This window comes from Nomascus leucogenys, chromosome 21 (genome assembly GCF_006542625.1).
Source record: "Nomascus leucogenys isolate Asia chromosome 21, Asia_NLE_v1, whole genome shotgun sequence".
Lineage (NCBI taxonomy): Eukaryota > Metazoa > Chordata > Mammalia > Primates > Hylobatidae > Nomascus > Nomascus leucogenys.
Genome location: NC_044401.1, coordinates 42,627,231 through 42,853,876, shown reverse-complemented (window position 1 = coordinate 42,853,876; position 226,646 = coordinate 42,627,231). Strand labels below are relative to the sequence as shown.

General features: G+C 40.2%; 2 protein-coding genes across 5 annotated transcripts; one reads left to right on the top strand and one right to left on the bottom strand.

The window, feature by feature from the left end:
* Positions 1-76,247: 76,247 nt before the first annotated feature.
* Positions 76,248-207,842, bottom strand: CD86 (CD86 molecule). 2 transcript variants are annotated; one of them, XM_012502118.2, is made up of 7 exons: positions 207,804-207,842; positions 105,952-106,001; positions 93,843-94,178; positions 90,861-91,163; positions 87,936-88,079; positions 79,270-79,315; positions 76,248-77,944 (listed from the first exon to the last, which is right to left on the bottom strand). In XM_012502118.2, the coding sequence occupies exons 1-7, from the start codon at positions 207,836-207,838 to the stop codon at positions 77,848-77,850; spliced, it is 1,011 nt and encodes a 336-aa protein (XP_012357572.2). In that variant the 5' UTR covers positions 207,839-207,842; the 3' UTR covers positions 76,248-77,847. The 2 variants fall into 2 exon arrangements, with proteins under 2 accessions (XP_012357572.2, XP_003275564.2); XM_003275516.3 differs by lacking the exon at positions 207,804-207,842 and adding an exon at positions 139,911-140,081.
* Positions 168,228-203,791, top strand: ILDR1 (immunoglobulin like domain containing receptor 1). Of its 3 annotated transcripts, XM_030801892.1 has the most exons (8): positions 168,228-168,455; positions 184,007-184,177; positions 185,774-185,923; positions 189,275-189,394; positions 189,681-189,827; positions 196,816-196,947; positions 197,161-197,981; positions 202,706-203,791. In XM_030801892.1, the coding sequence occupies exons 1-8, from the start codon at positions 168,398-168,400 to the stop codon at positions 202,745-202,747; spliced, it is 1,641 nt and encodes a 546-aa protein (XP_030657752.1). In that variant the 5' UTR covers positions 168,228-168,397; the 3' UTR covers positions 202,748-203,791. The 3 variants fall into 3 exon arrangements, with proteins under 3 accessions (XP_030657752.1, XP_030657753.1, XP_030657754.1); XM_030801893.1 differs by lacking the exon at positions 196,816-196,947; XM_030801894.1 differs by lacking the exons at positions 189,275-189,394; positions 189,681-189,827.
* Positions 207,843-226,646: the final 18,804 nt, after the last annotated feature.

Here is a 226,646-nt window from a genome sequence, read left to right as displayed (position 1 = left end):
AAGGGGGAAAATCTAGTTATTAGGAATAAATGTGAAGTCCTCCCTCAGGCCAAAACACCCAGCAATACAAGTAATGGAGGATGTGGCTCAGTAGTGGTGCATATCAAAATACCTTAGATTTTATTTTAGTTGGCTACAAGCACAGCCTTGTGAACACCCAAAGGCTGAATGAGTTCAGTTCAAAACCTGAATGAGGCTGCAATCTTAGGCTGAACTGATACTCTTCACTGGTCAGATTACACCTGGGCATAATGTCCAAATTTGGGCACTATCTTTAAGAAAGTATTACTCTGAAGATCTATTATTGCTTCCATTTTAAAGATGAAGAAACTGATGCATATAGTTTCAGGTATTTAGGGTTGTGCAGCTAGGAGTTGGCAGAGCCAAGAGCTGAACCTGATCAGCTTGACTTACAGTCCTGGTGCTTGATCACTTTACCAGTGTGTCCCAGTGTGTACATCTTCCAGTAGAGATTGGAAGCTTGGTATTGGGTGGTACACAGACAACAAAATTAGATAACAGTGGATCACAAGGTGAAAAAAGATATGCCCCTTTTACTTCTTTTGTTCCTATGGATTATGTCAAGGAAGGAGTATCATTTTTGTGGTATTTGTCTTTGCACCCCTCTGTAACACTTGCTAATCTCCTGTTTTAACAAAGAGAGAGCTTGCCTCTCGCTCAGAACCTTTGCTAGGCAACAGCTCCTAAGTAGAATTTAATATCATCGCTTTCTCTTCCATCTGTTATTATTCCTTATGCAATTAAGTTCCAATTGACATAGTTTTCCACTGACAAAGTGATGTGGTTTCCATTTAAGGTAAATTTTCTTATGTGGGAAAAATGAGCAACTTGAAAGAAAGATCTAAAAGAACTAATAGGACCAGTGATATTTAAATTTGGGAAATACAAGCCCATACTCTATTATGACCAGTGGATAGAAGGAATGACAGGCAGGTTTCAGTCCACAATGAATCAGAGCTGCCTGGGAAGATGCTGAAGGACAGCCTTGGAAGCTCAAATGCTATGGCTAGAAGCTTTAAAGTTCCTGCCAACCAGGAGAACCTGGGATTCCTGACAGCAGGGCTTCTCAGGAATCTAACCTCTAGAAACACAGATTTTGGAGCAAGTTACATTCACTTCTTTTGGACAGATCCCAAAGAAGAGTTCCAAGTAAGCTCAGAACAATAGCAGCACCTCTGTGATCATGGTATAATTAACAGAGCACTAGCAGATTCTCTCTAAGGTAACTTTTGAAAGAGACACATTTGGGAGGTTTACACTTCAATCATTTACTCCCTTACACCACACCTTCTTCTGGTGTACCCTTTATTCCTAACATCCCTGAGGGCCAAGATGATGGGGGCTGTTTCTCCTTCCTTTCATGTTCCAGCATTTCCCATCCCCAAATTCCATATCATGTGGCCTCTGTTTCCCCTAAGGCAGCTCCCCTTGCTATTTTTTGAACCCTTTGGACCAGTATTAAAATGGATGTGTGGGGAAAAAACGGTTTATAGGGTCCCCAGCAGTTAAAAAGTATCTTTGCTATAGGAAATTTATTTTGAAACCATAAAGTCTGAATATCCATAATGTACAAAACCATAATCTGATTGCCTTATTGTTCAAGAATATTTGGTGTGTAGACATCACCTGGGCCCCTGACTGCTAAGAACAGAAAGCCACTTGGGAACCTATTTGGCAGATAAGCTGGAGGGAAAAGACCATTCAGACAGTCCAGTGGAAGGACTAAATGCTTCCAATGGAGGAGCTACATCAGGGGAAGCTTGTTCAATTGGATTAGGAAATTCTTTCCTGAGATACCTCTGATGCCTCTCTTTTCTTCACTCACCATCTCCAACCCATCTACAAATCCTGATGGATTGACTTTCAAAATACATCCAGACTCAACCTCTTTTTCCTACCTCCACCACTACCAGACCTATCCAAGCTGGCATCATCTTTCTCTTAGAAGACCTCCTATCTGGTTTTCCTGCATCGACCTTGCCTTCCTACAGGCTGTTCTTCCCAAAGCAACTGCAATGACACATTTAAAAATAAAATTGGATTCGGTCATTTCCCTGCTCAAAACCATGTCTGTAATGGATTCCTGTCTCAGAGTGAAATTCAGTAAAATTCATGGCCCATTAAGGCCAGCATCATGTGGGTCCTGGCTATGTCTCTGATCTCTCTACCAGCTTCCTTGGCTTCACACACACTGGTTTCCTTGCTGGTCTTTGGATGTGCCCAGCATACCCTGTGTTGGACTTTACATTTCCTTCTCTCAGTCTGGAGCTCTCTTCTCCCTCCTTTTTTTTTTTTTTCTGGAGACTGAGTCTTGTTCTGTCACCCAGGCTGGAGTGCAGTGGCACAATCTCAGCTCACTGCAACCTCTGACTCCCGGGTTCAAGCGAGTCTCCTGCCTCAGCCTCCTGAGTAGCTGAGATTATAGGTGCGTGCCACCATGCCTGGCTAATTTTTGTATTTTTAGTAGAGATGGGGTTTCACCATGTAGGTCAGGCTGGTCTCGAACTCCTGACCTTGTGATCCCTCCCTTCTTTTGCTCTCTATTCAGAGAGGTATTCCTTTGGCTTTCCTATCTCATAAATGACATAGCCCCTCTTTCATCTTACTCCATCACTATTTCCTTACCCTGCTTTTTTGGGGTGTTGTAAACTTTACTGATGGCTTGAGAACAATAAAATTGGTGGTGGAGATGGAGTCTCAGAGTGGTTAGAGCAAATTGTAGCATCGAAAACAATTTTATTTAATTTTTAAATTTTGTTTTGTTATTTTTTTTAGACGGAGTCTCACTCTGTGGCCCAGGCTGGAGTGCAGTGGCACAATCTTGGCTCACTGCAACCTCCACCTCCTGGGTTCAAGCTATTATCCTGCCTCAGCCTCCTGAGTAACTGGAATTACAGGCTCGCACCACCATGCCCGGCTATTTTTTTTGTATTTTTTTTTTTTTTGAGATGGAGTCTTGCTCTGTTTTTTTTTTTTTTTTTTTTTTTTTTAATTATACTTTAGGGTTTTAGGGTACATGTGCACAATGTGCAGGTTTGTTACATATGTATCCATGTGCCGTGTTGGTTTGCTGCACCAATTAACTTGTCATTTAGCATTAGGTATATCTCCTAATGCTGTCCCTCCCCCCTCCCCCCACCCCACAACAGTCCCCGGAGTGTGATGTTCCCCTTCCTGTGTCCATGAGTTCTCATTGTTCAATTCCCACCTATGAGTGAGAACATGCGGTGTTTGGTTTTTTGTCCTTGCGATAGTTTACTGAGAATGATGTTTTCCAGTTTCATCCATGTCCCTACAAAGGACACAAACTCATCATTTTTTATGGCTGCATAGTATTCCATGGTGTATATGTGCCACATTTTCTTAATCCAGTCTATCGTTGTTGGACATTTGGGTTGGTTCCAACTCTTTGCTATTGTGAATAGTGCCGCAATAAACATACGTGTGCATGTGTCTTTATAGCAGCATGATTTATAGTCCTTTGGGTATATACCCAGTAATGGGATGGCTGGGTCAAATGGTATTTCTAGTTCGAGATCCCTGAGGAATCGCCACACTGACTTCCACAATGGTTGAACTAGTTTACAGTCCCACCAACAGTGTAAAAGTGTTCCTATTTCTCCACATCCTCTCCAGCACCTGTTGTTTCCTGATTTTTTAATGATGGCCATTCTAACTGGTGTGAGATGGTATCTCACTGTGGTTTTGATTTGCATTTCTCTGATGGCCAGTGATGATGAGCATTTCTTCATGTGTTTTCTGGCTGCATAAATGTCTTCTTTTGAGAAGTGTCTGTTCATGTCCTCTGCCCACTTTTTGATGGGGTTGTTTGTTTTTTTCTTGTAAATTTGTTTGAGTTCATTATAGATTCTGGATATTAGCCCTTTGTCAGATGAGTAGGTTGCAAAAATTTTCTCCCATTCTGTAGGTTGCCTGTTAATTCTGATGATAGTTTCTTTTGCTGTGCAGAAGCTCTTTAGTTTAATGAGATCCCATTTGTCGATTTTGGCTTTTGTTGCCATTGCTTTTGGTGTTTTAGACATGAAGTCCTTACCCATGCCTATGTCCTGAATGGTATTGCCTAGGTTTTCTTGTAGGATTTTAATGGTTTTAGGTCTAACATATAAGTCTTTAATCCATCTTGAATTAATTTTTGTATAAGGTGTAAGGAAGGGATCCAGTTGCAGCTTTCTACATATGGCTAGCCAGTTTTCCCAGCACCGTTTATTAAATAGGGAATCCTTTCCCCATTTCTTGTTTTTGTCAGGTTTGTCAAAGATCAGATAGTTGTAGATATGCGGCATCATTTCTGAGGGCTCTGTTCTGTTCCATTGATCTATGTCTCTGTTGTGGTACCAGTACCATGCTGTTTTGGTTACTGTAGCCTTGTAGTATAGTTTAAAGTCAGGTAGCGTGATGCCTCCAGCTTTGTTCTTTTGGCTTAGGATTGACTTGGCGATGCGGGCTCTTTTTTGGTTCCATATGAACTTTAAAGTAGTTTTTTCCAATTCTGTGAAGAAAGTCATTGGTAGCTTGATGGGGATGGCATTGAATCTATAAATTACCTTGGGCAGTATGGCCATTTTCACGATATTGATTCTTCCAACCCAAGAGCATGGAATGTTCTTCCATTTGTTTGTATCCTCTTTTATTTCATTGAGCAGTGGTTTGTAGTTCTCCTTGAAGAGGTCCTTCACATCCCTTGTAAGTTGGATTCCTAGGTATTTTATTCTCTTTGAAGCAATTGTGAATGGGAGTTCACTCATGATTTGGCTCTCTGTTTGTCTGTGATTGGTGTACAAGAATGCTTGTGATTTTTGTACATTAATTTTGTATCCTGAGACTTCGCTGAAGTTGCTAATCAGCTTAAGGAGATTTTGGGCTGAGACAGTGGGGTTTTCTAGATATACAATCATGTCATCTGCAAACAGGGACAATTTGACTTCCTCTTTTCCTAATTGAATACCTTTTATTTCCTTCTCCTGCCTGATTGCTCTGGCCAGAACTTCCAGCACTATGTTGAACAGGAGCGGTGAGAGAGGGCATCCCTGTCTTGTGCCAGTTTTCAGAGGGAATGCTTCCAGTTTTTGCCCATTCAGTATGATATTGGCTGTGGGTTTGTCGTAGATAGCTCTTATTATTTTGAGATACGTCCCATCAATACCTAATTTATTGAGAGTTTTTAGCATGAAGGGTTGTTGAATTTTGTCAAAGGCCTTTTCTGCATCTATTGAGATAATCATGTGGTTTTTGTCTTTGGTTCTGTTTATATGCTGGATTACATTTATTGATTTGCGTATGTTGAACCAGCCTTGCATCCCAGGGATGAAGCCCACTTGATCATGGTGGATAAGCTTTTTGATGTGCTGCTGGATTCGGTTTGCCAGTATTTTATTGAGGATTTTTGCATCAATGTTCATCAAGGATATTGGTCTGAAATTCTCTTTTTTGGTTATGTCTCTGCCAGGTTTTGGTATCAGGATGATGCTGGCTTCATAAAATGTGTTAGGGAGGATTCCCTCTTTTTCTATCGATTGGAATAGTTTCAGAAGGAATGGTACCAGTTCCTCCTTGTACCTCTGGTAGAATTCGGCTGTGAATCCATCAGGTCCTGGACTCTTTTTGGTTGGTAAGCTATTGATTATTGCCACAATTTCAGAACCTGTTATTGGTCTATTCAGAGATTCAATTTCTTCCTGGTTTAGTCTTGGGAGGGTGTATTTGTCGAGGAATTTATCCATTTCTTCTAGATTTTCTAGTTTATTTGCATAGAGGTGTTTGTAGTATTCTCTGATGGTAGATTGTATTTCTGTGGGATCGGTGGTGATATCCCCTTTTTCGTTTTTTATTGCATCTATTTGATTCTTCTCTCTTTTCTTCTTTATTAGTCTTGCTAGCGGTCCATCAATTTTGTTGATCTTTTCAAAAAACCAGCTCCTGGATTCATTAATTTTTTGAAGGGTTTTTTGTGTCTCTATTTCCTTCAGTTCTGCTCTGATTTTAGTTATTTCTAGCCTTCTGCTAGCTTTTGAATGTGTTTGCTCTTGCTTTTCTAGTTCTTTTAATTGTGATGTTAGGGAGTCAATTTTGGATCTTTCCTGCTTTCTCTTGTGGGCATTTAGTGCTATAAATTTCCCTCTACACACTGCTTTGAATGTGTCCCAGAGATTCTGGTATGTTGTGTCTTTGTTCTCGTTGGTTTCAAAGAACATCTTTATTTCTGCCTTCATTTCATTATGTACCCAATAGTCATTCAGGAGCAGGTTGTTCAGTTTCCATGTAGTAGAGCGGTTTTGAGTGAGTTTCTTAATCCTGAGTTCTAGTTTGATTGCACTGTGGTCTGAGAGACAGTTTGTTATAATTTCTGTTCTTTTACATTTGCTGAGGAGAGCTTTACTTCCAACTATGTGGTCAATTTTGGAATAGGTGTGGTGTGGTGCTGAAAAAAATGTATATTCTGTTGACTTGGGGTGGAGAGTTCTGTAGATGTCTATTAGGTCCACTTTATGTAGAGCTGAGTTCAATTCCTGGATATCCTTGTTGACTTTCTGTCTCGTTGATCTGTCTAATGCTGACAGTGGGGTGTTAAAATCTCCCATTATTATTGTGTGGGAGTTTAAGTCCCTTTGTAGGTCACTCAGGACTTGCTTTATGAATCTGGGTGCTCCTGTGTTGGGTGCATATATATTTAGGATAGTTAGCTCTTCTTGATGAATTGATCCCTTTACCATTATGTAATGGCCTTCTTTGTCTCTTTTGATCTTTGTTGGTTTAAAGTCTATTTTATCAGAGACTAGGATTGCAACCCCTGCCTTTTTTTGTTTTCCAGTTGCTTGATAGATCTTCCTCCATCCCTTTATTTTGAGTCTATGTGTGTCTCTGCATGTGAGATGGGTTTCCTGAATACAGCACACTGATGGGTCCTGACTCCTTATCCAGTTTGCCAGTCTGTGTCTTTTGAATGGAGCATTTAGCCCATTTACATTTAACGTTAATATTGTTATGTGTGAATCTGATCCTGTCATTATGATGTTAGTTGGTTATTTTGCTCGTTAGTTGCTATAGTTTCTTCCTAGTCTCGATGGTCTTTACAATTTGGCATGTTTTTGCAGTGGCTGGTACCGGTTGTTCCTTTCCATGTTTAGTGCTTCCTTCAGGAGCTCTTTTAGGGCAGGCCTGGTGGTGACAAAATCACTCAGCGTTTGCTTGTCTGTAAAGTGTTTTATTTCTCCTTCACTTATGAAGCTTAGTTTGGCGGGATAGGAGATTCTGGGTTGAAAATTCTTTTCTTTAAGAATGTTGAATATCGGCCCCCACTCTCTTCTGGCTTGTAGAGTTTCTGCTGAGAGATCAGCTGTTAGTCTGATGGGCTTCCCTTTGTGGGTAACCCGACCTTTCTCTCTGGCCGCCCTTAACATTTTTTCTTTCATTTCAACTTTGGTGAATCTGACAATAATGTGTCTTGGAGTTGCCCTTCTCGAGGAGTATCTTTGTGGCGTTCTTTGTATTTCCTGAATCTGAATGCTGGCCTGCCTTGCTAGATTGGGGAAGTTCTCCTGGATAATATCTTGCAGAGTGTTTTCCAACTTGGTTCCATTCTCCCCATCATTTTCAGGTACACCAATCAGACGTAGGTTTGGTCTTTTCACATAGTCCCAAATTTCTTGGAGGCTTTGTTCATTTCTTTTTATCCTTTTTTCTCTAAACTTCCCTTCTCTTTTCATTTCATTCATTTCATCTTCCATCAGCGATACCCTTTCTTCCAGTTAATCGCATCTGCTACTGAGGCTTCTGCAATCTTCGCGTAGTTCTCGAAACTTGGCTTTCAGCTCCATCGGCTCCTTGAAGCCCTTCTCTCCATTGGTTATTCTAGTTATCCATTCTTCTAATTTTTTTTCAAAGTTTTTAACTTCTTTGCTGTTGTTTTGAATTTCCTCTCGTAGCTCAGAGTAGTTTGATCGTCTGAAGCCTTCTTCTCTCAACTCATCAAAGTCATCCTCCATCCAGCTTTGTTCCGTTGCTGGTGAGGAACTGCGTTCCTTTGGAGGAGGAGAGGTGCTCTGTTTTTTAGAGTTTCCAGTTTTTTTGGTCTGTTTTTTCCCCATCTTTGTGGTTTTATCTACTTTTTGTCTTTGATGATGGTGATGTACAGATGGGTTTTTGGTGTGGATGTCCTTTCTGTTTGTTAGTTTTCCTTCTACCAGACAGGACCCTCAGCTGCAGGTCTGTTGGAGTTTACTAGAGGTCCACTCCAGACCCTGTTTGGCTGGGTGTCAGCAGCGGTGGCTGCAGAACAGCGGATTTTCGTGAGACCACAAATTCAGCTGTCTGATAGTTCCTCTGAAAGTTTTGTCTCAGAGAAGTACCGGGTTGAATGAGGTGTCAGTCTGTCCCTACTGGGGGGTGCCTCCCAGTTAGGCTGCTCAGGGGTGAGGGACCCACTTTAGGAGGCAGTCTGACTGTTCTCAGATCTCCAGCTGCGTGCTGGGAGAACCACTACTCTCTTCAAAGCTGTCAGTCAGACAGGGACATTTAAGTCTGTGGAAGTTCTTGCAGAGTTTTTGTTTGTCTGTGCCCTGCCCCCAGAGATGGAGCCTACAGAGGCAGGGAGGCCTCCTTGAGCTGTGGTGGGCTCCACCCAGTTCGAGCTTCCTGGCTGCTTTGTTTACCTAAGCAAGCCTGGGCAATGGCGGGCGCCCCTCCCCCAGCCTCGCTGCCACCTCGCAGCTTGATCTCAGACTGCTGTGCTAGCAATTAGCGAGACTCCGTGGGCATAGGACCCTCCGAGCCAGGTGCGGGACACAATCTCCTAGTGTGCCGTTTTCCAGGCCCGTTGGAAAAGCGCAGTTAGGGTGGGACTGACCCGATATTCCAGGTGCTGTCTGCTTCCCCTTTCTTTGACTAGGAAAGGGAACTCCCTGACCCCTTGCGCTTCCCGAGTGAGTCAATGCCTCGCCCTGCTTCGGCTCGCGCACAGTGCGCTTCACCGACTGTCCTGCACCCACTGTTAGGCACTCCCTAGTGAGATGAAACCAGTACCTCAGGCAGAAATGCAGAAATCACCCGTCTTCTGTGTCGCTGGGGCTGGGAGCTGGAGACCGGAGCTGTTCCTATTCGGCCATCTTGGCTCCACCCCCCGGAGTCTTGCTCTGTTGCCCAGGCTGGAGTGCAGTGGCGTAATCTTGGCTCACTGCAAGCTCTGCCTTCCAGGTTCACGCCATTCTCCTGCCTTAGCCTCCCGAGTAGCTGGGACTACAGGTGCCCGCCACCATGCCCAGCTAAAGTTTTGTATTTTTAATAGAGACAGGGTTTCACCGTGTCAGCCAGGATGGTCTCGATCTCCTGACCTAGTGATCCACCCGCCTCAGCCTCCCAAAGTGCTGGGATTACAGGCATAATAGAACACAATTTTAAAGTGAACATTAAATACTCTGTTCTTTAAAAACATTCAGGCAATCCAGCTGCTACGAATTTCTGCTTGACTGTCTTTCCTCCTGGATTCCCAGTCTCTTGTCTCATTAGTGTAGCGTTTTCTCAATCTTTCACCCACAGCCTTAACTCATCTTGGATTACTCTAAGAAACTCAGGTGCCAGCCTATTTTCTGTTTTGTTTTAATTTACTTATTTTATTGAAATATAGCACACATTTAGAAATCTGTACAACTTGAATAGCACTATAGAAACCCTCCATAGCCTTTTTCATTCTGTAAAACCCACAGAGTAACCACTAACCTGATTTATAACACTATATATCATTTATATTTGTATTAATAGAACTATTTATTAAATACTCATTTGGTCTGGCTTCTTTCAACAATGTTTGTGAGATTCAACCATATTTTGCAGTAGTTTTTTCCTTTTCATTGCTATATAATATTCTGTTGTATGACTATCACAATTTATTGAACCATTTTACTCTTGATGGACATTCAAGTTTGCTTCCAGTTTTAAGCTATTATGAACAATGCTGCTATCAACATTCTTGTAGCTACTTCTTGCTGTGCCTGTGCTTGCATTTCTGTTGAGCAATATATGGCAGTAGAATTACTGGGTCAAAAGGTATGTATGTTTAGCTTTAGAGGATATTACCAAAGAATTTTCCAAAGTGGTCATACTCATTTACATTTCCACCAGTGGCAAAGGAGAGTTCTTACGTATCCATTTCCTTACCAACACTTGGTATAATCTTTTAAAAAATGATTATTTATGGCCAGGTGCAGTGGCTCACGCCTGTAATCCCAGCACATTGGGAGGCCGAGGTGGATGGATCACCTGAGGTCAGGAGTTCGAGACTAGCCTGACCAACACGGAGAAACTCCGTCTCTACTAAAAATACAAAAAAATCAGCCAGGTGTGGTGGTGCATGCCTGTAATCATAGCTACTCAGGAGGCTGAGGCAGGAGAATTGCTTGAACTCAGGAGGCGGAGGTTGTGGTGAGCTGAGATCGTGCCATTGCTGCACTCCAGCCTGGGCGACAAGAGTGAAACTCCATCAAAAAACAAAAACAAACAAACAAAAAAACCAAAAAAACAAAAACAAAAAAGCAACAAAAAAAAGAGATTATTTATAACTCCGGCTGGTGTAAAGTGGTATCTCATTGCAGTTTTAATTTGTGTTTCCCTGATGATTAGTGAAGCTGAATACCTTTTTCAATGTTTATTGACTATTTGGATAGTCTCTTCAATGAAAAGCCTGTCTTTCCTTCTCTCCTTCCTTTAAAAAAATTAGGTTATTTCTCTTTTAAAAAACTAATATATAAGTGTTCCTTTTATATTTTAGGTATAGGTTATTTGTGAAGTATAGATTTTTTATTGTAAATTGCCAATTTATAATTATATAAATTTATGGGGTACAAAGTGATTTTATAATTTACTAATACAATGTGTATAATTAAGTCAGCTAGTTAACATATTCATCATCTCAGATAACTTAACATTTTTTGTGGTGAAAACATTTAAAATTTACCCTTTAATTACTAAGACTGTAGATATTGCAAACATCATTTCCATTTCTGTGATTTGCCCTTTTACTCTCTTAATAGTGCCTTTTCATGAATAGAAGTTCTTATTTTTAGTGTAGTCCAATTTATTCATCTTTTTCTTGATGGTTAGTGTGTTTTAGTCCTGCTTAAGAAAACTTTGCCTACATCAAGTCACGAATATATTCTCCAATGTTATCTTTTAAAAGCCTTATTATTTTGCCTTTTACATTAAGATCTAAAATCCACCTGGAATTGATTTTTGTATGGGTGAAGTTTCATTTTTTTCCAATGAATATCCAATTGACTCGGCACCATTTATTAAAAATATCCACCTTTCTCTACTGCTCTGTGTCACCCTTGTCATAAATAAAGTACCAGCATACGTGTGGGTCTGTTTCTTTACTCTTTATTGTATCCCATCAGCCTGTTTGTCTGTTCTTTTGCCAAAATATCACACTGTCTTATTTATTGTGGCTTTACGATGAGTCTTGAAATCTGGTACAATAAGTTCTCTAACTTTATTCTTCTTTAAGATCACCTTGCCTCTCCATGGCCATTTACTTTCATATACATTTTTAGAATCATCTGATCAACACACACACACACACACACACACACACACACACACACACACCCCTTAATTTTGGGGAATTACATTGAATCTATAGGTCGATTTTGGAGAAAATGGACATCCTGATAATATTTTGAGTTCCAATCTGCGAACACAGTATAACCTTCTATTTATTTAAGTATTCTTCAATTTCTCTCACTAATGCTTTATACAGTTTTCTGTGTAGAAGTCTTGCACATATTTTGCTGGATTTATTCTTATATATTTGATGCTTTTTGATGCAATTTTATTTGGCATCTTTAAAAAATTTTATTCTCAATTCACTGCTGCTGGTACTTTGCTGTATTTTTCTTCTTATGGTACATCAACACCTCAACACTTGACATACTATATATTTATGTATTATTGTTTATCTCTCTTACATTAATGTAAACTCGATGAGAGGAGAACTTTTGTCCATTTTGGTCACTGCTTTATCTCCAGTGCCGGAAAACATTTCTGGCAAATACTAAACATCATAAATACTTATTGAATTGAAATGACTTACCTTGGGTTGAAATCGGCTGCTTGCAACTCTCACTCTTTCTTTCTCTAGAAGAATAGGAGTAAGTCTTCTTTTTCTTCCTTCAACTTTTATTTTAAGTTCAAGGGTACATGTGCAGGATGTGCGGGTTTGTTACATAAGTAAACATGTAACATGGTGCTTTGCTGCACAGCTCATGCCATCACCAAGGTATTAAGCCTAGCATCCATTAGCTGTTCTTCTTGATGCTCCCCCTCCTCCCACCCAGCCCTGTTGTTCCTGCCACCCCATGTGTCCATGTGCTCTCATCATTCAGCTCCCACTTATAAGTGAGAACATGCAGTGTTTGGTTTTCTGTTCCTGCATCAGTTTGCTGAGGATACTGGCTTCCAACTCCATCCAGGTTACTGCAAAGGAGATGATCCTTTTCCTTTTTATGGCTGCATAATATTCCGTGGTGTATATCTACCACATTTTCTCTATCCAGTCTATCATTGATGGGCATTTAGGTTGATTCCATGTCTTTGCTATTGTAAATAGTGCTGCAATGAGCATATGCGTACATGTATCTTTATAACAGAATAATTTATATTTCTTTGGGTATATACCCAGTAATGGGATTGCTGGGTTAAATGATATTTTTGCCTCTCGATCTTTGAGGAATTGCCACACTGTCTTCCACAATGGTTGAACTAATTTACATCCCCACCAACAGTGTAAAAGCGTTCCTTTTTCTCCGCAACTTCTCCAGCATCTATTGTCTTTTGACTTTTAATAATCGCCTTTCTGACTGGTGTGAGATAGTATCTCATTGTGGTTTTGATTGGCATTTCTCTAATGATAGTGATGTTAAGCTTTTTTTCATGTTTGTTGGCCGCATGTATGTCTTCTTTTGAGAAGTGTCTGTTCACATCCTTTGCCCACTTTTTAATGTTTTTTTATTCTTGTAAATTTAAGTTCTTTGTAGATTCTGGATATCAGACCTTCGTCAGATGGATAGATTGCAAAAGTTTTCTCCTATTCTGTAGGTTGTCTGTTCACTCTGATGATAGTTTCTTTTGCTGTGCAGAAGCTCTTTAGTTTAATTAGATCCCATTTGTCAGTTTTTGCTTTTGTTGCAATTGCTTTTGACATTTTTGTCATGAAATCTTTGCCTGTGCCTATGTCCTGAATGTATTGCCTAGATTTTGTTCTAGGGTTTTGATACTTTGGGGTTTTACATTTGGGTATTTAATCCATCTTGAGTTAATTTTTGTATAAGGTGTAAGGAAGGGGTCCAGTTTCAATTTTCTGCATCTGTCTAGCCAGTTCTCTTGGCACCATTTATTAAATAGGGAATCCTTTCCTCATTGTTTTTGTCAGGTTTGTCAAAGATCAGATGGTTGTAGGTATGTGGTCTTATTTCTGCGTTCTCTATTCTGTTCCACTGGTCTATGTGTCTGTTTTGTACCAGTATCATACAGTGTGGTTACTGAAATCTTGTAGTATAGTTTGAAGTGGCACATGGCTGCTCATCAGCTCTCTCCCAGCAGCATTTACTTCCCAAAGCCAAACACTTCAGTTCTTTCAGTAGTCCTTTCCTCATATGGCAAGAATCTCTCTTGTCATATTATCTACTTCACTTAGTACGTGGCTCTGCTTTGCCGATGTTTCTTTTTCAATTTGAACTCCCAGAAGTGATTTGGCTAATGCATATGTTGAAGTTAGAATATCCCTTGCCTAAGCTGGCCCACTTTTATTTACTGTCATAATATTAATGTACAGGAAGATTGTGATTGAAGAAAACTCCCCTGATTTTTTTTTAACACAAGTGTCTCAAAGTCAGGCTCTCTTCATCCTCTATTTTAAAAATAAAATTTAATTACTTTAACATAAATGTAGAACTTTTGCCAGAGGTAGTTATACTCTGAAGCTAATAAAGCTTAAGCTTTGGGGTCTTTCATTCGTATGGCCTCTGTGAATGCTGAGAGATTCTGGGACTTGTAGAGTGTTTTAGGTGGGGAGTAAAAACTGGATTATAATCAAGAAATATTTTAAAGTAAGCTTTTCTGAATAAAGGGACATAACCCTAAGACTGTGGTGATTTCTTTCCCATGCTAATAAATATTTACTTTTGTACTTGATTTTTTTTGTTATTCATAATGTTATATTTTGTTGTTGTTGTTAAAGAGGGGATTTCAAAATCTATAGGCTTCAGGCCCTATAAAACTTGAATTGGTTCCTGCTAAATTTTGTGGGATTTTGGTTTGTTTGTTTTAGAGATAGGGTCTTGCTAAGTTGTCCTGGCTGGAGCGCAGTGGCTATTCATAGGTGCGATCATTGTGCAAACTCCTTGGCTCCAGCGATCATCCTGCCTCAACCTCCACAGTAGCTGCAACTACAGGTATGCATCACTGTACCCAGCTTGAACCTGCTGGTATCTTAGCTGGCTATCCTAGCACTCCAGTTCATTGAAATCACTTTGAGTCCTGACCACTGTGGTTCACTTTATTGAGCATGTGCCCGCTTCATGTTTTTATGTCACATTTTGGCAATTCACACAGTATTTCAAACTTTTTAATTATTATTATATCTGTTACGCTAATCTGTGATCAGTGGTCTTTGATGTTATGATTGTAAATTTTGGGGAGTGCCATAAATCTTGCCCATATAAGATGGCAAACTTAACTGATAAATGTTATGTGTGTTCTGACTGCTCCTCCAACTCATCCTTTCCCTGTCTCTCCATCTGCCCTTCTTATTCCCTGAGACACAAAAATATTGAAATTAAACCAAATAATAAACCTGCTATGGCCTCCAAGTGCTCAAGTGAAAGGAAAAGCCACACATCTCTCATTTGAAATCAAAAGCTAGAAATGATGAAGCTTAGTGAGGAAGCCATGTCAAAAGCCAAGACAGGCTGGAATTAGGGCTCTAGCACCCATTAGCTAAACTGGGAATGCAAAGGAAAAGTTCTTGAAGGAAATTAAAAGTGCTACTCTGGTAAACATATGAATGATAAGAAAGTGAAACAGCCTTATTGCTGATATGGAGAAAGTTTTAGTGGTTTGCATAAATCAAACCAACCACAACATTACCTTAAGCCTAAACCTAATCCAGAGCAAGGCCCTAACTCTCTTTAATTCTATGAAGGCTGAGAAAGGTAAGTAAGCTGCAGGAGAACATTTTGAAGCTAGGAGCTTGGTTCATGAGGTTTAAGTAAAGAAGCTGTCTTCATAATATATTAGTGCAACCAGAAAGTGGTAATAGAGAAGCTACAACAAATTATCCAGCTAAGATAATTGATAAAGTGGCCACACTAAATAGATTTTCAGTGTAGATGAAATAGTCATATGTTGGAAGAAGATTTCATCTGGGACTCTCATAACTAGAGAGAAGTCAGTGTCTAGCTTCAAAGCTGTGAAGGACAGACTGACTTTTGTTAGGGGCTAATGCAGCTGGTGACATTAAGTGGAAACCCATGCTCATTTACCATTCCAAAAATCCTAGGGATCTTAAGAATTATGTTATATCTATGCTACCTGTGCCCTATAAATTGAACAAGAAAGGCTGGATGACAGTACATTTGTTCACAGCATGGATTAACAAATATTTTAAGTCCACTGTTGAGACCTACTGCTCAGAAAAAAGGATTCCTTTCAAAACATTACTGCTCATTGACAATGCACCTAGTCACCCAAGAGCTCTGACGGAGATGTTTAAGGAGATGAATATTGTTTTCATGCCCACTAAACATCCATTCTGCAGTTCATAGATCAAGAGTAATTTTAAAGTCTTATTATTTAAAAAATACATTTTGTAAGGCTGTAGCTGCTGTTGATAGTGGTTTCTCTGATGGATGTGGGCAAAGTAAATTGAAAATTTTCTGGAAAAGATTCACCATTTTAGATGTCATGGGAGGAGGTCAAAATATCAACAATAATAGGAGTTTAGAAGAAGTTGATTCCAACCCTCATAGATGACTTTGAGGCCTTCAAGACTCCAGTAGAGGGAGTATCTGCAGATGTGGTAGATATAGCAAGAAAGCTAGAATTAGAAGTGAAGCCTGAACATGTGTTGAAATTGCTGAAATCTCATAATAAAACTTTAACAGATGAGGTGTTGCTTTTTATGGATGAGCAAAGAAAGTGGTTTCTTGAGATGAAATCTAATTCTGGCAAAGATGCTGTGAAGATTGTTCAAATGACAGCAAAGGATTTAGAATATTATATGAACTTAGTTGAAAAAGCAGTAGCTGGGTTTGAGAGTATTGATTCTAGTTCTGACATAAGTTCTACTGTGGGTAAAATGCTATCAAATAGCATCACATGTTACAGAGGAGCCTTTTGTGAAAGAGCCCATCTATATGATGAACTTCATTGCTGTCTTACTTTAAGAAATTGTCACAGCCACTTCAACCTTCAGCAACAACCTCATTGATCAGTCAGCAGCCATTAACAGCAGGCAAGACTCTCCACCAGCAAAAAGAAAACGACTCACTGAAGGCTCAGGTGATCATTAGAATTTTTTAGCAATAAAGTATTTTAAAATTAAGGTATGTATATGTTTTAGGCATAATATATTGCACACAAAATAGATTACTGTTTAATGTAAACATAACTTTTGTATGCGTTGGGAAACAAAAAAATTCATGTAACTCACTTTACTGAGATATTCACTTTATTGGGGTGGTCCGGAACTAAACCTGCAATATCTCCAAAGTATACCTGCATTTAGTCTGAGATAGTAAAAACTAGCTATTAAAACATCATAATTCTTGCAAATCTATTACATAGCTTAGGGACTGTAATACATCATAAGTTAGGTTTGTGAAATGTAGGCATGTACAACTCAAAAGCATTCAACTCTAATATTGAATTTTATTTTCTTCTGTTTTCTTTTCTGTAGCAGTTTTCCTCCCTTGAGGCATGAAAAATCTAAGGTCTGGTTTGAATGGAGGAAGAAAAACGGGGAAAGAAGACATTACCAAGAGCAAAAAGCACACAGATAATATAAGGAAAATTATCTTGAAACATAGAAAATTTATTGGAAGAGCAAAGATAATTATCAGATTAACATTCATAAAAGGGGAATTAAGACATCTTTTTAAAGAAATTCAAAGATTGGGTAGATAAAAAATGAATAAGAACATAGAATACACAAACAACACAATTAAGACTGATGAAACATTCACACATATGTACAACACTGTATTCAACATAGAATAGTTCTGTCAGCCTCTGAGCCCAAGCTAAGACATCATATCCCCTGTGACCTGCACGTATACATCCAGATGACCTGAAGCAACTGTAGAATCATAAAAGAAGTGAAAATGGCTGGTTCCTGCCTTAACTGATGACATCACCTTGTGAAATTCCTTCTCCTGGCTCAGAAGCTCTCCCACTGAACACCTTGTGACTCCTGCCCCTGCCCACCAGAGAACAACCCCTTTGACTGTAATTTTCCATTACCTAACCAAATCCTGTAAAACTGCCCCACCCCTATCTCCCTTTGCTGACTCTCTTTTCGGACTCAGCCCACCTGCACCCAGGAGATTAAAAAGCTTTATTGCTCACACAAGCCTGTTTGGTGATCTCTTCACACAGATGTGCACAAGTTCTTTTTTGATCACCTCTAGAATGTATTTTTTAAATTGTCCATGTATTACAAAAAAAACAAACACCGCATGTTCTCACTCATAGGTGGGAATTGAACAATGAGAACACATGGACACAGGAAGGGGAACATCACACACTGGGGCCTGTTGTGGGATGGGGGAAGGGGGAAGGGATAGCATTAGGAAATATACCTAATGTTAAATGACGAGTTAATGGGTGCAGCACACCAATATGGCACATGTATACATATGTAACAAACCTGCACATTGTGCACATGTACCCTAAAACTTAAGGTATAATAAAAATAAATAAATAAATAAATTGTCCATGTATTAGACTACATAGAAAACAACACATTCTCCAAAGTAGACCTCACCAAAGCCACATTTTAAAAATTATTTAATTATTCTAATTACAATAACTAATTATAAGTATGTGCACACCGCAATTTAAAATCTCTATACTTGAATGTTAACAAAAAGCATTCTAAATAATTCCTGTGTTAAAGAAGAAGAAATCAAATTGACATTATAGATGATCTAGCACTAAGCACATATAAAAACCTGTTGAATTTAGCCAAAGCATTATTCAAAGAAAAATTTGTAGTCTTAAATTTACTCTTTGGAAAAAAATAAGTACTACATAAAGTTAGTAAATATTTAAGTCAAAAAAAGAACAATACATAAGCCTAAAAACGTAGAAGACAGAAATCAACAGAAGTTAAAGACTGAAATTAATAAAATAAAAACATATAAAAAATCCAGTGCTTCAATAAACAGCTAGTATTCTTCCAAGAAAACAATAAAATGGAAAAATTTTGCCAAGTCAAAAAACAAAAAAAGAGATAAGTCACAAATGTCACTAGAAACAAAAAAGTACACATAATTATATTAATAGAAGAAATAAAATTCATTATGTTAATATATTTGGCAATGTAAAGTGGAAAAATCAATAGAAAAATATAAATAATCAAAATTTAATCACGAACTTGACTTCTGGGGAGGAGGAGCAAATGGCAAAATGGAAGCCTCCACTGATCATCCTCCTTGCAAGAACACTCAATTGAACTGTTGCAGGCTGAACGAGTGAGGATCTGATCAACTCAGTATACCACTGGAGGCTGTATGAATAAACAGCAAACTGTTCTCATGAAAGCAGGATGTTGGAAAACCGACACACTGCGTCTGCCACCCAGAAGGAATGCTGAGGGCAGTCACGACCCAGGCACAAGTGTTTCTTGTGATTAGGCACATCTGAAGCCAGTTAGCAATAATGTGAACCTGTGATCAATTAAGCAGCTGATCAATCATTATCTCCTCCTCCCTACTCTTTCTACCCAATAAATACGGAGGGCTGTAGAAGTTCAGGGCTGCTGCTGCTCTTGCTCACTAGAAGCAGGGAGCCCTCTTCTTCTTCCCCGGCTATGCTTCCTTTAAAATAGTTGCTTTTGTCTTAAGTTTTCATTTCTACATTTGTCCCCATCCTTCGTTCAGTCTCGTAATGATGGTCTCAAGTAGTAACCGTGGCAGTCAGACACAAGTGGTGCCCGAACAGGGACTATCAGGGACAAACAGAGACCTGAAGAGACCTGAAGGGACCTGAGGAGGCCTGAAGGGACAAATAGAGATAAGTAGGGATAAATAGAAATAAATAGAGATAAATAGAGACAAATAGAGATAGGTAGGGAAAGACAGGGATTTGCAGGAACTTACAGGAACTAACAGGAACTAACAGGGACCATAGGGACAGACAGAGATAGGGATAGATAAAGACCAGCAAAGACTAGCAGAGACTTGCAGGGACAGACAGGGACAGATAGGGACAGATAGGATCCTATAGGGACTTGAACAAGGAAGGTCTGCTGGAGCAGAAGAAACTAAAGCCCAGAAAAAACTAAAACCAACCAGATGAATGAGAAACCTGGTTAAAGTCTGCCGGCAACAACATAAGGTCAGTGCTCTAAAAAGGTACTGGTGAGTACCCTAAGGGTACAAAGAATGGGAAGTTTTTGAATCAGGGCAACATGGGGAGGATTTGGTTATTTCTTTTCTCATTTTTGTTTGGAGTGGGAGTTTGGTACGTACCATCTTTTTGTTATTATTTCAGGGTTTGAGAGAGGTTTTTTTGCCCCACCTACAGCACCTATCAAGGTGAACAGGAGAAGGAGGATGAAAATTGGCTTGTACCATCTTTTGTGGTTGCAGAAATGCTAAGTGTTATAAGTGTAGAAAAACAGGATACATGGAATTAGTTTTGGGTAAAAGTCATCTTAACTTACAGGGCATTACTCTAGTCCCAGGAGCTGTTGATTCAGATTATGAAGGAGAAATTTAAGTGGTGGTAATGTCACAAGATCTTTGGGTTTTTGAACCAGGGAGAATATATTGCTCAACTGTTGCTTATTCCCTGAAAATTGTACCCTTCTCCACCAAAGGAGAAACAAGGGAATCAGGGATTTGGAAGTGCAACTACATGGGAAATTTATCTTTCACAACCCATGGCATCTAATAGACCCACCTGTACAGTGCAAATTGAAGGCTAAAGGATTGCTTTTTTGGTACACTGTTGCACATTTTGCAATCCTTTCTCAATTAATTCAAAAACAAAAAGGGAGAGATGTTGCAGGCCAAAAGAGTGAGGGTTGTGATCAACTCAGTATACCACTGGAGGCTATATAAGTAAACAGCAAACTGTTCTCATGAAAGCAGGATGTTGGAAAACTGACAAACTGTGTCTGTCTCCCAGAAGGAATGCTGAGGGCAGTCATGCCCCAGGCACAAGTGTTTCTTGTGATTAGGCACATCTGAAGCCTGTTAGCAATAACGTGAATCTATGATCAATTAAGCAGCTGATCAATCATTATCTCCTCCTCCCTACTCTTTCTACCCAATAAATACGAAGGGCTATAGAGGTTCAGGTGGCTGCCTTTGCTCACCAGAAGCAGGGATCCCTCTTCTTCTCTTTTCTTCTTCCACATGTTACCTTTCCTTTAAAATAGTTACTTTTGTCTTAAGTTTTCCTTTCTGCATACATCCCCCTTCATTCAGTCTTGTAATGATGGTCTTAAGTAGTAACAGTGGTAACTGTCATAGTGATGGTCTCAAGTAGTAACTGTGGCAGTCAGCCACATTCAACAACTACCTACACTAAAAAAATCACCTTCATAAGAACTAAAAATCATGTGAACAATCACAGTACCTGGTTTTAACCTCATATCACTGAAAGAGGCACTGAGGAGGGTAGGATAGACAGTCTTTTTTTTTTTTTTATACTTTAGGGTTTTAGGGTACATGTGCACAATGTGCAGGTTTGTTACATATGTATCCATGTGCCATGTTGATTTCCTGCACCCATTAACTCATCATTTAGCATTAGGTGTATCTCCTAATGCTGTCCCTCCCCCTCCCCCACCCCACAACAGTCCCCGGAGTGTGATGTTCCCCTTCCTGTGTCCATGAGTTCTCATTGTTCAATTCCCACCTATGAGTGAGAACATGCGGTGTTTGGTTTTTTGTTCTTGCGATAGTTTACTGAGAATGATGTTTTCCAGTTTCATCCATGTCCCTACAAAGGACATGAACTCATCATTTTTTATGGCTGCATAGTATTCCATGGTGTATATGTGCCACATTTTCTTAATCCAGTCTATTGTTGTTGGACATTTGGGTTGGTTCCAACTCTTTGCTATTGTGAATAGTGCCGCAATAAACATACGTGTGCATGTGTCTTTATAGCAGCATGATTTATAGTCCTTTGGGTATATACCCAGTAATGGGATGGCTGGGTCAAATGGTATTTCTAGTTCTAGATCCCAGAGGAATCGCCACACTGACTTCCACAATGGTTGAACTAGTTTACAGTCCCACCAACAGTGTAAAAGTGTTCCTATTTCTCCACATCCTCTCCAGCACCTGTTGTTTCCTGATTTTTTAATGATGGCCATTCTAACTGGTGTGAGATGGTATCTCACTGTGGTTTTGATTTGCATTTCTCTGATGACCAGTGATGATGAGCATTTTTTCATGTGTTTTTTGGCTGCATAAATGTCTTCTTTTGAGAAGTGTCTGTTCATGTCCTTTGCCCACTTTTTGATGGGGTTGTTTGTTTTTTTCTTGTAAATTTGTTTGAGTTCATTGTAGATTCTGGATATTAGCCCTTTGTCAGATGAGTAGGTTGCAAAAATTTTCTCCCATTCTGTAGGTTGCCTGTTCACTCTGATGGTAGTTTCTTTTGCTGTGCAGAAGCTCTTTAGTTTAATGAGATCCCATTTGTCAATTTTGCCTTTTGTTGCCATTGCTTTTGGTGTTTTAGACATGAAATCCTTGCCCACGCCTATGTCCTGAATGGTATTGCCTAGGTTTTCTTGTAGGATTTTAATGGTTTTAGGTCTAACATATAAGTCTTTAATCCATCTTGAATTAATTTTTGTATAAGGTGTAAGGAAGGGATCCAGTTTCAGCTTTCTACATATGGCTAGCCAGTTTTCCCAGCACCATTTATTAAATAGGGAATCCTTTCCCCATTTCTTGTTTTTGTCAGGTTTGTCAAAGATCAGATAGTTGTAGATATGTGGCATCATTTCTGAGGGCTCTGTTCTGTTCCATTGATCTATGTCTCTGTTGTGGTACCAGTACCATGCTGTTTTGGTTACTGTAGCCTTGTAGTATAGTTTAAAGTCAGGTAGCGTGATGCCTCCAGCTTTGTTCTTTTGGCTTAGGATTGACTTGGCGATGCGGGCTCTTTTTTGGTTCCATATGAACTTTAAAGTAGTTTTTTCCAATTCTGTGAAGAAAGTCATTGGTAGCTTGATGGGGATGGCATTGAATCTATAAATTACCTTGGGCAGTATGGCCATTTTCACGATATTGATTCTTCCAACCCATGAGCATGGAATGTTCTTCCATTTGTTTGTATCCTCTTTTATTTCATTGAGCAGTGGTTTGTAGTTCTCCTTGAAGAGGTCCTTCACATCCCTTGTAAGTTGGATTCCTAGGTATTTTATTCTCTTTGAAGCAATTGTGAATGGGACTTCACTCATGATTTGGCTCTTTGTTTGTCTGTTATTGGTGTACAAGAATGCTTGTGATTTTTGTACATTGATTTTGTATCCTGAGACTTTGCTGAAGTTGCTAATCAGCTTAAGGAGGTTTTGGGCTGAGACAATGGGGTTTTCTAGATATACAATCATGTCATCTGCAAACAGGGACAATTTGACTTCCTCTTTTCCTAATTGAATACCCTTTATTTCCTTCTCCTGCCTGATTGCTCTGGCCAGAACTTCCAGCACTATGTTGAATAGGAGCGGTGAGAGAGGGCATCCCTGTCTTGTGCCAGTTTTCAGAGGGAATGCTTCCAGTTTTTGCCCATTCAGTATGATACTGGCTGTGGGTTTGTCGTAGATAGCTCTTATTATTTTGAGATACGTCCCATCAATACCTAATTTATTGAGAGTTTTTAGCATGAAGGGTTGTTGAATTTTGTCAAAGGCCTTTTCTGCATCTATTGAGATAATCATGTGGTTTTTGTCTTTGGTTCTGTTTATATGCTGGATTACATTTATTGATTTGCGTATGTTGAACCAGCCTTGCATCCCAGGGATGAAGCCCACTTGATTATGGTGGATAAGCTTTTTGATGTGCTGCTGGATTCGGTTTGCCAGTATTTTATTGAGGATTTTTGCATCAATGTTCATCAAGGATATTGGTCTGAAATTCTCTTTTTTGGTTATGTCTCTGCCAGGCTTTGGTATCAGGACGATGCTGGCTTCGTAAAATGTGTTAGGGAGGATTCCCTCTTTTTCTATCGATTGGAATAGTTTCAGAAGGAATGGTACCAGTTCCTCCTTGTACCTCTGGTAGAATTCAGCTGTGAATCCATCAGGTCCTGGACTCTTTTTGGTTGGTAAGCTATTGATTGTTGCCACAATTTCAGAACCTGTTATTGGTCTATTCAGAGATTCAACTTCTTCCTGGTTTAGTCTTGGGAGGGTGTATTTGTCGAGGAATTTATCCATTTCTTCTAGATTTTCTAGTTTATTTGCATAGAGGTGTTTGTAGTATTCTCTGATGGTAGATTGTATTTCTGTGGGATCGGTGGTGATATCCCCTTTTTCGTTTTTTATTGCATCTATTTGATTCTTCTCTCTTTTCTTCTTTATTAGTCTTGCTAGCGGTCCATCAATTTTGTTGATCTTTTCAAAAAACCAGCTCCTGGATTCATTAATTTTTTGAAGGGTTTTTTGTGTCTCTATTTCCTTCAGTTCTGCTCTGATTTTAGTTATTTCTAGCCTTCTGCTAGCTTTTGAATGTGTTTGCTCTTGCTTTTCTAGTTCTTTTAATTGTGATGTTAGGGTGTCAATTTTGGATCTTTCCTGCTTTCTCTTGTGGGCATTTAGTGCTATAAATTTCCCTCTACACACTGCTTTGAACGTGTCCCAGAGATTCTGGTATGTTGTGTCTTTGTTCTCGTTGGTTTCAAAGAACATCTTTATTTCTGCCTTCATTTCATTATGTACCCAATAGTCATTCAGGAGCAGGTTGTTCAGTTTCCATGTAGTTGAGCGGTTTTGAGTGAGTTTCTTAATCCTGAGTTCTAGTTTGATTGCACTGTGGTCTGAAAGACAGTTTGTTATAATTTCTGTTCTTTTACATTTGCTGAGGAGAGCTTTACTTCCAACTATGTGGTCAATTTTGGAGTAGGTGTGGTGTGGTGCTGAAAAAAATGTATATTCTGTTGACTTGGGGTGGAGAGTTCTGTAGATGTCTATTAGGTCCACTTTATGTAGAGCTGAGTTCAATTCCTGGGTATCCTTGTTAACTTTCTGTCTCGTTGATCTGTCTAATGTTGACGGTGGGGTGTTAAAATCTCCCATTATTATTGTGTGGGAGTTTAAGTCCCTTTGTAGGTCACTGAGGACTTGCTTTATGAATCTGGGTGCTCCTGTGTTGGGTGCATATATATTTAGGATAGTTAGCTATTCTTGTTGAATTGATCCCTTCACCATTATGTAATGGCCTTCTTTGTCTCTTTTGATCTTTGTTGGTTTAAAGTCTATTTTATCAGAGACTAGGATTGCAACCCCTGCCTTTTTTTGTTTTCCATTTGCTTGATAGATCGTCCTCCATCCCTTTATTTTGAGTCTATGTGTGTCTCTGCATGTGAGATGGGTTTCCTGAATACAGCACACTGATGGGTCCTGACTCCTTGTCCAGTTTGCCAGTCTGTGTCTTTTGATTGGAGCATTTAGCCCATTTACATTAAACGTTAATATTGTTATGTGTGAATCTGATCCTGTCATTATGATGTTAGTTGGTTATTTTGCTCGTTAGTTGCTATAGTTTCTTCCTAGCCTCGATGGTCTTTACAATTTGGCGTGTTTTTGCAGTGGCTGGTACCGGTTGTTCCTTTCCATGTTTAGTGCTTCCTTCAGGAGCTCTTTTAGGGCAGGCCTGGTGGTGACAAAATCACTCAGCATTTGCTTGTCTGTAAAGTATTTTATTTCTCCTTCACTTATGAAGCTTAGTTTGGCGGGATAGGAAATTCTGGGTTGAAAATTCTTTTCTTTAAGAATGTTGAATATCGGCCCCCACTCTCTTCTGGCTTGTAGAGTTTCTGCTGAGAGATCAGCTGTTAGTCTGATGGGCTTCCCTTTGTGGGTTACCCGACCTTTCTCTCTGGCTGCCCTTAACATTTTTTCCTTCATTTCAACTTTGGTGAATCTGACAATTATGTGTCTTGGAGTTGCTCTTCTCGAGGAGTATCTTTGTGGCGTTCTCTGTATTTCCTGAATCTGAATGCTGGCCTGCTTTGCTAGATTGGGGAAGTTCTCCTGGATAGTATCTTGCAGAGTGTTTTCCAACTTGGTTCCATTCTCCCCATCATTTTCAGGTACACTAATCAGACGTAGGTTTGGTCTTTTCACATAGTCCCAAATTTCTTGGAGGCTTTGTTCATTTCTTTTTATTCTTTTTTCTCTAAACTTCCCTTCTCTCTTCATTTCATTCATTTCATCTTCCATCAGCGATACCCTTTCTTCCAGTTGATCGCATCTGCTACTGAGGCTTCTGCAATCTTCACGTAGTTCTCGAAACTTGGCTTTCAGCTCCATCAGCTCCTTTAAGTCCTTCTCTCCATTGGTTATTCTAGTTATCCATTCTTCTAATTTTTTTTCAAAGTTTTTAACTTCTTTGCTATTGTTTTGAATTTCCTCCCATAGCTCAGAGTAGTTTGATCATCTGAAGCCTTCTTCTCTCAACTCGTCAAATTCATCCTCCATCCAGCTTTGTTCCGTTGCTGGTGAGGAACTGCGTTCCTTTGGAGGAGGAGAGATGCTCTGTTTTTTAGAGTTTCCAGTTTTTGTGTTCTGTTTTTTCCCCATCTTTGTGGTTTTATCTACTTTTTGTCTTTGATGATGGTGATGTACAGATGGGTTTTTGGTGTGGATGTCCTTTCTGTTTGTTAGTTTTCCTTCTACCAGACAGGACCCTCAGCTGCAGGTCTGTTGGAGTTTACTAGAGGTCCACTCCAGACCCTGTTTGGCTGGGTGTCAGCAGCGGTGGCTGCAGAACAGCGGATTTTCGTGAGACCACAAATTCAGCTGTCTGATAGTTCCTCTAGAAGTTTTGTCTCAGAGGAGTACCCGGCTGAGTGAGGTGTCAGTCTGTCCCTACTGGGGGGTGCCTCCCAGTTAGGCTGCTCAGGGGTGAGGGACCCACTTTAGGAGGCAGTCTGTCCGTTCTCAGATCTCCAGCTGCGTGCTGGGAGAACCACTACTCTCTTCAAAGCTGTCAGTCAGACAGGGACATTTAAGTCTGTGGAGTTTCTTGCTGAGTTTTTGTTTGTCTGTGCCCTGCCCCCAGAGGTGGAGCCTACAGAGGCAGGCAGGCCTCCTTGAGCTGTGGTGGGCTCCACCCAGTTCGAGCTTCCTGGCTGCTTTGTTTACCTAAGCAAGCCTGGGCAATGGCGGGCGCCCCTCCCCCAGCCTCGCTGCCGCCTTGCAGCTTGATCTCAGACTGCTGTGCTAGCAATCAGCAAGACTCCGTGGGCATAGGACCCTCCGAGCCAGGTGCGGGACACAATCTCCTAGTGTGCCGTTTTCCAGGCCCGTTGGAAAAGTGCAGTATTAGGATGGGACTGACCCGATATTCCAGGTGCCGTCTGTTTCCCCTTTCTTTGACTAGGAAAGGGAACTCCCTGACCCCTTGCGCTTCCCGAGTGAGGCAATGCCTCGCCCTGCTTCGGCTCGCGCACAGTGCGCTTCAGCGACTGTCCTGTACCCACTGTTAGGCACTCCCTAGTGAGATGAAACCGGTACCTCAAGCAGAAATGCAGAAATCATCCGTCTTCTGTGTCGCTGGGGCTGGGAGCTGGAGACCGGAGCTGTTCCTATTCGGCCATCTTGGCCTGCAATAAATCGGATAGACAGTCTTGAATTGCTGATGTCACCCTTCCCCCATCCTCACAGTGGCTGTGTACCATGAAGACTCTGTGCACTTGGAGGAGGGAGAGTGCAGCAATTATGGGACTTTGCATTGGAACTCAGTTCTACCCTGTCACAGTGGAAAGCAACACAGGGCAGAACTCAGCTGGTGCCCATGGAGGGAGCATTTAAACCAGTCCTAGCCAGATGGGAACCACTCATCTGAGTGGTTGGAACTTGAGTTCCAGCAAGCCTCACCACTCTGGGCTAAAGTGCTCTGGGGTTCTAAATAAACTTGAAAGGCAATCCACAAGGACTGCAACTCCTAGGCAAGTCTTAATGCTGTGTTAGGCTCAGAGCCAGTGGACTTCGGGGACAGAGGACCTAGTGAAACACCACTCAGGGTGGCTAAGGAAGTGCTTGTGCTACCCTTCACCGAACTCCAGGCAGTGCAGCTCACAGCACTGAAAGACTTCTTCCTTCCACATGAGGAGAGGGAAGAATAAATAAAACTTTGTCTTGTATCTTGGTTACCAGCTAAGCCACAGTAGGCTAGGGCACTGGGCAGAGTTGTAAGTTTCCTATTCTTGGCCCTAGCACCTGGACAGTGCTTCTGGACACACTCTGGGCCAAAGAAATCTTGCTGCCATGAAGAAAAGGACCCAGTCTTGCCAGGATTCATCACGTGCTGACTAAAGAGCCCTTGTGCCCTGAATAATCAGGGGCAGTAGCCAGGTAGCACATGCCATGGTCCTTGGGTGAGACGCTGAGATGTGCTGGCTTTAGGTATGACCTACTACATTCCAACATAGCTATGAGGAGAGACTCCTTCTGCTTGAGAAAAGCAGGGGTAAGAGTAAAGGGGACTTTGCCTGTAATCCCAGCACTTTGGGAGGCCGAGGTGAGTGGATCACCTGAGGTCAGAAGTTTGAGACCAGCCTGGCCAACATGGTGAAACCCCATCTCCACTAACAATATGAAAATTAGCCAGCCGTGGTGGTAGGTGCTTGTAGTCTCAGCTACTCAGCAGGCTGAGGCAGGAGAATTGCTGGAGCTTGGGAGGCGGAGGTTGCAGTGAGCCGAGATCACGCCATTGCACTCCAGCCCAGTGGACAAAAGCAAGACTCCTCAAAAAAAAAAAAAAAAAAAAGAAGAATAAAGGGGACTTTGTCTTGTGCTTCAGGTACCAGCTCAGCCACAGTGTGGTGGAGAACCAAGCAGGCTCTTGGGGGTCCCCAATTCCAGAACTTGCCTCTTGGATGCCATTTCTGAGCCTGCCCTGGGCAATCTACAAAAATAACACTTCACCTACATAGACACACATACACTGAAAGTGAATCTACCCCAGGGGAAGACCAGTGCCTTGAAGGGTGAGTCCCAGACCTGGCAGCATTCACCACAATCTGACTGAGGAGGCTTGGGCTTTAAGTGAACATTGGCAGTGGCCTGGCAGAACTCCTACTGGACCAGTGGTGGTGGTAGTCACTGGGAGAGTCTCCTCTGACTGTGGTAAGTTAAGGGTGCAAGCCGTCTTGTGGTTTGAGGGACAGCTTAGATGCAGTAGAATAGATTACCAGATAGATTTCTGAAGTTTTTGATTCAAATCCTGGGCTCCCAACTGCCTTTCTAGACCTGCCCAAGGCCTGGGGGAATTTGCTGTCCTTAAGGGAAGAACACAAGCCTGGCTGGCTTCTTCACCTGCTGATTGCAGAGCCCTAGGGCATTGAGGAAACATAGACAGTAGCCAGGCAGTGGTTACATCAGGCCTTGGACAAGACAAAGTGCTGTGCTGGCTTCAGGTCTGACCCAGCACAGTCTCAATGGTGGTGGCCACAAGGGTGCTTGTGTCATCCCTTCCTCAGCTCCAGGCAGCTCAGCCAAGAGAGAGACTGCATTTATTTGGGGGGAAGTAAGGGACAAGAACAGAGTCTCTGCCTGGTAATTCAGATAATTCTTCTGGATCTTAATCAAGACCATCAAGACTACCTCTACGAGTCTCCAAGAGCACTACTGAGTTCTGGGTGCTCCCTAATGCAGATACGGCTGTAGTGACACAAAAACATAGATCACAACACCCAGGTCCCTGCAAATACTTGGGAAACCTTCCCAAGAAGGATGGGTACAAACAAGCACAAACTACAGAGACTACAATAAATACCTAACTCTTCAATGCCTAGACACTGACAAACATCCACAAGTATTAAGACCATCCAGTAAAACATGACCTTACTAAATGAACTAAATAAGGTGCCAAGGACCAATCCTAGAGACACAGGAAAATGTGGCCTTTCAGACAGAGAATTTAAAATACTTGATTTGAGGAAACTCAATGAAATTTAAGACACACAGAGAAGGAAACTAGAATTTTATCAGATAAATTTAGCAAGGAGATTAAAATTAAAAAGAATCAGGCAGAAATTCTGCAGCTGAAAAATGCAACTGACATACTGAAGAATGCAACAGAGTCTCTTAACAGCAAAATTGATTGAGCAGAAGAAAGACTTAGTGAGCTTGAAGATAGACTATTTTAAAATACATGGTCAAAGGAGACACAAGAAAAAAGAATAAAAAGGAATGAAGTACATCTATAATATCTAGAAAATAGCCCCAAATGGGCAAATCTCAGAGTTATGGCCTTAAAGAAGAGATAGAGAGGGAGACAGGAGTAGAAAGTTTATTCAAAGGGACAATAAGAGAGAACATCCTAATCCTAGAGAAAGATATCAATATTAAAGTATAAGAATGTAATAGAACACCAAGCAGATTTAATCCAAAGAAGACTACCTCAAGGCATTTGATAATCAAACTCCCAAAAGTCAAGGATAAAGAAAGACTCCTAAAAGCACTGAGAGAAAAGAAACAAATAATGGCTTACTTTGGGAGGCTGAGGCACATGGATCACTTGAGGTCAGGAGTTTGAGACCAGCCTGGCCAACATGGTGAAACCCCACCTCTACCAAAAATACAAAAAATGACCAGGAGTGGTGGTGCACTCTTGTAGTCCCATTTACTCAGGAGTCTGAGACAGGGGAATTGCTTGAACCCGGGAGTTGGAGGTTGCAGTGATCCGAGATTGCACCACTGCACTCCAGCCTGGGTGACAAAGAAGACTCCATCTCAAACAAAACAAAATGAAAAAACACACACAAAACAATCATACAATGGAGCTTCAATATGTGTGGCGGCAGACTTACCAGTGGAAACCCTGTAAGCCAGGGGAGAGTGGGATGACATATTTAAAGTGCTAAAGGGGCCAGGTGCAGTGGCTCACGCCTGTAATACCAGCACTTTGGGGGCTGAGGCGGGTGGATCACTTGAAGCCAGGAATTCAAGACCAGACTGGGCAACATGGTGAAACCCCATCTCTACTAAAAATACAAAAATTAGCCAGGTGTGGTGGTGTGTGCCTGTGGTCCCACCTACTTGGGAGGCTGAGGCACAAGAATCACTGGAACCCAGGAGGTGGAGGTTGCAGTGAGCCAAGATCGTGCCACTTCACTCCAGCCTGGGCAATAGAGTGAGACTCTGTCTCAAAAATAAATAAATAAATAAATTAAACAAATAGTGCTAAAGGAAGATTTTTTTAAACCTAGAATAGAATACCTGATGAAAACATCCTTTAAGCACGAAGGATAAATAAAGACTTTCGAGACACACAAAAGCTATGGTATTTCATCAACACCAGAACAAGAAATGCTAAAGGGAGGTTTAAATCTGAAAGAAATTGATGTTAATGAGCAAAAAGAAATCATCTGAAGGTACAAAACTCACCAGTAATAGTAAGTACTCAGAGAAACACAGAATGTTATAACACCATAATTGTGCTGCATAACCTACTCATATCTTGTGTAGAAAGACTAAAAGATGAACTGATAGAAAATAATTACTACAACAACTTTTCAAGACATACAGAGTACAGCAAGATATAAATAGAAACAACAAAAATTTAAAATGCAGGGGGATAAAGTTAAAGTGTAGAGTTTTTTATGAGTTTTATCTTTGCTTGTTTGCTAGCTGCTGTGTTTGGTTATGCGATTAGTGTTAAGTTGTCATCAGTTTAAAATAATAGATTATAAGATATTATTTTAAGCCTCACAATAACCTCAAATCAAAAAGCATACAATGAATGCACAAAACATAAAAAGCAAGAAATTAAAGCATACCACCAGAGAAAATTGCCTTTGTTTAAAGGACGATAAGAACAAAAGGAAGAAGGAAGTGAAGACCACAACCAGAAAACAAATAAGAAAATGGCAGGAGTAAGTTTTTATTTTCAATAATAACATTGAATATAGTTGGACTAAACTCACCAATCAAAGACATAAAATGACTGAATGGATAAAAAATAAGACTGAGCAATCTACAAAAACAGCATGTTACATATATAGACACAAGTAGACTGAAAATAAAGCAATGGAAAAATATTTTATGCTAGTGGAAATCAAAAAAGAGTAGGAGTGGCTATGCTTATATAAGATAAAATAGATTTCAAGACAAAAACTATAAAAAGGGCAGAGGAAGTCATTATATAATGATAAATGGGTCAATTCAGAAAGAAGATATAACAATTTTAAATATCTATGCACTCAACTATGGAGCACCCAGATGTATAAAGCAAATATTGTTAGAGCTAGACAGAGAGATAGACCCCAATACAATAATAGCTGGAGACCACAATATTCCACTTTCAGCATTGGATAGATCTTCCAGACAGAAAATCAACAAAGAAAAATCAGACTTAATCTGCACTACTTACCAAATGAACCTGGTAGATATTTGTAGAATATTTCACCCAATGGTTGTAGAATACACATTCTTCTCTGCAGCACATGAATCATTCTCAAGGATAAACCATATATTAGGCCACAAAATAAGTCTTAAAACATTCAAAAAAATTGAAATAATATCAAGCGTCTTTTCTGACCACAATGGAATAAAACTAGAAATCAAAAACAAGAGGAATTTTGGAAACTATACTAACACATAAAAATTAACAATATGCTCCTGAATGACCAGTGGGTCAATAAAGAAATTAAAAAGGGAATTAAAAAATTTTGTAAAACAAATGATAGTGGAAACACAACATACCAAATCCTACAGGATACAGAGAAAACACTGCTGAGAGGGAAGTTTATAGCGATATGCACCTAGATCAAAAAAGTAGAACACTTCAAATAAACAACCTAACAATGCATCTTAAAGAACTAGGAGAGCAAGAGCTAACCAAACCCAAAATTAGTAGAAGAAAATGAATAATAAAGATTGAGCAGAAATAAAGGAAATTGAGATGCAGAAAACAATTTTAAAAATCAATGAAATGAAAAGTTGATTTTTTGAAAAGATAAACTGAATTGACAAAGCTTTAGCTAGACTAAGAAAAAAAGAGAAAAACCCAAATAAATAACATCAGAGATTAAAAAAGAGATATTACAACAACTATAACAGTAATACAAAGGATATTAATGGCTACTGTGAGCAACTATATGCCAATAAATTGGAAAACATAGAAGAAGCCAATAAATTCTGAGATACATAGATTGTACCAGGAAGAAATTCAAAATCTGAACAGGTCAATAACAAGTAATGAGGTCAAAGCCATAATAAAACATCTTCCAGCAAAGCCAAGCTCAGGACCTGATAGCTTTGCTACTGAATTTTACCAAACATTTAAAGAACTAATGCCATTTCTACTGTAACTATTCTAAAAAATAGAGGAGGAGGGAATACTTCTGAATTCATTCTACAAGGCCAGTGGTACCCTGATACCAAAACCAGACAAAGACACATCAAAAAAAGAAAACTACAGGCCAATATCCATGATAAATATTGATGCAAAAACCCTCAACAAACTACTAGCAATCTGAATTCAACAACACATTAAAAAGATCATTCATCATGACCAAGTGTGATTTATCCCAGGGATGCAAGGATGGTTCAACATATGCAAATCAATTGATATGATATATCATATCAACAAAATGAAGGAAAAAAACTATATGATCATTTCAACTGATGATGAAAAAGAATCTGATAAAATTCAACATCCCTTCATGATAAAAATCCCTCAAAAAACTGGATATGAAAGAACTATAACTCAACATAATAAAAGCCATATGTGACAGACCCACAGCTAGCATAATACTGAATGGGAAAAAACTGAAAGGTTTTCCTCTGAGTTATGGAACACAACACAGATGACCACTTTCACCGCCGTTATTCAACATAGTACTGGAAGTCCTAGCTAAAGCAATCAAATAAGAGAAAGAAATAATGGGCATCCAAATTGGAAAGGAAGAAGTTAAATTATCCTTGTTTGCAGATGATATGGTATTATATTTGGAAAAACCTAAAGAGTCTGCCAAAAAGTTATTATAACAGATAAGTTCAATAAAATTGCAGGATACAAAATCAACATACAAAAAGCAGTAGCATTTCTATATACCAACAGTAAATAATCTGAAAAGGAAACAACAAAGTAATCCTATTTACAATAGCTACAAATTAAATAAAATACCTTGGAATTAGCCAAAGAAATATAAGATCTGTACACTGAAAACTATAAAACACTGGTGAAAGAAATTGAAGAGGACACACAAAAAATAGAAAGATACTCTATGTTCATGGATTGGGAGAATCAATATTGTTGAAATGTTTATACTTCCCAAAGCAATCTACAGACTCAACGCAATCCCTATCAAAATTCCAATGACATTCTTCACAGAAATAGAAAAAAACCACTAAAATGTATATGGAACCACAAAAGACTCAGAATAGCCAAAGCTACCCTGAGCAAAAAGAACAAAACTGGAGGAATTACATTACCTGGCTTCAAATTATACTACAGAACTATAGTAACCAAAACAGCATGATATTGGAATAAAAAACAGACACATAGACCAACGGAATATAATAAGGAACCCAGAAACAAATCCATAAACCTATAGTGAATTCATTTTCCACAAAGGTGCTAAGAACATACTTTGGGGAAAGGGCAGTCTCTTCAGTAAGTGGTGCTGGGAAAACTGGATATCCATATGCAGAAGAATGAAACTAGATCTCACCATGTAAAAAATCAAATCAAAATGAATTAAAGACTTAAATCTAGGACCTCAAACTATGAAACTACTAAACAACAACATTGAGGAACCTCTCCAGGACATTGGACTGGAAAAAGATTTCTTGAGCATATGCCGCACAAGCATAGGCAACCAAAACAAAAATAGATAAATGGGATCACATCAAATTAAAAAGCTTCTGTACAGGAAAGGATGCATCAATAAAATGAGGAGACAACCCACTGAATGAGAGAAAATATCTGCAAACTACTCATCTGACTAGGGACTAATAAGCAGAACATATAAAGAACTCCACCAACCTTGGCCAGGCGCAGTGGCTCACACCTGTAATCCCAGCACTTTGGGAGGCCTAGGTGGTTGGATTACTTGAGGTAAGGAGTTTGAGACCTGCCTGGCCAACATGGTGAAACCCTGTCTCTACTAAAAATACAAAAATTAGCCAGGCATGGTGGTGTGCGCCTGTAATCCCAGCTACTAGGGAGGCTGAAGCATGAGAATTGCTTCAACCCAGGAGGCAGAGGTTGCAGTGAGCTGAGATCATGCCACTGCACTCCAGCCTGGGTGACAGAGTGAGACTCTGTCTCAAAAAAAAAAAAAAAAAAAAAAAAAAAAACTCCAATAACTCTATGGGCAAAAAAAATCTGAATAGACCTTTCTCAAAAGAAGTCGTGCAAATGGAAAACAGGCACATGAAAAGGTGCTCAACACCACTGATTATCAGAGAAATGCAATCAAAACTACAGTGACATATCATCTCACTCTCATTAAAATGACTTTTATCCAAAAGACAACCAATAACATATGCAGGTGAGAATGTGCAGAAAAAGTGATCCTTGTATAGTTTTGATGGGAATGTAAATTAGTACAACCACTATGAAGAACAGTTTGGAGGCTCATCAAAAAACTAAAATTAGAGCTACCATGTGATCCAGTAATCCTACTGCTAGGTATATACACCAAAGAAAGGAAATCAGTATATCAAATATCTGCACTCCCATGTTTATTTCAGCACTATTCACAATAGCCAAGATTTGGGAACAAACTAAGGGTCCATCAGCAAATGAATGGATAAAGAAAATGTGTACATATACACAACAGAGTATTGTTCAGTGATAAAAATGAATGAAAGTCTGTCATTTGCCACAACGTGGATGGAACTGGAGGTCATTATGTTATGTGAAATAAGCCAGGCACAGAAAGACACATTTCACATCTTTTGACAATTATGAAACTAAGAATTAAAACAACTGAAATCATGGAGATAGAGAGTAGAAGGATGGTTACCAGATACTAGGAAGGGTAGTGGGGGTGCATTGTGGGGAAGTGGGAATTGTTAATGGTGATTAAAAACAGTGAGAATGAACAAGATCTAGTATTTGACAGGAGAGCAGGGTGACAGGGTGACTACAGTCAATAATAATTTAATTGTACATTTCAAAATAGCTAAAAGTAAATAATTGGATTGTTTGTAACACAAAGAATAAATGTTGAGGTAATGGATACTCCATTTACCCTGATGTGATTGTTATGCATTGTATGCCTGTATCAAAGTATCTCATGTACCCCGTAAATACTGCACCTTCTATGTTCCTACAAAAAATAAAAATTTTAAAAAGTTCACAACTTAAAAGAAAAACTTGACTTCTAGAATGGCATGGTAAGGACTTCTGCAATAAAAGTAATTCTTCTCTTCTAAAAAAGCAATTTGAATGCTGGCAAAAAACTGTTGGGTGGGAGCAGTGGCTCATGCCTGTAATCCCAGCACTTTGGAAGGCTGAGGCAGGTGGATCACCTGAGGTCAGGAGCTCAAGACAAGCCTGGCCAACGTGGTGCAACCCCATCTCTTCTAAAAATACAAAAATTAGCTGGGCATGGTGGTGGGCGCCTGTAATCCCAGCTACTCGGGAGTCTGAGGCAGGCGAATCGCTTGAACCCGGGAGGCGGAGGTTGCTGTCAGCCGAAATCGTGCCATTGCACTCCAGCCTGAGAGACAAGAATGAAACTCCATCTCAAAAACAAACAAACAAACAAATAGTCAAAACCAAGTCTTTTAGAACTCTGGAAATTCGAGTTTTGTAACAATCAGAAAAGTATTTATTCAAGAAAACTGGCTGAACCTCAGTAGAAACTGCAGGCCTTGTGGCATTTCAACTTGCTTTAATTCTATTATAACTTCCTTTTCCCAGTTCTGTGTAAACCTTGAAAGCCAAGAGTCATACAATTATGGTCATTATGAAAACCAGCAGCCTTAGAAATCACTGGAGGAAACAGAAGGACTTTGGGGTTCCCCAAATTTTCATCTCTAGAGAATAATTACTGTTTTATTTCCCAAAACACATTAAAAAAACTCCATTCTCATGGTTTGTCTTATTCCACCTGACTCATAGCTCACCTTGAACAACTATACACTAACAAAGTGGATAAATTTGTGGAGGCATACAAGCTACCAAGATTGAATCAGGAAGGAATAGAAAACCTGAATAGACCAATGAGTAATGAAATTAAATCAGTAATAAAAAGCCTCCCAAAAAATAATGTCCAGAATCATATGGCTTCACTGCCAAATTTTACCAAACATTCAAAGAATTAACACCAATTCTAATCAAACTCTTCCAAAAAATTGAAGAAAAGAGAATTATTCCTAACTCATTCTTTGAAGCCAACATTACCCTGATACCAAAACAAGACAAGGATACAAGAAAGAAAGAAAATTACAGGCCAATATCCCTGATGAACATTATGCAAAAATTATCAGTAAAATACTAGCAACAGCTTATCAAAAATAATACACCGTGATCAAGTGGGCTTTATTCCAGCAATGTGAGGATCATTCAAGATATGCAAGTTGGTAAATGTGATACATCACAATAGAACGAAGGACAAAAATCATATGATCACCTCATAGACGCAGAAAAAAGCACTGGATAAAACTCAATATCTCTTCATGATAAAAACACTAGGCCAGGCGTGGTGGTTCACATCTATAATCCCAGCACTTTTGGAGGCTGAGTTGGGTGGATCACTTGAACTCAGGAGTTCAAGACCTGCCTGGGCAACATAGTGAAACCGTCTCTACAAAATAACACAAAAATTAGCCAGGTACAGTGGTGTGCATCTGTAGTTCCAGCTATTCAGGAGATTGAGGCAGGAGAATCACTTGAGCCCGGGAGGCAGAGGTTGCAAGATCATGCCACTGTACTCCAGCCTGGGCAATGGGAGTGATACCTTGTCTCAAAAACAAAAAAGGAAAACAAAAACAAAAAACTCTCAACAAACTAGGCATAGAAGAAGCACACCTCATGTGGTAGTCCATTTCCATTGCTATTAAAAAAGTACCTGAGCCTTGGTAACTTAAAAAGAAAAGAGGTTTATTTGGCTGATGTTCTGCAGATTATACATGAAGCATAATGAGGGCCTCAGGAAGCTTACAACCACGGCAGAAGGTGAAGAGGAGCCAGCATATCACATGGTGAGAGAGGGGGATTGTATGGTAGCTCTAATTTTAGTTTTTTGATGAGCCTCCAAACTGTTCTCCATAGTGGTTGTATTAATTTATATTCCAGTTTGTTAGTGTATAATTGTTCATAATATTCTCTAATGATCTATTATGTTATTGTATTAGAATATATTTCTCCCTTTGTAGCTAATAATATTTGCTTTATGTATCTAGGTGCTCTGGTATTGGGTACATATATGTTTAGAATAGTTATATCATCTTGCTGAATTGATCCCATTATTATATAATGACCTTATTTGTCTCTTTTCAAGGTCTTTGACTTAAAGTTTATTTTATCTGAGTATAGCTACTGATGCTTGCTTTGGTTTTTATTTGCTTGAAATGTCTTATTCAATACCTTTACTTTCAGTTGTCTGTGTCTTTATAGGTGAGATGAGTTTCTCATAGGCAGTATATAGTTGGGTCATAATTTTTTATCTATTTGGCCAGCCTCCATCTTTTATATTATATATGTGAGGGCTTATTCCCATAATTTTAGTAACTGATTTCTAATTGTTCTTTTCTCTTTTATTGTTTATCATTGTGGTTTGGCAATATTCTGTGGTGGTAACATTTGAGTCTTTCCTTGCTTATGTATTAGCTCTACCAGTGTTTTTTATATTTGTGTGTGTTTTTGTGATGGTAGATACCATTCTTTCACTTCTGGGTGTAGGTCTCACTTAAACATTTCTTGTAGGTCTGGTCTAGTAGTGATGAATTCCCTCAGCTTTTGCTTGCCTGGAAAAGACTTTATTTTTTCTTTATTCATGAAGGATAACTTTGGTGGGTATAATATTTGTGCCAGCAGTTTTTTTTTCTTTCTTTCAGTACTTTGGATATATTATTCCATTCTCTTCTGGACTGTAGGATTTCTGCTGAGAAATCTGCTGTTATTCTGATGAGGATTCCTTTATAAATGCCCAGATGCTTTTCTCTTGCTGTTTTTAGAATTCTCTTTTTGTCTTTGGCTTTTGACAGTTTGACTATAATGTGCTGTGGAGAAGACCTTCTTGAATTGTATCTATTTGAGGACTTCTGAGCCTCCTGTCTCTGAATGTCTAAATCTCTTGCAAGACTTGCAAAGTTTTCATCTATTATTTTATTAAATAGCTTTTCTAATTCTTTTTTTTTTTTTTGCTTTCTAGGACACAAAAAAATCCAAATATTTGGTCAGTTTATGGTGTCCCATATGTCACATAGGCTTTGCTCATTCTTTTTTATTCTTCTTCCTTTATTTTCATCTGACTGAGTTATTTCAAAAGACCTATGTTCAATTTCTAAGATTCTTTCTTCTGCTTGATCTAGTTGTTCTGCTTGATCTATTGTTGAAGCTTTCATATGTATTTTATATTTCATTCTATAAATTCTTCATTTCCAGAATTTCTATGTGGTTGTTTTTTATTATATCTCTCTCTTTGGTAGATTTTCCATTCATATCCTGAATTGTTTTTCTGATTCCATTGTATTTTTTTCTCTTGTCTGTCACTGAGTTTCTTTAAAATCAATATTTTGAATTTTGGGGGGGATTTCATAAATTCATAAATTTCTTTTTGATTGAGATCTGTTGCTGGAGAATTATGCTGTTCCTTTGGAGGTTTCATATTTCCTTGCTTTTTCATGTTTCTTATGTCCTTACATTGATATCTGCACATCTGGTAACAGTCTCCAGATAGCTTCCTGTGTAACAGTTGCTTCTTCCAGTTTTCTGAGTTTGCTTTCACCGGGAAGGACAGTTTTCTTTCTTTTTTGAGACGGAGTCTCACTCTATCACCCAGGCTGGAGTGCAGTGGCCTGATCTCGGCTCACTGCAAGCTCCGGGAAGGACATTTTTCTAAAGATATATCTATAGTGTTGGTTGGGTAGGGTGCTTTGGCTTTGATTGTGGGTACATGTGGTAGTGTAGCCTCTGTGTGATTTCTTCAGCTGTAAACAAGGTCAGTGGTATCTGCAATTTCCTCTTTGGCTTAGGGTGTGGTTCTTAGTGGAGGTTGTGATGAAGTTTTGCTGGGGACTGGAATGCCATGGCCAGTCCTTTGGCCCCATTGTTGGCAGCAGCAGTCTGAGCATGCCTGTCTTTGGGCCCCAGAGCAGCATGTACTCACACTAGTGTTGGTAAGTCCAGACGGGTTGATTCTTGGACCTCCAGGTGCCTTGCTTTGGTGCCAGGAGTGGCAGCAGTAGCCTGGGTGGTTAGGTAGGTTCTTAGGGCCCCTGGGCAGCAGGAAGTGTGGGTTATGGCAGCAGCAATGGTGGGACAACCCTCTGGGACCCAAGTGTTCTTGGTCCATGTTAAGGTGTGACTGGCTAAGTGGGCCAGTCCCCAGGCCTGCAGGTGGCACATGGGGGTGGGTGCCAGCTGTGGTTGTCATAGCAGTTTGGGTAGGCCCGACTTCAGACCCTGGGAGGAGTGCTCAAGTACCAATGGTAGTGGACTGGGCTGGGCAATTCCCAGGCACCTGAATGGCATGCTTGAGTATTTGGGGAATGGAGCTGGGCTGGGCAGACCTGTCCCGAGGCCTCCTACTGGTGCATGCAGGAGCTTGCTGTGCTATGCTGTGGCAGGGTGATCTCCTAGCCACCAGTGGAATGGTTAGGTGTGGCAGCAGTAGCTATACTGCAGCCCTGCTACTAGAGAGTACAGGATTGCTTTCAGTGAGAACAGCTGTAGGCAGACAGCTGAGGGGCACACACTTTACTTACACTTCAGCCCCACAGCAGCCCACAGCTGCAGAAATTGTGGATTGTGGAATTTGTCCTTGGTGCATGTGAAGATGCTTGGCCACTCCTTTCCTGGGGGTGTGGGGTTGCTGCCAATGGCTCCTGACTCAACCCCGGCAGTAGTGGTTACAGATAGAAAATGTCAACTTGGCTCCGAAGATGTGGAGATGCAAGTGCTGTTGGTCCCCAGGGCAGGAAGCATTCTAATAGATATTGGGCTCCAAAAATGATGCCATGCTGCAGCTGCTTAGTACTCAGGGGTTTGTAAGCCTCAGCATGAGCTCCCGCTCTGGAGCAATGCCATTGCACAGTCTACAGAGAGCTCCCTGTGTTAGTCTCAGGTCCTGTATGGGTTGAGGCGCTCTCTTGTGGTTAGACTTGTTGGAGTCCATGGTGGGAGTTTGGGCCACTAGGGATCTCTTACTGACCCTTCATCTGCATTAGGAAGCCTCTCTAGGCTTCCAGTTGATCCTGGCTGAGTAGGCCGCCGCACTTTCCTCTTCTTCTTTGCATTTGGTGCTTCCCATCAATTCTCTGTTGAATTACAGTGCTCTCTCCTAGACAAAGTATTCAAAGTGTGATTATCCATTCACCATTTTGGTTTTTCTCCATGGAAGAGGTAAGTAACAGATGCATCTAGTCAGCCATCTTGAAGCCCCTTCTTTCTGCACCAACCACTCCTATTCAACATTATTCTGGAGGTTCTAGCAAGGGCAGTTAGGCAAGAAAAACAAAACGAATTCCGATTGGAAAGAAAAAATAAAACAATCTCCATGGCATGATCTTATATATACAAAATCCTAATAAATACAAAAAAATTAGAACAAATAAATGAGTTTATTAAAGTTGCAGAATATACAATCAATATACAAAAACCAAGTGACTTATGTACACAAAAAACAATCTGAAAATGAAGTTAAGAAAAATTTTGATTTACGATAGTATCAAAAAGTGAATTACTTAGCAATAAATTGAACAAAACAAGTGCAAGACTTGTATTCTAAAAATGATAAAACATACATGAAAGAAATTAAAGAAACCCGAAATAAGTAAAAAGGCATTTCCTGCTCATGAATCAGAAGAGTTAATATTGTTAATATGGCGACACTTTCCAAATTGGTCTGCAGATTCAATTCAATCCCTATCAGAAACCCAGCTGAGTTCACTTAGAAATTGAAGAACTGATTCGAAAATTCTTTTGAAGGTGCAAGGCACTCAGAATAGCCAAAACAATATTGAAAAAAAAAGAATAAATTTGAGAACTCACACTTCTTGATTTCAAAACTTACGACAAAGATATAGTCATCAAGATTATGTAGTACTGGCATAAGGACAGATATGTAGATCAATGGAGTAGAATGGAGAGTTCATAAATAAACCTATGCATCTATGATCAACTGATTTTTGACATGGGTACCAAGACCACTCAAGGGGCAGGGGAAGAATCATCTTTTCAATGCATGATACTGGGAAAACAGGATGGCCACATACAAAAAAATAAAAAAAAAGACACCCCCCACCTCACTCCATATACAAAAATAAATAAATGTAGGTTATAGACATAAATATAATAGCTAGAACTACAAAGCTCTCAGAAGAAAACATAGAAGTAAATAGTCAACAGGCACCTGAACAGATGCTCAGCATCATTAGTCATTTGGGAAATAAAAATTAAAACCACAATGAGAAATAACTTTGTATTCACTGAGATGGCTGTAATTAAAACAAGAAGTCTTGGTGAAGGTGTGGAGAAATTGGGATCCTCATAAATTGCTGGCAGGAATATGAAATAGTATACCCATTTTGCAAGTTTGGAAAATTTAGCAGTTCCTCAAAATGTTATAGAGTTATCATATGACCCATTAATTCCTATATATAGGAATAGATTTAAGTATGTATATCTATGTCCTACATATATACCCAACAGAATTAAAAACATGGCTAAGAAAAAATTGTACACAAATATTCATAGCAGTATTATTCATAATGTCCATCAACTGAAGAATGGATAAACAAAATGTGACAGTCATAAAATGAAATATTATTTTGCCATAAAAATAAGTTAAGTTTTAGTAATATTCTACAGCATAGATGAACATTGAAATAATTATGTTAAGTGAAAGAACCCAGACATAAAGGGCCACATGTATGAATCATGCATGGCAGTATGATTTCTTTTATATGAAATCTCCAGGATAGGCAAATTCATAGAGACAGGAAATAGATTAGTAGTTGCCAGAGGCTAGGACAAGGAGGAAATGGGGAGTGACTGCTAATAGACATGTGGTTTCCCTTTGGAGTGATTAAAATCTTCTAGAATTAGATAGCAGTGATCAATGCACATCTCTGTGAATATACTAAATACCACTGAATTATACATTTTTTTAAAAGTGAACTTTATGGTATGTGAATTGTATCCTAATAAAGCTATTATTAAAAATTTAATCAAAATAAAAAATTTGAAGATATCAATAAAAATAGAAGAAACAGAAAAGTAGTCCAATAAATCAATAAATGGAGAATAATGTGATTTTCTTCATAGAAAGATTTAGTATTATAATGTTACAAAAGCATAATGTGTTCACAAATTAATGGGTAAATTCAGTGTAATCTCAATGAAAATTAATAACTTTGAAAAATAATCCCCTTCAAAATGATTCTAAAGTTCATCTGGAACAATAAATGCACAAGAATAACCAACAAAATTTTGAAACAAGAAAAATAAGAGTAGCTTGCTTCACCAGAACAAAACCTATTATGAAGTTAATGACTAGAGAGTAGAAACCTGGATCCAAGAAGACTATAATTATTTCATGATAAATGAATAATTGCTAAAGTTTTGGGACAAAATCATACCTCACAACATATGCAAAGCTAAATTCCATATAAATTAAATAAATACAAAAAACAAGACTATTAGAACAAAACATTGGAGAATATTTTTATAACGTTGGGATGGTTAAAACCCTCCTAAACTAGATTAAAAACAGGTGTAAAATGGGAAAAACAGATGGATCTAAATATATACAAATTAAAATTTTCTGTCCAATAAAAGGCACTAGAATAAACAAAGAAAATGCGGGAAATATTTGCAATGTACATAATAGGCAATGTATTTTGGTAAGAGACCACTTTTTTTTTTTTTTTGAGATGGAGTTTCGCTCTTGGCACCCAGGTTGGAGTGCAATGGTGTGATCTCGGCTCACCGCAACCTCTGCCTCCTGGGGTCAAGCGATTCTCCTGCCTCAGCCTACCAAGTAGCTGGGATTACAGGCGCCGGCCACCATGCCTGGCTACTGTTTTTTTGTATTTTTAGTAGAGACAGGGTTTCACCATGTTGGCCAGGCTGGTCTTGAACTCTTGACCTCAGGTGGTCCACCCATCTCAACCTCCCAAAGTGCTGGGATTACAGGCATGAGGCACCACGCCCGGCCGGTAATAGACCACTTCTACAAATCAGTAAGTAAAATAGGAACAAACTAAGAATAATGAGCAAGATATATGAACAAGCAATTCACAAATTAAAAAAAAAACACAGGTAGCTAATAATATGAAAAGACACTTAGCCTCTCTAGGCATTGTGGAAATGCATATTAAAATAATGAGATATTTTTGATATCAGATTGACTAAAAAATGTTATTTTAAGTTTGATACAACCCATGGTTGGAGATAGTATGGAGGAATGAGTATTTTCATACATGGTTGATAGAAGTTTAAATGATATAGCCTATTTAGATGGTAATTTGACATTATCTACCAAAAATTCAAATATGCATACTTTTTGACTTAGTAATTTTACCTTTAAGAATGTAGCCTCTAAAAATACATGTAAATCTTAAGAACATCTCCCTCCAGAGAATAAGTGGTATTTAATAGTTTCCCTTGTGCAGAGAAACTGAGATTCCCAGGTGCAGAGAAACTAGGATCCTCATCAGTATTGATGGAAATGAAAACCACTTTATCACTATTTATCAAAAGTTCAAAAATTTCATGCTGTCTAACCCAGTGAACTTCATTGCTGGAAATTCATCATGAGGAAGTTATCCTAACTGTGGTAAAAGCTTTCTGTCTAAAGATGTTCATAACATCATTATCCTTAATAGCTAAACATTTGAATTTATTTAAAAGTCCAAAATAGGGCAACATCAAATAAACCATGGCAAATCTGCTCAACAGACTATTATGACACCACTGAAAATGATATTTATGATATTATTCACACAGAAAGTGCTTCTGAGATTATATTTTACAAAATGTCAGCATATTAGATTATACATGAGTTATCATTGCAGATGTCTTAGGCAAATATTCATTGAATTCAAATGTCTACCACTTGGAAAGCCCTTTTCATATATCAGCACCAAGGCAGTCTACCCCTTTTTGGCTGTTTCCCCATTCCCTGTCCCTGTCAGCAAGCTTTCTCCTGTGTCTGCATTTCCGAGTTTGCCCACACTGCCACCTGCTTCTTTGCTGTTTCTTGGCTTCTACCATTTCTTCCAGAATCTGCAGCGGCTCTCCTCTCCTGCACAATCTTTGCCTTTATTCCCTAAGGCTTCAGGATACTAGGATACTAGACTTTTACTGAGCATTTAGGGATAATGGAGTGGAGGGTTGAAAAAAGCACTGAAAGGAGTATCAGAATGAATGTACATTACTGTTGCTAGAACTCACTGTTCTCTCCCCTCAGTGGGATTCTGGTGCCAACTGTCAAAATAGTAATGTGTTTTTTCTTCCCAGTGAAAAAAATATATGCATCTTTGAACTGAGGAAGTATATGATGGTTTCAATCAGTCATGCCTTCATGAGTGATTAAACAGCCAACAGCTCTGTTCTCCGAAGTTGGGCCCAGGTTCATCTAGATGGATTAGCACCGTCTGCTGCAGCCTGAGGAGCACCTCAAGTTGGCCATCTTAGTCAGATTAGTGTTAACATTCTGTGATTAAATAGGGCTATATGCTGAGCCCATTTCCACAGGCCAGAGAGGAAATCAAATTCTCCAGCCTTAGAATAGGGACAGCTTGTGTTATGCCAGACCATATTCGACAAAATAAAACAAAATTGTATTTGCTTTTCTGCGAAACGATGCTGCCCTCATATCCACGTGCTGGAAGAAAGATGAGTCATGTGGCTCTGTGCCCTGGTCAGCCATGTCCACAGGCTGCAGCCAGTAGTCAAGGACAGGACAGGAAATGACCTTAAGATGCCCACCACAGATTGCTGCTGGAGAGGAGAGCCGCCAGTGTCTTCAGGATATTTAAAGGGGCTGCAATCTTATTAAGCTCCTGTTAATAAGCACAACTTCCTTATTTATTAGGATAAAGTGGCCTGGGATTAGAGAGAGAACCTAGTCTTTGGCTCTCAGCAAATAGAAAAATAGAAAAAACATTTTTTTTTCTGAATTATCCCACAGCTGTGAACCCAGGATTAACTATTTTACTGTCACAGTATTGACTTCAACTGTGACGTACCAAGCTCATTTCTGAGTGTTTATTTCTGTCTCAATTCTTGATTTTTAAAATTGTTGCTAACTGATTATTGAGAAAACTGTAGTTTTAAATATCAAACTTCCTTTCCAAATAGTGGCTTAGGTACATTTGAGAAGAAAAATTCTACCCTCATTTTTCTTTGTGGTAGAAAGCAAATCTCTTTGGATTTTAGATGATCTATTGATTGAGTCCATCACATTTTCTAGCCTTTTCTAGGATGAAGCTTACCCTTTCAGGTAGAAAAGCCTGAAGAATGTCTCTTTTCTTCCCTGAGAATCCCTGTTTATTCCTTGTAACAGCCTGGTTTAGGACTGAGTGCAAGTCAGAGTGAGACCTCTTTCACCCCAGGGGCCAGGTCCCCGTGAACAGCGTTCCCCTGCAGAGCTTAAATGAGCAGTAAACACTCAGGGAGACAGCCAGAGGTAGTGGCCCTGCAGGCAGGCACCACCCCATCATTGGACAGTTCATGATTTGGCATATTGTGGCTGGGGAGGTGAAGCAGGTAACAGAATAGAAGAGAGAATTTCTGCAGCTCGATTGGGAGAGGCAAAACATATGAGCTGACTCAGATCATCAGAACGTGGGATAGAGCTCTGGTCAGGAAAGAGAGCTCCAGATTTTAGTGTGGGGACTGGTGCCAGGTTGGTGGCCTGCTAGGGAAAGCTAATGCCATGCAAACTTGTGTGCTGAGCAGTTGGTAGTGAAGCCTCTATGGCCAGCATGAGTTTTCCTTTTTGCTGAACATGTCTAAGAAAATGCTCATAAGTATTACTTAGTACTTATTTATTTATTTAAATAAAGAATATCCAAATTGCTCTCTACTTAGGAAGGTGGAAGGTCAATAGGTCCAAGAAGGAACTTGGGCCAGGTAAATTGAGGAACTTATTTCCTTTCCATGCCTGGAGGCCTTAGCTGGGCTTGGCTGTCTTGGAATGCCTCCAAGTCTGAGGTGGCAATTTGTGGAACATATTGACAGGCTCAGTGCTGAAAAGATTATACATTATAAAATTATAATGCCCATCATGTATTAAGCAGTCAAAAAGACTCTAGGAGGCCCATTATTATTTATTCACATTTTACACATGAGAATACTGAGGCAGAGACAATGAGGTAAACCACCTGCCTAACATTATACAGCTGGTGGAGCAGAGAGTTGGCTGTAGATGCCAGGCCTCAAGTGCAAGGAAGACAGTGGGAGGCCTGTTCCTGCCTTTTCAGGGTTTCTTCTAAGATCTTGAAACCCTGAGGGTATAATGGCTGATTTTCCAGATGACAGTGACAGGGCAAATGTGGATTCATTGGCTCCATGTTCTATCTTCTGTTTTTTTCGTAGTCCAAATATTATAGTTTGGTTCTGTGATAAGATCTCCATTGTTACTATGAGGGCCTTTCTCAAGGTATAGAAAGTTTTTACACATCACTGTTTCAAACAGTACTCAAAATGCACTTTTATTTAGTTTGCTATCTGATTGTTCATCCAAGCCCAGAGTATTTATCTGGATCAGGTTCATCTGACAACTCCAGAGTGATTTTTCCACCCCTACATGCTCCAAATCCCTTACGCTAGGAGTTTTATTTTTCTGTCACCTGTTTGTTGGCTCAGTTTTCTCAGAACTTTGTTTCTCAGAGCAAGAATGACTCATGCTATGCTAAGTCAGCAGAGCAGCAAGAGAGAGGCAGGCATAGTCAAACCTGGAGTCTGGCTCTGTCAGGGAAGATGGCTCTGGGGAAACTGGTGTCAGACCAACAATGTGTGGGGCCCATGGTATGAAAGCCACAGGGATCGGAAAATTAGAATACAGTATGATGAGAGCTGTCATGGAGGTCAGCTCAGCACAGTGGAAGTTCCAACACCCACTCTCTCTCATAGCACCTTACGCTTTTCTTTCTTCATACTTGACAGTATGTGATGAGTATACATGTTTAATGATTTGTTAAATGTATGTTGTTTTCATTAGACTATGAGCTCCATGAAGGCAAAAATCTTGTCTGCTTTATTCACAGCTGTATAACCAAGGCCTAGCACTGTGCCTGGCGTATGATAACTAATGAGTATTAATTGAATAAGTAAATGAATGAATGGCAACCATTCTACCCTGTGAAGGCCCAAGGACTGCCTCTCACAGAAGATGTGCTAAATGTTGCAGGGTGGATAGTAAATATCAGTTGGATCAGGTGGGAAGAGAGAATCCGCAGGGGATTTATAGGCAAAGGAAGTCACAAGTGGCTTCTGATTTCTGTGTAATAAATTTATATTTAGTAGAGAATCTTTTATTTTCAATATAAGATACTAAAATGAAGTAAAGGAAAAGATCAATGAATTTGACTATACCAAAATGAAAAATGTTGGTATTTTACATTGTGCCATAAACAAAAGACACAACATATTGGAAGTAAATGATTACAATGTGTATAATAGGCAAATGACTTGTATTATATATATACGTATAAAATAATTCTTAAAATAACAATTCTTACAAGTCAGTAAGTAAGAGACAAACAACTTACTAAAAAAATAGTTGAGAGGCCAGGCGTGTTGGCAGCACACCTGTAATTCCAGCATTTTGGGAGGCCAAGGCAGGAGGATCACTTGAGGCCAGGAGTTTGAGACTAGCCTGAGAAACATAGCAGGACCCCGTCTCTATAAAAAATTAAAAAATTAGCCAGTCATAATGAAATTAGCTATAAAGCAGGCTAAGGCAGGAAGATCCCTTGAGCTTAGGAATTCAAGGCTGCAGTGAGCTATGATTATGCCACTGTACTCCAGCCTGGATGACAGAGCATGACTTTGTCTCAAATTTAAAAATAAAATAATAAAATAAAAATAAATTTATTTGAAAACTGGGTGGGAGAGGTAACATTAGCAATCACTGAAAATGGAAAATAAAAGTGCCTCTTTAGTAATAATCAGGGAATTGCAAATTCAAACAACAAGATACCATTTTCATTTTTTTGGACAAAAAATTGTTAAAAGATTGATAATGTTCAGTGTTACTGAGGGCCTAAGGAGACAGGTACTGTCATACACTACTTGAAAAAGTGTAAATTGGTGCAATCACTTTAGAGAGTAATTTGGCAGTACCTATTAAAAAATCAAAAGTTCCATCTAACAATTCCACTTCTCAAAAGCTAGTAGTCAAGAAACACTCCTGTGCCAATGAGGCAGATGCAAAGATAGTCATTAACAATATTTGTATTAGTAAACAACCTACAGGTTCACCTGTGAAAGAAGGAAATAGAATGAAGTGGATTTATAGGTACTGACATGATTAGAAATCCAGTGTACACTGTTGAGTGGGGGAAAAGTGACTAATAGAAATACTGACATTTTTATATAAAGAGCAATTTGTACAAAATAATACTTTATACTAGATATTTTCTATACATACATATGCAAATGCAAAGAAGTAATGAAAGAATGTACCAAATTGCTAAATGTGATCACGTCTGGAGAGGGAAAGAGGACTAGGAATGAAGATGGTAGTCAAAGGGGACATTTCATTTCTCTATAATGTTTCAGCTTTAAAAAAAATTATATGCATTACTTATGGTATTAAATACTTAAAAATATACTTATCTGCCATAAGCATTTCATTGTCCTGTGTCCATTTGGAAGTGGGATATCCTTACATTAAAGCGGGGGTTTTCACTGCTCAATGAAATAAAAGAGGATACAAACAAATGGAAGAACATTCCATGCTCATGGGTTGGAAGAATCAATATTGTGAAAATGGCCATACTGCCCAAGGTAATTTATAGATTCAATGCCATCCCCATCAAGCTACCAATGACTTTCTTCACAGAATTGGAAAAAACTACTTTAAAGTTCATATGGAACCAAAAAAGAGGCCGCATCACCAAGTCAATCCTAAGCCAAAAGAACAAAGCTGGAGGCATCATGCTACCTGACTTCAAACTATACTACAAGGCTATAGTAACCAAAACAGCATGGTACTGGTACCAAAGCAGAGATATAGATCAATGGAACAGAACAGAGCCCTCAGAAATAACGCTGCATATCTACAACTATCTGATCTTTGACAAACCTGACAAAAACAAGAAATGGGGAAACAATTCCCTATTTAATAAATGGTGCTGGGAAAACTGGCTAGTCATGTGGAGAAAGCTCAAACTGGATCCCTTCCTTACACCTTATAAAAAAATTAATTCAAGATGGATTAAAGACTTAAATGTTAGACCTGAAACCATAAAAACCCTAGAAGAAAACCTAGGCAATACCATTCAGGACATAGGCGTGGGCAAGGACTTCATGTCTAAAACACCAAAAGCAATGGCAACAAAAGCCAAAATTGACAAATTGGATCTAATTAAACTAAAGAGCTTCTGCACAGCAAAATAAACTACCATCAGAGTGAACAGGCAACCTACAAAATGGGAGAAAATTTTTGCAACCTACTCATCTGACAAAGGGCTAATATCCAGAATCTACAGTGAACTCAAACAAATTTACAAGAAAAAAACCAAACAACCCCATCAAAAAGTGGACAAAGGACATGAACAGACACTTCTCAAAAGAAGTCATTTATGCAGCCAAAAAACACACGAAAAAATGCTCATCATCACTGGTCATCAGAGAAATGCAAATCAAAACCACAATGAGATACCATCTCACACCAGTTAGAATGACCATCATTAAAAAGTCAGGAAACAACAGGTGCTGGAGAGGATGTGGAGAAATAGGAACACTTTTACACTGTTGGTGGGACTGTAAACTAGTTCAACCATTGTGGAAGTCAGTGTGGCGATTCCTCAGGGATCTAGAACTAGAAATACCATTTGACCCAGCCATCCCATTACTGGGTATATACCCAAAGGATTATAAATCATGCTGCTATAAAGACACATGCACACGTATGTTTATTGTGGCACTATTCACAATAGCAAAGACTTGGAACTAACCCAAATGTCCAACAATGACAGACTGGATTAAGAAAATGTGGCACATATACACCATGGAATACTATGCAGCCATAAAAAATGATGAGTTCATGTCCTTTGTAGGGACATGGATGAAACTGGAAATCATCATTCTCAGTAAACGATCGCAAGGACAAAAAATCAAACACTGCATGTTCTCACTCATAGGTGGGAATTGAACAATGAGAACACATGGACACAGGAAGGGGAACATCACACTCCGGGGACTGTTGTGGGGTGGGGGGAGGGGGAGGGATAGCATTAGGAGATATACCTAATGTTAAATGACAAGTTAATGGGTACAGCACACCAACATGGCACATGGATACATATGTAACAAACCTGCACATTGTGCATGTACCCTAAAACCTAAAGTATAATAATAATAAAATAAAAATTAAAAAAAAAAGCGGGGGTTTTGATCAGAGTTCTCATCTTTTTAGGAAGATGGCAACGTTACCTCCTTTGTTTGGTTGAACATCAAAATACATTCCAGGTTCTTGTGAGAAAATAGAACTTTGAGTTCTTCATCAGCCAATTCTTACTGAAAGTTTAATTTTGAGAAATAACAGTCACAGAACATTGCATAGAAGACATACAAGCCATCTATTCTTCAGATGGTTTGTATTTTATTCTTAGCTCTAGTTTGATTATCAGAGCACTTATCTTGGATCACATTGTTTTTGCCTATGTAAAGTTGCTTCAGTTTTTGTCATTGTTCTCTAGTGAGGCCATGGAATTTATGATTGTATCTACTACTGGGTTGTTATTAAAGACACTATCTGATACACTTCATGATCATCCCCTTTTAAAACCTTCAGAAAAATTTTTTCATGTCTCAGTAACAAAACCAGAATTTGCTTCCCCAGAGCAGTTGGTTTATGAATATTTCCCTGATTGTGTTCTTTGCCTTACCAGCTATGAAGCACAGATTCAAATTGTAGCCTTCTTCTGGCACCCAAATTAATTCACATTTGCATGCATTTTGTGAATTATTTTTACTTTTTATTTAAAACTTATTTTGCCTGCCTTGATTTTCCTTTTATTCTAGTTTCATCACCTACAGTAAACTATTCTGTAGACTATTTTAAAAGTGCATTTTTAGAAACTGCTTTAACTGTTTTTGTGTTTTTAAAATTAAAGAGAAGGATAAAATGAATAAAATAAAACCTCTCTTTTATTGGAACCCTAAAAATAATCTAAAAAATTAGCACATTGCTGTTAGACAAAACAAACACACAACCACAAAAAACACCAATGTGAATAGGAACTGATTTGATAACTTTTCAAAGATCTCACAATTTTGTGTTCATCCACATACACTACATACACTAGTTATGGGTCTTGGTTTCTATTGGAAATAGCTCAAATTCGATAGATGGTCCTCTTCCTCAATACAAGTTTTTTTTTTTTTAAGGAGGCCAATCACTGGAGAAGAATGATAATAAGTGTAGTGGATTGAATGGCAGCCTCCAAAAAGATATGTCTAAGTCCTAACCCCTAGAACTTGTAAATATGACTTTATCTGGCAAAAGGGTCCTTATAGATATAATTAAACTGAGAGATGAGTGAGATAGTTAGGAAATAAGATCATTCTGAATTTTCTGGGTGGGCCTTAAATCTAATGATAAGTGTCCTTATAAGTGACAGAAGAGAAGAAGACACAGACACTGAGGAAAAGGCCATGTGAAGTTGGAAGGAGATCGCAGTGATGCAGCTACAAGCCAAGGAAAGTGTGGAGCCACCAGAAATGGAACAGGGCAAGGAAAGAGTCTCTCCTAGAGCCTTTGAGGGCAGTATAGCCCTAGTGACAACTTGTTTTCAGACTCTGGCGTCTAGAACTGTGAGAAATTAAATTTCTTTTGTTTTAAGCTGACAATTTAATGGAAATTTGCTATGGCAACCCTAGGAAACTAATATAGTCAGTGGTCTGGCAAGTGTAGCATTTCTATATACTGAAGAGATAAACTTACTTTTCAGTTTCAAATAAAGATACTACCCTAACATAGGCTTTTTTTCCCCCAGGAGTCCTGAAGATATTTCCTTGTATGTATGACAAGGTCTATTGAAACTTTTGGGGAGTTTTTCTGAAAGTCAAAGATAACATTGGGTTTTATGTCCTCAGATGATACATATACTATCAAAAATTGCTACAGAAACTTTGCCCTTTGAGATAAGTAGGCTAATGGATAAGAATACATGACTTGTTCAGGTTACTTAAATCCTAAGAGATATAAATAGATGGCCAACCAATAACTCCTTCAAAGTATATAGTTGAGGATTTTGAGGGAAAGGGAGAACCAGAAACAATCCATCTCAAGTGAATTTGCAGCTTGAGTTCAAGTCCCTTGGGTTATCCCAGTAACCTTTGGCTATGAACTTGATTAATGAGTATTCTCAGTAAAAATCCTCTCTAAAGGAAGGCATTTTTACTCTAGGTCATAAATATTTCTATAAATTCAAAGAAAATGAGTAGCACAAAGTCAAAAATAACCACGTACAAAAGGGAAACAAAGTATACAGAAATGAATACACAAAGATTTTGTATATTGTCATTATCTGACAGTCTATTAAAAAACTATGCTTAGTATGCATAGTTACAAAACAAAATACATGTTCAAAAACATCTTGCTACAGACTAAATGTTTGTACTTTCCTCTACCCCCAAATTCATATGTTGAAATGTAATCTCCAATGTATTGAGAGGTATTTAGAGTTGGCACCTTTGTGAGGTGATTGCATTGTGAAGGCAGAGCCCTTATGAATGGAGTTAGTGCCCTTATAAAAGGATCCCAAAGAGTCCCTTTGCCCTTTCTGCCATGTGAGGACACAGTAAGAAGATGGCTACGTATGACCAGGAAGCAGACCCTCACCAGATACTGAATCTGCTGGACCTTGATCTTGGATTGCCCAGGCTCCAGAACTGTGAAAAATAAATTTCTATTGTTTATGAGAAATACCTAATTTATGGTATTTTGTTATAGATTAAGTGAACTAAAACACATCTATAAGGACAGGAAACTAAAAATATTTGAAAAAGCTAGTAAGAGCTTATACAAATGAAAAATAAATAACTAAAATGGAAAACTCAATGGAAATATTTAACAGCAAATTAGACATGGGTAAAGATAGTGAATTATAAGATAGGACGGAAAAAATGTCCAGGGAAAGGAGCTTAGGAAGACAGATGAAAAGTTGAGACAAGGAAGCTAGCATGGGAAGGTATAAATCACTTAATTAGAGTTGCAGTAGGAAAGGAAAGAGAAACAATGGAGGAAGAGATAATGGCCGACATTAATGGAAATGAAGAAGAGACACTAAAACACTGACTCAAGAAGCTTAATAAAACCCAAATAACATAAATAAAAAGAAATCCATATCTACACACATTATCAAGAAACTTTAGAATTTCAAAGACAAAGAGAAGATTTTAAAAGAAGCCAGAGGCCAGGCATGGTGGCTCATGCCTGTAATCCCAACACATAGGGTGGCTGAGGCGGGCAGAACATGAAGTCAGGAGATCAAGATCATCCTGGCCAACATGGTGAAACCCTGTCTCTACTAAAAATACAAAAATTAGCTGGGTGTGGCAGCACATGCCTGTAGTCCCAGCTACTTGAGAGGCAAATTAGCTGGGTGTGGCAGCACATGCCTGTAGCCCCAGCTACTTGAGAGGCTGAGGCAGGAGAGTTGCTTGAAATGGGGAGACAGAGGCTGCAGTGAGCCGAGATTGCACCACTGCACTCCAGCCTGGGAGACAGAGCGAGACTCCATCTCAAAAAAAAAAAAAGGGAGGATGGAGCCAAGATGGCCGAATAGGAACAGCTCCAGTCTACAGCTCCCAGCGTGAGTGACGCAGAAGATGGGTGATTTCTGCATTTCCAACTGAGGTACCGGGTTCATCTCACTGGGGAGGGCCAGACAGTGGGTGCAGGATAGTGGGTGCAGCACACCGTGTGTGAGCTGAAGCAGAGCAAGGCATTGCCTCCCCCGGGAAGCAAAAGGGGTCAGGGAATTCCCTTTCCTAGTCAACGAAAGGGGTGACAGATGGCATCTAGAAAATTGGGTCACTCCCACCCTAATACTGCGCTTTTCCGATGGCACACCAGGAAATTATATCCCGCACCTGGCTCAGAGGGTCCTACACCCACAGAACCTTGCTCATTGCTAGCACAGCAGTCTGAGATCAAACTGCAAGGCGGCAGCGAGGCTGGGGGAGGGGTGCCTGCCATTGCTCAGGCTTGAGTAGGTAAACAAAGCGGCCAGGAAGCTCGAACTGGGTGGAGCCCACCACAGCTCAAGGAGGTCTGCCTGCCACTGTAGGCTCCACCTCTGGGGGCAGGGCACACACAAACAAAAGACAGCAATAACCTCTGCAGACTTAAATATCCCTGTCTGACAGCTTTGAAGAGAGTAGTGGTTCTCCCAGCACACAGCTTGAGATCTGAGAATGGGCAGACCACCTCCTCAAGTGGGTCCCTGACCCCCAAGTAGCCTAACTGGAAGGCACCCCCCATTAGGGGTGGACTGACACCTCACATGATCGGGTACTCCTCTGAGACAAAACTTCCAGAGGAACAATCAGGCAGCAGCATTTGTGGTTCACCAATATCTGCTGTTCTGCAGCCACCACTGCTGATACCCAGGCAAACAGGGTCTGGAGCAGACTCCAGTAAACTCCAACAGACCTGCAGTTGAGGGTCCTGACTCTTAGAAGGAAAACTAACAAACAGAAAGGACATCCACACCAAAAACCCATCTGTACGTCACCATCATCAAAGACCAAAGGTAGATAAAACCACAAAGATGGGGAAAAAACAGCAGAAAAACTGGAAACTAAAAATTGGAGCACCTCTCCTCCTCCAAAGGAACTCAGCTCCTCACCAGCAATGGAACAAAGCTGGACAGAGAATGACTTTGATGAGTTGAGAGAGGAAGGCTTCAGAAGATCAAACTACTCCGAGCTAAAGGAGGAAGTTCGAACCAATGTCAAAGAAGTTAAAAACTTTGAAAAAAACTAGAAGAATGGATAACTAGAATAACCAATGCAGAGAAGTCCTTAAAGGACCTGATGGAGCTGAAAACCACGGCACGAGAACTACGTGATGAATGCACAAGCCTCAGTAACCAATGCAATCAACTGGAAGAAGGGGTGTCAGCGATGGAAGACGAAATGAATGAAATGAAGCGTGAAGAGAAGTTTAGAGAAAAAAGAATAAAAAGAAACAAACAAAGCCTCCAAGAAACATGGGACTATGTGAAAAGACCAAATCTACGTCTAATTGGTGTACCTGAAAGTGACAGGGAGAATGGAACCAAGTTGGAAAACACTCTGCAGGCTATTATCCAGGAGAACTTCCCCAATCTAGAAAGGCAGGCCAACATTCACATTCAGGAAATACAGAGAATGCCACAAAGGTACTCCCCGAGATGAGCAACTCCAAGACACATAATTGTCAGATTCACCAAAGTTGAAATGAAGGAAAACATGTTAAGGGCAGCCAGAGAGAAAGGTCGGGTTACCCACAAAGGGAAGCCCATCAGACTAACAGCTGATCTCTCAGCAAAAGCTCTACAAGCCAGAAGAGAGTGGGGGCCAATATTCAACATTCATAAAGAAAAGAATTTTCAACCCAGAATTTCATATCCAGCCAAACTAAGCTTCATAAGTGAAGGAGAAATAAAATCCTTTACAGACAAGCAAATGCTGAGAGATTTTGTGACCACCAGGCCTGTCCTAAAAGAGCTCCTGAAGGAAGCACTAAACATGGAAAGGAACAACTGGTACCAGCCACTGCAAAAATATGCCAAATTGTAAAGACCATCAAGGCTAGGAAGAAACTGCATCAACTAATGAGCAAAATAACCAGCTAACATCATAATGACAGGATCAAATTCACACATAACAATACTAACCTTAAATGTAAATGGGATAAATGCTCCAATTAAAAGGCACAGACTGGCAAATTGGATAAAGAGTCAAGATCCATCAGTGTGCTGTATTCAGGAAACCCATCTCACGTGCAGAGACACATATAGGCTCAAAATCAAGGGATGGAGGAAGATCTACCAAGCAAATGGAAAACAAAAAAAGGCAAGGGTTGCAATCCTAGTCTCGGATAAACAGACTTTAAACCAACAAAGATCAAAAGAGACAAAGAAGGCCATTACATAATGGTAAAGGGATCAATTCAACAGGAAGATCGAACTATTCTAAATACATATGCCCCCAATACAGGAGCACCCAGATTCATAAAGCAAGTCCTTAGTGACCTACAAAGAGACTTAGACTCCCACACAATAATAATGGGAGATTTTAACACCCCACTGTCAACATTAGACACATCAATGAGACAGAAAATTAACAAGGATATACAGGAATTGAACTCCGCTCTGCACCAAGCGGACCTAATAGACATCTACAGAACTCCCCACCCCAAATCAACAGAATATACATTCTTTTCAACACCACACCACACCTATTCCAAAATTGACCACATAGTTGGAAGTAAAGCACTCCTCAGCAAATGTAAAAGAACAGAAATTATAACAAACTGTCTCTCAGAACACAGTGCAATCAAACTAGAACTCAGGATTAAGAAACTCACTCAAAACCGTTCAACTACATGGAAACTGAACAACCTGCTCCTGAATGACTACTGGGTACATAACAAAATGAAGGCAGAAATAAAGATGTTCTTTGAAACCAACAAGAACAAAGACACAACATACCAGAATCTCTGGGACACATTCAAAGCAGTGTGTAGAGGGAAATTTATAGCACTAAATGCCCACAAGAGAAAGCAGGAAAGATCTAAAATTGACACCCTAACATCACAATTAAAAGAACTAGAGAAGCAAGAGCAAACACATTGAAAAGCTAGCAGAAGGCAAGAAATAACTAAGATCGGAGCAGAATTGAAGGAAATAGAGACACAAAAAACCCTTCAAAAAATCAGTGAATCCAGGAGCTGGTATTTTTGAAAAGATCAACAAAATTGATAGACCACTAGCAAGACTAATAAAGAAGAAAAGACGGAAGAATCAAATAGACGCAATAAAAAATGACAAAGGGGATATCACTACCAATTGCACAGAAATGCAGACTACCATCAGAGAATACTGTAAACACCTCTACACAAATAAACTAGAAAATCTAGAAGAAATGGATAAATTCCTCAACACATACACTCTGCCAAGACTAAACCAGGAAGAAGTTGAATCTCTGAATAGACCAATAACAGGCTCCGAAATTGAGGCAAAAATTAATAGCTTACCAACCAAAAAAAGTCCAGGACCAGATGGATTCACAGCCAAATTCTACCAGAGGTACAAGGAGGAGTTGGTACCATTCCTTCTGAAACTATTCCAATCGATAGAAAAAGAGGGAATCCTCCCTAACTCATTTTATGAGGCCAGCATCATCCTGATACCAAAGCCTGGGAGAGACACAACAAAAAAAGAGAATTTTAGACCAATATCCTTGATGAACATTGATGCAAAAATCCTCAATAAAATACTGGCAAACCGAATCCAGCAACACATCAAAAAGCTTATCCACCATGATCAAGTGGGCTTCATCCCTGGCATGCAAGGCTGGTTCAAAATACAAAAATCAATAAACGTAATCCAGCATATAAACAGAACCAAGGACAAAAACCACATGATTATCTCAATAGATGTAGAAAAGGCCTTTGACAAAATTCAGCAACCCTTCATGCTAAAAACTTTCAATAAATTAGGTATTGATGGGACGTATCTCAAAATAATAAGAGCTATCTATGACAAACCCACAGCCTATATCATACTGAATGGACAAAAACTGGAAGCATTCCCTTTGAAAACTGGCAGAAGACAGGGATGCCTTCTCCCACCACTCCTATTCAACATAGTGTTGGAAGTTTTGGCCAGGGTAGTCACGCAGGAGAAGGAAATAAAGGGCATTCAATTAGGAAAAGAGGAAGTCAAATTGTCCCTGTTTGCAGATGACAAGATTGTATATCTAGAAAACCCCATCATCTCAGCCCAAAATCTCCTTAAGCTGATAAGCAACTTCAGCGAAGTCTCAGGATACAAAATCAATGTGCAAAAATCACAAGCATTCTTATACACAAATAACAGACAAACAGAGAGCCAAATCATGAGTGAACTCCATTCACAATTGCTTCAAAGAGAATAAAACACCTAGGAATCCAAGTTACAAGGGATGTGAAGGAGCTCTTCAAGGAGAACTACAAACCACTGCTCAGTGGAATAAAATAGGATACAAACAAATGGAAGAACATTCCATGCTCATGGGTAGGAAGAATCAATATTGTGAAAATGGCCATACTGCCCAAGGTAATTTATAGATTCAATGCCATCCCCATCAAGCTACCAATGCTTTCTTCACAGAATTGGAAAAAACAACTTTAAAGTTCATATGGAACCAAAAAAGAGCCCACATCACCAAGTCAATCCTAAGCCAAAAGAACAAAGCTGGAGGCATCACGCTACCTGACTTCAAACTATACTACAAGGCTACAGTAACCAAAACAGCATGGTACTGGTACCAAAACAGAAATATAGACCAATGGAACAGAACAGAGCCCTCAGAAATAACGCCGCATATCTACAACTATCTGATCTTTGACAAACCTGACAAAAACAAGAAATGGGGAAAGGATTCCCTGTTTAATAAATGGTGCTGGGAAAACTGGCTAGCCATATATAGAAAGCTGAAACTGGATCCCTTCCTTACACCTTATAGAAAAATTAATTCAAGATGGATTAAAGACTTACATGTTAGACCTAAAACCATAAAAATCTCAGAAGAAAACCTAGGCAATACCATTCAGGACATAGGCGTGGGCAAGGATTTCATGTCTAAAACACCAAAAGCAATGGCAACAAAAGCCAAAATTGACAAATGGGATCTAATTAAACTAAAGAGCTTCTGCACAGCAAAATAAACTACTGTCAGAGTGAACAGGCAACCTACAGAATGGGAGAAAATTTTTGCAACCTACTAATCTGACAAAGGGCTAATATCCAGAATCTACAATGAACTCCAACAAATTTACAAGAAAAAAACAACCCCATCAAAAAGTGAGCGAAGGATATGAAGAGACACTTCTCAAAAGAAGACATTTATGCAGCCAAAAAACACATGAAAAAACGCTCATCATCACTGGCCATCAAAGAAATGCAAATCAAACCCACAATGAGATACCATCTCACACCAGTTAGAATGACCATCATTAAAAAGTCAGGAAACAACAGGTGCTGGAGAGGATGTGGAGAAATAGGAACACTTTTACACTGTTGGTGGGGACTGTAAACTAGTTCAACCATTGTGGAAGTCAGTGTCGTGATTCCTCAGGGATCTAGAACTAGAAATACCATTTGACCCAGCCATCCCGTTACTGGGTATATACCCAAAGGATTATTAATCATGGTGCTATAAAGACACATGCACATGTATGTTTATTGCAGCACTATTCACAATAGCAAAGACTTGGAAGAAACCCAAATGTCCAACAATGATAGACTGGATTAAGAAAATGTGGCACATACACACCATGGAATACTATGCAGCCATAAAAAATGATGAGTTCATGTCCTTTGTAGGGACATGGATGAAGCTGGAAATCATCATTCTCAGCAAACTGTCGCAAGGACAAAAAACCAAACACTGCATGTTCTCACTCATAGGTGAGAATTGAACAGTGAGAACACTTGGACACAGGAAGGGGAACATCACACACCAGGGACAGTTGTGGGGTGGGGGTAGGGGGGAGGGATAGCATTAGGAGATATACCTAATGCTAAATGACAAGTTAATGGGTGCAGCACACCAACATGGCACATGTATACATATGTAACAAACCTGCACGTTGTGCACATGTACCCTAAATCTGAAAGTATAATAATAATAATAATAAAAAGAAAAAGAAGATTGCTTTCAAAGAAGTAACAACTTGTCAGTTGGCTTCTCAACATAATGAGGAGTGCTAAAAAACAGTGGACTAATACCTTCAATGCACTGAGAAAATAATTGCCAACATAAAATTTTCACCTGTCATGAATAGGGAAAATACAAACTAAGAGATTTTTCCAATAGCAGATCCTCACTAAAGAATTTCTAATGTGTATACTCCCTGTATAGGCAGAAAATAATCCTACAGAGAAAGGATGTAATGTAAAAAGAAATAAAGTGCAGTGAAGAGTAAATATGTGGGTAAATCCAAGGGAAATGAATCAAATCAAGGAATAATGATGTTACTGTTAGAAAAAGAAAAGATATTTAAATACATGAAAAAAATAATATGTAAGTTGGAAGGAGTTTAAAAGATATTAAAATGTTCTGTGGACCTTTTTCAATAAGAGATAGTGACTAATTGTAGACTTCCATAGGTTAAGCTTGTATGTGGTAATTGCTATAGAAGCCTTTCAAATAATGGAAAGAGAACATTTAATGTCATACCTAGTGGAGGAAAAAAACTAGTATGTTTTAAAACAATGTAAAAGAGGGCAAGAAAAAAAGAGAAAACACACATGGAACAGGTGAGACAAATAAAAAGCACAAAATAAAATGATAGATTTAAGCAGAAATGTATCTGCAATTATAATAAATATAATAATAACTAACAAGGGTATGGTTTGAATACGTCCTCCAAAGTTTATGTGTTAGAAACTTAATTATCAATGCAACAGTGTTGAGAGGTGGGACCTGAACTGTAAGAGGTGATTAAGTTATGAGGGTTCTGCCTTTGTAAATGGATTATGTCGTTATTGCAGGAGTGGGTTCATTATTGTGAGAGTGAGTTCGTCATAAAAGCAGATTTGCCCCCTTCTCTCTCTGTCTCATGCGTGTTTGTGCCTGTGTGCTTGTGTGCTCTCTTGCCCTTCCACCTTCCACCATGGGATGACACAGCAAGAAGGCCCTTGCCAGATAAGGGCCCCTCAGCCTGGGACTTCCTAGCCTCCAGAACTGGAAGAGATAAATCTCTAATTTTTATGAATTTCCCAGTTTCAGGTATTCTATCAGGTATTCAGTACAAAACAAACTAATACACTTATCCCATTGATACTCTAAAGCCCACTTCTGACATAGAATTTTATACTGTCATTCCTGCCTAGAGATAACAGGTATTACTGGATTTTCAACAACCCTTATTCCCCTCTTACCAGGTCCTACAGCTCCTTTGGCATATTTTCTCCCTCTTCCCTTAGCAAACCTCATACTTCCTCAATCAGGTTTTGCTGATTTTTTTTCCTTTCTAACTTTTATTTTAGGTTTAGGGGGTACATGTGCAGGTGTGTTATATGGGTAAATTGCATGTCTTGGGGATTTGGTGTACAGATTATTTCATCACTTAGGTAATATGCATAGAACCCGATAGATAGTTTTTTGATTCTCACCCTCTTCCCACCCTCCACCCTTAAAAATGTGTCTGGAGGCCAGATGAAAGGTTAGGGCAGATCCTGAGTAGGGTAAGTATTACCTTATAAATAGGGTTGCCAGATTTGGCAATAAAAATACAGCATGCAGGAGATTATGACACTGTAATAATTCATGAAAATTTAATAATTATTCATTGTTTATCTGAAATTAAAATTTAACTGTGCATCTTGCATTTTATCTGGCAACTTTATTTGCAAAGCATTGCCTCATTTGATACCTCTTACTAGCCTTCAAGAAATAGAAGGTCTCTATCTAACAAGGGAGAGTTGGTCACTTCTGCAGACCAAGGGGTTTAGGCAACTAAAAATTCTTATTAAAATCTTCAACCTGATCTTCAGTTGTGCAGCTCTCGTGCTGCAGGAAATGAGTGTCTTTAAATGCTTCCAAGGAGATACTTTGACTCTCACAGTTTGCTTAAACTTTTTTTTTTTTTTTGAGACGCACTCTGTCGCCCAGGCTAGAGTGCAGTGGCGCGATCTCAGCTCAATGCAACCTCCACCTCCCAGGTTCAAGCAATTCTCCTACCTCAGCCTCCTGAACAGCTGGGATTACAGGCACCTGCCACCATGCCTGGCTAATTTTTTGTATTTTTAGTAGAGATGGGGTCTGGTCTTGACCTCCTGACCTCAAATGATTCACCCCACCCCCTCGGCCTCCCAAAGTGCTGGAATTACAGGCGTGAGCCACTGCACCTGGGCTTAAAGTTGTTGATTAATAGATTTGAGCCTGAGATTTTTCTTTCTGCCATGAATCAATAATAATTAACAACAGCTATCCAATTCCACAATCCTTTCTTGCAGGTACTATAACCCTACAAGCCCCAACTGCCTGAGGCAGTAGTTTCTAAACTTGTCAGCACATAGGAATAACCTGGGAGTGTCTAAAAATACCGGTGCCAGTGTCCTAAACCCAGAGATTGTAATGTAATTAGTCTTAGGTGTGGTCTGGGCCTAGGAATTTTTAAGTTTCCCAGGTGACTTTAATGCGTAGATCACTGGAACCACTAGCCTAGGATATTGTACCAGTTAGCACATCCCCTTGCACCTGTATCCCATTACAGCTCGCTACAGGTAAAAGCCTTAAAAATCCACTTTCACAGTGTCTTAGTCCTTTTCTCTTGCCGCAAAAATACTTTTTGGTGTGTCGCACACAGTATCCAGGCAGTATCAGCACCTGGGCCTATTGTTATCCAGCTGGTGAGTAATCCAATGACAAAATCCTACACTTCTGTCTGCTTCCTAGGACCCTTCCTGGTATCAACTTTCTTAGGCAGGCTTCCCTAGAAGCAGAACCTAAGGCAGGTAATCTTATCCAAGTGATATGTATGGAACACTCTCAAGAAAAGAGAGTGAGGAAGGCAGGACAGGGTAAGGATAAAAGCAAGAATGTGGTCTTAGCTGGTGACTAGCTTTAGTGCCTGATCCTGGGGCAACTCTGGAACACAAATTCTACTGCAGAGTTATCCCTACCTTGAGGCAAGGGGGTGACCTTTTGTACCCCTACATCAGTTAATCATTGGCTGAGGTCTGTCCCTAGAGGGGTGATGGAGGGCTGGAGTATAGCTTCTTAGCCAGGGCCAGGACTAGGGTGAAGTGAGCGGGGTAAAATTTGAGAGAAAGTAAAAAACTCAACAATCAAGATTAATACAATTTTAATACAATATATTAAATAAATAAAAATGAATTTTAAAATTCATGATGAACACAATAAAGTTTTAAATAAAGATAGAATTAGGGGAAGGGGTTCTTACTTGGTCAAGTCTCACAAAGAGAGCAACTGTGGGTTGTTAAGAGTCAACACTCATAGCATCTGGGGGATGGATGCCTTGGCCAGGTAAGGGTGGGGAACCAACAATATCTATTATACCACCTTTCCCCCAATCCATTTATTTAATTTTGGGTTAACTCCATTCTCCTAGGATTTGGGGGAGGGAGCAGAAGAGAAAAATGCTTGGTCCTTTTAATAAAGTCAAAAATCTCTGGCCATGGTGATTGCTTTAGGGATGAACTGGTGACCCAAATGAGCCCAATCTTTATCCTCCTCAAGGATGTTTTTGCTGGAGGTAACAGAAAAGATGCTGTGGACAACATACACTGGAGCCATCTGTGGTCATTTTTCCCAGCTGCACAGAGGAATCTTCCTATAATAGGAGAGATGGAGATCAACACGAAAAGAAAATCTGAGCCATGAACAAAACATGAGAGAGAAAGAGGGTGGGCTGAAAATATTGATTGTGCCTTTGGGCTCAGCAAGGCCAACACTGTTCCATTCTATAATTTATCAATTAGGAATTATTTTTTGTATGGAATAGAAAGCTTGAATTAAGGAGCAAAACCAACTTGAGGAATAAAAAGAGGGTTGGAGGAGAGAAGGAGAGAGAGAGCAAGAAGAAAACAGTCTATTTGCTCACATAATGGAAAAGCCCAGGAGTAGATTTGTTTCAAGTGTGGCTGGAAAAAGGTTGTGCATGACATCACCATGATCCATGGATCTTCTTTTTTAGAACTGGCTCCATCTTCAGGTCAAACATGAATCAGACAATAAGCTGAGTGACAGATATTCTGGTTTCCTCAAAACTCTACTTATCCACTTTTGACAATGGTTCCATGATTCCTGAATCAAACATCCATGCCTGGATTCTGCTTTCTTCAGGATGGATTATTTCCTAGCATCCTCCTTTTCCCCACTAGTTTTCTCCTCATGATCACTTATACCTGAATCATAGTAGAGGACAATGTGGGCTCAAATCACACCTCTTCTTCCTGCCACAATACAACAAAACACTAGTTCACTGTTTTGCTGCTCTCATAAGTTTTTTCTTCTCTAAATTCTCAGAATATCTCGATTCACTCTTCTTTCCGTTTGATTCCCCCTTCTCTTCTTAAAACAACTTTTTAGACTTTTGCAAGATAGCCTTTTTTTTCTTCGCAAGATAATGTATGTAAACTATTTAACACAGTACCTGGCACATGGTATGCTCAATAAACAGCTCTGTGGAGGAGAAGGAGGAAGAAGAGGAGGAAGAGGCGAACGATAATGTACCTTACATAGGTTTAAGGAGATATAAAAATTTTTTTTGTCTTTGCAACTTTACTAGATTTTCTTTATTCAGTCCACCATTCATGGGCATCTGGGTTGATTCCATGTCTTGGGTAATTGTGAATAGTACTGTCATGAACATATGTGTGCATGTATCTTTATGGTAGAACAATTTGTATTCCTTTGTATTCCAATTTGTATTCCAATTTTATACCCAATAACAGGATTGCTGGGTCGAATGGTAGTTCTGTTTTAAGTTCTTTGAGAACTCTCCAGACTGCTTTACACAGCAGCTGAACTAATTTACACTCCTACCAGCAGTGTATAAGTGTTCTCTTTTCTCTGCAACCTTGCCAGCATCTGTTATTTTTTGGCTTTTTAATAGTAGCCATTATGACTGGTATGAGATGGTATCTCACTGTGGTTTTGATTTGCATTTCCTCCCTAATGATTAGTGATACTGAGCATTTTGTCATATGCTTGTTGGCTACATGTATATCTTCTTTTGAAAACTGTCTGTTCGTTAATGTCCTTTGCCCACTTTTAAATGGGGTTGTTTCGTTTTTGCCTGTTGATTTAAGTTCCTTTTATATTATGAATATTAGACCTTTGTCAGATGCATGGTTTGCAAATACTTTCTCCCATTCTGTAGGTTGTCTCTTTTCTGTATTGATAGTTTCTTTTGCTGTGCAGAAGCTTTTTAGTTTAATTAGGACTTAAGTTTAATTAAAACTTACTAGTTTTTGTTTTTGTCATAATTGCATTTGGAGTCTTCATCATGAAGTTTTTGCCAGGGCCAATGTCCAGAACAGTATTTTCTAGGTTTTCTTCTAGGGTTTTATAGTTTTAGGTTTTACATTTAAGTCTTTAATCCATCTTGGGTTGATTTTTGTATATGGTGAAATGTAGGAGTCCAGTTTCAATCTTCTGCATATGGCTAGCCAGCTATCCCAGCACCATTTATTGAATAGAGAATCCTTTCCCATTGTTTGTTAATGTTGATTTTGTCAAATATCAGATGCTTGTAGGTGTGTGGCTTTATTTCTGGGTTCTCTAACCTGTTCCATTGGTCTATGTATCTGTTTTTGTAACAGTACCATGCTGTTTGGGTTATGATAGTCTTGTAGTACAGTTTGAAGTCATGTAATGTGATGTCTCTGGCTTTGTTCTTTTTGCTTAGGATCACTTTGGCTATTTGGGCTCCTTTTTGATTCTGAAGTAGGAGGCAGGACTGGACTCTGGGCTCAGAAATCAGACCAAATTGAGGACTAGCTCAATTGAGACATGCCCTAGGGATGGGGCACAAGCAGCTTTCCATAAGACATACCCACCAGTGTGCTGTGTCAGCTTACAATTTCCATGGCAACACCTACAAGTTACTGCCCCTTTTCATGGCAGTGACCTGACAACCCAGAAGTTACCACTCTTTCTAGAAATTTCTGCATAACCCACCCCTTAATTTGCATGTAATTAAAAGTAGATATGACTGCAGAACTGCCTTTGAGCTGCTGCTCTCAGCACACTGCATATGTGGTGGCCTTGCTAGGAGCAGTCACAGAGCTGTAACACTGCCACGTCAATAAAGCTGTTTTCTTCCACCAACAACTCCCTTTTTTTTTTTTTTTTTTTCTTTTGAGACGGAGTCTAGCTCTGTCACCCAGGCTGGAATGCAGTGGCGTGATCTTGGCTCACTGCAAGCTCCGCCTTCCGGGTTCACGCCATTCTCCTGCCTCAGCCTCCCAAGTAGCTGGGACTACAGGTGCCAGCCACCACACCTGGTTAAGTTTTTGTATTTTTAGTAGAAACCGGGTTTCACCGTAGCCAGGATGGTTTCGATCTGCTGACCTTGTGATCTGCCTGCCTCGGCCTCCCAAAGTGCTGGGATTACAGGCGTAAGCCACCAACTCACTTTTGAGTGCTTTACTGAGCAAAGCCAAGGACTCTCCCAGGATAAGCCCCAATTTGAGGCTCGTCTGCCTTGCATGAATTCCATCTGAATTTTAGAATAGATGTTTCTAATTCTGTGAAAAATGTCATTGGTTGTTTGATAAGAATAGCATTGAATCTGTAAATTGCTTTGGGCAGCATGGCCATTTTAACGATATTGATTCTTCCTGTCTATGAGCGTGTGATATATTTCCATTTGTTTATGTCTTCTCTGATTACTTTCAGCAGTATTTTGTAATTCTCATTGTAGAGATTGTTCACTTGCCTAGTTTAGCTGTATTTTTTTTTTTTGTGGCAATTGTGAATGGGATTGCATTCTTTGGTTGGCTCTTATGTAGGATGTTACTGGTATATAAAAATGTTACTTTGTACCCTGGATACATTGATTCTGTATCCTGAAACTTTGCTGAAGTTGTTTATCAGATCGAGAGCCTTTCGGAACAGACTATGGGGTTTTCTAGATATAGGATCATAGCATCTGAGTGTTTCTAATGCCTAAGACCCTGATTATCAAGAGTTTTCTTATATCATAACTATATTTCCTGCTGCAAATAAACCACTCCTAATAAGTTCTCCATATAAGTAATTTCTCAGGGAGAATGAAAACTTTTAAAATTCTCATTGCTATGCCGTCTTGTTTCTTTAAGTCTTCTACAATATATTTTTTCCCAGCCAAAACACTTTAAACTCTGAGAACAGTCACACACGTTAATATGCATGGCTGGTTTGGACACAGGAACAAGAGTTATTGTTTTTTAAAAAAGCATTCCTTCCTTTTCTTTTCTTTTTAAATTGATAACAGGAGTCTCAAAAATACTCCAAGACTGTAACTCCAAGAGAGTTCAACAAACGCATTGAAAATTGGAGGAAAACTAGTAAGCGTGTTTTTTAAAAAAAGTGTAAATGAACTTATTTGATTGGATGGGTTGACTTTTTGAAACAAAAAGTGGAATAGACTTGTTTTTCCATCAAGTGGACACAGCTCAACTGTTCTTACAGAGGTTGAGACCTGAAACCTGGGGGGCAAATACTTGATGTGTGTAGTTAAAAAGTGGCAGATAGACTGGTGGAAACAGCATGTAACTAGTTTGTGTCACCAGTTAGCATTGTAACTATACCCTAACATGTTCTAATAATAAGCTTCAGGTATATGTTCTGGGTTGCAAAATATGAATTTAAGAAAATGTTTTTATTATTTGGCAGTTAGTGATCTGAAAGCAATCAGTTCCTGCTTCTTTCCTCTGGTCTCTCATGCCAGAAATTAGCCCCTACCTCACCCCTGTGCTGGGTCTATGCTAAAGAAAAGGATCTTTTCAACCTGGTGACTAAATCAAAAACTGTGATTTCTAATACTATTTCCAATATGCTAGCTGTGCCTGGGCTATCCAACTTTTCCAACATTATATTTTAGGATTTCTTTTTCTCCATATCATTTGAGTGCAGAAAGCTCCTGTGGTCCACCTCCAATAAAGCAGCTCCTGTTAGTTTCTATGTCCCTCTGATTTGAGTTTACTTTTGTTATGGAGTCTACCTTGCCCTGCTCATGGTCTGATAAACTTGGGCACCAGGATCTAATCTAGAAATTTCAGGAGGCTTCTGCTAGTTCAGCTCCTTAGAAATGCCAAACTTGTTGAGGCTAACTGTGCCTGTTTCCTAAATGGTTTACCTGCCTCCAGTTTGCCCAGCCCTCCCCGATACAAACCATCCTCTACACGGCTGCTCCTCAAGACAAGGGCTTTCAAATATCTAAACTGGGAGCCTTTGGTCCTTTTTATTCTCAGCTTAACTGCTTAGAATTTCATGTTATGTTTAGTAAGGAATGAGCTTCCTGTTATCTTCACAAAGAAGTAGATATTATTGATTGTCTGGAAATAATCTTGACAAAGGAAAGATAAAGGAGGTCCCAGGAACTTGGCTTTGGTCTCAGAAGGTAAAGATGGAAAAGTTCCACATGCATAAGGTGAGAGCATGAATCATCTCAGTCCCTAAGCTGAGATCCTGAGAGTGGGACTTCATGTGAGGCTGATGCAGGAGGAGTTGTAGGAGCATTTCTGGCTTTCAGCAGGGTGTTTGGAAGATTTCTGGGCTGAGTGTTATGTGAAAGAATCCAAGTCCACACCTGTTAATCCATGTACAGCCCAACCTACAACTCCTCTTACATCAGCCTCACATGAAGTTGCCATCCTCCCACTGCTAATGCTCACTCACCATCCTCAAGCCCACTCTGTTGAAACAAGCTACCTAATTGCTTGTTTGTTGTGGCTCTTTTATCTTTCTTTCCTTTCCTTTTTTAAACAGTATAATCCTCATCTTTTGGATAGCTCTTGATCCTGTAAGGTAGGTAGATATTATTAACCCTATTTTACAAATAAGAAAACTGAAAATCAGAGAGATTAAGTAATTAGCCCAAGGTCACACAGTCAAGTGTACTGGTGTCAGGTCTAGCTGACCTGAAGTCCATGATCTTCCTTCATTATGCTCTGTTGACACTTGTTTTCCAGCTCTTCCAGTTAACAGGAAGGTTAGAGGGGCACAGTGGGGTGGGAAGAACCCTGGACTGAAAAATCAGGAACCTGAGTTCTGGTCATGGCTCTCTTTGATATTGGGTGAATTACTCCTTTCTCTGCCCTCATCTGCCACATACAATGGGAAGGTTCTCCTCATTGCTTTCTGAATTTCTTCCATTTCTAATAGACTGTTAGGACAATTTAGTGACTTTTTACTCTGTACTTGGTATATTTAGGAAACTGAGTTCACAATGTTTAATCTAAGTCAATGTTATAATCAGATCATGGGAAGAGAAACCACTTTGCCACATGCTACAAGTAGTGTTGATCTGGCATTACTGCAAGTGAGGACCACTTTCTGAAATAAGTTCATGTATACTTTTGAAAGACTTCACAATAAAGTCATTTAAAAAGTTCTGAGTGCTCAAATCTTTATCAAATTACACTTGTTTATAAAAAAAAAGTACTTCATTGTGCTTGTGATATGTGGATAGGGAAAATATAAGTCGTGCCAGGAAGGAACTTAGTTTTCTCTGAAGGCATCATTAGTAGACACGGTGTCTATGGTTCCCCCAAACTTACGATTCTGATTTAGACCCTACATGTATAGGGTCTTACAAATACTGAGATATGTTCCCTTTTCCTCATCCACTAAAGATAATCTATTAATCATTGTAATTGAAAGTGTAGATTAACAGGAAGTGGTTTGAGAAGTGGAGAATCTTATGTGCCTCTTTATAGATATAAGAACTACTGATTCTGATCTCCTTTCTGTTTTCTTCATGATCCATACCTTTTATCCTTCGTGCTTGTTAATGCACTGTTTACAAGAAAATAATTTCTTAAGAAATGTATAAGGGACAGAGATAACTGTTTACATAATGAGAAGCATTTTTTGTACATGCTGTCAAACTTAAAACATAGCAAGATTCAGAAATTTTGACATAAACAGGCATTTCTCCTTTTTTATTCTACTTCACCTTTTCCAACACTCCACACATTCTTGTGCATGCCAGTCTTTGTTTTCTGTTTCCCATCTCTCCATACCCTGCTTCCCAACTCTTGTGATACCTGGCCCTTATCTTCCAGGAGAGTCAAGGACAGTTTGACTTCTTTTAAGCTCTAAAAGTATATGATTTCATGAAATGAGAGGTTTGCTAAAATAAAGGGGTAGATAGATGGAGCACCTTTACCTTCTGTGGCTTCCTATTGGTTGGAAAGAGCTGGTCTGGCATGAATGTTCTGAAATAATAAGTCCAGGAGGTAGAGATGGGTAGGGGGATGATTACCCTGGATGGTGAGAGGCAGCATTTTTAGGAACTAAACCAAATCACACTTAGAGTGAGAAACCAAAGTCCTTAACTGGGAGGAGCTAATTGACTTAGCAAGCCAGAACAGTGGGGAAACCTAAGAAACAACCCAATCTATGCCCCAGAATTCTCAAAAGCCTCTGGAACTGGCAGGACTGGTAATCCATTGAGGGCAAAGCTTGAGGGAATGATGAGGGCCAAAATGAGGGGGATTGTGAAAGTTCTTTGATCAGCAGTTGGAGTTGCACTCCCTTTTCCCACACAACACCACTGGGCAACTTCCCTCTTCCCACCCTGGCAGAAGTTTGGAAACTTGTTCTCTGGAGAGGATAAAGCAGAGAGCATGAACAGAGAGACATCTCACACATTTGAGGTAGGGCTATCGTACTAAAAACACATGGAGTAAGTAAATTTATGCATACTGAATAAGGAATGCAGAGGTTCCATCACTACTCACACCCACCCCTCTTCTTTCTCTTGGCTCCCAAAATACTAGCAGCTATATCTCCACCTTCCAAGCAAGATACTGAAAAATTACCAGCTCAAAAAAGAAGATCTAAAAATGATTTCCTAAAAATGTCTTACTCCAAATCCCTCTACCATGAAGCTAAAGTGGACAAACCCATCCATAAACTCAGATTCTCCAAATTTTTAGTTTTTCACTCTTAATTGTGAACAGACAATCAAGTGTCATCAGACAGCTGGGAATCCTTTAACATGGATGATATAGATCAAAGCAAACAAACAGGAAGAAATAACTTGGAATATAAAACTTTAAAAACAAACAACCTAATCATTAATATCCTAAGAGAGTTAAGAGATAATATTTCAACCATTAGGAACAGGCTCCTTGCAAAAAGAAACATTCAGAAAACAAAAAAGAGCTCTGAAAAGAAAACATGACAGCAGAAGTAAAAAATACAACAGAAAGGCTGGAAGATAAATTTGAGGAAATCTCTAGGAAATGGAACAAAAAACAAAATATGGACAACAGGAGAGAAAATAACAAAATTGGAGGATCAGTCTAGGAGATTCAACATTCAGGAATCTGCCATTCTAAAATAAGAGACTAGTGAAATAGAGGGGAAAAATAATCAATGAAATAATTCAGGAAAATTTCCTGGGAGAGAAGGACACCAGAAGAAAAGTCCATTTGAGTGTTAATCACAATGGACAAACAGGTATTTCATGACAGAATCTTAGAACATTGAGCAGATTCTAAAAGCTTTCATGTAAAAAGATAAGGAGTCAGAATATTTGTAGATTTCTCAAGAGCAACACTGGAAACTATGGACAATGAAAATAATTTCCAACCCAAATTTTTATACCAAGCAAAATTATTATTAATAGTTAAGCAGGAGAGTAAGATAAAGACATTTTCAGATACATAAAATTTCATTAAATATATTTCCCACAGATCCTTTCTCAGAAAGCTGCTGGAGCAAGCTACTGAAGGATATGCACCACCAAAGTGAGGGGGTAAATCAAGAAAGACAACTATATGGACATAGGAATCGGGAGATCCCTTCAGGTAACTGTTGCTCAGCAGACCTAGGGTGTAACTTGTTCAGATTGGAGCAGGTTTTAAACTTTGTGTCTAAGGACAGTGAAGGATTCTATATCTGTAAGTATCTTTTCTTCTGAAGTGAACAGGTAGACATAGTAAAATCCAATGGAATCTCACTTTTATTATAAGATCCACAATGATGCTAGAATATTGGTGAGAATGAAAACTTATACATACAGATGTATGTTTTTAATATGAAGGATTACACTGAAGACTGATGTCAATCATCCTAGCAAGAGTATTCTGATTTCTTTAGACTGTGGTGTAAAGTAAAACCAAATCTGCCTGAATAAGGGGAATATGTGTATGTATGTGTACACCCACTTATATATAGGCATAGTGTGACTATGAATGGATACCCAGGAAGCTGGAGTTCAGAGTTGTGTGGCTAGGGAAAGGGAATGTGTGGGAGACCTTTTCACTATTTACCTTCTTGTTTCTCTTGGTGTGTTGGACAGAATGCAGGGTAAGAGAGACAGGAGACTGGGATCAGTTGGGAGGTGACTGTCATGTTCTTGGTGTGAATAAAGAAGGTCCTGAATGAGAAAAGAAGAGGTGGGTGTGAAAGTGGGAGGAATGCCTTCCTGGCCTAGTGATGACTGACAACAGAATGAGGCAGGAAGGAAGGGGTGAGCAGTGGGTGCTGAGGGAAAGGTTGAATGCAGTCATCAGAGATGACTCTTTGCTTTCAAGCCTGGGTTAATGTATTAGTTCCTTCTCACACTGCTAATAAAGACACACCCAAGACTGGCTAATTTATAAAGGAAGGAGGTTTAATTGACTCACAGTTCAGCAGGGCTGATGAGGCCTCAGGAAACTTACAATCATGGTGGAAGGGGAAGCAAACATATCCTCTTTCACAGGATGATAGGAAGGAGAAGTGCCAAGCAAAAGGCAGAAAAGCCTCTTATAAAACCATCACATCTCATGAGAACTCACTCACTATAATGAGAACAGCAGCATGGGGGTAACTGCCCACATGATTCAATTACCTCCCACTGGGTCCCTCCCACAACATGTGGAGATTATGGGAACTACAATTCAAGATGAGATTTGGATGAGGACACAGCCAAACCATATAATTTCACTCCTGGCTCCTCCCAAATCTCATGTCTTTATATTTCAAAACACAATCATGCCTTTCCAACAGTCCCCCAAAGTCTTAACTCATTCCAGCATTAATCCAAAAGTCCAAGTCCAAAGTCTCATCTGAGACAAGGCACGTACCTTCTGCCTATGAGCCTGTAAAATCAAAAGAAAGTTAGTAACTTCCTAGATACAATGAGGGTACAGGCATTGGGTAAACATACCCCTTCCAAATGGGAGAAATTCGCCAAAACAAAGGGGCTACAGGCCCCATGCAAGTCCAAAATCCAGTGGGGCAGTGAAATCTTAAAACTCCAGAATGATCTCTTTTGACTCCATCTCTCACATCCAGGTCATGCTGATGCAAGAGGTGGGCTCCCATGGCCTTGGGCAGCTTGGCCCTTGTGGCTTGGCAGGGTACAGCCCCTTCCTGGCTTCCTTCATGGGTTGGCATTGAGTGTTGGTGACTTTTCCAGGTGCATGGTGCAAGCTGTTGGTGGACCTACAATTCTGGGGTCTGGATGATGATGGCCCTCTTCTCATAGCTCCACTAGGCAGTGCCCCAGTGGGGACTCTGTGTGGGGTCTCCAACCCCACATTTCCCTTCTGCACTGCCCTTGCAGAGGTTCTCCATGAGAGCTCTACCCCTGCAGCAAACTTCTGCCTGGACATCCAGGTGTTCCCAAACATCCTCTGAAATCTATGGGGAGGTTCCCAAACCTCAATTCTTGACTTGTGTGCACCTGCAGGCTCACTGTGCTGAAGCTGCCAAGACTTGGGCCTTGCACCCTCTGAAACCATGACCTGAACTATATCTTGGCCTCTTTTAGCCATGGCTGGGATGCAGGGCAACAAGTCCCGAAACTGCACAAAGCAGCAAGGCCTTGGGCCTGGCCCAGGAAACCATTTTTCCCTTCTAGGCCTCTTGGCCTGTGATGAGAAGGGCTGCTGTGAAGACTTCTGACATGCCCTGGAGACATTTTCCCATTGTCTTGGCAATTAACACTTGGCTCCTTTTTACTTATGCAAATTTCTGCAGCTGGCTTGAATTTCTCCTCAGAAAATGGGTTTTCTTTTCTATCACATCATCAGGCTGCAAATTTTCCAAACTTTTATTAAACATAAGTTCCAATTCCAAACCATATTTTTGGGAATACATAAAACTGAATGCTTTTAACAGCACAAAAGTTACATCTTGAATGCTTTGCTGCTTAGAAATTTCTTCTGCCAGATACCCTAAATCATCTCTCTCAAGTTCAAAGTTCCACAAATCTCTAGGGCAGGGGCAAAATGCCACCAGTGTCTTTGCCAAAACATAGCAAGAGTCACCTTTATTCCAGTTCCCAACAAGTTCCTCTTCTCTATCTGAGACCACCTCAGCCTGTATCTCATTGTCCATATTACTATCAGCATTTTGGTCAAAGCCATTCAACAAGTCTCTAGGAAGTTCCAAACTTTCCTACATCTTCCTGTCTTCTTCTGAGCCCTCCAAACTGTTCCAAACTCTGCCTGTTACCGAGCTCTGCCACTTACAAAGTTAACAATGTTGGGTAAATTACTCTGACTCATCTCTGTGTTTAGATTTTCTCATCAGCATTATGGGCATAATATTCCATTACCTACATCACAGGGTCATTGTGAGGATTAAATAGGATAATGAGTTTAAAGGTTTAGATGAGTGACTGGTATATGGTAAATGTGAAATAACGTTAGCTAGTACTATTCTGCCTAATGACCTCTTTCAATCTTCTTTTTCTTTCCCCTAGTCTTAGAATACAGCAGTTCAGAGAATTTAATATACAAAGGAGAGATGTTCTCACCAAAGGGCATGTTAATATTTCATTCAATCTTTAAACAGATATGTTTTGAGAGAACAAAAAAGAATTCTGAAAAGAATACATGATAGCAGAAATAAAAATACAACAGAAGTTAGAAGATAAAGTTGAGGAAATCTTCAAGAAATAGAACAAAAGACAAAAATATGGACAATAGGATAGACAACTATCTTAGTTACCTGGGATCCATTGGTGAGAAATTAAACACATTCCTGTCCTCACAGAGTCTAGGTCATTTTCTTTTGTCCAGAGTTTTCCTGGCTCCTCTCACACGCTGTATGTATATATGCATCTATTTTATAATCGTGGTGTTTTCAAGGAATATTTTTACATTAAGCTTTTGTTTAATGTACATATAAGCTCATAATTTTAAAATTACACACTACAGGTTACAAACTCAAAAGTAAGCTTCCATTCCTTATTCCAGATTTCTTAGTTGTCCTCAAAAACAACCGTTCTTACTTGATTTTTTATGACTCATTACTGAGATAAACATATAGAAGTATACAAGCCTCCTTTCTCAAATAATGGTAGGGGAAAGGGAGGAGAAGATATAGGATGCATCAGATGCTTCTAGCCATAGAGATGTAAAGAGAAAGGAAGTACATTCAGAGGACAGAGCAGGGAACATCAGACCACAAGGGTTGAGTAGTACTCTTGAAGCCAAAGCAGAAAATGTAGACTTTTAAATGAATGTAATAAGCATTTATTAAAAACTGTGCTGCACAAAACATGTTAGAAACTAGCCAGGTGCTAGGAGTCTAATCAAGGCAGGGGCAGGGTACACACATGGGAATATTACATGGACAAGCTTGTCTAGCATGGCAGTCTACAACCCTTGAGGGTTTACGTAAAATAAAGGAACATTTTTGTGGCCCAGGCCCCCCAGAGTTCTCTTTAGGTTTGGGCAGAGACTGCCCCATCCCTTACTGATCCCACCTTAGAGCCAGTTTTCCGAAGTCATTTCTCCCAGTATATCCGTCTCTGTACGCAATTTCCCTCTGGTTGCCTTGAGCAAAAACAATCATCCAACTCAAATTTGCTAGCCCTGTGCTGGGCCAGCCCATGTTCCCGTAGGACATCTGTAGGCTAAGTAAGCCTCTGGGTGATCTGCGTCTTGGTCTTCCTAATTCCATTGCAGCTCCTCCTCTCTCAGCCAGGAGTGGGAAGTCCTAAGCTCCTTCCATTCATCCCATTATCAAGATGATGGCTCTCCCTCCCCAGCTCTGCTTCCAGGAAGATGACATCCCAATAACTTGGGTATCACCAAAACCCCTCCCTGACCACCAGGGAAACTGCTGTCTGTCTTAAGTCCATTTGGACAGAGTGTCCATCTGTTGCTTGTTTCAAGACTTGTTGATGGGGCGGACAGACCAGACATTTCATGTATTTCTGTGGATCAAGATCTCTCTTTTTTTTTCTCTCTCTCTCTTTTGAGTATTGTGATCTCTTTTGGTTCTTTCACAGCTTCCCCAGGCCATCTCACTAGTCAGTTTTTCAAGAGAAACAGGGTTCACAAGCTCCAGCATTTTCCTGTTTATTCAGTTCTCTCCACTAGGGCTTGTTAGGCAGGGCAAGCCTCCTCAATATTAGCAACAGCCCAGACAGAAGTGGCTCCAGGTTCTATCTCCGCCTCTCCTAATTTCCCCAAATTTAAGTCGGTCTGCTCATTGTTGCCTGTGCCCTAGTACTTACTGACCCTGACAGGGAGCTGAGAACTCCTTAGCAGGGGTAGACTTTTCTCTAGAGTATAGTAATCACACTATTACAGTACACAGATCTCTGTGTTTCAAAATATTAACACTGAAAGGTCATAAATACATAACTCCCACCCAGACTGAGGAGGTAGTTGTTTAGTCACAGATACACAAGATTTAGTGGGGCACCAGCTTAGAATTCTGGGCAGATAAAAGGCAGTTTTCCAGAAATTGAGAGTTCTATTTAAAAAAAAAAACACAATCTATGAAATTAAGAGAAGAATCTGATCTGGAGGAGGTATTCGTCCTAAATTTTATTTCCAGGACATGAACCATTAAGCTGGACTTGGCCCATAAGTGTGCTCTGAAGTGGAAAGAAGCAATAAGAGAATTAAAGTCTGCTCTTGGCATACGGAGCAGAACTAGAGTTACAGGGAGGCTATTCCACTTAGAGGGAGTCCTGGAGCCCCCTTACTACTGATGGTGATGTCTTTTTGCCTTCTGGAAGAAATCAAAAAGGTTGCCCAGAAACTTACAAAGGAAAGGGTAGAAAAAAATCAATACTTGTATGGGCTTTACTCTTTAATTAAAAACATGTATCACTTTTGTCGCATGAAGGTGTCTTCGAACTTTTAAAAACATGCTGGGCTTCATCAGATCTTTCAGGTATATGGATTCTTTCTCTGGAAAAATAGAAGAAAAGATTAGGTGATATTTCACAGTTGAGCTACTTTCTTTTTCTAGATTTCAGTGATAGGGCAGAATAGAGGTTGCCATTGGAATAGCAATGAGGAGAAACAAACTATTGAAGAGAAAGGTGGAGAAGGCAAGAGAAAAGAACCACGGTCTACACTGTCATCTATGCTTCAACAGCTACCCTTTATTTCTGCCTAGCCCTTCCCATGGCCTCTGCTGATTCTCTGCTGCCTGCCCTCTGCAGGCTCTTCCAGACCATTTCTGAAACTGAGTCTGACAGGGTAGTCAGGATTACATCACCCTTTCTCATTGTCCAAGGGTGCCTGGAATTATTAGTCTTGTTGCTAGAATCACAGTGGCTGGTATATCTGGATTAGTGCTGGGCACTCTTGGTTGTCTCTCCACTCTGGGCGTTATGACCCTATCTCTGAAACCAGGCTTGTGACTGAGGGTTGCTTTGATCCTATGGGTATGCAGTCAGAGCCTGGATATTCCTGAGAGCTTAATTTCTCAGGAGGAATAGAGGTACAGACTATCTGATAGCTTCACGTTGTGAAAGGACTGATCACCACGAACTTTTATGTATTCATCATGCATCAATCATTCTTTCAACAAGCATTTATTGAGAACCTGCTATATGCCAGGCACCATGCTAAGTGCTAGCAGCGTAATGACGAGCTTAACTGGTATGGTCTCTGCTCTTCATAGAATTTAGTTTAGTCTAGTTTATAGCGTTTAATAAGATAATTACACAAATATGTAAGCATAATCTGGTGTTATTAAGAAAAAGCCAAGGGATCCACATGACACTGTAACAAGTGGACGTTTTCTAGTTTGGGAAAGGGTTTTTAAGAAAGTGCTGCTTGAGGCAAGATCTGAAGAATGAGGTAAAGAAGTGGCAGAAGAACATCTAAAAGGGCCATAACAAATACTAAGATGCTCAGGCTGAAGCCAACATGTTATCATTCCCCACTTCTTCATTTATTCATTCCACACATGTCACTGTGCTAGGTACTGGGGTTACTGTGGCAGACAAGATGCAGCCCATGTTCACCACCTCTGAAATCTTTGGTATTGACTTTTACTTGACCATGACAGAGCTTGTCATGCTTTCTGGGCATTGTGCATTGGGTACCCTGCCATCCATTAACAGGTTATTTTCTTCTAGATCTTAACTAGTCTTATTTTCCTCTCCCTCTCCATTAGTTCAGGTTTGCTGAGGTCTCAACACGCCTTAGGCATAAGCCTATTCAAGTAACAGGCACTCTGGGGATTATACCTCTCTCATCAATGTCTCAGGGTCAGGATTTACCTTTTCTTGGTCTGTCCCCTCTCTTCCCTCTCCATTGTGTTGGTTCCTGAAAGACACCAAGAACAATCTTCAAAAATGTATTCCTCATAGATACAAAAGAAGGAAAGGTTGAAAAGGCTTCAAAGTTCTGGGACTCAGAGAGAAATTGTTGTGACTTTATATATGGAAGAGATAGTTACTTAAATGATGCAATTTCAGAGGGATTGGGAAGAAGTTTCTTGCATTCAAAAAGTATATGCCTTCCCTTGCTCACTGTGCCTTAAATTCTAACACTGGAAATAGATTTTTCACTTATAGCTCTATCCTGGCTAACCAAAAAATACCATTGGGAGGGGTAATATATTTAGTTTTAGCAATCGTTTTGTGATTGGAAGAGTTTCTAATCCTTTTCTGAAAGCAAGGTTTAGAAGGAGGAGGAAAAGAAGTCTTAAAGATGTTGATGCCTAAATGGGCTAGCCAGATGGTGCTAAGAATATTACACGATGTTGCATGGACAAGTCCAAATGGGAAGTTTCTAGCCAGCTAGACCTCACAAAGCCTGAGTTGCTATTGATAGGGACTTGCTACTGACACAACTTGGGATGTAAATTTCTCTAGGCTGACTGTTGTGATGATGCTATTGTCCCACATAAAGCCCAACAGGTTGCTAACCTGGGTGTCCATGGAGGTATTTATAGACCACAAGAATCCACTCAACAATACCTCTGACGGTTTTGTGATTCTATCTTTACTAAATAGAGCATTCTTGAACACTTCCTGTCATTGGAAGTTCTCTTTTATGTGTGTATGTGTGTATTTAAAAACGATCAGCTTTTATGAGGCCACAAAGTCATAAGAATGATATAATGGACTTGGGTACTCGGGAGGGGGGAAGGGTGAGAGATGGATGAGGGATAAAAGACTACACATTGGGTACAGTGGACATTGCTCGGGTGACAGGTGCATCAAAATCTCGGAAATCACCACTGAAGAACTCATCCATGTAATCAAAAACCACCTGTTCCCCAAAAACTATTGAAATAAAATAAAAATAAAAGATAAAAACAATCAGCTTTATGGAGGTATAATTAATAAATAATAAAACCCAATCATTTTCAGTTTAGAGTTTGGTGATTTTAACGAATATACATAGTCACGTAACCACCAGCACAATCAAGATCGAGAACATTTTCATAAGCCAAAATATTTCGCTTTTCAGCTGATTCCTGTCCCCCATCCCATGCATAACCATGAATCTTCTTATGATAGTTTTGCTTTTTCTCAAATTTCATATACATGAAATTGTATAATGTGTATTCTTCTTGTGCCTGGATTGTTTCACTTAGCATAATGCTTTTGAAATTTATCTATGTTCTTGTGTATTATTAGTAGTCCATTCCTTTCTATAGCTTTGCAGTATTTCATTGTATAAATATACCACCACCAACTGATGAAAATTTAGGATGCCAGGTTTGGTATTATGAAACAAGCTGCTATGAACATTTGTGTATGAGTCTTTATATATTTTTAAAATTTTTGAAATTTCTGTTTGATAAATGTCTAGGATTTCTGGGTTGTATAGCAGTACATGAGAGTTTCAGTTGCTTCATATCCTCTCCAACACTTGATGTTTATCAGACCTTTTAATTTTAGACATTCTAGAGGGTGTGCAGTGGTATCTAATTATAGTTTTAATTAATCTGATGACTAATGATGTTGTGACTGTGCTCATCGGCCATTTGTATATCTTCTTCTGTTATGTATCTGTTCAAGTCTCTTGCTTCCTGTATTTTATTAAATGGATTGTCTTCTTACTAATGAGTAGCAATATGTAATTATATATTCTGGATACAAGTCCTTTATCAGATATATATTTTGCAAACATTTTCTCCCTGTCTGTGGTTTGACTTTTCCTTTTTTAAACAAAGTCAAGGAACAAAAGTTTTCCATATTGATGACATCCATTTTATCTTTTTATGATATGGTTTTTGCTTTCTGTGTCCTATCTAAGAAGACTTGCCTAACTTAAGGTTACAAAGATTTTCTCCTCTGTTTTCTTTCAGAAGTCTTTTCATTTTAATTCTTAATATATAAGTTACTTTGTGTGTGTCTAGGTTCATACTTTTTCCATGTGGATATCTAATTGTCCCAACACTATTTGTTGAAAAGACTATCCTTTCTGCATGGAATTACCTTGGTACCGTTGTCAACAGTGTGAATCTATTTTTGACTCTCTATTTTGTTCCATTGACTGATATGTCTGTCCTTTTACCGATGTCACACTATCTTAATTACTATAACTATATAGTAAATATTGAAATTAGGTAGGTAAAGTCTACCTTTGTTTTTTTTTTTTTGAGAGGGAGTTTCGCTCTTGTTGCCCAGGCCGGAGTGCAATGGCAAGATCTCAGCTCACAGCAACCTCTGCCTCCCGGGTTCAAGCCATTCTCCTGCCTCCGCCTCCGGAGTAGCTGAATTTACAGGCATGCACCACCATGCCTGGCTAATTTTGTATTATTTTTAACCTTTGTTCTTATTTTTCAGAATTGTTTTGGCAATTGTAGGTTCTTTGCATTTGCCTATAACTTTTAGAGTAAGATTTTTAGTATCTATTAAAGAGCTTACCAGGATTTTGATTGTGATTACATTTAATCCATAGATCAACTTGGAGAGAATGGATGTCTTAACAACATCTAGTCTTCTGATTCATAAACATGGCCTATGTCTCCATTTATTTTGGTTTACTTTAATTTCTCCAGTAGTAATATTGTATAGTTTTCAGTATATAGACCTTGTACTTGTTTTGTTAAATTTATTTCCAAGTTTTTAATATTATTTGATGCTATTGTAAATGCTATTAATTTTTTTCAATGTACAATTGCTTGTTGTTAGTATATAGAAATAATTGATTTTGTGTATTGACTTTGTATCCTGTGCCTTTGCTACACTCACTTATCAGTTTTAATAGGTTTTTGATAGATTCCTCAGGATTTTCTACAATCATGATCATTATTTGTAAAAAAAAAGACAGTTTTACTTCCTTTCCAATCTGTATGTCTTTTATTTCTTTTTCTAGTCTTGTTTCTCTGGCTACGACCTCCAGTACAATGGTGAACAAAAGTAGAGAGAGTGAACATCCTCCCCATATTCCCCATCTTAGGGTAAAAGCAATCAGTCTTTTATCATGACATATTATGCTAACAGAAGAATTTTTGGTAGATGTCCTTTGTCAGGTTGAGGAAGTCATCTTGTATTCCTATTTTTATGAGAGTTTTTCTTTCCATTTAAAACTATGAATGGGTATTAATTTTGTCGAAAGTTTTTCCTGTATCCATTGACATGATCGTATGTTTTTTTCTTTTTAGTTTATTTATGTAGTAAAGGTTATGGCCTGATTTTTGAATGTTGAGCTTACCTGTGTTTCTTGAATAAACCCCACTTGATCATGATGTATTATACTTTTAACATATTGCTAGATTTTAGTTGCTAATTTTGTTAAGCATTTCACGAGAGATGTTTGTAGTTTTCCTTTCTTGCAATGTCTTTTCCTAGTTCAGTATCAGGGCTCCCCTGCCTTCAGAGCAGCCTGGACTCCAGGCAGTAAACTAGAGCAATCATAGGGCTTATCTCATTTTTTCTTTCCTTCACTCAGGGACTACAATTTTCTGCTGTCTGTCATCTGATCTCTGAAAACAGTTGTTTCATATATTTTGTCTGCTTTCTAGTTGTTTATGAAAGAGGGCAATTCCTATAGCAGTTAATCCTTTGTTGGAGGAAGCAGAAGTCTATTTCTTCTGTACAATTTTAAAGACTATTTATTTATTTATTTTTTTATGTTTTTTAAGATGGAATCTTGATCTTCTGTCACCCAGACTGGAGTGCAGTGGTGTGATCTTGGCTCATTGTAACCTCTGCCTCCCAGGTTCAAGTGATTCTCCTGTCTCAGCCTCCCGAGTAGGTGGGATTACAGGTGCCCACCGCCACACCCAGCTAATTTTTGTATGTTTAGTAGAAATGGGGTTTCACCATGTTGGCCAGGCGGGTCTTGAACTCCTGATCTAAGGTGATCTGCCCACCTCAGCCTCCAAAAGTGCTGGGATTGTAGGCATGAGCCACCACTCCTGGCCTAAAAGACCTTCTAATTGTTAGAAAAGTCTCTCTTAATTCTTTATACCCTCTCATAACCTTCATTCATTGAGATGCTCTTCAGAGTCATACTATTAAGCTCAATCTTTGCATCCTATGGTAGCTCTTCAGATATTTGAAGACAGCATCTCTGTTCTCTCCAGGCCTTCTTTCAGGTGAAGCATCCTCAGTTACTTGAGCTATTTCTTAACTGACTGAGTTCCTAGATGCTTTATAAATCTGGTTATGTTCTATTTTTGTAAAGTTTCTTCTTAAAAATAATGGTGTTTTTAAGGACATGAATAGACAATTCTCAAAAGAAAATATACAAATGGCCAACAAACATGAAAAAAAGTTCAATATCACTATCAGGGAAATGAAAATTAAAACCACCATGAGATAGCACCTTACTCCTGCAAGAATGGCCATTATTAAAAAATCAAAAAATAATAGATGTTGGCATGGATGTGGTGAAAAGGGAACATGTTTACACTGCTGGTGGGAATGTAAACTAGTACAAACACTACAGAAAACAGTATGGAGATTCCTTAAAGAACTAAAAGTAGAACTCTACTATTTGATTCAGCAGTCCTACTACTGCATATCTACCCAAAGGAAAAGAATTCATTATATGAAAAAGACACATGCACATGCATGTTTATAGCAGCACAATTTGCAATTCCAAAAATAAGGAACCAACCTAAATGTCCATCAACCAATGAGTGGATAAAGAAAATGTGATAAATATACCTCATGGAATATTACTCAGCCATAAAAAGAAACAAAATAATGGCATTTGCAGCGACTTGGATGGAACCAGAGACCATTATTCTAAGTGAAGTAACTCAAGAATGGAAAAACAAATATTGTATGTTTTCACTGATAAGTGGGAGCTAAACTATGAGGATGCAAAGACATAAGAATAATATAATGGACTTTGGGGACTCAGAGGAAAGAGTGGGAGGGGTGAGGGATAAAAGACCACACTGGTGCAGTGTACACTGCTTGGGTGATGGGTGGCACCAAAGTCTCAGAAATCACAACTAAATAACTTATCCATGTAACCCAAAACCACCTAGTTTAGTTCAATAGTTCCCAAAAAACTACTGAAATAAAAATTTTGAAAAAGAATCTTATTATAAATGTAAAAAAAATGGTGCTTATAGTTGAATACAGTATTTTTGATGTCTTCAGACTAACACAAAATAAATTATCCTTTTATACCCATGACAAAACAGTCACCATTTCAAAAAAAGCCACTATCAAAAAAATGAAAGCAGACAATTAAAAGGTAGATTCTAAACTTTTAAATTTGATTACAAATTTAGCATTTTGAAGGGGAAATGTGATGATATCACTAACTTTCCATTTTTCCATTCACAGAAAAACTGTGAATATTTCTGTTTAAATGTTGGTTAAAAACAGATCATGAGGTCAAGAGATCAAGACCATCCTGGCCAACATGGTGAAACCCCGTCTCTACTAAAAATACAAAAATTAGCTGGGCGTGGTGGTGTGCACTTGTAGTCCCAGCTACTTGGGAGGCTGAGGCAGGAGAATCGCTTGAACCTGGGAGGCAGAGGTTGCAGTGAGCTGAGATCGTGCTGCTGCACTCCAGCCTGGTGAAAGAGTGAGGCTCTGTCTCACATACAAAAATAATAATAATAATAATAATAATAATAATTTGTTTTGAAAAAGACACTTTACCTTTAAGAAATCATTCCTGAAAGAGCTGAGACTCCTAGGTTTGTTCTAGGGAGGCAAGTTGTAAAAACCGTTGTTGCTAGGGCATTATATACAGATTTCAGTCACACAAGACCCAAATGAGGAAGTAAAATTTCAGGGGGAGATATTTTAGTCTTTCTCCCAATGGGTAAGCTGATAGGGTGATTTCTGTTTGGGAAAAGACAGTAATTCATAGTTATAAATTCTCATGCCTTATCTGCCTTATTTGACGAAACAAAAAAAGAGAAGAGAGATTGGAAACTGGCTAGAATAACTATGGCATTTCCCTTTTATTCATTTAAACAGCCTAAACTGGATAAATATATACAGTTGAGGCATAGAAAAACTATAATGAGAAAACATTGGACAGGACTTTTGGTGCCAAGTTAGTTAGTTTGAGGACTGTCTCCTTTGAGAAAAGGATTAACACTGGAGTAGGAGGAAGCTCCACTTTTGGAGAAATTCCTACCAGTTATCAGTAAGCTTGTGTCTCTGTGGAGGGATCTGCTGTTTCCACATTGGTCTCTTGGCAGAATTTAGCTCCTTATAGTTGCAGAACTGAGATTCTAATTTCCTTAATGGCTGTCAACTGAGAGCCACTTGAGCTTCTAGAAGCTACCTACATTCCTTGGCTCATGGCTTCCTCCTTCCATCTTCAAAGCTAGAAATGCTGGGTTGAGCTTCTCAAGCTTCAGATCTCTCCTCCTACTTCCAGTTCATTTCTCTATTCCAGCTAGGAAAGATTCTCTGACTCATGTGATTACATTGGGCCCACCTGGATAATCCAGGCTAATCTCGCCATCTCAAGCTTGGTGCCTTAATCACCTATGTGAAGTTCCTTTTGCCATGTAAGATAACATATTACAGGTTCTGGAGTATAGGAGGTGGACACCTTGTGGGGGGCATTATTTTGCCTATGACATAGCCAATGCCAGGAGTACCCACAAAGCAAGGGTAGATATTGCTGAAGTTACAGAATCCAAATTTACAAATATATCATATCTATAATGGCATAGTTATACCTGTTGCACCTCCTTCCCTACAGTGATAGCAAGGCTTCTCTCTTTGATCGAACTCATTGGCTTGGATGACTGTCTGAATAAATAACTTTTTCTTACCAATATTCTTCGTTACATTCTTAGGGGTCATATATGTGCCACTCAGCCCAATCTGACCATCTTATCTGTACCTACATAGCTTATTTAACCACCTTCTAACTTCTCACGTGTGAACACACATATCCTCTTTATCTCCCATATCTAGTCTCCTGATATTTTTCTGATTGCCTCATGGGGGAAGAAACATCCTTAATCTTTTTCTCTATCCTTTCTTTGTTTCATTTGTAAGATGATCATTCTAATGTGAAGAAAAATTTAGGAAACAGCTTATTCCCAAGATGTAAGTCGCTTCTTCATATTTGATTAATTTTAAACGGCAATGAGGTTGAAAGAAAGGGAAGCTCAAAACTCTCACATTGAAAAGTGAAAGCCTGGACAAGCATGATCTGTCTTTACATCTGTGCTATGAATTTTATACTTTTATATCATAGAAATCTCTCAGCACACTCCATACCTTGGCAGTTTGAATGGCTCTGCCACTGCTTTGTATTAATTTATTTAAATTTGATCACTGCTCCCCAATTTCTTATTTTTAAAGTACAGCAGGATGCAATGAATGACTGCTAATGTCATCCATCTATTTTCTAGATAGATTTTAAAATCAGTGTACTGAAAAACAAGATGCTGGCCAGAGGCAATACTCACCTTGTGCTTTCTACCATAAGTGAGTAAGAAGGTTACCTTAATTATTAGTACCAATCAAACTAATTACTACTGGAGGCAATTACTGAGATAAAGTCCAATCTTAGAACCAGCCCAAACTAAAAAAAGGCATGGCATTATTATAAAGTTAGGGACCACTTTGTCCCCATTAAACATTTTTATAACTGAAGTCAGTGGGGAGGGTGTTTATAATAACAAAACTACTGGACTAACTCAAGTGTCCAAAAAATGAGGTTGGTTAAATAAATAAATTAAGGTGTATCCACATAAGGGAATATCTTGCAGCCGTTTAAAATGATGCTGTAGAATGATATTTATGACACTGAAAATTGTCTTGCTACATTTAGTATAACAAAGTTAGAACACAGTACATATATTATCCAAACTGTGAAAAATAGCCCTTATGATAATCCTAATTATGGAAAACAACATAGATAGATACATAGAAAAATCTTAAAGATAGGCACCAAAAATATTTGTGTAATCATTTTTTCTCATTAGTGGAATTATAGATGATTTTATTTTTGTTATATATGATAATGGATATGTATTACTTAGAAATTAGTAAAAGTTAATATTGTTTGTTATAAGTCAATGGGCAATAATTCGTCTAACTTATTTCATAAGAAACCTAGATTTTTTAGAGACGGGAAGCTGATTCTTGTGGTCATTTAGCAAATATCCCTGCTTAAACACCACCAGGTCCACAATCTTTAACATTTAGGAGTGGTTTCACCATTTTACTTTATGTATATGTCACAGTAACCTCATGAAGTGAGGTAGATAAAGCAAGTAATAATCAGTTTTCCCTGGAAACCACAAGTACATTTGTAAACCTGAGGTTAGAAGTGTTGCCTTTCTTTGAAGTCCAATAACAACATTATCAGCTGCTGCCAGTCTGTATAGGCTCAAAACTCCAAGGGAAAACGTTTTTTTCCCAACAACTTCCTGACTTTTTGCCAGTCTAGGCTCAGTCAACAAACTCCAGAAGGCAGCCAGCTGATTGGAAAGTAGGTGCAAAGTGGCAGTCTGTGGGGAGGACAAGGACTGACTCACCACATTTATAAGAGTTGCGAGGCTGCTTCTTCTTCTTCCATTTCCATAGAATTAGACAGAAAACCATCACACATATAATAACTGTTGGAAATACAGCTGTAATCCAAGGGATGTGGTCTGGGGGAGGCTGACGGTCCTCAAGCTCTACAAATGACCACAAATTTTCAATCAGCCAGGAGAGTCATTTACAAAAGGTTTCTTCTCTTTATTTACCTGCCAGCCTCTCCCCAGGGCTCTAAGGCCAGAGAAGCCTGAAATCCACAATATGAGGCCATAGAAAGTCCCAGTCTCAGGGCCTCAGCAGTGACCTAAGAATCAAGCCCATGCCTCTGGCCAAATGCCTGGACTGAGCTGCCATGCCTTCCTGGAGGTGGGGAGAACACCAACCATGATCAGGAAGAAGAGGGTCAGCCTGGCCCGTGATTCTGGAATCTGGGTGAGGTGTCTGCGCTGAGGCTCTCTGCATGTGCAGTCATTTGTGCTGTGCCTGCTATCCTGCCCCCCTCTGCAGTCAGTTCCCAAGCCCTGAAGTTCCTCTCGTGATGATTCTTCTGTCCACTATCATCTCCAGACACCTCTCATTTGGACAAATGGAACAGCTTCCACAGGCCCTTACCTCTAGTTCTCATTTGCTTGTTTGTTTAGTTTTTTCCTACTGAGGTCACAGTAGGTTTCCTCTTCATGGCTTTCAGCATATCTCATCTACTAAAAAACCTTTGATGTTTCTTCATGCCTTGAAGAAACTTCACGCCTTCAGGACCTACTTCCTTACGTGAGAACTCCTAAATTTCTGGGGAGTTGGGAAACAGGCTTTGTGGGGGAAAACTTAGAACTGAGTTGCCCACTTTAAAGACATTTTTGGGAACAGTTCTGGTAGCTAATCCCAAATTTCAGGAAAACTAGGACCAGCTAATCTATTAGCTTAGCTATAATTTGTAGACACATGCCCTGTTTCTGGGATGTTAAGAAGTTGTTGGCATTGCAGGCCATATTTAATCCCTTTTGAGTCTGTCCCCATCTATCCCACTTGAGCCAGTTTGGCACTTCCAATAAAGGGGGTTAGGGGTTATACTTACTAACATGGAGGCTGCTACCTTTTAACATGCAAAAAAGGTCCCTTGACTCAGGGTCTAACCTATCTCTGATCAAGCGATAGAATGGGAAACCCAGAGAGGCAAGCCCCATCTTCCTGAGGCAGCTAGAGCTGAAACATTTCTGAAGATGGGGGTACCTGTAGAAGTTTGGCAGAACAGTAGGTGAGAAGCAGCAGGAAGGTGAGCCATGATGAGGTTATAGTGGTGGCAAGCCCCTGTTAATTTGTAGACTATGGGAGCTGTAACAGAGGGCCCTGGGGCATGTCATATATGGTGATGTTGGTGGCCACAAGATGGCCACCAATCAAACTAATTACACATTGAAGGAGGTACTGAACTTCAGGCATAGCTTGGAGAGGCTTCTATCTAGCCAACAGAGGATACAGGAGAAGCAACTGGGACAGGACAAGGGGCTCCACCATTTACTGGACTCTCAGAAGCTGAAGTGTCTGACTAGGGAGAAGTCAGTAGCAGGAGATGAGATAGGCCCAGTTGTAAAGTTGGTTCATGGGGATTGGCCCCAGGGGCTGTTCACAGACCAAGTTATATCTGAACAACAAGACACTGGGAGAAAGGAGGCAACAAAGCCAGGGTATGGAGCAAGGAGTTGGATGGATGTCACTGGAGGGGGCAAGCCAAGAAGTCATCGCTGGAGAAGGGGTCAAGGTAAGAAGAAGGCAGATGTGGGGGTCAAGGTCAGCACAAGCAGTGATGGGACAGGGTAGATGCAGACCACCTTTATTCCAGGAGGGAATCTTGCAGTTACAGCTTCTTAAAAGAGGAGTCAAATATAGACACATGCCCTCCTGGGTAAAGCCAGGACTTTAAAATGTCAGGCTCCTATTAGTGGCTACTGCTTAGTTTCAATCCTTTCCTCCACTGAAGTGGTCCCTGAAGAATACTTGTGAACACACAAGCACTTCTGCCTCCAAGGCTTTCTTTGACATACCTCCTGCACTTATGTCAGATACAGCTGATCCACTGTGGTCCTCTCACCTGCTGAGCCCAGATACTGTCTCAAATTTTTTCTGCTAAGGAAGTCACCACAGTTTTGGGAACCTGTCATCCAGAATGCCCTCCCCTCCTCACCACATTTATTAACCCCAATAATTTATTTTACATGTGACAAGGTACCCCTTCCTTTAGGAACCATTCCCTGACCCTCAGGGATCTTGCCTACCTCTGAATGCCCATAAAACTCCTCATTACCAGTCACTTTTGTTTTAAATTTAGTCAGATATTTCCATGGAATAAAATTTAGATTCCAATTCAACCTTTTAAAAATCAAGTTTTTCATGTGTGCACATTATAGGGTTCTGATTCTACTGGAAGGTCCTCAAGGGCAGAGGGGGTGTCATATCTTTTTGTTTTCACTCCTGCAACCAATAATGTCCCAAATGGTTCTATACTCACAATAAGTACCATTTCTATGTCTGCATGTATGCATGGTGTGTGTGCATGTGTGTGCGTGTGTGTGTGTGTGTGTGTGTGCAAGTGCATGTATGTGTTGTAATCAAAGAAAGAATTCTAGCCTGGAGGAATCCTGCGTTTTTTAATCAAAACTTCAGAATCCTCCATCCAAAGGTAAACCAAGAGACTAAGTCCGTTTCAGGGCTAAAAGCATATTTCTTCAAGTGCAACATAGGCTCGTAGCCTCCTGGACCCTGCATCACTTAGGAGAAGCAGGAGCCCTCCATCTGGGTCCTTCCTAACAGCATCAGAAAATGGCCCAGTTGGAGGTTTCCTAGCAAGTCGGGGACATTGGGTGATCTGCCTTAAGCATTTGTGTATGATACCTGCTGAAAGAAATAGTCTTGGAAAACAGCTTTACCTATAGAGAAAGGTGAGGATAAAAGCCGTATCTTGTCAGTTTCCAGAACACAGAAGATGGTCATATTGCTCGTAACATCAGGGAATGAAACAGACAAGCTGATGGAAACGTCGTACAGTTCTGTGACATTATCTTGAGATTTCTGCATAACACCATCATACTCGATAGTTGAATTCTTGGTTCTTAGCAAAACACTCATCTTCTTAGGTTCTGGGTAACCGTGTATAGATGAGCAGGTCAAATTTATGTACACATTTTCGGTTATATTAGAAATTGGTACTATTTCAGGTTGACTGAAGTTAGCTGAAAGCAGAAGAGAGATACAAAAAAATCAACCTAAGTTTAGATGTATCTAGGAGGGAATAGCAAATAACTGGGTACTTGATCTGGGGCTCATTGGGGCACACCTGGGAGCCTCAGGGTGTCTAAAATGTGGCCCTCAGCCCAAGGTGAGTGCCACGTAATGACTTCATGTTTATTTTTCAACAATAGAGTTTGGGGCCATGCTTACTTCCTGCTTATCCAAATCAAGGGAGTGCTCTCTAAGTGACACAAGGGCTGTAATTGAGTCACCAAAGATTTACAATGAAGCCACTGTTTCCAGGGAGTAGAGTCTTTGTAAGGAGAAGTGGTCTGACCTCTAGGGCCCAGGTGTCCCATGGGGCACATTCCAGCTCACCAGTCTAAGAGAGCAGAAAGGGATTCAGCTGAAGCCTCACCAGGAGCTGACAGAGTTCATGGTGCTGCGATGCCCTGGGTCATATCTTTCAGAAACCCAAGCAGGATTGTGGTGAGTGGGTGGAGATTTTGGAATTCGAAATTCAGAACACTGATTTTTGCATGAGCATCAAAGTGTCTTCATAACATACTCTAAGAGGCCAAATCCAGCTATTTTAGGGAAAAATACATGATCTTAATAAACACAGTGTTTCTCTTGCCTTTGCTTGCCATTCGCACTTTTCTGGCTGTTCAGGATCACTGGCATGGAGCCCCTAGACCTGTGTCATGTGCCTTCTGTCAGAAAAAATCTCTTGTTCTTTTATAGTTACTAGGTAGTTTGCAGGTTCTACAAACTAATTTATAATTTAGTATATTCTTACTAAAAGGTCTGTCATTTGCGTGTCATCTTCATAAGTTTTGCTATGTTAGTGTACTATTTGAGCACTCTTCTTGGACTCTATGTGGTCTATAGAAGGTGAATTGCCAGACCGTATTTAGCTTTATTAACAACATCTGTGAAATCACATGTTGCGTAAGTTAGAGTTTTTCTAATATACATTAAAACAAATACGACATGGCTTTTCAAAATGCTTATCTGTGTCCCACCTGAAACATTTCCAATGGTACCTGGCCACATTTTGAAAACATGGATTTAGCACTTGGTTAACTGTTCCTAAAGCCCTGCAGCCTAGTTTAAATCACACAGGGTTCAAAGGGAGCAGCTCTCCATTCTATTTTTACTTTTGCTTCTGTTTTACTCTATGGTTTTAGAATAGGTGTTGCCTTTTCAAGTTTCATCAAAAATTAACCTGGATCCAATAATACCACACCTGGGTATTTCCTCTAGAGAAATGAGAACTTATGTTCACACAAAAACCTGTACATGAATGTTTACAGCAGCTCTATTCATAAGAGCCCCAAACCAGAAACAACTCAATGCCTTTTACTGAGTTGAATGGATAAACTATAAAATGCTACTCAGCAATAAAAAGGGACAAGCTTGATATGTGCAACAACTTGGGTGAATCTCGAAGGCATGCTAAACTAAAGAAGCCAGTCTTAAAAGGTTACATACTGTATGGCTCCACTTACGTGACACTGTCAAAAAGACAAAACTATAGGATGCCCAACAAGAGTTATGAGTGCAGACAGGGATCCCTATGAAGGGATAGCCTGAGGGAAATTTTTAGGGTGATAGAAACGCTCTATGTCCTGTGGCAGTTACCTAAATCTATACATGATCTACAAAATCAGTAGAACAGTATACCAAAACAAAAAAAAATAATTTTACTGCGTGATAGTTTTTTTTTTTGTTTTTTTTATTTTTTATTTATTTATTTATTTTTATTATACTTTAGGTTTTAGGGTACATGTGCACAATGTGCTGGGTATATACCCAAAGGACTATAAATCATGCTGCTATAAAGACACATGCACACGTATGTTTATTGCGGCACTATTCACAATAGCAAAGAGTTGGAACCAACCCAAATGTCCAACAGCGATAGACTGGATTAAGAAAATGTGGCACATATACACCATGGAATACTATGCAGCCATAAAAAAGGATGAGTTCATGTCCTTTGTAGGGACATGGATGAAACTGGAAAACATCATTCTCAGTAAACTATCGCGTGATAGTTTTAAAAATATCTGTAGTGGCATTTAGGCCTTCTGAGGTCTGGTGAAGCGGAGGAGCTGGTTTGTAAGTTTGTGGGTTATGTTTTTTGGGTTTTTTTCACTTCTGTCTACCAGGATCATGGTCGTGGCAGCAAACAACTCATAAGCAACCTAGAGGAGACTGAAGGGAAAACCCAAATGTGTCAGCTGTCCCCTTTGCTAGGAGCTCCAGGCAAAGATTTAGTAGGTGAAAAATCTTGGACCCAAGGAAAAAATGAATGTAAGACATCTGAGGCCTTTATGGTTATATAAACTTTGTAATGGCCAAATTACCCATGGTTTTTACCATGGGTAATTAGCCATATTATCTTTCTTCAATTAGCTCTATTTTTTCCCCCAAAGCAGATTTGTACTGATCCTTCAGAAGCAGACTATAAAAAGTACAAAAGACTTTCAGTTCCCTACTCCCAGACTCTACACTCCCTTCAAATGCACTTCCCAGAAGTGGCTGTCCTCTGCCTTCTCTCTATAGGCTCCCCTTTCCCCCTGGGCCCCTCAAGTCCCCCTCCAATGTTTTTCTAACTCATTTGCAGTCTCATCTGAGAAGGCTAAGAATCTGAACCCACACCATTGACCACATACCTAGCACTGACAGTTCAGAATTCATCTGGTGGATGCGAATCATTCCCGTGGGCTTTTTGTGATGGATGATACATTGATACAAGCCCTTGTCCTTGATCTGAAGATTGTGAAGTCTCAGGGTCCAACTGTCTGGATCAAAACTTGTGCGGCCCATATACTTGGAATGAACGCTGTCAAATTTCTCTTTGCCTAAGTATACCTCATTCAGAACCAAGTTTTCCTGGTCCTGCCAAAATACTACTAGCTCACTCAGGCTTCGGTTTTGAGAGTTTGCAAATTGGCATGGCAGGTCTGCAGTCTCATTGAAATAAGCTTGAATCTTCAGGGGAGCAGCACCTAAAAAGGAAGGTTAAGGATTAGGGAGGGAGAAACAAGAGGAAAGGGGAAAAAACCTCCATTTCTCTTTATACAATATGCAGATCCTATCTTATCAGTAATCATGCTGAAGAATAAGATATTAAGCTCTGGAACTGTGCACACATACTTGGCATCTGGAGATTAGGACCTTTGTCCTTGCTTCACTGCTGACTAGATATGTGGCCTTGTACAAACTGCAATCTTTATGAGCCTCAGTTTCCTCATCTGATTAATGAAGTGGTTGACTAAATGTTCTAAGGGTCTTTCTAGTACTGTGGTTCTGTGAATTTAAATTGCAGGACAGGGAAAAACCAGTAGAGTTAACCCATTCACCCACCAGTTACCTTCGTATAACCTTAATTTTAGTTCTCATCACTGTAGCTGTTACAGTTTCCATAACTTCTACACCATCACCAAAAGCTTTCCCCTCACCCCCCATCCACATATTCCTTGGTCTGCTATGGTGAAAAGATTGCTGATAATGATAATAAATTATAGCCCCCCTTTATTATACTTCATTGGTTGGGGAATCACATTGAGTAATATCTTTGAAATTCAAATAGCTCCCTTTACAGAACTTCCCCTATGACTGCTGCTCCCATGGCCAGCACTCCCAAGGATGTCAAATGCTTTAGAAATGACTTCAATAGTGAACCAAGGCCTTTATTTTCAGTGACCTCTCTAAGCTCTTTCAGAGATCAGAAAGAGAACTGGGCAAATTTGATGGTTGTTTTGGGATTGTGGTGGTCAATGACCATTTAAGGCACATGAGTGAAATGCTGGAAATGAATCAGATGGGCAGGTGAGGATGTGCTTTGGGAGTATTGGGGAAACCCCAGGCACCGCAAACTTGCTGCTCCCAGTATGCACTGACCCTGGACAATTTTACAACCGTAGACATCAGGCTGGAAGAGTTCAGAGAAAGGCTTTAGTCCTTGAGGGCACTTTGGGGTTTGTGGGAAGGATGTGGGCCACCCAGCTACTTAAATGTGAATGATCACAGGGTTTGTGTAGGACCTTTTCTAGGTTACAGAATTACTTGAGACTTGGCACACACACACACAAAAGTAAGCAGTGGTGGGTGAGAAGTATGGGGGTGGAGAGTGGGAAGGCTGTTTCTTACTTAATATGAAGTTAGATGCCACCTTGGAGAGGAAGTTAGTGTAAGTTCTAAATATAATTTCATCATTCAGGATTTATGTGAAGGCATGTTGACATTGAGGAGGAAAGGGAGGAGATGGGTTGATGAGAGAGATGAGAGGAGTTTCATTTGAAGAGTTCTTAGTGGGGGAGTAATTAAATTGATGTGGTTTCTCTTGAAAGGGGAATAGAAGGACAAATAACAGTGACATGCCCTTGTCAAACTAAACTGTGTACAGAGTGGCCCAGTGAGAACACATGATCAAGGGGTTAGTGGTGGTCTTGAAATCTTAGGGAAGCAGACAGCAGGCATCAGTGGGAGTTTGCACAAATATGAATCACTGCCTATTTCATTACACTCACTAGGACCCCGTGAAGTACTTGAGGTGTAAAATGCACCACCTGTAGAGGATGCGTACCTGTATTGGAGGGAGGAGGGAAAATCTATATACGTACCCTGACAGTGAAAGGGAGACCTAAGGAACATTTAGTGTGTTTATTAATCACCTTACAAGGCAAACCTGAGGCTTCTGCATCTTCTTTGCTGAGCTCTTAATGTAATGCAAGAGTGCCACCTACTGTAACAGCTTCTAGCATTGTCTCTGGGAAAATACTGGTTTTAGTCTAAATTGTCATGTAATATAGGACAGATGACCTAATGGAGAAACCAAACACACAGTTAAAAATTCTGCCAATTAACAGTCAATGTTATGTTATTACTCAGCTCTCAGTTGTGCCTTCTGGACCTGGAAATGACTTTGTCTTTAGCTGCTTCTGTCTTCTTGATTTACATATATATTTTCTTTTTCTGTAGAGCCTCACAGTATCTTCTTTCCTTCCCATCCATTCTCTCCACTCACAGACCAGTCTAACTCTACTGACCCAGGCCCCTTCTCTCAAAGATTACAACGGCTTTCTCTTCCATTCATTGAGTGCTCCCTTCTTCACCTAGCAACTGAAAGTGTGATGTATGGACCAATGAGATTCACGTCACCTGTGAGCTGGTCTGAAACACGGAATCTCTGGCCCCACCCAAGACTTACTGATTCAGAACCTCCATTTTAACAAGAGCTATAGTTTGAGCAGCTGCTATAGAGAATCTCTGCCTCTGTCTCTAGAGTAGATCACAGAAAATGACAGGAAAAATTTTTTTCCATCCATCCCTCCCCAGACTCCCTCTCCTCCCCATGGGGTGGAAATCACTTTGAAATCCATTCTGAGTGGAACTGAAAGTATTTTGCAATTTATACACCATAGCACCTCACCAACCACTGGCTTCCATGATCTCACACAGAGCTAGGCATGGGGGATGCTGCTAATCCTTTCTCTGACTAAATGGGGAAAGTTTGGCTCAAGGTCTGTGATCACCAAATGACTTCAGGCCTTCCAATTTATGACCCCAGACTTCAAGCCTCCTAGCAACTGGACTTTCTGGGACTCCATAGGTGGGCAAGCATTGAGAATCTCTCCCTTCCCCAGCACTTGTGTAAGAGGAATGGTTGAAGTCTAGTTACAATGGGTTGCTATGATGTCAGGAACAAGTCGCTCAAGAATCCAGCTAGATGCCTTCATAATCAGCTGAAGGAATTTGTTTCAAAGGATAATTAAGGACTTCCTGAGCAACATACTCTACTGTTGGAATGCCACTTAAAAACCGTAATTTGCTAACCTTATGAAGTCTCTGACCCCACTGGGACTTCAGTGTTCCCTGGCTACTATCCCCAAATGCATATCTTATATATTTAAGAATTATCTCTTCTTTATGTTCCCATGCTTACCTATACTAAAAAAAATTCCTTCTTTTACTAAACTGCCTCCAAAGTTTTACTTGGCCCTTTGGAAGCCTCATTCCATTAATTACTACAAGGAAACTCTCCCACACCTTCAACTCCTTCGTTCACTGTTTCCCCTGAGGTTATTATTTCAGTGAAATCTGGCTTCACCCAAAGGAAGCCACTTGCTCCAGCCCCAGCTACTGTTTGTTTTATCACACTTTGTGGGGACTTTGAGCAACACCCTCCCCTTTTGAGGTGTCTGACTCTCTCATTGCTTGTAGCTACTAAATCACTACCACCTTGCTCAATGAGGATTTTGGCATTAGATGCAAGGTCTTGCTAACAATTTGGGTGACTTCTTCATGAATGAGTCTAACAAACTTGCCTCAAATTTCTTTGATCTTGTCAACTCCACAGGTCTTCACCCACAGACTATTTCAGCAGCTGCCCCCCACCCTCTTATGACATAACCCTGAAACTTTTCACCTGGAGCAGCTCAGTCCCTAGAATCTTAATCTCAATATACTAATCTCCATCGACAACCTCCTATTCATCCAGGTTTTGCTCTTGCTTACTCCTTCTACATCTGTTGTTCAACTTCATCAAGACCTCAGCTTTATCCAGACCCTGTAGCGCAGTGTTTTCCACAAGAACTCTTAGTGATAATGGAAATGCTCTATCTCTGTGCTGAACAATATGATAGCCACCAGCCCCTGTGGCTATTGAGCAATTGATACATGGCTAGTATGACTGAGAAGCTGAATTTTTAATCTTATTTAATTTTAATTAATTGAAATTTTAGTAGTCACATATGGCTAGTGGTTATTATATTGGACAATGCAACGATAGTATGTCTTTGTAATTATTCCTTGCCACAACTTCAATAAACACACCCCTTTGTCTCTATAAAATTTACCCTGGGGACACTCTACTTTTGGTCTACATGTCTGTTCTTACAACTGGGCAGTTGAGCAGTTCTGGAGGAAATTATTCAGTTGTGCAGACTGGTGACATTCCAAATCTGCAGTGTCCAGTCTCACTTCACTCGGCCTCCAGGCTATTCACCTGGTTCACCACCGTTACTTCAAACAAAAACCTTGTGCTACTGCTTTTAGCTTCTCTTTCCCTTGGAGTCAAACTCCTTGAAAGAGTAAGCAGCAATTCCTGCCTTTACTCCCAGCCTCCCACCCCCATCTCTCTACTGAAACTCCCTGACAAAGGTTGTTGGTGACTTCACACCATAGCCAAGACTTGAGCTCTTTTCAGATCTCAACTCATTTGACCGCTGTGTCAAATGTAAGTGTTGGCATCTCTCCTCATTGAAATGCTCTATTCTTTCCCAATCTCTGATTTCCTCGTTAATTTTCTCAAATCACTCTTTAATTTTGGTAACCTTGAGTGCATGTTCTTGGTCTTCTTATTCTCCATACTTTCCTGGTTTTTCTCTTCTAGCCCCATGGATTCAACTGTCAAGTACAAGCTAATAACTCCCAGGTGCTTATTGCCAGCCTATAACTTTCACTAGAGTTTCAGATACCTGTATCCAACTTCCTGCTGGATGTCTCTATCTAGATAGCAAGAGGTACTCTCTTCCTCCCCTTCAGCCTTCCTCTACTCTATCTCAAGGAATGCTTCCCTGTCTGGGAATGGCCAGACAACCCACTTCTGTCTACGATCATCTAAATCATCTGTATAACCAAGATGAATCATCTGTATACCCAAAATACCCAACAGAGGCTCTACACAAGTGTGTCTGAGGAGATCTAGAACTACTACAGCCAGAGCTGAACTCCAATATATTAAGAAAAGGGTGGAGGAGACTAATGTAGTTGTCTCCTAACTCATCTGCCTGCTCCATCCTTGTCCCCGTGTCTAGTTTCTCAAGCCAAAATGATCCTTTAAAAATACAGCTCCAATCACATAATCCTCCTGTTCAGAAGCCTCTGATGCCTTCCTACCAAACTGAAAATTATATCCAGATCCCTTCCCCTCACACTGAGAACTACATCCAAAGTCCTTCCCCTGGCCTTATAAGACCTCATGTAATTGCGTCCCCAGTACCTATCAGGCCTCTTTCCCCCGCTTACTCTGCCCCAGCCACACTGCCTCCCTTGACATTCCTCCAAAAGATCACACGCTTTGTCTTAAGTCCTCTTTTCATGTTGTTCCTTCTGTCTGGAAGGTTCTTCCTCTAGACAGTCTCACAGCTACTCCTTCACTTCATGTAGGTCTTTCATTAAATGCTACCTCCCAGGGAGATTTCTCTAACCATTCTATTGAAGATAGCATCCTTGGCATTCTGTCCCTCATGCTGACTTATATTTATTGTGGTACTTATCATGACATGACATGGTATGTTTGGTTATTGTCTGTCTGTCCTGAGAGGTCTGTGTTCTGATTAAAAATCTATGTGTGATTTTTCAGACCTGACCACAGGCAATTAAAGAGGCTTAATCTAACCAGCCTTGAGAGGAAGTTGCCCTTTCCACACCAGACTTGGTGCACAGTCAGTGCATGGCAGTCTCTGAAGGGGGTTGCAGTCAAGATCTCAGCCTCCCACCAGTCATGCTTTTTCACATACTTGCAGTCTTAGCCCAGGCACCCTCATTCTTAGGTCTCTTTATCTGAGGCTCTGGGGTGAGGTCTTCAGGCACCTCTGCTGAAGCCTCCTCATCATGGAGAAGACACTTTTCCCCATTCAGACTCAGTACCTAGCACTTTTCCACTCCCTGCCTTGAAGACACTGTTTTCCACTCTGACTCAGTACCTAGTATTTTTTCCACTCCTAGCCCTAAAGACACTATTCCCCACGCTAATTCAGTACCTTGTACTTTTCCACTCCTAGCCCTCTCACTTCATTTTCCTCATGAATTCTCCCCACCCTTGGATTCCTCCACCCCCAGGTCCATAAAACTGCTAGAGCCTTTCATTCAGGGCTTCTTCAATGGTAAGGCTACCCTCTAAGTCTGCACTGATTCACCTGACCCTCGACTGGTATACTCACTCTATGTGGGAAAATGGAGCAGGCAGAGTCTGCCCTTCCTCCCATTTTAGCCTCTTGATTATACCATCGTAGTAAGAGATTAAAAGCTGAACTATTGTGTTTTTGTTTTGCTGCTATAATTGGCTCCTCTGACACCTGACAACTCAGCTCTCTCTCCCAGCTCAGCTGAGCACCTGACATCTCCCATTAGAATAAGCTCCATGACAGCAGGGGCTTTGTCACTTTTCCTCACTGTGACATTTCCAGTACCTGCAATTGTCCCTTACAGATATGAAGCACTCAGTAAGTAATTGTTGAAGAAATGAATGGAAAAATCTCAAGAATAACTAGGGAAATGCAATTTAAACCTCAGTGAGAAACCATTCTTTTTGCCCATCTGATTGGCACATATTAAAAAAACTACTGGTAATACCCAGAGTCTGCGAGAGTGTTAGGAAAATGGGTCCTGTCATGTACTGCTGGTAAAATTCTAAATTGGTACAACCTTTTTGGAGGACAGTTGGTAATATGTAAGAAAACTAATTACGGGCTTCAGCATTGACTTAGCAACTCAATTTCTTAAGAATTCATTCTACAAAAAGATACATGTGCACAAAATTAGAGGTATACAGATATTCATTGTTTATAAGAACAATACACTGGAAATAAGTTAAATGGTTTAACAAATAATGATACATACACATAAAGTAATGCCATGTAGCTGTGAAACAGAAAGCTGTAGGGCAGTACACTATTATAACTAATAGTATGGATTCTGGACAGCATGAGTTCAATCTCAGCTCAACTACTCACAGCCTGTGTTACTATAGGCAAATTACTTAACTCCCCTGTGTCTCAGTTTCCTCTTGCAAAAAACAGGAACAATAATGGTACTTACCTCATAGGTTTGTTGTGAGGATTAAAGAAATGAATATTTGAGTTAGTGTTGGATCAAATACTGGCCTGTGGTAAGCATTGATTGATTTACTTGTTTTTGTTTTTTAATTTATTTTTAACATTATTAATGATAGAGAACAATGTCTATTGACATAAAATCAATAATTTATAGATAAATTTACTTGAAAAATTTTTAAATAAGTATATTTAGGATACTTAAAAAGATATTTGAAGTAACATCAAAAAGTACAAAAAATTATAAAACATAAAAATAGATAGGCCATGCCTATAATCCCAGGACTTTAAGAAGCTGAGATGAGATAATCACTTAAAAGGAGTTCAAGACCAGCCTGGGCACAAAGCGAGACCCCGTCTCTAAAGCAAAACAAAACAATAACAAAAAAAACTAGTCAGGCATGGTGGCATGTACATATAGTGCCAGCTATTCAGGTGGCTGAGGCAGAAACATCTCTTGAACCTGGGAATTAGAGGCTGCAGTAAGCTTTGATGGCACCACTGCACTCCTCTAGCCTGGGTGACAGAGTTTTTTGCTTCCGTAAATCTCAACAGTACTTCTGGGGACAAAATACCAGGTTACATATTTTGGAAATGGTATTAAAACTCCCCTCTCACAAAGGAAAAATAAGCCACAGTCTCTCAAACACTTGCTCCTTCCAAAAAAAATGTCTGCTTGCCTTGGGAGCCTCTCTGTTCCATACCAGTTTCACTCTTGCTCCCAAACAACCCTATACACATCCTATTCAGTGATTGTCTTCCACTAAATCAACTTGTCTGATTGCTCATTTTCTCTGGAACCCACTAAAAGCCCTCCTGAAACAATCAACTAATATGGGGGTAAGATATTCCCTACTAGATAACATACATCTATTTTTAAAAACACTGAAATGGTGGCTTAACATAAAGGGGTGAATCCAATAGAACTATTAGGCTCCATGACAATTCTTTGGGAATGATAGGTCTCAGCTGTCTATTCACCTCCGGGTGATGGTTTTAATGAGGGCTATCAACAACAGCAAGAAATGGGAGTCAAAAGTAACCATCCACGCAGATATCTGCAAAAACCTGGGGGGGAAAACAGTGGACCTTTCCACAGGAATGAGGGTTTGAGGGCGCAGTGGCTCATGCCTGTCTGTAATCCCAGCACTTTGGGAGGCCGAGGCGGGCAGATCACCTGAGGTCAGGAGTTCGAGACTAGCATGGCCAACATGATGAAACCCGGTCTCTACTAAAAATACAAAAATTAGCTGGGTGTGGTGGTAGGTGTCTGTAATCCCAGCTACTTGGGAGGCTGAGGCAAGAGAATCACTTGAACCTGGGAGGCGGAGGTTGCTGTGAGCCAAGATCATGCCATTGCACTTCAGCCTGGGTGACAGAGTAAGACTCCGTTGCAAAAAAAAAAAAAAAAAAATCTTAAAGTGAAGAAATATTCCAACTACCACTCCAGGTACATGAAATTAACTAGAGGTGTTGTTCAAGAGAAACGAGAAGCCCTAGGACCCAGAGAACCCTCAGACAAAAAGAGAGCAGCTACCGAAACTCAAACTGGAAAGATACTTCCTCCTGATGTGGGAGCTACTGATTTTTCGAAAACCTCTCTGGCTCCAGCCTAAAAGTGTGATGGAGGTGCCAGGACAGCGGCAAACAGAGCTTGAAAGTTAGAGGTGCCTCAGCAAGTGGCACTGGAAATTCCTTTCACTTTATAAAAACAAGGCACAAACTGTAACCTAATTCTGCAAGGCCACAGGTGCCCATTTCAGTCTTAAACTCCCATCCAATTTTACCCTCAAGAGCAGGGGCAGCAAATACTACTGTGTCAAATTTCCATGACAGAGGACACAAAATATAAAGGAGGGAAAAGTGAAACATAATTGCTTCACTGTATTGCTATTTCTATGCCATGAAATGAATTATTCAGCTCTACATTTTGGGGGTGGATTATTTGGGCCAACTGCATCTCCTTTCTCCCTTTGGACGCCTGCCCTGTAGCTGGGTCACTGTTCATCAGCCCCGTAAGCAGAGGTGTGCCCTGAGAAGAAAGAATTCAAATAGAATCTGATTTGTTGTTGCTTTTCATCGTGTGTGAATTACTGGCAATGTTATTTTCTAATCTGATGTCATGGGCTTTCTATTCCACTTTAAAATTGTACTGCCAAAAATTTAGTCACTTATTCTCTCACCACCACAAAACTTAAACGGTTACCATTTGAGGTTGTTGCTTTCAATACTGATAACTCTCTTCTCAGGAGCAAAGAAATTTCTAAGAAGTGTCAATTGCAAGTCAAGGGCAAAGGTGACACCTGAACTCAGTTTTCATAGAGTGTCTCGGCTTTACTTTCTCACTTTCAGTGTGCAGAGTCAGAAAATTTGGTGGGAAATGGTGTTCCAGTTTAGTGTTTTCTGGAAATGTGTTTCCAGGGCATTTTTCTTCCTTCTCTCCCAGATCTTGAGAGCTGGGCTGGTCACTTTGATGAGAAGGGCTTGGGCCCAAGCTCTTGGGTCAACTGAGGTGTCAGCTGCAGGTGATGGGGAGGATGCACTGGATGAACATGGATGAGGCGGAAACTATATTATCCACCAAAGCTGTTCAGGCCCCATGGAAGAAGTCTTACCACTTATTCGTGGTTTACCACAAGAGTTAGGAGAAGAGTCAAGTGAACAAATGCTAAATCTACATTGCTGAGTGTGAATCCAAGCTCTGCCACTTAGTAGCTCTGTCGATCTTGGGTAAATTACTTCACCTCTCGGGGCTTTAGTGTCCACATCTTAAAATGGGAAATAATAACAAGACCTAAAGCAGAAAGTTATTGCGAGGCTTAAATGAGTTAATATTTATGAGGTACTCAGAACAGTACCAGGCACAAAGTAAGGGATATATATACACACATATACATGTACAGTCATGTACTGCACAGCCACATTTCAGTCATATACAATGGTGGTCCCATAAGATTATAACACCATATTTTTACTGTATCTTTTCTATGCTTAGATATGTTCAGATACAAAAATACTTACCATTGTGTTACAACACCTACAGTATTCAGCACAGTAACATGCTGTGCAGGTTTGTAGCCTAGGAACAATAGGCTGTGCCAGGTAGCCTAGGTATGGAGCAGGCTATGCTATCTAGTTTTGTGTAAGGACACCCTATGATGATTACACAATGACAAAATCACCTAACAATGTGTTTCCCAGAACGTACCCCTGTTGTTAAACAATTCATGACTGTGTGTATATATGCATTTATCAAATAAATAAAATAAGTCATGTGCGATGGTTCATGCATATAATTCTAGCACTTGGGGAGGCTGAGGTGGGAGAATTGCTTGAGCCCAGGTAATCGAGGCCACAGTGAGCTGTGACTGTGCCACTGCACTCCAGCCTGGGTGACAGAGAGAGATGTTGTCTCAAAAAAATAAATAAATAAATAAGAAGTGGATGAGAAGGGAATCTTATTGGATAATGTTCTCTAGAGTCTTGTCTTCTTGCTTTGCTCTCTGACACACACATACCTCCCACCTCCCCAGGAGCTAAGGTAGCAGGTCACGGGCCCTGGGGGTTGGAAGCTGCTGTTGTTACCTAAGTCAGTGATCAGCTGGCACATCTACAGACCTCACACTCAAGGACTCCACAAGCTCAAGGTGCTAAGCAGAAAACACAAATCCCAAAAAGCTTATCCCAGCCAGCATGGATCTGAGGGACCATCTCTTTGTAGTTCCCTGACTCTTCATCATCCACAGCAGACATGAGGACAGTGGCCAAGGGCCTGGTGTATGGCCATCTGGAGGAGGTGAACTCATGGCTGGTGGCCTGTGGGTGCTGTAGCCAAACTTCAGGCTCAGTTCACCTCCCTGTCTTAGTGGGGTGGCTTCCCTCTCAGGCCTGCAGGTGGAGACAAGGAGCGGCAGGAAGGGGTGGGCCAGGAGTAACTACAAGACACTGAGTCACAGGATACATGGCAGGGACCGCAGCCAACTCCTGTTTATAGATGAAGAAACTGAAACTCAAAGTGGAACTGTAAACAGGGAAGATCTGAGTTTTGTGAGGCTGGATGCTGTTAAAATTTTGAAGGGAGGTGGTGGATAGTTAAAGAAAAGAATGTAGAATTCAAATACAAAATGCCCCTGACTGCTAACACCACCAGACAGGTGGAGAACGGCATGGAGGGAAAAGTTGCAGAGGAAGGAGACAGTGGTTATAACTTTTTGTGGTTAAAATATCTTACTTATTCAAATTTTACCAGAGCATAAGACATGTGACCACACTGCTCGGGGGCCCTTCACAGTGTCTTGAGGGGGATTTAGAAAGGGTTGTGCAAATGCAGGGCTCTGAAGCTTCAGCTTCATTGGCTCCACTATAAATCAGCTGACACAATCACAATTAGCTGAAGATCCATAGTTGTCAGGAAGCCATGGCAACCATGATGTATATGCATGGGCTATAGGGAAGGGAGTGAGAGAGGGTAGGGAAGTCAGGGACGTGAAAGCCAGTGCTCTGTATGAAGGGAGACTTTTGGAATTCCATCAGTTGTTTCCTAGGAGCCTGAGAAAGACAGAAAGAGGGTCAGAGAAGACCAGAAGAGAATATGTGTGGAACAAAAGAGTCAAGTCTCAGGGGCCTCAGTGCAGCAGCCTTCCACCATCCCCATGGGATGGGCCAGGCTACCCTACTCTGAGCATCTAGGCTCACTGATGTGAGACTGCGGAGGAGGAAGAAGCACACCGGGGGGAGAGCTCCATCCCAGCTGCCTGCCATCAGCTGTTCTCAATCATAACACTTCCTTCTTCTCCAGGAAAGTCTTCTTTGCATGTGGTCTTGTACAACGCTCAGTAGAAAGTGAGTAAAACCCACCAAGTCTCAGGCCTGGGCTTGCTGTGGTCAGACTCATCAGGAGACAGTAGGATTTCAGGACTTAACAAAGCTGAAAGGTTCTTACCAGAGAGCAGGAAGGCCATCACAAAGAGAGTGTTACTCAGTCCCATAGTGCTAGAGTCAAAAAAGAAAAGGTAAAACTTGATTAGAAAAGGAAACTGAAAACCCATGTTCACCAAAACATGACCTAGAAGTGGAGTTTGGGATTCACTTGGGTTCTCGGGTGTGCAGAGACAATGCCAGAGCTTCATCAAAGCCATTTCCTTTTGCTCTTAGCTCCATTGATAGGTCACATTTCCCAGCCTCCCCTGCAGTTAGATAGGCCATGAGACTGGCTTCTAGCCAATGGAACTGTGGGCAGAAAAGATGTTTCTTCCAGCTCTGGCTGCTGTAGTCTCCTCTCTTTCCTCTCTCTCCTGCCTTCTTAGCAGCAGGGGATCCAGAGGAAATGTCCAAGGGCCTAGACAATCGCAAAGTCTTACAATGGAAGGGACCTAGTTTGCTTAATAAACTAGTAAAGCAGCTGTCTTTACACCTCTCCCACAACTGATCTACATTGGATTGTGATATTGGCAAAAAATAAAATTTGAGGGATTGGTTATTGCAGTAGCTAGTATTATTTATCTTGACCAACACAACAGGCACGATGGGGGCAATCGGAGAGTATTGCATTTACGCTTAGAAATCAGCCTTCCTTTTGTTTTCCTGTGGTTCTCAAACTTGAATGTGAGTAAAAATCACCCGGAGAGTTTCCTGGGCCTCATCCGCAGAAAGTCTGGCTTAGTAAGTTGGGATGAAACCCATGAATTTTTATGTTTAACAACATAAGGTGATGACATGCTCCCGGCCCAAGGACCACACTTTGAGAGCAATTCACTTAATCTACATGATGAAGCCAAGAAAAAGGATATGCTTTGCTTTATAACTTCTATCTTCTTTCTTCCTCTCCCTCCTCCCTCCTTCACCACCCAAGCACTTACCCTAACTAGCACCAAAAAGGCTGCTTAGTGGCTTATAAGGAAGCAAAGAATAAGGAGAGGTGACCAACATTAGATGCGATCAGGCACATTCAGGATGGTATGGCCATACAAAGGAAAGATGACCAACATGAGAAACAGGTGGAAAAGCAAACCAAATACAGGAGTATGATACAGAGCCAGGGACAAGGCCAGTGCTAAATGCTTGCCCTAGAAATCGGCCCAATTTGCACTGAGGGGGACATGAGTTTGGCTTATAGCTTTTTAACAGGCAATGCAAAAAGGAAAACCTAACCAGTGAATTAATTCACAGGTCTGTCCACTAAATTCATAGGTCTGTTGATAAAAACAAATCAATTCTTTCCAGGAAAAGTTGCACAGCTATTCTTGATCGAATAGCAGAAATGTATTCCCTAGACGGTGTTGTCTAGAAGCCATCTGTGTTTCTTTCCTCTGCTCTCATAGCACCCAGTGCAGGCCATTGGGCTAGAAGTGTCTGTTATGTTTTTTTTCCTTCTAGACTATACCTTTTCTTTTTTTAATAAATATTTTTGAATAGATCATGGTACTAAATGTAGATGGTACTAAATTTGAAAGGTAAAGGTGATAAATAGTGGAAAGCAAGTCTCCCTCCCAGCCTTGTCCCCTAGCTGTCTAGTTTTCTTCCACAGATGCAACGGGGTGATCATTGTTACATGTTACCAGTTTCTTGCCTCTACTTAAAGTTACATTAGACAAAACTAAACAAAAACATTGACCCATATTCTGTTTTCTTTAATTTTTAAGCACAAATGGTAGCATACTATGTACAGTTTGGCACACATATGACTACCTTGGAGATTATTCTGTATCAGCATGTAATGAGTATCCTCAGGCTAACAGTTGCATATTAGTCTATTGTATTCTATTGGATGACGATAATATATATATATTTCTGGACCACTACTGATGGATACTTACGTTGTTTCCAATATTTTGTTGCAATGGAAAACCTTGATTATATGCCATATCACACAGGTGGGAGTAAGCTATATTCCTAGAAGTAGAATTGCTTGACCAAAGGGTTGAAGGATAGTTGCAAATTGTTCTCCCCTGAGATTATATGTTTATGCTCTGATCAACACAAGAGTGCTTATTTTCGCGTAGCTTTTGTCAACGTGTTTTCTAATTTGTGATCTTTAGCAATAGGAAAGGGTGAAATTACATCTCATAAGTTTTAGAAATCTTTATTAGTTGTGGTATAATACACATAAAATTTGCCATCTTCACCTTTTGAGTGTACAGTGGTATGAAATACATTCACATTGTTGTGCAGTCATCACTACATCCATCTTCAGAACTCTTTCATCTTGCAAAACTAAGCCTCTATACCCATTAAACAATAACTCTTCTTTCTTTCCTCCTCTCAGCTCTTGCCAACCACCATTCTACCTTCTGTTTCCATGAATTTGACTGCTTGGGGTATAAGTAAACTCAGACAGTATTTGTCTTTTTGTGACTGGCTTATTTCACTTAGCTTAATGTATTCAAGGGCCATCCACCTTGTAGCATGTGTTTGAATTTCCTTTCTTTCTAAGACTAAATGATATTCCACTGTATGTATATACTACATCTTGTTTATCCATTCATTTTTGATGTACATTTGAGTTGCTTCCACCTTTTGGCTATTGTGCATAATGCTGGTATGAACAAGGGTGTACAAATATCTCTTTAAGACTCTGCTTTCAGTTCTTTTGGGTCTATAACCAGAAGGGGAATTGCTAGATCATGTGGTCATTCTATTTTTAATTTTCTGAGGAACTGCTGCACTATTTTCCACAGCAGCTACATCACTTTACATTCCCATCGACAACTGGAACAAGAGCTCCGATTTCTCCACATCCTTGCCAACACTTGTTCAGTTCTCCTATTCTGTGATAAGTAGGTTGCTGTTGGTGATTTAGTATGAGGAAGCTCACAGGAGTCAGACAGAGAACTCTGTTCCCATGCTCTGCGCTTGTGTGGTGTCATCTTTGGCTCTATAGGTAATGCCCAAACTCTGAAATCATTGGCTGGAAAGGAGGGAGACAGCAATCAGGAACCAGCCATTCAGCTCTTACATGGAACACCTACTGCGTATTTCAGTAACTGAAAATATTTGCAACTAGTCACAAAGTATTAATTTTCTATGTATAAAAGAGCTTCTACAAATCAATAAGAAAAATAAGAAAAAGGCCAAAGACTCAAATTAAAAGCGGGCGCAAAAGAAATGTACAGATAGTATGTGGAACTGGAAATAACTATCTCATACATTTGAAAAGACGGTCATACTCAAAATAAAAGAAATTCAATATAAAATGACAGTGAGAACCACTTCCTACTCATTAGGCTGGCTGCTACTAAAAAAAAAAAAAAAAAAAAAAAGAAAAAAAAAAGGGCCCTTTGAATCTGAACTCCCACCTAATATGCTAATATAGGAATCGCTCATGGTTTGCAAACCAAAAAACCATTATGTTTGACCTAACCAAAGACAATTTTTCTTCTGGGGTGGCATGACAAACAGGGACACAAATCAAATTATATTTTACTATAAATTGAACAAATCACCTTTCATTCAAATAATTATATGAAATCAGTATTGCTCTGAGGAATCTTGGACAAATGGCCCCTGTAATTCCCACAGTGGGGAGAAGCACTGACCCTGACAAGGAATCAGTACTATTTTTGATTTCTCAGTTTGGAAACTCTCTCTTCCCCTGGGTTAGAAGCTGCTTCTCCTTACCTTCCTTCTGTCAATACTAGTTTTGTCCTCTGAAGCTATCCAGAGTAAGCCTAACACACTTCTGCCAAAGTCCGTCAAGGATTTGGTGACAGCAACCACATCTCTCCTCAAAATCCTGGCCTGGCCCAGGAGTAACAATCCTTCCAGTAAGCTTCACTAATGTTAATTTGGAGACCATACACCATCCTAGAAAACACTCTGGACACTTAGTTTATCAGTGGCCCTGTTGTAATAGGATGCTAAAACACTCAAGATTGATGTGATTTTCTTTTATAAAGTACAAGTGCCCCATATGAAGAATTTCTCTCCATTCTAGCCATGATGTGTGTGTGCGAGGGTGTGGGCTGGGTTTGGAAGCCAGTTTCTCCAATGTCATTGGCCGTGAAGAAGAGTAGAAATGTCCCCACTCCCTCAGGAATGAACCCCCAACCACAACCAGAAACCATAACTTTCTCCAGTGGGCCTGTAAAGTGGAAACTCTTGCCTTTGGAGGGAGAGAGCAAAAAGGGGAATGGAAGAGGAAAGAACCTAAGAATTTACCGGGGGGAGATTTCTGTCAGCTAAGCACAGAATAAGGTCTATGAATAAGGTGGGTGAACCAGTCAGAAATTTAAAAAGAGGAGCCTCCATGTAACTGGAGGTTCACTCCAGAAACCAAGAAAAGCACCTGCCGTAATCCACTTTCACTTACTTTGTATGTCTGGCCCATCAGAGAACATGAATGCGAGTCAGCTAAATGATTAATCGTACTATTACTGCTCACAACAGAGTGAGATTATTTGTCCCCGTGTTACAGATGAAGGAATGGAGTCTTAGAGAGGTCACAGTACTTGCCCTAGGATGCCCAGCTAGTAAATGCTACAGCTGAGATTTAAACCCATGCAGCCCCACTGTGTTTCTTTCACACTGGCGTAGCACCTTTAAAAATGCCAACCAGTTTTTGCTCTGCCACAGGAGCCAGTGGAAAGGACTCTGATGTTTTCCAGCCTCTGAGACAGAGGGGAGCAGCACAGCCTAGGGCCAGGTGTGACGGTGGCTCCTGGAATCGAGAGGACTCTCAGAGAGACAGACTGGAGTGGGAGAAGAAGGGGCCCCAAAGCATCCCTTTGCATCAAGAGGGTTTCTGCCCTGAGCTGCTGTTCATTCTGCAAACACTGCTCGAATACCCACTGTGTGCCAGGTACAGAGAGTTCTTCTCCACTTTAACCTGGACAGGCACCAGCTTCCCAGAGTGGGTTTAGGCTTCAGGTGCACACTACTGTGGACCGTCTAAGCCACACCTAGAAGAGCTCTGGGGAAATATGACTACTTGGGCAGAAAAGGAAGGAACTAAGAAGGGGTATCTTTGTGTCTGAGGTCTGAAGGAGCATGTGGGCTCTTGTTCAGGCAAAGGGCAGGATGAGGGGAGGTGGGATGGCAGCAGCCAGTAATGGGGTGGGACAGGGGAGTGCAGAGAGGACGAAACAGGAAGTGAGAGGAGGGGTCCACAGTAGATGTTGGACAGCAACAAAGAAAAAGATTTATTTCACAACTTTGTCTATAATGTTAGTGGTAACCGGAGTATCAGGAAAAATGCTGAGAAGTTTGTTGTGCCTCAGAAGGTTATTTATTGAGGTAGTCTTTCAGGCAAACATCTGCTGCATCTACTCAGTGTCAGACTTGTTCTAGAGGTTGAGGGGTTGTAAAGACATGTAGGCCTTGGTCCCTCACCTGGCACTAAAAAGAAGAAAAAGTGTCCACAAATAACTACAATGCAGGCTCCAGAGCCAGTGTGGAAGGTGGCAGGTAGTCCTTGGCTTCTCGTGAGGTACACAAGAGTTCTTGCCCTGAGCAAAGCAGGGGACACCACAGTCTCTGTGGAGGAAGGATTAGGTCGGCCTCAGCCCAGCAGCACTCAGGGCCCAGCTCACTGCTTTCTGCCGATTCATACTTGTGGTTGGATAAGCCAGGCCTGCTGGACTGGCATGTCATCAGCTCGCTGAGAGGAGAGTAGAGCTCCAGTGCAACACCAGCTGCCTGGGGCCTTGGCTTGCCTCTGGGTGTGACATGCTGCACAGCACTACTTCTCAGAGCACCAGGACCTGAAGTTTCGTCCTCTGCATTCTCCTGTCCCACCCTCGTTACCGGCTGCTGCCACCCCACCTCCCCTCATCCTGCCCTTTGCCTGAACAAGAGCCCACACGCTCCTTCAGACCTCAGACACAAAGATACCTCTCCTTAGTTCCTTCCTTTTCTGCCCAAGTAGTCATATTTCCCCAGAGCTCTTCTAGGTGTGGCTTAGACGGTCCACAGTAGTGTGTACCTAAAGCCTAAACCCACGCTGGGAAGCTGGTGCCTGTCCAGGTTAAAGTGGAGAAGAACTCTCTGTACCTGGCACACAGTGGGTATTCGAGCAGTGTTTGCAGAATGAACAGCAGCTCAGGGCAGAAACCCTCTTGAGCAGCTCAGGGCAGAAACCCTCTTTGAGATACTGGGAGGAGTAAGACAGGCTTATTTCCTTCTTTATAAAGTTTCTGAACTGCAAAATAAGAAGGTTACTGGGAATCAAATATATTGGAATTTTGGCAAGGCTTCTGACAGAGTATCTCATGATATACTTGACAGCAATATGGAGAAATGTGGGATTAATATTGATACAGTTATTACTCATTCATTCATTTGCTATTGGTTCATTCATTCATTCGTTCATTTCTTCCACAAATGTTTATTGAACCAGGCATTGTGTTTGGTGCTAGGAATATAATGAGCAAAACCAGAAACAGTTCCTCTTCATGTGGTTGCCTACAGTTTAGTAGAAAAGCAAGATAGTGATCAAGTAATCATACAAAGAAATGTAAAACTAGCTATGACAAGTGCTACAAAAGAGAGGTTCATGGTAGTTTGAGAGCCCATAACAGGACCAGCCTAAACTGAGATCTGAAGAATGATATAGTAGATTAAAAAGAAACACATATTCTTGGCTGCTCCTCCTCCCATGAAGAGGTAGAGTTGGATCTCCTCTCTTTGAATCTGGGCTAGCCTGAGTGACCTGTTTGACCATAGAATGCAGTACAAGGGATATTCTGGGACTTCGAGAGCTTGGTCATAAGAAGCCTCGCAGCTTCTACCTGTCTCTCTTGGAGTATATTTTTTGGAGTTCTGAGCCACCACGTAAGATGTCCCACTACCCCGAGACCATCATGCTGGAGAGGCCTGTATAGCTGTTTGGGTCAATGGTCCCAGCTGAGCCTTCCACCTATTGCTGCCAAGCCACCACACATATGAATAAAATCTTGGATCTTCTAGATCAGGGGTCAGCAAACTACAGTCTGTAGGCCAAATCTGGCTACCACCTATTTTTATTAATAGTTGTACTGGAACACCGCTATGTCTACTGTAAATTATTATCTATGGCTGCTTTTGCAGTACAATGGAACAGTTGAACAGCTAAGATGGAGACTGCATGGCCTGCAAAGCTGAAAACATTTTCTATGTGGCCTTTCATAGAAAAAACTGCTTGACCCCTGCTCTAGATCAGTACTGTCCAATAGGAATATAATTGGACAGGTGTGGTGGCTCATGCTTGTAATCCCAGCACTTTGGGAGGCCGAGGCGGGCGGATCACCTGAGGTCAGGAGTTTGAGATCAGCCTGGCCATTATGGGGAAACCCTGTCTCTACTAAAAATACAAAAATTAGCCGGGCATAGTGGCGGGCGCCTGTAATTTCAGCTACTCAGTAGGCTGAGGCAGGAGAATCACTTGAACCTGGGAGGCAGAGGTTACGATGAGCAGAGATCAAGCCACTGCACTCCAGCCTGGGCAACAGAGTAAGACTCCATCTCAGAAAAAAAGAATATAATACAAGCCACAATTACAAGCCACAGATATAATTTGAAAACTTGTAGTAGTCACATTAAAGAAATTAAAAAGAAATAGGTGACGTTAATTTTAATAACATATTTTGTTATCTAATGTATCTGAAATATTATAATGTCAACATGTAATCAGAATAAAAATTATTAATGAATATTTTAAATTTTTTTTGGCGGTACCAAATCTTCAATAATCATGTGGGTGTTTTATATTTATAGCACATCTCAATTAGAACTGGCTGCATTTCAGGTGATCAGTGGCTACCAAACTGGACAGTGCATCTCCAGATCAGCCCATCCATCAGCTTAATAACATCAGGTGATATCAGTTGATGGCATGAGGAACAGAAAAATCAGCCAAGGCCTCCTCAAATTCGTGACCCCAAACATTGTGAAAGAGGATAAAGGATTCATTGTTCTAAGCTGCTAAGTTTGGGGACAGTTTGTAACGTACCAATAGGCAAACAGAACAGATTGAATAGGTAGGTGCTAAGTAGTTGAAGGGCTTGGGAGTTGACAGAAAGAGTTCTCAGCAAAGGGAACAGCATGTGCAAAGGCACTGAGGCAGGAAGGCATGTGAGAGAAGGTACGAGGACGTCCCTGTGGCCAAACTGAAGAGACAGGTGAAAGGCAAGGCTTAAGAGGTGAGCAGGGGCCAGATCACACTTGTGTTATGGGTCAGTTAAAGATTTCGGTCTTTATATGTGAACCACCAAAGAAATTAGAGCTGAGAGTGATATCATCAGATTTGCATTTTGAAAAGATGACCATAGTTTCTGTGTAGCAAATGGATGATAGGGAAGCCAGGACAGACGCAGGAAGACCAATCAGTTGGCTACTGCAATTGTTTGAGTGAAAGAAGATGGCTGTTTGGTCTGGGACAGTAGCAGGTGAAGTGAGGGAAAAGTGGACAGATCAAGAAATATTTAGAATTATAATTAACAGGCTATGATGATAGATCAATATGGGAAATGAGGACAAAGTATTGTTTGATTTATTCATTTATTCATTTGACTCAGTAACTGCATCATTCTTGTCTAAAAGACTGATCCCACAGTGGATGCTACAAGACTCTGTGTTTCACTATTTCACTTTTATGTATTTAGTAAAAATACTAATAAAAGCAACAGAAATCAAACTTATGCTATGCAGATGGCACAAAATGAGACAGATAGCTCAAAAATGGGTTAGATGAATTAATATTCATAAAGCCTGAAAAGAGAGACTAATACTAACATGATGAATCTCTTGAGGGTAAGTGTAAGAATCTGTACTTCAGTTTTGAAGTAACAACTGTGTAAGAGGAAGAAGTGGACACAGGAGAAATAGTCTATCCATAGCAAACATAAAAATCACATAAATGTTAGTGTGGTATGGCTAACTAAAATTTCATCCAATCCTAGTGTAGGATTCATTCACTGAACTCTGAGCTAATCAGACCACATTGCTTGTGGTATCACTTTCTGTGAGGTCAGTTATACTTGAATGACACTGACAAATTCGGTTTATCAAGGGGAAGGGCAGCAAGGTCACTAGTGAATAATGAAATTATGTCAAATAAAGAACAACTAAAAGGACTAGGGTAATAAACCTGAAGAAGAAAAGATTGCAAGTATATGCTGGGTGTCTGCAAATATGTAAGGGCCCTTCCATGGGAGGATACATACACTGCTGCTGAAGGGCAAGTAGTTCCAATGACTAAAAGTTACAGGGAGCCAGATTTCAGTTCCAGACGATGGAAAACTTTTAATAGAGAGCTACAACCAATGACTGGATTTTCTTGTGAGGTGATAAGCTCCCTGTCACAAGTACTATTCAAACCAAAGTGGGAGTAATAACACAGAAGAGACATTTTAGGAGCGAATCTCGAATTGAGTGGGTGGTTGAACTCAGAACTTTTCAGTTCACCTCTAAGATTCTCGTTACATTTCCAGGAATAAGGAGAAATAAAGGAGAACATCTGGACACTCCATCTCTCTCACCCTGAGTCAGTTCCTCTCATTTTTAACACAGTAGACAATATGGTACGTTTAAAGGATCCGTGTCCGGGTAGAGTCTGCTGAGCTGGCTACAAGTGATCCAGGGCTTCAGAAGACATGGAGAATAGCAAGCACTCCTACAGCTTGGAAGGGTGCTGTAAAGGTGGTAATAGTTGAGCTGAGCTTTGACAGGTGAGTCAGACTTGGTCTCAGAACTGTACCCTGCATGTTAGAACTTGCACGAGTCAATTTCTGTTATAGCAGATAAGGTTCCACCCTGTATTGGTTTCAAGTAATTAAGTCCACTCATTCTGATACTCCCACTCATGAGGGCTGTTAGCCTGGGCCACTGCACTGTTTAACAGTCTTCCTCTGAGAAACGCTGTTTTCCTTTAACAATAACAATTGTTAATTTCCTAGAACTCAATGTGGTAGCTATCTTCCTCTGTCCTTGAAAGGCTTTGCAAGCTTCCAATAATTCTTCCCAAGACAGATTCCTGATAATATATAACCCTGCATCCGAGGCATCTGTTTAATGGGTCTCAAAGAACTGATGCTTCCGAAAGAACCACTTTTTAGTGTTGATTGAGTTTCACTGGATAAATATTTCAGCCATATTTTTGATACACACATACATGCACGCACATGTAAAAACATCAAGTATAAGCTTTTTGATGCTTTTCATTGGTATATATTCTTTGACAACTTTCTGAGACACAACCAAATGACAGTTTTTAAGGACACATGGAAATGGAGGAGTGACCATGGAATTTTTATAGGACAATAAGAAAAGCTGACTAGACTGCAGCAGAGGTTGTCTTTGGATAAATAACGGGAGATTAGTTTCTGTAAGTAAAGCAAGGAGCAAGATAGCTTAATAGGGCATGGAAAGTCAAATAAGGAATTCATATTTAATTTAACAGAAAATTGGAAGTTTGGAATTAATAGTTTGGGAGCAGAAAAATGGTGTAATGACAGCTTAAAGAAAATAAGCCTGTCAAGAGGTGACGGCTGGTATCAGGGTGATCAAGAAAGCCAGTCTTACAGGCTCATCGACTTGAGATGGTGAGCCTGAAGCAGTAAAGAGGCGGTTGGCATGATGAGGAAGGGATGGGTGTGAGGGCTGCCTCGATGGAACATGAACACTTCTTGGTGTCTGGTGGACAGAGGACATGACTGGAGGTGGAGACGTTCTCCATCCTGAGCTCTGTTTTCCTCAAGCTCCCACCAGCCATGTCTCCTTCTAGCTTGGGCTGGATTTTATGTCTGACTTAGTTTCCAGTCTCTCCTTGGAGCAAATCCCCCTTATCCCCCATTTGTGGAGATTTTTCTGACCGAGTGCTTGTTTTCTTTCATGAGTTGTTATTTCTGAAACTCATTTGAGAGCACAGTGTTTCCACACAGACATGAGGAGAGCTGCATCAAGGATGAGTAGGTGCAGAGAAGAAATGTCTTTGCAGATTTAGAAGGAGCAGAGGGTGCTTTTATCCACCTTCCAATATTGTAGGCTACTGAAATATTAAAATGAAGAGTGCATTCTCCTCACTGGCCTAGAAGAAGGAGCATAGCATGGCGATAGCATTTAGCTTTTCCGGTCGCCCAAGAGCAAATCTGTGTACAAGACATATGCCTGGTTCTCCTAGTTGTATCTAGAATCGAAACTTTCTGAATCAAGGCACACCCTATTTCAAACTATTGATGAATTTGAAAACGATTTTTTTTTTTCCTTTTTGCCAAAAAGGTAAGGATCATGCAAAGTTTCACAGTGCTTCTCTAGTCTGTGCTCATCCACTCGAGGGCTCTGACTGCCAGGAATGAGGCTCATAGAACTCACTAAAAGGGAGCCATGCCCATCCTGGTCCCCTAAGGTAGCCTGATTCTTGTTTTCTCAGAAACAGCATCATGGTCAAAGAGAGAAAGCCAACGTTTCAGGGCCACAACTTGAGGGGCCTTCTCTCCCCATTCTGTGCACCAGTCCTACCTTGCTGCTTGGAATTCCCACGTTACTCATTCCTTGGGCTAAGGCATTTTTTGAAAGCCCCTGTTAAAATGCAAATGCTAGCTGGAAGGAAGAGGGTTTTTTGTTTGTTTGTTTTTAAGCCGTTAGGCATTAGGTTCAAGTTAATTTACCTAAAAAGGACATGGAACTTAGAAAGGAATCATATCCATCCATGAATAAAGGAGGACCAATAAGGAACGAGATGCTTCCCGGTGTTGAGGTCTCAGGGCCTGATGGGGAGGTGGAAAGTGCTGAAGACACACTTTTCTTCCTCCACACATATTCAAAATGGCTCCTATTTCCCAAACCTCAGCCCGAGTGTAAGCCAATGTACAGTTCAGAAACAGCGCTGTTTAGGAGAAGAGACGAGAGATAAGGGCCAGTAAAGCGCTGTGTGCCCAGCCTATGGCCCTATTCTTTCTCCCACCCCACAAATACTCTTACCTGCCTGGCCGTGAAAGGTGGATTGCCAGCACTAGAATGGACTGTGGAAAACTGCCCAGGGACCTCTCTGCCACTCTCTGTGCTTGCTTTTGCTCTAGTTTTATCTCTTTGAAGCTTCAATCCCTTGGCCTAGGGACCCCTAACTTCAACTCCTACCTCAGTCTGATTTTTGAAACATGGTATTTCAACCTTGATTTTTCTGCTGAAGAATCTGGCTTGGCTAATCTCTTCATCTTTCTTATGTTTTCTCCCCACCTGCCCTAGTCTCAACTCCATAAAATCCCATCCTCACCCCCACCCAGGAAGAGGCATATGAAATTCAAGAATAAGAGACTAACCAAAATATCAAATGCAAAGGCTTAGTAATTAATCAGCTGATATAGTTGCATAGAACAATTTCCTTCCCTTTAAAGCACTATTGCTATGTAGTCATGTTTAGTGTGATTAAATTAATGTGATTTCCCCACTAGGCCAGAAACCAAGAGTACAGCTTTACCTTATGTCTTTTATACTACCAGTTAAGTCCCTAGTACTTGGAACATAGCAAGCACTTAATAAATACATTAGGAATACATAAATAGAGATTTATAAAAGCTTCCATTATACGCAGGACAGCTCACATAAACAATATTAATGGTATCTGCAGCAGCAGACATAACACGAACTGCAAGTCTGAGCACATAAATAGACACATTTTAGTACAGGGCCTTAGTCCCAAGATTGAGGTTACATGTAAGATAAACAGTTCATTTCCTTCATTATTACAGTTTAAGAGGAGTAGGAAGTTCCCTTTGTCAAACATTATTTTCACCTGGCTCTCCAGAACCTTAAATTACTATTAATAGAGATGATATTTTAAGCCCGTTTGCAAATGCAAATGCAAATAGGTTCGCCATATGTGAAACACAGTATGTTCAATCACTTGCCTGCGCTCTTTTCTGACCCAAGAATATTTCCTTTCAAATTAGATCTTGGTCTCTGGTGCCAAGTGGGGCTAATATTGGGATGGGGCACTTGGATGGGAAGAAATACTGGGGAAGGGTCTCTGGACCAGAGAAGGGAAAGGTCAATCAGGAAAGCCAAGTAAGTTCGTTGCAGAGAAGCTGCAACAGGAGGAAATCCCCCTTCTCTGGATTTCCCACTGGCACAGGGGACTCAGGTGGGGCCAGCTGACATCTTTGGACTGCTTCTTCTAGAGCAGAGGCTGCTCGGAGACCCCAACACCCCAAAGCCAAGAACAGCTACCAGTTATTTGGTAAGTGGCACCTTCTATTTCCTGCCTATTCTGTCTCTTAGCTCACGAAAAACAGATTAAGGGATCTGGCAGGAAGAGACAGATTTTTGTAATATCCCACCTCCAATGTAGTCAATCTGAGAAGCAAACCTGATGGTCAGAGGTTTTAAGCATGCTCTCTGCAATCCCTTTTACTTATTCTCTGGCCGGCCATTAGCACATCAGCATCTCTGCCCCAGATGCAGCTTGCAGCTTTATCTCATGCCACTCCCTAGGCATCTGAGCCTCCACAAACATACCTGTCACAAATGCCTGTCCACTGCAGCTCCAAAAAGAGACCAGATGCATAAGCACAGCAGCATTCCCAAGGAACACAGAAGCAAGGTGGTAAGAATAAACCAAAAGGAGTATTTGCGAGCTCCCCGTACCTCCTAAGGCTCCTTGTAGAGAGAGAAATAATGCCAGGACTGACGGTAGAACTCAAATACAGAAAGGGGAACTGACTAGAGAAACACCACCACAGCCAGGGACAGTGCTCTTGCTTGGTTCCAAATAACTTCTGCCGGCAGGTGGGCATTTCCACTGATGAGAATGACTACAAACGTACCCTCGGAGCATGAGTGTAAAGCCCTGGGAAACCCCCAAAGGCAGCCCCATCCACAAACATGACAAAGACACCTTCCCTGACAGATTCCCAGAGATCCCAGAGTACATACAGCCTTTGAAGCCCATAGGTGAAAGTGCAGTTCAGTTCAACAAATGTGGGCAACCATGTGGCAGGCACTGAGCTCCACAGGGCTTCAGAAGACAGCCTTCAATGAGTGAGGGCAGAGAGGCCATGTGCTTCACTTCTAGCCCTCCCCCAAAATCATTCATTAAGTACATCTCTCCACCTATCCTGTTAGAAGGCAATTGACGTACACAACCTTCATTTTCAGACGATCCTAATGTAACCCCAATTGTATGAATCTAGAATGTTTCTGTTACCTTGGTACACTATTCCTGGAAGTGGGTGGTACTCTTGAGTTTGGCTACAAGTCATAAGCAGAAGTGGGAAAGGTGTGTAAATGCCCAGTAGATTTCTCTGTACCTAGTGCATCAGTGGGGACAGGTTTCACTCGTATATGATCTTCCTCCAGGTGCATGCCTCCTTTTTCTGCCCTGATCAGGCACTGCAAAGTCCTCTGCTCAGTGTGGGGGACATTTATGTGCCTCTGAGGTCTGTGGCACTTGAGCTTAAAAATAGAGAAGCAGCAGCACCCTCTGGGCGTGCCTCCCTGGTCTCCTGGAGGCTAGCTGTGTCCTGTGAAGCAGGAGACATTAAAAGTGACAAAGTGACAGTTTGTTGTTGACAGGGTTGGGGAGGCTCATCCACACAAAAGCGTGTGGTGCAAGGGAAGGGGTGTGGGTTTGGAATGGTGGTCCCAGGTCCAGTCCTGGCTTGACCACTGGACCCTGGGCCAGTTATTGAACATGTTTGAATGTCAGTCTTCTCACTTATGAAATGTGACTCATAATCACTTCTTTGCTGCATTGTTGTGAAAAACAAAGGAAACCTTGCCTGTAAATCATGCGGCACAGAGTATGCCAAGTAGTTATTTCATCTTCATTGTTACTTTCCTATTTTCTTTTCAGACTTTCCCAATTCTTACTTTGACCTTTGCACAAAGATCTCCCTTCTGTCACTACAGAGGTCTGTAAACAGGTCTGTAAAACCCTTCACCTTTCACCCAGGGCTTCTCAAACCCACAAGGCTCCCCCAGGGTCCAGGGTCTTGACTCACAGGGTCATCACTTCCTCTCAGCCATTCTATGTTGAGACCTTGGAAATTTCATCCTTCATACAGATAGATCCCACCTGGGGTTTTCCTCTGGATTTTACAATCATAGTTTTTTTGCTGTTGTTTGAAAGGGTTCATTTGATTTTCTTATTGTGACATATGATCAATTACCCACCTATCAGAGCATAGGGGAAGTAACTCATATTTCACTTAATTTTCATGTTTCCTTCTTTTCCTTCTACTCCGCAGTCCATAAGACAGGCTAAATTGAAAGGCTAGCTATCAAAATATTTGGAGTAGTATTTCCCAAACTTTCATCATTCTAGCTACTAGTGCCACTTCATACTCATGTAAAATCTGTTTCATTATTTATATAGTATTTTTATAACATACTTTAAGTAAATCTATTTAGAAAAAAATCTTTGTGTTAACACTAAATTAGAAAGCAGTATCATTTCCCATAAACAGATCAGTAAAAATAACATATCACACTGCGCTTTGGAGTCACAGAGACCTGTGTTCAAACCCTGCTCCACTACTTAATGCCTCTGTGTTCTTGGGGCAGTTATTTAAGCTCTCTGAGCTTTGGCTCCCTCACAGAAGTAATACTAAATATCTCACAGGCATATCATGATGGTTAAATAGAATGGCATATATATGGTGGTTATATATGGTGCAAACACAAGATCAGTTCCTTGTGTTTGGTGAGGAGGAAGTTGCTGAGGTTACTTCAGAAAGCTGCGTTCTGTGTGGGGCTGCTTCCTCCACTGCCTCATTCTCCAGCGCTGTCAGGACTGAAGAGGCCAAAGCTGCAAGGAGAAGCAACCAGAGGAGGAGAGGCTACACACAGCAGCTGGTGTGTGTGGGTGTGGAAGTTGCCCTCACCAAACTTCACCAGAGAGAGTCCCCTGAGGACCACACAGTCAAGATCTACTCCATGTGCCAGAGCCAGAAACCCGTGGGAGTCTAGAAACATCTGAACATTTAGCTGAGTTTTCCAATTTCAGCCATCTGTTTGTTGTTATACGGAAGCGGCCTCCTGTGGCCAGTGGTCAAGTCTAAAAGCACCCTAGGAGGCGGTGCTGATGGTAGTTCTAATACAGAATAGTTTCCACAAATAATTAGAGCAGCATTATTTATTGAAACGTTAATTAGTGTTTGTTTTCTAAGTTTTCTTGATGCAGAGGTTTGTGCAAGGGGGAAAGCAGAAGAGATACAAGGTCAAAGGTTCATCCAGACTTTTGTGAAAGCCCATGGAAGAGATGATACCGGTGGCTTAGAGGTGAAAGGAGAGGAAGAGAGTGCTTTTGAAATGCAAGAAGAAGGGAGGGCAGGGGATGGTTGTCTGGGTCCTGTGAGCAGTAGAAACCCGACTGCCTCTCCGTCAGTGCTCCCGAGGGGGTAGCAACCTCAGGTGTGATGGCTCATGCCTAGAAAGGCAGCGTGCTTTGCTCATGGGGCCCAGCCTCAGTAGATATTCTCATTCCCCACTGTGACATGGGGGCAGGGAGCTGCCGGACTTCACAGACAACTATGGGCTCAGATAGTAAGAGTGCCAACAGCAACCAGGACAGACTAGGGACTTGAGGCCCTTCCATCATTTTCGAGGTACCAGGTGAACTTCTTGAATTCTGACTGGGCTACAGGAAAGGAAGGAGACTCCTGCATGACCCAGTTACAGTCTGTTGTTCAACTGGCAGAATTGAGGCTCACAGGTGGGATTAAGTTGAGCTAAAGGAAATTTTCAAAGTGATGATTTCTTATGTACTTGGATTCATGGGCAGAAATTCATGTCCTATGCATAATATAATCTATGTGAGAAGGGCCAGGATTTCACTGTAAACACAGTTCCTGAATTATTCTTAATTTAGAAGTGATGCAGCTCAGGACTGGGTTGTCTTCTTATTCCCAGCTCTGCTGCACAATTGCCAATAAAGCAGGATTATCAGCCACAGCCCCCAGGACTTGACACTACCCTTTAATTAAACCCTGCTGGGTCCATAGTTCCCTGACATCACCTGAGAGTGAACATAAGACATTTGCAATAAATTTTTATTTTTACCGCTACTGTAAATTGTATTTTTAAAACGCTTCCTCCTTAAAGCAGAAACACGTATCAACCATCACATGAATAAAAAGACACGCCACAGATTGGGGGAAAAAAATTTGCAAAAGATATATCTGATAAAGAACTAGCATCCAAAATACACAAAGAACTCTTATAACTCGAAGGTAAAAGAACAAACAGCCCAATTTAATAAGGAGCAAAAGATCTGAACATATACCTCACCAAAGACGTTACACGGACAGTAAATAAGCATATGAAAAGATGGTCAGCATCATACGTCATTAGAGAACTGCAAATTAAAACAGTAAGATACCACTACGCATCTACTAGAATGGCTAAAATCCAAAAATCTCCACAATACCAAATGCTGCTGAGGATGTGGAGCAACAGGAAGCCTCATTCATTGCTGGTAAGAATGCAAAATGGTAAAACTACTTTGGGAGATAATTTAGCAATTTCTTAAAAAACTAAATATACTCTTACCATATGATCCAGCAGTCACACTTCTAGGTATATTTACTCAATTGAATTGAAGACTTATGTCCACACAAAACCTATACATGAATATGTATAGCCACTTTATTCATAATTAGCAACTAAGATGCCCCTCAGTTGGTAAAGCTGTGGTATATCCAGACAATGGAATATTATGTGGTAATTAGTGGAAATGAGCCATCAAGATGTGAAAAGACATGGAGAAAACTTAAATGCATATTGCTTAATGAAAGAAGCCAATCTGAAAAGGGTACATACTGTATGATTCCAAAGATAGAACATTCTGGAAAAGGCAAAACTGTGGAGACAGTAAAAAGATCAGTGGCTTCCAGGGGTTGGGGAGGGGTGGAAAGGGTGAACAGGCAGAGCACAGGGTATTCTTAGGGCAGTGAAGCTATTCTGTATGATACTATAATGGTGGATACGTGACATTATGTATTTGTCAAAATCCATAGAACTGTACAACCCAATGAGAGAAACTTAATGTAAATTATGGGCTTTAAATAATAATAATAACGAAGCAACAATGGCTTAATTGTAAGAAATACATCACACTAATGCAAGATGGTAAAAATAGGGGAAATTGTGTGCCACAAAGGGAGTAGATGGGAATTCTCGTATTATGTGCTCAATTTTTTGAAAATCTAAAACTGTTCTAAAAATAAGTAAAGTCTGTTAATTAAAAACACACACACACTAACCACATACACAGATTTCTGGTAAAGTAACTAAATTAATAATGTGACATTTTAGAGGGCTGCTAGACTAGTGGGAAAGAAAATTAGCATCAATTTCACAGTCCACATGTTCACTTCCCCATGTTGCACCCTTGGAATCAAATGCTATACATAGAACGTTGTTGCAAAAAGTCTCCTTTTGTATTTCTGCCTTTTATTTTGACACTTTCTACATTTTTCTGGTGCAGAACCCTAGACTTTTATGTCAATTCCTTAGGTAAATTAAAGAAAAGGCCCCAGTTTTCTAAGGGCCAGATCAATTTTTAAAAATAGCTTTCAGTTCCATGTTTCTGAAGGAACATTCTTAGAAATGTAATGAGTTTCTTGTTTCTTTGAGAGGCGGTACAATTTTAACTTGTACTTTAAAAGCAAATTTTACATAGTTAAGCATTAGAAGTTGAGTATTTTTCTTTGTGTGAGCCAAAATTTTGCATTTATACCATACCAGTGAGTTACCGAGGTGGGGTGGGATGGACCCTCACTCTCATAACCTCTAACACGTCCTCCACTCCCATCCTAGGCTGGCTTTTTCTGCCACCCTAGCTGCCCTGGGGAATCTTCTTTTATTTACTTTCTCATGATGCAAATTCACACCTACCATTCATGCATGCTAAGGAAGAGGCAATGTGTATTGTTTTCTTGCATTCGATCAATTTCTGAACCCAGAAACTAGGACCCAGGGACACATTTTTGTCTAGATGTCTTTAAGCAAGAAGTCAGAAAGGCAAGGGACACCAAGAGGTATTTTCAGGATTCTACAAGTGAATGCAGAAGATTGTCTGTCTTCACTATCTCTCAAAATCACATGGTGGCTTCAGCAGCAAAATACACTTATTTGGATTGAAGACTGAATTTGCTTATATTAAAAGGTACGTTCAGGAAAAGATTGTCAAAAGGGTAAGCATTAGGGTGTATGCATTTCAGAAAAAGTACCATTGTACTGGGGATAAGTATAGCCTTCAGATGTGCAGTTGCTTTAGCAGAAAGGGCAATGAGGAAGATGAGAAGGATGGGTGCCTGGATAGAGCTCAGGCTAGTGACAACCTAGCTAGTGACAGCACTTGTAGAACCAACAACCCCATACCCAGGGTCTAAGGGAGGTCTCTGGTCTGATGGAGACAGAGCAGAGTGGAGTTGAGGTGTTCTGGGGCATGTCCAGAATCAGGAGCTCCTGAGAAGTGTGTGGAGGAAGGTCCATCCCTGGAGGCAGGCCACAGGGGCCAGGGGGAACCTGGACCACAGGACAGGGAAGGAAGGCTAAGCCAGAGAAGGACTGTAGTGTGGGAAACTGATGGGCTCACAACTCACCCCATGGATGCGGACACTAAAGACCACAGTCTCGCGGCAAGACTACATCCAGAGCACCCCTCCTTCCTCACCTGCCTGTCATGTATCTCAACGCCTCATGGCAGAGGTTGGCCAAGGTTTCAGAGGTGGTGCCAGAGCTGCATAGGAACTGGCAATCACTATTGACTCTAGCAACACAGAAATATGCACATTTTCATGCTCTACCTTTGTTCCTATCCATCTTCGAATCTCAGTAATATTTCCCGTTTTCCAATAACACCTTAAAATTCACAGATGTAATTGCACCATTTGGAATTACTAGTTTTTTTTTTTATTTCCTTCATTCAATTAACAAATGCTTAACTAGCTCTGACTGAATGAAGGCCTTGGACTGGTCTTGAGATCCAAGGTGAGCTAAGAAGTGTGGTCCCCGCCCTCCTAGAGACCATAGTTGAATGCAGGAGACCTACACTGATTTAATAAAGTCAAGGTACTTGCCACCAAAAGGTTTTCAACATTATACAATTTCAGTTATGTATGATATCCTCATGATTAAACACCATCTTAAGAGCATGAGGTAGATTCTAGCTAGTTGTGTAGGTTACAACTAAGAAAAGTTTTCCCCTGGTTTCTTGTCTCAGGAATAGGTTTCTCGATTATCTGTTCTCCTTCTCTTCATATTTTAAATGGTTAGGGTGCCTGCATAAACATTTGTCATGGATAACACTGTAGAGAGGACTTCCTGGGGGAAGGACGGTCTAAGTGATTTAACTTCCTTTCCAATTTAATAATTCTGTATTCTAGTTATTCAGTAGGATTTACAATCTAATATTACAATCTCAGGACTTCTTCTGACAGGTTATACAAAAGATGGTCTATTATTTAACAAATAACATAACTATGTAAAATATTTCTAATCAAATGAAATATATACAGCAGCACATTTAAAAATTAAATATCAATAAACTACCAACACCTGTGATGTTACCTTTCAGAACTCAAATACCTGATTCCAAAACTTGTTATCTTTTCAAACTTTATCTGAGAATATTAAACCAATATTCAACAGACTGTGACTCTGAATTTAAGTGGCCTAATTGTCTAAGGGTGTGCATTTACATATTCTGAGAAACTGTCATTTCTTTACAAAGCACATGACATTTGCCATTTTCTTTATAACCTCAGTTAGAAGAAATAAAATGAGGTAATATTCTAAACGTAAAAGTTGCTTGAAGATTAAGTTCATATTTTTTTTCTATGTGTGCAGGGGAAGGGATATAATACATAACAAAACTAACACATTTTAACAAATGGGCAGCATATTTAATATTTAGGGAAGCATGAAGATCCGTGAAAGCACCTTATGAAAAGTATTTATTTGAGTATAAATTAAATGTACACTACAAAGTAAAATAAAATAGATTGGGGTATATAGAACACAGGCAATATGACTAAACTTGTTAAAAAACAAAACCAGTGGTTTTTTAAATCAGTGATTTTTTTTTTTTAAGTTTCCATTTCACAAGAGAGGTGGGGACGGGGCACTGCACATTCAAAAACTTACTTCCCTGTGGCATCTTTGCGACCAAAGCAAGGCACTTAAGACTTCTCTGAACACTTAAAATGTACATTTGTCAACCTGGGCTTGTAGCTTTCAAGTTGGTGATGGAGAATCATAGAGTTGCAATTTTTGCAGCTCCCTTTTACTTCCATCACATGCTTTATTTGGAATACTTGAAGGGTCTGCCACCACACAGAGGCATTACTGCCTGAAAGAAACTTTCTGGTAAAAGAAGGTGTCACTCTTTCTACTCTTCAGCCATGTGAGTAAGGGATGGCCTCTTTTGAAAAGTGTCTTAATTTCAGCTTTACTCAAATCTTATTTAAGTTTGCAAACAATATTAACTTGCACTAGCTGGCTACAGTTTTAATGTGAGGAGTTGGAATTTTTAAGAAGGACAGCATTTGTAAACCAATTTGATCTTTGCATTTGGTGGACTGCAGATAAAATATTGCATTTGAGTTGCATTTTCACTGTGGATGGCCTATTTGTATACAAACAAAAGAGATTATTTTTAAAAGATATTTTCTGTGTTTTTGTTTTGGTCTCTTGGAATGACTGTGGTAAGGATGAAGGGACCAGGCCATTTTCATACCTTGGATTTTACATATTTTGTTTATGTCACCCTGTATTCTTTCTCCCTCAGCATCCACTTTCAGTTCATTGGTGGCCAGTTTTAGAGTCTTCGTCACCTCTTGTTTGGACGATTGATTACAACAGCCTTGTGGCTGGCTCCCTTCATTATCTTTCATGGAAAACAATTTGATTATGAAACTTCCTTCCTTTAAAGACCCACGCCTTACTCCTCATGAGTTAGTGGTCACACTTCTCAGCAAAACACACCAGGCCTTTCAAAGCGTGAATTCAATTTTTCTCTTCTGATTTTATCACCCAACCCCTAAAACTGCCTCCACAACCCATACAACAGTTTCACTTGAACCATTCACTATTCCGTGACCATCTTCCCCACCATCCCCCACCCCTAGAACCTTTGAAAACGTTTTGCCTTCTTTACCTTTGTGGAAGCTGTTTATTCTGCCTGGAATGTCTTCCCTGCTTTCTCTACTGCAATACTCTACTCTTCCTTACAGATCTAGATCATGCCACAGTTGGAGCCTGAACCCTTCCCTCTTTTTTCACCGTATCTTTATCTTCCTTAGTCCCTCTTCACACTATTTATTTTTCCATTATAACAGTTTCCTCATCGTGTTAAAAATCCACTACTCATACAGCTGGCCTGCTCTGAATTCCGCAAGTTTGGGGAACGTGTTTCATTTCCCTTTGCACTCCTGGTACTTAGCATAGTAACAGGCCCAGAGTGGAGGCTCAGTTAAGTATCTATTTATTAAAGTCAATATCTATTAACTGATTACTATGAGCTATGCACTCTGCTAGAACTCTAAGGCACCCTAAGTATTTTAAATGCATTACTTCATTTAATCTTCACAATAAATATTTTTTAAAAATTTATAGGTGAGAAAACTGCCTTTCACAGGGTTTTGGCCAGCTGCCAAAGATCATACAGCTAGTGTGACCCTCAAGCTTTTAGCAGGATATAGAATTGAATCTGTTTTCATTTCTAGCTGACAACGCTATGTGACTGCTGTTAGAATGTTGGATAGATGTCAGTGTCCCTTTTTTGGACAGAATGCTGAGCAGCTGGGCACCTTTTCAGTAAGTTCTTAGCCTTCTCCCTGGTCATTTGTTTCTTCCTACTCTGAGCTATGCACTTGATATTTCTTCATTCACCCTCGTATTCCTTACCCTCAGAATGTGGAAACCATTCAACCTTCTAAGTGACAAAGAAACTGAGGCTCAAAGAAGGTAATAACCTGTCCAAAGTTCCTTTAATCATAGGAAATATTTTTCCTAAGGCCCCCAGAACTGAATGGTTCTTGATTGGGACCCTCAGCCAGTGCCTGAAGAGTGTGTAAAGGGATTACTCTGCCTGATTGTTTGAAAATAAAATTAGAAACATTTAAGGAGCTGGGTTTTGGCCTGTTTTTCTTTTTTTCTAACTTTTCCCCTGCAACCATGAACACTTAACAAGCCAGAGAGGTCTCCTGGAAACAGAATCTTGGGTCAGCCATAGAATGGACACATTAACTTTTCTACTGCCTGTCATCTAAACTCTCTGTTTCCTTCAAATTTACATGTCTGTATTGAGCCCCCAGTCAAGTTTCCCCCTCTCTCCCAATTCAATTTCTTCCAACACCCAGAGATCTTGGAGAGCAGAATGTAAATGGCCTTTTCGTTAGAATCTTATCTCTTCAAAGGAGTGGAATGGCTGGGTCCAGACTTGCAAATAACCTTCATTTCTGGACTCCCATTTCTCACCTTCCTTGATCCATAGGTTATTCCTTCTTCCTTGTTGGGGCCTCACTTTCCAGACCAAAGCTCTTAGACTCAAGCATCTGCAGCATCCAAGCAGCTCATATAAATGAGGCAGGCGGGTTGCATAGGAAGAAGAGAGCTTATACCCCATTGGAAGCTGGGCAGCCTCTGCCAGATTCACCAGTTGTTACCATGTGGGATTATTAGCACACTGTTACTAGATATTCTAATTCTCCAGAAGAGCTGGAAATCTAAACTTATGTGAATTCTCCAGATTTTTGAAATATTGGCAATTAATTATGATTAAGGTTTTTGTTTTGTTTGGTTGTTTTGATGACTCTCTGTCTATGGACCATTTTTAGTCCACCAGCTTTTACTTTTCAATCTCTGGCTTTTACCTTTATCGTATGGTTGCCAGAAATTGTTTTGGACGTGGCTCAACACAGCTCTCTCCAAGCTCAAATCTTTTCATCCACAAATGTTTCTTGCTGCTAGAAGTAATGTCTTCCTTCCCTGATCTGCCATAATATATAGCATGGTTGTTAATAGCTTGGCTCTGGAATCAGATTGGCATTTGGAATCCTGGTTCTGTTGTCAGCTATGTAACTAAGCGAGACTCAGTTTTCACTTATGGAAAATCAGGGATAATACTGCTTACCTCCTGCAGTTATGATGATTAAATGAGATCATATATGATACAATATAGTATGCCATAATTCCTGTCAGAGGCTAAGACATATTAGCTATGGTGATATCTCTTCCCATAGAAGTTTCTAAACAGGATTTCTGATTCATCTTCATCTTTCCAACATTAAATAAAACTTTATTGAATAAATTAATAGTCAAATAGTTTCAGCCCCCTACTTTCTAGCTCTAACTCACTACAACCTGGGTCCCAATATAATATTCCTAAAATATTCCATTTACAATTTTCTCACTCTCTCCTGAACCTCCGATGCACTAACAGAGGTCAGAGGTAAAACTGGTGATTTATACCAAACCAGCCCCTCCAGACATTGAGCTATTATGTAAATATTAGGATTTCACTGATAAGTTTGCCTTTCTGGCTCCTCTTGAAATACAAGACTTGGCTGTTCTGAACCACATCCTTATACACAGGACAACAGAGTGATGACCAGAAGCACTCCTCGAAATGGGGCCCGCCTGTGGGCGTACACAGCTTCTGCCATTCATACGTCATGGAGCTGTACATAAACCACAGGTCTGCATCACTCACTTCCGTCATCTGAGGATCTATGTTGGCCATTCGTGGTATAGGGGCTGTACCTCACTACTAGATTACTTTTCAACTTGATTTCATCCTGCTCGACAAAGCAATATAATTGTACTGAAGATCTGGCAATTTTAGTCAAAGAAATAACCCTATTTCCATAATCCCACCAGTCAGGAGGTAACTACTATGACTATTTTGAAGTATTTGTTTGCTGTCTTATTTTTATGCTTTTTTTTTTTCCCCTCTTGGGGCTCCCCCTTGCTCCAGCATCATCCCCACCTTAGAAGCAGCTACCCTTCGTTGTCCTGCTTTGTCAACCCTGTGTCACAACTGTCTGGTCTGGATGGTGGAGAGGCATGGTTTATGCCCTGCCTCAAAGGCTGCCTGTGAAACAACACTTTCCCTTCCCCTTTCTCTCTTGTTTGGTTGATTCATCTGTCCTTGGATGGTTTTGCATAAGCTGACTTTTTGGAGTTGTTGGGCAGCTCCTGATCCAAGATTAAAGAACATTACTTTGTTTGTTTTATAAACCAATACTTATGCCAAGATTTTTCTGTGCAAATATATTCTCAATTAAAACACCAGCTTCTCAATTCCTGATATAGAGCTTTCTTTCTAAAATTCTTCCTAGGCCAGGTGCGGTGGGTCACACCTATAATCCAGCACTTTAGAAGTCCGAAGTGGGCAGATCACTTGAGGTCAGGAGTTTGAGACCAGCCCCATGATGAAACTGTGTCTCTACTAAAAATACAAGAAAATTAGCTGGGTGTGGTGGCGTGTCCTGAACCCGGGAGGTGAAGGTTGCAGTGAACTGAGATTGCACTACTGCACTCCAGCCTAGGTGACAAAGTGAGTGAGACTCTGTCTTTAAAAAAAAAAAAAAAAAAAAATTCTTTCTATGTACTTACTTAGTTTTAGGAACCATTTACCAAAATAAAACACACATTCTGTGGATTATTTTCTTTATAATTCTGTATGTAGCCTCATGTTGTCTTCTTTCATTAAGGAGTCATTGTTAACTTCATTTGTAACTTACTTACCTATTCATCTACTTATTTAGGTTGATTCTTATTTTTCATTATATTAAATAATGTAATAAACATTTTGGTGCACAAATATGTTTCTGTAGCTCTTGTTATTTAACTAGCTAGATCTCTAGAGGTGAAATTATTAAAGCAAGATATATAAACATTTTTATAATTAAAAAATGGTAGTTTATATATCTTCTAGAATTAGAAGTGTAAGCTTGAATACAGTTCATGATTACTAATGAGCAAACAAATCTTTGTAAATGAAAAGCAAACTTAAAATATTTGAAGTCCAGAAAGTGAAAAAGCAGGTTTTCATAGACAACTTCATGAAAGCACTTACATGATTACTATTATAGAATATAATTTTATTTTAATGATTTTGGCATCCTACCTTACATAAAATTTATTTTAGGCGGCTTTGTTGCTTGACTTTCACCTGATTCAACTGCATTTGGCATACCCTTCTCTTATCTATAGTTAGGAGGTCTACTATAGCAACTTCTAGGTTATAGGTAAGAGTCCATCTGCTGGAAATCAATCATAAAAGGCAGAGCTAAAGAACTCTGACAATTAAAAATATAGGAAATAATAGATTTTAAAGCAAAGAATGCGAGTCCTAAAATATTTTATTTCCATAGGACTTCCTGTCCATTATAAATTATTATATTCCTCATGGCATTGGCAAGGGCTTAGTAGCCTCATCTTACAGAGGACACTGAAGTTCAGGAAGCTGATAGGTTTCCCAAAGTGATACCACTAATAAATAGAAGATGATTTATTAACTACTTATTATTTGATACCAACCAAACTAGCTCAAAACCCTGGCATTTATCTAAGACATCCTACTGCCTACAGACAAATAGGAAACAGCTACCTTCATGCTCCTGTGAAACGTCACACCCTGTTATAAAAAACTCTTATAAAAAATCACCTTTGATATATTTACCACAAAACTGAAATTCTTGAGAACAGAAATCATGTTTAGTCATACTCATCTTTGGTGTATTTTTAATGTTTAGCACAGTGCCTGGAACAAAGATGCTGAATGAACTGAAAAAAAATGTACTAAGAACATAGAGAAATTGGCAGTGCCCAGAATGGATGTCTGCTTGTACAACCATTTTTAAGACTCTTGATATATGTTGACATATTGCTTTCCAGAAATGTTCTCCCCATTCATATACCGACAATCAGTAGTATATGAAAGTATCCTCTTATTGCATACTTATTAGCATGATTACTCCCAAACCTCCCAAAATCCACATAAATTGTTAATTTGTAAAAGGAGAATATCTTGTGTTTGAACTGGCATTTCTTTAATATGTAGTGAAGATGAACATTTTTAGTTTTTTTTTTTACTTTTTGAACTTTTCATTTTTAAATAATTATTGATTCAAAAGAAGTTGAAAAAATGTACAGGGAAGTCCTGTGTACCTTCACCCAGCTTCCTTCAGTGGTAACATCTTGCACACACAGTTTGTGTTACGATTCACCCACTGAGGGACTTTTTTTCCCAGTTTTTTACTATTACGAATAAAGCTGGTATAAATATTCATATACTGATTTTTGCAGGAGCATAGGCTTTTATTTCTCTGGGATCAAAACCCAAGAATGCAGTTGCTGGGTCATATACTAAATGCATGTTTGGTTTTATAAGAAAACGGCCAAACTGTTTTCTAGAGTGGCTTGACCATTGTACATTCCTGACAAGCAATGTATGCATGATCCAGTTTCTCTGCATCCTGCCAGCATTTGGTGTTGTCATTATCTTTTATTATTTTAACCATTTTTATAGGTAGGTAGTGGTTTAATTTTTTCATAAAGGCAAATGATGTTGACTGTCTTATATGGTTGTTCACCATCTGTATATTTTCTTTGGGGAAATGTCTTTTTATATCTTTTGCCTATTTTTCTGATTGGATTGTTTGTTTTACTGTCTAATCTGATACAGGAAAATATCTCATTGGTGTTTGAATTGGCATTTCTTTAGTATTTGGTGAGAATGAGCTTTTTGTCATGTTTATTTCTTTTTAAAACAATTACTGAATAATTAACTGCATTAATTGCTTTTGTCATTTCATAATTGTGGGTTTCTATTTCTAAACAGACTTAAAGTATCAGCAATTTCATTTGTATTCATCACAGTACCTTAAACTATCAGGCTCTTGATAAAGATTTATTGTTTAGTTGGTTGAAAATAGTTGTAATATTGGGGTGATAATCTAGGTTGGCCTTGATTAATCTAGGTAGTTGAGTATTTTAGGTTTATCCAGTTTTACCATTTTCTGGCCTGTATTGACTAATTGGTTCACTTAACCAAATGTTCATTCCTTTTATTTTTACTTGATGTTTTAGTGCAAATCTGATTCATTTGAGGCCTAATAATATAGAGCTGTGACATTAGGGTTGTTTGGCTTATCGTATTCCTGCCACTACAGAAAGATTAATTTTGACTCAAAGCTTTCTAAGAAAATGTTTTAATATTTCTCTATTCCAATCTCCAATGGTTTATTTTATTTTATTTTTATTATTTTGTTTTTTTTTTTTTTGAGACGAAGTCTCGCTCTGTCACCCAGGCTGGAGTGCAGTGGCGCGATCTCGGCTCACTGCAAGCTCCGCCTCCCGGGTTCACGCCATTCTCCTGCCTCAGCCTCTCCGAGTAGCTGGGACTACAGGCGCCCGCCACCATGCCCGGCCAACTTTTTGTATTTTTAGTAGAGACAGAGTTTCACCGTGGTCTCGATCTCCTGACCTCGTGATCCGCCCGCCTCGGCCTCCCAAAGTGCTGGGATTACAAGCGTGAGCCACCGCGCCCGGCCGGGTTTTTTTCCCATTCTGTTTATTGATGTAAATTATAAATGATCCCTGAAATTCCTCTTGGGCTTGTTTTCTTCTTTATCTGACCACATTCACCAGAGGCTTTACCTCTGCGAAGCCTCAAATCTCAACTTGCCTCTGAACTGACAATACAGAATAGAATCTGTATGTGCACTCAAAATCCAACATGTAAAATGACTGCAAAAATTATTTTCTTCCAGAAATCCTTCCCAAACTAGTTTTGGGTGGGGAAAATAAAGTATTGGATTTTATTTTTGGTTAGCCTTTTTTTTTTTTAATTTAAATTAAAATTTTTTTAGGAATGGGAGTCTCGCTATGTTGCTCAGATTGGTCTTGAACGGAACTCCTCGCCTCAAGCCATCCTCCCACCTCAGCCTCCTGAGTCACTGGGATTACAAGCATGAGCCATTGACCTCAGCTCTGTTTAACCTTTAAAATGGAGGAAGGAAGAACTCCGGGTCTGGCTGGCTTGGCTCCAGATTATTTCCACGGACAGCAGAGGTGAGTTTACTCCAGTGAGGAGGTCTCATTTTATCAGCAGACTTTCTGCAGGAGACCATCTGTGCTGCCTCCATTTTCCGAGCTCTCCAAAGTCTACTGCCTCCACTCAACTGGGAGTGTTCTGCAAAGGTCACTGAGGGCCTCTGGACTGACATTTTCAGTCATTCTCCTACTTCGCCTTTCTGCAGAATTTGACCTGTGACTACACTCTGCTTTGTGAAATGTTTCTACTCTTAATTTAAGTGATATAATCCTGTTTTGGTTTCTTTCCCTCCTCCCTGATGCACTTATTCGCAACTTCTTTCTCTGGTTGCATGCACTCTCACCAAGTGTATTAGTTTGCTGGGGCTGTGGTAACAAAGTACCACAAACTGGGGTGGCTTAAACAACAAAAATTTATTTTTTTCTGGAAGCCAGGAGTCCAAACTTAGGGTTTCCACAGGGTTGGTTCTTTCTGAGGGTTGTGAGGAAAGAATCTGTTGCGAGCCTTTCTCCCTGGCTTCTATGTGGATGGCCGTCTTCTCCCTGTGTCTTCACACTGCTTTTCCGCTGTGTGTTTCCCCTCCTTACAATAAGCACAACAATTGTCTTGGATTAGGACCCACCCTAATGACCTCATTTAAATTTTATTATCTCTGTAAAGACCCTATCTCCAAATATGATCAAATCCTGAAGTCCTGGGAGTTAGGATTTCAACATATGAATTTTGAGAGAGCCACAATTCAACGCTTAACATGTAGTCACTACAATTACCTTTCATGTCACATCTCATGTGTTCAACATGGAAAGCTTGGTAAATATGCTCTTTCCATGAATGCATTCTCCTCTTTCTTGCATCCATCTCCCCACTCGATTTCTTTCTTTTTTTTTTTTGAGACGGAGTCTCACTGTGTCACCCAGGCTGGAGTGCAGTGGTGCCATCTCAGCTCACTGCAACCTCTGCTTCTCGGGTTCAAGCTATTCTCATGCCTCAGTCTCCCAAGTAGCTGGGACTACAGGCCCACTTGATTTCTATGACGCCACTTTTCTCCTGGGCTGCTCCAGTCTCTTTAGCCCCTCCTCAGTGTCTATCGTAGATTCTTCTTCCTCATCTCCCTCCTTAAATGTCAAGGTTTTCCAGGTTCTATCCTTGGCTTCCTCTCAATCCTCTATCCTCTCTGCTACTGAATTGACCCACAATGAGAATTTCAACTGTCAACCGTACTTATGCAGAAGACTCTTCATGTGCATTCCAGGCCATCCCTCTTTTTTGCACTTGCACCTAAATATCTACTTGTCTGCTTGGACATCTCCATCCAGCTGCTCCACAGGCACCTCAAACTCAACATGTTAGAGAAGGAATTCACCATGTCTTTTCTCTCTGCCTGGCGCAAACCCACTCTGCTTCCTATACCTTCCATTTTGTGAAGGACACCAGTATGCGCTTAGATCTCTCCTCCTCTCCCAGTGTCTACATCTGTCAAAAACCAAATTTGTCAGTTCTGGTGCTTAAATACCTCTTAAATGCATCATCTCCTCTCTGATCCCACCATAACTGCTCTGGTTTCATGCCCTCACCGTTTCTCCTTGGCTTACTCCAATTGTCTCCTAAATGATCTCCTTGTCACTCCAAATCAGTTTTCATTCTTCTGCCAGGGGATTTTTTTTAAAGTAAATTTTATCATGTCTCTATTTGTTTATGAGTCTTCAAACTTAGGCTGTTCCTTTAGGATGATCATAGCTGGATGCCTGGACTGTGGGCTCCTTGTTCTGGCCCCACCCAGCTTCATCCTCTATTATTACTCCCCATTAGGCATCTTCTCAAAGCTATACTTAAAATTCCCCCATGCACCTAGACCCCATTTGTCTATTTAATTACCCAGGCCTTGAGACTTTAAACCACATTAACCTCCCATGAAGCCCATAGCTGGTGGCCTACAAAAGCCCCAGTGTCTCTGAGTCATCTGCTCTCTCTTGCACTAGCTCTTTGCTCCAGGCTTCATTCCTGCTCCTAACTTGACTCTCAGTTTCCTTAACTTCACCTTTCTTTCTACCATTTGGCTTCCCACTGTGATCAGTCACTCCCTGGAGGCTGGCCTTGTCTTTGGGTACTGCTTGTTGTAGATCAGCTCCTCCATCCCAAAAGCACAACTTGGGGTTGTCCTGCCAGGCTCAGAGGATACTGAACATTTCTGCTGGAAAAAACCTTCCTCCGTTCTGTTCTTAGTAATGCCATTAAGTGGTTGTAGAATCTTGGACAAATCACTTTTCCTCTGTTTCTTAATCCAAACAGTAATAGTAATAAAAACTACTAACAATTCCTGAGTACTTAGCAGGATATGGATTATCTCATTAAAATCTCACAACTACTTTACAACATATTACCATACTCCCATTTTACAGACAAGAAACTGGGAATTACAATGGTTAAACAACTTGTCCAGAATCACATAGCTAGGAAGTTGGAGAACTGGTATTCAAACCCCAGCAGCCCGGCTTCAATGTGTGGCCACTTAGCCACTGCACTGTCCTCCCTCTCAATGTGCAACTCACCCTAGAGAGCCATGCAATCACTTCTGTAAAATAAGGGAAGAGTGCTCCAGCCTATTCTAAATATAAAATTCTATCAGAACATGCCTTTCAAGATCTAATGAGTTATGGGTAGAGTGGGTGTATTTTGAAGAGGATTCAAGAGAAGAAGAAAGATAAATGCAAAGGGCTAAAGCCCTAACTATGGAATCTCACAACTTATAAATTATCACGCATCACTAGATGGTTACTTCTCTGAGAAAAACCGGCTATTGTTTTGTTTTAATCTTAAATATTTAGCTTTATTTTTCTGCCTATAGATGGGATTCAAATTGAAAAGCACACCGTAGAAAATACAAACTACCTATATTTCTGATTAATATTGTTTGTATACATGTATCATGTATAAAAGTGATAGCACTGTTCGTTCTGCATTTTTCCCCTTTAACTAAACACATTATGAATTGTTCTACAATGGAATTTTAAATAATTACATGGTATTCCATTATGGATGTTCCATAATCAATCAATCCCTTGTTTTTAAACATGTAAATTGTTTCTAAGATTTTCCTTATTAGAAATAATAGCAAGAAAAATATCCATCACTAAAACTTTACAAACATGTATTATTATCTCTTAGAATACATTCCTAAAAGGTGAATTAAAGGGCATATACATTTTAAAGGCTTTTGATATGTATCACTTGATTATTGTCCAGAAAGATGATATCACCACTAGTGGGCAACTAGGGTACAAATAATCCTCCCTTCTTAGCAAGATAGAGGATTCTTGCTTGCTTGCTGTTTAAAACTTAATATTTATCTCTTTGATAGAGAAAAAATGATACTTCACTGTTGTTTTAATTTGCATTTATTTCATCTCTTATGAGAGCAAACATTGTTTAATGGCTATTACTGGTTCATGACCAACCTTCAGGCACTGTGAAACAAAAGGAATCTTAACAAGTTCGATATAGACAGCAGCCTATGGTTTTTTAGACCTCTGCAGACAGTGCTAGCATAATTAAGTAGTATCCCCTCTATGGTACCACAAAAATTATAAATTTTGAAATTCTTTTTTTCTTCATACAAGTATAACACTTCAAAATTCCACTGGAGCAAGGGAATCTTTACTGGAAAATTAAATTTTAATCTTCTGAAATAAAAGCAACAAAGCTTTTTCTCAAACCAGTAAGCACTGTGTAGATGAAAGTTACTTTGATTTTCAAAGAACAGTAATTATAAATACATAGTGACGGCCGGGTGCGCGGTGGCTCACGCCTGTAATCCCAGCACTTTGGGAGGCCAACGTGGGCAGATCACAAGGTCAAGAGATCGAGACCAGCCTGGCCAACATGGTGAAACCCCATCTCTACTAAAAATACAAAAATTAGCCGGGCGTGGTGGCGCGTGCCTGTAGTCCCAGCTACTCAGGAGACTGAGGAAGGAGAATCATTTGAATCCGAGAGGCGGAGGTTGCAGTGAGCTGAGATTGCGCCACTGCACTCCAGCTTGGCGACAGAGCGAGACTCTGTCTCAAAAATAAATAAATAAATAAATAAATAAATAAATACATAGTGACTGGCACCAGCTGCCACCATCCAAGAGAAGGGCAGGTGTGCCTCCTTCCAGGAAGTCTCCACAGCATGGAGAAACCTTCTGGCACACAGCGAAGCAGGCAGGAAAGATTTTAGCTCTACCCCTTATGAATAGTGTGAACTTGGGCAAGTTATTTAGCCTCTTTAAGCCACAGTTACCTCATCTGTCAAAAAGAATGATGATATCTTTCCAAAAGTCGTTGTGAAGAATAAAATTTAGTGAAATAACACTAGTAAAGTACCCAGCACATCATGCATGTTGAATACATGGTAACTAATTTAATCACCCTACCTCCTTCCACTACCCAACACTGCCCAGAATCTCCCATGGCCTGACTATGACATATTAACTGAGTTTTGCATTTTCTCCTTATACCTCTTTTTTCTCTTTCTTTTTCTTGATCTCTCTCCCGCTACCTCCTCTATCTCATTCCTCCACCCTCAGACCAAACTGACCCTGGTAGACAAAAACATATTCTCTGTTATTTGTCATTCTTATGCAGATATTTTTAAAATTCCTGATTTTTCGCTTAAAATCAATGACTGTAACATTCAGTATTTGAATAACGGATTTACAAAACCAAAATTAGGCACCTAAAAAAATATATATAACTACCACCAATGAACTACTTTGGGCATTGCAAATAATTCTTGCCTTCATGTGACAAAGATCTTTTGTAGAAAAAAAAACTTCTCCACTTAGGAACTAAGTGAAGGACACACATCAAATCACCATCTTCAACCTCAGCCTTTCACTGCAGTCACAACTCATAACTTCTCTGCAAAGAACAAGAATTATTACTCACCACTGGGGATCCATTTTGGCTGCTTCTGCTGTGACCTAATATCTGGAAATGACCCCACTCGTCCGTGCGTCTGTACTAGTCCCTGTTACAGCAGCAGAGAAGCAAGGGTTTCACCCTGTGCAAGCCTTCCTCGGCAATGACTGTATATCTACCCAGCTAACTTTCTTTAAGAGAAGCTGTTCCTCTTTTCTCTACAGATTTTGACCACACTTGGGAAGAAATTTAACCCTTTCCTTGCAGTTTAAATTAATTGACGTAGGTCTACATGTATTAAAAAATATACAATTCAGTAACTTGAGTTCCAGACATGATGTTAAGATGAGCCTGACCAAAAAAGTCTCCCCTCTTGAAATTCCCTCAAAAAAACTAGAAAATAAAATAATTAGAAAGAGAAAACAAATCACCGCAGCTACAAAATAGAACAAAGAGGCATTCTACAGATTTTGGTAAGATAATTAAAAGTGATTTATTGTGGATGTGGATTGGGAGTGAGTAGCCACCTAACCCTGCCGATTTCCGCAACCAAAGTGTGGAGAGTTTCACTGAGCTGGGGTGGGGGTGGGGGATGGGGAGATGTTCTGTGAGGACTGCATAACCAAGGAGGGCAAACAGAAGCTACTGCTTTTATTATTTCATTCCTACTATAGCCAAGGATTACATTGATGAAAGCGAATATTCTGAAACAGAAGTCTGAAAAAAAGGCAGCATTATAAAGTTAATAGATGTCCCTAAGAGACAAACATAGAATTAATCAAGCAGAAACCATACTAGAAGATATTTCCTCGTATGAATTAAAATGGGCATCATCTAGAAACTCAAACTGTTTAGTATATCAAAGCAAAAGTTATGAAAATCGATTCTCATCCAGGCAAATCATTGTGAACATTTTAAATTCCAAAGGCAAAGCTAAAAACAAAATGAAGACGTAGAATGACTACAGAGAAACAAAAAACAACTTGGCATCTTATTCAACCCTAAATGGCAAAAAATAACAGGACAATATCTGCAGAATTTTGAGTTAGCATTATCTACCTAGATAAGATGCCAGTTAAATGTCAAGTCAATAGAAATATGTCACCAAGCAGGCAAGAAAACAACTGCAACAGAAATACCACCACCAAGACAGCCTTCCTAAATAAATTATTTAAGGATATATTCCAGAATAATAAATGAATTAAAATAGAAAGCCTTAAAATGGAGAAGCCATGGCTGGAAACACCAGTGCTGAGCTTTAAAGCAAGTTAAACATGGAGAAATAAGACTAAATAATTATAAATTAGTTTAGACCCAAATGCTAAATAAGAAAAACTTATTAGAAATAGATTACATATATTATTTCAAGGAAGTTTAAAAATAACAGATGATATCACTGCTAACTAGAGCAAGGAAACAAAATCAACACAATTATTAATCTTCAAATAAGAAGATAGAACAATTATTATTTTATCAACTTTGATAATTTCATCTGGATTTGAGAATTTTAACAAATGAAGATAGCAATAATATAAAATAAGTTATCTATCTTCAAAATGATTGCAGAGCAGGAGTGCAAATAAAATAGTATTTATAACTACATGACACATCAGAAATAAGATGAGATAAAAAAATCCATGTAAACCTAATCTGTTATAAATATTAAATATTAAAGGTATGAGATGTCAGTTTTCAGTTTCTTGGTAGCAATGTACACACTCAAATTTCCATTTCTTGGTATCAATGCATACACTCAAATTTTTATTTAAGAGAGCATAAAAAAAAAGAGAGCATAAGCATTTTCTCTTATTATGATAAACTTTTTAGTAGTCATTAAATAGTACATTAATAGTACATCAAGTATACACTGTGAAAGCTGGCTGTAATGGCACATGCCTGTAATCCTGGCTACTCAGGAGGCTGAGGTGGGAAGACTGCTTGAACCCAGGAGTTTGAGACCATCCTGGGCAACATAATGAGACCTTATCTCATACACACACAAAAGGCATATATTGTAGTAAAATTATCTTCCTAATATCAGACAGTTTTAGCTTTTAGTATTTTTATATTACAATTTTCTAATTAATATATTTAGTATATATATTTAGGAGTTTTTAGTATTTATTAGTTATCCATTGCCGTATAACAAATTATCTCAAAATTTATTTCCTTAAAACAATAAATGTTTAGGGATTGATATCCAGAATATGTGATTAAAAAAACTCCTACAACTTTGCAGAAGAAACAACAAACAATTAAAAAGTAGGCAAAAGAATTGAACAGACATTTCTTCAAGGAAGATATACAAATGGCCAATACTCACATGAAAATGTGCTCAAAACCACTAGTCATTAGGGAAATGCAAATCAAAACCACAGGAACGTCAGTAAGATGGCAGAATAAGAAACCCCAGCCTGTGCTCCCTCCCACAGAGACACTAACTTAACTATACACAGACCAATTCCTTTTGTGAGAAATCCAGAAGCTGGCTAAGAGGCTACATCACACTAGGTGAGCAAAAAAACAACTGCACTGAAGCCGGTAGGAAAATTCATGGTATACCCTCACCATAGTCTGTCTTCTTGGCACAGTGCCACATGGTTAGGAGGAAATTCCCAGTTCTTGGCTTCTCCCTGAAGAAGAAATGAGAAGACTAGACCATATATCCAAAGTTCTGACTTTTTGGCCGGGCGCAGTGGCTCATGACTGTAATCCCAGCACTTTGGGAGGCCGAGGCAGGTGGATCACTTGAGGTCAGGAGTTTGAGATCAGCCCAGTCAACATGGTGAAACCCCATCTCTACTAAAAATACAAAAATTAGCCAGGCGTGCTGGCACATTCCTCCCAGCTACTTGGAAGGCCGAGGCAGGAGAACTGCTCGAACCCGGGAGGCGGAGGTTGCAGTGAGCCGAGATTGCGCCATTGCACTCCAGCCTGGGCGAAGAAACGACGTCTCAAAAAACAACAACAAAAAAACCCAAAGTTCTGACTTTCTTGGGGGCTGCCTGAGGGACTAGCCTCTGTCTTACCTGTCTTAGAGAGTTTATAGGACCCACCATACTCTAGATACCTGCGGGACACTGAGAACAAAAGAATACTGGGTGATACATTGCTGTCCTAGAGGGTTCTTGCTATAGCAGACACAGACTGATACAGTTCAGTGGCCTATCCCTAGGGGACATGGAAAAGAGTGAAGCATGCAACCAATATTCCTGCTTTTTGGGGAAATGGGAAGATGCCCATAGGATTGGTGTCTTTCTTGCCTGTCTTGAATCACTGGCATACTCTAGATGCCTGGGGCCCCATGAAAAGAAACCAAAGAGCTGAACAGCATGATGCTATTTCAGAGGACCTGTGGCACAGCAGAGGCCAATACAGCTCAGTGCCCTCTTCTTCAGGAGGGCAAGAGAAAAATAGAACATGTGTCCAGAATTCTGGCTTTTCAAGGGGCTGCCAAAGGGACTGGTTTCCATGTAGCCCCACTTAAGGCAGAGAAGGTCTAACATACTCTAGAAGACTAGAGGCTGCCAAGAACAAAAAAAAAAAAGAGCTGGACAGTGTGCTGCTACTTTGGAGGACACACACTATAGAAGACAGACAACAGACAAAGCAAGAGATAATGAACTCGTAAAAAAGAGAAGCCAGAAAATCTCTCTACTTGGGAATCGATGTGCACAAGCCCAGACAAAACGTATCCACAGAAAATGTTTGAGAGGTCCCCAGAATCTTTAGCCAGGCTAAAGATTATGAAGGTCTTTCCCAGTACAAAGCCAGCTGGTAAAGACTGGAAGAAGTGGCTGGTTTTTTTTTTGTTGTTGTTGTTGTTGTTTGTTTGTTTTGTTTTTTAATATGGAGATACAAACACAAAATTCTAAGAAATATGAAGAAACGGGAAATGGTCAAGTCAAAGAAACAAAATAAATCTCCAGAAACAGATCCTAAAGAAACAGAGGTATATGAATTATCTGACAAAAAAATTCTAAATAACCATCATATTGATGTTCAGTGAGTTCAGGAAAGTGATGCGTGAACCAATGAGAAGTTCAATAAGGATAGAAAATGTTAAAAGGAACGAAATAGAAATTTTGGAGCTGAAGAATGCAATTTTAACTGAACTAAAAAATTCACTAGAGGGGTTCAACTGCAGACTTGATCAAGCAGAAGAAATAATCAGCAATTCAATTACAAGTCATTTGAAATTATCCAGAGGAGCAAAAAGGAACAATAAAATAACAACAAAGAAAATAAGTAAAGAAAGCCTGAGAGACACCATCAAATGGACCAATATATGTATTAGAGCAGTCCAAGAAAGAGAAGGGTTGGAGAGCTCATTTAAAGAAATAATGGCTGAAAACTTCTCAAATCTGAGGGAGAAAATGGACTACAGATCCAAGAAGCCCAATAGGCCTAAATAAGATGAACCCAAACAAATCCACACTGAAGCACATTATAATCAAATTGTCAAAAGCCAAAAAGAGAATTTTGAAAGCAACAAGAGAAAAGCAGTTCATTACATACAAGGACACTCCTATAAGATTAGCAATGGATTTCTTAGCAGAAACTTTGAAGGACTAAAGGGAATGGGATGATGTATTAAAACTGCTGAAAGAAAAGTACCAGCCAACCAAGAATACTCTCTCTGGCAAAACTGGCCTTCAAACATGAGAAATAAAGACTTTCCTAAACAAACAAAAGCAGAATAAGATCATCACTAGAGTTGCCTTTCAAGAAATGCTAAACAGAGTCCTTCAAGTTGAAATGGAAAGATACTAAACAGCAATACAAAAACATGAAAGTATAAAGCTAACTGGTAAAGATAGATATATAAACAGGTACAGCATACTGTAATAGTGTAACAGTATTGTGTAAATCACTTAATTCTGGTATAAAAGTTAAAAAACAAAAGCATAGAAGTAATTATAATTATAAAAATATATTAATGGCTGCACATTATTAAAAATATAATTTGTGACATCAATAACTGTGTGTGGGGGAAGTAAAAGCAAAGTTTTTATATGAAGCTGAATTTAAGTTTTATCAGCTTTAAAAAGATAGTTATATCTATAAGCTGTTTTATGTAAGTCCCACGATGAGCACAAAGAAAATACCTATGGAATTTCCACAAAAGAAAGTAAGAAAGATATAAAATCATGTCACTATAAAAAAACAATGAAACGCAAAGAAAGATAGCAAGAGATAAAAAGAGCAACAGAATAGCTACAACACAAAAAACAAATTTCAAAATGTTGATAGTAACCCCTTTTCTATCAATAATTACTTTAAATATAAGTGGACTAAGCTGCCCAAATGACATAGCACAGTTGAATGAGTTTTAAAAAAATAAGATCCAACTATGCACTGTCTACAAGATTCACTTTAGATTTAAGAACACACATAGGCTGAAAGTATAAGGATGGAAAAGTATTCCATGCGAATGATAACCAAAAGAAGGCAGGAGTAGCCATACCTACAAAAGATAAAATAGACTTTATCTTCGTCTGTTTGTGTAACTATAGTAAAATATCTAAACTAGGTAATTTATAAATAACAGAAATTGATTTCTTACAGCTATGGAGATTGGAAAGTCAAAGGTGCTGGTGTTCAAGTCTTGTGAAGGCTTTCTTGCTGTATCCTCACATGGTGGAAGAAGGACAAAAAGAGATGAATTGCTGTGTCCTCACATGGTGGAAGAGTAGAAGAGCAAAAAGGGCCTAAGCTAGTTCTCTCTAGGCATTTGATGAGGCTATAATCCATCCATGAAGGCAGATATTTCGTTATTTAATCACATCCCAAGAGGCTCCACCTCTTAAAACCACCACAATGGGGATTGAGTTTCAACACATGAATTTTTGGGGACATTCAGACCATAACAGACTTTAAATCAAAAATTGTCAAAAGAAACAAAGAAAGACATCATATAATGATAAAAGGTTCAATTCACCAGAAAGATATAACAATGATAAATTTATATGCACCAACTTCAGAACACCTAAGTATATGAAGCAAACATTGACAGAACTGAAGGGAGAAATAGACAGCAACATTATAATAATAGAGGATTTTAATACCCTAGTTCTAATAAAGGTTAGAACATCTAGACAAAAGGTCAATTAGTTAACAAGGGGCTTGATCGACACTATAGACCAAATGGACCTGATAAACATACACAGAACATTCTACCTAATAGCAGCAGAATTCACATCTTTCCCAAGAACACACAGAACATTTCTTTTAATAGATCACATGCTAGATCACAAAACAAGCCCTATCACATTTAAGATTTAAATCATACCAAGTATCTTTTCCAATCACAATAGAATGAAACCAGAAATCAATACTAGAAGGAAAATTGGAAAATTCACAAATATGTGGAAATGCAACAACATACTCTTGAACAAATGGATCAAAGAATGAATCAAAAGGGAAATTAGAAAATATCTTGAAACAAAGAAAATAGACAACATACCAAACTTTATGGAATGCAGCAAATACAATACTAAGAGGGAAGTTGATAACAATAAACATATTAAAAATATCTCAAATAAAAAATCTAACTCTACATGTTAAATAACTAAAAAAAGAAGAACGAGCTAAGCCCAAAGTTAGCAGAGAAAGGAAATAATGATTAAAGCATAATGGTGACTTATGCCTGTAATCCCAGCACTTTGGGAGCCCAAGGTAGGAGGATCACTTGAGGCCAGGTGTCCAAGACCAGCCTGGGCAACATAGCAAGACCCTGTCTCTATACAAAAACAAAGAAGACTCAGATAAGATGAAAAATGAAATAGGAGACATTGCAATTGATGCCACAGAAATTAAAAAATATTGTAAGAGACTGCTGTGAACACTTATGTTCCAACAAATTGAATAACCTAAAAGAAATGGACACATTCCTAGAAACAGAACCTACCAAAGCTGAATCATAAAGAAATAGACAATCTGAACAGACCTATAACTAGTAATCAGATTGAATCATCAATCAAAAACTTCCCATTAAAGAAAAGCCCAAGACCAGATGACTTCATTGGTGAATTCTATCAAACATTTAAAGAAGAATTAACACTAATCCTTCTCAAACTCTTCCAAAAATTTGAAGAGGAGGGAACACTTCCAAACTCATTTTGCAAGGCCAGTGTTAACCTGACAGCAAAGCCAGAAAAAGACACTACAAGGAAAGAAAACTACAGGCCAATATCCCTGATGCAAAAATCTTCAATAAAATACTAGCAAACCAAATTCTGTAGTACATTAAAAGGATTATACTCTATGACCAAGTGGGATTTATCCCTGGAATGCAAAAATGTTTCAATATATGAAAATCAATATGGTACATCATTAAAATCATACAGTCATCTCAATAGACACAGAAAAAATGTTTGGTAAAATTCAACACTCTTTCATCATAAAACCCTCAACAAACAAGGAATAGAAGGAAAGAAGGAATTTACCTCAACATAATAAAGGGGATATGTGAAAATCCCACTGCTAGCATCACACTTAATGGTGAAAAACAGAAAGCTTTTCCTTGATGAGGAACAAGGTAAGTGTGCCTACTTCATCACTTCTATTCAACACAGTCCTGGATGCCCTAGCCAAGCAATTGGGTAAGAAAAAGAAATAAAGGGCATTCAAATTGGAAAGGAAGAAGTAACATTATCTGTGTTCACAGATGATGTGATCTTATACATAGAAAACTCTAAAGATTCCACCAGAAAAAAAAATTAGATCTAATAAACGAATTCAGGAAAGTTGCAAGATACGAAATCAACACACAAAAATCAGTTGCTTTTCTATATTCTAACAAGGAACAATCTGCGAAAGAAATTAAGAAAACAATTCAATTTATAATAGCATCAAAAATTCTTAAAAACTTAAGAATAAACTTAAACAAAAAGGTAAAAGACCTATATGCTGAAAACTACAAAGCATCAATGAAAGAAATTAAGAAGACAAAGATAAATGGAAAGATAGCCGTCTTAGTCTGTTTTGTGCTGCTATAACAGACTACCTGACACTGGGTAATTTATAAACAATAGAAATTTATTTCTCATGGCTTCACATGCTGGGAAGTCCAATAACAATATGTCAGCATCTTTCAAGGGGCTTCTTGCTGCATCATCCCATGGCAGAAGGCAGAAGGGCAAGATGGGGAGACGGTGAGAGAGAACAAAAAGGGATCTAATTCACTTTTATAACAAACTTATGGCAGTGATAACAAACCCACTCCTGTGATAGTGACATTAATCCATTCATAAGGGAGGGAGTCCTCATGACCTAAAATTATCCCATTAGGCCCCATCTCCCAACACTGTTACATTGGTAATTAGGTTTCCAACACTTGCTTTTGGGGGGATACATTCAAAGCACAGCATTTGCCATCTGCATATCTTCTTTGGTAAGGTGTCTGTTAAGGTTTTCGGCCCATTTTAAATCAGTTGTTCGTTTTCCTATTGCTGAGTTTTAGGAGTTCTTTATATATTTTGGATAACAGTTTTTTAAAAATTAAGTATGTCTTTTGCAAATATTTTCTTCCATTCTGTCTTCTCTTTTCATACTCTTGATGGTGTCTTTCTCAAAGCAGAGATTTTTAATTTTAATAAAGTATAACTCATCCATTCTTTCTTTCATGCGTTGTGCCTTTGGTGTTGTACCCACACAGTCATGAATGGACCCAAGGTCATCTATATTTTCTTTTATGTCATCTTCTAGTATTGCAGTTTTTCATTTTAAATTTAGGCCTATGACCCATTTTGAGCTAATTCTTGTTTTTTTTTTCTTTTTTGCATCTGGATTTCCAGTTGTTCTAGCATTATTTGTTGAAAATGGTATCTTCTTCATTGTATGCCATTTGCTCCTTTGTCAAATATCACTTGACTGTATTTTTTTAGGTCTATTTCTGGGCTCTCTATTGATCTATAATCTATTCTTTTGCTAATACCACACTGTCTTGATGACTGTAGCTTTATAATAAGTCTCAAAGTTAGGTGTATCAGTCCTCCAAGTTTGCTGTTTTTCTTCAATTTTCTAAGATATTATTTTTTATATTTTCCTTTCCAAACATGTTTGCATTAAGACATTTTTGAAATTCAGATATTTTATATATTTTGTAGTAAAACTATGGATATTTTTTATGCAACTTCTTCCAACCCCTTTGAATTTGACAAAACCCTTTTCCCAACTTGAAATAAAACTTTTCAATTTTATATTTTTCTGGTTTCCAAGATTGCAGTTTTACATGTAACTTTATGTAAAATTGACTTTACTAAGTTGGTGAGGTGAGAATGTAAATAAATCCTTTCTCTCATTTTAAACCAGTTGTTCCCTTGTTATCTGTTTAATTCTTGTTTACTTCTCCACTTATTTGTGATGTTTTCTTAGTAATATTGTAAAATCTTTCATGTATGTGAAATAATATACAACTTGGGGACAATTATGTATCATATTCTTAATTAACATAGACTTAAAATATAATAATTTTAGTATCCATTAAGGCTCTTATTAATTTATTTTCAAAATCTTCAAAAGTCATAGTAATTATCCTTCCTATTTACATTCTGAAGTCATTTTATTGTATTTTAAAAAGTAGTCTCTCTTTAACTGAGTCTTTTAAGAACTTGTCAGTAAATTTTATAATTGTTCTATTATCATTTATTTTATTTTTACCCATGTTATAAACACATAATACATTGTTATAATTTTGCTTTAAACAATCAATTGCTTTTAGCACATTGAAATATAAGTAATAATAAATTTTATCTTACCCTCATTTATTCTGTTTTCAAATCTCTTCATTTCTTCATGTATATTCTAGTTTCTAACCCATATTATACATCATATTTCTTCTGCCTGAAAAACTTTTTTTTCTTTTAAAATTTCTTGCAGTGTATGTCTGCTGGCAATGAATTTTACCAGTATTTGTCTGAAAAAGTCTTTATTTCTCCCTTGCTTCTGAAAAATATTTTTGCTGCGTAAAGAATATCAGGTCAACAGTTTTCTTCCTTACAGCACTCTAAATATATCATATCCTTTACTGTCTTCTTACTTACATGGTTTCTGGAAGAAAATGTCTGCTGTAATTCTTATCTTATTTTTCTACATGTAATATCTTTTTTTCTCTACGTGTAATATTTTTTTTTCTCTGGCTACTTTTAAAATTTTCTGTCTTTGGTTTTTAGTGGTTTGAATCTAACGTGCCTAGAAGTGAGTTTTTTGCTTTTGGTTTTTGGTATTTATACTTCCTGGTGTTCTCTGAGCTTCTTAGACCTGTGGTTGGAGGTATGCTATTAATTTTAGCAAATTCTTGGTTATTATTTCTTCAGATATTTCTTATGTCTTATATTCTGTCTCTCTGATCCTCTTAAATTTCAAAACATGTATGTTATATCACTTGACGTTTTCCTCCAGCTCTTAGTGGTTCTGTGTTTTATTTTCACTCTCTTTTTCCTCTCTGCATATCTGTTTGTGTAATTTCTGTTGGCCTATTTTCAAGTTCTCTTTCTTTTTAACATTTTTTCAAAATTTTATTTTTTAATTGACAAATAATAATTGTACACACAGGGTACATAACAATATTTTGCTACACATAATGTATGGTGATCAGATCAGAAGTTCCCTTTCTTTTGCTCTGGTCTGACAGGCTGGTTTAAGGCATTATTTATTTCTGTCCATGCATTTTTTTATATCTAGCATTTCTACTGATTCTCTCTTATAGTTTTTGTCTTTCTGCTGAAAATATCTGTCTGAGCTTGCGTGCTATTTACCTTTTCCAATAAGTCATTTAATATATTAATTATAGCTATTTTAAATTCCATGTCAGTTAATTCCAACATCTTTGTCATATCTGTGTCTGATTCTGGTGATTCCTTTGTCTCTTCAAATTTTGTTATTTCTTGCCATTTTGTGTGCCTTATGGTTTTTTTGTTGCAAGTTAGATGTGTTGTATAAGATAGTAAATACTGAGGTAAATATATTCTATGCTGCTGATAAACATGCCTTTCCTTCTGCAACGCCTTTAGTAGTATGGGGATTTACATTAATTTAGCGTGGAGTTCAGTTGGATTTGAAGTTTGTTGTTAGTATCATTGACCTCAGTGCACTATAGGCTTCAGATTTCTTTAGTAATACCTTTGCTAGGGTATGGGCTATTTGCCAGAGTGTTTCTCTAAATGTCTGCTCCCCACTTGGCTTTGTGTTTCCCTGCTTTGTTTTGGATCTCCCCTTCACACTGCTCCACAGAATGAATTTGTCTCTGCAACTCTCTGAGCTATATTCTGTTTTTATTTTACTTGGCTTATTAGAGTGGTTATGATGGTGGGGGACAGTTCTCTGATGTTCTGATCAGGTTTTGTAGTAGTCCATTTTCACATTTCTATAAAGAACTACCTAAGACTGGGTAATTTTTGAAGAAAAGAGGTTTAATTGATTCACAGTTCCACAGGTGTACAAAAGCATGGCTGGGAGTCCTCAGGAAACTTACAATCATAGTAGAAGGTGAAGGAGGAGCAAGCACATCCTACCATGGTGGAACAGGAAAGAGAGAGAGAGAGACAGCAACAGAGAGACAGAGAGACAGAGAGAGAGAGAGGAAGTACCACACACTTTTAAGCCATCATGCATCATGAGAACTCACTCACTATCATGAGAACAACAAGGAGGAAATCTGCCCCATGATCTAGTCACCTCCCATCAGGCCTCTCCTCCAATTCAACATGAGATTTGGGTGGGGACACGAATCCAAACCGTATCATTCTACCCCTGGCCCCTCCAAAATCTCATGTTCTTCTCACATTGCAAAATACAGTTATCCCTTCTCAGCAACCCCCTGTCTTAACTCATTTCAGCATTAACTCAAAAGTCCACACTCCAAAGTCTCATCTGAGACAAGGCAAGTCCTTTCTGTCTATGAGCCTGTAAAATCAAAGGTAAGTTAGTGACTTCCAAGATTCAACAGGGGTACAGGCCTTGGGTAAATGCTCCCATTCCAAATAGGAGAAATTGGCCAAAATGAAGGGGCTACAGGCTCCATGAAAGTCTGAAACCCAGCAGCGCCGTCATTAAATCTTAAAGCTCCAAAATAATCTCCTTTGATTCAATGTCTCACACCCATGGCACACTGATGCAAGGGGTGGGCTCCCACAGCCTTGGGTGGCTCCGCCCCAGTGGCTCTGCAGGGTACGGCCCCTTTGGCTGCTTACATGGGCTGGTGTTGTGTGCCTGAGGCTTTTCCAGGTGCACGGTGTGAGCTGTTGGTGGACCTACCATTCTGGGGTCTGGAGAATGATGGTCCTCTTTTCACACTTGCACGAGGCAGTGCCCCAGTGGGGACTCTGTGTGGGGGCTCCAACCTCACAATTCCCCTCTGCACTGCCCTAATAAAGATCCTCCATGAGGGCTCCACCCTTTCGCCAGACTTCTGCCTGAACATCCAGGCGTTTTGATACATCCTCTGAAATCTAGGCAAAAGTTTTGAAACCTCAACTCTTGCCTTCTGTACACCTGCTGGCCTAACACCATGTGGAAGCAACCAAGGCTTGGGGCTTGCACCCTCTGAAGCCATGGCCTGAGCTGTACCTTTGCCCCTTTAAGCCATGGCTGGAGCTGGAGCAGCTGGGATGCACGGTGCCATATCCTGAGGCTGCACAGAGCAGTTGGGCCCTGGGCCTGGCCCGTGAAACCATTTTTCCCTCCTAGGCCTCTGAGCCTGTGATGGGAGTGGCTGCTATGAAAGTCTCTGAAATGCCCTGGAGACATTTTTCCCATTGTTTTGGTTATTAACATTCGGCTCCTCTTTACTTATGCAAATTCCTGCAGCAGGCTTGAATTTCTCCCCAGAAAAGGGGTTTTTCTTTTCTACCACATGGCAGGGCTACAAATTTTCCAAACATTTATGCTCTGCTTTCTCCCTTTTTTTTTTTTTTTTTTTTTTTTAAATGGAGTCTTGCTCTGTCACCCAGACTGAAGTGCAGTGGTATGATCTCGGCTCACTGCAAGCTCCACCTCCTGGGTTCACACCATTCTCCTGCCTCAGCCTCCCGAGTAGCTGGGACTACAGGTGCCCGCCACCATTCCTGGCTAATTTTTTGTATTTTTAGTAGAGATGGGGCTTCTCTGTGTTAGCCAGGATTGTCTTGATCTCCTGACCTTGTGATCCGCCTGCCTCAGCCTCCCAAAGTGCTGGGATTACAGGCCTGAGCCACCACAGCTAGCATCTGCTTCCCTTTTAAATATGAGTTTCAGTTTCAGATAATCTCTTTATTCATGCATATGAATGTACATTTTTAGAAACAGCCAGGTCACCTCTTGAATACTTTGCTACTAAGAAGTTTCTTCCACCAGATGCCCTAAATCATCTCTTTTGAGTTCAAAATTTCACAGGTCTCTAGGGCAGGAGCAAAATGCCACCAGTTTCTTTGCTAAAGCATAGTAAGGGTGACCTTTACTCCAGTTCCCAATAAGTTCCTCATCTCCGTCTGAGACTACCTCAGCCTAGACTTCATTGTTCATGTCACTATCAGCATTTTGGTCAAAACCATTCAACAAGTCTCTAGGAAGTTCCAAACTTTCCCACATCTTCCTATCTTCTTCTGAGGCCTCCAAACTGTTCCAAACTCTGCCTATTACCCAGTTCCAAAGTCACTTACACATTTTCAGGTATCTTTGTAGCAATCCCCCACTTTCCTGGTACCAACATTCTGTATTAGTTCATTTTCACACTGATCCAAAGAACTACATGAGACTGGGTAATTTTTGAAGAAAAGAGATTTAATTGACTCACTGTTCCACAGGCTGAACAGAAGCATGGGTGGGAAGCCTCAAGAAACTTACAATCATGGTGGAAGGCAAAGGGGAAGCAAGCACATCTTACCATAGTGGAGCAGGAAAGAGAGGGAAGAGGGAAGTGCCACACACTTTCAAACCATCAAATCTTGTGAGAATTCACTCACTATCATGAGAATAGCAAAGAGGAAATCTGTCCCCATGATCCAGTCACCTCTCACCAGGCTTCTCCTCCAATTTGACATAAGATTTGAGCAGGGACACAAATCCAAACCATATAAGGTGTCTTTTTTTTGGAGAAAAGGCATACAAATTTATTAATGTATACACAGGGAGAACCATAGAGTGATTATCCTAGGTTTCCATTCTAATCAGGCATTGTGAACCTGCTTCATGGGGGCCTTCACTGGTGTTACAACCCCTCCTCTAGATCTAGTACTAAGCCTAGAACCTATTCTTGCCTTTCTCCCAGGAATAAACTTTTTTTTCTTGTTTTCCTCCCCCAGTGGCAATGCGTTGCCACAAGCACCCTAAGAATGAAATTTTTGTTAACTTTATGCCTACAGAGTAAGCATTCTGTTCCATAGGGAAGATAGAGTAGATGAGTATGGGCAGAGTTTTGGCAGTAGTTGCTGTCCCCTCACCAAGCCAGCCTGGTGATGAAAACTTTCTAAGAATTTTTTCCAATTTTTCTCTTGAGCTTCTAGTGGGATTTGATACACTTTGGCTGTGTCCCTACCAAAATCTCATCTTGAATTCCCACACGTTGTGGGAAGGACCCAGTGGGAGGTGATTGAATCATGGGGGCAGGTCTTTCCCATGCTATTCTCATGACAGTGAATGAGTATCACAAGATCTGATGGTTTTAAAAAGGAGTGTTCCCCTGCACATCGCTCTCTTTGCCTGCCGCCATCCACGTAAGATGTGACCTGATCCTCCTTGCTTTCTGCCATGATTGTGAGGCTTCCCCAGCCATGTGGAACTGTAAGTCCAATTTTAAGCCTCTTTCTTTTGTAAATTCCCCAGTCTCGGGTATGTCTTTATCAGCAGCATGAAAACAGACTAATACAGGGTTCTTACAGAAAAAAGAAAAAAAAAAAACCTGCGAGAAAGTGTGAACTCTAAGGGGTTTACTGTATCACACTAGCCCATACTTAGCATTTAACAATTTATTAAACTTTTCTAGCTTGATTCTTGTTACTGGCTTACATGGCATCTGGAAGCATCAGCTAAGGTAATAAAATGCTCTGGTCTTGTTTTTCCATATATGAGCTTGCTTTTTCCAGATTTTGTTGAATATTTGCCCTGTGACCTCAGTTCTCTTAGGGATTCAAGAAATTTCATTTGTTTGCAGTTTGTCCAGGATTTTCTTGTCATAAGGATGAAAATAACTCTCTTTCTAGCTCTCTACATCTCTGAGGTGAAATCAGAACTAATATCTATAACTTTTAATATATAATTTCTAGAACTCAGTGAAAATTAACCAGACACAAGAAGTTGCTGGATTTAACCTTGTGGTCAATATATTTAAAAATCAACTGTACCTCTATATACCAACAACAAATAAAATGTTAAAAATTAAATAACACTATTTAACATCAAGGGTATGTGAAATTTCTTCTAAGTTCTTACATTGGAAGGCTTAATAACATAAAAATTCCAATTCTTCCCAAATTGGTCTATTGATTTAATGCAATCCCAATTAAAACTTTAGCAGATTTTTATGGAAATTGACAAGCTGATTCTAAAATATATGTAGAAATGCAAAGAACCAAGAATAGTTAAGTCATTCTTGAAGAAGAAAAATGAGGTGGAAGGACTTGTTCTGGTACTTATCAAGACTTTTGTAGAGTTATAATAGTTAAAAGAGTGTGATACTGGCACAAGGACATGCAAATAGACCAATGGAAGAGAATCCAGAATCAGATTTACACATGTATGGTCACTTGATTTGGGGTAAAGATGACACTGCTGGGCAGCAGGGAATAAATTTCATTTTCAATGAAAATGTGCTCAGAAAATTGTTTATCCATAAGAGAAATAATAATTAAACTTAACCCCTATCTCACAGCTCAGTTCCACGTGGATTGTAGATCTAAACGTAAGAGGCAAAATATAATAGTATTAGGAGATAATAAAGAAAAAAATCTTCATGACCTGGGGAATACAGCATTTCTTATATAAAACACCAAAATATTAAGGACTTTAAAGGAAAAGATTGATAAACTAAACTTTATTAAAATAAATAATAAAAATATCTGTTTATCAAACAAGAGCATTAAGAGAGCAAAATGGCAAGTCACAGATTGAGAGAAGGTACTTTGAACTTGTATAATCACAAAGGCACTATATCCAGGACACATAAGAAACTTCTACAAACTCCAGTAAGAAAAAGGAAAGTGAATAAATTAAAAAAAAAACAAAAGATCCCACCGAGACTCAAGAAAGGATATCCAAAAGTTCAAGAGTCCAATAAACATGAAGAAGTGTTCAACGCTATTAGTCATTAGGGAAATGCAAATTAAACCACAGCAAAATACCATCTCACACCCACCAGCAGAGCTATAATTGAAAAGACTGTTAGCTCCAAATGTTGCCAAGGATGTGGAACAACTAAAAATCTCAAACACTGATAATGTATAGGTAAATTTGGAAAAATCTTTGGCATATCCTACTAAGTTTGAACATATGCATACCACATTGGTTATCTATTGCCACATAACAAAGTACCCTAAGACTTAATGATTTAAAACAACAAACATGTTTCCTCACTGTTTCTGTGTGTCAGGAATTTGACAGCAGCTTGGCTGTATGGTTTTTAACTTAGTGTCTCTCATGAGTTAGAAGTCAAGGTGGCAATTCTTCCGAAGACGGGACTGCAGCTGGAACATTTCTTTTTAAGATGGCTCACTCCCTTGATTATTGGCAGAAATTCTTGGTTCCTCACATGGGAGTGAGCCATCCCTTCTCACCATGTGGACCTTTCCACAGTACTGCTTGAGCATTCTCATGACATGGCAACTGACTTTTCCCAGAGTGGACAAGGAAGAAGCTATAATGCCTTTTATGACCTAGGCCTGGAGGTAATACACTACCACTTCTGCTATTCTGTGTACTAGAAGTAAGTCACTAAGTCCAGCCCACACTTGAGGGTCATGGATTTAGTCTCCTCCTTTTGAAGGGAGGAGGGTTGAAGAATTTATGGGCATATCTTAAGATCACCATACATATCCTATGACCAAATGATTTTACCCTGAGCTATAGAAGCAAAAATGGATGGATGGGTGACCCTCAAAACAATGTAACATGTAAAAGAATGTTTATAGCATCATTATTCATAATAGCCAATTAGCAGAAATCAAATGTCTATCAATAATAGAATGGATAAACACATTGCAGTATATTCTAATACAATGGAATACTGTTCAGAAATGAAAATAAACTACAAATACATGCAAAAACACAGAAGAATCTCACCAACATATTATTAAGCAAAAGAGATAAACCCCCAGAATGCATACTACATTGTTGTTTTATGTAAATGTTAAAAGGAGGCAAAGCCAATCTAAAATATAAGAAGTCAAAATGGTGGTTACCTTTGCGGAGAAGCAAGGAGGGAATAATTAAGCAGGGTTACAAGAGAGTTACAAGAGGGAGCTTCTGTTCTATATTTTGTCTTGAGTGGTGGTTACAAAGGTATATTTACATTGTGATAGCTCGTTCAGCCATGCATTATTGATTTGTGCATATTTCAGAATTGCCTTATACTTCGATTTTTAAAAACTGTTAAGATATCAAGGAAATAAACAGTACTCATCCAGCAAGAAAGAAAACAGGTATGTGTGCAATTTGGCTTGAAAGTAGCAAGTGTGTAATATCTGCTTTAGACCCAGGGTTGGCGTCCAGTTGCATTTGGGCTGCTATAAAAAACTACTATAGACTGGATGGTTTATAAACAACAGAAATTTGTTTCTCATAGTTCTGAAGGCTGTGAAGTCCAAGATCAAGGTTCTGGCAGATTCAATGTCTGGTGAGGACAGACTTCCTGGTTCATAGATGGCTATCTTCTCTCTGAGTTCTTACATGGCAGAAAGGGTCAGAGAGTTCTTTGGGGGTCTCTCTTATAAGGGCACTAATCCCATTCATGAGGGCTCCAACCTCGTGACCTAATCACCTCCCAAAGATCCCATCTCCAAATACCATCACCTTGGGGACTAGGTTTCAACATATGAATTTGGGGGCACAGAAATATTCAGTCTCTAGCAGTTGATAAATGCAATCTGCGGGAGGCCTCAAAGCATATGGTTGTGGTAGACATTGGTGGTAGCATCAGTCTATTCCCACAAAGTCTGAGTTGTAGAATGTTGGTTCTGAAAAGACCTTCTGGATCATTTGGTCCAGTGATTTTTCAAACTGACCTCCTTGGCAGAGACAACCCCTCAGGTACTCCACACCATGTCAGAAATTCTCAGAACACAGTATGAAAACTACTGATCTAGCTAACTTCCTGGTGCTACAAATAAGGAAACTAATATTTAGAGAGACTGTTACTTGTTTAGAGTTATGCAGCTACTTGTGGCAATGTCCGGAGATTCATTCCCATCTGAATGTAATATCACATGTTATGCTGTTCTGGTGGAGAAGAAAGAAAGGGGAAATGTTACACATCTCAGGGCCATGAGCTTTGGAGTAGATACTCTCCTAGTCTGTCACTCTAGGCGACGAAAAAGAGAAAGTTAGCAAAGAGAAGCTGAGATAGAAAACATGTTAGAAAGTGTTCCATTTAGGGGCTGCCCTGGGGAATGCCCTATTTTGTCACCAAGATGCAAGACGTTCTCTCATTCAGCTCGTGCTTTAACTAGCTTCTCAGCTCTGGCTGCACATTAGAACCACCTGGGAACTTTAATAAGATACTGGTTCCTGGGCCTCCCCAAAGACTAATTGAAACAGACTTTCTGGAGTGAGCTGGAAAGAATAGGATATTTTGATTCTCACTGAGCTTAACTGAGATGTATGTGGACTGACCTCATCATTTCAGAGTAGCTCCGACTCTGAACAACGAACTGAGACTTGCCAGAAGAGTAAGAAACACTTAGAGAGACAGAGAGAAAGAAAAAACTCCTTGCCTCTTTGTTCTGGGACTGAGCTCACAGAGATAATGAAAGGGAAACCGTTAAAACCATCCATAGTTGGCTACAGAGTGGTGGCATGATTCAACAGAAGGAATTCACATCCACTAATCATAGCCTCTTGCATTTTAGTCAAGAAGAGGTTGCAAAGAGATGGGAGGATGTGGGGACAGTGGCAACTGGCAATGACAGGGAAGGGGAGAAGCATGTGGCTGAGTGGTATTGTGTCTGTTTCCATACTGATTAATAATTTTCTCTCTCTCCCTCCCCTCCCCCTGCTTCCTGTTGTCAAAGGAGGTGGCGGCAAACTTCAGACACTCTACCTTTGTTGCTATGACTTGAGGACTTGACCCTCTTCTCTGCGGCTCTAGTCCTAGGAATGCAGCCCCCATTTGTCCTTGGTTTCTCCGCTTATAATAAAATGTTGAAAGAATTAGATTCTTAGGCTGTGCATGGCAAGTGCAATTAAAGTTCCTTGGTTTTATAAGTGGCTTTTGGCAGACCATGGAGTCTACACTTCTACTTAGAATGGGTGGATCCTAGCAAGACTTTTCTCTGAGAGAGGTCACCCTTAAAGATACTTTAGTTCCCATTCCTTTTTCCAGCTAAGAGAGCCTGACATCTTCCTAACCTGGATTCTTCTACCCTTTGAAGTGTAGAATGCCAGAAGTGAAAAGAACCAAAGAGATTATTACATCCAGTTTCCATTTTGTAGATTAAAAACACACTTGAACAAAAGTGATTTATGTAAGGTTACCCAGTATGTCAGGGGAAATGTCAAGGCACAAACATACTTGGTTTAATTCTGTAGTAAAAGGTCACTAGTTTTTGTCTTTAAAATATTTATGATGATAAAATATGCCAAAGATACATAAAAGTACATAAAATAATAACGCACCATCTTATATCACCTAAATTTAAATGATTTTGCATGTCTAGTGTGTTTCATATGTTTGTAAAAAAATAAAATGTTAAGGATTCAGCTAAAGCACCCCCAATCCATCTCTCTCCTCCCTCCCTCTTCAGGAGTAACAACATTTAAGACTGGTGAGTCCCATTCCTCTGAATATATATATATATATTTTTTTTAGATGGAGTGTCACCTGTCACCCAGGCTGTAGTGCAGTGGCTGGATCTCGGCTCACTGCAAACTCCACTACCCTGGTTAAAGCGATTTTACTGCCTCAGCCTCCTGAGTAGTTGGGATTACAGGTGTGCACCACCACGCCTGGCTAATTTTTGTATTTTTAGTAGAGACGGGGTTTCACCATGTTGGCCAGGCTGTTCATGAACTCCTGAACTCAAGTGATCCACCCACCTCTGCCTCCCAAAGTGCTGGGATTACAGGCATGAGCCACCACGCCCGGCCCCCCTGTATATTTTTATACTTTGTTCTACATACATATGTATCTTTCATAATACTATACTATATTGTTTTGTGTCTTAATTAGCATAATGCGTCAGTCTTTTACAGCTTCTTTATTCACACAACATTATATTTTTAATATTCACCCATGTTGTAAATCTAGTTAATTCACTTTAACAGCTCCATATTATCTCATTCGTGAATAAACACCACCCTATTTGTCTATTATTCCTCCATTGTAAAGTTGTTCACAAGTTTTGCACAAATCGCTGTGCAATGAACATCCTTGCACATGTACCTGTGTCCAAGAATGAGTTTCTATAGAGTAAAGACCTTGAAGGGAAATTACAGGGTCCTAGGATATGTACACCTTTAATTCTACAAGATAGTGTCAAATTGTTCAACAAAGTGGTTGACTCAATTTACACTTCTCACATGTTTGCCAATACTTAGGTAGCTCAGACTTTTACATTTTAACCAATTTGATGGATATGAAATACCATTTGTTGTTTGGGTTTCCATTGTCCTGATTACTGGTACAAGTTGAGTGTCTTCTAATGTTTAATAGTGAATCAGATTGCTTCTTATGTGAATTACATGTTTATCTGCCTTAGCAGAGGGTTGTCTTCTACTGATTTTTAAGAAGTTCTTTATTTCCAGTTATAACTTTTTTGCCTTTTTCATGCACGGCAAATATCTTTTCCTAGTTTGTGACTTTTAAAAAAATTTTTATGCAGTCTTTTGGTTATAGAACTTTTTAATTTAATATAGTTGAATGAGAATAACAAACTGTTTTTCCTTTCACACAATACTTCAGTTCTGACACAAGATATGAGGGTATTTTTTCCATACCAAGCAGTTTTCCTCTTCTTTTTTTTTTTTTTGAGACAAAGCCTCGCTCTGTCGCCCAGGCTGGCGTGCAGTGGTGCGATCTCGGCTCACTGCAAGCTCCACCTCCTGGGTTCACGCCATTCTCCTGCCTCAGCCTCCGGAGTAGCTGGGACTACAGGCGCCTGCCACCACGCCCAGCTATTTTTTTTTTTTTTTTTTGTATTTTTAGTAGAGACGGGGTTTCACCGTGTTAGCCAGGATGGTCTCGATCTCCTGACCTAGTGATCTGCCCGCCTCAGCCTCCCAAAGTGTTGAGATTACAGGCGTGAGTCACCGCGCCAGCCAATTTTCTACTTCTTGGTGGACACCAAGTGAACATCCTACAATTGTACTCAATTCTAATACAATTACCTGGAGATAGCATCAGATCCCAAAGATTAAGGGTTCAGCCCCATGAGACTGTCCTTTCCAATTTCAGATGCCAATTGCGAGTCAAGGTTATCACCTATGTCTCTGACCATCTGGCTATAAATTGGAGGTACTCACAACCCTCTTGTCAGGTTCAATAATTTTCTAGAATTGCTAACAGAACTCAGGTAAACAGTTTACTTCCTAGATTACTAGTTTATTATAAAGCATACAACTCAGGAACAGCCAGATGGAAGGGATGCACAGGGCAAGGAACGAGGGAAGGTAGGCCCTTTTCAGGTGCGCTGCCCTCTCAGCACCTCCACATGGTCAGCACCATGAAAGCTCTCCAAACCCCATCCTTTGGGGGTTTTATGGAGGCCTCATTACACAGACATGATTGATTAAATCATTTGTCATTGGTGACTGAACTCAAACTCCAGCCCCTCTTCCCTCCCTGGCACTACCCCCCATCCACAAACTAGGTGTCATCAGTCATCTTATTAGCATATTTATTAGTCCATTTTCACACCGCTGATAAAGACATACCCAAAATTTGGTATTTATAAAGAAAAAGAAGTTTAATGGACTCACAGTTCCACGTGTCCAGGGAGGCCTCACAATCACGGCAGAAGGAGAAAGGCTCATCTTACATGGCGTCAGAAAAGAGAGAAATGAGAGCCAAGCAAAAGCGGAAACGCTGGATAAAACCATCAGCTCTCATGAGACTTATTCACTACCCTGAGAACAGTATGGGGGAAAACTGCCCCATGATTCAATTATCTTCCATGGGGTCACTCTCACAACATGTGGGAATTATGGGAGTTACAATTCAAGGTGAGATTTGGGTGAGGACACAGCCAAACCATGTTAGCATACAAAAACGTAATTATTACTCCAGAGATTCCAAGGGTTTTATATGCCAGGAAAGGGGAGAGAGAGACTAAATACATGTTCCTTATTATGTTGCAATAGTTTATATATCAGTCTCCCTTAATGAGTTATTCTTTTTATTTTCCGTTGAAATTTTCATTCTTTTCTTCAAGGTCATATGGGTATTCTGTATTTTCTTCTAAAAGCTTGAAGTTTTTGCATTTAACAATGAGATTTTAATTAGTTTGGGATTCATTTTGTACGTGGTATCAAGAAAGAATACATTGTATCTTTTAACATAAGAATAATCAATTGTCCCAGCATCACCTATAGAATAGTTTATGGTTGTCCCCCTGAATTACGATGCCACCTCCGTGATATATCAAGTTCCCCATCTATATGAGTATCTACTTACGGAGTTTTACGTTCTTCTTGTCTGTTTGTCTATCCATGTGCCAATGCCACACTTTCCACTGCTCTAGATTTCTAATTTTGAAGTCTGATAATGCAAATTCTTTCTTCTTCTTCTAAACTGTCTTGTCTATTTACTACCTTATAATTTCCAGTTAATTTTAGAAATGGTTTGTAAAATTCTGAAAAATTTTTCAGATTCTTATTAGAAATACATAGAATTTGTTAATTTGGGAAGAATTGTCATCCTTAATGATACTGAGGGTTCTTATCCAAGAACACAATATATCTTTGCATTAATTTAGGTCTTTAAAAAAATGTTTCAGGCTAGACGCAGTGGCTCACTCCTGTAATCCCAGCACTTCGGGGGTCCAAGGTGGGTGGACTACTTGAGGTCAGGAGTTCAAGACCAGCCTGGCCAACATGGTGAAACCCCATCTCTACTAAAAACACAAAAATTAGCTGGGCGTAGTGGTGGGTGCTGGTAATCCCAACTACTCAGGAGGTTGAGGCAGGAGAATCTCTTGAACCTGGGAGGTGGAGGTTGCAGTGAGCCAAGATTGCGCCACTGCACTCCAGCCTGGGTGACAAGAGTGAAACTCCGTCTCAAAAAACAAACAAACAAAAAAATGTTTTCACTGAGAATGCTGGCTTGATACTAACTTAAAACAGTAACAAAAAAAAGAAAAAAATGTTTTCAGTAACTGTTTACAATTTTCTTCATTAAGCTATTCCACATATCTTGTTGGACTTATTTCTAGTTACTTAATAGATTCATTGTGTATTTTAAAGTCATATCTTCCAAATATATGTTGCTGGTATATTCAAATGTCAGTGACATTAATATATCGAGCTTGTTTCCAGCAACCATTCTTCTTAGTCCTCTTATATAATGTATAGATTCTCTTAATATTCTGTGTAGATAACGTAATATTATCAATAATATTTTTACTCTTCATTTTCAGCCTTTTAATTCTATTTTATAATTGTGTTGGCTAGAATATCCAGTATAATGTTGAATAAGAGTTGTAATAATAAACATACTTGTTCCCAGACCCCTTTCATTAGCTTCCACCACCTCCTGATTTTATCCTTACTCCAAGATTGTTTTGTTCTAGGCCACTAGCCAAGGAGTAAGTCTCTCAGTCCCTGCTGACCCAGACTTCCCTGTACAGGCATGCAGCTCCTACAAACCTCGTTCAGCCAGTTGCGCTTAATAAAGGTTTCCAACCATGCTTAGGAGTTTTATTTTGGTGGTCCACTACTCTCTGGTGCAATGTGTCTGAGGTGCTTGAAAACATTTTATTCTTTCTATATGTTTATGTTCATTAAAGGAATCACCATCTATCTAGGTGGTGTCAGAAACCTATATCCTTCTCTCAACCCCCACACTAATTGATCATCAATTATGTCAGTTCCACATTCTACATAACTGTCAAAATATTCTCTCTTCTCCATTTCCAACACCAGTTATTGGCTTGGGCCCTCAGTTCTCCCACCTTAACTATAGTAACAGTTTCCTAACTAGTCTCCCTGTCTTTCATCTAAATTCCTGAACACCATTCTTCTCACTACTGCCAAGTTTATCTTTCAAAAATACAATTCTCATTATGCCTCTCCAGATTTAAAATGCTTCATTGGCTCTCCATTGTCTCCTGCATGAAGTCTTAGTTCTCCGGCTGGTCATACAAACTCTTTATTTATTCTGGCTAGCTCTCTAACACACCAGCCTAGCAAAACTTAAGTGCTTATTGTTCAGCTATGCTGTTTATTGGTGCTGTGATTTTTGTATAGGCTGGTCTCTCTGCTTGGATTGCTCTGGCAAAGTCATATTCATTTTCAAACCTAGATAATTCCCTTCAAACCTAGATAATTCCCTTCCTCCAGGAATTATTGACAAAGAGTGCAGCAAATATTTATTGAGTATATCTGTATTTCAGATACTATGCTAGATGCTGGGAATACAAAATGCATAAGACATAGTCTGAATCTTCTAGTGTCAATCAGCTACTTACACTTCTTACCTTCCTTTAGCTTTAAGTGCCTGGTGCATGATTTTTACTTACCTGATTCTTCATTCTTTTCCCGTATGTCTACAAAATCTTCTCCATTCTTGATAAATACTATACACATATAAATGTACAAATATTACATTATTCTCAAATACAGATGCACATATATAGTATTCAGAAAACACACAGCATTCAGAAACATTCATAGACACAGTTTCAACTAGGAAGTATGATTATAAATGATGAGATAACAGCTTAGTACTTTGTGGTCAGATCCTAGCTCAGTCAACACACAGAAGCATTGTACATCTAGGGTGGTGAAGGGTATTGTGTTCTGAAAATAGATTGCCTAAATTTGCATCTCAGCTCTGCTACTTACAAGCTGGGTAGCCTTGGGTAAGTTAATGAACCTTTGCACCTCATCTGTAAAATGAGGACAATGATGATCCCTGCGTCATAGTGCTGTTCAATACAAATTATTGAATTTGTATTTACTTCAATAATGAAAGTGCTTGGAAGCTAGTTTGAGCATAGTGAGTTATCTCAATTGGTTGTTCCCAGTCAGCTACAGATAGAACTCCTTGTTGTCTTTCTCCCATTCTCACTAGCACACTTAGCTAGTATTTTTCAAAAAGTGCCTAGAATAGTGCCTAAGACAATGTGTTTAATACATGGTAGCTATTATTGTAACTTTCTATAGGAGGAAGTCACTATCAGCAGGTCAAGTGATTTTTACCTTATATCTAGCAATGAAAGAACTGCTGTTGTTCTGAGCCAAGTACATACTCTTACCTAATCTTTATTGGATGAATGGCACATGTGGGAAGAATGACTGGCCCAAGAGAGCCCAGAGCTGTGGGATTCAGTTTTCCCTTATGTATAGCTAAATAGCATATGTGGAAAGAAATTGTATTAGCACACATTGACAGAGCCAGCTAGCTGTAAACACAGACAGATGGAAACATATTAATAGCTAGGTGAGGGTCTATAATGTAACAGCTAAGAGCACAAACTCTGGAGTCAGATCACCTCACCTAGGCTCATTATTCTGCCATTTACCAGCATGGTAACATTGAGCAAGTTATCTCTTTGTACCTCTGTTTCCACATCTATAAAATGGGATTGATAATAAAAGCCCTTATTTCACGCAGTTATTGTAAGACTTTAATGAAATAAAGCATGTGAAGCACTAAGAACGTTGCTTGGTACATAGTACATAATAAATAATGAAGAAAAAAGATGCACGCAGTAGACAGAGAAACAGGTGAAAATAAGTCACCTAAATGTTCACTTCAAGAGAAGCAATGAAGGTAGATATTCAACTGGATAAGTAATTCCCAAGGGAAAAGTAAGGAAATTCTAATTCTAATGCACTTGAGATAAACTTTATTAAAGCTATTTTTCATTTGTTTCCATAGAAGTCTCCAACTTATCCTCCCAATTATGTTTGGTTTACAGCACCAGGATTTCCCAAAATATGTTCCGTGGAGCATCTGCCCTAAACCATATGTGAGAAAAAAGGGTTTTGTGGCTGAATGACTTTGGGGGAATGCTGAGTGCCATATTTCTTTCTATATTCAAATGTACATTAACACTCTAAGGTTTAATATGTCCTGAAAAATTGTTTCATTCAGTTTAATCCAGCATTTCTTGAATTGACTTAATAATAGAGCCCTTTTTACATATACTGTGTATTAACATTCCAGGGAACTACTGTTCAATGGCACAAACATGGGAGAAATGCTGGCTTAGATGAATATTAAAATGGCCTTTATACCAAAGCGGGGGCTGAGGGGTATGGGGGGGAGGTGTGGGAAAGACAGGGCTCACATGTCTTTTTAGACTGGAATTGAGCATTTGCTGAAGACTATTCACAAACCCAGAAACTATGCAAATCCCTCAGGATGACAGACATCCAAACACACACAGTGTTGCTGGGAGCATGTACAGGGTCTTTAGAGGGGGTTGAGGGACCTGACCCCCAACCCTCACACTGCAGCTTCCTCCTGCTGCTGCTGCTGCTGCTGTGCTAGGATCCCTCCACGGAAGACATATGAGGCTCCTAAACACTTTACCATCTATCTTTGGCCACATACTTCCTGAATTTACTCTCTGGAAGAGAAGAGGCCCACTGGGGAAAAGAGAAGCCAGATCCAGGAGGGAACTGGAAGAAGGAAAGACAGGTAAAAGAGACGGTTAAGATCCCGCATCAGATCTAGGACAAGGATGCTCCTCCGGGTGGAGGCGAAATGAAGGATATCAGCAACGCAGGGTAAGGGGCCCTCTCACAGCAGAGCAGGGCATGACATGAGCTCAGGAGAAATAATATTGACTTCTAAGGTTAGTGACCAGAATGGGAGCTTCCTGAAACTGTGTTTAATGAATTTAATGAATTTTTATTCATTTATTTTTCTTGAAGAAAAATGTGATGGCTGGTGGGCTTCCTGCTGTGGAAGGAGAGACTGAGATTACATGCTACGTGGCCTGGTGAAAGAGACCTAGAGTCTCTGCAATGCAAAAGGTCAAAACCTTGATCTGGCAAGGTAAAAACTTTGGTAGGGGCTGAGATCTGTGAGTGGCTTCTCAGTGACAATGAGGGATAAGAAAAAATAAAATAAATAATACCTACTTATAATATTTTTAAGAAAAAATAAACATTAGAATAATATTAGAATAAATAATAGAATAAATAAATATACCTACTTCAACAATGCATAGCTATGGAAAGCGGCAGTGGGAATTTTTAAAACTCCCATAACTTTATATTTTTCATAATATTTTACCTTTATAGTTGTAGAAACTTGAGTCAACTTCTCTAGTTTATCTCTACCTTCTAGAAACAAATATTTATTTATTTATTTATTTATTTTTGAGACCGAGTTTCGCTCTGTCGCCCAGGCTGGAGTGCAGTGGCGCGATCTCTGCTCACTGCAACCTCCGCCTCCCAGGTTCAAGCAATTCTCGGGCCTCAGCCTCCGGAGTAGCTGAGATTACAGGGGCGTGCCACCACGCACGGCTGTTTTGTATTTTTATTAGAGACAGTGTTTCACCATGTAGGCCAGGCTGGTCTCGAACTCCTGACCTCAGGTGATCCACCCGCTTCGGCCTCCCAAAGTGCTGGGATTACAGGCGTGAGCCACTGCGCCTGGCCTAGAAACGAATCTTTAGTTTCTAGAAAATCTGAACAGACATTACGTGTAAACTTCATATTACTGTGTTTTTAGTGAAACAATGTTTTGCAAGTATTTATAAGGGAATGGAAATACAACGCAGGAAACACACCCTAGAAAGTTATATCCACATAATTTTAGAAGGAGAGGGGGATACATTTGCTGGGGGTGAGGTTTGCCGAGAACTTCTGGAGGAAAGTGGGAATCTTCTCCGTCGGCGGGGTCGGGGACGGTGTTTCAGCGAGCAGGAGGCGGCGGCAGGTAGGGAAGGTGGCCGCAGTCCTCCGGGAGCCGGGGGCGGAGCAGGAAACGGCGGCGCGCGGGGCGGGAGGCGGAGCCGCGGGGCGCGCCGCAGGTGGGGACGAGCCGGGCCGCACCTGCCCCGGGACCAGAGCGGACGCTCCCTCCGCGCTGAGCCGAGTGAGGGGAAACACGAGGGGTTCCTTGGAGAAGGTGGTGCGTCCTGGGGCGGCAGCTGAGGAAGAAAGACGCAGTGCCCCGAAGCCCCTGAGCTGAAAAGGGCCAGAAAGGGGGCGGCATGGCATGGCCCAAACTGCCTGCACCTTGGCTGCTGCTCTGCACCTGGCTCCCAGCAGGTGAGCCTTGGAAAAATGGTACCCACCCTGGACCCAAGGAGACAGGAAGCCACTGTGGCCTGGCCTTGCAGAGCTGGCCGCGGGCAGGGCAGTGGAGGCCTGGGCCGCGCTCTGGTGGCGCTTGGCATGGGCGCCAGGAGGTGCGGGGACTGGATCGAGTTTCTGCCTGTGGGAACCTGTTGCTTTTCTCTTTTGTTAGTCCAGGCCCTTCCCAAACAGGTGCGACTAAGAAACCTGGAGCCTTTGAGCTTTCCTTCCTGCAGTCATTAGGCAGTTCTTGATCTCTGAAGCTGAACTGATAGGGGCAAAAGCACCATTCTTAAAAATTCCTAATTACTTTTTCCTTTCATCTGATATGGTGACAACCATATTGGCCCAGAAGTGCATATATTTCATTTATGGGAGGTTATAATATGTCCTCAGTATATAAAGCAATGTTTGGCCAGAATCTGAATCTATTTTGCAGGACCACAACGTGTGCTTCTGGGCTAACCATGTTCAATGTCATTTTTCTACTTTCTTTGTATCCAGTCACTGCCCTAACTTTACCCCTTGCTCATCCCGCATCAGGTGTCCAACCATCTACCCTCTCAGGCTTCATTCCCTTACCCTCCACACCAATCTCCTCTCTGTTTTGGAAAACATGATTTTGTGTATCTCTGGGTGTGTCCTGGAAATCTGACAGAAGTGTGTATCTCCACGAGTGAAACCAGGTAGGAAAGGGTAGCTGAGGGACAGAATGGGCAGGCTCTTTCAGCTCTTTTCCAATTAGGATGTAGGTGTGACCTTGCACAGAAGAATTTGTAAGTTCCCTTGGAAGCTCCACCCTGTTTTATTTCATTTTACCCCTCCCCTCCCTTTCGGAATAGCTGCCCTCTTACCTCTAAGTTGTCAGTGGAAGGTCAACTTAGAGTTTGCTCACAGACCGATTTGAGTCTTGTATTTTTAGGTTGGGAACAGATGCAATATGAAGGTGTGTCAGCAGAATGTTCTTTTTACAAGCTCGATAAGACATAAGAATTGCTCAGGTATAATCAAATCTTATTCAGACAGGATTCTACCAGAACTTAAGGGTAATGCTGAGAATAAAAGGGAGAGAGGCTTGCAAAAGGGTAGGGAAACTAGAAAATTGATATCCCCAAGGCCCTCTGGCTTACAAGATTTTCTACAGGATATAGACCCTAGAAACTGTCTGAAGTTGACAAGACTAGATGTTGGACATCCACGATGCACAGGGAAATAACTAAACCTCACCTCAATTTGTGTCCAAAATTTCACCAAACGCCAGCTTAGGCTATGAATGCGAATTTATAAAAATCCCAGAGCTTTGCACAGTCTTCTCTCCTGTGCCTCCCCTGCTCATCTCAAACTCCACAGCAGCTGGGAATTTCTGAAGCTCCTTGAGCTACCTTTTTAGAAAAAATAGAGTTCTGCTCCCACCTCTGCCCCTGGATATTCTAACCCCAGAATTCAGACTTCTTAATCCTAAGCAAACCTCTAAACTCACCTTCACTTTATAGATGAGAAATTGATATTTCAACTGTTTGACCCCAACACTTGGAGGGGAAATAGCTATTTTAGCAGAGAGTTTTCCTATGTGTAGAAATGTAAATAAACTACATTCAGCTATTTAATGTGGCTTGTGTCAATGATGTTTATGTGACACTGGGCAAGTTACTAAACTATTCAAAGCTTCCAGTAAATAGCAATTATTATAGTACATATCTCATTCAGCTTTTGTGAGGATTAAGTGAAATTAAGATTTTAAAGTGCTTAATAGAGTGCCTGAACAAAGTGAGGGAAAGCTTAATCTACAGCTACAGTGATAATAGTAGTCAGGAATTAGAGCCAGGTAGGATTGTTTAAAGCTAACTTTAAGGAGACAAGTTTCTCTATTCCTCCTTTCCCTATGGCTAAGAAATGTGAGCTATAGTAACAGGTGATTATCAGGTTGGAATTCTGAATCTCCCTCTTATTAGTTGTGACTTTGGATGGATTACTTAAACTGCCTTTGTCTGGAAAACAGGTGAAATTCCTGACAAGCCAACTCCCTGTGCCCTGTCAATAAGGCCAACTATTGTTGGGTGGATTAAGGTCAAGCACAGTGTCAATGACACGCTGCAACTGTGATGTGCACTTTGGAAAACCCTGTACTAGAGTGTGTTCGTTTTGGTCCATCACCTTGTTCTCTCCTGTCTCTAAAGAAGAGTCAACCCAATTATCTTATTAGCCTCCAAGTTCCCACAATTGCAAAGTGTGAGGCAGTAGTAAAATTGTGTCATATTTAGGTACTTGCTGGTCACTGTGGCTTGGGGCCCCTCATGAAGCTTCTGAGGCCAGGGCGTCTTGTGATATTATCACAGTCCTTGTGCTCTGAGCTGTGTAGAGATCAGTTGTCAGAAGTAGGTGTGTGTGGTCTTCACTCAGGAAATACTGGGCATAAGTCCTTCTCTACTCCCCCACCCTTTTCCTTAATTTTTAAGCCAAACTTCCCAGTGTCTGTCAAGATCAAACTGAAGACCAAGCTTCCTCTCTTGCTCTCAGTATCTATCAAAGCAGTGGTTTCTGATTTTTTTTCACAGTTCCCAGAAAGATCCAAGTACATTGTGACATGTATGCACACATATACAGTTTATAAAATGGAAGCAAAATGATCACAAAAATTTTATTACTAAGTTGAATAAAATAATAACAATTGATATTACATATTATCTTACTGATATTAAAATTCATTTTAAAAATCATCCCCACATTAACAATATTAAATATAAACACCCTGTAAGTTGATTTTCTCAAAACCCGCTGCAAACTGCAATATGCACTTTGGAAAACCCTGTACTAGAGTGTGTTCATTTTGGTCCATCACCTTGATCCCTCCTGTCTCTAAAGAAGAGTCAACCCAATTCTCAAATTAGCCTCCAAGTTCCCACAATTGCAAAGTGTGAGGCAGTAGTAAAATTATGTCATATTTAGATACTTACTAGTCACTGTGGCTTGGGGCCCCTAATGAAATTTCTGGGGTCAAGGAGTCTTGTGATGTTATCACAGTCCTTGTGCCCTGAGCTATGTAGAGATCAGTTGCCAGAGGGATGTGTGTGGGGGTAGGTGTGTAATTCTCTGAAAGTTTTTTCTTCAGAAATAAATACACTCTGGGGGCTGGGTGCAGTGGCTCACGCCTGTAATCCCAGCACTTTGGGAGGCCAAGGTGAGCGAATCACCTAAGGTCAGGAGTTCAAGACCAGCCTGGCCAACATGGTGAAACCCCATCTCTACTAAACATATAAAAATTAGCTGAGCATGGTAGCATGCACCTGTAGTGCCAGCTACTTGGGAGGCTGAGGCACTTGAATCTGGGAGGTGGAAGTTGCAGTGAGCTGAGATCACACCACTTCACTCTAGTTTGGGCGACAGAGTGAGACTGTGTCTCAAAAAAAAAAAAAAAAGAAAGAAATACACTTTCAACGCACAAGTGATATGTGAATATCTGCTCTTTAAAACATTAAAATAAGGCTAAAGTAAGTACCATTGTTGGCTAATAGCTCTGGTTGCCTTCATCCAATGTCAAAGTTTATTCTCAGAATGAAAGTTTAGTGTCCCCGCCGATCCCCCAAACTCTAAAAGGATGTGTGTCATTTCTGCTTTAGTGAATTTTTTTTAACATCACAGTGTGGTGTTAACTTGCAGATCCACACAGCTATCAACTTGTATTATCATTCTTTGGGAAATCAGAAAACTGACCCCTAAGTAAGAATATCCTTAGAGAGACAGCATCTAAAACAGTAATTTTTCCTGGGTAGTGGGGGTGGACATATGGACCATACTGTAGACTTAATGAAATCTTACAAAGTTCCCTGATATATCTCAGGGTGAGGGGGTATGGGTGATGGATGGGAGACTGTCCACTCAACTGCTCCCTTGTCTCCTTGGGAGCTCCTGAATACCTCCCCAGAATCCCAGAGCTCTGTTGAACACAGGTAGAGATCACTCCCAGCCTTTATCTTCCCCTCCCAGCCAGTTTTACAGATAAGGAAATCTGGACCCAAGTCATGTGTCTCAGGTTGACAGAGTGGAGTTAGTTTGAGAACTGGGACCAGAACCCTGGTGTCTTCACTCTTTCCCCATTGCTCTCTCTCCTATTTTGTACCGTGGAGCAGGTTTTTTTTTTTTTTTTTTTTTTTTTTTAATTATACTGGGTTACATGTGCAGAATGTGCACTTTTGTTACATAGGTATACACGTGCCATAGTGGTTTGCTGCACCTATCAACCCATCACCTACATTAGGTATTTCTCCTAATGTTATCCCTCCCCTACCACCCCACCCCCACAGGCCCTGGTGTGTGATGTTCCCCTCCGTGTGTCCATGTGTTCTCATCGTTCAATTCCCACTTATGAGTGAGAACATGCGGTGTTTGGTTTTTTGTCCTTGTGATAGTTTGCTGAGAATGATGGTTCCCAGCTTCATCAATGTCCCTGCAAAGGACATGAACTCATCCTTTTTTATGGTTGCATAGTATTCCATGGTGTATATGTGCCACATTTTCTTAATCCAGTCTATCATTGATGGACATTTGGGTTGGTTCCAAGTCTTTGCTCTTGTGAATAGTGCTGCAATAGACATATGTGTGCATGTGTCTCTATCGTAGAATGATTTATAATCCTTTGGATATATGCCCAGTAATGGGATCGCTGGGTCAAATGGTATTTCTAGTTTTAGATCCTTGAGGAATCACCACACTGTCTTCCACAATGGTTGAACTAATTTACACTCCCACCAACGGTGTAAAAGCGTTCCTGTTTTTCCACAACCTCTCCAGCATCTATTGTTTCCTGACTTTTAATGATCACCATTCTAACTGGCATGAGATGGTATCTCATTATGGTTTTGATTTGCTTTCTCTAATGACCAGTGATGATGAGCATTTTTTCATATGTCTTTTGGCTGCATAAATGTCTTCTTTTGAGAAGTGTCTGTTCATATCCTTTGCCCATTTTTTGATGGGGTTGTTTTTTTCTTGTAAATTTGTTTAAGTTCTTTGTAGATTCTGGATATTAGCCCTTTGTCGGAAGGATAGATTGCAAAAATTTTCTCCCATTCTATAGGCTGCCTGTTCACTCTGATGATAGTTTAAGTTTGTTTTATTTAATTGAATTCTAGTATAAAGAAATAGAAACAGGTGTCTGCTTCCTGGATGTCTAACTAAATGCTAATGTTTAAACATCTTGCCCCAACAACAATACAGTGAAACAAGCCATTGGGTGATTAGTGTATAGTCTACCTGGGTTTCTTTTACCGTAATAATTTATTTCATTATCTGAAGTCCTTGGGGGAAAATAAAATTGTGTGTTTTAAGAACTGAGAAGACTCTGGCTGGGCATGGTGGCTCACGCCTGTAATCCTAACACTTTGGGAGGCCAAGGCGGGTGGATCATTTGAGGTCAGGAGTTCGAGACTAGCCTGGCCAACATGGCGAAACTCCTTCTCTACAAAAAATACAAAAATTAGCCCAGTGTGGTGGCAGGTGCCTGTAATCCAAGCTACTCGGAAGGCTGAGGCAGGAGAATTGAACCTGGGGTGGGGGGGCGGAGGTTGCAGTGAGTCGAGATCACGCCATTTCACTCCAGCCTGGGCAAAAGAGACTCCTTCTCAAAAATAAATAAATAAAATAAAATAAAGAATTGAGAAGACTCTGGCCATGTGCCCAGTTCTTTCTAGATCTCCCAATCTGCAACTCTTGGGATAAGGTGGGATCAGAGGAAAGCAATTTTGACACTTTCTTTATTTCTCATAACCAGGTAATCACTGAGTTCTGTTACTTAGTCCCAGGATCTGCCCCTTCTTTTCTATTTTGGGTGACAATTCTTATACTAGCCTACTTTAAGCGTCTTCTTGCCTCTAGTCCTGCTACTTCTCTGTCTACTTCCAACCATTGTCTATGCAGATGATAGGTTAAACCTACCTGAGTTAATCATTCCCACTTTCATTTTAATCTTCCATCCAAAGAAGCTCCATTAGATCCCTATAGCTTATGAGACTGGGCTAAAGCTCTTTGTTTGAAATTCAAGGCCAACTAATTCTGGGCTCACTACTTTGGGAAGCCTTGTCCCCACAGATACAGGCATGGTCTTATTGTATAACCTTTCTCCTCAACACACACTCTTCTTTCTTGCTTTTTGTCTGGCCGTACTAGACATGGTTAATGTTAACCATTTTTTTGAACTTTTAGGGCACTTAAAATTTGTTCCAAGCAATTTAGTCTATCTTGCATGAATGTATCTGTTCTTTTGTTTAGCAAATGTTTAATGTGCACTTGGTGCAAGACATCATGCTGGCAAACAAAAGCCATCATGGCCCTGGCCCCCGTGGTGCTTATTGTCTAAAGGGGATTCAAGTGAATGTAGAAATACAACTGTGACAAGGCCAGGAAAGGAGGATACAAGGTACCACAAGAGCACTTAGTAGATGGATTTTGCTCAGTTAGGAGGCCCTCCCTGAAGGGATGATGCAGGAGTACTGAGGAATGATGAATTAAAACCAAAGTAATAGCATCTGCAAGACTGCTGGTTAGGAGCTTAGCTTAGAGATGAGAAGAATGTTAGCAGGACTGAGTGAAGGAAGCCACAGGAAGAGTGGTGGAGTTGAGGCCAGAGGAGTGGGTAGGACCAGATGTGCCTGGCTGCATGGGTCATGGTAGGAGGTTTTGTGTTTATCATAACAGAAATGGACAGCTGTTAGAGGTTTTTAAGGAGGAGGAATTGGGATACTAACAGCAATGTGGAATCCACTTGGCAGGGGGAACCAGCGCATACATGAGTACAGTACTAGGTAAGCACAGGTGATATGGAGGCTGTACATGATAGCAGCTTGTGCTAGGATAGTAGTGAAATTGGAGACAGAGAGAGATTCTGGAAATATTTTGGCAATAAATAAGCCCAATCTGATGATAGACTGTGTATTAGTCTGTTCTCATGCTGCTAGAAAGAACTGCCTGAGATTGCGTAATTTATAAAGGAAAGAGGTTTAATTCACTTACAGTTCTGCAGGGCTGGGGAGGCCTCAGAAAACTTATGATCATGGCAGAAGGGGAAGCAAACATGTCCTTCTTCACATGGTGGCAGGAGAAATGATTGCCCAGTGAAGGGGGAAGCTCCTTATAAAACCATTGGATCCTGTGAGAACTCACTATCATGAAAATGGAATGGGGAAACCACCCCAAGATTCAATTATCTCCACTTGGTCCCTCCCACAACACATATGGATTATGGGAACTACAATTCAAGATGAGATTTGGGTGGGGACACAGCAAAACCATATCAGACTGTATATGAAGAACAAAGGAAAAAAAGATACCAGGATGATTCCTTCCTAGTTTTTGGTCTTTTCCATTCACTGAGATGGGAAATGTGGGAGAGGCCCAAGTTTGTATGGAAGGATGATGATTTAGATTTAGGGCTTGATTTAGAATTTGAAACAACTAAGAAGAACTATCAGGAGCATTTGGATGCATATGTCTGTTTTAGTCCCTTATTGTACAGGAGTAAGATTTAATATTCAATGCTCTCATAGTTTCTGACCAATGCTATAAAACTCATCCATGACAGGAACTACTTTGTCTGTGTGTTTACTTGTTTATCATTGACTCTCCTACCAGGAGCACAAGTTCCAAGAGTGCAGGGACCTGTATCTCTTATTTGCTCCTAGTGACTGGCTCAGAGTGTGTACTCAATAAATGAATGAATGTGTGTGTTCTGGTCATGCCTAAATTTGCATGTGCTCTGAGATTAGTGTGTGGAGACATGAGTCACTAACCTGGGTGAATGACTTTGGGAAACCCCAAGCATCTGCCCCTCAACCGGGTCTTGGCCTCTCCCCCTGGTAACCAAAGGGATGTTAAATTCAAACCACCTGAGTAGCTATTTATTTCACTTAGTAGTTTATCAAAAAAAATTTTAAAGATTGATATTTTCCCCTTTTGAATAGGTTGTGTTGAAACATGGGACTGTCACTCGCTATTTATGGGAATATACATTTCTTTCCTGAAGTATCTATTCGAATAGAAAAGGCTTATTCCCTTTAGCTCACTTTGAGATGTATATTCTACTGGAATAAAAGAACGCATGTGAAGACGTACTTATATAAACATATTCATTTCAGTAATTCATGTCAGCATTGCTTATAATACTTAAAAGTCAGAAACAACCTAAATGTCCATAATTCGGAAAATGTGTAAATAAAAGTGGCTCATTGATGGAGTGAAATGTTCATGCAGTTACTAAAAAAAAACAGATATGCATATACTGATATACAATATATCATTAGTTTGAAGAAAAAGTCACAAATCAATGTACATAATATGATTAATTTTTTTAAAAAACAACATAGGAAAAGATGTGAAGGGATGTAGACCAAATTGTCAACAGCAGTACCTCTGGAAAGTGGAATTCATGGTGAGCAAGGAGGAACTTTTTACTTGATACCCTCTCCACTGTTTGAAGTTTCTCACTTATTTATTTTGTATTAACAAACAGAAAAAGAAAGAAGGGCTTCTGTACGAAATGATTAAAATAAATTTGTGAATGTCCCTTAAGTGTGTGAATATTCCTCAAAGGGTTAAATCTCAACCATTTAGAAAACTTATCCAGAAGACATGGTAGTGTAGTGGAGGTCTAAGCTTAAATTCAGCTTTGCTACTTTCTAGCTGTGCGGCCTTAAGCAGGTTACTTAATCTCTCAGAATTTTCCTCATCAATGAAATTGAGAGAAAGTAAAGCTTATCTCGTCAGTTTCTTGCAAAGGTTAAATGAGATAATGTATAATAAAACACCCAATACCGTGTCAAACAACATAGTAAGTGCTCAGCACATAGCACTTTCCTTCTCAGGGGGTGCTGCACTGTTGAGTGTTGCATGCCAGACCTTGGGTAAACACACAGTACCTAGACATCATTCCTCTCTCCACCCATCTGCTTTCCTGGTCTCCTTCTCTCTCTGCTCTCCCTATCCTTTCCTTCTTGTTCATGACCACTCCCACTTGTCTTTGTCTCTTCTTGTCCATAGCTAGTCACTTCTTGTCTTGCTCCTTCTTGTTCATAGCTAGTCCCTCTTCTCCTTGATTCCTCTCATATTTGCACTGTTATCTGAGGAAATGTAACAAGCACTGATGGTAAATATGCTTGGTGAGATAGCCTGCTCAGACATAAGCTCTGATAGTATTGAACCTGTGTGCATTTTGTTAATCTGCCACGTGGAGTCAGGGTGCTTGTATACCTGAAAAACATTCAGGAATCAATTCCTGTCAGTCCCAGGCCACTGCCCCTTGCCGGCAAAGACCTGCGTTCACCCCCCTGCCTACCATCCCTTCCAAGCAGGCCCGTTCATGGGAAAGGAGGGGAAGTGCCATCTAGTCCTTCAAAATAGTTCTTACTTTTAAAAATATTTTAAAATATATACCTGTATTCCTATACTGTGTGAGTATCTTCTAGAAACTAAAACTCCTTCTTGCCCAATCTAATACTACACAGGAAATGAGAAATAAAAAAATGTGCAAAGATGTGCATGTATTTAGGAACAGATGACATTTAGTTGTAAAGATACTCTGCCCTGGTTGGTGTGTTTCCTTCTGTTTTGGTGTAGGATGGTAGTCCCCACTCAGCACGGCAGCCTGGCCTTGGAAAGTACCTGATGGCGGGAATCAGAGAATCCCCTTCCCCTTCTCTCCTTCCCATGAGCTCTGATATCTCAACTGAAGTTTCCTTTCTACCCATGTGACAGGTCTCCTTCCCTTCTTTCACAGAGCCAGGCAAGCTGTGAATGAGTCCACCAGGGTACAAAGCTACGAAACTTTTGAAGCTTTTGAGGCACCAACTCATTTTGCAAAGAGAAGACAATCGTGATAGTTTACATTTGTATCATTTTTTCAAAATGCTTTTACATGCTAGTCTCAGTGGATCTGGAACTCCTGAAGTAGTCAAGATAAGTACAAATGATACAAATGATAGCTTAGGTTTGTTGAATGTCTGTATGTGCCAGGCTGTTTGCTAAATGGGGGACATTTTTTTATGCTCACCACAACCCTCTGAGGCAGGTATTATCTTCATCTCAGTTTTGCATACAAAGGAAAACAATAGTTTGGAAATAACTTGCTAGGTCAACTTCTGACTCTAACCAAATTCCCTTTTCTGACCCCCAGCAACTAATGTTGACTAGAGTGTTTAATAAACTGCTGTTTATATTACATTACCATTCAGCTGTTAGGGATTGGAGACAGAATCTGAACTCAGGGAGTCAGGCTCTAGAATTAACGTTTTTAAGAGAAAATGATAGAGACAGCTAGGAAATGAGGAGTCAATGAACTGGGGAGGAGAAAATGCCACAGGATAAAGGAAATTTAAGAATAGAAAAAAAATTAAGAATTTGAAAACTTGTAGTAAGCCTGAAAGAGCAAAGTTGCAACCAGGATGACTATAATCAGGGCATTTCTCTTTTTTGATCCTGTTCACATTTTCAGCCTGATTTGCTGCTTTGCGTCCTTTCTTGAAAACTCCACCTGCTTAGTTCTGTGCATGCCCACTGTGGTTAGGTTTACAGAGAAGTTAGAGGATATAGGAAAAGAAAGTGGGGAGATTTTTGCCTTTGAGATGGACTGTCTTGCTACTGCCTTTCCTTCCCAATCTGGAAAATCCAACTGCTTTTTAAGAGCCTGGCGCCTGACTTCTACTTTGGAAGATCAAGCTCGCCTGCTTGGGAAAAATTGGGATTTGGTGTCAGCAAGGCCCAAGCTCAAATCCTGATGCTGACACTTTTTAGGTATGTGATATTGGACATGTGGGGGTGTGGCTTATACTCTGAACTGAACTTCTGCCCACCTATATGAGCAGGGCTGTTGCCCAGCTTGAGGGGGTTTGTGAGATTTAGAGACCAAGAAGGTACATCACCCGGTACATAATAGATGTTAAGGACCCACAGCAACAACTGAGAAATGGGAGAAGAGTTTACTGGGTTGTTCAGTACCTCTTCTCCTGGGACTCTTCGTGTGTGTGTGTGTGTGTGTGTGTGTGTGTGTGTGTGTGTGTGTGTGAAAGAGAGAGAGAGACAGGGCAGGGGGTGAATGTGTGAGGTCTGTGCAGGATGCTGTGGGGCTGGCTGGCAGACCCCTGGAGAGAGTGTGAATGAGCTCAAGATGGCCAGGACTTGTTGAACCTGGCAGATATCAAGGCTTGATATTCACACAGGGATGAAATAGAAGAGAAGATAAAAGAGTACCCAAGCAGCAAAGTCAGTGCTGACGTTGGTAAAGGTGAGTTGTGTCACCCCAAATGTGGTTTGTCCACAATAAGGGCATTCATGGAAGGGGAGCTGAGTGATCACCTTTCTCCCCATTTCCCTTCCTCAAGGGTGTCAGATTCTGCAATCTTCAAAGCTACCCCACAGCAATTTCTGACTCTAACCAAATTCCCTTTTCTGACCCGCAGCAAACCTGGTCTCCCTGCTCCCAAATGTTCTACCTCTATACAGGTGATATTGACTAGAGTTTGAATAAACTGCTATTTATATCAAATTACATTCAGCCAAATAAAGAGCCTACATGTTCTTTATTTCATTGTGTCAGAGTGACTGCACTAGTTGTATTTTAATTATTGCTCACATAGCCTGGCCCCCAGCTCAAATTATTTGCAAACTTGTGAATACCAATTATCTTTTATTTAAAGAATAGCCAAGCTGAGAGGCAGGAGCACTGCTCAGGGACAGAATCTCGACTCTGACCCCCTTAGCAAAAACGAATGACCACAGACAAGTCCCTTTAATTTCCAAGCCTCAGATTTGTTGTACAGGAAGTGAGCACAGCTAATCTTCTCCCAGGTATCACATTTAGTATATAAAAGAATATATTTGAAGATGCTGTTGAACCTAAGATTTTATTTAGACCAATATCAGTGTTTTCCTCTCTCTTCTCATTGGTATGTGTGTTATGGAACAAAATAAGCCAGTGTTGACAATGGCAACCTATTCATTGTGAAAATCTTATCTGTGGCTGCTTCTACTGTTCAGATAAAACTGTGGTTGGTGAGATCTCCAAAGTCTATTTCAGGTCAGTTCTGGAAGAAAAGAAACAAACAAACAAGCAAACAAAAAACACACAAAGGGGTAGTCAGAGAGAAAGAACAAGAACCAAAAATTAGATTAAGAAAGCCATGTTAGGCTTGAGATGCTGGTCACTGGCCCTTCCATTCTAACTGGCCTGATTTCTGGGACTCTACAGCTTATGGAGACAGCAGCTTTTTTTCCCAAAACCACTCAAGGTTTATTTAAAAAATGATATATTTTTTTTCATTTACAGCTGAGTGGGGAAGTCATCTATCTTCCTAAAAACCACTTTCACCCTATTACTGTTCTTCAGAAAAGACTTCAGTGATGATCCATGGACAAGAAATTGACACTGGATTGTGATTTAGACTTCACCTCATCGCCCCACCTCCCACTCACCACCACCAGCCCTGCCTTATTTATCTTCTCTATTTTCCATAAAGCTGGAGACACAGCTAGATTGGTTTCCCCCAGGTTACCCAAGTAACTGCCCCTTCCTGATAAGGCTCTTTGCTCCCTCCTTTCTTGCTTACTGAAACGAGTTTCTCTGCCTTCTTCCTACTTCTCATGCGTGATCTTAGTTCTACCTGCTTCTTGGAGCCTAGGTTAAATCATTTCCTTTCATGAAGTCTTCCTGCCCACAGCTCTCGCCTGCACTGCTGCAGAGTCTCTATCCAGCACATCTGCCATGGTGCATCTGCATCACAGCCCAGTCCTGGAGATAGGTTGTCAGGTCATTTCTGTGAGTGCCTGTCCTGAACAGCATTCTGCTGTCTATGGATGTGAGGAACCCAGATGCAGGTGCCTATCAGAAGTTTAAGAGGACAGTCTTATAAGGGCTGTGACCAGTAGGTCAGGCAGGACCCAAGAATCATGTGACTCTAACCTTCAAGACAGGCCCACCTAGCTGCTCCGTAAAATAATAACTATATTTGTTTTGTTTGTGGGAGTACCTTGGTCAAAATGAAGGTGGCTCCATTTGAAAACTCTGTTGGAGAAAACCCCAACTCCAACCTCTTTCTTCTTGGCCCTCATAATAACGGGAAAAAGGGAAGAGACTCACATACTAACACTAATGTGGCAATGTATGTGCAAGGCTTCATGCCAAGGACAGTGGATTATCTCATTGCATTCTTGCAAGGACCTGATGAGGCTAGCATTATCATCATCTCCATTCATGGCTGAGAAACTAGCTCAGAGAGAGTAAATAACTTGTCCAAAATTCAAGTAAATATTAAAGTTTGATTTGAACCCAGCTGTATCTGAATCTAAAGCCTGGGTGTGTGTGTGTGTGTGTGTGTGTTTTTAATTGAGTCTACACTAGTGGTTCTCAGAGTACGGTCCTCAGAGCAGTAGCATCAGCATCTCGTGGAAATTAGTTAGAAATTTGTATCAATTGCTGTATGCAGTGGCTCATGCCTATAACCCCAGCACTTTGGGAGGCTGAGGCTGGAGGATTGCTTGAAGTTAGGAGTTCAAGACCAGCCTGGGCAACACAGCAAGACTTCCTCTCTACTAAAAATTTAAAAAGTTAGTCAGGCACGGTGGTGCATGCCTGTAGTCTCAGCTACTTGGGAGGCTGAGACGGGAGGATCACTTGAACCCAGGAGGTCAAGGTTGCAGTGAGTCATGATTGCACCACTGCACTCTAGCCTGGGCAACAGAGCGAGACTATATCTCAAAAAAAAAAAAAAAAAAAAAGAAAGAAAGGAAGAAAGAAAAAAAGAAGGCCAGGTGCAGTGGCTCAGGCCGGGCACAGTGGTTCACACCTGTAATCCCAGCACTTTGGGAGGCTGAGGCGGGTGGATCATTTGAGGTCAGGAGTTTGAGCCTAGCCTGGCCAACACGGTGAAACCCTGCATCTACTAAAAATACAAAAATTAGCCAGGCATGATGGTAGGCGCCTGTGATCCCAGCTACTTGGGAGGCTGAGGCAGGAGAATCCCATGAACCCGAGAGGTGGAGGTTGCAGTGAGCTGAGATCGTGCCATTGCACTCCAGCCTGGGCGACAGAGCGAGACTCTATCTCAAAAAAAAAAAAAAAGAAAAGAAAAAAAAAAATGTGTGTCTCTGGGCCTCACCCAAGTCCTACAGAACTAGAAACTCCTAGCATAGGGCTCAGTGATCTGGGCTGTCACAAGTCCTCTGGTGATGCATACTCGAGTTTGAGTACTACTGCTCCACACTAAACCTCCCATTAGAGAACCCCTTCATAACTCGGCCTAGAAACCAAACTAACATAGGAATGTTCTAAGGTGCTGGTTATGTCTGGATCCCTGACTGTGCCAAAGTCCCACCTGACATTTTGGTGCTACCTAATCCCTTATCAAGGCACACCTGGAGCTTTAAGTATGCCTGTAGGTTTGGAGGGTAGGGAGAGGACATTTTTTAAAAGGAAAAATCTCCTCTTAATTTCTTCAAGTCTTTCTTGATCCAGTTTGTCACATCTGACTGTTTTATTTGCTCTATGTTTATGCTGACTGCCTGTACTGCTGAATTTCCACGGTTAATAGATTCTTAGTCATTCATTCCATCATTTATTCAACAAGCATTTGTTGGGTGCCAAGTAGGTGACAGGCACAGTACTGGGCACTGGTATTTGAGCAATGACTTTGAGAAGGCCGACTGCATTTTTCTCTGAGCCCACAGCGAGCAGACCATCAACAAGAAGCATGAAAAGTGCTGCCTAGGGGTAGGATGACGCACTTAGGAAAAAAACAGGGAGGCCCCTCTCCCAGACTTGCAGAAAGGAGGGCTGCTGGAGGAGGTAGGGTTCCGGACACAGAACCCTGTCTACGGGGTAGACAGAAGTAGAAACCCTGTTCAGCTGAGGTCCCAAGGAACGAATCATAATTAGCCTAGGGAATAGAGTGGAGCAGTGGCAGATGATGTGGAAGAGTGCTCCAGGCTGAGAGAGCTGCACCTGGAGAAGAGAATGGTCTTATCATGGGAAGGACTGAAGAAAGCTCAGAATGGCTGACCCCTTGAGTGGGAGATGGGACGTGAAGGGACATGAGGCAGACGAGAAGGGCAGTAGGCTGACCTAACGGGTTTCATAGGCCTGGTTAGGGAGCTTGAACTTTATCCTTAGGAAATGGGAAACCATTTTAAGAAGAGATGTGATGTGAAGAAAAAAATATATTAGCAGTGTCACTTCAGTACAAATGTGGCTTTATTTTGATACAATCCTTATATTGTTGTTGGATATGTCATCACTGTTAATGCACTATAAATTCCTGGGAGTTTTCCTCACTCCTTTCTTCCTATGTCCCTCTGAGGCTACTGAGTGCATTCTCACCCCACCCCACCCATAGCCTGCCCAGGTGAGTAAGAACCCAGACTGTGTCTGTGAGCTCCTAGCCAGGGTCAGGCAGGATGACAGGCAATATCTTTTGCTCATTTGCATTGCTTTTCTTACCCATGAGCAGATGTAGGTCACCTTCAGCATTTTCTCCTACTCTTGGCTTTAGGGTGCCTGTCCTTGCTTGTGACGGTCCAGCACACAGAACGCTATGTCACCCTGTTTGCCTCTATCATCCTCAAATGTGACTACACCACCTCTGCCCAGCTCCAGGACGTGGTAGTGACATGGCGCTTCAAGTCCTTCTGCAAGGACCCTATCTTTGACTACTACTCAGCGTGTGAGTATCCTTACCTCCTTGGCCCTCTGTGGGTCCCAGACACCTCTGTGGCATACTGCAGTTAGGGTTGAGGGATTATTTAGGATTACAAATCTTGGTAGTGAGGAGAAGACACAAAGATCACCTAATACAGTTCCTCTGTTTTATAGATAAACAAACGGAGCCCAGGTAGATGAAATAATGTATTCAAGGTCACGTACTAGTTTATTTCAAAATTTTTGTCCTGTTTTGTCCTCAAAAAAATTTAAAGAAACTTAAACATTAGGCAAAAGTCCTGCCTCCCTGTCCATTCCTGGTTCCATGCCAGTGTGCTGAGCTGATGATGCAGGCCCTCCTCCCCTCACCCCCACCACCTTAGAATGCAGGCAAGAAGACTACACTCAGCATAAATGATGAGTGGTCATTTGTGAAGTCTCTTGCTCCTTGCTATATTCCCTTCTTCAGTCTGCCTTCAGAAAGATGCTCATTCCTCTGCTGACTAAGCCCTCCAGTGCCCCCCAAGCAGCCCTTTAACTGTGGGAAGTCTCTTAGTGGTACCCATCTCCGCCTTAGAGTTGGCCAGTCCTGCCTTTCAGTAACAACTGCCCCAGGTATGTGGGTTGTGCTGTCTGGATCAGAGCTCTTTCCTAGTTGCCCACTTCTGCCTTCTCTCAAAGAACAAAGGAACCTGGAACCACCCCACTGTTAGCACCAAGACAATTAATTTTTTGGAGATTTTGAGAATAGAAGTAGACACGCTGTTCATAGGAAAAAGTGAGCCTCCTGAGAAGAAGCAAACGGAGAGGGAGGCATTAGTCTTTACCTTTTTGAGCCCTTGAGCTAATGTCTCACAATATGATTTGAGTAGAACCTCAAGAGCTGTCTGAGCCACCCACTGAGTCTGCCATTGTCCCCAAAAGACTCCTCTCTAAATTGAGGCATTGTTTCCTGGGGGTTACTCTTAAAATGCCTGGGTTAAGTGGCCAGGGAGGAGAGGCTAGGGTAGCAGGCATTTACCACGGGCAGATGTAACAGCTCTCAGACCCTATATTTTCTGTTTTGGTTTTTTTTTTTTTTTGGTTTGTTTTTGTTTTTGCTTTGAGATGGAGTTCCGCTCTCGTTGCCCAGGCTGGAGTACAATGGTGTGATCTCAACTCATCACAACCTCTGCCTCCTGGGTTCAAGTGACTCTCCTGCCTTAGCCTCCCAGGTAGCTGGGACTACAGGCATGTGACCTTATGTTTTAAGGGCAGGTGGATGAATTCCATGGGAGCAGAGAGAGGCTGGGGTGACTCTGAAAATGAGACAAAGGAAGTTGGAATAGGAGATGGGGAATAGAGTCGGTATGAAAATGATGGCCTGTTAGGGGGTCAGGAGTCTGGCTGCTCAAAATGTGGTGTCTGGTATTACCAGGGAGCATATTAGAAATGAGAATCTCAGACCCCACTCTAGACCTGCAGAATCAGGATCTTCATGATTAACAAGAGTCCCAAGGGATGAATAGTCTTGGGAAAAATTGAGACACTTCACTGTGTCTCACGCCCGGAGCAGGAAGGGAACCTTTTTTTGTGGGAACTCCCTATTGCTGTGTGACTCTAGTGTGCCCTCCCTCCTCAGCATACCAGGCAGCTTTATCCCTGGGCCAGGACCCATCCAATGACTGCAACGACAACCAGCGGGAAGTTCGCATCGTGGCCCAGCGGCGGGGGCAGAATGAGCCCGTGCTGGGGGTAGATTACCGGCAGCGCAAGATCACCATCCAGAACCGTGAGTGCGGGGGAGGTGTCAGGGGAACTGGGGGTGGGGGGAGGTGCAGACACCAGGCCTGGCAGGCTGAGTCAGCATGGGATTTCCCATTTCTTTCTGCTGCCTGTTGGTCTACTTGGTCACTGTCATTGTTTGAGGAAAGTGCCAGCTTCATAGAATGTGCTGCACCAGCTGAAGTTACTTCCCCGGAAGTTGGTCTCTGGACCAGAGGTTTTTCTGTTGCTATCTATAGCTTTGGCTAAAGGTCTAGGGATGAATGGTTCCCTTTGCTTTCCTGAGATTCAGGGCTAAGGTGTGGATCAGGTTTCTTTGATTCCTTCCACAAATTGCTGTCAGGGCCTACTGAAACCCCAGGTCCCTGAGTTTCCCTCCGGCTATTCCTATTGTTCATATGGAAGGAAATAGGGTCCTCTGAGCAGATGACCACCTTGAGACCACTGTCCTCCACTGATAGAGGAAAGAACACTGGGCTTGGACTAAAAAGCCCCAAGTGAGAGTCCTAGTGCTTCCTCTCACTAGCTCAGTGACCAGTGATCAGTTATTTTCTTTGGCTTCTGTTTCTTCATCTGAACGACGGGCATCATGGTATCTTCCTCTCTACTCCAAAGTGAATATCTAGCGCGATACGTGAGAGCTGTGTCTAAAGCCTATCCTCTGTGCCCGGTGCACGGAGTAGTGGTGAGAGCCCTGACTCTGGAGTCAGGTGCGGGTATGCATCCCCATTCTGCATTTATAGGGTATATGAACCTGGGCAAGCCTCTCCAATTTTTTCAGCCTCAATTTCTATAAAATGGGACTTGCCATAGTACCTAGCTCACAGAGATTTGTGGGGACTAAGGTAATATGTATAAAGCATTTAGCAAACAGGAAGTGGGCAGTAAGCATTAGTTATCACTCCGTATACTTTTGGATGAATGGCTTAGCTTAGATCCTCATATTTCTATTGTGTAATCCACAGTTGCTACCATAGATCAGCATAGACTTCAGAGCCTATTTCAATGGGCTTTATGTGCTGTGTTAAATAAATATTTGTGAGTTAAAAGGGGAAAAAGGGAAGAATACACCCAGTGGGCCACTCATGGTGGCCATAGCTACAATATCAAGGAATCAGTGAATATTCTGACTGTTTAAAGGTAGGTCACTTAACGGGAACCAGTTTAATAATTGCTTTCAGTTTTGTCTATAACACTTAAGTCTGATTTTTTGTTTTTTACATTCGGCATCTGATTTCCCCAAGCCAGCCCTCAGTTTTAGGGTACATCTGTCCTTCTTTTCTAGTCTTCAGGGGCCTCTTCAAAGAGCCAAGGTGGTTCTGCCTTTTCCAAAGCCAGCAGAATTTGTTCTTATCTGACCTCAAAGTTTCAAGCCTCTTTAATTAGCAAATTACCTGAACAGTTTCTGAAGGATGGAAATCCCCATAGTAGCTAGTCCTTGCTCTTATTTTTTTTTTCTAAAAACATGAAGGTAAATACCTTCCACTACTCCCACTCCCAGCCACCTTTGGCTCAAACCCTGCTTCATTCTTACTCCCACAGGAATACATTAGTATTCCCCTCTGTTTCTATTTCTGTCTCCAGGCTTGTTGGGACTTCCTGAAGCCCTTGTTTTCTGACACTTTTTTGCCTATGCCTGCATCATTTGAGATGACCCTGTCAAATCAGTCCTTAGATCCTTTAAAATATTAATATATCTGAAAACTCTTCTTACTCTGACATCCCTAAAATACTCTTTATGTCACCAATAAAAATTAGAGCAGATTTACAATACACATCATGCCCTGAGGGGGAGTTTTTTAAAAGCACTTTCATCATTTTTCCAAGTCTGGGGTAAGCTTATTTCTGGGAAAGGTAGTGGGTTTGGAAAATAGTGGGTATGTAGATATTGACGTAGAAAGAAAAGGAAACAGAAGTCAAAGTTAGGTCCACTGGTGCGTGACCTTGCATTTTTGTTTCGTTTCCTCAATAAACATTTCTTGACAAACAGATAATAAAGAATTGCAGATATTACCACCAACTTAGCAGGAGCAAGTCTGTAATGCTAAGGTTGCGTGGAACTTACTGTGGGTGGGGGAGCTGGAACTGCCGCTGCACTTCACACGGAGGCTGCCCTGATGCCTTTGACTGGATTTTAAACCCTTTCAGGACAGAAGAGGGTCTTGTTTCTCTTTACATCTCCTCAGTGCCTGATATAATGCTGGACCCACAAAAGGGCTTTAGTGAATATTTATTGACTTTGCTAAACTTGAACATAAATATTAACCATTCATTTTAAATTCCTTGTAGATGCTGGGTATTAGACATTTGTCAGACGGATAGATTGCAAAAATTTTCTCGTATTCTGTAGGTTGTCTGTCCACCCTGATGATCTTATAAATGGAAGCTGGATGACGAGAATGCATGGACACATGGGGGGAACAATACACACTGAGGCCTGTTGGAGGGTGCGGGGATGTAGGAGGGAGAGCGTCAGGAAGAACATAATGGATGCTGGGCTTAATACCTAGGTGATGGGATGATCTGTGCAGCAAACCACCATGGCACACGTTTACCTACGTAACAAACCTGCACATATACCCCTGACCTTAAAATTAAAAAAAAATGAATGTACAGCAAATATATATTTAAACCATTCATCTATCCTAATAGAGGTACACAAAAAACCTGAGTGCCCACTAGAACTGAAACTCTTCTTGAGTTACATTTACTCTTAAAATACTGGCATTTTATCGTTATTCAAGTTCATCTCATACCTGTCCTTCAGGATCCAGAGATAACTGCTCATTTTAGGCTGATAAGAGACCCAGAATGTGGAGTTTTTCCACCCAATTTAGAGAAGACAGGAAAGCTTGGTGGTTAAGAGTACCAGCTTTGAGGCAGAGAGATGTGGGTTTGAACCTACCTCTGATGAGCATTGTCTGTATGTTATTAGGCCAGTTCCTTTGAGTCTTGATTTTCCTCATCTGAAATGCAGCTAAATAATCATTTCCACTGTACCAGTTAGGATTAGGTTTGATTGAGAGTAAGTAAAAGCCCCATATACCGGCAACTTAAACGTATTTTATTTTTAACTTTTTTTTGAGATAGGGTCTCACTGTGTTGTCCAGGCTGGAGTGCATTAGCACACTCATAGCTCACTGCAGCTTCAACTTTCTAGGCTCAAGTGATCCTCCCACCTCGGTCTCCAGAGAAGCTGGGACTATAGGCGCATGCCACCATGCCTGGATAACTTTTTTATTATTATTTTTTATAAATACAAGGTCTTGCCATGCTGCCCAGGTCTTGAGGCTGTCATGGGTTAGAAACCAGTGCTCTCTCCTCTGACACTGGCACTTTCTCCCTCCTTACTGTGTAGGAGCAGATCTTGTGATTAATGAAGTGATGTGGTGGGACCATGGAGTGTATTACTGCACCATTGAGGCTCCAGGGGACACATCAGGAGACCCCGATAAGGAAGTAAAGCTCATCGTCCTGCGTAAGTGCTACTAGAGCTTTCTATTCAGTCACCCTCACTGCCGTAACACTTTTACTCACAGGAAAAAACAAAAACAGAAATAAGCAAGCCTAAGTTCTTGTCATTGGATTGTCAACCTCTGAAGTTCCCTTATCAAAGCTAAACTTTTACTTTTTTGCTGGTATATTGCTCAACTTTAACCTGTAGGTGAAGAGCTGTGTTTATGAGACCTCTAGGATATCAGAACTAGAAGTATTCCCTCCCCCTGAATATTTAGTTCAACCCCTGCTTGGCTTCTCCCCTGCAGACTGGCTGACAGTGATCTTCATCATCCTCGGAGCCCTCCTCCTCCTGCTGCTGATTGGAGTGTGCTGGTGCCAGTGCTGTCCTCAGTATTGCTGCTGCTACATCCGCTGTCCCTGCTGTCCCGCCCGCTGCTGCTGTCCTGAGGAAGGTGAGAGGGGACAGACAAGCAGTGGAATGGAGTGGATTAGGGACCAGGACCTCAAGCAGATCAGCTTCAAGTGCCAGGTCAAAGGTTCTTCCAGGTTCTCCTCCATGCCCTTCTCCCATCATAGGGACAGAGGACATTAGCCTCAGCCCTGAAAATGATGCTTGGAAGGACATTTGCCTGTCCACTTCTCAGGCTGCCTAAAGCATCTCTCAGATAGCTCTGCCTACTGATGGCATTTTCTCAGCAGCCCTGATGTGCCTGTGCTTCAATCTTCATTCCTAGCACTGACCTCATTTGGACATAAGGTGGGCTGGAGCAAGTGGTTTAAATAAGCCAGTAAGAGAGAAGGCCACTTGTAAAGGAAAACGAAACTGTTTTTTCCTATTCTCACATGCCACTCAATACTTCTGACACCAAGTGTGTGTGTTTTCCCCACACAAAAAGGAATTCTTCAGCGCACACCAACTGAATGTCCTATAATTTAACTCAATTCTGATGCTATTTACCTGGAAATAGCACCAGACCCCACAGATGGAAGGCTTAGTCCCACAAGACCGCCCCCTACTTCAGATGCTAATTGCGGTTGCAACTAGTAGGTTGTCACCTGTGCTTCTGAGCAAATGGCTATAAATTGGGAGTTACAATGACCCTTTCCTCGAGTTCAATTAACTTGCTAGAGCAGTTCACAGAATTTAAGGAAACAGTTTACTTATGTTTACCCACTTATTACAAAGAATATTTAAAAGAATACAATTGAACAGCCAAATGAAGAGATGTATAGAGCAAGGTATGTGGGAGCGGGGAGGGGCTTCCATGTCCTCTCCAGGTGTGCCACCCTCCCAGTACCTCCATCTTCAGCAACCAGGAAGCTCCTTGAACCTAGTCCTTTTGGGTTTTTATGGAGACTTCATTAATAGGCATGACTGATTAAGTCATTGGCTACCGGTGATCAAGTCAACCTTCAGCCACTCTCCCCTCTCTAGAGGTCAGGAGGTAGGGATGATTTCTGTTTCTTCTTCTTCTTTTTTTTTTTTTCCTCCTTAACTGAATTTTTGGCTGCCACCTCCAGGTTTTCTGACTCAACCTGTCCGGGGTAGGACCTGAGAATTTTTATTTCTCTAGCAATCAAAATGAGTGACTGAGGCATAAGTCTCAGATCATTGAGGTTTATTGAGCTAGCTTGAGGGCATACCCAGGGAAAAAACATAAGTCACAGATGCATCTGCGGCTGTTTTTTTTTTCAAAGAGGTTCCCAGGAGGTTTAGTATTTATACATTTTCCTTAAGAAGTGGGGGGCAGCAATGAAACAAATGATTATATACTTGTGAAACTTCAGTTAGTGCCCAGCAAATCTATATTTTACATAAGATAAGGTGAATATTAGAAAAGGGGAAAAGAAGAATTAGACCTTATCTTGTCTTTGTTCTGTAGCTGGGAAGATAAACTAGTAATTGACATTATCCACGTGGAGTCTTTTGAAAGGGCTGGTCACTGTGAGAGGGGATATAATGAGGTGAGTCTGACCTCCCATCCCGTCATGGCCATGAACTTAGCTTCCAAGGTTTCTCTGGGGTCCCCTTGGCCGAGAGGGGGTCTGTTAGTCATTTGGCGGCTTAGAACTTTATTTGTATTTCTTATCTCAAAAGTTCCCAGGTGATGTGCTGCTGCTGATAGAGGGGCCACACTTTGAGAATCCTTGAGTTAGGGCAAGGGAAGAGGGAGCAGATGATCTTGCTTTCAATGTGATCTTCCTTTGCACTAACATCTGATCCTTTAAAACAGAACTGTAACAGAATTATGCCCTAAAAAATGTTGGCTACAGAATACACGGTAAAGGGAAAATAATACAAAATTATTCTATAAAGTTATTTTCTTGGTCAAATAGATGGAATAGCACCAACTGCTTTAAATAAAAGGTTTTTAATTTTTTTTTTTGGCTTTTGTTTTCAATAACATTTCCTCTTCCTAATGATCTAAATAAAGTACTATATTGTAGGAAATTTGAGAAATTCAGGAAAATGTAATGACTCATCTGAGTACCCAGAGATAACCACCTTTATCAGTTTGATCCATTTGAAAGGAAATTTTTTAAGGGAAAAATAATGAATGACCTATTAAGATAGAAACAAAACCTGATCTGCAATGTGAAGAAAGTCGGTGGCCTGAGTCTGGTTTCAGGCCTGTGCTCCGAGGTTGCTGTCTTATAGGAAAAGAGAACTAACTTTTATTGGATGTCTGATGTGTAGTCCCCTTGCATACATTTCCTCACTGAATCCTCACAACCACCCTAGAAGGCAGAAGTCATCCCTGTTTAACAGATGGGAGACCAAAGGTCAGAAAAGCCCCACAGCTGGGAAGTAGCAGTGGCTTTGCAGAGTTGAATCCATGTTCATCTGACTTGTGAGAGTCTGCATTCCTACAGCAGAGACTGCCACAGCCTCTGTAGGTGGATCACTGTGGGATTGGCTAAGACACCATAGGAGGGGAAAAGTCGCAGAGGATGCAACATTGGACTGTGGGGCCCCCTACCTTTCAGGGATCTTAGGGAGGAGCCCATGGAGAAGTCACTGTCACTGGAGTAATAATATGCAGGATGAGATAAGAAAAACCCACCCAAGATGCCTGCTTAGACTCCCTAGGTTCGTGGGGCTCTAAAAGCAGGCAAGACTGGGGGCAAAGCTAACACAAATGATAAGTGCACCCCTTATTAGTAAACTAATAAATGGAGGTTCTGTGGGAGAGTTGTTTCTCCTGAGGAATTAGGTTCATTTTAAAAAACTAGTAAAATCAAGAAATGTGGACTACAAAGATCTCTAAACTTGGGCCAATGAGGTCACTTTCAAAGTGAGTCACTGGGGCAGACTGTCCTGAGAAGTTTGTTGACAAGAAGAATTGCATGGAAGGGCATGAGTTATTAAAGAAAGCTCTTTGGTTAGAGGAGCAAGGAGTTATTGTTGGTGTTTGTAGAATAAGGTAATCCTAAACATGTTTATAAGCAAAGAACCAAAGTTAATATCAAATAAGTAAAGTGAAGCATTAAAAAGTGAGGTGGTCACTGATGAGTGATGAAGCTGGTAGGAGTGGCTTCAGCCCTACAAGGAAAGAACTGGCCTTAGAAAGGGAGTGGAAGGGAAAGGGAAGCAGCCTGGCCTCTGAAGACAGAAAGGAAGTCATTAAAATGTGGAGGATGATTAAGATGTAAGGGAGGAAGCTGAGGGAGCTCACATCTGCCTGACTCGATTTCAGCAAATCAAAATTCTAGATGCAGAAGGAAGCTTCAAGAAACATATCAGTGATTCTTGAACTTCTTTGATCACATCCCACCTCCCCAACCTGCTCCCACTTTCTAGTGAGTTAAAAAAGGATTAGAGAGGAGAAAAATGAAAATAAGACCAAATTTTAGTAACCCTTGATAGTTAACCTAATAGTGGTAAACAGCCCTCGGTAGGACTTAAAGATAGACGTTTTTGAAATGGAAACGTATTTTTTCCCTAAGAACTGGAGAAACGGCTTTCATCCCTAGAGCAGTTACTGGCCCTCCTTACTGGAGAACCTCCAGGCATGCCCAGCAGTAGGCCACAGCCACAATGAGACTCTCTGATCTCTCCTGCTCCAGCTCCTTCCGCCTCACAGCTGAGGGAAGTGAAGTCGAGGGAGATTTTTCCACAATTACTGTGTTAAAGCCTGTTAGCAGTGGGCCCTGGACTAAACCTAGGTTTCTTGGCTCTATGTTCAGGGCTGGTTCCTCTTCATCAATAGAAATGAAGTCATCAGCAGAAAGTCCACAGGCAGGGGAAGACCTAAGAGGTGGGGAATGTTTAACCTGCTGCTATAGAGGAGGGAATGCATGTTTGAGAGGTCAAGAAGGAAAGCCCTATTGGGAGGAGGGCTATTTGAGGTCAGTTGCCTGGTTGGGACCCAGAAGCATCTGCTGGTAGTTTCCTAAAGCTAAAATGACAAGAGTTCAAAGGGGCATCGGATTCTAGGAAGCACCTGAGGATGGCCCAGAAATGACTGGTCAGTCAAATCAGGGAAGACTGGTAGTTTTGGAGAAAGCAAATAGGTTAAGTGACCATAGGTTAAAAGAAAGGCAAGGGCCAGGCATGGTGGCTCATGCCTGTAATCCCAGTACTTTGGGAGGCCAAGGCAGGTGGATCGCCTGAGGTCAGGAGTTCAACACCAGCCTGGCCAACATGGTGAAACCCTATCTCTATTAAAAATATAAAACTTAGCTGAGCATGGTGGTGGGCGCCTGTAATCACAGCTACTCGGGAGGCTGAGACAGAAGAATCGCTTGAACCCCAGAGGCGAAGGTTGCAGTGAGCTGAGATCGTGCCATTGCACTCCAGCCTGGGTGACAGAGTGAGACTCCATCTCAAACAAAACAAAACAAAACAAAACAAAACAAAACAAAACAAAAAACAAGGGCAAGAATGGGTTCTGTAAGAGTGGAGAGGGGATGGTAAGGAATGGTGACCAAAGGGTTGTTGAGAATCCTCAGCAGTCAATTCCAAGTTGACTCCTACATTATTGGAACAGGGAGCTTGTTGAAAATACAAATTTTCTTGCCTTGTGTTAGACCAACTGAAGGAGAGTCCCTGGGAGTGAGACTCAGAAAGCTGTATTTTTAACAAGCTCATTAAGGGTGACTAAGGCAGATTTTACTCCACTGAGGTTAAGAGATAACTTATTGGGAGTCTTTTGCAGCTTTGTTGCCTTGTCCAGGTTTCCTACTTTTATTGCCTATCTGATTCCCCATTAGGTGAGCAACAGATACCCCTGATAGCCTAGACATCCTGTGAGGCTGTTTTCAGGGATGCGGGGGAAGGCAGGGAAGAGAAAAACTCAAAGGCTGTGTCTTCCATCCTGTTTCATTAGTTTCAGTGCAACAAGGAAGGGTGAGACCCTGGAAAAAAGGTGTTGCAGCTAAGGGAGCAGGTGAGTTAATCTCTGGACTGTGTGAAAAAAACTCAGGGAAATGTCAGAAACACTCACGGAGGATCTGGAAGGGTTGTTAGAGAGTTATTTGTGGAGGGAGTCCCATTAGTGAAAAAATCATTTGAGGAGCAAAGAGGAAGCACAACTCTGCCTTTCTCCCTGACTGAAGGAAGCAGGAGGAGTGGCTAAATGGGAATAGGACTATCTGGAAGAGGCGAGGATTCCATTAAAGGGGTACAGTGGGTAGGGTTGTTCTCCTTGGAATCAGATGTCCCCAGGCTATGGAAGGAGAGACTAGTCTGGTGTGGACTTTGAAAGGTCTGGAGCTGAGTTAGAGACAGGTAAATTGAGGAGGTGCCTGCAGGGAAGGTTTTTTGCTTCATCACAGAAAATAAAGGAGCCTGGGGACTTGGCGGTGTGGTACACAAAGAGCGTAGGCTTGAGTATCACACAGGTTCACACCCTGGCTCTGCCAGTCACTAGCTGTGGGACCTTAGGCTGGGAAGGTAATCTCTCTGAGCCCAACTTCCTCACTGGATTCCCACATGAAGAGATTTTTCAGAGAACTAGTTAGCTTATGTAAGGTAAATTACATGTATAAGGCTGGGCATTCCAGTATGTATGTTGGTGGTGGCCAGTAGAGGGAGCTAGGGAGAGGCGTCTCTGCAGAGGGAGAGGGCAGCGCTGAGCCTGTGGACCTGTCTTCAGGGAGGCTCCAGGCTATCAGTTGGCATGAAGGTGTAGCTGCTGGGGGAGCTGCTGCAAGTTTGCATCTGATTTCCTACAGGCTACGCTGTGACTCACACTGAGGGGTGGAGCTCCAGACACTTCTGGGGACTCTGTTACAACCCTTCCTGTTGTGCTGGAAGTTTCATACCGGAATCACTGGGCAGCCCACTGGATGACCCCTTTGCTGCTGGCCTTGGCAAACCCTACACCCTATGTGGCTGTGTTCAGGATGCCAGCTTTCTGCCCCCTTCTACTGTGCCTGGACCTGCTGTTTTAGGAGTGGCCACAGGGCCCAGGGAAGCGAGGAGGAACTGAGAATGCCAGGCTGGGGCCTATCCTCATTCACACTGAGGCTGGCACTTCCTGCACTTAACGTACAGGCACGCGTCCAACACGTGTGGATAGACAGAGTCCTTAGGAAACATGAGGCACTCAGCCACAACTACCCCAAAATAGAAAAGCATGAACAAAAACAACAAAATGCTTTTGTTTTTAGTTTGTACTCACTGCGGGTTGTATGCCTCAGACCAGCCCCACCTAAGGGGCTGGAGTGACATTTTTATGGATCCCTTGCACTACTTTTTTAATATGATTTTCTTTGCCATAAAAGGAAATAGTATTTCTCATCTCCCTTCCCTGCTTCCACCCCACCCCTTAGAAATTCCCCTACTTAGGGACAATCTCAATACTTAATAAGGCGAGAAGAGTTGAAAGGACCCACTGGAATCTACTTGAGCTTTTTGCATGCCCTTGCCTTCTTCCCACAAATGTTCTTCCACCCAGGGTTGGCACGCCAGCTAGAAACACTCTTCCATGCAATTGCCAAGTAATTCTTCCCATTATCTTCAGTATCATGCCCTTCCCTTTTTCTTTCACTCTGAGCAGATGCCCCCAGCCCCTGACTCACAGCCTCCTCTAAGTCCTTTGCATCTGTACCTTCTGTTTCTGGCCTTTGGCTTCTAGTTTTGTTGGCCTATGGCTCAATAATTCATTGTATGCTAGTATCCATGAATCTACCTATGGATTTTGGGTGACCTTAGGAATAGGCAAGATGATGAAATGATTTTGAGGATAGGAAGTCAAGTTTTAAGAATATACTTTCCTGGGGTACAGAAGTTGCAGTCTTGAAGATAATTTAATTCCAGCTCCTCGCCAGGGGGACATTTAATTTACTACCCCCTTAACCCTTACTCCCATGCAAGATAGGTGAGAATGGACAAGAGAAGCTGGCCTCTTGCAAGGCCCCTAGGTGGAAAGAAGTGAAATGGGAGGTGTGGGGCTTGCCCTGGCTGAGGCTGCATTTCTCCTTCTTCCCCTGCAGCCCTGGCCCGCCACCGCTACATGAAGCAGGCCCAGGCCCTAGGTCCTCAGATGATGGAAAAACCCCTGTACTGGGGGGCGGACAGGAGCTCCCAGGTTTCATCTTATCCAATGCACCCGCTACTGCAGCGAGGTAAACTCTTCCAGAGATTTGGGGTAGGGGAGGGCAGAGGGCAAGGGCAGGAACATGGGCTACATCAAGGCCTCTGTGACCAATGCGGCAGGCATCTTCATGATGGAGGATGAGAGGGAGTCATGCTAACCAATGTCACATTTTAATGTCCTGATTCTGAGGTGTATGTTTTGGGCCATTTGTTATATATGTCCTGTCCTTGTTTACATTCAGATTTGTCCCTGCGGTCCAGCCTCCCACAGATGCCAATGACCCAGACCACCAATCATCCTCCCCTCGCCGATGGTGTCCTGGAGTATTTGGAGAAAGAACTGCGGAACCTCAACCTGGCCCAGCCTCTGCCCCCAGACCTCAAAGCCAGATTTGGCAATCCCTGCAGCATGCTGTCCTCCCTGGGCTCTGAGGTCGTGGAACGCAGAATCATCCACCTGCCCCCACTGATCAGAGACCTGTCATCCTCAAGGAGGACCAGTGACTCCCTGCACCAGCAGTGGCTCACCCCAATTCCCTCCAGGCCCTGGGATCTGAGGGAGGGGAGAAGGCAGCACCATTACCCTGATTTCCACCAGGAGATCCAAGACCGGGGGCCAAAGTCTTGGGCATTGCAAAGAAGGGAGTTGGACCCATCGTGGAGTGGAAGGCACCGTAGCTCTAGGCTGAATGGGTCACCCATACACTGGTCAGACAGGGACAGCCTAAGCGATGTCCCCTCGTCCAGCGAGGCACGCTGGCGGCCGAGCCACCCTCCTTTCAGGAGCCGCTGTCAGGAGTGGCCCCGCAGGCCCAGCCCCCAGGAGAGCACTCAGAGGCACGGGAGACGACGCAGGCACCGCAGCTACTCTCCTCCCCTGCCCTCCAGCCTCAGTTCCTGGAGCTCTGAAGAGGACAAGGAGAGGCAGCCCCAGAGCTGGGGAGCCCACCGCCGCCGCTCGCACTCCCCACACTGGCCCGAGGAGAAGCCGCCTAGCTACCGCTCACTGGATGTCACTCCAGGCAGGAATAGCAGGAAAAAAGGGAGTGTGGAGAGGCGCTCGGTGAGCCTGGGGCATCCTGCTAAGGGTTGGGCATGGGCAGAGAGGAGCCTCCAGCCAGGCATGACCACAGCCAACACAGGCTGCCTCTCATTCCACCACAGAGGGTGCCTCCTCCCTGTTTTGCCCAAATTACACTGTGCGCTGGGTGGACTACCTCTTGTTAGAGCTAAAGAAATCAAGCGAGTGCAGAGTGCAGGGGAGAGTTCACTGCCTGTGAAGGGCCTTCTCACCGTTGCTTCAGCTGTCATCACAGTCCTGTGGGGCAGGCCAAGCGAGGTCACAGGAGAAAATGAGGCTCAGCATGATTAAGCACCTTGCAAGCCATGAGTTAGGACTTGAATGCAGTCCGTTGTGGCTAAAGCCTCACCTCCCTTCACAGCTGCTTTGCTTTCTTTACTTAGCAACCCATTTCCATACCCCAAATTAGAACACTGGGCCTGACAGAAGACGCTTGTTAAGTCAGCATGCAAGGCCCTGGTATATATGAGGTTGGGACCCTCTGAGACATCCCCTGGAAAGGACCATTAAACTGATTTTTAAAACCCTGATATTCCATATATGGGCCAAAACATTAAGATTCTGTGAATAGGCAAGATGCCAATGGGTGCCAGACATAGTTAAAAGGGGAACACAGAAGGAAGTAGGCCTTTAGGGCCCCTAGATGCAGATCTTTTGTATTTTTTTAAAGAAGTGACTTTAAAAATTATTTGGGGCTGGGCGCGGTGGCTCACGCCTGTAATCCCAGAACTTTGGGAGGCCAAGGCGGGTGGATCACCTGAGGTCAGGAGTTCAAGACCAGCCTGGCCAACATGGTGAAACCATGTCTCTACTAAAAATACAAAAAATTAGCTAGGTGTGGTGGCGGGTGCCTGTAATCCCAGCTACTCAGGAGGCTGAGGCAAGAGAATCACTTGAATCTGAGAAGAGGAGGTTGCAGTGAGCCGAGATTGTGCCATTGCACTCCAGCCTGGGTGATAAGAGCAAAACTCTGTCTCAAAAAAAAAAAAATTTATAATTAATACATCCAAATGACAGCATTCCTTTAATGTTGCCACTTTGCAAAGATATGTTGCCATTGCTCAAAAACATTAATAAACTGCCTCAGAGCCAACTTACAGGCTACCCCTGAAGATCTTTTCTCTATTTGACCAAAATCCTTTTCTCTTTTGCTTCTGTTGAGATAGTCAAAGTTATATACAGTAACTCTGAAATAAGTTCCAGGAGCAGAGAGATATTATAAAAGAAGAAGTGTAGTCTGTCACAGGCTTTGAAGGATACAACTCTCATTTGGAAGTACATGATCTGCTGTGAGTTTTTTAAAAAATCACACACATGGTGTGTGCAAAGGAGCAGGCCTCTTAGGAGAGCCACAGTGCTGCTCTTTCTAGAGCAGAGCCTTGGTGAGAGAGTGATTTGTGAGGAAGGTAGCAAAGACCAGCAGACACTTCTGTAATAATCAATGGCAATTATATCATCTTCTCACAGATGTCCCTTGAGTGACAAGGATCAGCAATAGTGAAAATAGCTACCCCTTGCTAAGCGGTACTGAGTTATAGACATCTTATATAACATCTTACTTAATCCTCACAACAACCCTGTGTGTTTTGTACGATTATCCTCATTTACAGATGATACAACTATTTCTTCTGTGTTACCAGTAAGAAAATTACATCCTGAAAGAAAACACAATCACACTTCCTTTACTCATGTAGTGACTAAACCAGGTCTCTTCATTATAACAACAACGACAAAAAAAGTTAAGATCCAGTTTTGGGCCCCAAATCTACATGCTATCTTCTTCTAAGTTAAATTATTTTCTTTTCTTTATTTTCTGTAAGTTAAATTATGTGGCTTCTTGTAAGTGAGAGAAGGGTGAGGAACACCAGTTACGTTCCAGACACTGGATAAGCCCTTTAAGCCCTTTCCAAGCTTTCTTTTTCTTCTTTTTGAGACAGAGTCTCGTTCTGTCACCAGGCTGGAGGGCAGTGGTGCGATCTCGGCTCTCTGCAACCTCTGCCTCCCCAGTTCAAGCGATTCTCCAGCCTCAACCTCCTGATTAGCTGGGACTACGGGCATATGCCAGCACACCCAGCTAACTTCTGTATTTTTAGTACAGATGGGGTTTCACCATGTTGGCCAGGATGGTCTCGATCTCTTGACCTCGTGATCCACCCCCCTCGGCCTCCCAAAGTGCTGGGATTACAGGCATGAGCCACTGTGCCTGGCCTCCAAGCTTTATTTCATTTAATCCTCACAACTATGGGAGGCTCTGAGAGGTCAAGTAGCATGCCCAAAGCCACACAACCAATAGGGAGTGAAGCTCAGGTTTGAATTGCGCTTTGATTCTCAAGCCTGTGCCCTTTCAATAATTCATGCTGCCTCCTTAGAGAGAAGTATAGTCAAGTGCAGTGGCATGTACCCATAGTCCCAGCTACTCAGGAGGATAGAAGGATCACTTGAGCCCAGGTTCTAGGCTCAGTGAGCCATGACTGCACCACTGCACTCCAGCCTGAGCAACAGAATGTGACCTTGACTCAGAAAAAAAAGGAAGAGAGAGATTATCATCTGGAGTCAATGTTTTCTTCTGGTGACTTTATTTCTTCCTCATTTTCTGAAAATATCACAGCTTCCTTTACCACCTACCACAACCAAACCAAATTTTCAATTGTAAAGTTACTCCCAAGAAGCAAAGATTTTGTACAAGAAATTGTAAAAGCCTCCATTGTTTGGAGTCTCTTTGAGCTTATCTCCCAAGGAGTTATCACTTTACTTATCACATTCAACTTTCCATTCATATTCTGACAGTGAGCAGAGGCCCAGGATCAAAGCTTGATTTGGCAGATTGCTCAGTTTGAAGGCACTGTGTTTAGTTTGTTTTGTTTGTAACTGGAATTTTGAATGCCTTTACTGAGGCAAAGTCTGCAGGGCCAAAGTCTTGCTGTTCCCTCCTCTCCTAGAGGCTGGCTGCTGCTTCTTACACAGGCCGCCTTCCTAGCCTCTGGAGTCATTGGAGCTTGTGGTGAAACATCATAATACAATTGGGCCTCTAAATGGTGACCTTCCATCATGCAGCACTGGAAGTTCCTGTTCACTGCTTGAGTTGATAAGATATAACACTATTTTCCTAAAGCAGGCTTTCAGCAGCTACAGCTTTACCATAACTTTTTATAAAATGCTTATTTAAAATACTTCATTTGGCATTTAGAGAAACATAAATGGAACAACTTTTTTGTTGTTGTTCATGTGGAACCTTCTCTCTCAAGAGTAATGTTTAACAAATAGATACTGACAAACAAGGGCTTCCATGCAGATGATTTCATGGGAACTGAAATAGATAGGAACTATATGTTACACAGTGCCCATGAGAAAATGGAGGTTATATGGAGATATCTTCCACCCAACTTCAGAACCAGGATTTCAGCCAAGATCTTCTCAATTCAGGTCTGGTGGCCTTTTCACTCCACTGAAGCTATAACCTCAGAAATATAAGGAGCAAAAACTTCAAGCTTTTACCTTCAGTGAGTATAGACTTGAGTGGCCCAGGATCCTGGACTCCTTCCAATGAATTATCTTTCTTTCTCATCTTACCCTAAGACATTCTCAAGGTATTTCTGGCTTGTTCCAAACTTGGCCAGTATACACCTGTTCTAATACAAGAGAAAACCACTGTGTTCTTTCTTCTCCAAGCTAAATTCAAACTTTCTATAGAGAATCCCAGCTTTTTTCTTGACTTTTTGATTTAATTTTTAAAAAGTTTTATGTCGGCATTCTTAGTCTCCTACTTTCAACAAAATGTCTACTCCCTGATCATGTCTAGGTTTTCTTTTAGCAAACTTGGACAAGTTCCTTTTACCACATTTCATTGTTTTCCATTATGTCAGAGAACACTTATCCTGCAGTGTTTTGATTAGAAATCATGACCCCTAAAACTCACTTTCCTCATAAATTGGAAACTTTTTTTTTATAGCAACATGAATGTACGTACATATGTGATCCCTTTTGAGCAGTATATTTTAGGACAGATACCTCATTTTCCTATTTCAAATAAGATGAGGAAGGTTACATTCATGGACCACAACTATAAGTATTCAAAACTTAAATAAAATGTCCCCTACCATAGCTAGAGAAACATGAGAAATGTAAACCACAGTTCTTCACCCTCACTGAGGAAGTGGAAAAAGCCCAAAGACCAAGTAGAGTGGAATAACTTCTGAAAAAAAGCCACTGAGTTTGGTCAGGAAGAAGTAATTAGTGATCTTTGAAAAACAACTTCAGAGAAATACTAAGGTTTGAAGCCAAACTTTTTAGGAAAGGGCTTGGAAGGAATGATTCAGGAGATTATAAAAAGGAAAAAGAACTGAGCAATGTCTTCATGAATGAATGGGAGAGAGATGGACAAGAATGGAACAGGGTACCCCTTTTTCAGTCTAAGGGAGACTTGAAGGTATTAGAAAACAGAGCAAGAGGCAAAGTAGACTGGAAGAAATTTTCAGAAATTAAAGGTATTTGAGGGAGTCTCTAGAGAGGTAAGCAAGAAAAACGTAAGCCTGGGGAGACAGATTGGTTTCATGAAGAGTAAAGAAATATTTTTTAGGTTCAGATCTGCTGTCCTGGCAGCCATCACCCACTTAGGATTTGTGAATCAAGAGCACCTTATGTGTTACATGCATAGACGGATTGCACTGACTGGATTTTTTTTGTGTGTGTATTCTTCTATTTCCCAGGAGAAAGACAGCTCTCATAGTGGAAGGAGTGTGGTCATTTAGTCACCAAGCACAACACAACTTTTGTGGCTACTTCTCGGCTCCTGTGTGTCATCAGCATCACCTAGATTTCCAGCTGACTTGGGACCTGCAAGTCTGAATGTAACGGTTTTTGGCTTAGATTCTGAGAATCAAATAGAAGAATTTTAAATACAGGAGTTTGAGATTGGGTGTAGTGGCTCACACCTGTAATCACAGCACTTTGGGAGGCTAAGGTGAAAGAATCACTTGAGACTAGGAGTTCAAGATCAGCCTGAGAAACATAGTGAGACCTCGTCTCTACAAAAAATAAAAAAATTAGTTAGGTGTGGTGGCATGCACTTGTAGTCCCAGCTACTCAAGAGGCTGAGGCAGAAGGATCCCTTGAGCCCAGGAGTGCAAGGCTGCAATGAGCCAGGATCCCATGATCACACATCTGTATTCCAGCCTGGGCAATAGAGCAAGTCCCCATTACTAAAAAACCCAAAAAGCCAAAAAACAAAAAAGTTACAGTTCGAACCAACTGTAGTTTTAGCCTTGGTTCATGCTCTCTTGCATATTTATATAGTCTCTGACTTGTAATGGACCCGGACTGGAGTGTGATCCCTCAGGAACTTAGTAGCCTGAGTCTTTCAGTAGATTACACTGCCCAGAACCCTGGCCATTCTCAAAATGAGAACTTGGGAATCTTTAAGAAGAAATCAAACACGTTTTAGGAGAAGGAAATCTATGGAGTAGTATAGGGACATTCCCATGGGAATGTGTCTTCCTCCATAGCATGTCTTGAGGGTCCTTTCTTGTTAGGAGTTTATCCTGCCAGCCCATAAATGGACTATTTATTATAAGTGTAGGAAATCACAGAGAAGCAGTTTTGCACCACCCTTATTCCTGTGCCTTGTTTTCCTCTTGCTCTTTTTTACCTGTATATCTAATTTATATTTTCATATATATTGTGTATTGATTGAAGTCACTTTAAATCCTTCTTGGGAACAACACAGTATATAAATAAGAAAGAAAGAAAACATGTCAAGCTGAGCATGCTGCTCCAAATAAATATCTGCTTTCCTACTTTGGTGCATTTGATTGGATTAAGCCACCTTCACCACTAAAGTTCAGAGAAGACCCCAACCAACCTAGGTAGTTCTGGAGCTACTATTCTCCTGGCACTACTCAGCCTTTCAGAGCTGAGATTTCCCAAGCAGAAGCATCCAGGCAGGTCTTGCCACTCAGAGGGACCCAGGAAGAAAGGACTGTATTTTCATTGTAATAGGCTCTACCACCCCCTCCCATTTTTCTCAGCCCCTTTAGAGGCTTCATGAATCCATCTGTGCTTGATGTAGAGATCCACACTGAGCAGACTGGAAGGAGATGGCCTAAGTGGAGGAGAGTATGTGTGTATGTTCCTTAACAGTATATCCTTATGTGCTCACTTTAGATCCCATTTATTGACACATCCATTTTCCCCCAGTCTCATTAATTTAATTACATGTGGAGAAAATAGGTTAAATTTCTGCATTAGGTAGACTTCTCTGGGATTTTTGATTATTCATATTTAATTGGATCTGAATTAGTGAAAAAAATATATTTACAGATAATGTAGACGTAACATTCAGTAGGTGAGAGACTTCTGGTCTGGACAAGATGGCATTGTCCCATTTCTCCTGCTATGCCCTGCTAAGCACAACTTAATAAATTTTGGAAATGGTACAAGAGAAAACCAAAGGAGAATTCTAAAGGTGTTAAGAAGAAAGCAGGTTGGTTTGAAAAACCAGGACCAGAAGAACAGCACAGAGGCAGGGCATTTTATTTCCCCCTATCAGAAGGTGTTTCCTGACTTTCCATCTAGCAGCAGAAGGTAGCCCAATAGCTCATTCTTCCCCCTGAACCTAATGGAGTCCCTCCGGCAACCTCAGACAAGGGGACTGATTGGGAGTCCTACAAAAAATAAGTGACCAGGGGAAGCACCCGTATTCCCTGCTGGGTCAGAAACTCCTCTTTTCCAAGGAAAGATACTGAGGTGGACAGGAGGAGCTAGTAAGAGAAACCTAGGAAAAATAGGTGGTCCAGTTGGGAAAGCCTTTTTGCACAGGCCTAAGACTGTCCTCTCCTGCCCAGAGATACTAGGATTGGCTGGTAGAACCAGGAAAAGGGACCTGTCACAGCCAACATCCCTGAAGCCAGCAACCTGGTCACAGAAGCCATGATGTGGAAGCAAGACTCCTCCCAGGCCCAGAGAAATCTAGGCAACTAGAGGCACCTACAGGATTTATTATAGCCCACCCTCACCAACAGACACCTGGCAACCCAGCCAGGGAGATTCCTCCCGCCCTTTCAGGCAGCACTAACAGAGACCAGTGGGAGCCCTAGATAAACCAAGCAACTAAAATAACACTACAAGGGCTCTGACAATTAAGCTGCCATTAGAATTACAGCCCACAAACGTAGGCTAAAACTGTATGCTAAACCTAAACAGAGTGAATCCTTGCAAAATAAAATATTTAAATAGAAATGAGTCTCCTAACATAATAGGCAAAATGTTCAGAGTGCAAATCAAGAACCAATAAAATCACAACTTGAGTGAAAAAGGAAATCAATGGATTCCAGCACTGAGATGAACCAGATATTGGAAATTATCTGATAAGAATTTTAAAGCAAGGCTGGGCGCGGTGGCTCACACTTGTAATCCCAGCACTTTGGGAGGCCGAGGCGGGCGGATCACGAGGTCAGGAGATCGAGACCACGGTGAAACCCCATCTCTACTAAAAATACAAAAAAAATTAGCTGGGCGTGGTGGCGGGCGCCTGTAGTCCCAGCTACTTGGAGAGGCTGAGCCAGGAGAATTGCTTGAACCCGGGAGGCGGAGCTTGCAGTGAGCCGAGATTGCACCACTGCACTCCAGCCTGGGCCACAGGGCGAGACTCCGTCTCAAAAAAAGAAAAAAAAAAAAGAATTTTAAAGCAGACATCATAAAAGTGCTACAACAATCAATTACAAATTCTCTTGAAACATGAAAAAAACAGAAAAACCTCAGAAAAACAGAAGTTTTATCAAAAGGAAACATGAAAATTATAGAACTGAAAAATACAATAACAAACTGAAAACTCAATGGATAGGCTTAATAGTACAGTAGAGATGATGGGAGATAAAAATCTGTGAACTTGAGGACAGAACAATAGAATTTACCCAATCTGAACAATAGAGAGAAAATAAACCAGAAAAAATAAACAGACCTCAGGGACCTATGGAACAATAACAAAATATCCAGCATTCATATTATTGGAGTAACAGAAAGTAAAGGAGAAAAAGGGTAGAGATGAATGAGTATTTGAAAAAATAAGGGTGAATACATTCCAAATTAGATAGAAGACACTAACTTAGAGATCCAAGAACTGAGATGAATCCCACAGAAGAAAAAAATATCCATACCCAGGCACATTATAATTTTTTGAAAACTAAAGACAAAATCCTGAAAGCAGCAAGTGAGAAATAGTGCATTACTTGTAGGGGAACACCAATTTGAACGGATTTCTTATCTGAAACCATAAATAAGGAAGTGGCCAAATATTTTTTAAGGGATGAAAGAAAAGAATCGTCTCCTATAATTCTAGATCTGGCAAAACTATCTTTTGAAAACAAACAAAACATTCTTAGGAATGAAGGGATTATAAAAACATTAACAGATGAATGAAAACTAAAAGATTTTGTGACTAGCCAGTCTACCCTTAAAAAACTAGCTAAAGGAAGTTCTTCAAACAGAAAAGAAATTATAAAAGAAGGAAACTTAGAACATTAGGAAGGAAGAAGAAACAACAGAGCAGAAATATGGGTTCATACGATAGACAATTTTTTCCTTATGGGTTTTAGAGAATATATTTTATGATTGAAACAAAAATTGTAACACCATCTGATACTTAAAACAATGATATTTAAAGGTGAGGAAGCCAAAGAGACCTGAATGGAAGTGAGGTTTCCACACTTCATTTGAAGTGGTGAATATTGATACCAGTACATTGTTGTAAGTAGCATGTGTAACACCCAGAGCAACCACTATGAAAACTATACAAAGTGACAAACTCAGAAGTATTACAAATAAATCAAGATGGAATCTAAAACATGTTTAAATAAGCTGCAGAAAGGCAAGAAAGATAAATGAGAACCAGAGGAGACAAATAGAAAATAAATAACAAAATAACAGACTAAAGTGCTAAAATATCAGTAAACACTGGACCTTAAATGTAAATGGTCTAAATATACCAATCAAAAGACAGAGATTGGTAGAGTGAGTTAAAAACCATCCATAATCCAACTATGTGCTGCATATAAGAAACTCATTTCAAGTTCAAACACAGGTGAGTTGAAAGTAAAAAAGGGTGGAAAAAGATATATCACATACACATTAATACTTTTTTTAAAAAAAACAGGAGTAGCAATAGTAGTGTCTGATAAAGTAGACTGCAAAGTAAAGATAATTGCCAGAGACAAAGAGGGATATTATATAATGATAAGAGGATCAATTAGGAAGACACATTATACTAAATGTGTACAAACAAAACCACAGGGCCTTAAATACCTGAAGCAGCAATTGATAAAGCTGAAATGAGAAATAGAAGAATGTGCAATTATGGTTGGGAACTTCAACATCATTCTCCCCTTTCCCCAGTAACTAATAGAACTATGAAGTAGAAAAATCACCAGGATATGGAAAATCTGAGCAACACAATCAATCAACAGGGTCTAATTAACATTTATAAGACATACCACCTAACAAAGTTTTTCTCAATTGCCCATGCACTATTCATCAAATAGAAAAGACATAAAATATATAGTAAAACAAATTTGACAAATTTAAAAGAATTGAAATCATGTGCTCTGGCCATAATGGAATTAAACTGAAAATCTCTAACAAAGACAACAGGAAACTCTTGAAACACTTGAAAATTAAATAACACACTTCTAAATAATCTATGCGTCAAACAGGGAGTCTCAAAGGAAATTAAAAGGATAAATGAAAACATATCAAAATATGTGGGATGCAGCTAAAGCAGTACTAAGAAGAAAATTCATAGCACTATATACTTACATTAAAAATGAAGAAAGGGGCTCTTGATTTCTCATGTTGCCCACTTGGCCCTCTTCCAAATGTACTTCCTTTCATTCCTTCTCTAAAGCTTTTTAATAAACTTTCACTCCCCCCTGAAAAAAAAAAGAAAGGTGTAATATCAATAATTTATGTTCCTACTTTCCTCAAAAAGAGGAGCAAAATAAATCCAAAACAAGCAGAACGAATGAAGTAGTAAAGAGCAGAAGCCAATGAAATTGAAAACAGGAGAATCTTACCAAAAAATGCAATGAAAGGAAAAGATTGTTCTTCAAAAAACTGTAATAAAATCAATAAACCTCTAGCAACATTGACCAAAATAGAAAATGAGTCACCAATATGAGGACTTGAACAAGAACTCTCATTTCAAATACTGCAACCATTAAAAAAGGTAATAGTATTACATATGGCTTTATGCTCATAATTTGACAATTTAGAATAAATGGACCAATTCCATGAGAACCACAAACTACAAAAACTCAGATGAAATAGACAATCTAAATAGCCCTATTATTATTAAGGAGATTGAATTTTTGATAAAAAATCTCTCCAAAGGCCGAGTGCGGTGGCTCACACCTGTAATCCCAGCACTTTGGGAGGCCAAGGCGGGTGGAACACAAGGTCAGGAGATAGAAACTATCCTGGCCAACATGGTGAAACCTCGTCTCTACTAAAAACACAAATTAGCTGGGTGTGGTGGCACACGCCTGTAATCCCAGCTACTCAGGAGGCTGAGGCAGGAGAATCACTTGAACCCAGGAGGCAGAGGTTGCAGTGAGCTGAGATCATGCCACTGCACTCCAGCCTGGTGACACAGTGAGACTGTGTCTCAAAAAAAAAAAAAAAAAAAACTCTCCAAAATAAAATATCCAGGCCCAGATCCAGATGGTCTCACTGACTAATTCTACTAAACCTTTAAAGGGGAATTAACACCAACTTTATATAATCTCTTCCAGAAAATAGAAGAAGAAATATTTCCCAATTTATTTGGAAGGCCAGTACAAAGCCAAAGACATTACAAAGGAAAAAAAAAAAAATCTCTCCTAAAATTAGAAGCAGAAATCCTTTATAGAGCATTAGCAAATCTTTTAATACACCATGAACAAGTGGGATTTATTCCAAATAAGCAAGCTTAGTTCCCAGAATAGACCAATCTTGAAAAATCTTGAAAAATAAAATTGGAGGATTTATATACTTCTCAACTTTATAATATACTATAAAATAATCAAGATAGTGCAGTATTGACATATTGATCAATGTGACATAAATTAGGAGTCCAGAAATAAACTCCTATACCTGTGGATAAATTGATTTTTGACAAGGCTGCTAAGGCAATTCAATGAGGGAAAGATAGTATTTTCTACAAATGGTGACGGACCACTTGTTTAGTCATATGCAAAAAGATGGATTTAGACTCTTACACCTTATACAAAAATTAACTTCAAATGGACAATAGACCTAAATGTAAGAGCTAAACCCCAAAAAGTACAGGAAAATCTTTTTTTGTCCTTAGGTAAGGCAGAATCCTTAGATAAGGCAGAATCCTTAGATATGACACCAATAGCATAATCCTTAAAAGAAAAAATGTATAAATTGAATTTCATCAAAATGTAAAACTTTTGTATTTCAAAAGAACACCATTAAGAAAACAAAATACAAACTACAACCTTAGAGAACATATTTGCAAATCATATTTCTGATAAAGTACTTCTAACCAGAATATATCAAGAGGGCTTACAACTCAATAATAAGACAAACCCAACTTGTTTTAAATGGGCAACGTTTAAATAGAGACTTCATCAAAGAAGATATAAAAATTGCCAACAAGCACATGAAAAGATGATATACATCATTAGGGAAATGCAAATTAAAACCACAGTGAGATACCACTTCATAGCCACCAGAATGGTGAGTTAGTCGGCTAGGATTGCCATAACAAAATATCACAGACTGGGTGGCTTAACAGAAATTTACTTCTCACAGTTCTGGAGACTGGAAGTCCAAGATTAAGGTGCCTGCAGATTTGGTTTCTCCTGAGGCCTCTTTTCCTTGGTTTGCAGATGGTAGCCTTCTCACTTTCTCTCTCATATGTCCTGATCTTTTCTTTCTAGGACACCAGTCAGATTGGAGTAGGACATACCCTAAATATCCTCATTTTAACTTAATGCCCTCCTTAAAAGACTTATTTCCAAATATAGTTACATTCTGAGGTACTGAGGGGTTAGTGCTTCAACATATGAATTTGGGGGGCAGGGACACAATTCACTCCATGACGTGGTAGGCGTATCCATGGGCTTCCATAATAAAAGGGAATAAATTACTGACATGCTGCAACATGGACGAGTTCAAAAACATTATACTAAAGAAAAGAAGCCAGATACAAAGACCATATATGAGGTGATTATATTTGTACAGAATGTCCAGAAAAGGCAAATCTATAGAAACAGAAAGTAAATTAGTGGTTGCCCAGCACTGGAGTGGGAATAGAGATGGTAAGTGAACATGAGAGTTATTTTCAGAGTGATAGAAATGTTCTAAAATTGGTTGTTATGATGATCAAACAACTTTGTAAATTTACTAAAAATTGTTAACTTGTACAATCATAACAAGTGAATTTTCTGATTTGTATATTACGCCTCAATGAAAATTTTAAGCATAGTAAATGAACATCATACCAAGTATTTTTTTCTCTGCTTATATAGAATGAGAGCAATAGATAACCTTTTAAAATGTGTTCATATGAATGCTACTACTTTTTGTCAAAAAAAAAAACAAAACAAACTTTTGCTGGCTGTAGTGGCTCACACCTGTAATCCCAGCACTTTGGGGGCCAGAGGTTGGGGGATTACTTGAGCTCAGGAATTACAGACTAGCCTCAGCAACATAGCAAGACCTCGTATCTACTAACAATAAAAATTTTAAAAAATTAGCCAGGCACGGTGGCATGTGCTTGTACTCCCAGCTACTTGGGAGGCTGAGGTGGGAGGATCGCTTGAGCCTAGGAGGTCAAGGCTGCAGTGAGCTATGACCGTGTCACTGCACTCCAGCCTGGGCAACAGAGCGAGACCTTGTCTAAGAAAAATAAAAAATAAAACCTGTTTTGCTGGATTTTAACAGAAGAAAAGTAAATTGAAGGGAAACTAGAGGGATTGTTAAACTTTAAATCTTTCATTTCAAGAGATTTTATTTCTTAAAGGAACCCTCCTAGATTATGAAAGAAGACAAAGGAAAACATGATGCAGTTAGAATCATTGTGCTTTAAACCCTCAGGTTTCAAATGGACTTCCTGGTATTGAAAATGAAAATACTGGCACTCTCACACTTCCTCTAATATTACAGCTCTGCATCTCTCAACTTAGTTTTGTTGTTACAGTAAACAAAACTAGTTATGTTTATTTTAGAAAACCCAAAAAAGATAATTTTTATTCAAAGTTATTTTCCAACTTCCACAGAAGGGGAAGAAAGAATTCTGATGGTCATCTTAAAAATCAAAGCTGTTCTGATCTTTTAGGATTCTGCAGAAAAAAAAGCTGCACTTTTTTGTGGGAGTTTTTATAGAGGACACTATTCATAGAGTTCACTTGAAGTTCAGGTACATACGTACATGAACTAGCCAAGCCTTCAGATTTATTTTAATCATCTCAAACATATTTCACAATTTTTGACAAACATAAAGGTTTACATTTCAGATGAGTCAGACAGTTTAACAGCACCAGAGCCTTAATTTCTTTAGCTTGAATGGAAGGGAAGTAGGCAGAGAAATATAGTAGTAGGTAAAGATAGAGCATTGTCAGGTTTTATATTACTGGAAACCTAATCTGAACCTGAGGTTAGTAAATATAACCTGTATAAGTCTGTTTTCATGCTGCTGATAAAGATATACCTGGGACTGGGCAATTTACAAAAGAAAGAGGTTTAATTGGACTTACAGTTCCACATGGCTGGGGAAACCTCATAATCATGGCAGAAAGCAAGGAGGAGCAGATCACATCTTATGTGGATGGCGGCAGGCAAAGAGAGCAGTCAGGGGAATACCCATTTTAAAACCATCACATTTCGTGCAACTCATTCACTATCATGAGAACAGCACAGGAAAGACCTGCCCCCATAATTCAATTCCCTCCCACCCGATCCCTCTCAAAACTTGTGGGGATTCAAGATGGAGATTTGGGCGGGGCCACAGCCAAATTGTATCATTCTGCCCCTGGCCCTTCCCAAATCTCATGTCCTCACATTTCAGAACCAATCATGCCTTCCCATCAGTCCCCCAAAATCTCAGCTCATTTCAGCATTAACCCAGAAGTCCAAGTTTAAAGTCCCATCTAGACAAGGCAGATCCCTTCACCTGTGAGCCTGTAAAATCAAAAGCAAGTTAGTTACTTCCTAGATACAATGGAGATACAGGCATTAGGTGAATACAGCCATTCCAAATGGGAGAAATTGGCTAAAACAAAGAAGTACAGGCCCCATTCAAGTCTGAAATCCAGCCGAGCAGTCAAATCTTAAAGTTTTAAAATGATCTCCTTTAACTCCACGTCTTGCATCCAGGTCACACTGATGGAAGAGACGGGTTCCCATGGCCTTGGGCAGCTCCACCCCTGTGGCTTTGCAGGATACAGCCTCCCTCCTAGCTGATTTCATGGGGTGGCGCTGAGTGCCTGTGGCTTTTGCAGGTGCATGGTGCAAGCTGTCGGTGGATCTACCATTCTGGGGTCTAGAGGACAGTGGCCCTCTTCTCACAGCTCCACTAGGCATTGCCTCAGTAGGGACTCGTTGTGGGGGCTCCAACCCCACATTTCCCTTTTGCACTGCCCTAGCAGAGGTTCTGCATGAGGGCCTTGCCCCCGCAGCAAACTTTTGCCTGGGCATCCAGGCATTTCCATACATCTTCTGAAACCTAGGCAGAGGTTCCCAAACCTCAATTCTTGACTTCTGTGCACCCACATGCCCAGTACCACATAGAAGCTGCCAAGGCTTGGGCTTGCACCCTCTGAAGCCATGGCCTGAGCTCTAAGTTGGCCCCTTTCAACCACAGCTGGAGCAGCTGGGACACAGGCCACCAAGCCCTTAGACTGCACACAGCATAGGGACCCTGGGCCTGGCCCACAAAACCACTTTTTCTTCCTGGGCCTCCATGTCTGTCATGGGAGGGGCTGCCATGAAGGTCTCTGACATGGCCAGGAGAGATTTTCCCCATAGTCTTGGGGATTAACATTGGGCTCCTTGCTACTTATGCAAATTTCTGCAACCAGCTTGAATTTCTCCCCGGAAAATGGTTTTTTAAAAATTTTCTATTGCATAGTCAGGCTGCAAATTTTCCAAACTTTTATGATCTGCTTCCCTTATAAAACTGAATGCCTTTAACAGCAATCAAGTCACCTCTTGAATTCTTTGCTGCTTAGAAATTTCTTCTTCCAGATGCCCTAAATCATCTCTCTCAAGTTGAAAGTTCCACAAATCTTTAGGGCAGTGGCAAAATGCCGCCAGGCTCTTTGCTAAAACATAACAAGAGTCACCTTTGCTCCAGTTCCCAACAAATTCCTTATCTCCAACTAGACCACCTCAGCCTGGACCTTATTGTTCATATCACTATCGGCATTTTTCTTAAAGCCATTCAACAAGTCTCTAGGAAGCTCCAAACTTTCCCACATTTTCCTGTCTTCTTCTGAGCTCTCCAAACTGTTCCAACCTCTGCCTGTTACCCAGTTCAAAAGTTACTTCCACATTTTTGGATATCTTTTCAGCAACTCTACTGGTACCAATTTACTGTATTAGTCTGTTTTCATGCTGCTGATAAATACATACCCAAGACTGGGCAATTTACAAAAGAAAGAGGTTTAATTGGACTTAGGGTTCCACATGGCTGGGGCAGCCTCACAATCATGGCAAAAACAAGGAGGAGCAGGTCATATCTTATGTAAATGGCAGCAGACAAAGAGAGAGCTGTGCAGGGGAACGCCCCTTTTTAAAACCATCAGATCTCATGAGACTCATTCACTATCAGGAGAACAGCATGGGAAAGCCCTGCCCCCATGATTCAATCACCTCCAATAGGGTCCCTCCCACAACACGTGGGAATTCAAGATGGAGATCTGGGCAGGGACAAAGCCAAACCATATCACAACCTTTCTTTAGACAGCCAGGTCATAAATATACTGTAACCCCTAGATCCTATTATCAGAAAAAAAAATGTGTGGCTTTATCATCTTATGGCTTTTGCAAAAGGTTCTCTAGAAGGCAGTGTTCCTAGAGTCTGTTCATGTTTATAAAAGCTGTTGGTGGGCCTAAAACTTCAACTACATCTCGGTATAAGTTTCTATTTAGAATATTATGATTTGGTATTACATGTTGCTGTGGAAAAAACTGAGGACAGTCTATTTTTTTTTCTTCTCTTCTTCTGTAGATCAGTGGTTCTTAAAAGTATGACATGTTGCTGTGGAAAAAAACTGAGGACAGTCTATGTTTTTTTTTTTTCTTCTTCTTCTTCTGTAGAACAATGGTTCTTAAAAGTATGACCCCTGGATTAGCAACATCATTATCACTTGAGAATTTGTTAAAATGCAAATACTCAGGCCCATTTTATGGCTACAGAATTAGAAATTCTGAGTATAAAGTTGAGTAGCCTGTTTTAACAATACATCCAGGTACTTCTCATGCACACTAAAGTGTGATAACTAATTAAATATTTACCTTTTCTGCCTGAGTGCTTGAAGAAGTTTTGCCTTGAAATTCAATAACCTAATCCAGGATATAATTGAGAGCTCTTTATCAAAATTTTCTGTATTCATCTTTCAATATGTACTCTAGCTGATAAAGGATGCAGGGTGAACAAATAAATCACTTGGCTTTTATGACTGGATGACCATACATTTTCCCAACATTTTTATTACTAGTGCCTCCTTTCACTCTCAAAATTGTTCTAGTTGGAGTGATCAATTATATGGTCACCCTAATTATGACCAGTGATTCCAGTGGTTTTCAAAATATGTATGGCTAATCGAGATGCTGGGGGATTCTGTGGAAGCCCTGATAAGAGAATTAGAGGAGAGGCCCATAGCATTTTGGAGCAAAATCGTGCCTGATTTGAAACTTAATTACCCTCATTTTGAGAGATAGCATTTGGCTTGCTATTGGGCCATAGTAGAGACTGAACACCTACTTGACTGTGGGACAGTAGGACACTCAAGTCAGTTCCCCACATGAATTTGGTGTCTTATCTATCACCATAGAGTCCGGCATGGCAGCAACACTCCTCCAGCATGTGGTATATTGACCTTAAGCAGGTCCTAAAGTCAAGAGTAAATTGGATGAGCAGGTGGCTATCACTCCTGGTGTGCCTACTCCCATCACACTGCCATCTTACTCTCATCTACACCTGAGCCACATGGTGTGTTCTCTATGATCAGTTGATTGAAAAAGAAAAACATGTGAAGCTAGTTTATAAATGGTTCTCCATGAAAACTGGAGATAAACTTCTGCAATGCAGCAGCCCCACCAAGGGGTGGAATTCCTTCCAGTGGGCAGAATTTTAAGCAGGCTATCTCACTGCCCATTTTGCCTAAAAGAGAGATGACCCAAGGAACAGATCTACAGTAATGCAGGGATTGGGGCTAACAATTGGCAGGTCAGAGATACAAAAGGAGTAAGATATAAGGATTTATAACAAGTTGGCATGAAGAAAGAGGTATGTGAAGGGATCTCTTAAAGTAAACTCAGAGTGTGAGAATATGTGTCCTATGTAAATACTCACCAAATGACTTTTATTGCAGAGAAAACATTCTTTACCCAGGTAAACATGACTACCCTCCAATTTCCACATACAGGGCTCTATGATCAATTATTCAATGACAAAGATTCCTGTAGGTCAAATCATTATAATTACCCTATCAGCCTTTCTCCTATTAAAATAAGCAGGCCAAATTGTTTCTGGTATATTGGTGTAATTCATTAGTCTCTGCCACCCTGAGATGTCATCATTCTTATGGAAATCATAGAGACTATTTCAATATTGGTATTTTCCAACTTCATCTCTGGCATACAGAAATCAGCCACAATGGTGCTTTTCAAATATGTTGGTACTACCTTCATTTATGCTTTTCTCTATGCTCTTATTGAAACTGCCTTTGCAAAATCATGACAGTAAGAGAAATTTGACATAGTTGACTCCATCTTGCTTCTGATCTCCAAGCTGTCCTTGGTCATTGCTGGGCATAGGCCAAGCTAACTTTGGAAATGATTTATAGTTTTACCTTAAAGCAAAGATGATAATAGTCCTTTCCAAAACTAAACTGCCTTTATAAAAGTAATGAAAGTCCAGAAGGTTAGGATTGTGAAAGGGGCCTGAATTCTGAAAAGATAGGCATAGTTTCTATAATTCCTTACTGCTCAGGGGTCATGTAGCCAGAAGTCACAAGACTTGTGACTTTCCTAACTGTTCCTATAAGTAATATCACTATTGTACAACCTAAGATTGTTTTTTTAAGATGCTTTTCAGACTGATACCACCTGGACTCATGATTTATGACTCAGCGGATCCTACTGCCCCAAACAGAGGCAGACTCAGCACATGAAGATTGTTTTCCACACCTCTATGATTTCATCCTCAACCAATCAGCAGCACCCATTCCCTAGCCCCCTGCCCACCAAATTGTCCATAAAATCCCTAACCTCCAAGTCTTTGGGGAGACTGATTTGAGTGATAAATTTGTTCTTCTGAGTCAGCCAGACTCACATCAATCAAACTCTTTCTGTCCTGCAATGTTGTGGTCTCAGCGGGTTGATTTTTATCTGTTCAGTGGGCAAGAAGAACCCATTGGGTGATTACATTATGGCAGGTATGTCTTCAGGGCTGGAATGGCTGAGTGAGTAACACAAAACAAATTCACTTTAACATTCTGATAAAAGAAAAATAGCTCAGGGCAATGGCAAAATTTAGCAGGCCCAGAGAAACACTGGTATGGGACTTTAGTCATATCCTTTACCCATGTCCAAAGGCAATTACTTAAAGACATTTTGTTCCTGATAGCTGCCTCACTCATTATCTTCAGGTTCCTGGAATTTAGCTTGCATTGTTTTAAGGTAAATTGTTTGTAAAGAACTCAGGAACTGCCTCTTCTTTTTTCCTTAAAAACCTACCTGTAACTGCTGTGAATCAGAGTGTATATTCAGGGCAACTTGAATCTATGCTCCCTGGTGGCCATCCACAAGCTTTAGGCCCAAATAAACTCTCTACTTAATCATATTTTCTGAATCTAGTTATTTAAGGTTGACAGTTCTTATCTCCCTAAATCTTTCTTTCTTTCTCTTCAAGGGATTTCTGAAGTCTCAACATAGGCCAAAGTAAATATAATTTTCAGTTTACCACCAAAAAATAAAAAAAAAGAGAGAACTCTTCCAACTGTGTGTGTTAGACATTGAATACAGAATCTTTTGTAAGTGCACCTATATAATAATTTCAACCTAATGTAATCACTTCATGGGTTCTTCCTGCCCACTGCGCAGTCAAAGCCAATTCACCGAAACCATGGCATTGCAATAAATAAAGTTTAATTGACATGAGGCCAGCCATGCCACATGGGAGATGGAGTTATTACTCAAATCAATCTCCTGGAAAATTCAGAGGCTAGAGTCTTTCCAAGGATAGTTTGGTGAGCCCAGGAGTCTGAGTGGGGCCATATAAGTGGTTGACAGGTGCCAGTGGAACCACTGGTCATCAGAAATGCAAAAACCTGAAAAGACATCTCAAAAGGCCAATCTTAGGCTCTATAATAGTGATGTTATCGGCAGGAATAATTGAGGAAGTTGCAAATCTTGTGACTTCTGGAGTATGGCTGGTAATCCACACCTTGGTAGAATTCAGGCTCCTTTTATCTTCCTAACCTGATGGCCTTTCATTAGCTTTAGAAAGGCTATGTAGCTTTGGAGAAGGGTTACTATTATTTAAACTATAAACTAAGGTCTCCTAATTTTAGCTTGGTCTGAGCCCAAGAATGATTAAATTAACTCTTTTCCCCTTTAGAGAAAAAAGGTGCAGCTCACTGCTAGCACTCATTTAATTTTACATAAACATGCTCTTTGAGGCTGAAGCAAATTTGACTGATTTTCAATGTGAAAATAAAATATAAAGACCGTTTTTGGAGTTATTTCTAAACAGAATTAACATCAGAATCATCTGAATCATAAGAATAATCTATTTCAGAAAAATCGGATTCATCAAATGAATCTTCAGCTGACAACTGCTCGAGAATGATGTTAACATCATGCATAGGAATGCTACATTTTCTAGAATTTGGCATTTTCAGCAATTGAGAATTACTATATTTTGTAAATGGAAACACCACTACTAAAAACAGAATACTATAAATAGAGTGATGTCTTTTGTTTCCAAAGTTGATATGCTATAGCGATCCAAAAATAATAATAAAAGCGAGATATTTTGTAGCAGTTATCTCGGGGTAAGCACTGCAGCTGCAAGTGCCACCAGCAAGTATTCTTAGGGCAAATGGGAAAAGGGCTAAGGACAATTTGGGGGTTAAAGACGAGATGGGGTTGGTTAGATCAGATCTCTTTCACTGTCATAATTTTCTTAGTGTTATAATTTTTGCAGAGGCAGTTTCACTAACTTAAATTTATATCCCTGGGGCATTACCCTTATAATTCCATTTCATGTATATTCCCCCAGGTTTTTACCAATAAAACCTAGTTCTGTTTGATAAATTTTTTGCTATATAGGCCCTCTTGTCGCAAGTTTGACTTTGTAAATGGCCCTTGGGCTCTGGGAGGAAAGCAACTGTTGGGCCATGTGGTTGTATCTTTAGTTTTGTAAGGAATTGCCAAACTGTTTTATAGTGTGGCTATATCTTTCCACATTTCCAGCACAATGTATGAGTGATCCAGTTTCTTAGCACCCTAATCAGAATTTACTGTTGCTACTATTTTTTAGCTATTCTGATAGATGTGTAGTGATATTTTATTCTGGTTTTGAAGCAGTGTCATTGTCTGGGGTAAATCCTTGAGGTTTGTGGTCTCATGTCAAGGGAATCAAGGACATGGACACACAAGTAGTGAATTTAAGAATGGAAGTTTAATAGGTGAAAGAAAGAGAACAGAGAATAACTCTCTCCCCTGCAGAGAGAGAAGGGTGCCCAGGTGGGTCTTCTGGTTCCGTGGTGAAGTGCATGGGGTTTTATAGACTGGCTTGAGGAGGCAGTGTCTGATTCACATAGGGCCCAAAGATTGGTTGGACCAGGTGTGCCATTTACATAGCAAGCGAGGAAGGTGGCCACCCCACCCTAATCTTTTATTATGCAAATGGTGTCTCTTCCTGGCTGGCGCTGTGTTGTCTGTTCCTTACCGTACACATGGTTGGCAAAGAAAAGAGATGGACATGAACATGCCTAGCCCACAGGTAGCCTTTTCCTATTGTCACAGCTGCTGGCATTCACCCATGCAAGCTTCCAGCTTGTTCATCTATGTTTGCAGCTTGATTTTACAGGCTGCTCTTTATTAGAAAAATGATTTGGGGGCTGCTTTTCATTAAAACGAAAACCTTACCGAGAACTTCCTTACCCTTACTATCTGTCTAAATAATTTCTTTTTAACTCTTATATCAGTTTTAATTTCTATTTCCCTAGTGGCTAATGGTATCAAATATCTTTTCATGTGCTTACCTATTATCTGTATGTCCTATTAAGAGATGTCTCTGCATGTCTTTTGCCTATTTTCTAAATGAATTATTTATTTTATTAGTGTTGAGTTTTTGAGAGTTCTTATTACAGATACTAGTTCTTTACTGAATATGTGGTTTGCAAATGTTTTTGATCAGCCTGTAGTTTGTCTTTTAACCCTCTTCATATGGGCTTTCATAAAGCAAATTTTGATGGAGTCCAACTTATCAATTTTCCCTTTTTAAAATTATGCTTAGTAACAATTCTTAAAAACTCTGCCTAACTTCAGACCCTGAAGACTTTCTCCTACTTTTTAAAATAAAGTTTTATGATTTTATGCTTGACATTTAAGTCTATAATGCATTTTGAGTTAACTTTTCTATAATGTGTGAGGTTTAATTCGAAGTGTTTGTTTTCATTTTTTGTTTGTTGGTTCAGTTTGTTTTTTGGTTGTTTTCATGTGTGTGGACAGGAGGCTGTTTGTTTTGGATTTTTTAACCTAAGAATGTCCAATTGTTCCAGCACTTTTTGTTGAAAAAGCTGTCCTTTCTTCATGGAATTGCTTTTGCACCTCTATCAAAAATCAGAGTAATAATCAACACAATACCAAAGAAGAACAAATTTGGAGGACTGACACTACCTGATTTCAAGCCACACCATGTAGCTACATTAATCAAGTTTGGCATTAGCAAGAGAATAAACAAATAGATCAATTGAACAGAATAGAGAGCCCCAAAATAGACCCAACAAATACAGTCAACTCATCTTCAACAAAGGAGCAAAGGCAATACAACGGATCAAGGAAAACCTTTTCAATATATGGTGCTAGAACAACTAAAATCCACATGCTAAAAACTGAAAGTAGGCCATGCATGGCAGCTCATGCCTATAGTCCCAGCACTTTGGAAAGATGAGGTGGGAGGATCCCTTGAGCTCAGGACTTCAAGACCAGCCTGGGCACATGGCAAGAACTTGGCTCTACTAACAACAACAACAACAACAACAACAACAAAATTAACCAGATGTGAAGGTGCGCACCTGTAGTCTCAGCTACTTGGGAGGCTGATGTGGGAGGCTTGCTTGAGCCTGGAAGGTCAAGCCTTCAGCGAGCCATGATTGCATCACTGCACTCCAGCCTGGGCAATAGAGTGAGACCCTGTTTCAAAAACAAAAACAGTAAACCAAAACTGAAACTAGACACAAACTTTATACCTCTTACAAAAATTAACTCAAAATAGATCATAGACCTTAAAGTAAAATGCAAAAACTATAATATAAAACTCCTAGCAGATAACAGGAAAAAGTCTAGATGACCTTGAGTTTGCTAATGACTTTGAGACATAACACCAAGGCAAGATTAATAAAAGAAATAATTGATAAGCTAGACTTCATTAAAATAAAAAGCTTCTTCAGGCCAAGTCTGATGGAAAGTCTTTGGCTTGGCTTCTTAGTCTACAGAGGCTTTTAAAAAGTCAAATCTGAGATTTCCTGTTAGAAGTTCCAGTAAAGCAAACTTAAAAAGAGCCTTTATGGTTAATCACCATTCTTGCTGCACTTATGTAAATAATCAGGTCATGTTTAATGAGACTGATTTATTTTGCAAACAAATTAGTTTTACTACAATTATCTTTGGCAGACATGCAGGTGACTATAGAGAGAAAAATGTTTCAGTAGAAAATCCTAGTGTACTATGTGTAACATAGTGTACTATCTGTAACAAGATTAGATTATCAGATCTAGCACTATTCATTGTCTTTGAGGTTTTGTCAAACTAAACTGGATCCTGAATTGCTGTAGTTTCCTTGAATATCTGACTACAACTCTCCAAGCTAGCATTTCCAATTGTCTCCCACCTTTCTGACTTGAAACCATTAACAGCTAAGACTGCCCTTTTCCTAAAGTTCTGAAAGCTAAAGCTGGATGACTTGACATAAATTTCAGATAAATCACCACAAAAGCTCAAATGTAGACAACCTTGATGCCTGTTGCTGTGTGGGCCACTCAGAAAGTTCACTAGAACATGCTATGATATCACCAGAGATATTCAAATCACAAACCAGGAAAACCCATTAGATTTAAACTGCCATCCTCATTCCACCATCTAAGAGGCTTTGAGATCAAATCTAGAACTCTCTCGCGTGACTGCCTTATGGACTCAGAAGCTGATTTATCATTTTTTTTCCAGTGATTAACCATAGTTTTTTTTGTGTCCATAGAATGACTCTACTTAAATACTTGTTTGCTTGCACCATATAGAGGCCTAACTTTGATGGGAACCCACCTGCAACACTGCCATCTGAAATGATACACAATTTTGTAACTCAATTGACCTGAGTTTAACTGAACTCAGGACTGAGAGACTGACTCCATAAGACATGGGACTGCGAATTCAGCTTTTAATATGTGAAACTTTCTGAAAATAAAGTTCAAAGGGAGGACTGTAAGTGACTAGAATATGCCACTTTGGCATAAGGATTATTTTGAGCTGAAGACAAGTGAGAAAAAGCAGATATAAGAAGAGTTCTCTGTTCTTCCACTATTTGCCTAAAAGCAGGACATAAATTCACCAATGTGTCCCTCCTCCCCTTTCTACCAGGAAGGACAGCCCCTTACCAGCCTGGGGATCAGCACCAAAGGAACCTAGGTAATGAACTTTATTAACTAGTCTGTATCTACCCTTTATTTGCCTTTCTATAATTTGCCACCCTTAGAGATTCAAAGTCTTTTTCCTTTGTCTTGTCATTTCTCTAAATTTGCTATTGTTTGTTGAAGATGCTACATAAGCTGGAATTCAAAGCCACCTCTGAGATATACTCATTTTTGTGAGTATCTCCCACATATACATAAGGTACACATGTTATTAAACTTTATTTGTTTAAAACGAACACAGCCACAGACTGGATGGAACTATTTGCAGAATACATATCTGATAAATGACATGTATCCAAAATATACAAAAAGCTCTTCAAACTCACAATAAGTAAACAAACAACCCAACTTTAAAATGGACAAAATATCTGTATAGATGGCAAATTCACCAAAGAAGATATGCAAATAGCAAATAAGATATAAAATAGGAAAATAAGCCTATGAAAACATGCTCAATATTATATGCCATTAAAGCATTGAAAATTAAAACAAGATACTTCTACACACCTATTAGAATGGCTAAAATCCGAAACACTGAGAACACCAAATGCTGGTGAGCATGTGGAGCAATTGGAACCCTCATTCACTGTTCAGGAGAATGTAAAATTGTATAGCACTTTGGAAGATAACTGTGGTAGTTTCTTACAAAGCTAAACATCGGCTTACCATATGATAGAGAAATTCTGCTCCTAGGCATTTACCCAAATGAACAGAAAATGTGTGTTTACACAAAAACCTCCATAAGAATGTTTATAGCAGCTGTATTCATAATTACCAAAAGTTAGAGGCAACCAAGATGTTCTTCAATGGGTGAATGTATAAACAAACTATGGTACATCTATACAATAGCATATTTCTCAGTGATAAAAAGAAATGAGACTGCATGCAGTGACTCACGTCTGTAATCCCAGAACTTTGGGAGGCCAAGGCAGGATGATCGCTTGAACCCAGGAGTTTGAGACCACCCCTGGCAACATAATGAGACCCCTGTTTCTATAAAAAAAGAAAAGAAAAGAAAAAAGAGAAATGAAGTATCAAGCCATGAAAAGACATGAAGGAATGTATATTGCTAAGTGAAAAATAGCAGTCTGAAAAAGCTACATCCTGTATGATCTCAACTATATGACAGGCTGGGTGAGGTGAAACTTAGAAATTGTAAAAATTCACTGGTTGCCAAGATTTTAGGGTAGGGGGAGAGATGAATAGGTGGAGCACAGGTCATTTTTAGGGCAGAGAAAGTCTTCTGTATGATACTGTAATGGTGGATATATGACATTCCCACATTTGTCAAAACCCATAGAACTATACAACACAACACAAAGAGTGAATCCTAATGTAAACTATGGATTTTGGTTAATAATTATGTATCAATACTGATTAGTTAATTGTAATATTATGTGCAACCCTAATGCAAGATGCTAATAATAGAAGAAACTAGGGGTGGGGCAGGGAGGGAATGGGGGTTTATGGAAACTCTACTTTCTTTTTTATTATTATTTTTAAATTTATTTTTAATTTTTGTGGTGCATGGTAGATGTATATTTATGGAATACATGAGATATTTTGATACAGACATACAATGTATAAAAATCAAATTAGGGTAAATATGGTATCCATCACCTTAAGTATTTATCCTTTTGTTGTTTTACAAACAATCCAATTTTACCATTTTAGATATTCTGAAATGTACCATAAATTATTGTTGACTGTAGTTGCTCTGTTTTGCTATCAAATGCTAGATCTTATTCATCCTAACTATATTTTTACACCCATTAACCATCCCCAGGTTAAAAAGGAGGGATGAGAGAAGGCACCCTTGTCTTATGCCGGTTATCAAGAGAAATGTTTCCAGCTTTTGCCCATTCAGTACAATGTTGTCTCTGCGAGGTTTTGGTATCAGGGTGATGCTGGCCTCATAGAATGCATTGGGGAGGAGTCCCTTCTCTTCAAATTTTTGGAATAGTTTCAGTAGGAATGGTAGTAGTTCTTCTTTGTACATCTGGTAGAATTTGGCTGGGAATCCATCAGGTACTAGGCTTTTTTTGGTTGATAGGGTGTTTATTACTGATGCAATTTCAGAGCTAGATATTGGTCATTCAGGGAATCAACTTCTTCCTGGTTCAGTCTTGGGAGGGTGTATGTGTCCAGAAATGGATCCATCTCTTTTAGGTTTTCTAGTTTGTGTGCATAGAGGTGTTCATAGTAGTTTCTGATGGTTATTTTTTATTTCTATGGGGTCAGTGGTAACATTTCCTTCATCATTTCTAATTGTGTTCATTTGCATCTTCTCTATTTTCTTCATTAGTCTAGCTAGCTGCCTATCTTATTTTTTTTTCAAAAAACCAACTCTTGCATTAGTTGAACTTTTGAATGAATTCTCTTCTCTTTCAGAGATGCCGGTAATTCATAGATTAGACCTCTTTACATAATTCCATACTTCTCAGAGATTTTGTTCATTTCTTTTTATTCTTTTCTTAAATTTTATTTTTTTTTTGACTGTCTTATTTCAGAGAGCCTATCTTCAAGTTCTGAGATCATGTTTTGTGTCTTGATTTCCTTCAGGTTAAGCTATGAATTTCCTTCTTAACACTGCCTTAGCTGTGCCTCAGATATTCTGGTATGTTGTGTCTTTGTTCTCATTAGTTTCAAAGAACGTATTGATTTCTGCCTTAATTTCATTATTTACCCAAAAGTCATTCAGGAGCATGTTGTTTCATTTCCATGTAATTGCATGGTTTTGAGTGATTCTTAGTCTTGACTTCTATTTTTATTGCAGTGTTGTCTGAGAGTGTGTTTGGTAAGATGTTTGCTCTTTTGCATTTCTGAGGATTGTTTTATGTTCAATTATGTGGTTGATTTTAGAGCATGTGACATGTGGTGATGAGAAGAATTTATACTTTGTTGTTTTTTGTTGGAGAGTTCTGCAGAGGTCTATCAGTTCCATTTGGTCCAATGTTGAGTTCAGGTCCTGAATATCTTTGTTAATTTTCTGCCTCGATGATCTGTCTAATACTGTCAGTGGAGTGTTGAAGTCTCCCACTATTATTGTGTGGAAGTCTATATCTTTTTGTAGGTGTCTAAGAACTTGCTTCATGAATCTGGGTACTCCTGTGTTGGGTGCATACACATTTAGGATAGTTAGGTCTTCTTGTTGAATTGAACCCTTTAGCATTATGTAATGCCCTTCTTTGTCTTTTTTGATCTTTGTTGGTTTGTAGTCTGTTTTGTCTGAGATTAGGATTGCAACTCCTGCTTTTTTCTGTATTCCATTTGCTTAGTAAATTTTTCCCCATCCCTTTATTTTGAACCTATGGGTGTCATTACGTGTCCAATGGGTCTCTCAAAGACAGCATACCATTGGGTCTTACTTTTTTATCCAGCTTACCGCTCTGTGTCTTTTAAGTGGGGCATTTAGCACATTTACATTTAAGGTTAGTATTAATATGTGTGGATTTGATCCTGTCATTGTGTTGTTAGCTGGTTATTATGCTGGATTATTCATGTGGTTGCTTTATAGTGCCACTGGTCTGCGTATTTAAACGTGTTTCTGTATTAGCTGGTAGCAGTATTTCCTTTCAATATTTAGTGATCCCTTCAAGATCTCTTGTAAGGCAGGTCCCTCGACATTTGCTTATCTGAAAAGGATCTTATTTCTCCTTTGCTTAGGAAGCTTAGTTTGGCTAGATATGAAATTCCTGGTTGAATATGTTTTTTCTTTAAGAATATTGAATATAGGCCCCTAATCTCTTCTGGTTTATAGGGTTTCAGCTGAAAGGTCTACTGTCAGCCTGATGGGGTTTCCTTTGTAGGTGACTTACCCTTTCTCTCTAGCTGCCTTCAACATTCTTTCTTTCATCTCAACCTTGGAAAATCTGACAACTATGTGTCTTGGGGATGATCTTCTTGTGTAAAATCTTGCAGGAGTTCTTGCATTTTCTGAATTTGACTGTTGGCCTTTCTAGCAAGGTTGGGGAAGTTTTCATAGAGGATATCCTAAAACATGTTTTCCAAGTTGCTTGCTTGCTTTCTCACTCTCGCTTTCAGAGATGCCAGTGATTAATAGATTTGGCCTCTTCACATAATTTCATTATGTAATGAAATTATGTTCATTTTGAACATGCATTTTTATTCTTTAATTTTATTTATTTTTGTCTGACTGCCTTATTTCAGAGACCCAGTTTTCAAGTTCTGAGATTCTTTCCTCAGCTTGGTTTATTCTGCTGTTAATACTTGTGACAGGATTGTGAAATTCTTGTATTTGTGTTATTCAGCTCTGTCAGATCCATTAGGTTCTTTTTTATACCAGCTGTTTTGTCCTTCAGCTCCTGTATTATTTTATTGTGATTCTTAGTTTCCTTGGATTGGGTTTTGCCATTCTTCTGATTCTCAACGATCTTCATTCCTATCCATATTCTGAATTCTATTTCTATCATTTGAGCCAGCTTAGCTTGGTCAAGAACTTTCGTTGGTGAACTGGTGCAGTTGTTTGAAGGACATATGACACTCTGGC

Coding starts and splice junctions, on each gene's coding strand:
- ILDR1 (XM_030801892.1), top strand. CDS start 168,398: ATGGCATGGCCCAAACTGCCTGCACCTTGGCTGCTGCTCTGCACCTGG. Junction 189,828..196,815: donor CTGCTGCTGTCCTGAGGAAG/GTGAGAGGGGAC, acceptor CTTCCCCTGCAG/CCCTGGCCCGCCACCGCTAC. Junction 196,948..197,160: donor GCACCCGCTACTGCAGCGAG/GTAAACTCTTCC, acceptor GTTTACATTCAG/ATTTGTCCCTGCGGTCCAGC.
- CD86 (XM_012502118.2), bottom strand. CDS start 207,838: ATGAGAAATCAAGAGCCCCTTTCTTCATTTTTAAT. Junction 94,179..105,951: donor GATGGCCTTCCTGCTCTCTG/GTAAGAACCTTT, acceptor CTTCCTTTTTAG/GTGCTGCTCCCCTGAAGATT. Junction 88,080..90,860: donor ATCCTCACCTTTCTCTATAG/GTAAAGCTGTTT, acceptor GGTCATTTGTAG/AGCTTGAGGACCGTCAGCCT.